Consider the following 288358-nt stretch of genomic DNA (forward strand, 5'->3'; position numbering starts at 1 on the left):
GTACTTTCATAATATATATGGTTTTCTTGGGTGAAATTACTTTTTTCTACTTTTGCGCCCCCCAAAACTTTGTAAATGTGTTAATTTTGCTGTACCTGAAATGACAGACGATATGGGGGTCTTCCTTTTGGGGCCCCTATATGCCACATGCTTGGGTACACCTATACATATTGGATATCAAACTGTTCAGAGGACCCTAAGCTTTCATATTTCGGTTGATTTCTCTTGATACCTAAAAGTATGTGGCAAATACGATGCTGCAGGGTGGAAATTTTGAGGTGATTTTTGGAAATGTCACCATAATCACCAAATTTAGGAATGGTTTGCGGCTTGGTACTTTGGAGTAGAAAGACATGCATACCCAATTTGGATTCAGGGGAATGTGTACTTTCCGAAAATATATGGTTTTCTGAGGTGAACGTACTTTTTTCTACCTTTGCCGCCCCCCAAAACTATGTAAATGTGTTGATTTTGCAGCACCTGAACTGACAGACCATATGGGGGTCTTCATTTTAGGGCCCCTATATGCCATGTGCTTAGGTACACCTATACATATTGGGCATCAAACTAATCAGAGAACCCCAGGCTTTCATATTTGGGGTGATTTATCTTGATACTCAATAGTATGTGGGACATACAATGCAGCAGGGTGGAAGCTTTGAGGTGATTTTTGGAAATGTCACCAAAATTGCCAAATTTAGGAACGTTTAGCAGCTTGGTGCTTTGGAGTATAAAGACATGCATACCCAAATTGGATTCGGGGGAATGTGTACTTTCCGAAAATATATGGTTTTCTGGGGTGAATGTACTTTTTCATACCTTTGCTGCCTCCCAAAACTATGTATATGTGTTGATTTTGCATCTGGAATTACAGAACTGATAGCTCAAATGAGGTGTCTACATTTTAGGGCCCCTATATACCACATGCATAGGTAAACCTATACATATTGGGCATCAAACTGTTCAGTGGACCCCAGGCTTTCATATTTGGGGTGTTTTACATTGTGTGTGGGAGATATGCTGCTGTAGAGTGGAAGCTTTGAGGTCATTTTTAAAAAAAATCACAAATTTCTATAAAACATTATAACTTTAGGAAACAATTGCAACTTGGTAGTTTGGAGTACAAAGATATATTTACCCATTTTTGATTCACCAGAATCTGTTCTTTCTAATAATGGGTAGTTTTCTAGGGTAAACCTACTCTTAGCGGAATGTTTGGCCTTGAAATCAGAAGTATGCTGTTTGGGGAGTGGTGTTTTGGAAATTTGGTAGTGTACTGCTTGTAGATTTTGAGTTATACAAGTGAGAAATCTCCATAAAACTATATATATCTGGTATTGCCGTGTTCAAGAGACATAGACCTTTCCAAATCGGCTGTGTTCTTGTACATAAAATAAATGATGTTTCTGATATATGTGATTGTTCTTTGTGAAACATGATTTTTATCATTTTATTAGACACTTAGAAGCCTCTATTTTTTTACAGAAGTAGAATTACACCAAAATGCTTGCATATTTTGAAAGTTCAGGTTGTCCTGAAAAAAACAATATATTGTTTTCCTGGGTAAACTAAAAGACCACCCCAGGAAAGGTCCTTAAAGTGGAAGAGTGCAAAATATCTAAAAACTGCTTGGCAGTAGATGTTCGCATCTAGACAAAACGGCTGGCAGGGAAAGGGTTAAGGGATAGTCAGAATGTATCAAACAAATTAAAAAAAAATAAGAAAATTAAATTACATCTGTAGAATATGATGCGACATTGCTGATTATTAAGCAATTGTTCTGGTGAATATACTGGTTTATATGCTATAGTATAATGTTAATCTGATTAAATAAGACTTGTGATGTAAAGTGATCTGGTACAATAGCCTATACTATAGCATGTCTAGCCTAATTCTTTGTTAAATCTTAGTTCTCCTTTAAAGGAGAAAGGCATATTACACAAAATGTTAAGTGCTCCCAAGTGATTTTATCACAGAAAACTGCACCTGCCCGAGATTCTTTCAGTGAGCACCATGGAGCAAGCCGCTTCCTGCTTCCTCTGTCTTCCTGTGGCTGCTCATGCACAGTAGAGGGAAAAGCCAAACTTTAATGAAAAAGCCGGCTATTTCATTATACTGCACATATTTGAAAACCGAAGAAGATTGCTTCTTGGTGGTCACTAGAAGAACCCTGGGCCGATGCAGATTTCTGCGAATAGGAGCACTGGCCCGTGGTGTCAGGTAAGTAAATATAATCACTTGGGGTGCCTAACTTTTGGCCACCCCAATGTAAATTGCCTTTATTTCTCCTTTAACGTCTGAATCATGCCAGAAACTATGTAGGAAGAATAACTGTAAATATGACCTGGCTGTTGACTAAGAGATTGTATACTGCTCATTGTTCTCTCTAATCCGTGTGCTCACACATGAACAAAAAATAAATACTCATAAATTGTAGAGCACCCAAAAAAATGCTGTAGTTGATCCACCCACTCATTTGCTCATAACGTTTACAAAATTGCTCACACCACTATTATCAAATTCCACAAATCAAATAGTGATTGAGATAAAATCAGTATTATTAGTATTATTACAAGATCCAGAAGTACATCGTTCCTAAACTACTTGAGACAAAAAGATGCCATTTAGCAAATATTTGTGCTTTATCTGATTTGACATTTTCCCATTTATAATACAGGTATGGGACCGTTATCCAGAATGCTTGGGACCTGAGGTTTTCTGGATAACTGATCTTTCCATAATTTGGAACTTTATACCTACAGTCTACTAGAAACTCATGTAAATATTAAATAAACCCAATTGGCTGGTTTTGCTTCCAATAAGGATTCATTATATCTTAGTTGGGATCAAGTACAATGTAGTGTTTTATTATTACAAATTTGGATTATTTGGATAAAATGGAGTCAATGGGAGACGGCCTTTCTGTAATTTGGATCATTCTGGATAATGGGTTTTCAAATAACGGATCCTATACCTGTAGTAGCTATGCCTCATTCACCTTATACTAGAAGGGAACAGAGTATCTTATAATACTTTGAGGCTGTGTGTACAATAAATATAAAATGTAAATTGGGCTGGCTCTGTTCTATTTATACTGCTGCAGGGTGGAAATTTTGAGGTGATTTTTGGAAATGTCACCATAATCACCAAATTTAGGAATGGTTTGCGGCTTGGTACTTTGGAGTAGAAAGACATGCATACCCAATTTGGATTCAGGGGAATGTGTACTTTCCGAAAATATATGGTTTTCTCTGGTGAACGTACTTTTTTCTACCTTTGCCGCCCCCCAAAACTATGTAAATGTGTTGATTTTGCAGCACCTGAACTGACAGACCATATGGGGGTCTTCATTTTAGGGCCCCTATATGCCATGTGCTTAGGTACACCTATACATATTGGGCATCAAACTAATCAGAGAACCCCAGGCTTTCATATTTGGGGTGATTTATCTTGATACTCAATAGTATGTGGGACATACAATGCAGCAGGTTGGAAGCTTTGAGGTGATTTTTGGAAATGTCACCAAAATTGCCAAATTTAGGAACGTTTAGCAGCTTGGTGCTTTGGAGTATAAAGACATGCATACCCAAATTGGATTCGGGGGAATGTGTACTTTCCGAAAATATATGGTTTTCTGGGGTGAATGTACTTTTTCATACCTTTGCTGCCTCCCAAAACTATGTATATGTGTTGATTTTGCATCTGGAATTACAGAACTGATAGCTCAAATGAGGTGTCTACATTTTAGGGCCCCTATATACCACATGCATAGGTAAACCTATACATATTGGGCATCAAACTGTTCAGTGGACCCCAGGCTTTCATATTTGGGGTGTTTTACATTGTGTGTGGGAGATATGCTGCTGTAGAGTGGAAGCTTTGAGGTCATTTTTAAAAAAAATCACAAATTTCTATAAAACATTATAACTTTAGGAAACAATTGCAACTTGGTAGTTTGGAGTACAAAGATATATTTACCCATTTTTGATTCACCAGAATCTGTTCTTTCTAATAATGGGTAGTTTTCTAGGGTAAACCTACTCTTAGCGGAATGTTTGGCCTTGAAATCAGAAGTATGCTGTTTGGGGAGTGGTGTTTTGGAAATTTGGTAGTGTACTGCTTGTAGATTTTGAGTTATACAAGTGAGAAATCTCCATAAAACTATATATATCTGGTATTGCCGTGTTCAAGAGACATAGACCTTTCCAAATCGGCTGTGTTCTTGTACATAAAATAAATGATGTTTCTGATATATGTGATTGTTCTTTGTGAAACATGATTTTTATCATTTTATTAGACACTTAGAAGCCTCTATTTTTTTACAGAAGTAGAATTACACCAAAATGCTTGCATATTTTGAAAGTTCAGGTTGTCCTGAAAAAAACAATATATTGTTTTCCTGGGTAAACTAAAAGACCACCCCAGGAAAGGTCCTTAAAGTGGAAGAGTGCAAAATATCTAAAAACTGCTTGGCAGTAGATGTTCGCATCTAGACAAAACGGCTGGCAGGGAAAGGGTTAAGGGATAGTCAGAATGTATCAAACAAATTAAAAAAAAATAAGAAAATTAAATTACATCTGTAGAATATGATGCGACATTGCTGATTATTAAGCAATTGTTCTGGTGAATATACTGGTTTATATGCTATAGTATAATGTTAATCTGATTAAATAAGACTTGTGATGTAAAGTGATCTGGTACAATAGCCTATACTATAGCATGTCTAGCCTAATTCTTTGTTAAATCTTAGTTCTCCTTTAAAGGAGAAAGGCATATTACACAAAATGTTAAGCGCTCCCAAGTGATTTTATCACAGAAAACTGCACCTGCCCGAGATTCTTTCAGTGAGCACCATGGAGCAAGCCGCTTCCTGCTTCCTCTGTCTTCCTGCGGCTGCTCATGCACAGTAGAGGGAAAAGCCAAACTTTAATGAAAAAGCCGGCTATTTCATTATACTGCACATATTTGAAAACCGAAGAAGATTGCTTCTTGGTGGTCACTAGAAGAACCCTGGGCCGATGCAGATTTCTGCGAATAGGAGCACTGGCCCGTGGTGTCAGGTAAGTAAATATAATCACTTGGGGTGCCTAACTTTTGGCAACCCCAATGTAAATTGCCTTTATTTCTCCTTTAACGTCTGAATCATGCCAGAAACTATGTAGGAAGAATAACTGTAAATATGACCTGACTGTTGACTAAGAGATTGTATACTGCTCATTGTTCTCTCTAATCCGTGTGCTCACACATGAACAAAAAATAAATACTCATAAATTGTAGAGCACCCAAAAAAATGCTGTAGTTGATCCACCCACTCATTTGCTCATAACGTTTACAAAATTGCTCACACCACTATTATCAAATTCCACAAATCAAATAGTGATTGAGATAAAATCAGTATTATTAGTATTATTACAAGATCCAGAAGTACATCTTTCCTTGTAGGTTCCTAAACTACTTGAGACAAAAAGATGCCATTTAGCAAATATTTGTGCTTTATCTGATTTGACATTTTCCCATTTATAATACAGGTATGGGACCGTTATCCAGAATGCTTGGGACCTGAGGTTTTCTGGATAACTGATCTTTCCATAATTTGGAACTTTATACCTACAGTCTACTAGAAACACATGTAAATATTAAATAAACCCAATTGGCTGGTTTTGCTTCCAATAAGGATTCATTATATCTTAGTTGGGATCAAGTACAAGGTAGTGTTTTATTATTACAAATTTGGATTATTTGGATAAAATGGAGTCAATGGGAGACGGCCTTTCTGTAATTTGGATCATTCTGGATAATGGGTTTTCAAATAACGGATCCTATACCTGTAGTAGCTATGCCTCATTCACCTTATACTAGAAGGGAACAGAGTATCTTATAATACTTTGAGGCTGTGTGTACAATAAATATAAAATGTAAATTGGGCTGGCTCTGTTCTATTTATACTGTTTAGTTGCACTTTATCAAACATTATTCACCTCACTTCAAGCTAAGGTAAATTGAAAACAAACTATTTAAGAGTCTAAATAGTTAAGTAACCCCTTAGCCTCACCAAGCTTTGCTATTAACAATTTGTGTAAAAAAAAAAAAACCTCTGGACAAAATTGAAAAGTGTAATTAATATAAGATTAACTTTTATAATCGTAGGCAATTGGGTTTCTTATGTAGAGAAGAGACAGTGATAAATTTAAAAAAAGCAAATTTTTCCCCCTTTAATAATTCACACAAAAACATTAAGAAGGTGCCTATCTTTATATGGCATCAAAAACCGTTTCTTACACATGGCCTATCTTAGACTCTAGACCACCACAAGGTTAGCACTCACAATTCAGAGACAAATATCTCTATCAGCCAGACCACTGTTTGTACTTTTCCAAACACTGCCTCTCTCCAAGCACAGGCACATTCACAGGCCCCTTGGCACCCATTTCCTTTCTCAAGCTTAGGCTCAAGCATTCTGTCCTCTTGCTTTTCTCACAGGCTTACTCTTAAACATTGGAAACAACCAAAACCCTCTCTCCTCCAGACAAACAAGAGAGCCCCATCTCTATCACACATCCAAGGAAAAATCCTTAGGTTGGGAGCACATCTTTTACCTGAAATTGCAGCTCTGCTCTAAGATGCCACCGAATTACCCAACTGGTAGGGAATATTAAACTTGTCTGCACATGGTATCCCATTCTAACCCAGATCAAATACATTAAATGCACACTTCCCTGTATATTTCTAGGCAAGACAGGTGTGTTTTTTAAACACACTGTAACATAGACACTAAACACTCATGCTAAAATATTGTATGATAAAAGTAAGGTATTTATCCTTTGTTGCTCATTGTTTTAATTAATTTAAATTAAGCCTGTTATCTGGAAACCATCACATTATTTCCGATATAGTCTATTTTAATCAAATAATTAACATTCTAAAAAAATATTTCCATATTTCACTATTGTACTTGATCCTAACTAAGCTGCATGAATCTACATTGGTGGTTAGTGAATCCAAATTCGCCAAATGCACTGAAGTCTTTGGGCAACACTTTTTTTTTGACTCAAGACAAATTGTTTTACCCATTGGAGGGCATCTTTTTTGCAGCCAAACCTGGTAAAATAATTTGCTCATCACTATTGGTGCCAAAACAATTCCATTGGGTTTATTAAAAATTTGTATCTATTAAAAACCCAGGATCAATAAAACCCCAGGTGCCAAGCATTCCTAATACTATTTTAAAAAATAAATAGAATGCTAGAAATATTACTGGTCTTGTCCAGTTGTTCTTGGCCAAAAACCCAATAGGGAAATGAGTAGGATTACTGTAATTTAAGGGAGTAGGATACTGTCAGGGAGCCGGGAGCTCCCTCCAAGGAGGTAGTCAGGATCGAGGAGGAAGCCCTCTTGAGGGAGCAAGGTCGCGGTGTCCAAAGGGTTAATCAAAGGAGTAGTCAGAATCCAGGCAAGAGTTCACAGGCAGGCAGATATCAGCAAAGTCCAAAGTCCAGGCAAAGGGTCAGGATAATAATCAGGAACAAGATTTAGCAATAGTAGCTCACAGGGAACCCAGGATACACACAGGAAATGTTTCCTATACTTGGGCACCATTCTGGCATCTAGGTAGCGTTTTTGTATTCAAATTTGGCGCCATAGTGACGTCATTGGCGTCCTTGCGCCAACATCGGCGCGCTGACGTCATTGCGCCAGCGCCACTACCCACGTGGTGGCCATGGGTGCTGCCATTTTGGGAGCGACGCCGGCAGGGAAGGACGCGCCGCCCGGAGCTCCTGGACCTGCTCCGGGGCGGCGATCGTGACAGTACCCCCCCCTCACGGGGGGCATCTGGACCACCAGGACTAGGCTTCTGGGGAAATTTGGAGTGAAAATCTCTCACAAGACGAGGAGCATGAACATCAGAGTATTCTTCCCAGGAGCATTCTTCAGGGCCAAAGCCTTTCCACTTGATGAGGTACTGAAGAGAGCCCCTGGAGATTCTGGAGTCAAGGATCTTTTCCACCTCATATTCTTGTTGACCATCCACAGAGATAGTAGGAGGGGGAGACTGGTTCACAGAAAAGCGGTTGGAGGTAGCGGGTTTCACCAAAGAGACATGAAACACGTTGGGAATTCGCATCTCAGGGGGAAGCTGAAGTCTGACAGCCACAGGATTAATCACCTCCGAGATGGAGAATGGACCCACAAGCTTCGGACCCAACTTAGGAGAAGGCACCTTCAACCGAATGTTCCTAGAAGACAACCAGACTTTATCACCAACCTTGTAGGGAGGAGAGGGTCTACGTCTACGATCTGCAAACGTCTTGTGAACCAGAGCGCTCTTCTCCAAGGTCGACTTGGTTGCAGCCCAAATAGCAGACATGTGGGCTGCATGGTCAGACAACACAAAGTCCTGGGGAAAGGCTTGAGGATGCTGACCATACACCGTCATGAACGGAGACCTTCCAGTAGAAGCGTGGCATGCATTGTTATGGGCAAATTCCGCCCATGGGAGGAGATCAGACCAGTCATCTTGACAAAGGGAGACATGGTTCCTCAAGAACTGTTCCAGAGCTTGGTTTACTCGTTCAGCTGCTCCGTTTGTCTGGGGATGATAAGTGGAGGAGAACTGGAGAGTAATACCCAGATCTTTGCACAGGGAACGCCAAAACTTTGCTGTAAACTGAGAACCTCTGCCGGAGACAACTTCCACAGGGAAACCATGCAAGCGGAAAACATACTAGATGAAGAGCTGAGACAACTCCACAGCAGAGGGAAGCTTCCTCAGGGGAATGCTAAAGCGGTCAATCACAACCCAGATCACCGTGTTCCCACAAGAGGGAGGAAGCTCAACTATGAAGTCCATTGCTAAATGAGTCCATGGACGAGAGGGAATAGGCAAAGGTTGCAATAACCCACTGGGGCGGGAATGGCTAGGCTTGGATGTGGCACAAACGGTACAAGCAGCAACAAAGTCTTTGACATCTTTTCGGATAGTCGGCCACCAGACTAAACGTCAAAGGAGTTCAAGAGTCTTTTCAGGACCAGGATGTCCTGCTTGCTTGGAACAGTGGGTCTGTTGAAGAATGGGCAGACGTAACTCGGAGGGAACAAACGCCATCCCAATGGGGGTATCAGGAGGAGCAGAAGATTGACCAGCCAGAATTTGATCAGCGAATTGAGGGTACAAGGAAGCGATGATCTTGACAGGAGGAATAATAGGCTCTTGTCTTTCAGGAGTACAATCCGCTGCAGTGAAACTTCGAGACAGAGCATCGGCTTTCCGATTCTTGGAGCCAGGGCGAAAAGTCAAGACAAAGTTGAATCGAAGAGAGACCACCTTGCTTGTCTGGGATTCAGCCTCTTGAGAGATTGAATAAACTCAAGATTCTTATGATCTGTGTAGATCGTGACTGGGATCAAGGAACCTTCAAGGAGGTGACGCCACTCTTCTAAGGCAAGCTTAACCGCCAGGAGTTCACGATTTCCTACATCATAATTTTGCTCCGCAGGAGAGAACTTCTTAGAGAAATACGCATATGGGTGCAGCTTCCCATCAGAGGGATGTCTTTGGGACAAGATAGCTCCAGCTCCAACTTCAGAAGCATCCACCTCGATGAAGAAAGGTAACTCCGGATCAGGATGGCGGAGAACCGAGGCAGAAGTGAAGGCATCCTTCAAGGATTGAAAAGCTTCAATAGCAGGAGGGGGCCATGAGCTGGGTTTACCCCATTTTTCGGATGAGGGCTAGGATAGGAGCAATACGAGAAGAGAATCCCTTAATGAATTGCCGATAGTAATTAGCAAAACCAATGAATCTCTGGATTGCCTTAGTGCTCAGCGGTAGGGGCCACTATTGGATTGCAGACACTTTCACAGGATTCATCTCGAAACCCTCTGGGGAGATGATATAGCCCAGAAAAGGAATCTTGGACACTTCAAACACACATTTCTCCGCGATGGCTTGCAAGCCATCGCTCTCAGGTGAAGGAAGTGCTCTCTCGTTTGGCAAAGAGAGAGTTCTTCCTCAAACGAGAGAGTACTTCCTTCACCTGAGAGCGATGGCTTGCAAGGTCCTTGGAGAAAATCAAGATGTCATCTAGGTACACGACCACAAACTTTCCCAAGAGATCCCGGAAAATGTCGTTCACGAATTCTTGAAAGACAGCGGGGGCATTGTAGAGACCAAAGGGCATGACGAGGTACTCATAGTGCCCATCACGAGTGTTGAATGCTGTCTTCCATTCGTCACCTTCCCGGATGCGGATAAGGTTATACGCCCCACGGAGATCCAACTTAGTGAAGATTTTAGCCCCCTTCAGTTGGTCAAAGAGTTCAGCAATCAGAGGCAAGGGATACCGGTTCTTAACGGTGATTTTATTAAGACCCCGGTAGACAATACAAGGACGTAGGCCTTCCTCCTTCTTCTCCACGAAGAAGAATCCAGCCCCGGCAGGAGAAGTAGAAGGGCGAATAAACCCCCGCTGGAGATTCTCTTGGATATATTGCTTCATGGCAGTGGTCTCTGCTGGAGAGAGAGGATAAGTACGACCTCTAGGGGGCATGGTTCCAGGCAGAAGATCGACAGGACAATCGTATTGTCAATGTGGAGGAAGGAATTCTGCAGACTTCTTACAGAATACATCAGAGAATTCCCTGTAAAAGGAGGGTAGAGTCTTCAGATCAGACATAGAGATATTCACCCTCTGGAGAGGTTCAGCAGGAAGACAATGCTGCTGGCAAAATGGGCTCCAACGGGAAATCTGTCCTGCGGACCAATCAATGGTGGGATTATGCAGGCGCAGCTAAGGGAGACCCAAAACAACTGGAACAGATGGGCTTTATGCAGCGTCCCAACCTGCACAGGCAATTCCCCAGTCGTCATAGAGATAAGTTCAGCCTTCAGGGGTCTGTCGTCAATGGCAGTGACACGAAGAGGAGTAGACAATGGGAATAAGGGTACTTCAATGTATTTGGCAAAAAGAGCGTCCATGAAGTTCCCAGCAGCTCCAGAGTCAATGAAAGCTGAGCCGACAATGGTTTTAGTGGCTAGACGAATCTGTAAAGGAAGGAGAAACCTGTGAGTGTTCTCTTGAGACTTCGGAGTAGTGCCCCCTACATGAGTTACCCTAGATATACCTCGGGGAACAGAACTCGTGGGTTTCACCGGACAGGAGTTTGCAAAATGAGACACAATACAGACATAGGCCAGCCATCCGTCTACGGAGCCTTTCTTGTTCAGAGAGACAAGCCCTTCCAACTTGCATCGGTTCCTCCGGAGGAGAAGTAGAAGCTTGAGTAGCTGGAGTATGCAAGAGAGGTCTTTGGAAGCGGGGTGCCAACAAGGGTTGAAATCTTTTACAACGCTCCTTCTCTACTTGATGCTCTCTGAGACGAGTGTCCACCTTAATGGATAGTGCAATCAGATCTTCCAAGAGGTCAGGGAACTCCCTGGAAACAAGATCATCTTTAATGCGAATAGACAGACCTTGATAGAATACGGCCTTATAGGCATCGTCATTCCAGGAAGTCTCAGCCATCGAAGTTCTAAAGTCAATAGCATAGTCACTGACACTGCGGTTTCCCTGCCGGAGTTGCAGAAGACGAGAAGGGGCATTAGTGACCCGACCCGGGGCATCAAACACAGTACGAAATGCTCTAAGAAAAGCCTTGGCATCAAAAGTCAGTGGAGAATTCTTCTCCCAAAGAGATGTTGCCCACTCAAGCAGTTTGCCCACCAAACGAGACATCACATAGCCCACCTTGGAACGTTCATTGGGGAAGTGCGAGGGTTGAAACTCGAACTGGATCTGGCACTGTGTAGCGAAACCTCTGCAGGCCTGTGCAGGCCTGTGGGTCCCCACTGAAGCGAGGAGGAGGCGGAATACGAGGCTCACCAGACGAGAAACCTGTGGTAGACGAGACGACCGTCATGGGAGGATTTACAGCAGCTTGGGAAGCAGAAGGCGCTGGAGGCACTCGAGAGAGAAGGGTATCGAGTGCCTGCCCTATGCGGTACTGCTGGGCTTCATATTCCTCCATGCGGGATGCCAGTCCGCGGAGCGCTCGTCCGACATCAGGCGTAGCTTCCTCAGTAGGATCCATGGCCCAAGTATAATGTCAGGGAGCCGGGAGCTCCCTCCAGGGAGGTAGTCAGGATCGAGGAGGAAGCCCTCTTGAGGGAGCAAGGTCGCGGTGTCCAAAGGGTTAATCAAAGGAGTAGTCAGAATCCAGGCAAGAGTTCACAGGCAGGCAGATATCAGCAAAGTCCAAAGTCCAGGCAAAGGGTCAGGATAATAATCAGGAACAAGATTTAGCAAAAGTAGCTCACAGGGAACCCAGGATACACACAGGAAATGTTTCCTATACTTGGGCGCCATTCTGGCGTCTAGGTAGCGTTTTTGTATTCGAATTTGGCGCCATAGTGACGTCATTCGCGTCCTTGCGCCGACGGCGGCGCGCTGACGTCATCGCGCCCGCGCCGCTACCCACGTGGCGGCCATGGGCGCCGCCATTTTGGGAGCGACGCCGGCAGGGAAGGACGCGCCGCCCGGAGCTCCTGGACCTGCTCCGGGCGGCGATCGTGACAGATACATAATGGGAAGATTCTCTCAAATGGCAGACATGACAATGCCCTTTTTCATAGGAAGAGACAACACTTTGGGGGTTATTTACTAAAACTTAAATTTTTCTAGTAGAGATTAAAGGGGAAAAAACTTTAATTTTTAGAGAAAAAAAACACTGGAATTTTTTCGAAATTTATTATACCCCAAAGCTGCCAAAAATTAGAATCTGAAAATACTCCAGCTAAAACCTGTCAAAATCATGTAAAAGTCAAAGACAGACAGTCCCTGTTACCTCTGGAGCATGTTTTATGCCTTCATGGTTCCCGAAATTTTCTGGCTTTTTGCCCTGGTTATCGTTCGATAATCCGAATTATACGTTTTTCTACGACAACTCAAAAAAGTCGAGTTTTCGGAGCATCAAAGCTGTTTTTTTTTAACTGATTTTTTCTATAATAATTATTGCTAAAAAGAGGGGTTTCAGGTTTGGAAGGATTTTTTTCAATAAAGTTAGAAAAATTAAAGTTTTAGTAAATAACCCCCCTTAGGTCTATGACCTGTTATTATCCACAGAAACATTATTATAATTCCATACAGCATAAGCAAAAAAACTTTTTTTTTGTCCACTGGCAGTCTGATTATTTAGGAAACCTGCTTGCATAATGTGTCAATAATGACTTGCAAGTGCAGTTGCAGTCACCAAAAAAAAAAACTAAGACCAACTAAGACCTTTATCTATCTACGTACAATATATATATAAAAAATTTTTTTTTTTTTTTAGTATGTATGCCCTCAATACAAAATACACAATACAAAAATGTTTCTATTTTTCCTGAGAGTGCGACTTCTTTCTACGTTTACACCAAATTATACTGAGGTTTGCACCTAGGCATTGTATAATACTTTTTCAAGAGTGTCTACTATATATATATATATATATATATATATATATATATATATATATATATATATATATATATATATATATATATATATATATATAACAATCCAAGATTAAAACCACAAAGGTCTTGAAATACTGAAATAAGTGAAAAGTTTTATTTCAACATTTCGGCACACCAACTTCCCGAAGACGGCCCGAGTTGGTGTGCCGAAACGTTGAAATAAAACTTTTTACTATTTCAAGACCTTGGAGTGCGGTTTTATTCTTGGATTGTTATGCTATGTTATAACCAGCACCCAGGCAGTTGCCTGTATCGCGAGTGCACCACTATATATATATATTTATTTATCTATCCTTGATAAAGGCCCCAATGAGGGCCAAAACGTTGGTTACACGAGTGATGACTCAATAAACACATTTATTTGAAGATTATTGGAGTGCTGGTCCATGTTTGAATTCTATATATATATAGAATTATATATTCTATATATATATAACCATGGAGGAGCACGCCCTAAACTTATATAGCAACTTGCCCGGTTGCTGGTAAAAGGGTAAATAAAGTGACATAGTACCGCACTCACTGGGAATACTTGTGAAAAATCAAAATGTATTGAAAAAATCCAACTTTCAAACACCATGTAAGGAAATCTGTTTTACCTGGGATTGGGGGTGCTGTAAATTGGCCGCGGGGACGCCCGCCACGCCGGCCGCGGGGACGCCCGCCTCGTGGTTCCACCATCTTGCCTCCTTAGGACGCGCGCGCCCGCTTCTCGTTTCCTTTATTGACGCGGACGCGCGCGCGTCGATCCTGACGCGTGTGTGCGCCGATTTTGGCGCGAAAACCTTGGCGTCCAAACAGGGTATAAATAGGCCACTTCCACTCCCAGCAAACTGCCCGTGATAGAACTTGTTTCTGGTGCTCTGTTCTGAAGCCTTGTGCTATTTTGTCTGTTTGAATCTGATTATCCGTGTTTGACCCAGCCTGTACCTTGACCATCCCGAATTCTGTATCCTGACCAGTGCCTGATATCCGACTACTCTTCTGCTTGTACCCTTCCTGCTTGATACCCGGTTTTGACCCTTGCCTGCCTGACGACCCTTGCTTTCTGCCTGCCACGACCCAGCCTGTCTGACGATCCTTCTGCCTTATCCTTGTCTGTTACCGTGATCCTCGGTCCCAAAGACTCTAGCTACCAGCCGTGCCCCATTGCCTGCCAGAACACTTGCTTGAACCTCTCGTAAGACCAGGTGGCACCCGATTAGGCTGAGGGCTCCTCCCGAAGCTCAAAGGTGGTCACACCACTGGTGAAGCTTAGCTCAGACCCAGGATTCGAGCACTTGTTCTGGTGTTGGGTGCCGGCCGTGACATTATCACGGGCCATGGAGGACGACGATCACACCGAAGCTGCTGCCGCTGCTCCACTTCCATCTTCTTCCGAGCTGTTGCTAACTACTCTGCTGCAACGCATGGAGGAGCAGGAGCAAAAGCAGAACTATTTGCTCCAGGGGTTTCATAACCTAACACGCCAGCTGGAACCCTCGCAGCAGCCAGCCAGTTCTGTTCCTACTCCTTCTGTGGGTTCCCTGTCCGATAGGGGTGCTGTATACAGACCTCAGGAACCCAAGATTGCATTTCCTGCCAAGTTTGGTGGGGACAGAACCCAGTTTTTTGTTTTTCAAGAGGCCTGTAAGCTGTACCTCAGCTTTTTCCCCCACTCATTTCCCTCTGACGAGGAAAAGGTCAGGTTCGTAATGACCCTATTAGTGGGTGACCCCCAAGTCTGGGCACTTAGATTGCCAGCCACTGACCCTGCCCGTTTCTCTTTAGATATTTTCTTCCGCTCTATGGCCATTCTTTACGATGACCCGGATCGCGCCTCTTCGGCCGATTCCGCTATTCGCAAACTACGCCAGGGTAAACGGGAGGTGGAGATTTACTGCACAGAGTTTCGTAGGTGGGCGGTGGAGACTGGCTGGAACGATGCAGCTCTAAGGAGCCAGTTTCGCATCGGTCTAGCCAAATCTGTCAAAGACAGCCTGGTCAATTACCCCCTATCTACCAGTCTGGATGACCTAATGTCTCTGGTTATCCAGGTAGATAGGAGACAGAGGGAAAATCGGGAGGAACAGGGTACTTCTTCTTTGTATAAGCATAATTTAGTGCTAAGTTGTCAAACCCCTCTGTGTCTCAACCTCAGGAGGAGCCTATGCAGCTGGGCATCTTTCACCTTACTCCTGAGGAAAAGGCACGGAGGCGGTCTCTTGGGTTGTGTTTGTATTGTGGGGAGAAGGGTCACTTCCTCAATCAGTGTTCCAAGAGGCCGGGAAACGCCCTAGCCTAAATGGAGAAGGGGAGCTCCATTTGGGTGCAGGCGTTTCCTCTCCCCAATCTGCCTCCAAGGTCCTATTATCTGTTAAATTAACCTGGCCTACGGGCACTGTTAAATTGTCAGCCTTCATTGATTCTGGGGCGGAGGGTAATTTCTTGGACGCAGCATTCGCTGCTAAAAATAAAATTCCTTTGGTTGCCCTCAATCCTCCTTTGAGAATTCTGGCTGTCGATAAAAGACCCTTGGGATCAGGGGTGGTTTCCCAAAAGACCACAAATCTTTCTATGTGTGCTAATAATCTACACTGTGAGGAGATAGCTCTATACCTCATTGAGGGAGCTTCCTCTCCTCTTATTCTTGGTTTACCATGGCTCCAGAGGCATAACCCTCTGATAGACTGGGTTTCTAAGGGGGTGACTCAATGGGGTACAGGATGTAGTGGGGTTTGTTTTCCCTCCGTAGTAGCCACTACTTCTCTTGAGGGGTTACCCACAGCATATTCTGTTTTTTCTGATGTTTTCTCTAAAAAAGCAGCTGAGACCTTACCTCCGCATCGGCAGTATGACTGCCCTATTGATTTAGTTCCTGGGTCAATTCCTCCACGTGGTAGAACCTACCCTCTTTCATTGCCCGAAGCCCAGGCAATGAAAGAGTATATACAAGAAAATCTTGACAGGGGCTTCATTAGGCCCTCTTGTTCCCCTGCGGGGGCAGGGTTCTTTTTTGTGGGTAAGAAAGACGGAGGTTTACGCCCCTGTATTGATTATAGGGGGCTTAATAAAATCACTGTAAAAAACCGCTACCCCTTACCATTAATCTCCGAACTATTTGACCAGGTCAAGGATGCTAAGATCTACTCCAAGCTTGATTTGAGGGGTGCCTATAACCTCATTCGGATCAGGGAGGGGGATGAGTGGAAAACGGCTTTTAATACTAGGGATGGCCACTACGAGTACCTTGTTATGCCGTTTGGTCTATGTAACGCCCCAGCAGTGTTTCAGGAGTTTGTCAATGACATCTTTCGGGACCTGCTGGGGATATACGTAGTGGTCTACCTAGATGACATCCTCATCTTCTCTGCCAATCTGTCTGATCATCGTCTTCATGTTTGTGAGGTATTGCGTAGGCTTAGAGCTAATAACCTGTATGCCAAATTGGAGAAGTGTACTTTTGAGGTTGCTTCCGTACAGTTCTTGGGATTTAATATTTCTTCCAAGGGTCTCGAAATGGATCCAGACAAGGTAAGAGCTGTCCTGGAGTGGACCCAACCTTATTCTTTACGTGCAACCCAAAGGTTCCTAGGTTTTGCCAACTATTATAGGCAATTCATTAAAGATTTTTCACTTATTGTGGCTCCTATCACAAATCTTACTAAGAAAGGTGCTGACCCCAGTATGTGGCCTCCGGAAGCTATCCAAGCTTTCGAGTTCCTCAAAAGGGAGTTTAGTTCTGCCCCAATCCTCCGCCATCCTGATACAACACTACCTTTTATAGTCGAGGTAGATGCTTCTGAGGTGGGAGCAGGGGCAATTCTCTCTCAAAGGCACCCGATAACTAATAAGTTACACCCCTGTGCATTTTTCTCTAGAAAATTTCTTCCTGCAGAGGCAAATTATGACATAGGGAATAGAGAACTGTTAGCTGTCAAGTGGGCCTTTGAAGAATGGCGGCATCTACTAGAAGGGGCTAAACACCAGGTTACGGTCTACACTGACCATAAAAATCTGTTGTATATTGAGTCAGCAAAGCGTCTAAATCCCAGACAGGCAAGGTGGGCTTTATTCTTTTCTAGATTTAACTTTACCTTGACGTTTAGGCCTGTTACAAAGAACGTCAAGGCAGATGCTCTTTCCAGAAGCTTTGACTCAATATATTCTGAAACTGATGACTGTTGTACAATTATTCCGGGTGAAGTCATTGTGGCTACTTTGGAATCTGACCTCTCTTCTTTGTTATCCCCTGTTCAGACAGACGCTCCCTCTAACACTCCTGTTGGGAGATTTTTTGTTCCTGAAGACCTTAGAGAACAGGTTCTAAGAGAGGTTCATGATTCCAAGATGGCAGGACATCCTGGTGTAAGTAAAACTATTTCATTACTTACTCGAAGTGCTTGGTGGCCGACCTGTAAACAAGATGTTAAATCTTTTGTGGATTCTTGTCCTGTCTGCCAACGCTCCAAGACTTCTAGAAATTTGTCCCAAGGGTTACTGATTCCCCTCCCTATTCCTGAAAGACCATGGACCCATCTTTCTATGGATTTTATTGTGGAGTTGCCTGTGTCCCAGGGGAAGACAGTAATTTGGGTGGTGGTGGATAGATTCAGTAAGATGGGTCATTTTATTGCTCTTCCTCACCTCCCATCTGCCAAAACTTTGTCCGAACTTTTTATTCAACATATATTTAAGTTGCATGGTTTTCCCAGTAATATTGTTTCAGACAGAGGTGTTCAATTTATCTCTAAGTTCTGGCGCGCATTTTGCTCGTTAGTGGGGATCGATCTTTCTTTTTCAACCGCCTATCACCCACAAACCAATGGGCAAACCGAAAGAGTGAACCAGTCTTTAGAGCAATTTTTAAGATGTTTTGTGTCCGAAAATCAATCTTCCTGGGCAGAACTGTTACTTTATTCATTTTCATTTGCAATGTTGGCTGGTACAGCTACGTCTTGGGGACTAGTGAAACAATATACTCTGACTGGAGTATGGACCAACACATGATTTCTCCTTTTGAACTAATTTTTTTTTTTTTACTTGCTTGGACTGACTGGGGCACCCAACGGCATTTGTACTCATAACAAAAAGTTAAAAAAGTTACCAGTTGAATTCCCTTAGGGGAGTCTCTGTTCTGTTACTTTGGTTTGCCTGTTGCGATATTACAATATCCCATTCCTAATATGGAGCTGAGAGAGAGAGACAAATACAAGAGGTCCTCTGCACTCAACCCATTATCAATATATTAAGGACATTGAAACATTTTTGGGGGAATGTAATAAAAGTCGCAAAGAACAAAACAATTAGCACACATAAGAATGAAAAGTCTAATGTCGCAATGTAATACTCTTCCTCAAACTATAATTACATTGTGAATTTTAATTGCGGATTGTAATTGCCCACTTTTAAGAAGTGCTTGAAGGTGTTGTAATCTTTTAGAGCAAACATAACAACTAGGGATGGGCGAATTTGACCTGTTTAGTTTTGCAAAAAATTCGCCCCGACGAAATGTCGCAGACGGGCATTAAAGTCTATGGGCGTCCAAAAAATGTTGTCGTGCTGCAAATTCTTTTTGACGCACGATGCCATACAAGTCTATGGGTGTCTTTTTTGTGGTGAAACAAGGCAAAAACATTAGCACATCCCCAATAACAATTTTTTCACTAAGAGGTTTTGTTACATTCACTGTGCACTGGCGCTAACTATAAAATTCACAAACCTTCTTCCACTGTCGGAAGTGTTCGCTAAACAGTTTCCGGGTTCGCAAAAGCTATATTAAATTTGCACAAAGGCAAATTTGTTGGCACAGAGGCATAACTTTTCGCATTGCGAATATTTTTTCCATTACCAACTTTTATTACATTCCCCCATTTGTGCCTTAAGCTACTAAAAATGTTTTTAAAATTAGTGGTTGAGTGCAGAGGACCTCTTGTATTTGTCTATGTGAATTTTGTGGTAACAGCCTCATTGCGCTCCCGCTTAATGTTTTTCGTGAGCACAACTTTCCCTTGTTGGTAGTTTATATAATTAAAACTCCTAACTTTCGCAAAAAATTCGCCCCAGCGAAATGTCGCCAATGGGCATTAAAGTCTATGGGCCAACCAACCAACCAACCAACTTTTATTACATTCCCCTATTTGTGCCTTAAGCTACTAAAAATGTTTTTTAAAATTAGTGGTGAGCACAACTTTCCCTTTTTTGCTATAATTTATAGGAGCAGTGGCCAGCTCCAAGTTGTAGCTCCCACCCTTTCCAGCTATAGTAAGGTGATCCCACTGGTGGCCAATAAAAGGGCAACCAAGTTTGAGAGTTTTACTTTGAAAGCAGCAAGTACGTTACCGGTAATACTTTCCTTTTTAAAATGTGTATTGAAGCAATTGAATTCGTAATGAATCAGATGAAAGTTCAGTGTAGGACTGGCCATACTGGGGGTGACTTTGACATAGTTGGCCATTATAAATATATTGCAATATATAGACAAACAATCCCTGTTTAAATGGTAATGCAGTTTTAGTAGCCTATAGGAACAAAATGTTTCAAAGTTCTAAATATATTTATACCAGGTTGAGTGCAGAGGACCTCTTGTATTTGTCTATGGGAATTTTGTGGTAACAGCCTCATTGCGCTCCCGCTTAATGTTTTTAAAAATCTGTCGTGAGCACAACTTTCCCTTGTTGGTAGTTTATATAATTAAAACTCCTAACTTTTATCATATAGCCCCTGAAACTTGTCTCCTCAGATTTCATTATTTGCAAAAAATACTTTTTAAATACAAATCTCACCAGAGCAAGAAAACCAGCACTACACATCATGTTTAGGCCACATTAGCCTCAGCATCTACAGTCCTTCAATGTATCAGATTACATCACTAAGCCCTCCTTGGCATTGCATGTTTCACATGCAGGCATCAACAGGGCTGTCTTTGTGTGCAAGCTCTGTTGCTTGGTAACATTTACATTTAATCATGAATTGGGCACAAAAAGGGGCATTTATGACATCAGGCGCACCAAGCAAAAGTACACTGCTAAGTGCTTATTTGCAAAGCACTTGGGCCCCCTGGCTGCTGCAGATGAAGAGAGCAGAATCAGGAGGTACAGCTCCTCCTGTCCAAATGTGGTAAAAAGAGTGCTCCAATGTGAGCTACACCTCCTGCTACTTCATAACTACTTCAGTCATTTTGTATATTACTCATAAAACCAAAGCTCTTCTGTGAGTGCCATCATGTGGTTATGTTAGATAATAACAGCTGCATTTGTGATAACCGAACATTGAGTGACTCTCTGTGAGTGCCATTATGTGGACATGGCTACAACTGCACTATACTACCAAAAAAGACATGTCAAGACATAACTTTTGGTATTTTATAGTGTCTCTGGGAAGGTCTTTAGAGGTAGTCCTACATGCCTGGACATGTTCAGACCAGCCAAGAGACATTACTGTCACAATGCACTCAAGCGCGCGATCAAGGCACAAACACCAGATGACATACATCCCCAGGTTCTTAGAGAGCTTAGTTCAGTTTTAGACCGGCCTCTATTTCTGATTTTCTCAGATTCACTTTCATCTGGTATGGTACCTATGGATTGGAGGAAAGCTGATGTCATTCCAATATTTAAAAACGGATTAAGAGTAAGAGCCTGGCAATTATAGGACAATAAATATGACACCTGTGGTGGGCAAATTATTTGAAGGCTTGTTAACATTCAAAATTTTGTCCTAGTGAATGGCATTATGAGCAGCAATCAGCATGACTTTATGAAGAATAGGTCATGTCAGTCAAATTTGATTGCTTTTTTTGGTGAGGTAAGTAAGATGTTGGACAGCAGGGGAGCAATAAATGTGATCTATTTGGATTTTGCCAAAGCGTTTGATACTGTGCCCCACAAAGACTTTCTAAACTAAGGTCTGTAGGGCTTAATTAAGTCATTTGCACATGGATAGGAAACTGGCTACATGATCAGGTACAGAGGGTGGTTGTTAATGGTACATTCCCTACTTGGAGTAAGGGTCTTGGTGGAGTTCCTCAGGGTTTGCTATTGGTTCCACTTTTATTTAACTTGTTCATTAATGACTTAGGGGAGGGTATTGTAAGTAATGTATCAATGTTTGCAGACGACACAAACGATGCAGTCCAGGATTCAACATCATTGCAACAGGATCTTGACAACCTGGCAATCTGGGCAGCTAATTGGCAGATGAGATTCAATGTTGATAAATGTAAAGGCATGTACCTGGGATGTAAAAATATCCAAGCCACTTATCCCCTTAATGGGACTGAACTAGGCAAATCCATAATGGAAAATGACCTTGTTGTCCTTGTAGATGATAAACTTGGCAATGCCAGTCAGCAGCAGGTAAATAAGGTCTTGAGCTGTATTAAAAGGGGCATATATTCACAAGAGGAGGAGGTTATTCTTCCACTGTACAGAGCTCTGGTAAGGACCCATCTAGAATATGCCATTCAGTTTTGGTCTCTAGTACTCAAACAGGACATTATTGAATTAGAAAGGGTAGAGATAAGAGCAACTAAGCTGGTAAAAGGTATGGAATATCTTAGCTATGAAGAAAGAAAAGCCAAGTTGAGGTTGTTCATGCTGGAGTAGAGGTGCTTAAGGGGTAATATGATAACTATGTATAAATATATAAGGGGATAATACAGTCATACAGGCTGATACTTTAGAAAGCTTTAAGAAGGGGTTAGATTTTTTTTTTAGCAAACAAGGGAATAAAGGGTTATGGAAGATAGAACATAGTACAAGTTGATCCAGGGACAAGTCTGATTCTTGGAGTCAGGAAGGATTTTTTTCCCCCTCTGAGGCATATTGGAGAGGCTTCAAATGTTTTTTTTTTTTGCCTTCCTCTGGACCAGCTAGCAGTTGGGCAGGTTACAGGACTAAAAAGGTTGAACTTGATGGACGTGTGTCTTTTTCAACCTAACTTACTATATTATTATTTACTATGTAAGTGATGGCTATTTTACAAATATTTATGAAAAAGTTTATTAAAGGCCTGGCATATTAAATAAAGTTTAATATATTTCTGAGGTAAAATTGTCATGTTTGGGACAGGTCTGAATATGTTCCAAACTGCCCAGTCACATCTTTGTCCCATTATACACAAGTACAAACCTGTGCAACTTATTTTTCACATTCTTATAGATAATTGTTGATAACTGATTATAGATTGATGGCTGTGACAAAATAAGACAATATGTTTGTTTTAAAGCAGTAAAGTCCATGTGAGAACTTTCCACAAAATGTGAAAATCATTAAGGTCTGTTTTTTAAGGTCTGTTTATTATTTAAAGGGAAGATTCGATGTGAACAGCACCACAATATCTTGTTGAAATTTAAAATGCCTTTATTGCACACTTATAGGGCATTACCGCAACGTTTCAGGCCTCATTTGGCCCTTTTTCAAGCTAAACTGACAAAAATTACACCACTATTTAAACTTTTAGTGCCATCTAGTGGACAATTAGTAGCAAATTACAATCATGTGAAACACATTATTACATCCAATAGAAAGAGTAACATTTTACAAAAAGCATCCATCCGGTTAGTGATGCAAAATGTGTAGGTGAACAAAGTTCATTTGTAACAGTAATGCAGAAAACCTGCAAAGAATACAAGATAAAAACAGTGTATAAGAACATTTAAAAAAGCAACAGCTTTATCTAAAAATCAGTTTGAGGTGATACTCTTTATTTAGACCCAATGGAGTCAAAGGGGTATATTTATCAAAGAGTGAAGTTAATAGTGAAGTTCCGCCACTAGAGTGAAATTCCGCCACTTCTCATTAATTTCTATGGGGTTTTTAAAGGCATATTTATCAAAGGGTGAAATTTCACTTTCACCCATTGATAAATACGCCTTTCAAAATCCCATAGAAATGAATGGAGAGCTGCGGAATTTCACTCTAGTGGCGGAACTTCACTCTTTGATAAATTTACCCCAATGTCTCCAATCTCCTAATCCAGAAGGCCTCTCTGTATAAAAGAGTTTTAATTCTGTTTCCCCCACGACGTTTCGGAAGGACTACTTCAATAACTTGAAACCTCAACTGATTGACATTATGTCCTGCTTCAATAAAATGACCTGCAACTGCTTGTTGACAGAATCCCTTTAAATATTTCTAAACTGTGAAGTTCAGCACCTTTCCGAAATTTACAATTCATTAGTAGTCCAATCTGACAGACATATGCAGATTACTGCTGATGTAAAGTGGAATTTATTTAACATAATACAAAATGGTATGATTCATTAGACATACAATCTGAAGGGTTGATGGTTAAGTTGACACATTCCAAACTTTGCAGTTCACGTGAGAACTATGCAAAAATGTCAACATTTTCCAAATGCACAGAAGATTTGTTAAAGAAGAAATTATACACCCCTCAAAATACAGGTACAGGTATTTCAAAACGTATATTACAGTGTTAAAAATAAAGATATAAAAATGAGATACAATGAAGCAGCTGCTGTCCACTCATGATACATATATACTGCACAAGCAGCGTGGAAATTTTTTAGAAAGAAATAGATCTTGTGTGTATGATATAGATGCACAATGGCAGGCAGACTTGGTGTCAATGACAGATGTCATGCCTCCAGCATAAGCTGTCATCATGCTGTTATATTTCGTTGCTCACTCTGAATGTGGTTGGATTATTGAGTTGGAAGGCCAGCTATACACCGATTTGTTTTATTAAAGGGAAACTATCATGGGGAAAAAAATTTTTTTTTTTCTAAACGCAGTAGTTTAGTGCTGCCCCAGCGGAATCCTGCACTGAAATCCGTTTCTCAAAAGATCAAACAGATTTTTTTATATTCCATTTTGAATTGTGACATGGGGCTAGACATATTGTCAGTTTCCTAGCTGCCCCCACTCATGTGACTTGTGCTCTGATAAACTTCAGTCACTCTTTACTGTTGTACTGCAAGTGATATCATCCCCCCTTCCTACCCCCAGCAGCCTAACAACAGAACAATGGGAAGGTAACCAGATAGCAGCTCCCTAACACAAGATAACAGCTGCCTAGTAGATTTAAGAACAGCACTCAATAGTAAAATACCAAGTCCCACTGTGACACTTTCAGTTATATTGAGTAGGAAAAACAACAGCCTGCCAGAAAGCAGTCCTATCCTAAAGTGCTGGCTCTTTTTGAAAGGACATGACCAAGCAAAATTACCTGATATAGCTGCCTGCACACCAATATTAAAACTAAAAAAAATACACTTGCTGGTTCAGCAATTACATTTTTTTAAAGTAGAGTGAATTATTTGCAGTGTAAGCAGTGTAATTTAGATATAAAAACTACATCATAAAAATCCTGACAGAATCCCTTTAAGATAAAGTATTTACATTTGAAAAATAGACTTACTATACATACATTTTTATATGCTTTTGTAGATTTTGAATTGTTATAACAACATTATTGTGTGAAACACAGTATATTAAGTAACTTTAGTTGCTAATTTGCAAAAAAATAGCTATAAAATTGGAGTAAAAAACAGAAATCAAAATAAAGCAGTACCGCTAAATTGAATGTTTCTCGCATTCACTAAATTCCATATCGCAATGAATTGAATTAGGTATGATAGACCTCTATCTATCGCAGGTAAACACATCTTTTCTTTATCGCACTGTATGAGATTTACCTGAAGTGCCGCGTGACATCATCTCGCAGTGGCGCAAATTTCAAATTTCTGTCTAACTGTTATTGCCTTATGTAAAGGTTCTTTCTGGTTTGATTCTTGTCCTGATATTCTGGGTTTGACAGCTGCCATCTTGCTGCCTGGTTTTGATCTCTGCTTGTTTTGAGATCCCTTCTTATTTGGATTGGTACAGTCTTGTTCTTTCTGTGTATGTTGTTCTTTCTCCTGCTATCTGCCTTGGTACCTCACTGCTCATGTGGTTCGACTCAGCCTGTTTCTTGACTTCGCTAACTGCTCCTCTGTCCTATACACATACGTTTGGTTCCCTTGTTTGCCCAGAACACTCTCCCTGGTTCTCCTGCAATAAGACCTGGAAGCATTTGAGTAGCGGAGGGCTCTACCCAAAGCCAAAGGCAGCTGCTATAGGCAGAAGAGTAGGCTGAGACTGGAACCTTGGAGTTAGTTCTGGGTTTGGGATAACAATCATTACACACACATTTAGTGCATTGTATTGAATCAAGCCCATTGTGGCAAAAGTGTGGGGATTCTCTCCTTTCTAAAACATGTATCTTCTAATACCAAGCATTGTAGCTAAAGTTTGTAGTCTAAAGGTTTATTTCAATTTAACATTTCTTATAGAATTTCTCAGGTGTAAACCCTATATCTTCTACTATCAAGGATTTTGGCTAAAGTTTCTGGACTCTTAGTTAGTCTAAAGGTTCATTTTAATTTTAGATTGCTAATAGAATTACTCATGTCAAGTTGTGTAAAGGTAACTCATTTAAGATTCCTTATAGAATTCATAATTGATCAAATCAGTATATTCAAATATCAAGCATTAGAACTTAAATTTGTATCTTAATAATCCGTTCCTACACCATATATATCTAAACTGATTTCAAATGGTACAGTGCAAAACTGTGTTTCCCTTAGTATTAATTGTATCTTTTACATTCAGTGAACCTCTGCAGTAAAATTATTTGTTTAATTAAAGTAAAACACAAAACTGTTTCCAGTGGCGTTTATTCTGAAAATAAGATTAGTAAAGATTTCAACATTTTGGGTAAAAATGTTTTATAGTTTGTTTTCCTTATCACAACATAGCACGCAACTGTAGATCATTCTGTCTAAATTTAAAAACACCATTCTTGCTAAAGGGGTATACTTTAGGAATAAAACAGAATAGTGGATTTAATACATTTCTTGAAAAATTTATCCCTTAAAGAAAACATTTTTAATAATAAGGAAATAGCAAAATAACTGCTGGTGTTGATGGGTGGAGCTTATTAAACAGTGGGTGTGGCTCATATAGCACCCCTACACTTTTTTTAAGCCAATTCAAGCACTGAACCTAACACATGTTTGTGTTTCTGACTTGGTGCATGCAGTTCTTAATCCACATAATTACCCATAAATCCAATGCCCAGGTTCAGTCTCTTCTCCGTAGAGTTGAACATTTTCATTAATTTGTACTCCCATACTTTCCTTGTTTTCTTTTTTTAAAATATCCCTTAAGAACCAAGATTCTTAATTTATTTATGGAGTATTGAGGGCTGTTGAAATGGTTTCCTACTGGTGTGTTCAGTTTTTTATCAGTTATCATGAAGCAGTGGTGTGTATTTCTCTTTCTCAGACTTTGGCCAGTCTCTCCTACAGTATATACAGTCCTCCTGTTTGGCATCTGGTGCACTGTATTAAGACTAACACATTGGAAGAAGAACAGTTATACTGGCCATGGAAGCTGTTTCCTCTAAAGTGTATGGAATCTGTTTTCTGTCTGAGATCAGAATGTGTGGGAAGCTTTTGCGTTGTTTTTTTGCCACAGGAATATGTTCCATTTTTGGTGGGTTGTGATAGGGCACTTCTGATTTGTTTTTTTAGGATTAGAGGTTGTCTAAATGCTAGAAGTGGTGGGTCTGGCAATATGCTTCTGAGCCTCTTATCCTTACAAAGTGTACCCTGTAGATCCCTGGCTCCATTTAGATCCATTTAGTTATGGATTGTATGTGACCACTAGAGGAACTTGATTTATTTCAGGTTTTTCTTTATATTGTAGAAGTTGACTCCTGGGAATTCTGGTGGCTCTATAAATGTATTGATCCACAATCCTTGGGTTGTAGTCCTGGTTGATGAAGTGTGCTGGTTGATGAAGTCTGCTTTGAGTGTTTTGAGGTGTGTTGAGTGTTTCGAGGTTTTCATCAGTGTCAGAGCCAGTGGCGTAACTAGAGTACTCCGGGCCCCCCTGCACAAAAATCTTCAGAGGGGCACGGTGCAATCACCCTCCTCCCTCCAAGTTCCCATCTCACCTCTGCAGCACCTACTCCCTGCTCCAACTTGCGCCCTTCCTTGCAACAGGCTGGGGAGGAGGGGTTTTTTTTAGCTATAGAGGGAGCAGACACTGTTCCCCAGGCCACCCTGCGACTGCGAGGTCTGCTTCCTCTATAGTTGGGCCACTGGTCAGAGCATATACAATTATATTGTAAAGCCTACCTGTAGATAAACATTTTATGTGGTTGGGGTGAAAGCTGCCATACATTAGATATAATGGTTTGTCTGTTGGCTTTCAATATATGGTGGTTTGTATAGTATTTTGCCTGATATGAATGGTTGTGTCCAGAAAGTGAATATAAGTGGGGGAGTAATTTAGTTTAAAATTGATAGTTGGATGAATTAGTTCTTGTTCCATACCTGTCCAGATTATGAATACAGTATGTCATCTATATAGCGGAGGTATGTCGGAGAGCTTGTGGTGAGGAGTCAGGTGATGCTTCTGTTGCCATGTCTCCCCCGTCGTCTTTTGCAGGCCTTCAAAATGTCAGAGTGTTGTGTAAGTAAGGGGACATCATTCTCACTGACTGTTTTAGGCTATTTTTCCCCAATCACCATTGTCTCTCCCTACTCTGCAAATGTCCACTGATGTATAATGTACGCTAAGTTGCCATTTACAGGCAGTCTTACTTCTCATGGACTGGAGCTCCTGGAAAGCATGTCCTGCTCAGGCCATTGGTTGCATGCCCCTCCCCCCAAAACCATATATTTTTGGATAGCATGCGTTCTAAAGAATACAAAGTTGCTAAAAATATCTTTTTCTCCAAACTATCAAACTGCAAAGGGATGCTAAAAAAGTAACGCGCAATAATGCAAGCATAAAACTGCAATAAAATACAATTAGGCAAATCAATGAAACTGATCCAACAGCATGTCAGCATACATGAGCCAAAAACCACTATGTGAAATCAACAGTTTTTAGGAGAAAAAATGATAAAATGAAGAACTTAAAAAAAAGTATTTGTGTGTTTATGTTTGCATGTATGCAGAGTTCTAAAAATGTGTAAATATGCGTGTATGTGTGTGTGCAAATAAGGTATGTTCAACATTTTGCAATAGTGTGCAAAAGAAAAAAAATCCAGAAAAGCAAAAGAAAAAATCGAACTTTACTAAAATGTTGTATTGTGTGTAAATGCAATTTATTTGTCTAAATGCAGTTTGTGTGTGTAAATGTGTAATGAAAGGCCATTTATCATTTATTGTGTGCAGGAAGGTCTTTGGCAGGTTGAGGGTCCCAGGATAGCAGAGCTAACACAGCTAACACAGCAGGAAGTGAGTGGGCTGGAGCTGGGGGTATGGAGGTCGGCCCTGCACTGTAACATTTCTGCTCTGTGATGTTACTACTCTAATTTGGCAGGACAGTGCAGGAGTAGTGCCTACATGCTTGGCAGGTAAAGGATATGATCAGGGCCGGAATGGGGGTTAAAAACAGCCCAGGCAAAAAATAATATCAAAGCAGCCCACATGTAAACACGCGATGGTCTGACTTGTACACATCAACTGCCTTTTTCACTTAATGTTATGTTATAAATTCTGCAGCCTTATGTCTTTGTATGGTCACAGAACAACCCCTCAGTGACTTCTAATATCCCTATCATTTACAGTAGGGGGTACATTATCCCTTATAATAGACACATGGGCGTCCACAGAGGGGGGCAAGAGGGGGCAGTGCCCCCCCTGGGACTGTGCACATAAGTTTCCACCTGTTCGTGCATTGGCCCCAGCTTACTGTGGTTTCTGTCGCGATCCCTCGAAGATTTTTCTTCTGTGCAGCAGAGTTTTCTTTTAGCTCCTTCCCTAGGTGCTCGCTCCCCCCTCCCTTGTCATGGTGCTGCCGGATCGTATTACTTCAGCTGTGACAGAGAGAGAGAGAGCAGCCAGGGAGCATCTGATTGGCCAGTAGCACAGATTGCAGCGCGGGAGAAAATGAAGGAAGGAAAGCCCTATCTATTGCAGTCTGCAGCCTTGTACTTGTGAGTTCGGGGGGTATTTATACAATTACTTGCCCCTGTCCATCTGTTTGTGTGTTCTGCTGGTATTTATGTATGTACTTGCCCCTGTACCATCTGTTTGTGAGTTCTGGGGGTATTTATACATGTACTTGCCCCTGTGCCATCTGTTTGTGAGTTCTGGGGGTATTTATACATGTACTTGCCCCTGTGCCATCTGTTTGTGAGTTCTGGGGGTATTTATACATGTACTTGCCCCTGTGCCATCTGTTTGTGAGTTCTGGGGGTATTTATACATGTACTTGCCCCTGTTCCATCTGTTTGTGAGTTCTGGGGGTATTTATACATGTATGTGCCCCTGTGCCATCTGTTTGTGAGTTCTGGGGGTATTTATACATGTACGTGCCCCTGTGCCATCTGTTTGTGAGTTCTGGGGGTATTTATTCATGTACTTGCCCCTGTGCCATCTGTTTGTGAGTTCTGGGGGTATTTATACATGTACTTGCCCCTGTGCCATCTGTTTGTGAGTTCTGGGGGTATTTATACATGTACTTGCCCCTGTGCCATCTGTTTGTGAGTTCTGGGGGTATTTATGCATGTACGTGCCCCTGTGCCATCTGTTTGTGAGTTCTGGGGGTATTTATGCATGTACTTGCCCCTGTGCCATCTGTTTGTGAGTTCTGGGGGTATTTATACATGTACTTGCCCCTGTGCCATCTGTGTGTGAGTTCTGGGGGTATTTATGCATGTACGTGCCCCTGTGCCATCTGTTTGTGAGTTCTGGGGGTATTTATACATGAACTTGCCACTTTGCCATCTTTGTGTGAACTAGGGTTGCCACTTGTCAGACAACCGGTATTTTGAAGGGTTGCCCGGGTCAAAACTTCCTGGATGGTTTTTCAAATTAGGGAAACTGCTTGATTGACCCGGCGATCGGCTGATCGCCGTGGCATAGCTCCACCCCCTGATGGCAGTGACACACCCACCTATCTCACAGGCCCGCCCACAGATGCCTCCTTGCCCCACCCTGGAAAATTTTCTGCGGACACCCATGAATAGACAAGTGATACTCAGAGTTCCCTGTATAACTCAGCCTGCAGCCTTGTGCCTTTATATGGTCACAAAACAACCCCTCAGTGACTTCTAATATCCTTATCATTTACAGTAGGGGGTACCCTAAATCATTATGGTTAATATAGAAAAGGCCCCATTACTGGATTCTTTCTGAAATAAAGATCAAGGAGTTAAATCTTATGTTTTTACACTGGTTCCTGTGGTTCTTGCCTGATTGCACTGATCGCTGAGCTGTATATTAAACTTGGCATTTACCCACACACACACCTGACCTGACCCCTGACCTTTATATTGGACTATGGCTTCTGTCTGGCACCCTGACCTCTGATTTGTGCTCTGGACTCGTTTAATCTACTCACCATAAGCAGTTTCTACTCTCTGTCATACTTCCACACTGCAGACTGTTCCATTACCCGCCTTACCCTGTCCATGGGCTCTGTGCCAGCTATACCTAACCACTTCATTGTCAGGGCCAGTCTTACCAACTGCGGGGCCCAATAAGGGCAACTTTGGCAGGGCCCCCCAGATTTAAAGTTGACAGAATATTTCTTAAGGATTTTTAAGGAATGTTTATTCTCTAGAAGAAAATAATGGGGCTTTGCCTCAGGCAATCACCAATGTTCGGGGACCTCTTTTATTATCTCAAGTCATATTTAGTTTGCAAATAAGAAGTTACACTACTGGGATAAAATGATGGATCTACAATGAGCACTGAGAAAAGAGATTACACAACATCATCTTGCAAACCATATCAAAACTAAACAGAGTATAAAACATACCTTCTTAACAAGATGAATTTAAAAATAAAATATTTTATGCCAAATTTTCTAGAATAAAGGTCACAGTGCAGTTGCAGATTTTCTTTTTGTTTTACATTTGCAGATATATCCATATGCTTCTGGCTGCTTGCTTTGCACTAATAAAAGATGATAATGCAAGTACATATTATATGCAGCCTGACTAAGGATAGTTCAGCAGGTAACTGTCCTCAGGGTCCATTCCTCAATCATGCGTCCAATCCTGGTGTGCGCAGCCAGGACACTATATAGCCATTTGGACCAGTAAAGACACTATATAGCAATTTGGACCAGTCCATGTTAAAAAATTAACAGGGATGTACTGGATCACACAAGGAAGGTTATTAATGGGGTTGTACAGGATCTCACAAACAAGGATAGGAGGGTTTCAGGGCGCGGGGCCCAATTGCGCCCAATTGGCCTAAGGCCGGCCCTGGACATGGGCATGTCCATCTCCTGGATTTTGCCAATGGGAGGTTGAATATTAGTGATTATCTGGTAACATTCTTGTGCCAGCAGGATTAGTGGACAAATGTACCAGTGTAGAGCTACAACAGGTAGTGTAATGCTGAACATTAAATGCCAATGTACCAGTAGAAATACTACCCATTATGTGCCAGCAAGAACTCAGCTTTATAAGCAAGAGTGCCACCAGGAACACTGCCTTAGCTATGGAGTTGAGGCAGTGGACAGTCACAAATATGCTCTCAGCCCTTAAACACAGTATAAAAAAACAAGGTACTGAACTATTGTCACTATTTAAGTAACCCATTAGCTGCTCACTTGCTTTAGCTTGAAAGGGGACTGAGACCGTTTAAGCAGCTGCAGTATCTGCTGGAGACCCTGCTCATCCAACTTCCACACACACACACCACGGCAGCAGTAGCAGAACAGAACAGCGTCGAGTGGGAGGGGTGGAGCTACAGTGGGAGTTGAAGTAGCGGTCCTAGAGCCTGCCAGATGCATTAAAAGGCAGTTTCTTATTAAGAGTATAGATCACGAGCGGCCCACTTTAAGAAAAAATAGAGCGGCCTCTCGGGCAATTGCCCGAACAAACATATTACCAGTCCGGGCCTGGATATGATGCCTAATATAGGCCATATTGATTTGGTTTAGTTGCAATTGGATGGTGATGATCACAATAAACTACTGTATTCAGTCAAAAGATCCAAGGCCATATTAAATTATAGTGAAGAAAAGTCGCTGTTTGTTTGCTTTAAATAATGGCAATAACAATTTATGCCAACTGGAACAGGTATGGGACTTGTTATCCAGAATGCTTGGGACCTGGGGTTTTCTGGATATGGGATCCATAGTTTGGATCTTCATGCCTTAAGTCTACTAGAAAATCATATCAACATTAAATAAACCCAATAGGCTGGTTTTGCCTTCAATATGGATTAATTATATCTTAGTCTGGATCAAGTACAAGGTACTTTTTTTACTATAACAGAGAAAAAGGAAATCATTATTAAAAATTTGGATTGTTTGAATAAAATTAAGTCTATGGAGGCTAGCCTTTCCTTAATTCTGAGCTTTCTAGATAATGAGTTTCTGGATAATGGATCCATACCTGTAGTATCAAGGCTGTTTTATCCGAGAAACATGGCAGACAGTGGCCATGAAATTCATAAATAGTGATGGGCGAATTTATTCGCCAGGCGCGAATTCGCGGCGAATTTGCACGATTCGACGCCAGCGAATAAATTTGTGAAATGCCCGCGAATAAATTTGCGGCAAAAATTCACCAAAAACGGGCGCCGGCGTCAAAAACGGGCGCCGGCGTAAAAAAAACGGGCACCGGCCTCAAAAACGAGACGCCGGCGACGTTTCACGAATTTCACTATTCATAAAGCAATGGGTATTCCTGATGATCACTTAGTTCTAGTGAAATACCCATTTTTGAGAAACACTTAAATGTTACCATTAGGATGTGTCATCACAATCAAGTCCCGTGGAACATTTTCCAGACTCCTGACCCATGTAGAGAAAAAGTTTTATTTTTATACAGTATCACCATTATTAGGGTTTCAAAAATAATTATTACTTTCTAGGGTATTCTTACTTTTGTGTTTACTGTCACACTCATCACTCATACTGATGGTATTTTTAGTAGTACCATTTTGACCTCGTGTAAGACAAAACTCAGTAAAGGAAAACCTTTAGTAATAGTCAGGCAATTTATTCATACGGAATACAACATAACAGTTTTGTCTGGGTAAGCTGTTGGAGTAACACACAGAATGTCACCCAAGGACTTACCAAAGACACACCTCTTGGTCCAAGCGTTATATAGCTTTCAGAAGGCATTTACAGTAATTATGACAAGGGGTACACGGAAATACCATACATGGTCTGGCGAGGAGACTTACTGGCATATATATTTATACATTCCTGTAAGATGTGCAGTTTTGCAACATAAGAGTTTTCTGGTTCCAACTGTCCACAGCCTCGTAGACATCTGTTGGCTAAACATAGCCATTGTGGTAAAGCCAGTAATTGAGCAGCACTTCTGCAAAAGGGGCCCCAAGAGACATGCTGACACTCTTCTAAGTAACAGAGTTGAGATCATTTATTTGTATGGCCTAGTATAATTTATATGAGTGACCATTGTCCACAGTTGACCAATAGCCCTTATAGTCCATCCTGCCTTGGGCCCTATAGCGTTATGGTGTCATAGAGGGCGGGGGTAACAAATATCAACCCTCTGACACTAGCCATTCGTCCGTCTTAGGAATTAGACCGTTCCAGATATATTTTATATAAACATATCCTCTTTTGAAAAGTTTAAAAATGTTTTCATATGAGTATATTACAGGCACAGTAAGAGTGCTGAGAGGACCCCCAGGAACAAGGGAGGTCTGATATAATTGGGACAGTGGTGTGCGCTGTTGTGAGTTACAGTTCAACGTCATGGCAGCACCAGTACAGAAGTGCAGCTGCAAGCTGAAATCAGTGAAAAGAAAAAAACAGGAAGCTCGGGAGCTACAGATAAATCCTGTTTTATGAAATAACTTGGTTAAGTGCAGCTGGGAACAGAAAACCCTACAAAAATGACAAAGAATATATAATATACTGTATATACTCGAGTATAAGCCGACCCGAGTATAAGCCGAGGTACCTAATTTTACCTACGAAAACTGGGAAAACTTATTGACTCTAGTATAAGCCTAGACACAACTACAGCCCTGTCTCCCAGCAGCGCACATTCTGCCAAAGCGACCCCCCCAGCGATCAACCGGACTTCTTTGCAAAGCTGATGGTGACAGAGAATTGCCAAACGGATTACTGTGTGCATTGTCCCACTGTCCCACTACCATGTGCAGAGGGTGCTGTTTGATATTGCCATCACTGTTAATCTTTCGTATAACCAACAGAGGGCACTGTGTGATATTGCAGTCACTGTTATTCTTCCATATAACCAACAGATGGCGCTGTGTGATAATGCAGTCACTGTTATTCTTTCATATAACCAACAGAGGGCACTGTGTGATATTGCAGTCACTGTTATTCTTTCATATAACCAACAGAGGGCGCACTGTTATTCTCAGCTACTCGGGTCGGGTACCGCTGACCCTAGTATAAGCCGAGGTAGACTTTTTCAGCACATTTTGGATGCTGAAAAACTCGGCTTATCCTCGGTTATATACGGTATATGTAACCTGTTATAAGAGACTAATATAATACTGATTTCATTACTATTAAAAAGCAAAAAATTATTCTTTCTTTCTTTCTTTCAAACCTCTCTACTTAGGGCTGAGAAAAGCTTTATCTTATAGACGTAAATTAAATGAGAGCAGAGGTTGGGGGGAGGTACTTATAGCACAAAGCAGAATTCTAACAGAGAAATATAGACCAAGTATTAATGCTAGGTTGACATAGATATACTTAATGAAACTTCCAATGGAGTTGTTTAACCAGCTATAAAATTTTACCTAATCATTTGGAATAACTGAACTGTTCTACAAAAAGATTACACTGAGGGGCCGATTCACTAACTTCGAGTGAAGGATTCAAAGTAAAAAAACTTCGAATTTCGAAGTGTTTTTTGGGCTACTTCGACCATCGAATGGGCTACTACAAACTTCGACTACGACTACGACTTTGAATCGAACTATTTGAACTAAAAATCGTTCAACCATTCGACCATATACGAAGTACTGTCTCTTTAAGAAAAAACTTCGACCCCCTAGTTCGCCATCTAAAAGCTACCGAACTCAATGTTAGCCTATGGGGAAGGTCCCCATAGGCTTGGGTAACTTTTTTTGATCGAAGGATATTCCTTCGATCGTTGGATTAAAATCCTTCGAATCGTTCGATTCGAAGGATTTAATCGTTCGATCGAAGGAATAATCCTTCGATCGTTCAATCGCACTATTTGCGCTAAAATCCTTCGACTTCGATATTCGAAGTCGAAGGATTTTAATTCCCAGTCGAATATCGAGGGTTAATTAACCCTCGATATTCGACCCTTTGTGAATCGCCCCCTTATTGTTGCAGCTCTAAAACTTTGACTATATGACATTCAACAAACATTTCAGAAACAATGTGAGTACAACCTTCTTTTTCCTATCAAAACACATACTAATCTAAAATCATACTATTTTGGTCAGCTACTCTATTTATTTGAACAACCTCTATATTTATGATGGTGATAGATTTATATTTTTTATAGATTTAACATTATGGGAGGATTAGTCTTAGAATCTAGACTCTATTCTAATATTAATATTAGCACATGACAGAGTTCTATTATTATGGGGTTTATCATTTTTTTATGTCAGTGCTGTTTAAACACAACCAGCTACATATAGAGCTGAGGACCTGGGGCAATAATACAATTAAGTAATTACAGGAAACTTTCCTTCTAAAACCTTTTTAAACAGATACAATTTTACCTTTGTTGTTTTCATAACTAATCTAAAACTAAACATATAGAGAAAAATGTTACATTATCACATTCCCATTGTTCTTGTCAATTGCACACAATTTAACTATATCACATTCAATACTATATGAATCTAAAACTTAAAATGCACCCGTTTCAATATCAGTCCATCAGTTCATTATAGGAGAAAGTCCAATCAAAGAGACATCATGGCTGAGGATAGGCATATGAAAAAATATTCAACAGTCACTTGTATTCAGTCAATGCAGCAGTCTCTTTACAGTTTTTAAGAGTTCATAATCAGTCCATGGATCTGATATTAGGATAGGCAAAATGTAAAGGAATCACAGATATGAATGGCAAACTTTGAAATGGCTCTTTGTATGCATGTAGAGTTTCTTTCAATGAGTGGTGTGATAAATGATAGCTGTTCTATTTGGAATGGATTGGAATATAGTGGATAATCTCAACAGCTACTGATGGAGTTTTGCTCAGATCACCAACCTGGAAACAAAGAGACAATTTGACAATATCTGGTGTTCTGGTAATACTGACTTATCTAGTGTACTAGCTAAAGAACTCTAATGAAACTGTATGAACTGTCAGTAATGAGAAGTGGTTGTACATTTATGATATGAGTGAAGGACGTTTGTTTTCTTGTGGTTAATTCAAATGGAGAAAGTCCACAACACCTGATAGGATTTTTGCAGAGAATTGACAGGACAGCTGGGAATAAATCCAACCAAATGCTGCCAGTGATTGTGTTGTTGGAAGTGGGATGGTACAAAGACACAACTCCACTTAATATCAGTGTAATTTGCAAATTTGTAACAGAATTGAAAATTTAATTATGTAATCAAATACAACCTGTACGGTTTCCTTCTTATAACAAAATAATATTGATTAATCATAACCAGGAAAAACTTTTAACAAGTTCTCTCTTGTACCTATATATATATTTATATTTTTAGCCTAAATGAGAATGACATAGACCCATTTTAGTAGCATCATTTATTTCTACAAATTTGGTAGTGAAATTACTCGTTATCAGATGAAATCAACAATAAATCGAAGTCAAGTCTGCATTTTATTACACTTGCAGACTTGTGATGCAAGATACACAAGTGCAATGATTACATGAGATTTTTTTTATAGCAGCGGCACAAGCACATAAGCTGCATTTTTATGAACTGAAGCTTATTTAATTAGAAAAAATAGTAACAACAACAGAACCCACAATATAATACTCCCCTCTTGTTGTACTGCAAATGCAGTACAATAATATGAAAGAATAGATTCACATCTGTCTAAAGAATAATGAAAAGAGTTTAACCTGTACCAATGAGTGAATCGGTTATGGGTCCAAACTGCATCAAGTTCACCTCCATGTCGGTGAAAAAGATCCAGACGCAGGAGATACAGAAAAAAAATACAGATGAGTATGAAATGGTAAAGTTAAAAATATTTGCTGTGGTTAAAGTTCCTGAGCCAGTGGGCTGACAAAAGAGGAAGTTACAAAACAGTGAGAGAAGTTAAGCATCTGAAAAATTGTGCAACGGAGGATTCTGGGAAGTGTAGTTTTTATGACAGTACCAGCAAATAAAATCCTTCTTGTTATTGTTTGGACTATGAACTAGATTTCTAAAGGGTGCTGTAAGTCTAATGCATTTAAGTACTTCAGTGTGAAACAACTGACCATGATTTATTTGGTCACCAGGAAGTTTGTTTCAGAATATTCAGGGGAAATACTACTGTTAATAAGCTTAAAACATCCTGAACCATTAGCTCAATAAGAATCTTCATTACTGGGGGCTGCACCGTCTGTGGAACCAAAAGTTCTGAGATTGTGTAACCCTGTGTCACTCTAAGGTTGCCAATAGGCATATTTAAATGGCATTTAATTGCTCCTGAGTATCCATATAAAGGACTGAATCTAAGTCTTGGGCTTCTGCTTTTCTCTGGAACTCTCTGCCACAAGCTGTCAGACTTTCTCCTTCTTTCCAAACGTTAAAGCGCTCCTTAAAGACCCATCTGTTTAAAGAGGCTTATTCGATGTACCTTAATTAATCATTGCTGTATCAAAAATGACAAAATGTTTATATAATCCTAATGTCTCAATTGTATCTTAATCTTTTAGTTTGTAAACTCTAATCTCTAGGTCCTTCTAACCCTATTGTATTCTGTAATCCTTGTTTGTTATCCACCATTTATTCCCTGTTTGCTATAACTGCAGTAAAGTACTGCATATCTTGACAGCGCTATATAAATAAATGATGATGATGACGATGATGATGAAGTTTGCTGAGCAAAGAGCAGAGAATAGGTGTAATGTCTCAGCAGAAGCATATGTGAGAAATATCACTTTCTATTGGTTGGCATAAGCCTGCTAGATCTAATGGCATGCAATTTGTATAGTAAAATATTTGCCCTTACACATATCCTTTATCTGTCACAGTAGAATTTCAAGTTGTGAGGGAAGAATACTATCGCCTTCTGGCCAGGAAAACGCAGTCTTGTCCCCTCCACTGTGACACTTAACAAAGGCTTTGAAACTTAAAATGTTTTGGGCACTCAACTAGCATATCTGGGAGGATTGTTAGATATTCTAAACTGAGGGAACATGTTTTTTCAGATCACAAGTCAAATATAATACACTTAGAAAAAGAGTTATCAATCTGACACATAAAGACAAAAATAGAAGTAAGGTTAGTTGGAGACAAAAAACTATAACAGAACATTTAAAGAGACAACACTAATATTTCTGTTAACACAAGAAAGACAAGTAGAGTGTATTAACCTTATTCATGAATAACCCATTCACAAACAGAAATACACAAGAGAACTAATGTTACTATGAGAATAATAACAAAGAAGACAATGTTAGGATAAGATAAGAATATTGACATGATAGTCAAAGACAAAATGACAATATTTTAGTGACAGACACATAGAACAAATATTATATTACAAGAGGAGAAATGTAGATATTTCTCCTGAAGAGATAGCGCTTACCCTCAAATCAATGCCACCTGGCAAATCACCTGGGCCTTATGGATTTCCGTACTCTTACTATAAGTCATTCCTCCACATTTTTATGCCATATCTAGTCCGCCTCTTCAAGCAATATTTATCAGGCACTCCTATACCTACAACAAATCTTACTTCATACCTGTCTCTTATCCCAAAAGATGGAAAAGACCCAACAAGCTGTTCCAACTACAGACAGATTGCACCTTTAAATTCAGACCTGAAACTATTCTCCAAATTTCTTGCAAATCGCCTGGCACCAATGCTACCCAGATTAGTTGATTCTGATCAAGTAGGTTTTATCCACGGTCAACAAGCTGGCGACAACACAAGGAGAGCAATAGACCTTTTGGAAATAATAGACAGAGACAAAATACCAGCAGTCCTATTAAGTTTAGATGCCGAAAAGGCATTTGACCGCCTCAGTTGGCCATATCTGTTTCAACTATTGACACATATCAACTTATTCGGACCCTATATGATGGCACTCAAAAGCCTATACAGCAATCCACCTACTTAAAAATACCAGGTCAAGCTCGAAAACCAATATGGATTACAAATGGCACCAGAAAAAGGCTGCCCCCTTTCTCCGTTACTATACGCCTTGAGCATAGAACCCTTAGCTGCTGCCATTCGGAACTCACTTGATATCAAGGGCATCAATGTATCCACTTAATCCTTCAAAATCGCATTGTTTGCAGATGATGTGCTTCTGTCACTCAGTAACCCTTTGATCTCACTTCCATCTCTACAGAAACTCTTAACCCAATATTCTTTGATATCAGGATAAAATTAAACGTGTCAAAAACAGAGGCAATGGCATTGAATATCGACCCACGAACCATGGACACAATCCAAACCAAATTTAAATATAACTGGAAAAGGGACAGTGTAACTTACCTCAACATTCATCTCACTCTATTATACAAATCTCTCTATTCTGCAAACTACTCTCCTCTAATCCATAAGGTCAAACTACTATTACAGAAATGGTCAGAGGCGCCCATATCCTGGTTTGGACGGATCTCAGCAGTCAAGATGAGCATCCTTCCAAAATTCCTCTACCTATTTGAGACCCTGCCAATTAAAATACCGAACAAGACCCTTAGAGATCTCCAGACGACCCTCCATAAATTTATTTGGGCCCGAAAAAGACACAGAATTTCCAAATCTGTCCTTACAACATCAACGGACAATGGTGGCTTGGGTGTACCCTCATTTCAAACATATTATGATGCAGCCCAACTACGTCAACTTCTGGCTTGGTCGCATTGGGTCTCACCAAACAAATGGGGTCAAATTGAAAATACGTACTCCACAGATAGGCATCTCAACTCGAGAATTTGGAGCGACATAAAACTAGCCACAGTCACTACTGAGCTCAACCTTACTCACACTGCAAATTTGGAACAAGCTAAAAACATAATTTGGCATCGTTATACTCCTTAAATACAATATATCTGAATCACCCTAGCTTCCCACCAGGACTTAATACCCATTTCTGCAATAAGTGGCTCATGACAAATCTCCACACTGTTAAGGACTTACTACGAGACATCATGCACCATGCTACCTTATATGGCAATAACCGAAAGGGCATCAGATGCACACATCAGATGCACACATCAGAATGTTTGAATACTTCCAACTGAGGCACTTCATACAATCTTATGCCAAACATAGGCTACATACACCCCCAACGTCATTCAAAAACATAGCACTACAAGGTTTACCTCAAAAAGGATTAATATCTCGACTATACCGACTTTTAAATGATCAAGCCGAAGATTCCCTTCCACAACACTCCTATATAGTCAAATGGAACAACATAACTCAGCAAACACTGACCAATGACGATTGGTATCAGATCTGGAGAAACGCCAAAAAAATGGTAACCTGCACCAAACAAAGGGAGCATATATACAAAATCATGATGTTCTGGTACCATACACCAGACAAACTTAACAAGCTTTTCCCAAATTCACCTTCAAATTGCTGGAGAAGTTGCGGACATAGAGGGACTCTGGAACACATATTTTGGGACTGCAATATAATTCAACCGTTTTGGGATAATGTATCCTTATTATTAAATAAAGTAATGCCATTTCCGATCCCAAAAGACATCACAACGTTTCTATTAGGGAAACCAATCCCACACCTACCCAGGCAATCACAAAAACTGGTTAACCATATCCTCACTGCGGCTAGATTGACAATTGCCAGGAATTTGAAATCTGCTATATCCCCTACCATCACTGAGGTACTGCAGAGAACCAATGCAAACAGGGAATTTGAACTAAGAATTGCATGGATACAAAATCAAGTCCAACAACATCTTGGGACATCTGGGAAATTCGTGGACTGACGGATATTCACCCTCCATTGGCCTCAACCCCGGCTATCACTTGTTGACTCTGCAACCTCCATAGTGATGTTCTTTTAGATTGGTGAACCTGTATTTTGCTATAATTTTGTCCTTACCTCTCACCTTTTTCACATTTCCTCTCTTTGCCTTTGAATCTGGATAAAAGTTAGAGCCTCCTCAGCTGTACACACAGTTGATCTGTTTTGTGATATTATTGACTATCCTTCGATAATTACATGACATATGCTTATCCTTAACAATGTTGATGATCAGTGCATTCTACATGTACGACTGTATCTTTTTTTTCTGCTCTCTCTCTAATAAAATTATAAGTTACAAAAAAAAAGAAAAGTCCTGAGAGTGCGGATCTCATTGTATTTGGAGTGGATATATATATATTGTAGCATGTTTCGGAAAATCATAGATGGAAAGTATATCCCTCCCAGAATCCTCTATGAAGCAGTGCAGAGGGATGTGAAAATGGGGCTCTGAGCAGCAGTGAGGTGATTAGCTTCACCTGGAGTAAAAAGGTGGGGGCTCAATGAAGGCTGCTCTCTGCCCTGTCTAAGAAAGAAAAGGAGAGCTATTGGGGCCGTGTTAAAAGTTTTTCAGTGTAACTGCATGTGACCTGGGTTGTTGAGCATAAGGACTGTATTGCTGGACACAAGTTTTGACAAGGAGACAAGTTCTCTGGTAACAAGGACTGGCTACCAGCTACTATCCTAAAGTGCTTGGGACTGAGCGGCTTCCAGGAGGAGAGCACAGGGAATCTCCAAAGGAATGTGAGTTAACAGTGTATTTTGTTTGCTGGACTTATATTGCCCAAGTGGGGCTGTGGATCCTTTGGGAAAAGGACATTTTTTACCTTTGCATTAAAAGTGATAAAGCCTGCAATACCTATATTAAATATCTCTGTGTTACTATTGCTCTTCAAAGGCCATATAAATTACAATCAAATTTAGAAATACCTTATATTTTAAGTGGTTAAAACAATCCATCCTGTATAAAATAGATGCATATCATTGGTTTAGTAATAATCCATTATTTATAACTATATACTGTATATCACATTCTACCTCTTTCCATTAACATAATGGAATCCGAATCCGAATCCTGCTGAAAAAGGCAGAATCCCAAACCTAATCCTGGATTCAGTGCATCCCTAATATAAAGTAAAGGTATGGGACCTGTTATCAAGAATGCTTGGGACCGGATAACGGATCTTTCTATAATTTTTATCTTCATACCTTGTACCAAGTCTACAAGACAATCATGTAACAATAAATAAACCCAATTGGCTGGTTTTGCTTCCAATAACGATTAATTATATCTTAGTTTGGGTCAAGTACAAGATCCTGTTTTATTATTACAGAGAAAAAGGAAATCATTTTTAAAAATTTGGATTATTTGATTATAATGGAGTCTATGGGAGAAGTTTTTTCCATAATTCAGAGCTTTCTGGATAACCCATACCTGTTCTGTAAAATATAGATCTTGAATAAACCTATTAAGGAATTCATGATGGAAAGCTTTATATGTGCACCAGCAAGTTTCATTCTTTCTTAATATATATTTATAATTGAACTCCACTTGCTGGAAGGGGTGGATGGTGCTTAAGAACCTAAGGCAAAATGAGATATAGATAGCAGTGATGAGCAAATTTTAAGTTTCGCCATGGGCAAAATTTTACACTAAACCGCATCAAAAAAAGACGTGCAACAAACGGGAGCATAATTTTCACCACCCAACTACACAGCGGTCAATTAAATATGAGCCCTCCCACTGTCCATAAAAGGAGGCGCAGAGGCCATTATTAGTGCATTATTGGTATTGGTTAGAGTAGGAGATAGAGAGATTTTTGTGCTATTTAGAGTTTGTATGGATTTTTGGATTTCAGTTTACTGTTTTCCCTCTTCCTGCCTGCTGCCTGCCTGCTCACCCCCCAAGAGCCCTTGTTAGGGCTAACTTTCTTTGTTTGTGTTGGTGTGTGTATCCCTTGTGGGTGCACACTTCTGCTGGGGGGTTTTAGTTTGGGATTTTATTTTTTTCTACTTTCCTTTGCCCGAATATCCAAGACCACCCCTTATTTTTCTTTTTAATTCAGGTGACGCATAAGTATGATGGGCCTTGGAAGAGGGAAGGAGGGGTGGGATGGGAGGGCTGGGTGGAGGTGGAAGAAGGGTCAGATAGGGAGGGATGGGCGAGGAAGAGGCTGTGGTGCTGGCCGTGGGCAGGCTACCCCACAACAGCCCAGCCCACATGCCATGCCCAGTCTGGGCACTGTAATACAGCAGCAACAGCAGCAGGTGGCATTGGGTCACAGTGGGGCAACTGGCACACGTAGGCTTTACAAAATACAAATGTGTTCAGTATAGTTAGTTTGGAAAAAATTTAATCTATAAAGGCTGGAGTGACCGGATGTCTAACATGACAGGAGATTTTCTTCTTTGCAGCTCTCTTGGTTTCCACTGATTTTTATTTTCTACAGCCTATCTATGTACATAGTAACATAGTAAGTAAGGTTGAAAAAAGACACATGTCCATCGAGTTCAACCTTTTTTCTTTTTTTTTTATTAACTACCTATCTGCCAGTTGATCCAGAGGAAGGCAAAAAACCCATCTGAAGCTTCTCCAATTTGCCTTAGAGGGGGAAAAAATTCCTTCCTGACTCCAAAATGGCAATCGGACTAGTCCCTGGATCAACTTGGACTATGAGCTATTTCCTTTATAACCCTGTATTCCCTTACTTGCTAAAAAGCCATCCAACCCCTTCTTAAAGCTATCTAATGTATCAACCTGTACAACTGATTCAGGGAGAGAATTCCACATCTTCACAGCTCTCACTGTAAAAAACCCCTTCCGAATATTTAGGCGGAACCACTTTTCTTCTAATCGGAATGGGTGACCTTGTGTCAGCTGGAAAGACCTACTGGTAAATAAAGCATTAGAGAGATTATTATATGATCCCCTTATATATTTATACATAGTCATCATATCACCCCTTAAGCGCCTCTTCTCCAGCGTGAAGATCCCCAATTTGGCCAGTCTTTCCTCATAGCTAAGATTTTCAATACCTTTTACCAGCTTAGTTGCCCTTCTCTGTACCCTCTCTAATACAATAATGTCCTGTTTGAGTGATGGAGACCAAAACTGTACGGCATATTCTAGATGGGGCCTTACAAGTGCTCTATACAGTGGAAGAATGACCCCCTCCTCCCATGACTCTATGCCCCTTTTAATACAGCTCAAGACCTTATTTTCCCTTGATGCTGCCGACTGGAATTGCTTGCTACAGCCAAGTTTATCATCTACAAGGACTCCAAGGTCTTTTTCCATAATGGATTTGCCTAGTGCAGTCCCATTAAGGGTATAAGTGGCTTGGATATTTTTACATCCCAGGTGCATGACTTTACATTTATCAACATTGAATCTCATTTGCCACTTAGCTGCCCAGATTGCCAGTTTTCAAGATCCTGTTGCAAGGATGCCACATCCTGGATGGAATTAATTGGGCTGGATAATTTTGTGTCATCTGCAAACACTGATACATTACTTACAACACCCTCCCCTAAGTCATTAATGAACAAGTTAAATAAAAGTTGACCCAATACTGAACCCTGGGGGACCCCACTAAGAACCTTACTCCAAGTAGAGAATGTCCCATTAACAACCACCCTCTGTACCCGATCCAGTAGCCGGTTTCCTATCCACGTGCAAACGACTTTATTAAGCCCAACAGACCTTAGTTTAGAAAGCAGACGTTTGTGGGGCACAGTATCAAACGCTTTGGCAAAATCCAAATAGATCACATCTACTGCCCCCCCACTATCCAGAATCTTACTTACCACATCATAAAATGCAATCCAATTTTTATTTTTACACTGAACCTTTAGGGTTATGGTAGAGAACCCTTATGCTTTACTTTGCAACAGTTGATTTTAGATTATGCATGTAAATTACAAAAATGCTTGATTTGTGCCTTGCATTAAAGGGGTGGTTCACCTTTAAGTTAACTTTTAATATGTTATAGAATGACCAATTCTAAAAAACTATTGAACTGGTCTTCATTATATATTTTTGATAGTTTTATAAAGATTTGCCTTCATCTTTTGACTTTTTCCACCTTTTAAATGGGAGTCACTGACCCTATTTAAAAACAAATGATCTGTAAAGTACTGTAGCACATTTATAGTTATTTTTAGCTACTTTTTGTAACTCAGGCCCCTGCTATATATTCCAGTATATATTCTAATCTTTTATTCCAATCAATGCATTGTTGCTAGAGTAATTTGGAGCCTAGCAACCAGGTTTTTGAAGATTTTGATGAACATAGGGGGCAAACCCTGGGTGTCAATAACAGCAGCTGTTCAGAGGAGGAACTGTGTGTTGTTGATTATGATGAAGAGCTAGAAGGGACAGGAAGAAGCAGGGCTGTCTTCAGGTGAAAGAGGGGGTACTGTTGTGCCAGGCCCAGAGAAATTCTGCATCCAAAGGGGGCCCAGCGAAAGTTACACAAGTTGAGTAAGTTTTGTATAAAGTTACATTAAAATGCAATTTACATAACTTTCACACAAACTTTCCAGACTTGCCTATAAACAGCGTAATTTGCATAGAATGTATGTAACTTGCGTAGCAAGCAAAAAAGCAGAAAAGCTTAAGGAATAGGGATATCAGTATTACACATTAAAAATATCCTTCTAAAATGATAGGCTAGGCAATCGTCACAATAAATTAAAAAAAGGTAAATTACACTGACCACCCCAATAAACTGACTTATCAACCATTTAATAAATTATTTTTACTATTTATATGAACTGCTACTGACTAATTATTGGGCTCCATAGCAAGATCATTGGGCCCCCTTAAACTTGTGCAGTTTACATAACTTATACAAACGCTTACGTTATTTGAAGAAATGTATGTAGTGGGTATTAAGCAATGACAGAGCAGTGTTACTGTAGCAGGTAGATGAGCAGGTAGATGTGTAGGATATACATTTCCAAACTCCACTGCCTCCCCAATGAACTGATTGTTAATTAATAGTGATTGGTGAATTTGACGCGATTCTCTTCACCGAAAAATCACAAAATGGTGAAAAATTCACCAAATCTATGGCTGACAAATAGTTCATAATTTTGGTACCGCATGACTGTGTTCATATATACTCCATATATATAACTTGTGCGGGCCCCAAAATCTCTGATGGTGGCTGTGGGCAGAGGGGCAACACTAGACCATGATCCAGGGGTTCTGGGTGTATGGCTGGGGTCCAACAGCCTTTGGGTCCTGAGCCTACCAAGGTAGGTAAGGTAGTGGCCCACACTTCAGTGGTATGGGCATTTATTTTGTTCCAGTCCAAGGACCACTCAATAGTGAGGTGCTAAATCTGCTGGCAGAAATTTGTTGGGGGCAGCCAGGGTCACATATGAGAACTTCAGCTTTGAAACATCATCACAGGATGATGTGGCAGCAGCACCAAAGTGGCAGGGCACAGGGCAGTTGTGTTTCCTGTCCACCTCCTCCTCCTTTTCCTCAGGGAAGTGGTGCCAACTACCCATCCCCTGGAGCAAGGGAAGATGGTTTAGAGGCTTGAAGCTAGAGGGCCACTGTGCAGCTCTGCCTCTTTTGCAGTCCTCTTTGCCTCCTCCTCACTATTATCTCCTGTGTGGCCCCCATCCTGCCAGGTTTCCCTCCCCCCCCAGTTACTTGGCCACAAGGCACCTCTCTCTCTCAGTCACCCTCAAGTGCAGAGGCTCGACTGCCTCCCCTAGCTCCTCCTCTTCCACTGCTACAAATCCAGGGCACCTCCCTTGAACATCCCCTGAAGTATCCCACAGCTACAGATGAAGCCACTTGGATTTGTGAGTTAAATGCGTCATGACTCAGAGTTAATTGAAGAAACTGTGTTATCTAAAGTTATCTTAACTCATTTAATGCATTTAACCTTTTCATTAGCATACCAAAGCACCATTGTTCACAATGGTGAATGCTTTAATTAGATGGGATGTTGTGTCACAGTTTTCTGTGTTAAATGAGATAAATGGGATATCTGTGTTTAGTTATTCTGTGTCAAACAGACAAACCAAAGTGGCTGCATCTGTACACTTCAGTTTAACACAGCTGCTGTTGCAACTCCTGGCTACCTTTTAGCCTCAGGTTGAGTGGTGGTCCACTCCCTGCAAGCTCCAATCAAGAAATGTGGTGTGCGACAATGGGTCCAACCAGGCCTGGACTGGGAGTCAAAATAGGCCCTGCCATTCCAAGTACACAGAGGCCCAAACAGCCCCCTACCAGCCCAAATAGCCCCCTACCAGCCCACTATATGGTAACTTTCTATGGAACCATACAGCAGCCCCTCTGGCATTTGCCAGAACCCACAGATTGCCAGTCCGGGCTTGGGTCCAACCTGCTGGATATCTTCCACTAAGGCCAACTGATCCATGTGCCTTGCTTCATGCATTTTCTCATTCTTGTGGTGCAGTAATTTCTGAAGAGCTACCCAAAGTTGGTTGATGTGCTGTAGAAGGGTATGAAACCCTGCTTGTCCTGGCTGATATTTGACCTGTTGAAAGAATAGCTGGAATTTGACACTGCATATAATGAATGTCTTGTAGAGCAGCCATCTGAGGCAAGAATGGTCCTGTGTGCGACTACTGATGCATTGTCAACAATTTTTTTTCTGGTGGGGGCTTGTCAAAGTTTTAACTTTTGCTCCTACTACTGCTGCATGGTTGGCAATTTTTTTCTGATGGGGGTGTAAGAAAAAGGGGGCAGATATACAAGAGTTGAAACGTGATAAAGCTGCACTTAAATTTTGATGCAAAAAAAAAAAGGCATGACATGAGTCCAAAAAAGGCGTGCTACCATTATATATAGCAAATGCCCAACCTCAGAGCTGGAGTGGAAAACATTTGCGTTGAGAAGATAGCAGGCCTCAGCTTCTTAGATGCCCACCAAGTGTTACTTTGTATGGTTATGCTCTGAACAGGATATGAAAATACGGTATCTCTTTAGGGACCCCCTGAAGTCCAGGAACTAAAAAGAAGGATAATAGAGTGGCTAATTAATTTAATATTGAGATGGAGCGCTGCATCATGGAGTCTGGAGTAACCTGAAGCGGAGGCATCTAGATCTGGTGCTTCAGATACAGGAGGAAATCAAAAGTAGAATTTTTCAGTAGAATAAATATTTTTCTTCTTAAAGGACAAGGTAAATCTTTTTCCATGTGTTCACCATTTGTCAGAGTGTATAGAGTTTTGCTAACCTATAGGGTCTTTGGTCCTCTGGGCATAACTCAGTCAGCTAGATTGGCTCCTCAGTTATAGCAGGGAAGCTGTTTTCTTTTCCTGTGTGAAAGTATTCTGCTGGCAGTACAGTAATTGGGCAGTAGATGTAACTGTTCTATTTTTTTAACAGGGGAAAGTTTAAGTTTCTTTTGGCATGCACACTTGCTGGAGAAAGTGCTGGAGTGCTCCATAGGGCCTGGAACTAAGGAAGGTTCCAATACAGGTGAAGTAAGTGCAAGGTCAGTTCTGTTATAGTCACTCTAGGAATGAAAGACAGGATCAGGAGTTATTTTGAGAGCAGCCAGAGGCTCTGACAAGGAGACCAGGATGATAGTACTCTGTGGTCAGGGGTGTTGCTACAATGAAGCGAGTTAAGAAACTCTCCTTAGGTAGTAGCAGCCCACAAGTTACCAGTGGCAGCAAAAAGCAATTGAGGTATTTGAAATAGTAATGGGACCCCTCCCAGACACTCCCTCCGGTGCTGATAATAACAGGAAAGCTGCCTCGGGGCAGTCAAGATTGTCCCTGCCTGCAGTGACAAGGCCACAAGGTTACAACAACCAGCAATGCACTCTACACCTCCGTACTGTATGTAGACAGTGGGATCCTAGATCCAATTGTTTGATGAGGAAAAAGAGGGGAAGGATAAAATTACGTATGTGTGTGCATCTTTTTTTATTATGTGAAGTGAGCCATGTGGTGAACTTGACATGAGTTCACAAAACTTTTCCCCACTGGTGAAATTTGAATGTTTACAGTGAATCAGTATATGGCATTTTTTTGCTCATCGCTAATTGTTTTTGCTCTGAGGAAAAGCCCTCCTTCTTCAATGACTCCTGCACTGTGAAATAACATGTTTTATATTATTTTCTTTCAATATGCAACGATGTGCTGTATTCTTAAATATCTTTCTTTATAGTAAAGTTTGCAGGCTTTTTTTTAATTTAACTGCTCAGTTGGTACTTAAAGTTGTTTGAATTATTAACACAATCATGTAACATTACATTACATAGTATTTCAGATTCAGTATACTTACTGAAATACAAAAAAAGTAAGATATTGTGTGTTGGTAGCCAGATTAATTATTATTTGTGCCTATGTTTGTAAGATACTAATATACTGTATAAACTATATAGTTGTGTATATATAAACTATAGAGTTGTAATTTGGTGTGTCTGGTTTAAGAAATTTGAAACCTGACAGTCTTTACGTATAGAGGCAGCGCATGGTGAAATAGGGTTGTCCAAATGAAAAGTGACTGCCACTATAGCACAGAAATACCCTTTTTCTCTTTTTCTTAAATATTCTAACATGACTGTGATAGCAGGGGGAGGAGGAGGTAAATGTAGGAGCTGCTGTGTGGGGGTGGGTCAGCACCCTCTTGTTAATCCACAGCCTCTGCACACACAAGAAATATATTTCAGCTTGAAAATGCAAACTTTTGCCTGTCGGTGCACTTACATCACTGCGTGGAAAGAAGCTGACCAGCTTTTTCTCTGCCTGCATTTATACACCCTTGTGCCTCTGACCTAAAAATGAAAAGGAAGAGAGGGCTGTCACTTCATTTGGACACCACTATTACACCATGTGCTATTTCTTTATATAAATACTGTCCAGGTTTCACAGGTGGGAAAAAAGTCATTAAACAGCCCTGTGCCTTAACTATAAACTCAAAATAGAAATTAGTAAACAAAATTAATTGTGATACACGTGTAAGATATACCTTACATAGTTATGGCAGTTTCAGGACATCTAGTCAAACTAGTTTTGTACTATTTCTTTATCTCCAATTAGGTGAACAATTGGCAAGCTAAATTAAATAACAGGAAATGGGGGAAGGGTGGAGTAATTCTCCAACAAGGAAGCTTGTTTCACAACCTGCTAGATTGTTTTCATCTGTAATGATGGGAGTAACGCATGTAAGTAGAATGTTTTAATGCTGGATATGTTTGGAAGCAAATATGTATCCATTTTATATTAGGAGTGTATATCGAAGTGAAGGTTTGCTGAGATCTTGTGAATATTAGCTCTTTCTGAATGTTTATTTTGAAAACATAAAATCTGTGCTTTTATTTGAGGTGCATGCACTGTCCAATGTCAACCTAGGTTTTCAGATTTATATTGTTCGAGCTCTAATAAATAGGTATATAAGTAAATACAGTAGTGCAGAAAATGTCAAATTGTTGCCTTCTGACTCATCTTCAGTATGCACTGGCACGGCATCCATCTGTCAGCCAGATGGATGGATCAGGGTTTTTTCAGGGCAATTTTTCAAAATATTCTGCAATGTTTGTGTAATTTCACATCTGTAACAAGATAAATGTTTCTAAGAGGAAGATTTATCAAAATGTGAAATTAGAGCTCACCATGGAAATAAAATCACCCACTTTCTATTCATTCCTATGGAAAAGTGCATTTATCAAATGTCTTACTTTTCATCCGCTGATAAATCCGCTTGTAAAAATCCCATAGGAATGAATATAAAGTGGAGGAAGTTTTCTATAGTGAGCTCATACTTTGATAGGGCCGGAAATAGGGGTAAGCAGAAAGGGGGGGGGGGTCAACAGGCATTTACCTCTTTTGCCTACCCCATGTCCCATCTCTCTTGCCCCCACTACCTCTTGTCACTGCTTCTCAGTGCATACAATCTCCTGCGACGTGCACATGTTCAGGAAGGGGGGGGGGTCAAACTCCAAGCAGTACAGTAACAAATTTCCAGAGCACTGCTCCAGATATCTGCATATTTTGCATCTCAGGGATCACTTAGTAGGTTTAATCTAGGAAACTATACATTTTGGTAAAAAAACATATTCAAACAAATACAAATAAATATCTTTCTACTCCAAGCTACCAAACTGCTATTCTTTTTTACGATTGTCAGTAAATATAATATTCTATTATTTCAAAGCAATATATTTTTGGAAAGTATAAGTATGTGTCTTTCAACTCCAAACTACCAAGCTATAATGCTTTCCTGAAGATAGTGGTTTTGATAACATTGCTGAAAATCACCTTAGCCCTTTAAGTGCCAGCAGAATTTTGCATTTAATTTGTACTTGTGCAAGCCATTTTTTTAACATTTTGTGCTCTCTCACTTCAGTGGGCATTTACTGGATGGGCTTTTTAGTTTACCTAGGAAAACTATACATCGGTTTTTTTTTTCAGGAGAACCTAAACTTTCTAAATCTGTCTTAAGTTTTTGTGTATTTTCACTTCTGGAACAAGATTTGGAGCTTTAAATACAGAAAAATTAAAAAGTTATATTTTTCATGATATATGGATTTATACCAGAATTTTTTTTATTTTATGCACAAAAATACAACTGATTTGGAAAGTCTCAAGTATCTCTAATGCGCCAATACCAGATATGTATAGTTGAGATTTCTGATAGATCAAACACTCTACTTTCTAAACTCTACTTTCTAAACTCTACTTTCTAAACTCTACTTTCTAAACTCTACTTTCTAAACTCTACTTTCTAAACTCTACTTTCTAAACTCTACTTTCTAAACTCTACTTTCTAAACTCTACTTTCTAAACTCTACTTTCTAAACTCTGTTTCAAAGCACTACTCAGAATATGGCATACTTTACATTCCAAAGCCAAAAAATCCTGGAACAGTAGGTTTACCCCATAAAACCATAGATTTTGAAAAGTACACATTCTGTCAAATCTAACATATATAACCATGTCTTTCTATTCCAAAGTACCAAACATCAAAGTTTTTCTGAACTTTATTTCTATAAAAATGTTTGAAAATTCTAAAAAATCCCCTCTAAACTTTTTATTTTGCAGGTGTGTATCTTCCATATAACATTAAGTACCAAGATAAAACAGGAAATCCTGAAATGAGCACGTACTCCTGCGACACACCAGTTCGGATATCTTCAATCTTTATTTCATGAATTAATAACAGATGTCCTAACTCGTTTCATATCTAGAGATACGGAATCATAGGCCCATGGGGTGCCTATTACGTATCTCTAGATACAAAATGTCTTTGAACTTCGGTTTTTAATTCATGGAATTTTATCCGAATTGGTGTGTCGCTGGAGTGCTTGCTCATTTTAGGATTTCCTTGCATCTCACCCTAAGCTGCGGGTTCAGGGCGCTGCACCTGAGCCACCCATCCTCATCGGTGAGTGTAAACTATCTATATATTGTTTGATTAAATGTGCCAAGAAGGATGACTCCTCTAGAGACGGACCTGGGGATTTGCACCCAGGTCAATTTTTATACTGGGTGAGCTTTGTTTTTTTTATTAGAAATTGCTGAGCATTGAACACTCGGATAGAGCCGAGGGTTTTTCTTGTCCAAGATAAAACACCCTAAATAAGAATGCTAGGGGTCCATTGAATAGTTGGATGCCCAATGTGCACAGGATTAGCAATGCATCTGGCATTTAGAGACCCCAAATGAAGTTAGCGCATACAATTTGTCCCTGTAGTCACTTCAGCTACTGACTAATCAACACACGCAACACAATGCATTTTTGCAGGGTAATAACACAAAAAAATACATTGACCCCCAAAACCATATATTTTTAAAAATTATACATTCAGCCGAATCTAAAATGGGCAACCATGTCTTTCTACTTTAAACTACTGCGTTGCAATGCTTTCCCAAAATTGTCTGTTTGGTGACATACTTGAAAATCAACTCAAAGCTTCCACTTTCTAGTATTTTATCTCCAAAGTATCATTAGGTACCAAGAAAATCCTAAATATGAACGCCAGAGGTCTACTGAACACTTTGATGTCCAATATGCAAAATGAAAACAGCATATATTCATTTTCACAGCTGATGCTGGCTGCTGCAATATAAGCACCCGTCATGTGTATTATGTGATATAAGACCCCCTAACAGTAGGGAGACCTAAACATTCTGATGAAACCAAAATAGGTGAATACATCTTTCTATTGCAAACTACAAGACTGCAAAGCCATTCTTAATGTAGCGTTTTTTTATGAAATTTCCAAAAATTGTCACAAAGCTTGAATTTTGCCCCATTAATACGCTACACATTTCATAATGTACTAGCAAAAAACCTCCTAAATATGAACACCAAGGATTTACTGAACAGTTTGATGCCCAATATTAACCAAACTATGAGGCACCCCAATGAAAGTAGTGCTTATGCATTTTCACTCTGCTGCTGCTGCAATATAAGCACCTGGTATGTTTATTATGTGGCAAGACCCTGAACAGTAGAGAGAAAACCATATATTTTCCAAAATTACATATTCTGACAAATCCAAAATGGGCACATGGAACTTTCTATTGCAATCTAATAACTATGAAACTGCAAAGCCATGCTAAACATAGTGGTTTTTATGACATTTCTCAAAATTGTCACAAAGCTTGCATTTTACCCCATTATAGGCTCCACATTTCATATGTACCAGCATAAATGTGGTGTACAGAGACCCCCAAATGGATATACCGCAGCCAAAATTTCCATGTGCAAAAAACAAGAAAAAACAATGCACAATGCTTCCCCCCCCCCCCGCTCCATTCATTTCTCAGGGGCTGTGGAGAGAGCAGTGAAGAAGCAAGAGGCTTCTTAAGTGCTGCACAATGTAGAATCTACTTTTTGTGGCACGTAGGACAAAACATAGAACATAGAGGCATAGAGAATTCCAATGGATGTGTTGTGTCCATGGAATGTGGAGAAATACAAACTCGAGTAGCTGCCTGGAGTAATTGCTGTTATGCTCAACAGTAAGGAAACTCTATAATTCAGTAAAATAAAGTAGCCAAGAAACAGAACAGATTTAACATAAAGCCTCATACAGTTGACTCTAGCAACTAGAACAGCATTAGCAGATTCAACAAAAAATGTGTGCACCTTAACTTTATCTCATATTTAACAGTATGTGCTCCGCTCTTCGCAGTTAGAACCTGGCAGCATGTAAGAGATAACACATAAAAATGCATGCAGGGTGCTTATTTTGCATCAGCCAAAGGGTCAGGGGCCTGACCTTTTGTAAAAAAAACACTGGCAACTTCGGGCGACTAAAGAAAACGCATCGCCGTGTGTGCATTAGCGCAGGCGACTTTGCATTGTAACCTATGGGGAAAAACGCAGAGGCAGTTCGGGGAGATAGTCGCTCAAAAGACGAGGCGATTAGTCGCCAGGCGACAAAATCTCCCCCCGAATCTCCTCATGTGGCTATACCCTAAAGTGGTGGTTTATTGGAATTTTCAATGAAATTTACTCCTGAAGTATGCCTACAAAGAGCAGTGGATTCCCTTCCACAAATAGGAGAATACTCCTTAAAGCTGAGCAATCTTGTATTGCACTAAATGCAAGTGTCACAACTGGATAAAATATAATGGTTAGAGTTGGAAGAAAAGACACTCCACCGTATTAAAAGTGTTATGAGGTTAGGAACAGCCCAGATGAATTTAGGGTAATATGGAAAGATTGGTGAATAATAAAAAATCACTAATGATGTAGTGAATTCTAGATGAGCAGACAAGCTGATTGTCTGATATGTAATAGCAGTATAAAAGTAATACTTGAGAAATAACATGCACATCATTCAGAGGTGCATCCCACATTGGGGCCCTATCCTGCAAGAACAGGGCTGATCTGTGCTTCCTGATGCTGCTTTCTGCACTGGACTTGTGCTGTGCTGGATTTATGATCCAGTGCTCTGTACAGAGAGAAGCAACCCCGGGGGCACAAGTGCTTTTTACGTAAGCACAAAGGGGCACATTCTTGCACTTGCGTCCCCATGGTACATAAATGACCCCTATAATTACTGAAGAACACACAGAATCCTCATTGTGCCACCAAAAATACAGAACTCATACTGTCCCCAAAATGTATGAACAGAGAAACTAGGGATTGGGTGAATTTGACCCGTTTTGTTTTGCCAAAAATTCACCACCTGCGAAATGTCGCAGACGCCCATTAAAGTCTATGGGCGTCAAAACAATTTTTTTTTTTTATTCTCTTTAAGCTGTGCGCTCGTGTGTGTGCGCTCAATAAATTGTAGAGCACAGAAAGAATTCTGTGTGAAAACACAATTTTGATGGGGCACACCAGTGCGCACAAAGAAATTAGTCTGCATACACGATTAACAAAAAATTAGAGGGAACTTTGCTCCCATAATTTATTTTCCTTTTCCTGCTACAAACTTTTTTTGTAGGCTATAAAGTTTAAAAAGCTGACTTAATTGAGATTAAGTCTGATGTACATACAACTGTAGTCAGATATTATCTACAAAGTCCTTGCAAGAGGTCAGTAATTGCATTATGCCACTTGAAATAGAGGAACAGCAGGCAAGATAAAGCGGTTAACAGCACATGGGGGAGGGAGTAAGATTAGAGAAGTTCTGCAAGTAGGAAGCTGGTTGCACAGACTACTGGATTTTTTCATCTGTAAAGATGGGAGCCTTGCGTGTGAGTACATGTTATTCAGAGCTATGTGAACAATGTGAGAGAAGCAAATATGTATTTTGCAGTCATTAGTACAGTGAAGAATTTCATTGAAACTAGTCTTCTAGGAATGCTTATATAAAAGAACATGATGGCTGCACTTTAATAAAGGGCACAGTATGAATTATGCCACCAACTAAAGTTCCATGTGATGCAGATTCCATGTTGCTAGGTTTTTGTTTATTCTATGGAGATTTCATATTACGAATCTGCTGTAGACAATGTGGTTGAAAGGGATTAACAGTGTTTAGTGATGTTTTCAGTAACTGAATCAAACTTGTGTCAAAATAATTATTGAAACTTTCATATTACAAAGCTGCATCCCTCCTAAGAGCTCTAATGCTTGTGGGGGTCACCTGCCAGCATAGGTTTTCAAGCAGACAGGCTAAAAAATAGTGAAGGGCTTGGACACTTTATAGTGAGTACTACCAATAGCTGTGGCTAATCGCATCAAGGGAATCACCTACTGGAGTACTGTAAAGTTATTGTATTGTATCAATATGAGGGATTGTTTTGAGTGCCATTCAATAAACAGTTAACTGTTGTTTTAGGCATTTTGCTTCCTGATCTAAATCTCCTCCTCTAAATCTTACATGGGTTACTCAAAACATTTTGCTCCAAAGTTCAAGTCGTGGCACTTGAATGTGTTGGCTACATGTCCCAATAATGCATTGTGTAAAGACTTAGGAAATGCAAATATGACTAGAAACTACAGTAAACCCTTGTTGCAGCAACCCTTTAAGTCATTGTTTTTGTTTTAGAGGAAGACTACAGCGTCATTTCCCATGTTGCAATTTTAGGATTTACAGAAGTGAATCAGTTTCAGCTACTACAACCAGTTAACTTATTTGGTGCTCCAACACTCAAGATGATAATGTGCTTCATTATTTGCCATTCGAATGAATCAAGTTTAATTAAAAAGACTAAAAATCATATAATGATCTTTAAGTTATTCATCTACATGAAAGCAGCAGTAGCTGATAGGACAGAGAGCAAATGTTGACTCTGCACTTACTCCCTAGTTGTAGCCTTTTATGAAGGGCATGCAACTCTCTCCTGGCATACTCTTAGGATCACACTCCAGTATACATAGAGTGCCTACCTGTTGGCAATCTTGGGAACCCACCATTAATGTTATTGAATACATTGGTAAACCTAAGACCTAACAGAGCAGTGCCTCCCTCCACCTAATGGATGCTATACATGGCTACAGGATACACCTTAGGGAAATTGATTATGAATTAAAAGGAAGTAACATTTATACAGAAAATAGATAAAGCTGCATCTAACACAGTAGAACAATTATGCTATGGGGCTTGTGGTGCTTCCTAGCTAAATAACACAGCCTTTATTTGTAACTGTGATGAGTAAATTAACAGCTTCATTTTTAGAACAAAGTCCCTCCCATTATTATTTGTATATAAAGTGCCAACAAATTATACAGTGGTGTACAATAAATGGGTGTATACACTGAATATACAAAATTGCATACAAAGTAATAATACCCAATACAAGAGGTGGAGGGCCAGATAATGTCACAGGTAGGTGGAGCTAAAGCACAGAGGTTGTGCAACTCAGAACACTGCAAGGAATCCCAGGGAGTTGGGAAAAGGACCCTCTGACTTCCTACAGACATGTACATAAATACTTAAAACTTATTATGCAATTGATAATGCCATCATTGGATTTTGACTGCCACAATTTAAAATCCACACTTGTGTAGGAAAGTGCTTTAACTGCAAGCAGTGTAGATTCTGAGGTGTGTTGCACTGACCCTTTAAGATTCAAGCACAAACTCATAGGGTAGAACTCAACGAGTGTTTTCCAAAAGATTCTGCCGGATCTGGTGTGCTGCGCCAACACACAGGCGTCAAGTCGGATGCGATGGAAAAATAAGGTAAGCTATAGCAGTCGGATGGTGTCGCAGCATTGATCCAACGCGATACAATTGTCAGATGCAGATGCATTGTGAAGCGTCTGCATACGACAGTCGTGTCGCGTCGGATTAGCACTGCGACACCATCCGACATTTGTATTTCTTACCTTGTTTTCTGCTGCATCAAACTTGATGCCAGCGTTTTGGTGCATCGCCTCGGATCCGTCAGAATCACGTGTAAAACGCTCATCTAGTTCTACCTTAAGGGGCCTCTATTCATGTGCAATTCAGTTGTGCTATATCCTGCATTAGTTTATCATCATGATGCCTGTGCACATCCTATCCCTATGATTTCCATATGCTGTGGGTTTCTCTTGCTATTGATAGGGGTATAGATTAGCGGTAGAGGTAAAGGAAGGATGGTGCCTTTCTTGTAAAATAAAATATATTCCAGCGGTGAAGCATCTCCACCCTCTATATAAAATGCCTACTTACAGACCACTACTGTGGTGTTATGCATATAACAAGGCGCCCTTTCTGGTCCCTCCTTCAAGGTTCGCCACTCCTTCCAGGTCCCAAATCAGGAATAAAACCAGTAATAGTGTAATACCATTTATTATTAAAAAATAATTAAAATCAATTAAAAAATTCACACTCACATTTACGCTGGCGGGTTTTGCGCATTGAGTCCAATAAAAAGTTTGTATGGGGTTCACAGGGATGGTCCTGTCAGCTCACTCCAGACTCCCTTGTGGTGCCTTGCTTCTGGGCTGTTGTGTCCCCCAAACTGTGCCTAACGCGTTTCGCTGTGTGTTATCAGCTTCCTCAGAGGCGTAATTTCCATACTGGTTTTTGTCCTGCTTTTTAAAGCTCTTTTCGATGCGTCCGGTCGACTTCTGCCTTCATTTCCAGTTTGTGCTTTCCACCTGATGCGTTCCAACGCACTCACTTCCTCTTTGGCGCACATAATTCTGGATTTTCTTTCTTTTCACATATTGCGATGAAGGCAATATCTTTCTCCTTTATACTGTCACTTGATCGATTTAGCACCTTTTTTGGTTAATAATTTACAGTCCAATAGACTGTAAATATACAATGCATACTTTTTAACAACATGTACAGACATCGGTTAGAGGGGATCATGGGAAATGTAGTTCCTCCTATTTCTTCTAATTTCAAAATTTTTATTTCACACATTCCTTTCTAGTGTTATATATGTGTAATCACCTTATGTTATTCCTTTACTCTTCTATTCTCTATTTCCTTTATCTCTTTTTTATATTCTATAGAGAAAGGCGTGCAGTGCTTGTCTTGTGATGTACCCATAATTAAAATCTTACTCACAATGTGATTGTGTATTTTTCTCCCTTTTCTTAATTTTTCTCGTTAGTTTTTGTGTTCAATATTTTTTTTATATATTTTGTGTTTTTTTATTATTTTTTGTTTTTCTTTTTTATATGTTTTACTTTCATAAAAATGCTCTTAGGTTTATGTCTATATTTAACCCTTGTGGTATGAAGGTGTGCATTTTGTGAATCCATTTGCTCTCCTCTTGTAATGTTTTCCTTATTAGATCACCCCCTCTCCAATCTCTTTGTACTATGCTTACACCCCAGAATTTTAAATCTTTAGCTTTCTGATTATGGTGCTCTTTGAAGTGTTTTGACACACTATGATTCATAACTCCCCTTTCTATGTTCTTTACATGTAATGTAATAAAAAAACACAAAATATATAAAAAAAATATTGAACACAAAAACTAACGAGAAAAATTAAGAAAAGGGAGAAAAATACACAATCACATAGTGAGTAAGATTTTAAGGCGGAAGTCGACCGGACGCATCGAAAAGCTTTAAAAAGCAGGACAAAAACCAGTATGGAAATTACGCCTCTGAGGAAGCTGATAACACACAGCGAAACGCGTTAGGCACAGTTTGGGGGACACAACAGCCCAGAAGCAAGGCACCACAAGGGAGTCTGGAGTGAGCTGACAGGACCATCCCTGTGAACCCCATACAAACTTTTTATTGGACTCAATGCGCAAAACCCGCCAGGGTAAATGTGAGTGTGAATTTTTTAATTGATTTTAATTATTTTTTAATAATAAATGGTATTACACTAATACTGGTTTTATTCCTGATTTGGGACCTGGAAGGAGCGGCGAACCTTGAAGGAGGGACCAGAAAGGGTGCCTTGTTATATGCATAACACCACAGTAGTGGTCTGTAAGTAGGCATTTTATATAGAGGGTGGAGGTGCTTCACCGCTGGAATATATTTTATTTTACAAGAAAGGCACCATCCTTCCTTTACCTCTACCGCTAATCTATACCCCTATCACTAGCTACTTGAAGGAAAAGGAGAATACACCTATTCAACATCTAGTGTATGCACGGGGTGATTTTTTACAATATGAACGTATTACGCTATGCTTGTTTTTAATTTCTGTTGCCACAGGCGCTGATCTCTTCCTATACATACCCCCTTTTGGGAGTATATATACGCTTGATTTTGGACTTATATACAGTTGAGAGACTGTGAAGGGGTCGGCAAGAAATAATCTAAGAGACTGACATTTTTTAATTGGCTACATCTGTAAGCTATATATTGTTTTTATTCTCTTGCTATTGCTGCGGGTCAATATTACTGAGCATTTCCTTGCAAATTAATATGGGGTGGTCAATTTCATTTGTTAAATGTAACAGTCATTTATTTCTAGGGTCTGTAACATTTTATGGTGGACATACCATTTAATATTGGGTGGTTAGTGTAATTTAATCTATAGGATGTTGTAATTTGCCATTGAACATTACTTTTGCGTTTAATGTTTGGAAGTCAGTACCATTTGATGTTGGCAATTGCTTTTCCATTTTAATGTTTGGCAGTCAGTACCATTTGTTGTTGGACATTACTTTTCCATTTAATGTTTGGTGGTCCGTACCATTTAATGTTAGAATTTGCTTATCCATTTATTGTTTGGAAGTCAGTACTATTTGATGTTGGACATTACTTTTAATCAATGAAACATACAAAGTGACTCACTTCAAAAATTCATTTGTGCAAAATCACCACAGCAAATACTTTCAAATTATAAAAATAAATGTATAAGCATTACATCAAAACATACACAAGGCAGTGTCTCCCCCCCTGTCAGCCACTCCCTCCTGATGCATTTTGCACCATTGGGTGCTTCATCAGAGGAGGTGTGGCTATCTTAGGTCACATCCTTTCTATACCTGATGTAAGGACTCACCCTGGTGGTCTAGTGGGCAGCGGGGTCCACCGCCGCTCCTTTGGCGTGGACGCCCGTCGCATTCCTTCGTTCTTCTGTGCAGGTTCTCCTATGGCACGAGCGCCGGTGCACTTCCGGGTTTATGCGCAGGAGTGATGACGTCACATGCAATGGCGCGAAATTCAAAAAGTATAATTGGGAATTTCAGTGTACAAAACATTGCCTGTTGTTAGGTTCAATTAGCTTGTCCCGGGTGTGTTATTCTTCGTGAATCCTATTGATCTTCTGTGTATTGAACCTTGCTGCCTGCCTGAGTACTCTGACCTCTCCAATCCTGATCCTAGCTTGCCTGTGACTACTCTGATGTCTCCAATCCAATATTTGCCTGTCCACTGATTATCCTTCGCTCTCCAATCCTGATTCCGAGCTGTCGGACTATTCTCTGCTTGTGCTGGCCCGGCCTGTTTGTTTCAAAGTGGTTGTCTTCCTTCCAGTATCCTGGTGAGATGATCGTGACCCTTTGCTCATCCAGAACCATTAGCTTTGCTCCTCTCTCAAATAAGACCTGGTGGCATCCAATTAGCCAAGGGCTCCTCCTGAGGTTATAGGCAGAAGCGAGAGCCGAGACCAGGGAGCTTAGCGTGGGTTCTGTATTTAGGGTGCCGTTCGTGACACCTGCACATTTTGTCCCCATACATATTCCAGGGTTTATTATTCACTATATTATTAAAGCTATACCACAGGGCAACTAAAGATGCTCTGACTATTCATTACATAGAAATGGATAAGTTACTGCATCTTCCTCTAGTCCATCAATAAAATATATTTAAATACATGTTTAAGGGTTCAGTGTTATATTATTCCTGATCCTAGCATTTTATCCATGTCTCAAGACAATTAAGTTTATCATATATGCTACTTGTTAACCTATTGTAAATAGGGTTTATTTTTTATATTTTATATATAATCAAAGGCAGGATATAATAATAAGGGATGCAGACCTAAACATTTCTATTCCAAAACAATGCATTACTAATATTTAATGACAATTCAATGACAATTCCACATTTAAAAAACATAATCTACTATAGATATGCATTAACAGAAATGTCTAAATGTTTCAATTGCATGGTACTTTACATTAAAATCAATAATATCAATTCCATTCTGATGTAAGAAATGTTGTTACTTTTTCATTTAATGTTTTGCGGTCAGTACCATTTGATGTTGGGTATTACTTTTCCATGCAATGTTTGTCAGTCCGTACCAGTGGATGTTGGTTGGACATTACATTTCCTTTTAATGTTTGGCGGTCAGTATCATTTGATGTTGGATATTATTTTCCCGTGGAAGCTGCAAACTTCAAAGACCAAATTAGTGGCACACAAGTATTTCTACCTTTGTTTTGTGGCACTTGACTTTTGATCTAAATTTGCAACTTTCTTTACATACAGAGTGCTGTGCATTGAACAAATCAGAAACTTTAGCACTTTGTCTATATATATATTTATATGTATATATATATATATATATATATATATATATATATATATATATATATATATATGCACATTAATGGTTGCTGTTAATATCAAGTTTTGCTCTGAAATATAATATTTAGTGACGGGTGAAATTCGTGGATTTTCTGCGAAATTCACGATACAGCGAAAAAGTTGCAGAAAAATAGTGAAACTCGAAGTTGACGCCCATGTCAATTTTGACGCCGGCGTTAAAGTCAATGGGCATCCGAGTAGTGTTGACATGTGTCGATTTTGACACAAGCGACTTTTGGGAGGCATAATCTCTTATATATCTCAATAATGTGGGTATGGTCTTCAAATAACTTTCCCACCATGGATGTCAAATTTACTGGACCATAATTGCCGATCTTATATTATCATCCCTTTTTAAGTATTGGAATTACATTATCTTTCCTCCAATCCATAGGAACCATCCCAGATAAAAGGAGTCTGAGAAAATCATAAATAGAGGCTGGTCTTAAATTGAATTATGCTCTCTAGGTACCCAAGGGTGTATTACATCTAGTTGTGGCACCTTGTTCACATTCATTTTGAGTAAACTTTTATGTACCATATCCTGTGGTACATAGCCACCAGTGCAGCTATTCTAGTGGGTCTTGGAACTCTGACTCCTCTATTGTATACACTGAACAAGAACTGATTTAGCACATTTGCCTTTATCTGTTACAACCATACCATTATTTAAAGACACTACACTCGCAACTACCATCTTTTCACTATTAATAAACCTTGACAGGATAAGGGCATCTCTGCGACATATTAAGTGGGAAATGCTATTCACAGGGTTAAACACAGAACAAAAATGATGTCTTTAAAATGCTGCTTAATAAATACACTTCAGTATATTCCCCTTATAAGCAAGGAATGTCATTGCACAACAAAACCTTTGTGGTTCAATAGGAGTGTAACATAGTAGCATAGTAACTTTCTAACTTTTTTTTTAATCTGCCTAACTGCCAGAGGAAGGCAAAAAACCCCATCTGAAGCCTCTCCAATTTGCCTCAAAGGGAGAAAAAAAATCCTTCCTGACTCCAAAATGGCTAAAAAGCCATCCAACCCCTTCTTAAAGCTATGTATCAGCCTGTAACACTGATTCAGGGAGAGAATTCTCACTGTATAAAACACCTTCAGAATATTTAGGCGGAAACTCTTTTCTTCTAATTGGAATGGGTGACCTTGTGTCAGCTGGAAAGACCTACTGGTAAATAAAGCATTAGAGAGATTATAATATGATCCCTTTATACATAGTTATCATATCACCCCTTAAACACCTCTTCTCCAGCGTGAACATACCAAATTTGGCCAGTCTTTCTTCATAGCTAAGATTTTCCATACCTTTTACCAGCTTAGTTGCCCTTCTCTGGACCTTCTCTAATACAATAATGTCCTGTTTGAGAGATGGAGACCAAAATTGTACAGCATATTCTAGATGGGCTCTTACCAGTGCCCTATAAATCTTAGCCTATGATTAAGTGTTTGAGACACGAAACGCTTCGGGCTGTGGACACAATAAACTTTTCTCACTTTTGAACATTTGCCTGATGGAAGTTTGCCTTATTGAGTGCCTGCTCTATATTGGTTTCGTCGGGGCCTTACCAGTGCCCTATAAAGTGGAAGATTGACCGCTTCCTGTCGTGAATCAATGCCCCTACAATTAATTTGATGGACTCTTTACAGTTGGTGAAGAACTCTACCCATAAGACTTCTGCCCCCGAATTTCCTAAAATAACCTCCTCATTTATATAAGCTTTTAAATCCTGCCTAACAAACAGACATACCCCTCCTCTTTTTCTATTGCTTCTGTCCCTCTGAAACAAAGTATAGCCGCTGATATTAACTGCCCAGTCATGCGACTCATTCAGCCATGTTTCGGCCACACCAATCACATCATATTTTCCCTCCAGCACCTCCAGCTCTCCCATTTTACCAGTCAGACTTCTTGCATTTGCAAACATACATTTAATACTGGTACCATATTGAACAAATGACATGTGGTCCTCCCTATCCTTAACAGTACCCCCAACCAAATCTCCTCCCCCATTTTCCCTTCCTCTGCCCACTCTCTAATCTAACCTGTCTTCCACTGAATCTTTTACTGAACCCTCCCCCCCACTCCTAGTTTAAAATCTCCTCCAACTGTCTAGCCATTTTCTCCCCCAAAACAGCTGCAACATCATCACTGATGTGCAGCCCATCCCTAGCAAAGAGCCTGTAGCCGACTGAGAAATCAGCCCAGTTCTCCAAAATCCCAAAACTACACCAATCTCTCAGCCACACTGTTGGTTTTGAGGTGGGTAAGAAAAGAAGTGCTTTTAAGGCTTTCAAGTTAGCTAGCACAACTGAAACATGTATCAGGTACAAGGAGGCCAATAAATCATGCACAAAAGCTAAAATCGATATGGAAAGGTTATTGCAGCAAGCAGTAAAAATCATCTAAAATTGTTTTTTAAATATGTAAATAGTAAACAAAAATTAAGCAGGAAGGGGTGGAACCCTTAATATCAGGGGGGGGGGCAGATGGTTGATAAGAACAGAAAAAAACAGAGATTCTGAACTGTTATTTTTTGTCTGTCTACACCAATGAGGAACCAGTTAATGAAGGTTTCCTTAAAGGTGTTGTTAACCTTCCAAAAACCTTTTTCTTAGTTCAGTTGTTTTCAGATTGTTCTCCATAGACAAAGACTTTTTTCAATTGCTTTCCATCTTTTATGTTTTCCCAAAATGTAATTAATGTTCCTATCTTTAATGTTTCAGTCTGGCAGCTCAGTAATCCAGGTGCATTTTGAACTCTTACAATTTGCTACATTTAGTTGATACAATTAGTTCATAAATTTCTCAGCAGTATCTGTGGAATATTAGCAACTATTGGATCAATTGTAACAGCTGCCTTTAATGAAACTCATGGATTCTGAAACCGACTGCATTGAAAAAAGTGTTAGTCCCTATTAATGATGAACGGTTCACATGTTAAGATAAACAAAGGTCGGGACCGGATGGTATTCATCCCATGGTACTTGCCAGACTTATTTAATTTCTTTTTCTGAGAAGGTGAGCAGGGACCTCGATTCTGGGATGGCAGTGGATGTGATCTACTTAGACTTTGCTAAAGCATTTGATACAGTACCACACAGAAGGTTACTGGTAAAATTAAAGAATGTTGGCCAGGAACAACCCCTTTAATAGTCCCAATTTTAGTAATACTACTAAATATGCATGGTTCATGCATGAGAAAATTCAAAAGCGACTAGAACATGTTAAGATAAACAAAGGTCCGGGACCAGATGGTATTCATCCCAGGGTACTTAGTGAGCTTATGTGTAATAGATCTTGCCAGACTAATTTTAATTTATATTGATGAGAAGGTGAGCAGGGACATTGATTCTGGGATGGCAGTGGATGTGATCTACTTAGACTTTGCTAAAACATTTAATACAGTACCACACCGAAGGTTACTGGTTAAATGAAGGAATGTTGGCCTGGAACATAACATTTGTACCTATATAGAGAACTGGTTAAACTATAGATAACAAAAAGTGGTGGTAAATGGAACATTTTCTAATTGTAGTAGTGTAGTTAATGGAGTACTGCATGTCTCTGTACTTGGTCCTTTGCTTTTTGGCTTGTTTATTAATGACCTGGAGGTAATTATTGAAAGTAATTTTTCTATTTTTGCTGATGATACAAAATTGTGCAGAACTATAGTTACCATGAAGGGTGCTGCCACTTTGCAGAGTGATCTGTCTAAATTGGAAAACATTTATTTTCTGTTTTTTTTTATTTTTTATAAACATTATATTAGATCACATTTTGGTCACTATTACCCAGGGGTTCAATCACTTGCACAAAACTTGTATTGGTTTTTGCTACATAGTTTTTAAAAAATAATTTTTGATTACTTCCTCCCCTCCTCTTACTTTGGCATTGGTACCTATGTGTACCAAGACACTGTCCGCTGCTTGGTCTTACACAGCCCCTCCCAATAGTCTGTCCACTTCTTTCACCATATGTGAACACTAGCACCAGACAGTTTGGCATGTAGAGTTCTTGTGTCAGATTAAGCAACATAATGTACATAAGAATTTATGACACGTATGAGTACAGGAGTGAAAGGGAGTTACCAGTGGCAGAAAATATAGATATTGATATTGCTCCACAGCACAGAAATACAAAGAACTGCTCTTACAGCCTAGAATATGGTTCTGCCTCAAGGTCAAAGTACTAGTAACCATCAGTCAGGGGGGTTCACAAGCAATGTTCCCTCAATTTTTCTTGGCTGTGTATGCAAAAACATTATTGTATGCGCACTTTCTAAACCTATGTTCACACATTTAAAAAACAGTGTGCACAGGTCAAAAATGAAATGTCCTCACGTAAAATTCTTTGTGAAAGCCACAATTTGTGTATGCTGGTCTCAAAATTTGTGTGTGCACACATTGCTCAGAGAAATCTCTGGGCCCTGGTTCTAGCCACCTTCCATGCAAGATTAGTTGTCCGGGCACTTTCCTAGTCTTCAGTGAGATTCTCGCAGCACAGTCTTGTGCAAGCTCATTTCTTGGGTAACCTGAACAAACTGGTGATCCCTCCCAATGTTACCAATATTTCCCCCACCCAGATAGTGGAAGACACTTTTCACCAAACAGGTTTGGGTGTGCTATGTTGGGTGTGGAGATGCCTAGGCTAAGGTTTTTTGCTCTGTAAATTGTCAGGGAGCCAAGAGCTGGTGTCCACTGTTTACAGAAAAATATAAACCTAGCAAGTCTGTGTTGATTTGTAAATTAATGCCTGTAGGCTGCTGCCTGAATGAAATAATTTTTGGGCTTTAACATGGGTTAAAGTCTACTTATACAGTATTCATTTCATTCCAGAAAATTATATTTATCCATAGCACTACACCCACTGAAACTATATATACCAATATCTATATTTATTGTAGGTTTTAGCATCACTAAAGCTTTGAATATTATGCTTGTCCAATAAATCATCCAATTATAGAGAGCCCACACATAGGTATCATGCCTATGACTAGGTGTGGGATCACATTAAATATATTAGGATAAGATAAGAGCCTGTGAAATAAAGCAGTTTGAACTTTTAACCGCTGCCTGGACTTCTGAGAAGTGTGTGTTCAAAAATACTTTTTTTTTTTGCTGATTTGTTTGATTCAAGATGCTTTTTACTAGCCACCAATCTGATATACAGTATACCAGATACACAAATAAGTGGAGTAGTGCAGGTGGTCATCAAGCTGCCAGCAGGTATGGAGGCTTTTGTCTTTTTCTTCCAGTGCTGACAATTTTGTTCCCTATACCATTTGGTATGAGGGTCCATTTATCCTGACTATTGACTATAAAACACTGTTAAAAGGCTCTCTATCAGGGAAATTTCTAAAAAAAATTCTAAATATGGTGCTTTCAATAGAGGTTTTTCTTCATGAAGGTCAGCCAAGCACAGGGCCAAATTTCAAGATGTCTGTGTCCCTAGGCCCCTTCCCCACTTGCAGCAGACCCCCCTCTGCACTCGCACCCTCCTCAAACTCCTTCCCACTGCTTGAACTTCCTGCTGGTCCTCCACTTGAACCAACCTGCTTTCCCCAATGGCACTTTTACTTTGCGCACTCTTCCACCACTCGACTCCTCGCTGCTCGCACCATCACCAACCTCCGCCCCCATCTGCTGCAGATCCAATTCTCTCAGTCTGCAAAAACAAAAAAAAAACCAAGGTTGAGAACAGCAAAGCCACCACTCTTTGTGCCCTTAGTCTAAAGGGGCATGTGTACAGATGTGCTAGTTTACTGAGCAAGCTAGCAAATTACTATTTTTGTTATCTTTTGACTCTTTTTGTGGTTAATAATATTTTGTTTCAGTAAGAGATAAAGGTAATTTACTATGTTACTATATTACTTTCTTGGCTTTTACAAGCAGAACACTTTCTTGTAAATAAGTATGATGCCCTTGGTATATGATTGTTAAATTATACATAACTTTTTTGTGCATAAATAAATCATGGTGTTGATTACTCATTTGTTTAATACTATTTTTGGTGGCATCGTGTAGTTGCAAGTAATTATTTGCTTTAAGTTTAGTTATAAGATTGAATAGTATGTAAATAATTAATTTATGCAAAAATAAGATTCATATCTCCATTAGAGATGTCGCGAACTGTTCGCCGGCGAACTTGTTCGCGCGAACATCGGGTGTTCGCGCTCGCCGGAAGTTCGCGAACGTCGCGCGACGTTCGCCATTTTGGGTTCGCCATTGTTGGCGCTTTTTTTTGCCCTCTCACCCCAGACCAGCAGGTACATGGCAGCCAATCAGGAAGCTCTCCCCTGGACCACTCCCCTTCCCTATAAAAACCGAAGCCCTGCAGCGTTTTTTCACTCTGCCTGTGTGTGCTGAAGAGATAGTGTAGGGAGAGAGCTGCTGCCTGTTAGTGATTTCAGGGACAGTTGAAAGTTTGCTGGCTAGTAATCGTTTTGATACTGCTCTGTTATTGGAGGGACAGAAGTCTGCAGGGGTTTGAGGGACATTTTAGCTTAGGTAGCTTTGCTGGCTAGTAATCTACCTTCTACTGCAGTGCTCTGTATGTAGCTGCAGTGGGCAGCTGTCCTGCTTCTGATCTCATCTGCTGACTGCTGCAATAACAGTAGTCCTTGTAAGGACTGCTTTTATTTATTTTTTTGTTGTTTTACTACTACTACTACTACTACTACTATAAGAGCCCAGTGCTATTAGTCTAGCAGTGTTGGGGAGTGGGACTGGTGTGCTAATCTGCTGCTCCTAGTAGTTCAGCAGCACCAACTTTAATTTTTTTTTTTAATATTCATTTTTTTTTTATTTTACTTTTTTTTATTTTACTACCGCTGTAGTAGTGTATAAGTTGACCTTTTAGGCATTATTTGCCCTGTAGGCATTATTTGCACACTGTTTTCTTCAACCCGCCATCGAGCTGTGTGACCTTGTTCACATTCTGTCTAAATATCCATAATATTACCGTCTCCAGAAAAAACACCGGAGTCACTTTTTTCAAGCAGCCATAATATATTTTACGTAATCCGTATCCACCGCTGTAGTAGTGTATACGTTGGCCTTGTAGGCATTATTTGCACACTGTTTTCTTCAACCCGCCATCGAGCTGTGTGACCTTGTTCCCATTCTGTCTAAATATCCATAATATTACCGTCTCCAGAAAAAACACCGGAGTCACTTTTTTCAAGCAGCATTCATATATTTTACGTAATCCGTATCCACCGCTGTAGTAGTGTATACGTTGGCCTTGTAGGCATTATTTGCACACTGTTTTCTTCAACCCGCCATCGAGCTGTGTGACCTTGTTCACATTCTGTCTAAATATCCATAATATTACCGTCTCCAGAAAAAACACCGGAGTCACTTTTTTCAAGCAGCATTCATATATTTTACGTAATCCGTATCCACCGCTGTAGTAGTGTATACGTTGACCTTGTAGGCATTGTTTGCCCAGTTTTTTTGGCCACAGCCACTGAAGCACAGAGGCCAGAAAAAATATGCCATATAAATGCTGAAAATAGTCATTTTTTGCCATACGTTGACTCAACGTATATGGCAAAAAATGACTATTTTCAGCATTTATGTGGCATATTTTTTCTGGCAACTGTGCTTCAGTGGCTGCAACCAAAAAAACTGGGCAAACAATGTCTACAAGGTCAACGTATGGCGAAAAATTACTATTTTCAGCATTTATATGGCATATTTTTTCTGGCAACTGTGCTTCAGTGGCTGCGTCCAAAAAAACTGGGCAAACAATGTCTACAAGGTCAACGTATGGCGAAAAATGACTATTTTCAGCATTTATATGGCATATTTTTTCTGGCAACTGTGCTTCAGTGGCTGCGTCCAAAAAAACTGGGCAAACAATGCCTACAAGGTCAACGTATGGCAGTTGTTTAAAGAGAACAGTAGATTACTAGCCAGCAAAGCTACCTAAGCTAAAATGTCCCTCAAATCCCTGCAGACTTCTGTCCCTCCAATACAGAGCAGTATCAAGCAGATTACTAGCCAGCAAACTTACTATCATCTGTCCCTGAAATCACTAACAGCTCTCCCCCTACACTATCTCTTCCAAGCACACACAGGCAGATTTTTCAGATACATTTTTGCCCTTGATCCCCCTCTGGCATGCCACTGTCCAGGTCGTTGCACCCTTTAAACAACTTTAAAATCATTTTTCTGGCCAGAAATGTCTTTTCTAGATGTTAAAGTTCGCCTTCCCATTGAAGTCTATGGGGTTCGCGAACCGTTCGCGAACCGCTCGCATTTTTGCGCAAGTTCGCGAATATGTTCGCGAACTTTTTTTCCGACGTTCGCTACATCCCTAATCTCCATCTGTTAAACTGCTTAAACTGATTGTTTATTAACGATTATGTAATTTCCCCACAGGCTAATAAGGTACAACAACAGCGGGTACCACCTCTACCACGACAAAAATCTTTTATTCCCCCGCAAATCCCAAACCCCTTTGTGCATGAAATCAACCTGTCCCCACTTACCAAGTTAAAGGTGAGTGAGTGCTGTGTATTGCTTAATAGTAACTTTATATCTACAGTAAATCTCTGTTACGTAATGTAAATGTTAGAATAGTAACCTCTGCTGTATGCTTGCAAATGCATAGAGTTTATCAGGTAAAATTGGAGAGCAGAAGTTAATTGTATGTGCTGAAAATTATGATATGATTGGTATCATTGAAACATGTGAGAGCGAGAGGAAACATGTGACTGTGCTGTGAATTTGTATAGCTATAACTTTTTTAGAAGGGATAGAGGGATTAAAAAGGGTATAGGAGACTGTCTTTATGTACAGCCTGAATTAAATTCATGCTTTAAAGAAATAAGCAATCATAGCACTGGGGAGGGTGTGTAATGAGTAGAGATCTCTTTATGGATATGGATATTACTTAGCACTTATTGACATTGAACCCTGTTGGCCAATTTGCTGTTCAAATTTTGTCAAATTGCTCTGCAATCATGCCTCCTAATAGTTTTGCACAATTTAGCATAATTTGCAAAAATAGAAACAGTACTTTCAATGTCCACCTCCATTAAAAGAACAGTAACACTAACAATTGAAAGTGTTTTAAAGGAAAACTAAACCCTAAAAATTAATATGGCTAAAATTGCCATATTGAATATACTGAACTTATTGCACCAGCCTAAAGTTTCAGCTTCTCAATAGCAGCAATGATCCAGGACTTCAAACTTGCCATAGGGGTAACCATCTTGGAAAGTGTCTATGACACTGATATGCTCAGTGGGTTCTGAGCAGCTGTTGAGAAACTAAGCTTAGAGGTCGTCGCAAATTATCAAGAAGAAAATGAGGTTGGCTTGTAATATAAGCTGATATAGGCTGATAAAATTCTGATGCTAGTTGCACTGGTTTCTGTGCTGTTGTGTAGTTATTATCTATTTTAATTACTTATCAGCTTTATTTTGTGACATTTCTATTCTATTTGTTCTGTATATTGTGAGTGGGTCCCTAAGCTCAGTAAGTGACAGCAGCACAGGACATGTGCAGTGAATTAGCAGAAAAGAAGACGGGGAGCTACTGGGGCATCTTTTGAGACTCAGATCTTTACTGTGGTTGCCTTGGGCTAGTACAGAATCCCGAAACATAATGGATAACATTTCTAGCCTGCATTTATAGTTAAGCTTTAGTTCTCCTTTAAGGTTTTTGCTTTACTGTAGTTTATATAAACATGCTACTGTGTAGCCATGCGGTCAGCCATGGGGTCAGCCATTCAAGGCACAGGTTACATAGCAGCTAACAGATGCCCTCTGCAGAATACCATTGTATTCCATTACAGAGCTAATCTGTCAGACAATAACCTGTGCATATTCCCCCTTTCTCTGAATAAATAAATGTCCCCATGGCTTCACAGCTGCTTGTTTATATAAACAACAGTAGTCTTTCTAAAGCAAGAACACCAGTTTTATCAGTGCAGGGAAACAGTTCATTATATTTGAATTATTTTAAACTTTAAACACTTTTTTTGGTGACTGTAATGAACTAGTTAAAAAGCACAGGTACTCTAACAGCACAGGTGCAATTAGAAAAAGTTCTATTTACCACCTCTTTGCAATCTAGTAGGGATGCACCGAATCCAGGATTCGGTTCAGGATTCTGCCTTTTTCAGCAGGATTCGGATTCAGCCGAATCCTTCTGCCAGGCCGAACTGAATCCTAATTTGCATATGCAAATTAAGGGCGGGGAGGTAAATCGCGTGACTTTTTGACACAAAACAAGGAAGTAAAAAATGTTTTCCCACCCCACCCCTAATTTCGGATTTGGTTCGGTATTTGGCCGAATCTTTTGCCAAGGATTCGGAGGTTCGGCAGAATCCAAAAAAGTGGATTCGGTGCATCCCTACAATCTAGCCATAAGCCAGTTCTTTATCCACGTGCACATTTTGGGGCTGATTCACAAAAGGTCAATATTCCTTAACGCACAGTTTTGTGCGTTATTTAAGACTCGTTATTTAAGGAACGATTCATCAAAGTATTTTCACATGCGTTAATAGACATATTGCAAGCTTTAATTCTATATTTCTGCACAGCAGTATTCTAATTGCATTGTGATATTTATAAAATAGAATTAATCCTAACGCATTATTCACTAACATCTTTTAATCGATAAAAGCATAAAATAGTGTGATAATTACTGTGAAATTTAACACCTCCCAAGAGTAGGTGTTACTAAACAACATCAGATGAATTAATAGAGGAAGATGTAGGGAGGTGCTGTAGGACAGCAATTAAAAACCTTTATGAGGAACTGGAGACTTACCTACAGCCACTAACACATGTTCATGATACCTTGGGCAGATCCAGAATGCACTACATTATGTGTAATGGAATTATATTAAGTTTGTCAGGGAAAGGAATGACTAGCATACTGCAAAAAACAGACTTCTACTCTGCAAGTGGCATCCCGAATGTCTTAAATGCTATAGAATGCACTAATAACGTGTGACAATATCAAATGCCTTAAAACACCACACAAAATAACGCACAAAATAACGCATGCTATAAAATACCGCACACAATTCAGCTAAAATGAATGTAAAAATATAATTTCTTAAGTTAGACAAGTGAACTTTTATTGAATCGATCGTTAATTCTAAAAATATAAGATGTGATAAAATGTTTAAGGCATGCTATAAATAACATTCACTTTTTCGACCTTTAGTGAATCGGCCCCATTATGTTCCAGGCCAATATTCCTTAAAGGGGTTGTTCATCTTTCTAAAACCTTTTTAAAGTTCCATTGGTTTCAGATTGTTCACCTGAAATAAAGACTTTTAAAAATTGCTTTCTATTTTTTCATTTTTGACTGTTTTTCTAAAATTGAAGTTTAAACTTTAATGTTCCTCTCTCTCTAGTGTTTCAGTTTAGCGTCTCAGCAACCAATTACTGAGCCTCATCTGTGGGATGTTTGTAACTATTATATCAGTACTAACAGATGCAGGATCAGCTGATCCTACACCTGCTCAGGTGCCACTGGGTAATCCACTTTCCGTACCTGTGAGTTCTTCCCCGGTGGAACTTAAGATCTGTTTGCCTCATAAGTTCATTGGTGACCAGGGTAAATTTTTTGTTTTTTTGAGAGGCATGTAAATCTTACCTCACTTTTTTGCCCTGTTCTTTCCTTACAGAGCAGGAAAGGGAAAGATTTGTTATGACCCCACTACAGGGTAATCCACAGATTTGGGCCTATAGCCTGCCCTCTTCTGACCCAGTTCGCTACTCTTTGGAAGCCTTTTTTAGGGTGATGGCAAATATTTACGATGACCCTGACCATACTACCTCTCCTGAATCTGCTATCCATAACCTTAAGCAGGGTAGGAGGAAAGTCGAAGTGTACTGCAGTAAAAACAGGCTGGAATGATAAAAATAAAGCTCTTCGTGGTCAATTAGAGTGGGGCTCTCTGACACTGTTAAAGACAGCTTAATGAATTAGCATTCTCTGACCTCTCTTGTTGCCTTAATGCATTTCTCTGTTCAAATCAATTGAAGGCACAGAGAGAAGCGTCAGGTGAGTCACTCCCTCTATGGGGTATATTTATCAAAGAGTGAAGTTAGAGATCACCACAGTCCTCTAGCGTGAAATTCCACCACTTTCATTTCTATGAGACTTCTAAAAGAGTATTTATCATTGAGTGAAAGTTCATCCTCTGCCAAATAGGCCTTTCAAAATCCCATAGAAATTAACTCTAGAGGACTGTGGCAATCTCAAACGTCACTTTTTGATAAATATACCCCTATGTCTGAAGCAATGGTTCCTAGTCCAACTAAGGACTCTACCCATTTTCCCCAAGGAGAAAGCTTGTAGACTCTCCTATGGGATACATAGTAACATAGTAAGTTAGGTTGAAAAAAGACACACGTCCATCAAGTTCAGCCTTTTAACCTGCCTAACTGCTAGTTGATCCAGAGGAAGGCAAATAAAAACCCATTTGAAGCTTCTCCAATTTTCCTCAGAGGGGGAAGGAAAATCCTTCCTGACTCCAAAATGACATTTTCCCATACTTTAGCCACTACTTCCCTTGAAGTTTTACTTTGCTCTTACTGTTTTTCACTTTCTCCATCTAGGCACTACGATTGTGCTATTGATCTGGTTCCTGGGTCTTATCCTTCTAGGGTTAGGACTTGCACACTCTCTCTCCCTAAATACAAGCCATGGAGGAATACATTAAAGAAAATCTCCAAAGAGTCTTCATAAGGCCATCTATTTATCCCACGTTTATTTTTTTGTAAATATGAAGGATGGTGGTTTACAACCTTGAATTGTTTATAGAGATTTAAATATGATCACCATAAAATATCAATAACCCCCTTCCACTGTTCTCCGAACTCTTAAAAGGGGGTGAATGGAAGACTGCATTTAATACTCATGATGGGTACGATGAGTACCTAGGAAAGCCATTTGGGCTATGTACCAGCCTTCTTCCAAGAATTTAATATTTTTTGTGATCTACTGAGATGCTACATAGTTTATTTAGATGATATATTTTTATATTTTCTTCTAATGTAGCAGAACATTGCTGTCATGTGCAAGAAGTACTACATAGACTGGGATATAATTATAAGCTAAACTAGAAAAATGTATTTTCGATGTGCCTTCTGTTAATTTTTTGTGGTACCTTACATCTTAAAGGGGCTTGGAGATGGATCCAGTCAAGGTTAAAGCAATTCTAGACTAGACACAACCCCTTTCTTTACGTTCTATCCAGAGATTTCTAGGTTTTGCCAGTTTCATATAGACAGTTTATCAAAGATTTCCCTGCAATGGTGGCTCCAATTAATTCTCTTACAAGGAAGGGAGCAGATCCAAGCATAGGCCTGATGAAGCTGTAAAGGTTTTTAAACTTCTAAAAGAGGCATTAACCTCTGCTTCTGTTCCCTGCCATGCAGATTCTGCTCTCCCTTTTCTGGTTGAGGTAGATGCTTCTGAGATAGGGGCTGGGGCAGTACTCTCTCAGCAACACCCTGTTACCAATAAGATACATCCGTGTGTCTTCTTCTCTAAGAAATTTTCGCCTACGGAAGCTAATTACAGGGAATGATTGGCCATTAAGTTTGGAGACACCTTCTGGAAGGGGCTAAGCATATGGGTACAGTTTTTACTTATCATAAGAACCTGATAAATATTGAATCAGCACCTGAATTAAAAAAAAATTAAATATTAAATCTGCTAAATGTTTATATCCTAGACAAGATAGGTGGGTGCTATTTTTCACTTGTCTAAACTTTATTATAACATGGCAGGCTCTAAAAACATGAAGGTAGATTTCTTATCTAGAAGTTTTGTCTCCAATCCACAAGAGGTTCTTGAGCCTGAACCATTGTTGCTAGGGAAGTGATTGTGGCAGATCTTGTCCCAGAGAATTTACATAAAGCTGTCTTGTCTGAGACTCACAATTTCAAACTAGCTGGGCACCCTGGCCAAAGCAAAGCATATTCCCTTAATATTGCATCTCAAACTCTGTGGTGGCCATCTTTGGGGTATGATGTTAATAATTAAATTGTGTTGTATGTCAACAGTCTTGGCCATCTAGGTCCTTACCTCAGGGTTTGCTGCAATCACTTCCTGTTCCTGAAAGGCCATGGACTCATATACTCATAGATTTCTTTGCAGATTTACCTTCCTCAAATGGGAATATGGTTAGTAGATATCTGGGTTGTAGTACATCGGTTAGTAAAATGTGTGCCTTTATTTCCCTTCCTTCCCATTCCTCTGCTAAGTCTCTCACTAAACATTTCTTTAATATATTCAAATTTCATTGGTCCCCATTGAATGCTGTTTCTGATACGGGTTCAATTTGTTTCTAGATTTTGGCAGGCTGTTTGGTCTCTTGTGGGAACTGACTTGTCTTTTTCTACTGCTTACCATTTACAAATTAATGGCCAGACAGGACAAATCAGTCATTAGAACAGTACCTTAGGTGTTACATTTCCTGTAATTAGTTCTTATGGGCAGACATGGGCTGAGTTTGCGTATAATAATGCTACTCATGCTTCTACTGGGGAGTCCTCTTTCTTTTCAGTCTATGGTTTGCACCTGAGGGTGTTTTCTTTCTCTGTTTAATGTTCGGAGGTTCCTGCTGCTAATTGCTTAGTTGAGCATTTTTCCTTGGTTGAGCATCTTATGCTGTGCTTCCCCAGAAAAGGGCTGCCAAAAGACACTGGTGAGAAAGAGAGTCACCTGAGTATCAGGTTGGTGATAGAGTTGTCTTCTAAAAACATATTCCTTTGAAAGTTCCTTCGTTAATTTTAGTCTTTCCAGAAGTAAAATACAGTATCTGGTACACTGGAAATGTTGTGGTCTTGAGAAGAGATCTTGGGTATCTGCCTCTGATATCCATCCTGAACAGATTCATGTTAAGTTTCCTGATAAGCCTAGGGATCCAGTAGCCACCTCTAGAGGGTGGGGGTTTAATGTAATGGTATCTAGGGGTCTAGTGGTGCATGCAGGATCTGGGTGTGATTGTCCGTCACTTTCGGGTTTTTGTTTTGTTGTTCTTGGCCCCTTTAAACATGTGAATTTTGTGGTGTGTGCAATAACATCACAATGCCGCAAGGGCGGCACAAAGTGAAATGCATAATATTTAAAGGGGGCCACAAACTAGGGGGCATTGCCCAACATAGGTTCTGTTTGCTAATAGCTCCTGGGTGTACCTGTGCCTGATCCTGACTTTGATGTTTGCTGCCTGTTCTGACCCTGTTGCCTGTATTTGACAGAGAGCAGAAGGCTCCTCCCACAACAAAAGGCAACCGTTTTAGGCACAGGTTTGAGGTCCTTGTTCTGAGTTTTGGGAGACTGTGCATGACACCCAGCTAACTTCTCAAAAGCACCTCAAAAGCGCATATTTTTATATCAACCTCAATATCAATACTTTATCAAACCTTAAAGGCTTTGCAATGTTTTTCTTGCTTACAAGGGTGATATACTGATATACTATACTTTCAGAAAAATTACACTGGAAGACTCCTAGATCCCTGAACTCAGCACTCACCAATAGTTTAATCCCCTATAACTACAATCTGTTTAGGTCTAGCTCTGTTCTCCCACCCACCATTACTAGAGAAACTTTTCTGCTGGATGTTAGAGAGATCAGCCCTTTCTAGGACTGCCAGTCATGGGGTTCACATTTATATCTTATTCACACAATCTGACAAACCCTCAGAGGAGCTTCCCTCTTTCTATTCCCCAGACACATCCTCTAGATCAGGGATCCCCAGCCTTTTGAACCCGTGAGCAACATTCAGAAGTAAAAGGAGTTGGGGAGCAACACAAGCATTAAAAATGTTCTTGGGGTTCCAAATAAGTGCTGTGATTGGCCATTTGGTAGCCCCTATGTGTATTGTCAACCTACATTAAGGTTCTGTTTGACAGTACTCCTGGTTTTTATACAACCAAAACTTGCCTCCAAGCCTGGAATTCAAAAATAAGCACCTGCTTTGAGGCCACTGGGAGCAACATCCAAGGGGTTGGAGAGCAACATGTTGCTCACGAGCTACTGGTTGGGGATCACTGCTCTAGATGTTGTAACTGTTACCCAGCTGACTGCCTGTAACGAAACGTTACCATGGTGGTCTAGTGGGAGGTGGGGTTGCCCACCGCATCTCCAGCGGGGACGCCAGCCACATGCTGCCTCTCTCCTCCTGTGCCGGCTTCCCTATGGCACGCACTTCCCTGATTTTACATGCTGGTGTGATGACGTCATCGTACTTAGCGAGAAATTCAAACACTATTTAAAGGGATCTCCGTATTGAAACATTGCCCGTTGTTAGGTTCAATTTAGTTTTTTCCTGGTGCTATTTCTACATGAATCCTGTTGATCTTCTGGTCATTGACCCTTGCCTTGCCTGACTATTCTGAACTCTGTATCCTGACCTTAGCCTGGCTGTTTATTCTGACCTCTCCAAGCTGACCATTGCCTGCCTGTTTATTCTACGCTCTCCAATCCTGATAGCCTATCTGACTATTCTAACTCTGCTTGTGCTGGCCCGGCCTGCCTGTTCCACGCTGTGTAGTCTGGCCTGGCTTCCAAGTTGTGTTCTTCCATCCAGTATCCTTGTGAGTAGGGATGTAGCGAACTGCCGATTTGGTGTTCGAACACCGGCAAAAAATGCGAACGTTCGCGAACAGTTTGCGAACTTCGAACACCCGCTAAAATCGTTCGATTTGAACGATCGAAGGATTTTAATCGTTCGATCGAAGGATTTTCATTCGAATCGAACGATCGAAGCCATTCGATCGAATGCTTTTCATTCGATCGAATGCTTACAATCGTTTGAACGAATGGAAATCGTTCTATTTTTTTCGAAGGAAGTCGAATGGTCGAACGATCGAACGCGAACTCAAAATGCGAACGTTCCCAAACGTTCGCGAACATTCGGCGGACGCGAACGGTCGAAGTTCGCGCGAACTAGTTCGCAGGCGAACAGTTCGCTACATCCCTACTTGTGAGACGATCGTGCCCCTTTGCTCGTCCAGAACCTGTAGCTTTGCTCCTCTCTTAGTAAGATCTGGCGACATCCAATTAGCTGAGGGCTCCTCCCGAGGTGAAAGGCGGCTGTTAAAGACAGAAGCAAGTGCCGAGACCAGGGAGCCTAACACTGGTTCTGGATTTAGGGTGCCGGACATGACACTGCCTTATCATCCTGCTGCTGTTCTCTAGCCCCAAAATATCTGACCATTCTAGGTCCTGCTTAGTAAGCAAGAGATTCATCTCAAGATTGTCAATCACTGAAGTTCCAGGTTTTCTATTTATACAGTCTGTTCAGGTTCAACAAATCAAATCTCACCCACCTCAAACTGGGGGAAATCTAACTGCAAAGTAATGCATCATCTGGCAAATGTGCTGTAAGACTTATAGCCTACCAAACATTGTTATTTAACACCTTAAATGTTGAACAAAATTAAACCATAACAGTTAAACCTATTACTTTCAGAACAATTTGTAAAATATTCTTTTTTTTTTTATTTGATTTAATTGTCACCAACCTGTTAGTAAGTTGATATATCAATGTATATTTTGACTAAAAGCATCCAGAGAGACAGCACAGACTTTTCAAAAATGGAATTAAAATGGGTGCAAAATAAATGCAAAATTCGACTGGCACTGACAGGGTATAATAAATACATCATCTACTGAAAAAAAATAAATATGAATTAGTATTAGACATGAATACTAATGTTATAAAGAAAACCTTACAATTTTTAGAGGACAGATCAACTATGAGAAACGAGTACCAGTAGAACTTTAGGGTTCTAGATTAAATGAATGCATTTTTAATACATATTTGGATTTAAGACAAAACCCTGTATCACTCGTAAAATGTTCATGTTAATGGAATACCATATAGGGCCAAATTGACTTACTGGGATTTAAAGCACAACCAGTTCAGTTGCCAATGTCTACCAACTACTACCAAACTATACACTGGTTTGGACCCTACATATGTGCAGTTGCAGATGTTTTAAGTAATTTAATATACTGTAAGCAATATTTTGTCAAGTTGCTTTCTGGGATCTCTGCAAATTACTCCCAGTGTTTTCATTCCTGCATCTCACCTTATAAATGTCTTGTATTACAGTGTGGTATATTTTTAAACAAAAAAAAACTTGAAAATGAACTTAACTATTGAAAATTATCTTTTTAGGCACCATTGTAGTAATTTGAGTATAATCTTCTCTAATATATCTTAATCTATTTCCTACAGATGCTGTTATGTGGTTTGTTTATTCTTCCACTCCGAATCATTCTCTTTATGATTGTTTTACTTGTGTCATGGTTGGTTGCGGCCATTGCTACCTGCTGTTGTCCTGAAAGAAATGAAAAACCATTTAATGGATGGAGAAGGTAATATCAGTTTGCATTGTCCTTTGCTGTGGGCTTTCTTTGAATCTGCTTAAAAGTAAATTATTCTAAAAGTAAACTATTCAGTCCAAGGTATTACATTCATTACAAGAACAAAAGATCACAACATAATCATTGTAAATATTCAGGATTAGTATCAAAGTAGAAAGCCCATTAAAATGGGCTATATCAAAGCCTAAGGCTAATGCTGCACATGACCTAAAGCCTTCCACAGTTGATTTTACTAGTAATTAGTGCCCCAAAATTCACTGGTGACCATTTTTAAGCAGAAAATCTTACATCTCACATCTACAGCTACAGTTTCATACCTTTGGAGAAAAGTTTTTGGCCAGAAGCCATATTCAAAAAGGAGTTAAAGGATCCATGATAAACAAGCTGACCCTAAATAAGATGCATTAGTATTTTGGTGTACAGAAATTGGTTAGAACAAGAACAGAGAGGTTAAGGGTAAACAGAAGTTTCTCCAAAACAAAAGGTTTCTCCAAAAAAATATGATCTCTTTGGAAAACAAACAGATACTGAAGGAATTGACTGAAAGAAGGAGATACTTAACAGATCAGATCAGGACAAGGCACATTGTAGCTGTAGTAGCAATTGTCTGCCTCTAGAGAAAAGTTATGTGTGGCACTAGACTACAGTTTAGGAAAGAATGGGGTTTGTTTATAAAGAGCTCACTTTATATTTTTAACTAATTACCCTGTATATACGGATGGTATATTAAGAAAAACTATAATAGACAAAAAAATGAAACATAGTCAGAACACATTTATTTATTGTGCTCCTCTTGAGCAAAGGTGTATATATGCTTACACTGCCACTTTAAATTTGGCTCTACATAAGTAACCGACTAGTTTAGCAAGAAACAATTCACTTTAATGTTTTGACATTTAAACATTAACATGAGCTTTATCTTAAGGAAATAAAGAATGCTCTAAATATAATCAGTCTTTTCATTTTTTTTTAAAGGGGACCCGTCACCCCAAAAAAATAATCCAAATCCTATTTTATCACGTTAGTCAAGCAACATGAACTTTAATTACACTGAATAAATTATTTGACTTTTGTTCCCTTCAGTCTGGGATGTCCTAATTATAGCAAGTAGTCAGGAGCCATTTTGTGGACACTGTTATTAAGGCAAGCCTTACATAATCTCAGAATCTTGTTTGTGCACCAGAATAGGGGACCTGATGTCCATCCCCATGCACTGGCTACACAATTAAATGGTTGAGAGAACTGGGGGAATGTGGGGAGAGCAGTGACATCTAGAAAGTCAAAGTAACTGCCTGCCCCGCCTCTATGCCCAAGGCATAGAGGAGGGGCAGGCAATATTTGATTGACAGATATGAATCCTTTAATAAAAAATAAAATTTGGATTTCATTTTTAATTTGAAAAGGACTTTTATTATACACTTTTATATGTCTGGGTGACAGGTCCACTCCTTTGAGCTGTAATTAAAGTTAAGACTTTGACAACTTTGACAACTAATTGAAAGATAGTGTGCCCTAAAACATTGTCTGGGAAAAAGAATCAAACACCAGTGATGTATTTGAACTGTAAATTCTGACTCTGACACCACCTCATGTAGAGAGAATGAAGACAGACAGATTGCTGATAGGGAGGTTAGAGGAAGTAAATTCATTGTGTCAAAAATGGTTCAGAATGTTCTCTTTATTACATTACATTTATTACATTTATATTACATTTCTTTTTCACAATAGTTCCCTTTTAATCATTTTCTTCATAATGTTTTTATATATGACCCACATGGAACTTAAAATATTAAAGGAGTAGTTCACCTTTAAATTAGCTTCTAGTATAATATATACTGTACATTGATATTTTGAGACAATTTGCAATAGGTTTTTATTTATCTGTTTTTCATTTATTTAGCTTTTTGTTCAGTATTAGAATTTAGAATTTCCATGGGAGAATGAAATATGAAAAGGATAGGGACTGAATAAAAAAAGAAAACGACACCCATAATTTTTGTGGCGTGAAACAGGTCAGATTCGCTCATCATTGCTGCTCAACAATTTGGGGTTGGTCTCCTTTGTCATAGTTTTTCATAATGCACCAAATGTTTTCAATGGGTAACAAGTCCAGACTGCAGGCAGGAATTTTTCCTTTCATGCAGCTTTTGCAATGCATCCCATATGCCATTTGCAATATTATGTTATCTTTGATTTATATTGTGCTCAAGTTTCCAGTGTTTTTAATTGATTATACTGTTAACCTATGTATATGTTTAAATGCGGGAGTGAGAGCGAGAGACCCTATTTTATTTAAAGAACGGGATTCAGCATAGCCTGATCATACATAAAGCACATTTGTGGATGTGTATCATGGCTGTGAGGACCTCAGAAAAAGAGTTGTTGATGCCCATAAAGCTGGAAAAGGTTACATGACTATATCTAAAGAGTTACAGCAACTGCAAACATTTGACATTATTGAAAGTGGAAGACCCAACTCCCTGGGTCTCTCCAATTGTTGTTGCACCTAAACCAAAGCAGCCTGGTAAAATCAGGTTATGTATAGATATGCAACATGCAAACAGGGCTATTCAAAGAGAAAGACACACCTACTATTGATGACATCATCACCGATCTAAATGAAGCCAAAATATTTTCAAAGCTTGACCTTAATTCAGGATATCATCAACTTTTAGCACACATGTGGGTCTTTGGAGATTTAAGAGACAAAATTTTGGCATATCATCAGCTGCAGAAATGTTTCAAAATATTATTAGGGAAACACTCTCTGGGATAACGCGTGTCCTCAATGTAAGTGATGACATCCTTGTATATGACACCTCCCAACAAGAACATGATAGGCAACTGGAACAAGTATTTCAAAGATGACAAAACTACAACCTGGCATTAAGTGCTTCAAAATGTCGGTATAATCAGAAATCTCTGACTTTCTTTGGCTACATTTTTTCTGAAAATGGAATATCAGCAGACCCTCAGAAAGTAGATACCATAAAATCAGCCAGTCAGCCCCAGAATATTACTGAGGTCCGTAGTTTTCTTGGCCTTGTAACATGTCTGTTTCATAGCTGATCTTGCTACTGTGTCAGAACCTTTATGACAGCTTACCAAAAAAGATGTTCCATGGTCATGGACCACTGAGCATCAAAATTCCTAAATAGTGACACTTTAATGTCTCATTTTGATCCACTGAAATCTATAGAGCTTGTAGTAGATTCAGTCTAGTAGGCCTGGGTGCATTTCTTTGAATCTCTAAAATGGGTCAGGTGTACACAATCTCTTATGCAAGCAAGGCACTAACAGAGACAGAGAGACGCTATTCAAAGACAGAAAGGCTCTGGCAGTTGTTTGGGGGGTGTCTGCATTTTCACCTTTACCTTTTTGGTTGCAGATTAACTGTGGTAAGTGACTACAAGCCACGGATTCCAAATCTTCAACAAACATTCATCCAAACCCTCCCACGCGAATAGAACGCTGGCTACTTGGACTACAAAACTACCATTTTCATTTGCGTTATGAAGCAGGAAGTGGCAATCCAGGCATCCACCTCTACAGTCTGCAAGGGACAACACTCCAGCAACCATCCTAGCAGAGGAACATGTGAATTTTGAAGTGGCACATGCTGTGCCCAAAGCAATGACAGCAAGCAGTAGATGCTGATCCTCACCTCCAGTTAGTCATGGAAACCATTGTGTCCAGAAACTGGAGTTCTTTCAATGATAAGGCTCGTCTCCAATGGCTACAACAAACTGCATACCTACAAGCTTTCTTCAATGTCAGAAACTCACTTCTGACACTCCACGTCTGACTCCAATCTACTCTTGCATGACAATTGCCTTGTCATCCCTGTAAAGTTGCAGGACACAGTAGTTGATCTTGCTCATGAGGCTCATCAAGGCATGGTGAAAACTAAACAGCTCCTACGAGAGGCTTCCAGGAATTGATGCAAAAGTGGAGGCACATATCCAAACCTTGACAGGCAACAACACCTAACTACACGTGTGCACCCTTGCAAATGACACCCCTACCTGATAGTCCTTGGACTGCAGTTAGTGTTGACTTCTGCTCCCTGCCTGACCATTCCTACCTACCTTCTAGTCATCATGGATGATTTTTCCAGATTTCCTGTAGTTGAAACTGTCTTGGCAACCTCAGCCAGAGCTGTCAAGCATAAATTAGACAAGATCTTTTCTGAATATGGTATACCAGAAACTCTAAAGACTGACAATGGCCCTCCTTTCAGTAGTACCGACTTTCAGTCTTTTGCCACCTACCTAGGCTTTATCCACAGGAAAATGACTCCTTACTGGCCTCAGGCCAATGGTGAGGTTGAACGGTTCATGCAATCCATCAACAAAACTCTCAGAATTGCTACCATAGAACATAAGGATTTTATGCAAATTCTTCAGACAGTACAGAGCAACACCTCACTCTTCCACTGGCACACCACCAGCAACGGCACTCTTAATAGACCTTTGCATATCAAACTGCCAAATCTCCCTCCCTCTAACGTCAGCCAGTACACCCATTACACATAATGATGTTGCTGCAAAGGATGAAAAGATATGCTGATCAGGGTGGCCGTCACAGAAAAATAATAACAATGGAGGTTGGTGACTAGGTTCTAGAATAAGACCTGGCAGCAAGTTATCCTCACCATATCATCCTGAACCCTATCAGGTTACTAAAGTCAAGGGTACCATGGTTACTGCTTGTCGTAATGGACAACAAGTAACTAGAAATATATCCCACTTCAAGAAACTTCAAGGCCACACTGGTGGAACAGACCAAAAGGTTCATGATGATGATGATGAAGAAATGAGCACCAGTTCAACTCCAAAAACACCTAGGAATATGTCTTCTGGAGTACCTACAACAACGCAAGCACCAACTGTACAAGAGGATCCATAGCCTGGTAAAGCTCAATGCTATCCACAAACAAATCAAAGAATGCCAGATCACCTCAAAGACTTTGTTTTTCAGTAAAGCTCTTGATACTGACTTTTCAAAAACATTCTGCCTCTGAGCACTTACATCTAGTTTGTTGCAGTTTATTTTGTTGTTTGTGTAAGGTGGGGAGGGATGTAATGCTGTTCTATCCATTCTTGTGATGTTAAATGTTTATTTTAATATGCATTAGCAGCTTAGCACTGGGTGGAGTAATGAGTAAGGTTATGGACACAGGAAGGGGAAGTGAAGGGGGAGGAGCGAACAGTGTGGAGAGAGCAGCCAAGAATAAAGCTGACTTCTACCTGCAGTCTGGCATCTTTGTGTGCATTCTTCCAGGTCCACAACACCTAGCACTGGGTTATCACACCTGCCAACAAAGTATATGCTTAAAAGAAAAGTTCAGTGTAAAAACAAAAATAGGCAAAATAAAAAAATGTTTCTAATATAGTTAGTTAGCCAAAAATCTAATGTATAAAGGCTGGAGTGACTGGATGTCTAAAATAAGAGAACAGAACACAACTTCCTGCTTTTCAGATCTCTAAATCTGAGTCAGTCAGCAACTTTAAGAGGGGGGGGGGCACATGGAAAATAAATGTTCAGTGAGTTTGCAAAGGATCCTCAGCATGCAGCTCAGATTCAAGAGCAACAGTTATGACTCATGTGGCCCCCCTTAAGTCACTGATTGGTTACTGCCTGGTAACCAATCAGTGGAAACCAAGAGAGCTGCATAGCAGGAAGTAGTGTTCTGGCTATTATGTTACACATCTAGTTACTTCAGCCTTTATACATTACATTTTTGCCTGACTATATTAGAAATATTTTTTATTATGCACACCCAATCTATTTTCCCAGTTTTTATTTTTATACTGAACAATTCCTTTAATCATTGCCAGGCAAAGTGACAACCTGCTCATGATATACATATGTTTCTGGATTTAAGTTACACTACATGAAAAACTCTTTGCCTAAGACCACACTTATTTTTCTCTTAATAGAAACTGATAGGAGGACAGGTTTTTAGGAAAGGCAGCTTCTGAGGATTGTATTCAGGACAGATTCAACTAAAAAACAAGATTCTACTAATTTGCTGCTCTCGAAAGGACCTCCAAGCAACCAATCAGAGGTTAACTTCTTTCAACAAGCTGCAGGTGGAACAATGAACCCAAATGATTGGTTGCTATGGGTTACTGCACAGAGGCATATTTATAAACGACCCCCAGTATAAATATGAAAACTATGAGTGTTTATTAAAACAACATGTTTCGATTGCTCAAAACATATTGTGTTAATCAACATTTGACCATTATTCCACAGTCTTTCTTGTTGTATAAATTACGGGCCCACAAATGAGCAGTACTGCAGTACCTGAGTGTTTTGAAAGTTACAATTATAAATGTGCATTTTTCTTATTTGTTTGAAATATTTATGCTGTTTGTAGTGTCAGATAGCAATGCAAATAAAACTGGCATTTATCATATACACAACATGTGTTGCTGATTTATTTTAATTTTTTGTCTCCTTTAGGAAAGTTACCCAGAGTCTAATCAGCACCCTTGGACGCCTTCTGTTCTTTTCAATGGGATTCCATGTTCGGGTAGAGGGAAAACCTGCAAGTCCAGCTGATGCTCCTATCCTTTTGGTTGCTCCTCACTCCTCCTTCTTTGATGCCATTGCAGTCATTGTCTCAGGAATGCCATCCAGTGTTTCCAGAGAAGAAAATATTTCTGTGCCTTTATTTGGCAGTAAGTTACCTTTAATACTGTCTGAATTATTTGCCATGTGTGTAAAGGTTTTAGGTGTTCTATTGTATAAAATAAAGACAGAGTAGCATGTAAATCTTTAAAGATTCAGGGAAGATTTTATTTCAAGACAGTAGTTTATCATTGGCCAGTTACATAGTTACATAGTTACATAGTTAAATTGGGTTGAAAAAAGACAAAGTCCATCAAGTTCAACCCCTCCAAATGAAAACCCAGCATCCATACACACACCCCTCCCTACTTTTAATTAAAATTCTATATACCCATACCTATACTAACTATAGAGTTTAGTATCACAATAGCCTTTGATATTATGTCTGTCCAAAAAATCATCCAAGCCATTCTTAAAGGCATTAACTAAATCAGCCATCACAACATCACCCGGCAGTGCATTCCACAACCTCACTATCCTGACTGTGAAGAACCCTCTACGTTGCTTCAAATGAAAGTTCTTTTCTTCTAGTCTAAAGGGGTGGCCTCTGGTACGGTGATCCACTTTATGGGTAAAAAGGTCCCCTGCCATTTGTCTATAATGTCCTCTAATGTACTTGTAAAGTGTAATTATGTCCCCTCGCAGTGCTTCAGAGAAAATATTTAGCTAGGTATAACACAACTATAGTACAGGCACATGTTTTGCCTCCCTTTCTAAGCATTGAAAGTGTGGTCTTTATCTTATTAAGTTGTCTCGAGACAACTTCAATTCCTCAGGAAGGTCAGCAAACAGTTAAACTCAATCAGAATGGCACCTTGAAGATCGTTGAGTAGTTTATTTCAAAACTCTGAGGATCTTGACAACAGTGAACATACGGATAGGGCAAAAGATTACAATATGATCCACACTAGCAATATAGATGAAGTTCAAAATGGAGCCTAGCATATACTACTGGACCAGTGGAGTAAACCAAACATATATACATAAAAGAAACATAATATCAATAAACAATAAGAAAAAAAAGAAAAAAAAATACAGCTGTATCAGTTCAGTTAGGTTTTCAGCATACAGATTTTTTTTAATGAACAATGGGTTACATATGAATAAGCTCCATGGGCCAGATTGTTGCTTGTTTGAGAGGTGGGGAAGGGGGGTAGTTTATTGTCTGACCTCTCTTTGCTTGTGATCTGGTGGGGTTACCGTATGGTGATCAAGGTTACCTGTTATGTTTCCTGATTTGCCACACTTTTATGTATTGTTGAGCTGTGTTGGTTATTCTGGCTGTAAATTCTTCAAGCCTTTTATTACTTTCAACCCTAGATATAACCTCTTTTATGGTGGGAGACATTGAGGATTTCCACTCAGAGGTTAATGCTATGCGTGCTGCAGTTTTAAATTGGTTGACTACCTTCTGGGTAGGTTTTTTAAGCTTAAGGATTGGAAGGGTTAATAACAAGTGGGGCATTTCATGTAGTTTTCATAAATTTACATATTAGATTAGATACCTCCTTCCAGAATTCTGTTATTTTGGGGCAAGTCCATAATAATATGTGACTTAGTGAACCTTTCATTGTGCATTCCCTCCAGCAGTTTGGATTTGCCGGTGGAAATATTTTAGCTAATCTATCTGGGGTTAGGTACCATTTCATCATAACTTTGTAAATGTTTTCTTTCTGCCGGATGCATGTTACTATCTTGCGTGTATTTTCCCAGACAGTATTCCATTGCTGTGTAGACCATTCCTGTCCCATAAATGTTTCCCAATATTTCATATATGTGTTTGTTTCTGAAATGGGTCTTCTGGTAGGGTGTTCATCAATATATATAAATGGGAGATCAGACCCTTATAGGGATATGGGTTTCTTAGAATTTTTTCAAAGGGAGTGAGAGCCCAGTTGGTTTTGTTGGTTATATTCCATTATTTTATTTGTTCTCCATTTACATTTTTCGCTATAGGTGTATAGTTTGATTTCGGGGGTCGAAAAAATCTGAGTCTGATCAGATTGTGGTTGGCCCAATTTATGGAGAAAGATTTCTGTTGTCCCGGGATGAAGGCAGGATTGGCCATGAGTATTGTCAATGGTGAAGAATGGGTGTCTTGTATTTTTTAACACATTGGGTCCAAATAGACATCGTAAAGCGTATTGGTTTGGGAGCTAAGTTTGATAGTTGGACCTTAGACTTATCAGTTAATATAAGGTTACTGATATGGTAAGGTTGAGTCCATTGGGCTTCAAGTAGGGACTATTTTGTGGGTGCATCAGGCTGTAGCCATGCTTAGGTTTGTCTTAGATGGGCCAACCTCATACTATTTGCCAATGTCTGGGACTGCTAGGCCTCCCTAGTTCCTATTATCAGTCATAACTGACCTTGGAATTCTGCTTTTAGTGGTGTTCCATATGTAGCAAATTACTGTATATACTCGAGTATAAGCCAACCCGAGTATAAGCCGAGGTACCTAATTTTACCTACGAAAACTGGGAAAACTTATTGATTCGAGTATAAGCCTAGACAGAACTACAGCCCTGTCTCCCAGCAGCGCACATTCCACTTCTTTGCAAAGTTGATGGTGACAGAGAATTGCCAAACGGATTACTGTGTGCATTGTCCCACTGTCCCACTACCATGTGCGGAGGGTGCTGTGTGATATTGCCATCACTGTTAATCTTTCGTATAACCAACAGAGGGCGCTGTGTTATATTGCAGTCACTGTTATTCTTTCATATAACCAACAGAGGGCGCACTGTTATTCTTTCATATAACCAACAGATGGCACTGTGTGATATTGCAGTCACTGTTATTCTTTCATATAACCAACAGAGGGTGCTGTGTGATATTGCAGTCTCTCCCCAAGCGAACTGTTGGTAAAGGAATGATTAAAAGTGACTGCAATCTCAGCTACTGCCCACTGACTCGAGTATAACCCGAGGTAGAATTTTTCAGCACATTTTGGATGCTGAAAAACTCGGCTTATACTCGAGTATATACGGTAACTGCTTTTGAATATAATGTAACATAGTGGTGGGAACCCTTATAGGCAAGGTTTCGAAAAAGTATAACAATTTCAGCAATATATTCATTTTTACAGCCGCGATTCTTCCCAGCCAGGAGATATTACATAGTTACATAGTTACATAGTTAAATTGGGTTGAAAAAAGACAAAGTCCATCAAGTTCAACCCCTCCAAATGAAAACCCAGCATCCATACACACACCCCTCCCTACTTTTAATTAAAATTCTATATACCCATACCTATACTAACTATAGAGTTTAGTATCACAATAGCCTTTGATATTATGTCTGTCCAAAAAATCATCCAAGCCATTCTTAAAGGCATTAACTGAATCAGCCATCACAACATCACCCTGCAGTGCATTCCACAACCTCACTGTCCTGACTGTGAAGAACCCTCTACGTTGCTTCAAATGAAAGTTTTTTTCTTCTAGTCTAAAGGGGTGGCTTCTGGTACGGTGATCCACTTTATGGGTAAAAAGATCCCCTGCCATTTGTCTATAATGTCCTCTAATGTACTTGTAAAGTGTAATCATGTCCCCTCGCAAGCGCCTTTTTTCCAACCTTGACAGTCTACCCTCATAATTTAAGTCTTCCGTCCCTCTAACCAATTTAGTTGCACGTCTCTGCACTCTCTCCAGCTCATTTATATCCCTCTTAAGGACTGGAGTCCAAAACTGAACTGCATACTCCAGATGAGGCCTCACCAGGGACCTATAAAGAGGCATAATTATGTTTTCATCCCTTGAGTTAATGCCCTTTTTTATACAAGACAGAACTTTATTTGCTTTAGTAGCCACAGAATGACACTGCCCAGAATTAGACAACGTGTTATCTACAAAGACCCCTAGATCCTTTTCATTTAAGGAAACTCCCAACACATTGCCATTTAGTGTATAACTTGCATTTATATTATTTTTGCCAAAGTGCATAACTTTGCATTTATCAACATTGAACCTCATTTTCCAGTTTGCTGCCCAGTTTTCCAGTTTGACAAATCACTCTGCAAAGTGGCAGCATCCTGCATGGAACCTATAGTTCTGCACAATTTAGTATCATCTGCAAAAATAGAAACAGTACTTTCAATGCCCACCTCCAGGTCATTAATAAACAAGTTGAAAAGCAAGGGACCTAGTACAGAGCCCTGCGGTACTCCACTAACAACACTGGTCCAATTAGAAAATGTTCCATTTACTACCACTCTTTGTAGTCTATCTTTTAGCCAGTTCTCTATCCAGGTACAAATACTATGTTCCAGGCCAACATTCCTTAATTTAACCAGTAACCTTTTGTGTGGCACTGTATCAAATGCTTTAGCAAAGTCTAAGTAAATCACATCCACTGCCATCCCAGAATCGAGTTCTCTACTTACATTCTCGTAAAAAGAAATTAAGTTAGTCTGGCAAGATCTATTACGCATAAAACCATGCTGGCACAAACTCATTGTATTATGATTTGCTATGAAGTCCAGTATCTTATCCTTTATTAACCCTTCGAAAAGCTTTCCTACCACTGACGTCAGACTAACTGGCCTATAGTTTTGAGGCTGAGAACGGGATCCTTTTTTGAATAGAGGCACCACATTAGCAATTCGCCAGTCTCTCTGCACTATGCCAGATCTCAATGAATCCTGAAAAATTAAGTAAAGAGGTTTGGCAATCACAGAGCTAAGCTCGCTAATTACCCTGGGATGACTACCATCTGGCCCTGGACCTTTGTTAATCTTAACATGTTCAAGTCTCTTTTGAATTTCTTCATGTGTGAACCATGCATCATTAGTTGTATTACTAGAATTGGGACTGTTAAGAAGGAAACCTTCACTTAATGGTTCCTCATTTGTGTAGACAGATGAAAAATATGAGTTCAGAATCTGCGCTTTTATTTTGTTTTCATCAACCAGCTGACCCCCCTCTGATAGTAAGGGTCCCACCCCTTCCTGCTTCATTTTTTTACTATTAACATATTTAAAAAATAATTTTGGATTTTTTTTTACTGCTTGCTGCAATATGCTTTTCTGTAGCAATTTTAGCTTGCCTTATAGCTTCTTTGCATGATTTATTGGCTTCCTTGTACCTTATAAATGTTTCGGCTGTACCAGCTAACTTGAAAGCCTTAAAAGCACGTCTTTTCTTACCCACCTCAACACCAACGCTTCTATTGAACCAAAAAGGTTTTGCTTTGCAACGACGTTCCTTGCTTACAAGTGGAATATACTGACAAGTATATTTATTAAGCAGCATTTTAAAGACTTCCCATTTTTGTTCTGTGTTTAACCCTGTGAAAAGCATTTCCCACTTAATATGTTGCAGAGATGCCCTTATACTGTCAAAGTGTGCACGTCTGAAATTTAGTGTTTTAGTTACTCCCTTATAGAATTGCTTCTGCAACAGAATCTCAAAGGAGACCATGTTATGATCACTATTCCCTAAATGCTCACCCACACAAATGTTAGAGATGAGTTCAGTATTGTTAGTTATTACAAGGTCCAAAAGAGAGTTATTCCTAGTAGGTTCTTGAACGAGCTGGAATAAAAAGTTGTCATTCAGCATATTTACAAACCTACTAGCTTTTTCTGTCTTAGCAACCCCATTACCCCAGTCAATGTCTGGATAATTGAAGTCACCCATAGCAACAACTTGACCCAGCTGTGAAGCTGCTTGTATCTGCAAGAGTAGCTGGGCTTCATACTCGACACTTATACGAGGTGGTTTATAGCATACACCAATGATAATTCTTTTTGTTACCTTTTGCCCAGTCAAAATCTCTACCCAGAGTGATTCTACACCCTCACCAGTGCCAGCTATTTTTATTTCTTTAGCGCATGGCTTTAATTCAGGCTTTACATACAAACACACTCCTCCACCCTTTTTAATCCCTCTGTCCCTCCTAAAAAGGGTGTAACCATTTAAATTCACAATCCAGCCACATGTTTCATCCCACCAGGTCTCAGTGATACCAATTATATTATAATTTTTAGAGCATGCAATTAATTCTAGGTCTCCCATTTTACCTGACAAACTCCGTGCATTTGCCAGCATACAGCGGAGGTTACTACTTTTACTTTTGAAATGTGCATTACTTAGTGAAGAATTATACATTAAGTTAGTATTATTCTGTTTGTAACAGAGGGACCTCCTTAGCTGGTAAACTGTATGCCCCCCTCACTCCTCCCCCATGACCCCTTACTAACCCCACTGCCCCGTCTACACTAGCTTCCCCATAATCCTTTATCTCACCCACCCCCCCCCTTGCCTAGTTTAAACACTCCTCCAACCTCTTAGCCATTCTTTCCCCTAGCACCGCGGACCCCCTTCCATTGAGGTGCAAACCGTCACGGCTGTATAGGTTGTACCCCAACGAAAAGTCAGCCCAGTGCTCTAGGAACCCAAACCCTTCCTTCCAGGGGCGATCCTGGCCCCTCCGCCGCCTGAGGCAGCGGTAGTTGCTGCTGCCCCCCCTCCCCTAAAATTTGCTCTTAAAGTACCAGGAGCAGCATTTTTGCTGCCCCTGGTACCTAGTGGGGTGCTGCCGCCTGAGGCGACGGCCTCAACTTGCCTCATTGGCGAAGCACCCCTGCTTCCTTCCTGCACCAAGACTTGAGCCACGCATTTAGCTCCCTAAACTCCCGCTGTTTTCCTAAACTAGCACGTGGCACAGGCAACATTTCAGAAAAGATTACATTGGAAGACCTTTCCTTGATCTTAGAGCCTAGATCCCTGAAATCATTCTTTAAGGTCTTCCATCTACCATTTATTTTGTCATTAGTACCGATATGCACTAAGACAGCTGGGTCATGCCCAGCCCCACCCAATAATTTGTCTATCCGATCAACCACATGCCGAACCCTGGCACCAGGTAGACAGTAAACTGTTCGGTTGTAGCGATCCGGACGACAAATTACCCTATCCACTCTCCTAATAATTGAGTCCCCTACAACCACAATCTGCTTAGGCCTGACTCTACTCTCCTCCCCATCACTACTAGAGAAACTGGTCTCCCGGCTGTTAGAGAGATCAGCCCCATCTAGAATTTCCAATCCAGAGTTCATACTCCCATCATCTTCACACAATCTGGCAAATTTGCCAGATTTGCCAAAAATTACGTTTTTCCCATTCTTTCATATCTGTTTCAAGTTGTTTCACCAGTGGGATATAATTAGCTTTGTACAGTTTTTGGTAAGTAGATGTTAAAGTTATACCTAAGTAATTAATTTGTGTAGATATTGTGTAGGTATAATTTGTTGAAACATATACTCCCAATCTAGTCTCTCAAAGGCTTTTTCAGAGTCTAGTCCTAGGATTACCGAGGGGATGCCTTGTGTTTGAATTATGTCTATTAGATCTACTGTTCTGTTGGTCAGAGAGCCCATTACTATGTGCCCTGTAGGTGTGCGAAACGTGTAGGGTGGATGGAGATGCAGATATATATATATACTTTTCTATAAATAAACTGAACTCCTTTGGTCCTGTGGATCCGTCTGAGTGCCGGTCAGCCCTGTCTTCTCTACATATCCTTTGCTGTACAGCTTCCTAATTCTGGGGATCTGGTGCTGGTGCACCGGGACCACTTTTTGGTGAGTCACTTACATGTTATTCTGGAGCACCTTTTTTTTTCTAACTATTTACTGTAAATATATAGGAAGAAAGCATATGTTGTGTGATGGGTTCTTTGCCTTGTAAAAAGTCGTTGAAAAGATCTGCTAGTATTGGTGAGAAGTATTCTTTGTAGGTCTTGTAATATGAATTAGGGAATCCATTAGGTCCTGGGGATTTATGAAGGGGAAGATATTTTATTGTATTTTTTTTATTTGTTGAGTTCCTCTGTTTCCTCTATGGATAATGTGGGTAGTTTACAACTTTTTAAAAATGTATTTAATTGTGAGAGATCCCCCTCTTGTGGGGCTATGTTTGAAGGGGGTAGGTTGTAAAGTTATGTGTAGTTTGAATGGAAGGTGTCAGTAACCTGTGAGGGGTTATGTGTAGCCTGGCCATTTTGCATGTGTATGGTTAAAAGTTGGGATTGTCTTGTTATGTTTTGAAGTTGATTAGCTAATAGGGAATGGGCTTTATTTCCCATCTGGTAGTATTTTCTTTTGGACCAAATTATAGATTTTTCTACATTTTGGATAGCCATTTGCTTCAATGAGGCTTGTATGTCCTGAATTGCCTGATGTGTATGGGGGGTAGGATGTTGCTGGTTCAAAGTTTCTTCAAAGTGACCTTAGTTTGTTTTCTATGGAATAGATTTCTTGTTGTTTATGTTTATGAGGTGACCTTGTGTAGTTTCTTTGTGTGCTTCCCAAGTTAAAGCTTTAGATTGGATGGGCCTTTTATTTTGCTCGAAATACTCTTTGATGAGGTCAGCTGTTGTTGTCTGGGTGTCTAAATTGTGCAAAATATTTTTCTGTATTGTTAGTGATAAGGCTATCTGGAGGGTTATAAAGGCATGATCTGACCATGATATTGCCTTAATGGAAGTGTCTATTAGTTATCTTAAGCAGTTTTGAGATATGAAAAAACTGTCTAATCTCATGGAAGTGTAATGGGATGAGGAGTAAAATGTGTAACCCTATTCTGTAGGGTGGTTTAATCCCCAGGAATCAAATAGTGCATGTGACTTAATTAGGGCTGTAAATTGATTAGCTTTTTGCGTTATTGTAGAGCTTTGGTTTGGGAGTGTTTCCCTATACTGTTTTTTAGTGATGGGCGAATTTGCGAAACGGTGCAGGCGTCTCGTTTTTGACGCCGGCGCCCGTTTTTTAGACGCCGGCGCCCGTTTTTGGCGCCGGCGCCTGTTTTTGCCGCCGGCATCCGTTTTTCCAAAAAAAAGATTTTTTGACGCCGGCAAAGTTTTACCGCGAATTTTCGCGGGCGTTTCGCTAATTTATTCGCTGGGCGCGAATCGCGCAAATTCACCGCGAATTCGCACCTGGCGAATAAATTCGCCCATCACTACTGTTTTTCAGAAAAAACTAGGTTAAAGTCTCCTCCTGCTATTGTGATGGCAGAGATAGTGCTTTGCGTAGCATATGAATTTGTCTAGTATTAGGAGCATATATATTCATCAAAGTAATTGGGGTACCAAAATAGGAGCCCTGCAACAAGAGATGGCCCTTTGTGTCTGAAATTTGTTTTGTTATTCTCAGATGGCAGTTCTTGTGAATTAGGATTGCCAACCCTGCTTTCTTTTGAGAACTGCATGCTTGATAAAATTGTGGGTATAGGTGGGAATGTAGTTTATTGTTCTCTGAGGCTTTAAAATGTGATTCTTGTGTGAATGCAATGTCTGCTTTAAATCTAGTGAGTTCTCTGAGGGTCAGGGTTCTTTTCCTGGGGCTATTCAGGCCCTTGACATTCAATGATATTAGGCAAATCATTGCATTATATGATTGGTCAATGGTAACCATGGACATACCATTGGTCAATGGTATGTCCATGGTTAGAAGATCTAGGTACGGTGTCTCATGTTGGGGATCCTGATCAGCGTGATGAAGAAGGTGAGGGCCTGGAGCGTCTGGGGCTTACTTTTTCACATTCCGGAGTTATTTTTGTGCGTTGATGTGCAGGCTTGCCATTGTCGATTGGGATTGGGGAGTGTCCCAGGGAATGTATGAATTTGTTGCCTTGGCTTGTGTCTGTAAGAATGTGTTAGCCTTTCAATGAAACTATTAGCTTGAAGGGGAATCCCCATCTGTAGGGAATATTGTTGTCCTGGAGGTGTTGCGTGATTTGCTTCAAATCCATTCTTTTGGCTAATCTAATTGGAGAGATGTCATTGTATATTTGTAGTTTGGCCCCTGGAAGTCCACAGTTGAACTATTTCTAGTTTCCACCATATTTTTTTCTTTGCTTTCATAGTAGTGGCAGCAGACTATGACGTCCTTAGGGTTTTGCTGGCTGGGGCGTTTTAGTCCAAGTGCTCTATGAGCTCTATCAAATCGCCATCCTTCTTCAGGTAAGTCTGGGCAAAGCTTGGAGAATAAGGATCCGAGATATTGTCTGATTTCTTTAGGGGAGATAGTGTCCAGGATCCCTCTAATTCTGAGGTTCTGTCTTCAATTTCTACTTTCCAGATCCTCACAGTATGCTTTTATTTTAGTCTGTTCCTCTTGCAGGGTAAGCTGGTCCTCTTCTAAGGAATTTTGTCTTATGATGAAGTTGTTGAATATCATTTCCAGCTTATCTACCCTCTGCCCCAGTGAATGTATGTCTGCTTTAATTTCTTGCACTGCTGCTATAACTGTGCCCACTATTTCTGAGGACAGTGAATTGTGTAGTGTGGCTAGTTGCTGCTTAAGAAAATCAGTAGTTACCATTTGTGTAGTTGGCAGTTCCGTAGTCTTTGTCTGGGGGGGGAGAGGAAGTTATGTTGCTCTCATGAATTTGTGGCCGTGATGGCGAGCTTGCCTCCGAGGCTTGGCCTAGCTCATGTTCCTGGTCGCCATCTTGAACCTTTCTTCGTGTATTGCAGGTTGAGGTTTTATGGATGTGTGGAGACATTGTACCTGTTGTCTTGCGGTTCCTTTGTTTCCCCATCGGTGCACGCTTGTGTAAGGCTGTCCCCGTGGGAAATTGAAGCGAGTTGATGCTTTTAGCTGTGGGGTGTGGAGCTCGGGATCAGTGCATCTTTATCAAATCATGCCACGCATGTGCCCTCCAGTGAGGTAGTGGCTTTATCACTTTATCTGTGTAGCCACTTAGTCAGTCTTCTCCCAAGGGAGCTCTATAATACAGGCTTCCTGTTCCTTTCCAGCCTGGCTGTGTGGTTTGAGGCTGCGGGAGGCAGTTGGGAGACAGATGGCTGTGGGTGTATGCCTTAAGGGAACAGGGCATCTAGGAGCACTGAGGCATTACCCCATTGATAGGTCTTACCGGTAGTCCGGGGTGGTTGCTGTGACTGCGCTTATCTTGTGATGCATTCTGGATGGGTCCTGGGTCCCGCTCCAACTCGAGCCCCCGGCTTCCGTGAGTGACTAGGCCTCACTCGTGTCATCGCCCCCCCTTGGTGCTAGAGAGGCTGTGTTTTTGCATGGGGTAGCTGGTGGCTTGTTCTGGTGGCTGGGATGGAGGATTCAGGTATGAGATGGTATTTTATACCTGGATGGGGTTAGATTGTTTTGTTGCCCAGGAGCCCTGTGGAAATGCATCCTGTCCCTTATGCAGTTGGTCATGCCCCCATTCCATCTACATTTTAAGCAAATAATTCTAATTTGGAAAAATTTTAAATTATTTAAAAAAAAAATAATAAAACATCATATTGAGTTTATTTAATGTTAACATGAACTTTGCCCTAACCCCCATATATACCACTATCAGACCTCGCATGCCTAGTCAGATCTGACTACCTACCTGGCAATTACAGTGCTCCTCTTGCACATCCTACTTTTAGGTTCTTCTCAATTAATGCCTCCTATAACAAACCATTAAAATTGAAGCATATTTGGTGCATAACTGTAACATTAATTTGGGCTACATTAGGTTATGTCCAGCTAAGGAACAGCAGGACATGGATTACACTGGACTTCAGGAATGAGCCTTCACTATGTGGAAGGTATGAAGGAAAGTTGTAGTACACTTAGGCTTCTGCTTTAAAAATAAGGAAGCCAGGACCTTCTTTGCGACAAAGCAATAGAACAAGTTTATTGTCCAAGATAATGTCCACAGTGTTACTGTATGTACTTCAAATCCACAGAGGTAGTGCAGCACAAGATAACAAATATCAGGGCAGTTTAAGCAAGGGGAGTACGATGTGACACCATGTGGAGACAGCTAGGGAAGTTTAAGGGTCATCCCTAAGGTTTATATGCCTCATGTCCCATACAGAAAAATTTGATCAGGGAGAATACATTTAAACCTGATTCTCTATTCAATACTGCGGTCCCTTCACTTTGGGGGGAGCTACTCCTTACTATAAATCATTGAGGGAGCACAAGCTGCTCTTTCTATTTAAATCTACCTATCTCACTTTCCTAGTAAGTGCTATTACATGAAATAACCTGTCAGTGACTAAAGCTTCCATCACGGGACCTCTGCTCCCCAAATTTCACTACAGGTAGGGATGTCCCTTTAGGGCAGCACAACTTTATTGGGGACTTATTGATCCCAGGCTCCCCAGAACACATCCAGCTGGGATAGCAACTGTAGACCAAAGAGGAAGATCCACCCTGAACCAAACAATTTATTAAAGTGTGTCAGGAAGTGGTCATAGACCTAAGGGCCAATGATAGGAATATGTAACTGGGTAAATAGATACATTAAATATCCCCAAGCACTAGGAATTGAAGTAGTGCAGGTATTTAAAGCCACAGGAACTTACTGAACCTCTGGGTCCCTACATATTCTCAATGTATCTACAATCCACTCCAAGCCCAGCTTTCCCCTGCCTTAACTTATTCCTTCTCATCCAATCACATCTGCATGTGATTTTGCCATTCTTTAAACATAAACCAATGTAATCTGGCTGCTGGTCATTCGGATCGCTTATCATGCAGCCCCTGCATTTATAGCTCCTGGACTCATAGCAACCAATCAGTGATTATCTTTTCTCAGCCAGCTGCAGTTAAATCAATGAAAGCATGAATCTGGTTGTTTGTCATTGGTTACTGCCCAGGTGAAAATCTGCCCAGTGTTTATAAATAACCTCTATTCAGTCCAGGAGGTCTCAACATAGGCCTTGATTTATCTGTTTTCAATTGAATTAATTTATTAATAGTAATGAGCGAATCTGTGAAAACATGTGCGAAATGGAGAAAAGAATTATGAAACGCCTTGAAGTCAATGGGTGTCAAATTTTGACACTTTAAAAAAAAAAACCAGGAAAAATAGATAAAGAGATATTTGAGAAATACATTTTATGTAGTACAGGAATGGAACCTGATATCCAGAATGCTCTGGACCTGGGTTTTTTTCGGATAATGGATCTTTTCAGTAATTTGGTTCTTCATACCTTGTCTAATAGAAAATCATATAAACATTAAATAAACCCAATATGTGGGGGCGCTAGTGAGCCATCATCCAAGATGACTGCATCTTGGTTGTGTTCGCACCTATGGAGCACTGCTAAATACATCACGAAATAGTAGGACAAGAATCTAATGGTAAGAAGACTTGGAAGCAACAGAGACAACCAGATGGCACATAAAAGATGCAGACAGGAGAAAAAAGGGACACTAACCACCTCTCCTCAAAACACGTGGATCATCACGTCATACTTGATTAGGCCCCAAAGCCCGATCTGGCACCTATGACTTTAGCAGACAGACTCCTGGTTAGAGAGCAACTCTCACTTGCCAGCGCTCTCAACACTGCAGGGCCCTTCTGACGACTCGCTTCTATAAATTTAAAACCACGCTGCGACATAAACTGGCAACTCCAAGAACAGACATTCCAGAAACGGTAACTGACCACATCTGTTATAAAATTATATTTATATCACTTGTCCCTAACTTGCCAAAGGAGCGCCTAGAATGTGATAGGATACACTGGGCTCTACGAACCCTACGAGAAGGTGACCCACCTAGAGATATAATACTATGCCTTCATTATCATGGGACAAAGGTGGTGATCCTGCATGCTCAAATTCAAATCTACATGGCTCTAGCTCCAATAACACTGTAGAAACGTAAAGCACTAGCACCAATGTGCTAGTCCTGCGCGGGTTCATTTTTTGGAACCCGTACCCAACCCGTACCCGCAAGCTGCAACCCGCATTATTACCTGCTTGGACCCGACCCGTAAGTACCTTATACGCAACCCGGACCCGCGACCCGATGACCATCAAGAATCAGGAAGTGCTGTCATTGTAAACCGGAAGTGACATCATTGGAAATAGGCACCTTTCCGGCGGTCACAAGATGGCTGCGCCCTTCAGCTACACGTGGGTAGGGGCGCTGGAGCAGTGACGCCGACATCGGAACGCCAAAGTGATGACGTCATGAACCGGCACCAAATTAGAATGAAAGGGTGCCCAGGATGCCGGTTCAATGCCCAAGTATATTTCCTGTTTGGTTCCTGGGTGCATCTATAACTCGTATTGATTGATTCCTGAACTTCCTGACCCTGCCTGAACTTGGATTTTGCTACAGCTACCCTTGGTCTTCCTCCCCTAGGAAGGGTCAGGTTAATATATAATGCCACATTCATTCCCTTGCCGAGGCCATCCAACAAATAGGCTGACTGATGGTCACAGTTATCTGATGCACCAACTAGGATAGCCCAAAATTGACCACATTGTTCCAAGGTCAGCCCCACAGATTTATCTTGCTGCCCCCAAGTAGAGTTTGTCCTACATCATCCTATTTTGTTTTAGGGACCTACGGGTAAAATTCACCAAACAGTGGACAGTTCCAGTGAGCTGTTATTACAAATTTCTGTTTTATTTTATTTCTCTTGTTATATTATGTTTTATATATATTTATGAAAGTGCTACTTACATTTGCAAAAGGATCTTATATAATTTACTTTCTCCCTATCTCAAAGGTCCCCCTATATATAAGTATGCTACTTTGCAGTTTCTATTACAATGGGATTGAAGGTATGATCTCATAATCTCCAGGGTTTTAATTCCCCTGCAAAGCTAAGGAAAGCCTTCCAATACTACAACTTTTTTCAAATAGATACAGTATATATTTCTTCAAGAACCCCATTTTTCAGTAACAAAAACTCAGAGAATCCATATGGCCAATAGTACAACTAAAACTAAAGGTGTAGCAATTTGTATGAAAAAAAATGGGTTACCAACACAAATATTACTAAATGGTAGATATATTGCTCTCAAAGGTCACACTATCTGAGGTGAAATTGACGTTTCTTACTATGCCCTGAATTGAATTACAATTTTTTTAATCTGTAGTGGGCTTTCTTTCACATTGGGCTGAGGGACACCTGATCATCGGTGGCAACACCAATAGTATGCTTGATAGATACTGGTCTAGACAGACTATTTTGCTGCCCCCTAATTTTCAACATCACTCTATTTCAGCTGAAGGGACATAAATAAGCACTTTATGTACATCAGAAGGATGGGTAGCTATCTGGAGAGAATTACACCCAGGTACCATGCAATGCAATCATTACTCTCCACCCCATATACTATAAACAATGATCAACCATATTTGGATCTCTCAAGGGTTAGTGGCAATGCCCCAGTCCGCCAGAATTCTAAATATATCTTGGTCAGACCACTTTCCTATGCTGTATAAGGTCACACTTCTCCACCTAACTAAAACATTGGCACAGTGACAAATTAATGAATCCTTTTCAAAAGTGCCCGAATTATACACCCAAGTAGAAACTTCTCTTAAAACTTACTTCCAGGAAAATGCTACCTCAGTCCCTTCATCTACCATCCTATGGGAAGCCCACAAGGATGTTATATAGGGTCTCTTGATTCAATGTGGTTCAAAGCAGAAAAAAGGCCATAACCTAGAAATTGCTAATCTTACATCACAGCTAAATGATTTATTATCATAACAAGCTGACAACCCCAACGCTGATCTACGTACCCAGATTCATTAAATCTATACAAAATTAGATCTAGCCCTTATTCATAAGACTGAGAGAGTTTGGAAATGGACCCAACAGAGAGTATACTATCACACTAATAAACCTAGCAATCTCTTTGCCAGGAGACTTCGAAATAGATTGGATTTCACTCCAATCACTAAAATCAAAACTTCCAATGGGTTTGTCACAAGTGCATCACAAACTGCCCTATGGGAATTTCACACTTTTTATAAGAAACTTGACCGGTCTATACCAACACCCCCAACTCATAAATTAGCAGCCTTTTTTAGAGATATAAAATAGACTTTATCTTTCTCAGTATTTCCTATTATTTCTTTATGAATTGAGCCTTTTATTTCTATGCAATATGGAATCTGCTGGCTCTTTCATATGATGTCCTAACCAAATCCTTTGGATAGCCCCTATTCCATAATCAACCTCCCAGTTCTTTGGACAGTTACTTTTATGTCACTTCCAAATTGCAATTCCGCCGATATCTGACAAATTGGCCATATGAGATCCTTTATATAATATGCTTTTGGATCTGGCTCTATGCTATTGTGTAACCCGCTGTTGATTTCCTGAAAATGTCTGTATTTATCTTCCCTGTGAGACTATTCCCCTTTAATTTGAGATCTAAAAAAACGAATCTCATTAGGGGTGTTTCAGTGAAAAATTTAAGATTGTGCTCATTGTTATTCAAATATGCATGGAATTCATTTATTGATTCCTGCATACAAACAAGCGGTCATCAATATAACAACCATACCATATAATGTGTTCACGAAAGGGGTTGTCACATCCAAAGATGCGGGACTGCTCCCACCAACCAATGTACAGGTTGGTATTGCAAATGATGCACCCATAGCAGTCCCCTGTCTCTGGAGGTAAAAACCCCCATCAAAATAGAAAAAATGGTGTTAATAAAAATTCCAAAACCAATAAAGTGAAATAAATAAAATCCTCAGTGCATTGTCATGAGTTTTTTAGAGATGCTGCAATGGCCCGTTTACTTAACCTATGTGGTATGGTGGAGTACAAAGATTTTACATCCACTGAAATCCAATGGTACTGTAAGTGTTCAACCATTTAAAACCATTTAAGTGAAGATAATTTGTGAATCAAGTGTCCCGAATTTCTAATATATGATCCCAAGTACGGAAACAAAGATTTTAATCCCAAATTCAACCAATCTGAAAGCCCCTCATTAATGGACCCGATACTAGCCACAATGGGTCTGCCTTCCGGAGACGTCACAGATATATGTAGTTTTTGGATGTGATGGAAATTCAGAATGGTCGGTGTGCATCTGACTAAATAGTCCAAATCCTGAGAATCCATTACCCCCAAAGAAATGCCATAAGACACCAACTGTTCAATATGTGTTAGGAACTCATTCTGTGGGTTGGATGGAAGCCTCATATATGTGTCAATATTGTTTAGTTGTCGTTTTGCCTCTGCAACATAATCAGTGGTATTCATAACCACCACACTACCCCCATTGTCGGCTTGCCTGATGGTTATAGATGTGTCATCTTTTAGTGCCTTTAGGGCATGTCGTATGTTACTAGGGCTTGGATATGTTAGTAGGATGTCCCTGTATTCTCTTAGTACTCAATATCTTTAAATCTTTCTCCACAAGGTCCTGAAACATATCCATTGTAGAACATCGGGACTGTATGGGATAAAAATCAGAAGTAATTTTTTTTATCCATAATAATTCTTCCCACCATTTTACTATTGTCTACATCTGTTCCACTCTCATCTTGTAATGTTTGTCGGACAAACGGGAAAAATGGCAATATTCTCAGGGAGCCAATCTCTCCCCCTTTCCTCTTATCAGATAGGGACCCAAGATGTTCAATTCTGTCACAATTAATCTGTGCCCATCCCACAGTAAACGTTACTGATCTCTCTGCCGCATGAAACCGTGTGTGGCTCCCCCTGTTCAGTCACCAGGGAAGGCAGTATTTTCTGAGTCTCACTGTGCCGGACACTAAGGGAGATGCGCCGTTCCTCTCCTCCCTCTGTCGGCAGAGTCTGTATGCCGCAAGCTAACACTGAGTGGGACGCGTCATTCCTCCCGTCCTTTCCGTCGGCAAGGTCTGTGAGCTGTGACAGGCACTGTGTAAACTGGCTCTGTGCTGTATCAGCTTACCCTATCAGTCCCCCGGAGAGAAAATTATGGATTACATGCCGGTATGGCTATCCTCCATGGCTGTATTCATAGTTGTTGCCAGCACTCTCTGCACATTCAAATAATGTCGGAACAAGCCGGTCACAGGACTGTATTTGTCAAATAAAATGAATATACAAAAAAAAAGACTGCTCAAAACTCCCCTAAAATGCAGCTCCCAAAAACCAGGTGCTCAGTCCTCAGTGCTCCCACTGTCTCAATGCATAAAAATGGAAAAATGGAGGGCACTCTGGCTAAAAATTTATTGCAGCACCCTGCAGATAGGAAAACCGCATTTCAGGAACAACCCCCTTAATCATAGGCTTGCAGTAAATTAATTACAGGTGGATTTTATACACAATACAACAGTGACCCCTAATGGGCTTGCCACAAAAATAAATCTCAAAAAATATATAATTTATTAAAGTGATTAAAATCCCAATTAACAAAAGTATTATGCATACAAAATTATCTGACCCAAAGGATTGAACAGACCCCAATTATTCCTGAATTGTTTGTGCAAAGATGATCAAACACATCCCATAAAATGAAGGGGGAGGGGGGGATTTTAAAAGGATAACTTCTCCTTCCACCAATATCAACTTCTTTTATTTCATTCTCTTAGCTTCATTTATTATATCTATAATTCCTTTAATTCCAATAACCTATTTAAAATATAAATTTACAATTATAAGATAGTTACGTAAAGATATCCCATATATCTATTTAGTCAGTATAAGTAATTAATGTCATGTCTCAGATTTAACCCCACAGATGCCCTAGTTTCCAAAAAGCCTCCCTTAAATTTAAGGTATGAACCAAATTCCCTCCTCAAATGGGTATCTTAACCTGTTCGATTACCTTAACCATTAAATCTTTGACGTCATTCAGGGAACATAGTGCAAAATGTTTCCCTATAGGAGACGTTTCTTCTTTTTTTGAAATAGCTCTAATATGCTCTCATCTTGTTGTACGCCCTACATACTATTTTTTGCAGTGCCCACATTCTAGTAGGTATACCACCCTTTTTGTGTTGCAATTATAAAAACTATTACTACGGTAGGACTGCCCTGTATTGTTAGATCTAAAACCCATACCCACTGAAATTACCGTAAAGGTCCTGCACGCAGTAGTTCCACATCTATATGTTCCCGTCAAAGATAGACAATTCCTAAACCTGCGGGGTTAAATATGAGACATGACATTAGTTACCTATACTGACTAAATAGATATATGGGAAATCTTTATGTAACTATCTTTAAATTGTAAATTTATATTTTAAATAGGTTATAGGAATTTCTTGTATTTCTGAATGTTATACTATTCCATTATGTGGTCTGAGTTTATACCCTTATAATAATATATTGTACCACCAAGTCATAAATGGCCAATAACACCATAAAGTGAAAACATTTTATTTAGATTTAAAATTTATACCAACAAATCAAATATTTCTAGACAAAATCAGATTTAATTTATGTGTGAAAAGTGTTCTTCCTATAGCTCTGTAAAGAGCAATTCATCACTGTTCAAACCCCTTTTTATCTTCACTTGTAGTAAGAGCATTGCATTCAAAATAGCTTATTAGATATCTATTATGCAAATGTGGGCACAAAAGACCTGCTAGAACATGAATGACATCCATGTAATGACTGCATAGCAGTTTCATTATTTAAACTATCCTTGAACTTCTAAAGCAAAAACATATTTTCCCAAAGCAGGCCTTTTAAACACAACCCTTTGCAATCTTAAGCAGTAGCCAAGAAAGCCATCAGAAACATATGAAAAATTTAGCTTCTGTATCTTAAAGGGATACTGTCATGGGAAAACATGTTTTTTGAAAATGCATTTGTTAATAGTGCTGCTCCAGCAGAATTCTGCACTGAAATCCATTTTTCAAAAGAGCAAACAGATCTTGTTATTTTAAATTTTAAAATCTGACATGGGGCTAGATAAATTGTCAATTTCCCAGCTGCCTCCAGTCATGTGACTTGTGCTCTGATAAACTCAATCACTCTTTACTGCTGTCCTGCAAGTTGGAGTGATATCGCCCCCTTCCTTCCCCCCCCCCCAGCAGCCTAGCAGCTCCCTAACACAAGATAACAGCTCCCTGGAAGATCTAAGAACAGCACTAAATAGTAAAAGCCAAGTCCCACTGAGACACATTCAGTTACATTAAGTAGGAGAAATAACAGCCTGCCAGAAAGTAATTCCATCCTAAAGTGCAGACACAAGTCACATGACTGGGGCAGCTGGGAAACGGACAAAATGTCTAGCCCCATGCCAGATTTCAAAATTGAATTTAAAAAAATCTGTTCGCTCTTTTGAGAAATGGATTTCAATGCAGAATTCTGCTGGAGCAGCACTATTAACTGATGTGTTTTTAAAAAAACATGTTTTTCCATGACAGTATACCTTTAACTTTAGGGCAGTTGCATGGTCATTTGTCAGAGGATAACAAGATGAGAACCTTGGTTAGGGCTGTCTAAGAATAATAAAAGAACGACAAAAGATTAAACAAACCTTATGAGAACATCATTTGCCATCACTGAGCAGTGAGTTACACTGGGGTATTACTAATATTTAATATTATGGTGTGATTCAGTGTATGTTATTTATTATCCAGAGTAACTGTTTCTCATAATTTTGTTATAATACATTGCATTAATAATAAATAAACTAGCCTAAATCTGTGTAGATGGCAAAACAATGCTATTTTTAATAAGGCATGATGCTCTATATTAGAAAAGACCCTTTATCGATCCCCTGTCACCATAGTTGGGTGGCATGCCCCCCCCCCTAAAATCTTGCCACCCTAGGCCCGGGCCTTGGTGGCCTCTTGGTGGCCTTTCCACAGATCTGGGCCTGACAATTCCTAAACAATATCTCCCAACATATTCCACAGCAATATAAATTAAGAATACACATTACAAAAAATGGATATTTATTTATTTATAGTTAACTAGAGTTGAAAAAAGAACAAAGTCTATAAAGTTTAACCCCTCCAAATGAATTACAGGGCTCATATATACACACACTCGCACCGACCTATCTATACACTATATATAACTATATACAGAAATATCTATACTAATTGTATATTCTAGTATTACAGTAGTCTGTGATGTTTGTCCAAGAAACCATCCAAACTCCTCTTAACCATTTCCCTGCCAGCCAATTTGTCCTATACGCGAACATCTACTGCCAAGCAGTTTTTAGACATTTTGTACTCATTACATTTACTTAGGATTTTTGACAAGAAAACCTACCTGAAATAGGACACATTATATATTATTTTTTTCTGTAATGAATTGGGCTTGAACACTGAAACAAAATTTTGTACTTTTTCTAAAGACATATGTAAAAAAATAGTGAAATAAAAAATAAAATATTTTTATGTTTTTTATCAAAGAAGAATTTCATTTACTGACAAAAATATTACTGTTTGTAAAAGCCCAGATTCTGCTGAATCCAATGATACCAGATATGTATTGGTATCCCACTTTTCCTGTCCACAACACACCCCAAAAATAAAACAGCATTTTGTACAATTTTACATTGGAACACAACAGATAAGGGCATCTACAGGTTAACATGGCATATTTCTAACGATAGAAGTGAAATACCCCCATAAATTAGGTATTAACCTAAAGATGCAGCCTCCCAACACCAAAAAACATGGTCAATACACAATAGCAAATTCAGCTGGAAACTTTTGGGCTGCACTCTAGGTGCACACCTTGCATTTTTTTCAGTCTAAACACCCCCTTACCTGTGAAATACACCCAATAAACTATATATTCTTTGAAAGTGCACATCTGCAGCTATTCGGTGACACCATCCTTGTTTTCCTACATGCAGATCTGTGGGTGCAGTTCTCCATAGAAGTTTACAGTTTGACCTGAAATAAAGAAAAATAAAGTTCCCCAAAATTGAAATAATTAAAAAAACCACCTATGCATCAATTTTCAACTTCTCCCAAACAAAATGATGCACCGCATGTATGGGTGCACCTAAAAGACGTGGCCTCCAAACACCCCAAAACAGGGTCAATATGCAATAGAAAATTCAACTGGAAAGTTTGGGGCTGCATTCTAGGTGCACACCTTGCAGTTCTTTAGTCTAAACACCCCCTACCTGTGAAATACACCACATAAACCAGGGGTGTCCAAACTTTTTACAACGGGGGCCAGATTTGGTGAGGTGAAAATGTGTGGGGGCCGACCATTCTAATTGTTCCATTATCTGGGGGCACAACAGAATGGGAGGCCCAAAAATGGACAGGGCAACTCTAATGTACAATAGTTTGTTTCAGCTTATACTTGAGGGGATAATAAATAATTATTTACCACACTAATCAGCCCTGACAAGCTTCCTGCATCTCTTTCTCTCTAAGAGTCAACCCCTTAACTGCCTAGGGTCTCATTCTGATTTGTTTACACATCCAGAGGCAGGGCATAGAAAATGAGTGTCAGCTCCAGCCAAGAAGTTCTGTGTCTGGGTGGATAGGGGTGCAAGTCTGCAGTGATGAGGTGACATAAAGGGGTGTCAGTACCAGGTATATGTGAGAAGCGCCGCTGTTGCCTGTGTAGGCGACTGCGAGTGGTCGAACTGGGCTATGGCAGCCACTTACCTTGACCAAATGGGGTCTCTGCTGCTTCTCAGTAGCCGCTCTAAGATTTGGGGGGGGGGGTTGCAGATCACCGCCCAGCAGTTCTACCCCTAGTATTTTGCTGCCCAGGGATGATGCCATTGGGAATTTGCCGGAGAGCGGAGCTGAGACTTCTCTGCTGCTGGGAGGGATCTGTTTCACTAACACTTTCTTTCCACGTGTCACTTATTTCCCCGGCTTCCTGTTAGCTCTGCATCACTCGGAGCTGAAGCCCTGGGGCACCGATACCTGCTGCTGGTATGAACCGCACTGCTCTGGGCTGGTGGTCAGGGGGCACTGAATCAATACTTGCTAGGATGGGTCAATGCTCTGTGCTGGGAGCCCCTGGGGCGCAGAAACCTGCTGCGTGGGGAAATGCTGCGGGCCAATTAAAAATGGATCGCGGGCTTCAGTTGGCCCGCGGGCCATAGTTTGGACACCCCTGACATAAACTATATATTCCTTGAAAGTGCACACTTGCAGCTATTCAGTGGCTCCATCCTTGCTTTCCTACATGCAGATCTGTGGGTGCAGTTCTCCATAGTTTGCCCGGAAATAAAGAAAATTTTTTTTTCCAAATTTAGATTTCTCCCCAAAATTGTCATGACAACTAAAAAGACCTGTGACTTATGTACAACTTGTCCTGAACAAAACAATACCCCACATGTATGGGTGCAACTAAATACATGGCAACCAAACACACTAAAACAGGTGCAATAGCTAATTTTGGGGCTGCTTTCTAAGTGAACACCTTACAGTTTTTCAGTCTAAACATCCCCTTACCTTGTAAATACCCCACACAAAGTATATATTCTTTGAAAGAGCACACCTGCAGCTACTTAGTGGTGCTATCCTTGCTTTCTTACATGCAGAATTGCGGACGTAGTTCTCCATAGAATTTTGCGGTCAAGCCTGAAATAAAGAAAGAAAAGACCCAAAGTTGGAATTTTCCACAGAATTGCAATGACAACTAAAAAAACCTGCTTAATATTAATCTACAACTTCTCTCAAACAAAAGGATACCACACATGTATGGGTGCAACTAAAGACATGGCAACCAAACACCCTAAAACAGGGGCAATAGCTAAATTTGGGGCTGCTCTCGAAGTGCACACCTTACAGATTTTCAGTCTCAACACCACCTTACCTGTAAAATACTCCAATAAACTGTATATTCATTGAAAGTGCACACTTGCAGCTATTCAGTGGCACTACCCTTGCTTTCCTTCATGCAGAATTGTGGACGCAGTTCTTTGTAAAATTTACGGTTTGGCCTGAAATGAAGAAAAACTCTCAACATTATATTTCTCTACAAAACCCCAAAGACAAGTAACAAAAAAACCTTCTAAATAGCTACTGAATATTCTACCTACCATTATCTGTTTAGTGGAGCATCTTCGGACCCTTTTGTTTCATCTGTACTTTTCTGAATCTTTGGGCAATGCTGCTGTTTTTTTTTTTAACTTTTAGAACACTAAATAGAAAATCTGCACAATTATGAAAAAAAAAAATTTGCCTCCATATACATCAGGAATACAGGTTCCTTCGGTAACTGCACTGAAAGGGGAGCATTTGAGATGCCAACAATAAACTTGTGTCATTAGCTAAAGAGGTGAAATCAACTTATGTCTAAAGTCTAATCACTCTCCCCGTTAGTCACCTAGCACCTTAATAGGCTATACCACCCCATCATGCCACTATGCGGCAATAAACTTGTGTCATTAGCTAAAGAGGTGAAATCAACTTACTGTATGTCTAAAGTCTAATCGCTCTCCCCGTTAGTCACCTCAATAGGATATACCACCCCATCATGCGGCATGCCACCACAATTCTGCAAAAAAAAAAAAAGCTGAACGCTTACACAAGAACAAAATATATATTTCCCAGAAATAAAGAATCTGCACTGACAGCTGAGCTATTGGGTTTTCAGTTGTGTCAAGTGCCCTGTTTCTCTCCAACCATCTCGGCTATGCATTCAGTATAGTACAAACTACTATCCATAATGAAGACAAAATAAAGACAAAGACAATTAGCCTAAACTTTTGAAATGCAAACTGTTCTCATTTAGCAACAAACCATAACTTTCTTTGCCCAACTGCAAACAAAAACCCTGAATGTGCAAAGATCACTTTACAAAAATCCGAAGCCCATACTAACCAAAATTACAGGGAGACCTAATATACTAGTAAAATTTGAAATGTTGTCCAGAAATACCAATATACTCAGCAACTGCACTCATAGCGGATCTTACAAGGTGTTTGTAAGAAAAATTTTTTATGGCAACAGAGAGATGAAATCATCAGCAGGCAAGATGAAATTATCAGAGTCATCGCGCACCACAAATTTTTAGGCACCCTTGTCCTTCACCTAACTCCTCATCTGGCTACACCCCCTAGTGCTAGCTATAACAATTGAGGTAAAAGAGAATACTAAAATAAACAAGGCATAAAATGCTAGGAGTGCCCTGATTATAAATTTTGCACAAAGCGGGATGCCAATTCTTATAATAAAGTCAATCAGTACACAACAATCTACACAATAATCTACAACATTTTCAGAAGTGCAGCCGATTATGGTATATTTCTAAACATGGTTTGATACATAACCCGGTGTTGCGAGGGCACTTTGGGCAATAGTACCATGTATCTCGTCAGATACCCCTTTTGCGTCACACCTTGCAAGCTTTTTGTGCTTTTTGTTTTCCAGGTTGTTGGTGGAAGCCTGTCTATAAAATGCTTCCCCACCAATCGGGCCACATTGTTACTGGCACGCATCTCAAGCACTGCCTCCTCTACACAACCAAACAACAGGGCAGGAATTATCTGCAACTGGTACTTATAATATGACAATTTGGGGCCTAGTACTGCTGCCTTATAGACAACATGGGCCATTTGAATAAGGTATATGCCAACTTTCTTGTACCAGGCCTATGTTTTTCGGGTGGCATCATAATAGTGTTGAAGTTGGTCTGTTCGGTCAACACCACCCATGTACTTACTGTACTCCATGCTACAGAGAGGCTTAGATTTTGGGGGCCTACCAGCTCTTTGTACTTCAATTACTGACTCGTCGTGAATTATCGTCAGAATAAAAAAAAATTTCTATCAAAATCCTTTTCGATTACAATTTATGGTGGTGCCACATGCCGGGGTGTCTAAACAATGTAGGGTTTTGAATAAGAGGATGCTGGTGTAAAAGTTATCCATGTATAAGTAGTAACCTTGGCCCAATAGTGGAGAGATGAGCTCCCACACAATTTTGCCAATGACAGTCAGGTCAAGGGGACAACCAGTGGGGTCTAATTTTGAGTCCATTCCTTCATAAATCAAAACCGGAGCAGTAGCTGATACCGGTTTCTAGGCATTGTGGCAGAAAACATTGGAATGGATAGCATGGTAGTGTTATCCCAGTAGGACTCCAAGGAATTTGCTTTTATGAGACCCATAGCTAACGTGAGTCCCACAAACCTCTTCATTTCAGCAAGATCAGTGGGATGCCACGCCTGAGCTCGAGCATATCTGGGTAGGGGATTTTGGGCAAGATATTGCTCTGCGTATAAATTTGTATAGTGAGGGGTACACTCAGTTGCACAGGTTAACCCTGTGGTCTCCGGTGTTCACAGACGCCCTTTTGGGGGCACGGGCTTTCTGCTGCAGAAAACCGACAAGGATGTGCGTGGCTAGAGACAAGTCCATAAGCAGGTACCGGCAAGGATTTCAAAGAGGTGTAGTCAATAACAGGCGAAGAATTCAAGGCAGGCGACAGGAATTCGTAATCAAAAAGTCAGGCAGAAGACAAAACCAGATAATCAATACAAATATATGCTTGAGCAGGAACAGTGAACTGAAACCTAGCTTGGGCACTTAAAAAATGGCGAATCAGGCTTTTAGGGGGAAGTCTGGCAGCAAAGTTTGAATTTGGCGCTGTTTGATGACGTCACGACGCCCAGTGTCAAAGTGCCCAGCGACAAGCGCCAGTGAAAAACAGATTAAAGCCAGAAGTGCACACCTGCACACGAAGAGAGGCGCGCTGGGAGGTAAGTAAATGATTAATTCTCCCTGCGCGTCTTAGAACCATATCCTGTAGGATGGCCTCAGTCATATATAATTGGAAGAAATCAACTGGCTCAAGATTCCTAGTGTCCACCTTTACACCTGAGAATGCAGTAAATGGGGTGATTTCTGGGGGACAATTCCCAGGAGGCCTCCATGCAGGCTCTCGTGCAGTTGCAGCATCAGCCCTATTGCCCTCTTCCTGATCTTCAAACGCCTGATCATCCACATCCTCAAGCTCCATGGTCTCCTCAAGGGCAGTAACAGTACTATTGCTACCGCCCGGTGAATCATCAGTAGAGGAGTCACTGTCTGATTCAGGGGGCACATACTCAGAATCAGAGTCACTAAACTCCTCTATGAAAAGAGAGATGGTCAGACTACTGCAACTACTAGAGTAAGATAAACAAACTAAACAAAGAAAAAGCTATGAGCCCAGCCCCCTGAATGTTTAAACTCCCTGGAACTTTCTGGAAGAAAAACCCTACCTCACTATCCAAAGAAAAAAAAAAAAACACAGATCAACTACTACCTGTAGTCAAATTCAATAAAGTGCACACTTAAATAGTAAATCAAGTAAATAAATCAAAAACAAAAAACAGCAATCAAAAGTGATGCAAACTTATCCAATAATGCAAATGCACTAAAATCACTGATTCAAGAACCACTAATAACTGCAAGACAAAGGGAATATGTAAAGTGCAAAGATAAAGTTAGAACCAGTAAACCAGCAGCAACGCAAAACTGAAAAAGTAATAAAAGCAATGAGAATCAAGCAACAACACCTAGGGGCAGATTTACATAGGGTTGAATATCGACTGCCGAATGTAAATCCTTCGACTTAGAATATCGAAGGAATAATTGAACGATTCGAATGATTTTAATCCATCGATCGAAGGATTTTCCTTCGATCAGAAAATTGTTAGGGAGCCTATGGGGACCTTCCCCATAGGCTAACATTGGCCTCAGTAGGTTTTAGGTGGCGAAGTAGGGGGTCAAAGTATTTTCAAAGTATTTTCGACTATCGAATGGTCGAATAGTCGAACGATTTTTTGTCCGAACCGTTCGATTCGAAGGTCGAAATAGCCTATTCGATGGTCGAAGTAGCCAAATTCGACCATTCGAAATTCAAAGTATTTTTTCTTCTAATCATTCACTCGAGCTAAGTAAATGGCCCCCCTAATGAACTGCAAGACATATGGAATAAAAAAATAACACCTAATGAACTGCAAGACAAAGGGAATATGCAAAGTACAAACAAGAACAGAACAATCAATAAGTCACAGAAAATGCCAGAAAACCATTAAAATCAAAAGAGGTCAAAATACAGCAGAAAAAAAGAAGATTTTAGGGGAAAACAAAGATACAATGGAAAAATGCAAAACAGTGATAAAATGACTAAGGGCAAAAATAATTATGCAGGTATATGTATATATATATATATATATATATATATATATATATCTATATATATATATATCTATATATATATATATCTATATATATATATATATAGTCAAATACAAGAGTCCTCTGCACTCAACCCATTATCAATATATTTAAGACAGCGACATTTTGTGCATACTGCTACTAAAAAATGCCTTACCCTTTAAACAAAACAGGGATTGTTTGTCCATATATTGCAATATATTTAAGCTGGCCAACTACGTCAAAGTCATCCCATATCTGGCCAGTCCTATGCTCAATTTTATCTGATTCATTAAGAATTCTATTGCTTCATTATACATTTTACAAAGGGACTAGGTATTACCTGCAACTTAACTTGCTGCTTTCAAAGTAAACCTCCATACTTGGCTGCCCTTTTATTAGACACCAGTGGGATCACCTGACTATAGCTGGGAAGGGTGGGAGCTACAACATGGAGCTGGTCACTGCTCCTGTATAAACTATAACAAACAAGGGAAAGTTGTGCTCACCACTATTTTTTAAAACCATTAGGCGGGGGTGCAATGAGGCTGTGACCACAAAATACATATAGTCAAATACAAGAGTCCTCTGCACTCAACCCATTATCAATATATTTAAGACAGCGACATTTTGTGCATACTGCTACTAAAAAATGCCTTACCCTTTAAACAAAACAGGGATTGTTTGTCCATATATTGCAATATATTTAAGCTGGCCAACTACGTCAAAGTCATCCCATATCTGGCAATATATTGCAATATATGGACAAACAATCCCTGTTTTGTTTAAAGGGTAAGGCATTTTTTAGTAGCAGTATGCACAAAATGTCGCTGTCTTAAATATATTGATAATGGGTTGAGTGCAGAGGACTCTTGTATTTGACTATATGTATTTTGTGGTCACAGCCTCATTGCACCCCCGCCTAATGGTTTTAAAAAATAGTGGTGAGCACAACTTTCCCTTGTTTGTTATAGTTTATACAGGAGCAGTGACCAGCTCCATGTTGTAGCTCCCACCCTTCCCAGCTATAGTCAGGTGATCCCACTGGTGTCTAATAAAAGGGCAGCCAAGTATGGAGGTTTACTTTGAAAGCAGCAAGTTAAGTTGCAGGTAATACCTAGTCCCTTTGTAAAATGTATAATGAAGCAATAGAATTCTTAATGAATCAGATAAAATTGAGCATAGGACTGGCCAGATATGGGATGACTTTGACGTAGTTGGCCAGCTTAAATATATTGCAATATATGGACAAACAATCCCTGTTTTGTTTAAAGGGTAAGGCATTTTTTAGTAGCAGTATGCACAAAATGTCGCTGTCTTAAATATATTGATAATGGGTTGAGTGCAGAGGACTCTTGTATTTGACTATATGTATTTTGTGGTCACAGCCTCATTGCACCCCCGCCTAATGGTTTTAAAAAATAGTGGTGAGCACAACTTTCCCTTGTTTGTTATATATATATATATATATATATGTGAGTATATGTGTGATTATATCTGTGGGCAACAGTCAGTAACATTAAGTGGGCAAAAAATGGAAAAAAAAAAAAACATACAGCAAAAAAAGTGTATTAACAGTAATGATAGCAAAATATCTTACCTGGGGGAAGGCAAAGTATCTCTCTCAGTCAAAGACCACAGGTAGACCGCACCAGGAGGGCTCCAGCGCCGATCACCATCAGCAAAGTAGAAAAGGAAGGCGTTGGTGGCTGAATTTATATGCCCCTCCAACATGCACATGTCTCCTTACGTCTGCATGTGTTTGGGGTCATGTGGCAGGCGATTGGGGGCCTCTGCTTAAAATCCAAGCCCCAGCGCTCGTTGCCTAGGGGCTTTACATGTGGTCTGCAGCGGTCGATCATTGCTGTAAACTGCAAGAAGAAATGGGACCCGGAAGTGCCAAAAAACGTTCAAGGTACGTTCTTGGTAGTAGGAGCCCTTGCCTGCCAACACATATGGGGTAAATACTTGGCAGGCAAAGGGTTAAAGGCATTAACCAAATCAGCCATCACAACATTATCTTGCAGGGCATTACACAGCCTCATTGTCTTCACTGTGAAAAACCACCTACACTGTTTCAAATTAAAGTTCTGTTCCTCTGGTCTAAAGGGTTGGCCTCTGGTGTGGTGATCATTTTGTGGGAAAAAAGATCTGACTATAATGACCTCTTGCAAGCGTCTTTTTTCCAGAGAAAACATCCCCAACTTTGTCATAATTGAAATATTCCATCCCTTTAACCAGTTTAGTTGCACTACTCTGCACTCACTCCAGCTAATTTATATCCTTCTTAAGAACTGGAGGCCAAAATTACACTGCATACTCCAGGTGAGGCCTTACCAGGGACCTACAAAGAGGCAAAATTATGTTTTCATGCCTTGAGTTAACAATCAGAAAAGAATTGGTCAAATCCAGAACCAAATCCAAACCCTAATTTGCATATAGAAAGTATTCCATGATCTGCATTCATTGTTTAGAGATGCTGAGATTCATTCAGAGTTTGGATTTGCTGTAGCCCTAATGCTAATATTTCCATATGTTCTGAGTTTAGATATTGGGTTACTGAAAGAAACAAGTTATTAAAAATATATTTGAACTGTTATTGTAGTTTCACTTCTGCTGATGTTTTCTATATTAAAAATGATAATGTATTTTTTTGAGCAGCTTCATAAGCTAGTTGGTAGAAAAACCTAATTTTCAACAATAAAAAACATTTTTTTTGTAGGGATTCTCCGAGCTCTTCAGCCTGTCCTTGTATCTCGTGCTGATCCAGATTCTCGAAAGAACACAATTGATGAGATTAAAAAACGAGCTACATCAGGAGACTGGCCACAGGTTAATCATGTGCTTTATTTCAGGGCACCAACATTTTCTTTAATTTTTTTAATTTTGCTTAGACATGTTCTGATATTCCTCTTGTATTAAATAGATAAAATTTTGTTTTGCCTGAAAACAACATATATTGTTCACTGAATGTGGCTAGGTTTGAAAAGATTATTTACGCTGTATGTAGCACCCCACTAATGACTGTTGTGTATATTGTAGTAGGATGCATCATGAAGGGTGCCCACAAATTATTGATTCTGCATCAAAGTGATGCACCTAGAACAGGGGTCCCCAACCTTTTTCACTCGTAAGCAACATTCAGATGTAAAAAGAGTTGGGGAGCAACACTAGCATGTAAAATGTTCCTGAGAGGTGCCAAATAAGGGCTGTGATTGGCTATTGGTAGCCCCTATGTGGACTGGCAGCCTACAGGAGGCTCCATTTGGCATTATATCTGTTTTTTACAACCAAAACTTGCCTCCAAGCCTGAAATTCAAAAATAAGCACATGTTTTGAGGCCACTGAGAGCAACATACAAGGAGTTGGGGAGCATCATGTTGCTCACAAGCTACCGGTTGGGGATCACTGACCTAGAGTATAACATTCAGCTTTTAGAAGCATGTTAAAAACCAATAACGCACAACAGAGAAATCAAAGCATACATTAACACAGCCTCCCTGTATTTATACCCATAATGTTGAGATTTAAATTATTCAGAGGTGATGCATGTTTATGGATATAATTTCATGTTTCACTATAAAACGTGTGTGCATATACAGTGTGGTTAAGCATAATATTTGTCTATCCTACATTTGCCTGCAAAACCATATTTATTAATTCTCCAACATGTCACACAGGTTTATTATCATATGCATAATGCAGTATTAAATTATTTAGCACGTCTGTGTCATTTGTATTTTGTACAATGGTGCTTGAAAGTTTGTGAACCCTTTAAAATGTTCTATATTTTTAAATGAATGTGTACTAAAACATCATCTGATTTTCAAACAAGTCTTAAAAGTAGATGAAGCAGATTATTATATGTTGTAAATATATTTATTGAAGAAAATCCAATAACATATTGTCACTATCGCCGCCCGGAGCACTCCCAGGAGCTCCGGGCAGCGTGTCCTCCTCCGCCGGCGTCGCTCCCAAAACTGCGGCGCCCATGGCCGCCATGTGGGTAGCAGCGCCGGCGCAATGACGTCAGCCGGCGCAAGAACGCCAGCGCATTGACGCCAGCGTATTGACGCTGGCGCAAGAACGTCATCGTCAGTGACGTCACTTTGGCGCCAAGATTTCACTATTTAAGGACGCCCTGGATGCCTCAATGGCGCCCAAGAATAGGTTCTGCTACCCTGGGTTCCTGTTTTCAAGCCTTGATTCCTGTTCCCACTCCTGATTCCTGTTCCTGCCTTGGTTTTGACCCTCTGCCTGGACTCTTGTTATTTGATCCTGCCTGCCACTGAACTCTTGCCTGGACTCTGACCTTCCTCTTGCTTAACCCTTTGGATAACGCGACCTTGCTTCCTCAAGAGGGCTTCCTCCTAGATCCTGATACCACATGGAGGATTATGAAGCCCAGCAGTACCGCATGGGGCAGGCACTCTATACCCTACTCTCTTGTATGCCTCCTGCGCCCCCTGCTTCTCAAGCTGCTGGAAATCCTCCCATGGCGGCTGTCTCATCTACCGCAGGTTCCTCATCTGGTGAGCCGCGCATTCCGCCTCCTCCTCGCTTCAGTGGGCACCCACAAGCCTGCAGAGGTTTCGCTACACAGTGCCAGATCCAGTTCGAGTTTCAACCCTCGCACTTCCCCAACGAACGTTCCAAGGTGGGGTATGTGATGTCTCATTTGGTGGGCAAACCGCTTGTGTGGGCGACATCTCTTTGGGAGAAGAATTCTCCAGTGACTTTTGATGCCAAGGCTTTTCTTCAAGCATTTCGTACTGTGTTTGATGGCCCGGGGTCGGGTCACAAATGCCCCTTCTCGTCTTCTGCAACTCCGGCAGGGAAACCGCAGTGTCAGTGATTATACTATTGACTTTAGAACTTGATGGCTGAGACTTCCTGGAATGACGATGCCTATAAGGCCGTATTCTATCAAGGTCTGTCTACTCCCTGACCTGCTGGAAGATCTGATTGCTCTATCCATTAAAGTGGACACTTGTCTCAGAGAGCATCAAGTAGAGAAGGAGTGCAGTAAAAGATTTCAACCCTTGTTGGCACCTCGCTTCCAAAGACCTCTCTTGCATACCCCAGCTACTCAAGCTTCTACTTCTCCTCTGGAGGAACCTATGCCAGTTGGAAGAGCTTGTCTCTCCGAGCAAGAAAGGCTCCATAGACGGGTGGCTGGCGTATGTCTGTATTGTGGCGGACAATCTCATTTTGCGAACTCTTGTCCTGTGAAGCACACGAGTTCTGTTCCCCGAGGTATATCTAGGGTAACTCATGTAGGGGGCACTACTCTGAGTTCTCAAGAGAACACTCACAGGTTTCTCCTTCCTTTACAGATTCGTCTGGCCACTAATGCCATTGACGGCTCAGCCTTCATTGATTCTGGAGCTGCTGGGAACTTCATGGATGCTCTCTTTGCCAAATATATGGAAGTTCCCTTATTCTCATTGTCTACTCCCCTTCGTGTCACTGCCATTGATGACAGACCCCTGGAGTCTGAGTTCATTTCCATTCCACACAGAATTAGAGTGCTCACCTGAACGTAATTACCCTCTCGGGTGCCGGGTGCTAAACAGTCCACAGGACCTCCTGCTCAAGGTCCAAATAAGGCTTGATAAAGGGCCCTGCGTGGCCCGAAACGTTGCCAAACTTTATGTCTGCCGTGAGCCAATAAAAACACTTTTCTTCACAAGACAAGTTTGATCGGTGTGCTACAGTTTTCTTTGGATGTTTGAGTTCATTTCCATGACGACTGGGGAATTGCCTGTGCAGGTTGGGACTTTGCATAAAGAAAGATTATTGTTTCTAATTATTTCCTGCCCATCCGTTCCAGTTGTTTTGGGTCTTCCTTGGCTGCGCCTGCATAATCCCACCATTGATTGGTCCGCAGGGCAGATTACCCGTTGGAGCCCATTTTGCCAGCAGCACTGTCTTCCTGCTGAACCCCTCCAGAGGGTGAATATCTCTACGTCTGATCTGAAGACTCTACCCTCCTTCTACAAGGAATTTGCCGATGTATTCTGTAAGAAGTCTGCAGAATTCCTTCCTCCACATCGACAATACGATTGTCCTGTTGATCTGCTGCCTGGAACCATGCCCCCTAGAGGTCGCACTTATCCTCTCTCTCCAGCAGAGACCGCTGCCATGAAGGAATATATCCAAGAAAATCTCCAGCAGGGGGTTTATTCGCCCTTCTACTTCTCCTGCAGGGGCTGGATTCTTCTTCATGGAGAAGAAGGATGGAGGCCTACGTCTTTGTATTGACTACCTGGGTCTTAATAAAATCACCGTTAAGAACCGGTATCCCTTGCCTCTGATCGCAGAACTTTTTGACCAACTGAAGGGGGCTAAAATCTTCACTAAGTTGGATCTCCGTGGGGCGTACAACCTTATCCACATCCGTGAAGGTGACGAATGGAAGACTGCATTCAACACTCGTGATAGGCACAATAAGTACTTCATGATGCCCTTTGGTCTCTGCAATGCCCCCGCTGTCTTCCAAGAATTTGTGAACGACATTTTCCGGGATCTCTTGGGAAAGTTTGTGGTCGTGTACCTTGATGACATTCTGATTTTCTCCAAGGACCTTGCAAGCCATCGCTCCCAGGTGAAGGAAGTACTCTCTCATTTGAGGAAGAACTTTCTCTTTGCCAAACTTGAGAAATGTGTGTTTGAAGTGTCCAAGATTCCTTTTCTGGGCTATATCATCTCCCCAGAGGGTTTCAAGATGGATCCTGTGAAAGTGTCTGCAATCCAAGAGTGGCCCCTACCGCTGAGCACCAAGGCAATCCAGAGCCAATTACTACCGGCAATTCATTAAGGGGTTCTCTTCTCGCATTGCTCCTATCCTGGCCCTCATCTGAAAAGGGGGTAAACCCAGCTCATGGCCCCCATCTGCTATTGAAGCCTTTCAATCCTTGTAGGATGCCTTAACTTTTGCTTCGGTTACCTTTCTTCATCGAGGCGGATGCTTCTGAAGTTGGAGCTGGAGCCATCCTAACCCAAAGACATCCCGCTGATGGGAAATTGCATCCACGTGCTTATTTCTCTAAGAAGTTCTCTCCTGCCGAACAGAATTATGGTGTAGGTAATCGAGAACTCCTGGCTGTCAAGCTTGCCCTAGAAGATTGGCATCATCTTCTTGAAGGTTCATTGATTCCAGTCTCAATATACACTGATCATAAGAACCTCGAGTTCATTCAATCTCTCAAGAGGCTGAATCCCAGACAAGCAAGGTGGGCTCTCTTCTTCTCTCGATTTAACTTTGTCTTGACTTATCGCCCAGGCTCCAAGAACCGGAAGGCTGATGCTCTGTCTCGAAGTTTCACCCCAGTGGATCGTTCTCCTGAAAGACTAGAGCCAATTATTCCTCCTGTCAAGATCATCACCTCTTTGTACCCTCAATTCGCTGATCAAATTCTGGCTGGTCAATCTTCTGCCCCTCCTGATACCCCCATTGGGATGGCGTTTGTTCCCTCCGAGCTACGTCTGCCTATTCTTCAACAGACCCACTGTTACAAGCAAGCAGGACATCCTGGTCCTGAAAAGACTCTTGAACTCCTTCGACGTTTAGTCTGGTGGCCGACTATCCGAAAAGATGTCAAAGACTTTGTTGCTGCTTGTACCGTTTGTGCCACATCCAAGCCTAGTCATTCCCGCCCCAGTGGGTTATTGCAACCATTGCCTATTCCCTCTCGTCCATGGACTCATTTAGCAATGGACTTCATAGTTGAGCTTCCTCCCTCTAGTGGAAACACTGTGATCTGGGTTGTGATTGACCGATTTAGCAAGATGGCCCATTTCATTCCCCTCTTCACTTCCCTCTGCTTTGGAGTTGTCTCAGCTCTTCATTCAGTATATTTTCCACTTGCATGGTTTTCCTGTGAAAGTTGTCTCCGACAGAGGTTCCCAGTTTACAGCTAAGTTTTGGCATTCCCTGTGCAAAGATCTGGGTATTACTCTCCAGTTCTCCTCAGCTTATCATCCCCAGACAAATGGAGCAGCTGAATGAGTGAACCAAGCTTTGGAACAGTTTTTGAGGAACCACATCTCCCATTGTCAAGATGACTGGTATGATCTCCTCCCGTCGCTCATAACAATGCATGCCACGCTTCCACTGGAAGGTCTCCATTCATGTCGGTGTATGGTCAGCATCCTCAAGCCTTCCCACAGGACTTTGTGTTGTCTGACGTCCCGGCTGCAGATAACCATACAGCCCACATGTCTGCTATTTGGGCTGCAACCAAGTCGAACTTGGAGAAGAGCGCTCTGGTTCACAAGACGTTTGCAGATCGTAGATCCTCTCCTCCCTACAAGGTTGGTGATAAAGTCTGGTTGTCTTCCAGGAACATTCGGTTGAAGGTGCCATCTCCTAAATTGGGTCCGAAGTTTGTGGGTCCGTTCTCCATCTCAGAGGTTATCAATCCTGTGGCTGTCAGACTTCAGCTTCCCCCTGAGATGCGAATCCCCAACGTGTTTCATGTCTCCTTGGTGAAACCCGCTACCTCCAACCACTTTTCTGTTGTCCAGTCTCCCCCTCCTACTATCTCTGTGGATGGTCAACAAGAATATGAGGTGGAAAAGATCCTTGACTCCAGAATCTCCAGGGGTTCTATTCAGTACCTCATCAAGTGGAAGGGCTTTGGCCCTGAGGAATGCTCCTGGGAAGGACACTGATGTTCATGCTCCTCGTCTTGTGAAGGATTTCCACTCCAAGTTTCCCCAGAAGCCAATTCTTGGTGGTCCAGTGGCCCCTCGTGGGGGGGGTACTGTCACGATCGCCGCCCGGAGCAGTCCCAGGAGCTCCGAGTGGCGTGTCCTCCTCCGCCGGCGTCGCTCCCAAAATGTGGGTAGCATCGCCGGCGCAAGAACGTCAGTGCATTGACGCCAGCGTATTGACGCTGGCGCAAGAACGCCAGCATCAGTGACGTCACTTTGGCGCCAAGATTTGACTTTTTAAGGACGCCCTGGACGCCTCAATGGCGCCCAAGAATAGGTTCTGCTACCCTGAACCTGGGTTCCTGTTTTCAAGCCTTGATTCCTGTTCCCACTCCTGATTCCTGTTCCTGCTTTGGTTTTGACCCTCTGCCTGGACTCTTGCTTAACCCTTTGGATACTGTGACCTTGCTCCCTCAAGAGGGTTTCCTCCTAGATCCTGACTACCTCCCTGGAGGGAGCTCCCGGCTCCCTGACACATATCTGCATGTGGCAAATGTAAGTGAATCGGTACTAGTTGACCACTTCTGGGATGTTCTTCAATTTCTTCCATTTGTATACAATCTGTTTGACTTTTGACATATTGGTCAGACTGTTGATCATTGTGGTGGAGTCCAAACTCTTTGGAGATAGATATGCTTTTTCTCTATAATAATAAAACAGTACAGATATGGGATCAATTATCCCAATACCCGTTATCCAGAAAGCTCCAAATGACGCAAAGGCCGTCTCCTACAGACTCCATTTTATCCAAATAATCCACATTTTTAAAATTATTGCTTTTTTCTTTGTATTAATAAAGCAGTACCTTGTACTTGATCCAGACTAAGATATGAAAAACCTTATTGGAAGCAAAACCAGCCTATAGGGTTTATTTAATGTTTTACTGATTTTCCAATAGACTTATCCAGAGAACCCCAGGTCTCAAAAATTCTGAATAATAGGTCCCATACCTGTAACTTCTACCTGAAGACTAAGATATCATTGATCCTTTTTGGAGGCAAAACAATCCTACTGGGGTTATTTAGTGTTTAATGATTTTTAATGATTTTTTTATTAGACATTAAGTATGGTGATCCAAATTACGGAAAAGTCCCTTTTCTGGATAATAGGTCCCATACCCATAATAAGTTATATAGCTGTTATTGTGTGGGTATATTTTGTAACTTACATATTTTTGACTTTTGTATCTAAAGCATGTTTTATTATATCTTTATTATATCTTTTTGCAAAACTAACATTACACACAATCAGTCATATTTGGAAATTATACTAAAATGTGAGAGCAAAAAATGCTGAAAACTTGCTTTGTGTCTGACGAAACTGGATGGCACGCTAAGGGTTTAACAAGTTAACATTGTATTTTAAATAAGACTTTCACTTAATACAATTTTTTAAAATAATATATGCATTACATTGTACATTCCCACATCATATAAAAAAACACATTGCATACTTTCAATTAATTTTTTCTTTTGATAAACATATACATTTTTTTTCAAGTTCATACATCTGATATGGTTTACAATTTCTAAATACATTCCTTGCTTTATTTGCAGGTTTTAATTTTTCCAGAGGGTACCTGTACAAATCATACCTGTTTAATATCCTTTAAACCAGGTAAACCTGTAAATTATTTGCTCTTACATTTATATATATTGTGATATTCAGGTATTTTCATCCTGAAAATTATGCTTCCTATGCAGAAATAATTTCCATTTGTGTTATTTGTATAAACTTGTATAATTGCAAACATATAAATAAGTATGTTGTCATTGCAATTACAGTGGTGTGAAAAACTATTTGCCCCCTTCCTGATTTCTTATTCTTTTGCATGTTTGTCACACAAAATGTTTCTGATCATCAAACACATTTAACTATTAGTCAAAGATAACACAAGTAAACACAAAATGCAGTTTTTAAATTAGGGTTTTTATTATTTAGGGAGAAAAGAAATCCAAACCTGTGTGAAAAAGTAATTGCCCCCTGAACCTAATAACTGGTTGGGCCACCCTTAGCAGCAATAACTGCAATTAAGCGTTTGCGATAACTTGCAACGAGTCTTTTACAGCGCTCTGGAGGAATTTTGGCCCACTCATCTTTGCAGAATTGTTGTAATTCAGCTTTATTTGAGGGTTTTCTAGCATGAAGCGCCTTTTTAAGGTCATGCCACAACATCTCAATAGGATTCAGGTCAGGACTTTGACTAGGCCACTCCAAAGTCTTCATTTTGTTTTTCTTCAGCCATTCAGAGGTGGATTTGCTGGTGTGTTTTGGGTCATTGTCCTGCTGCAGCACCCAAGATCGCTTCAGCTTAAGTTGACGAACAGATGGCCGGACATTCTCCTTCAGGATTTTTTGTAGACAGTAGAATTCATGGTTCCATCTATCACAGCAAGTCTTCCAGGTCCTGAAGCAGCAAAACAACCCCAGACCATCACACTACCACCACCATATTTTACTGTTGGTATGATGTTCTTTTTCTGAAATGCTGTGTTACTTTTACGCCAGATGTAACGGGACGCGCACCTTCCAAAAAGTTCAACTTTTGTCTCGTCGGTCCACAAGGTATTTTCCCAAAAGTCTTGGCAATCATTGAGATGTTTTTTAGCAAAATTGAGACGAGCCTTAATGTTCTTTTTGCTTAAAAGTGGTTTGCGCCTTGGAAATCTGCCATGCAGGCCGTTTTTGCCCAGTCTCTTTCTTATGGTGGAGTCGTGAACACTGACCTTAATTGAGGCAAGTGAGGCCTGCAGTTCTTTAGATGTTGCCCTGGGGTCTTTTGTGGCCTCTCGGATGAGTAGTCTCTGCGCTCTTGGGGTCATTTTGGTCGGCCGGCCACTCCTGGGAAGGTTCACCACTGTTCCATGTTTTTGCCATTTGTGGATAATGGCTCTCACTGTGGTTCGCTGGAGTCCCAAAGCTTTAGAAATGGCTTTATAACCTTTGAAATTGAACTCTGGTGTGATAAACCACAGTTAAGTTATTTTTTAACAAGGGGGGCAGTCACTTTTTCACACAGGCCCATGTAGATTTGGAGTTTTGTTTCTCCCTTAATAACGTAAACCTTCATTTAAAAACTGCATTTTGTGTTCAATTATGTTATCTTTGACTAATAGTTAATGGTTTTTGATGAGCAGAAACATTTGTGTGACAAACATGCAAAAGAATAAGAAATCAGGAAGGGGGCAAATAGTTTTTCACACCACTGTATAGTGTATATATATATATATATCTTCTAGGTGAGTATCCGCACTCCAAAATCAATCTTAATGAAGGTAGGGGTGCAAGGTAATTCTTGTATGCACGGTAATTCTTGTATACACCAATGTTTCATAGACCAGCACTCCTTTTGATGTGAAAATAAATAATCTTTTATTGCATCTTTATCCAACGTTTCGGTCCCTGTTGGGACCTTTTTCAAGGATGATACAAAATGTGATAAAACCAAACATTAAATAACACATAATCACATAAATGAATTGTAAAACTACATTACATCCACAAGGTGTCCCCAGTGTGCTTTAAAAGTTTGTGTTACAATGTCCATAACATCCAATTGCTACAAATCCTAAAAAGGAAAAAATAAGAAACAAAATAGTATCAATTAAAAAGACTCAATCTGTTACTGTAACAACCACATCGGTATTCTTAGAGTCATCTTTCTAGCTACTAGCATATATTACTGATCCCTTTCTTTAGGTTAACCTAACGAATAAATATTCCCACTAGGTATAATTATGTGAGAAAACAGCTCAAATTGACCTGCCCATTCATGCCATTCAGACTCATACAGTTTAGCTCATAAATCCAAAAAGCCTCTCTCTGTCATAGCTTTTTTTCAATGTCACCACCCCTGGGATGTGCTCTAATTTGTTCGATTGGCATGCATCTGAAGGATGAGGCATCATGTCTAGCATCAGCCCAATGTTTGGCAACTGGCTGTTGGGCTATGTCCTGTTTCCCCTCAATCTTTATTCTCTCAGGATTTAACGCAGCCCTAATACTCGACCGATGCATGCCAATTCTCTCCTTCAGCTGCCTTGTCGTTTTTCCACAATAGAGCAATCCACAGGGGCATTTAATGATGTATACCACCATAGTGGTCTCACAGTTCATCCTCTGTCTAACCATATATTTCTTACCCGTGTGTGGGTGACTGAAATGAGTACCTAGGATTAATGTGCCACACATTACACATCCCTTACATCTGAATACACCCGGGTGTGTTAACACTTGATAAAGGGCCTTGAGCCCGAAACATGTCGTGGCAATAAAGCACAATTAGCAGCAAGCACTGCATTCTTGGCTGTTTCTCTTAGTAACTCCAATTTCAATATATATATATATATATATATATATATATATATATATATATATATATATATATATATATATATATATATATTCCAAATGCTTGCACTCAAAACCTGTCTTTCAGCTTACTCCGGGTGCTGGGGCAAAATTGTATATATTATTCTTCAAAGGACCCGCACTCCAATTCTGTGAACGTATTTAGATTGTGATACCAATGTTTCAGCCCTCATTATGGCCTTTATCAAGGATAAAGTACAAGTGCAAAAAGTGACTGTTATATACTATTAGCCCTTGCCCTTTAGCTAAAAAAGGAGGCGCCAAACATGATGTCATACATGTGTGAATGTAAATCATTAGCATTTTAAAGTAAATACTTCATTAAATAAGTAACTTGCTTTATTTCATTCTCACCACAAGGTGCCACTGTTCAGTGGAGAAAGTGATTGTTCAAAAGTGAAAAAAGTCCATTCATTAAATCCATTCATGTAAAACCTGCAAACATATACAAATTGTACACTTTGTAACCAAGAGCGACAGACACATAGTAACCTAAATTAAATTCATATAGTTACATTTGCCTTGAACATTCTTTTATGATGTGGCAATCTAACAAAACTTTTACTATACTGTCATATATTGGTAGCAATATGTGATAACTTATTTGATTTAATTTAGGAAGCAACTCAAGACCAATTGGCCATTTACCCCTTGGGCGACACACAGTCACAACCGCTGTATTTGTATACATCAGGGCGCTCTAATAGAAAATGCTGTTTCTGGGGTATAATATATTTCGCTACGGGATCTGCTGGACTTAAATTCTCTTTAAGACTCCTCCCCTGTTTGCAGCTAAATTTTGGTCTATGGGGTAGCTTTTTATGTAGGCTCTCATCACTCTGAACCAATGGCCAATGCTTCATTATGCACTGCCGTACATAGCTTGTGGCTACTCCATAATGGCTAAAATAAACCACGCACACCACACACACATTATAACAAACAAGGGAAAGTTGTGCTTGCCACTAATTTTTTAAAACCATTAAGTGGGGGTGCAATGAGGCTTTGACCACAAAATACATATAGACAAATACAAGAGGTCAACACATTATCAATATATTTAGGACATTGAGACATTTTGTGCCTAACGCTACTAAAAAAATGCCTTACTTTAACCTTTTGCCTGCCAAACACAGAAGGCGTACGTGCTGGCAGGCAGGGGCTTTAGCTGCCAAGGATGTACAATGTACATCCTTGCAGAAATCCGCTATTCTCTTTGCATCAGTGGCTTTAGCCTCCTCTGTTGAGAGTGGGCAGCATTGACAGCATTTACTTTGCACAATATGGTGCTCGCTTGTAGCGATGACTGTTCCGTATGAAGACGCTGGGTAATATCAAGTCGGCTTTATTTTATCACACAGTGTGAAAGCATTTTAACAGTGGGTGTGCAGCTATAAAAGCCTACGCGTTTCATTACTACACAGAATCAACACCTCTGTGAATTGCTTCAGATGTCACCTATTTGAAGAGTTACAATGTGCCATTGGGATTGGATTAGTGGAAGAGTTTATATGCCGAGAATTTCCAACACCAGTCAGTTATTGAAGAAGCTGCTTGGATGAGTAGTGAAACGTCTTCTTTGATTACTCAGTTGTTTTCAGATTTACCTATACTAGATATACCATGACCTGGATGAATGAAAATCTTCATAGTCATAATCCCTGTTTTGTTTAAAGGGTAAGCCATTTATTAGTTGGTTAAGGCTGTCTTAAATATCTTGATAATGCGTTGAGTGCAGAGGACCTCTTGTATTTGTCTATATATATATATATATATATATATATAATTGTACAATGAGCGTTGGTGTCGGCACTCCCAAAACATCAAAATCAAAGAAGCAAAAGTGATGGTTAGAGCAGGTTTATTCGACGTTTCGGTTCTATATTAGAACCTTCTAATATAGAACCGAAACATTGAATAAACCTGCTCTAACCATCACTTTTGCTTCTTTGATTTTGATGTTTTGGGAGTGCCGACACCAGCGCTATTGTACAATTATTTTTAATTTTGCTCTGGCACCCATACCTCGCTATTCTTTTGGTTGTGCGCTCCATACTTTGCTTATATACACACACACACACACACACACACACACACACACACACACACACAACACACACACACACACACACACACACACACACACACACACACACACACACACACACACACACACACATATAGTAAATCCAGAGGTGACGGCACTTGCAACAATACAATTGAGTGAAACCATGAGGGTTTATTGTAATCCCTCATGGTATCACTCTATTGTATTGTTGCAATTTTTCCTGCAAGTGCCGTCACCTCTGGATTTACTTTATTGTTCATATTTAGACTGGCACCCAGGTAACCATATATCACATGGTGTGCGCTCCACGAATGGACTAACTAGATAGATAGATAGATAGATAGATAGATAGATAGATAGATAGATAGATAGATAGAGAGATAGAGAGATAGAGAGATAGAGAGATAGAGAGATAGAGAGATAGATATAGATAGATAGAGAGATAGATATAGATAGATAGAGAGATAGATATAGAGAGATATAGATAGATATAGAGAGATAGAGAGATAGATATAGATAGATATAGATAGATATAGATAGATATAGATAGATATAGATATAGATAGATAGAGAGATAGATATAGATATAGATAGATAGAGAGATAGATATAGATATAGATAGATATAGATATAGATAGATATAGATAGATATAGATAGATATAGATATAGATAGATATAGAGAGATATAGATAGAGATAGAGATAGAGATAGAGATAGAGATAGATAGATAGAGATAGAGATAGAGATAGATAGATAGAGATAGATAGATAGATATATAATTTTACTTAACTGACCTAAAAATTTTTTAAAGTTTTTGATGTGTATCTTTGTATTGTTCTGCTTTAGGTGCATTTCACCCTGGGGTTGCTGTTCAACCAATACTTCTGAAATATCCAAACACTCTGGTGTGTATAATGTGATCTAATTAAATAGAAATGCATTGTTAAGATTGGAATTCAAATGAATAAACAATGTATGAGAATTCCTGGAAAGTGAGGCAAACTCATGATTGCACGCTATTAAACAATGGAATGTGAAAGATTGAATAATTACAAATGTTATTTCGTACAGAAAGGTTTTGTAACCATTTTCTTACCATACTTCTTGTAGAATTGGATCATACTCTCTTAAAAAGCAAATAAACCCTTTTGCAATCCAGGGTCCTTCTCTGCTGAAGAGATACTGGGAACTTGCGTTTATAGTGCAGTGCCTGCACCTAGTGGGCAATGAGGAACACACCTCAGGGGGATTCCACTAGGAAAATAAAACACACAGTTGCAATAAACCAAGATGAACTTTATATAACGAATAAGGAAAAATGGATTGAGTGCAGTGCAATAATATTCTTACATTAGGTCTGTCTAGCACCTAGCACAGTCTCTACTTCACTCCAGGTAGACAACACAGTTCAAGTCACATGAAATGTCTCTTTCCCCTAGAGATCTTATTCCCCAGGTAGCACTACCTGCCCCAATATACCTCTCTCTTAGGATATCAACTGTAGCTCCCACATGGTAGGCTCACGAGAAACACCTGTCCTCATACTGGAGACACACAGGGGTTGCAACAGGCATCCAACAGCTGAACTGAATGCAGGGCAACCTCTCCCTCTAGACTGAAGCTTAAAGCTGTCCCACCTGAGCAAAAATGCAGTCTCACTTATTATTGTAGCTCCGTTACTTTACATGATGCACTTTTACTCTTCCCAGATCTGACTCTGGCTGGCTGCTGCAGCAGGGGCTCCTTCATAAGCTCTCTCTGTAACCCTACAAATTTGGCTCCAAAGCAAGGCACTCCCTTGGGTTGAGTCCTCCTCCTCTCCCAGAGATGCAATGGGGCTTCCAGCCAATCAGATTGCTCTTCAGCCTGTAACCAGGCTGGATGATGTCACTAGGGTTGCCACCTTTTGGCCCGGACAGGAGTGAGGCCGTGGCACAATGGAGGTTGTGATGCTGTGGGGGGGGGGTTGGTTGTTACATCAGGGACGGGGCTATGTCATGGTGATCGTGATTGACAAAAGTGTGATAAACTGCTTGGCTAGAGATGGGTTAAATGATTCTGCTGTGTTAGTTCTGGTAAAGCAGCTAGACAATCACAGTAACTTCTGGTTCATTTATTACAACATGGCAGATAGGTCTGGCCTGCTTCATGCTTCCTCCTAGCTTAGACAGGAATATGAATCATAATGCAATAGCAAAACAACAGTAATGCCCTTAACCAAAATGACCACACAAGCAGGTAACTACAATAGGAATAGCCATATCACCTAAAATTATCATATTTATGTTTGCATGCTTTTCCTTCCCTAGAATCATTATCAGTGCAGCATTATATTTCTCAGCCATGTGTAAGAACTTCCAATTAAGAACCTGTAGTGTTGATGTAGTGTTAATGATACTGCTATGTTAGTTCAGGTGAATCAGTCAGACATGTACAGTTACTTTGGTACCTTTATTACAACATGGCAGGTACCACAGCCCTGCTCCACACATGCTCTCTGAGAGCTTAGACAGGAAGAGGGAAAACAGGAGCAGGAATATGAACCATAAGGCAATGGCAAAACAGCAGGAATGCCTAGGGTTGCCAACTGTTGCTGTTCAGGGCCAGTTGAATTTTTTGATCTCTGTTCCACAAAAAATTTTGTCAGTTGATATTGTGTAGTAGATGATTATGCAATTTTGTTTTGTAGGATACAGTCACCTGGACTTGGCAGGGATACACAGTGTAAGTAGAATCAAATAAATATATGCAAAAAGAAAAATATTGAAGCCTGTTGTTTTGTTGTACTTTGTACATTCGATTGTAAACTCTTGCATATAAATAAATTATGATGACAATTATGTATGATAATCTGGTGCTTGCAGATTATTCAATTTGGCCTTTATAACTATAGTGATAAGTAAAATTTTTCACCAAGATTCACAGTGAAAATGATGCCCATAGAATCTACTCTTTCGCCCATCACTAGTTGGCACATTTACTCACAGTTTACAGACATTGTTCATCATTAACCCTGAGCAGTGGAGCTCACAATTTAGGCATCTACAACATTTATACAACACACAGTAGGGTACATTTCATGAGAAGCCAGCATGTTTTTGGAGTATGGGAGGAAAACAGGAATACTGAAAAATAAATTAATACTAACAAAGGGAAAACTTGCAGATTTATATTCATATATGTATTTTGCAACATTATCCAGTAGATTTATTTTTTAGAATGTTTCTCAATATTGCATAGTAAAGGTAAGATTTTTTTAGAGGGCTATTTACTGAGAAGCAGAGAAATTACTGAGTAGAATAATTACAAAGATGGATACAATAAAGCATATAGATTTTTTAAATACATAATAAAATTAGTTCTTAATTTATAACAGACAATTATTATTTTTAATGACTGCATACTAACGGGCAAATTTATCAAGGGTCGAATTGAAAATTCGAATTCAAATTTTTTTATTGTCAAAACTGTCAAATCTGATTAAGGAGTTATCCAAACTTGATTAGAGTTTTTTTAAAAAATTTGAATTAAATTTTTGAGATTTATCATGCTCTGAATTCAAATTTGACCATTTTGCCACCTAAAACCTGCCGATCTACTGTTTAAGTCAATGGGAGAGGTGCAGGGATCAATTTGGAGATGTTTGCAGCCTTGCTCAGTTGTTTTAATATTCTACTACAGTGATTTCTAATAGGGATACAGTGATATGATCCAGTGTTTAAGATGCATGGTGGGAAACTGGATTTAAATACTGCCAGACAGCAGAAAGCTCCACATGTGCCTGAAGTGGAAATGGTGCATGACATCTTGGAAACAAAGAATTGTAACAGCAGAGGGTTGAACCGCATACATCATACATACATCAAAACCAGAAAAAAACTTTTATTCGCTAACTAAGTAGATTATAGAATGGAAGCTTTTGGGACAACTTAGGTCCTTGCTTGAGGCATGGTATATTTTATAAAATAATTGGACTATTTGTGAAGCATAGCTTTGACCACTTGAACAAGGGGTATAGCTTTAGTGAATAAATCTGAAAAATTAGGATTGTGAGTCATTAAATATGAAATATAATTGTTTTTATATTTATAGTTAGTTTGGTCTGTGGTGTTTCCACTATTGTGTTGAATATGGATGATTAGAGCCTCTGTTTTAGTGACATTAACTTTATATCCTGAAAGAGTTCTATAGTTTTCCAAGGTTTTATGTAGTGTGTGTATGTCTTTTATGTCTGAGAGTATATTTATGTATGGGCACTGAGTTGATGGACTTTGGTCTTTTGTAGCATTGGATTGGAAATGTGGGGTATCATAAGGCTTAATATGACATCAATTGAAAAGTCTCCAATCTTGTAGCATGCTTCTCCCACTTCAACTCACTTGATTTTAGTCTGTTTTTTTCTTGTTGGAACTAAGTGCTCATTACTCAGGGCATAAAGTAGAGGTTAAAGGGGCACCCCTGTCTTATTCCATTGGTGGCTGCTATTGACTTGTTGGACTGCCCTGGTTATGTTAAATAAGTGGAGGGTGTTCTTTACCGGATATTTAAAGCTTGCAAATAAGGGCCTCGGAATTTTGTGATTATGCAAAAGACTGTATATGTATCAGTCCAGGTGGTCTGACCTATTATGTGGGCTTATTGAACATTTTTATTAAAACATTTGATTATGTTAGAGTTTTTTTCTTGCAGCCCTTACTTACTAAGGTCACTTGGACTTTCTGAATGAGCTATGGGAGAATAAGCATCCGCTGACTGGCTAATATTTTAGGAAATAGTTCAAAAGTTATATAGTCCTATAGTTTGATCTGTTTGTTAGGGTTTTTCTCCTCTTTTGGGATTATTTAAAGGTAAGAAGTGAGATTGGATGAGGGTATTGAGGTTCCTTTTAGATATATATTAAAAACTTTACCAAGTGTGTGAGCAGTATATATAGGAATAGTGTATAATAATTATATGGGCCTGGTGCCTTCAGTTTGCTGCATTTTTCTGAAAATGGTTTCAATTTTACTAAAAACATATTCAGAACTAACATTATAATTATAGCTTGTCAAATCTATACATTCAGCTGCCAGTTTTTCTTACTTGTGTCTGTATGCAAATAATTTTGCCCTTAGATTAGCGAAGTGTATTATACAGTATATACTTATAAACAAAATGCATAACACATAAAAGCAGGTTTACCAAAGTATTACCCATTTTCTGTTCATTCCAATGGGATTTTTATTTGATAAATACACTTCTAAAAATCCAATAGAAATAAACAAAAAGTGGGTGTAGTTTTCTCTGGTAAACTCTAATCTCATATTTTGAGAAATCTAGCCACTAGAGTAATTGCAACTCTCCCGTAGAGCAAAATTGCATATATTTTGTCTAGCTGTGTTAAACCAAGATTACCTCGCCTGAAAATCCTTTATTCTTGGTTTCGAAGTATCCAAAAGCACATATCAGAAGGTCGCCCTCCAGCCATCCCTGATATACTACCAGTCAAGGGTGATCTTGCTATGTAACAGCTGTGGACAATGCTCAAATGGAGGAACATGTAATTATGTTCATCTGTTTAAAGTGCTGATACAGAGTTGTACACCAATGGGTTTTGCTATTGCATTAAAATTATTTTCAGAGCTCAGTTCATTAAATTAAAGTGAAATTGTTGATTACTTATAAAAGTAACACATTCTAATTGTAAACGTTATTTTTTTGTATTGTGTTCTCAGTGAAAAGCTTCTATTATTAACTTTGTGTCAGATCTGGACAAATGTAACTGTAGAGGTAAGTGGCTACATATTTCAACTGTTTAAGAAATTATAATTGAGGTGAAATTTTTAAAAAATATTTTGCTATAACCGAAGACAATTCAGTTGCTTGAGAAATATGGGGTGTATACAGCAAATGCATTTATTTATGTTTTATGCTTAAGTAGAATTGCATTGCAGAACTCACATTTACATCTCACTTCTTATACTGGAGAGAAGATTTCTGTGCTTGGAAGCACATATGAAGGTCAGCCTTAGTATTTGTGAAAGATAACAGGCCCACCCTTTTGGGTAGAAACGCATGAAGAAACGCATGAAGCGCATACATCTAAATTGGGCTAAAATATTCAAACAAACTCCAGCTACCTTTCACAAAAATTTAGAACAGGTGTTGCGTAAGCATGACTTTCTCTTTAAGGAAGGATTTGGCACTATGAAGGGGCTAAAAGCAACTATCACAGTAAATTCAGATGCAAACTCAATTTTTCATAAGCCACGTCCCTTGCCATATTCCCCTAAAGAACCTGTGGAGAAATAACTAGAAAGAATGGAACGTTATGGTATTGTATCATGTGTTAAATACAGAAACTAGGCTGCCCCAATCGTATTGGTTCCCAAAAAGGACAAAACTATTAGACTTTGTGGTGACTACAAAGTCACTGTCAATAGCTGTGTAGAACCAGAACCGTACCCACTTCCAAATAATGAGGACTTGTTTGCTACACTTGCTGAAGGTAAATACTTTAGCAAAATTGATTTATCAAATACCGATCAACAGCTAGAGCTGGATCTAGATTCAAAGCCATATCTTACCATCAACACACACCACAAAAGTTTGTTTCAATACCAGTGCTTGCCATTTGGAGTATCAACAGCACAAGCATTTTTCATCATGCAATGGATCAGATTATGCAGATCATGTGGTCTGTTTTCTGGATGACATTTTGATTACAGGTTCATCTGTTGAAGAGCTCTTGGCTCTGTTAGATAAGGTTTTATTAAAATTAAAAACATCTGGGGTACTAGTAAAATTGTCTAAGTGTCACTTCCTCCGAGAGTCTGTAGAACACTATGCCAATTTCTGTTTAATTATCAAAATACTCCACACTCTGTGACTGAAAGTACCGCACTTATTGGTTCAGTGAGGTGACTGACAGTATTGCTTCACAGAATCTATATTTTATCGGTTTTGTGAAACTGAGTTTTCATTTTGTTGATAGAATGAATCCTGTACATCTTTGTCATTACAATCTAGCTTGGCATACACTAGTTAGTTACACCATTATATATTCTGTCCAAGTTTTTTTTATATATAATTCATTCTGTAAGTAACATTACTTATAAGTGCATCTGTTACATGAATGTTATATATTTCTGAGACAGATTGCTTGTTAAAGTATACAGAATTGCGTTTGTAATATAATTATAACATTTTGTGCACAAACCAGATAACTGTTCTCATTCTTTAATAGACATAAGTCTTTTTTTTTATATTTTTTATATGTGTATATGTCACAAATACTTATGTGCCATGAGAGACATTTATTCTCTGTACTAGGGATAATTTCAGTGATTTTCAGTCAGTGATTTGCTAAAATGTGATAGCATAGCAAATTGTACAAGTGTTTGTTACTGAGGATCTTTGTCCATGCCCCCTGCTTATGCTATAAAAATGATCAACAAGCAGGGTGGTAGGTTTTGCAAGGACCAAAGGTTGAACTTGTTGGATGTATTTTTTTCAACCACAGCTTCTATGACACACTCAACAATCATTTTACTGAAAAGCAGGGGTAAAACTATAGAGGGAACAGGCTCTACAACTGCTTTGGGGCCCAGGGACTATAAGGGACCCTGTGTAACTAATACGCAGCTGCAATATATTGTATCTTACTGTGGCCATTCCACTGCTAAAAGTTTATAGAGATAGTGTGGATCTTCCAATGAAAGGCAAAATTACATAGTAAAATAGTTCTTTCAGGCTAAATATAACCTATATATACAGTTGTGCTCATAGTCATAAGTTTACATACCCTGGCAGAATTTATGATTTCTTAACCATTTTTCTGAAAATATGAATAACACAAAAACTTTTCTTTCACTCATTTTAGTGGTTTGCTGAAGCCATTTATTGTTAAACAACTGTGTTTACTGTGTTTTAATCACTACACAAACTACCCAAATTACCCTGATCAAAAGTTTACATACCCTGGTGATTTTACCTGATAATATGCACACAACTTGGCTATTAAAGGTAACCATCTTCAACTGTGATCTGTTTGCTTGTAATTAGTTTGTGTGTATAAAAGGTTAATGACTCCTGACAGAACCTTGCATCTTTCATCCAGTGCTGCACTGATGTTTTTTGGATTCTAAGTCATGGGGAAAGCAAAAGAATTGTCAAAGGATCTGCGGGAAAAGATAGTTGAACTCTATAAAACAGGAAAGCGATATAAGAAAATATCAAATGAATTTAGAATGCCAATCAGCAGTGTTGAAACTCTAACTAAGAAGTGGAAAATTAGGGGTTCAGTTGAAACCAAACCACGGTCAGGTAGACCATCTAAAATTTCAGCCAGAACTGCCAGAAAAATTGTTCGGGATACAAGGAAAAACCCACAAATAATTTCAGGTGAAATACAGGACTCTCTGAAAAAAATATGGTGTGGCTGTTTCAAGATGCACAATAAGGAGGCACTTGAAGAAAGATGGGCTGCATGGTCGAGTGACCAGAAGAAAGCCATTACTATGCAAATGCCACAAATTATCCCGCTTACAATATGCCAAACAGCACAGAGACAAGCCTCAAACCTTCTGGCACAAAGTCATTTGGAGTGATGAAACTAAAATTGAACTTTTTAGCCACAACCATAAACGTTTCAATTGGAGAGGAGTCAACAAGGCCTATGATGAAAGGTACACCTGTAATGGAATCTACCTCAAGTCGTCAAGATGGCGTCCAAGATGGCGACCACCTGCCTCACCACATGGCTCCTGCTGGGCACAGCTCTATGACCTCACCTTCTTCCCACTCCCGGATTGGTCGTCGGCGACGGAACGGACGCCGGCGTCAGAATCGGGCGCCGGCGTCAAGACGTCAGCGTGAGGACGCTGGCGTCTGCGTCTGACGCAAGCGCGTCAAAATTTGGCGCCAACCCAGAGACTATTTAAACCTACTTCCCCTTCCAGTCCTTGCCCAACTATAGGTTCCTGCTACTGAGTTCCTGGGTGTTATTATCTATTTGATTCCTGTGTACCGATTCCTGCCTGTTCTTCGATTTTGCTTGTCTTCTGCCTGGTCTGACCTTTTGCCTGTATTTTGACGATTCTTTGGATAAACCCTTTTGTACCTCGAACCTGGTCTGGTCTCCTCTTTGGTCTACACTATTACTGTGCCTTCGGGCCCGTTACAGTATAGTTGGGCCATGGACCCTTCGGAGGAGACTCCAGCTCCACCTGATGTCGGTGGCGCTATCCGCGGTTTGGCTTCCCGCATGCAGTCATACGAAGCCCAGCAGTCACACTTCGGTCAGGCTCTGGAAGCTATCCTAGACAAGTTGTCGGCATTGTCACCTGTGGCCCCGGTCCCTGTGGCCGTTCCTGCAAGCCCACTTCAGCCTTCGGAACCTCGCATTCCTGCGCCTCCCCTCTACAGCGGTGATCCTGATGCGTGCAGAGGTTTCATCAACCAGTGCGAGATCCAGTTTGCCCTGCTGCCAGGTCAGTTCGCATCCGAACAAGCTAAAGTGGGGTACATGATTACTCGCCTGCAGGGGAAGGCTTTGGAGTGGGCATCACCTCTGTGGGAGAAGAGGGACCCTTTGATTGACAATGCCAGTGCCTTCATCCGTGAACTTCGGGTTGTCTTTGATGCCCCTGGCCGAGCTACGGCATCCTCTGCTCGCCTGTTCCAGATTCAGCAAGGCACTCGCTCTGTTCCAGAGTACGCTATTGAGTTCCGCACCCTAGTGGCGGAGACCACCTGGAACAATGATGGGTACCATGCAGCCTTCTACAACGGCCTAGCCATGCGGATCAAAAACGACTTGGTCTCCCGGGAAATTCCTTCTCGGTGGGAGGATCTGGTGGCGCTGGCTATAAAAGTTGACACCCGACAGAGGGAATTTCAACTCGAGCTCGACAGAGAGCGTTCGAAGAAGTTTCCCCAGTTCCAACCCACCCTTGCTCCTCGCTTCCACAGACCCCTACTCTTCAATCCGGCTTCTGCTTTCCCCTCTCCTACTCCTGCGGCTTCTGCTCCCTCTGTTCCATCTACTGAGGAACCCATGCAGATTGGACGGGCTCGTCTTTCCGAACAGGAGAAGCTACGGAGAAGGGCTGCCGGCCTATGCCTGTATTGTGGGGGCAAATCGCACTTCGCCCATGAGTGTCCTGTGAAGCCGGGAAACGCCAGCACCTAGGTAGGTTTGGGGAGACCTATCTGGGTGGTGTTTGTCATTCTCCCCAACCCTCTACTCAACGTTTCCTTCTTCCGGCACAGATCCAATTCGGTTCCCAGAAGATCCCAGTGCAAGCTTTCCTGGACTCTGGTGCTGCCGGAAATTTCATGGACAGAATTTTTGCTGCTCGTTATGCGGTTCCCCTACAACCCTTGGCCTCTCCTCTGCGAGTCTTAGCTATTGATGACCGCCCTCTGTCTTCGGCCATTATTTCCCAAACCACCGCTGAACTTTCCTTTAGAGTGGGCACCATGCATCTGGAGAGATTGGCCTTTCTACTCATTGACTGCCCTTCAACTCCACTCATTTTGGGGCTCCCCTGGTTGTGCACCCATAATCCAGTCATTGACTGGTCCTCCACTCAAGTCTCCCGCTGGAGCCCCTACTGCCAACGGAACTGTTTGCCTGCTGTACCCCTTATCAAAGTTTCTTCTGTTTCTTCCAAGTTGTTCCTTCCTTCCACCTATCAAGATTTTGCTGATGTCTTCAACAAGGGCTCAGCAGAGACCCTTCCTCCTCATCGACCCTATGACTGTCCGGTCGAACTTCTTCCTGGTTCCATGCCTCCCCGGGGTCGCACCTATCCTCTTTCCCCCTCTGAGACGGCTGCCATGAAGACCTACATTCGGGAGAATCTCCAAAGAGGCTTCATCCGCCCTTCTTCCTCCCCTGCTGGTGCTGGATTTTTCTTTGTCGAAAAGAAGGACGGGGGTCTGCGACCATGCATCGACTATAGGGGGTTAAACAAAATCACCATTAAAAACCGTTACCCTCTCCCCCTAATCTCCGAACTCTTCGATCAGTTAAGAGGGGCCAAGATCTTCACCAAGCTGGATCTTCGGGGTGCCTATAACCTCATTAGAATTCGTGAAGGGGACGAATGGAAGACCGCCTTCAATACCCGAGATGGGCATTATGAATATCTAGTCATGCCATTTGGACTATGTAATGCCCCCGCGGTCTTCCAAGAGTTCGTGAATGATATATTCAGAGACCTGTTGGGGCAAAGTGTTGTTGTCTATCTGGATGACATTCTTGTCTTTTCCAAAAATCTCCACGAGCATCGCTCCCAAGTGAAGGAAGTTCTTCTTCGTCTTAGAAAGAATAATCTCTTCGCTAAATTGGAAAAGTGTTCGTTTGAAGTGTCCTCTATCCCTTTTCTTGGGTACATCATCTCCCAGCAGGGTTTCGAGATGGATCCAGCCAAGGTTTCTGCAATTCTTGATTGGCCCCTCCCCACAAGTGTCAAGGCTATCCAAAGATTTATTGGCTTTGCCAACTATTACAGACAATTTATTAAGGGTTTCTCTTCCAAGATCTCCCCTATCCTGGCCCTTATCCGCAAAGGGGGTAAACCACAGCACTGGCCTCCTCTAGCCTTGGAAGCCTTTGAAGCCTTGAAAACTGCCTTTTCTTCTGCACCTATTCTCAGACACCCCGAACTTCTTCTTCCCTTCTTCCTCGAAGTCGACGCCTCAGATGTGGGAGTTGGAGCTGTCTTGTCATAGAGATCATCCTTGGATGGGAAGCTACATCCCTGTGCATTCTTTTCTAAGAAATTTTCCTCCTCCGAGCAGAACTACGATGTGGGGAATCGTGAGTTATTTGCAGTGAAACTCGCCCTGGAGGAGTGGAGACATTTACTGGAGGGATCCTCCATTCCCGTGACCATCTTTACAGACCATAAGAACCTTGAATTTATCCAGTCCCTCAAACGTTTGAATCCTCGACAAGCCAGATGGTCACTGTTCTTCTCCCGTTTTAACTTCGTCATCACCTTTCGTCCTGGCTCTAGAAATAGAAAGGCTGATGCTTTGTCAAGAAGTTTTCTTCCTGAAGTTCCCTGCTCCGAAGATCCTGAACCCATTGTGCCTTCCTCCAAGATCGTCGCTGCCCTATTTCCCTCCTTGGCTTCGCAAATTCTTTCCGCTCAAGCTTCTGCTCCTGACAATATTCCTCTAGGGGTTGCCTTTGTCCCTCCTGATTGTCGCCAGTCTATCCTATCCCAGACTCACAGTTCCAAACAGGCCGGTCATCCCGGAGTGGAGAAGACTACCGAACTCCTTTCTCGCCTGGTGTGGTGGCCTTCCATGAGAAAGGATGTTAAAGATTTTGTTTCTTCTTGTACCATCTGTGCCATTTCCAAATCTGGACATTCTCCTCCCAAAGGACTCCTTCTTCCATTACCCATTACATCTCGTCCTTGGACTCATCTTGCCATGGATTTTATTGTGGATCTGCCTGTCTCCTCCGGTCACACTGTCATCTGGGTTGTCGTTGACAGGTTCAGCAAAATGGCTCATTTCATTCCCCTCCACAAACTTCCCTCTGCTCCTGAACTTTCCAAGCTTTTCATCCAACATATTTTTCGTCTCCATGGGTTTCCTGCCGAGATCGTCTCTGACCGTGGCTCACAATTCATGTCTAGATTCTGGAGATCCTTGTGCAAAGCTCTCAACATTTCTTTGCAATTTTCTTCTGCCTATCACCCACAGTCCAATGGAGCTGCTGAGAGAGTAAACCAGGCTTTGGAACAGTTTCTTCGCTGCCATATTTCCCTGTGCCAAGATGACTGGTCGGATCTCCTTCCCTGGGCTGAGTTCGCCCATAACAATGCTTTGCATTCTTCCTCGCATCAGTCCCCTTTCTTCTGTGTCTACGGTCAGAATCCTTTGGCGTTCCCTCAGGATCTTCTCCTCACTAATGTTCCTGCTGCCAACGATCAGGCTGCCCACATGATGGCTATTTGGGCTGCTGTTGCCTCTAATCTGCAGAAGAGCTCCCTGGTTCAGAAGAGGTTTGCCGACAAGAAGAGGGTTTCCGCTCCACCCTATGCTCCTGGTGACAAAGTTTGGCTTTCCACCCGTAATATCCACCTGAAGATTCCTACCCCAAAGCTTGGTCCCAGATTCATCGGTCCTTTTCCTGTCATTGAAATCATCAATCCGGTGGCGGTTCGTCTTCAACTCCCTCCAGAGATGCGGATCCCGAATGCCTTCCATGTCTCTCTCCTTAAGCCTGCTTTGTCATTTTCTTCTTCTTCTTCTTCCCCAGCTCCAGTCCTGGTCGACGATCACCAGGAATTCGAGGTGAAGAGGATCTTGGACTCTCGTTTTTCCAGGGGCACTCTTCAATATCTCATCGAGTGGAAGGGGTTCGGTCCCGAGGAGTGCTCCTGGGTCAGGAGCTCAGATGTCCATGCGCCCATCTTGGTTCGTAGATTCCATAAACTATTCCCTCTCTCCCCTAGACTCGGTGGTCCTGAGGCCCCCCCTAAGGAGGGGGGTACTGTAATGGAATCTACCTCAAGTCGTCAAGATGGCGTCCAAGATGGCGACCACCTGCCTCACCACATGGCTCCTGCTGGGCACAGCTCTATGACCTCACCTTCTTCCCACTCCCGGATTGGTCGTCGGCGACGGAACGGACGCCGGCGTCAGAATCGAGCGCCGGCGTCAAGACGTCAGCGTGAGGACGCTGGCGTCTGCGTCTGACGCAAGCGCGTCAAAATTTGGCGCCAACCCAGAGACTATTTAAACCTACTTCCCCTTCCAGTCCTTGCCCAACTATAGGTTCCTGCTACTGAGTTCCTGGGTGTTATTATCTATTTGATTCCTGTGTACCGATTCCTGCCTGTTCTTCGATTTTGCTTGTCTTCTGCCTGGTCTGACCTTTTGCCTGTATTTTGACGATTCTTTGGATAAACCCTTTTGTACCTCGAACCTGGTCTGGTCTCCTCTTTGGTCTACACTATTACTGTGCCTTCGGGCCCGTTACAACACCATTCCTACTGTGAAACATGGTGGTGGATTGCTGATGTTTTGGGGATGCGTGAGCTACAAAGGCACAGGAATTTTATTCAGAATTGATGGCAAAATTAATGCAGTAAGTTAACAAAAAATACTGGAGGAAAATTTGCACTCATCAGCCCGGAAGCTGCGCATAGGATGTACTTGGACATTCCAACATGACAATGATCCAAAACACAAGGCCAAGTCGACCTGTCATTGGCTACAACAAAATAAAGAGAAGGTTCTGGAGTGGCCTTCTCAGTCCTGACCTCGATATCATTGAGCCACTCTGGGGAGACCTCAAACGTGCAGTTCATGCAAGACAGCCAAAGAATTTAGGGAACTGGAGGCTTTTTGCCAGGAAGAATGGGCAGCTTTACCATATGAAAAGATAAAGAGCCTCATCCACAACTACCACAAAAGACTTCAAGCTGTCATTGATGTTAAAGGGGGCAATACACGGCATTAAGAACTGGGGTGTGTAAGTTTTGATTGGTTATTTGGGTAGTTTGTTTAGTGATTATGATTTAAAAAGTAAACACTGTTGTTTGACAATAAATGGCTTCAGCCAACCACTAACCATGAGAGAGAGAGAGAGGTTTTGTGTTATCATTCATATTCTCTGAAAAATGGTTAAGAAATCATAAATTCTGCCAGGGTATGTAAACTTATGATCACAACTGTAAGCCTCTTCAGGGGGAGGGGGAATACCTTCCTGACTGCAAGATGGCAATCCCTGGATCATCTTGTATTATGAACTATCTTCCATAATCCTGTATTCCCTCATTTGCTAAAAACCCATCTAATCCCTTCTTAAAGCTATCTAATGTATTAGTCATTACAACTTATTTAGGGAGAGAATTCCACATTTTCACGGATCTCTCTGTAAAAAAAAAACAAAAAAAAACACTTTTGAATATTTAGCTGAAACCTCCTTTCTTCTAATTAGAATGGGTGCCCTCATGTCAGCTGGAAATGCCTACTGTTAAATAAAGCATCAGAGAGATTATTATATGATCCCCTTATATATTCATACATAGTATTCATACATAGTTATAATATCAATATCAACATCCCCTGAAGCACCTCCAGGGTGAACAACCCCAACTCGGCCAGTCTTTCTTCATAGCTGAGATTTTCCATATCTTTTACCAGCTTAGTTGTGTAGTTGGATTGGAAATTTCAGTTTCAACCTCTCCAAAAGAAACCCAGCGCACATATTTACCTACACACACCCATGCATTGAAACTATATATACCAATATATATATTAATTTTAGTGTCACTATAACCTTGGATATTATACCAAGAAATCATCTAAGCCCGTCTTAAAGGTGTTAAACAGAATCAGCCCTTACAACAATCATCTGGCAGTGCATTCCACAATCACACTGTCCTCATTGTGAAGAACCACCTCCATTGCTGCAAATAAAAGTTTTTTCCTTCTAGTCTAAAGGGGTGGCATCTGGTTCAATGATCCATAGATCTCCCGCTAGTGGTCTATAATGTCCTCTGTTGTAACATAGTAACTTAATAAGTTAGTTTGAAAAAAGTCACATGTTCATCAAGTTCAACCTTTTAGTCTATAAGTAACCTGTCTACCGTATATACTCGAGTATAAGCCGATCCGAGTATAAGCTGAGGTACCTAATTTTACCTACGAAAACTGGGAAAACTTATTGACTCTAGTATAAGCCTAGACACAACTACAGCCCTGTCTCCCAGCAGCGCACCTTCCGCCAAAGAGACTCCCCCAGCGATCGACCGGACTTCTTTGCAAAGTTGATGGTGACAGAGAATTGTGCAGAGAGTGCTGTGTGTCATAAAACCATCACTGATCTTTCGTATAACCAACAGATGGCGCTGTGTGATATTGCCATCACTGTTAATCCTTTATTCAACCAACAGATGGCGCTGTGTGATATTGCAGTCACTGTTATTCTTTGATACAACCAACAGATGGCGCTGTGTGATATTGCAGTCACTGTTATTCTTTGATACAACCAACAGATGGCGCTGTGTGATATTGCAGTCACTGTTATTCTTTGATACAACCAACAGATGGCGCTGTGTGATATTGCAGTCACCGTTATTCTTTGATACAACCAACAGATGGCGCTGTGTGATATTGCAGTTACTGTTATTCTTTGATACAACCAACAGATGGCGCTGTGTGATATTGCAGTCACTGTTATTCTTTGATACAACCAACAGATGGCGCTGTGTGATATTGCAGTCACTGTTATTCTTTGATACAACCAACAGATGGCGCTGTGTGATATTGCAGTCACTGTTATTCTTTGATATAACCAACAGAGGGCGCACTGTTATTCTTTCATAAAACCAACAGAGGGCATTGTGGGATATTGCAGTCTCTCCCCAAGTGAACTGTTGGTATAGGAATGATTAAAAGTGACTGCAATATCGGCAACTGCCCGCTGACCCGAGTATAAGCCGAGGTAGACTTTTTCAGCACATTTTGGATGCTGAAAAACTCTGCTTATACTCGAGTATATACGGTAATTGCTAGTTGATCCAGAGGATGGCAAAAAAAGAAAAAACAGTTGAAGCTACTCCAATATGCTTCAGAGGGGGGGGGAAATTCCTTCCTGACTCCAAGATGGCAACCGGACTAGTCCCTGGATCAACTTGTACTATGTTCTATCTTCCATAACCCTGTATTCTGTCCTAACCCCTTCTTGAAGCTATCTAATGTATCAACATAGTACAACTGCTTCAGTGAGAGAATTCCACATCTTCACAGCTCTCACTGTAAAAAAAAAAAAAAAACCTTCAGATTATTTAACCAGAACCTCTTTTCTTCTAATTGGAATGGGTGACCTCATGTCAGTTGGAAAGACCTACTGGTAAATAAAGCATTAGATAGATTTTATATAATACCCTTATATATTTATACTTAGTTATCATATCACCCTTAAGCACCTCTTCTCAGCATGAACAACCACATCTTAGCCTGTCTTTCCTCATAGCTAAGATTTTACATACCTTTTACCAGCTTAGTTGTCCTTCTCTACAGCCTTTCTAATTCAATAATGTCCTTTGGAGACCAAAACTGTACTGCATATTCTAGATGGGGCCTTACCAGTGCTCTGTACAGTGGAAGAATAACCCCCTCCTCCCACAAATCCAGGGGCGATCCTGGCCCCTCCGCCGCCTGAGGCAGCAGCAGTTGCTGCTGCCCCCCCCTCCCCTGGAAATTCGCTCTTAAAGTACCAGGAGCAGCATTTTTGCTGCGACAGCCTCAACTTGCCTCATTGGCGAAGCACCCCTGCACAAATCTATGGTCCTTTTACTACAGCTCAAGACCTTATTTGCCCTTGATGCTGCTGACTGGAATTGCTTGCTACAGCCAAGTTTATTAGTTTACAAGGACTCCAAGGTAATTACGTAATTTCCGATTATGGATTTGCTTAGTTCAGTCCCATTAAGGGTATACGTGGCTTGGATATTTTTACATACCAGGTGCATGACTTTACATTTATTAACATTGAATCTCATCTGCCACTTAGCTGCCCAGATTGCCAGTTTGTCAAGATCCTGTTGCAAGTGTCGAATCCTGGATGTAATTAATTGGGCTGCATAGTTTTGGGTTGTCTGCATACACTGATACATTAGTTATAATACCCTCTCCTTAGTCATTTATGAACAAGTTAAATAAAAGTGGACCAAATACCGAGCCCTGAGGGACCCCACTAAGATTCTTACTCCAAGTAGATAATGTACCATTAACAACCACTGAGAATGCACTGTTTACAACCACCCTCTGTACTTGATCCTGTAGCCAGTTTCCTATTAATATGCAAACAACTTCATTAAGCCCAACAGACCTTAATTTAGAAAGCAGTAATTTGTGGGGCACAGTATCAAATGCTTTGGCAAAATCCAAATATATCACATCTACTGCTTCCCCGCTGTCCAGCATTCTTCTTAACTCATCATAAAAAGCAAATTTGTCTGACATGACCTATCCTTCATAAAGCTATGCTGATTTCTGTTCAAAATACCATTCACTAGGACAACATTTTGAATGTGATCCCTTAAGGAGTCTTCAAATAATTTGCTTATCACAGATGTCAAACTTACTGTCCAAAAATTGAAAGGCTGAGAACTTAATCTGTTTTTTTACTTTGGGCAAAATTAATACGTGTAAGATGGTCTATTTCACAATTACCCTGTCCATATTACCAAAAGCTTTTTATAAAACTATCAACCAAATCATTTATACATATGGGGAAGCAAAACACCTAGGATGTCATTATAAAGACTTGTACACCTCCCATACAAGGCAGTTTAAATGGTTACATCAACTCCATCTCACACCTACATGGCCTAAATTCATGGAATGTAATCCTAAAACAAAATGCCACTGGCATGGGATGGAAGGAGTGAACTTTCTGCATATGACCTGGTCCTGTCCACAAGTTTTGGACTGAAGTTATGAATCTCGTACTAGACAAACTAGATTTACATCAAATCGAATAAAACCTTCCTCGTACTAACAGATTAAATACAGAGAATGTTATACAACATTTGGCGAATTCCTTTGGCTCCTTTTTGACCAATTTTGACCAATTTTTATCTGGCTGACTTTATCAACTAAACTCTAAACAAAGCTTATGTAAATAACTTCAAAAACATCCCTTTTAAATACTTTTTTAAATATGAAATAATATTTTCACTTGAAAAATGACATATTCTCTCAAACTCCACTTTCAGTAAAGGTTAGGGATGCAAAATTGCAGACATTTTGGGTGGGCTGAGGAGGAAACAGACACTTACAGTACCTCATTGTTATTTGGTTGCTTAATTAATGCATGTGTGTCTTCAACTATGTTACAAGGTTTAATTACAATTGATTATAATTTTGTTTTTTTTCTAGTTCCTTCCAGTATATGTTCCTTCTGAAGATGAAAAGAAAGATCCTTTTCTTTATGCTCACAATGTCCGGCACACAATGGCACAGTAAGTTATTTTAAGATATCAACAGTACTCCAAATTTCAGTATGTGAGAAGAACAGTAAGTAGATTTCCTTCTTCAGTTATACAGTAGATAATGTACTATACAGGTCACAACTCTGAGATGACTATTAATAGTGATGAGTGAAAATTTTGACCAAGTTTTACCCAAAAAAGATGCTCATAGACTCCAATGCATGAAAAAAATTGTCACACATCAAAAAAAAAAAATTGTCACCCATAGACTTCAATGCATTTGGCAAATTTGTTGCCATTTCGCAAAGTTTTGGCGAAATAGGCCAGATTTGCCCATTACTACTAAATTTTTAAATTACAGTAGGGGGTATATTATGCATTATAATCTAGAGTTTTTTGTGCTTTGCTCTATGTTTAAAAAAATGCCACACGTTAATCTGGTTTGCTGTTGTTCAGCTTGCTGATCTCAGTAAATATAGTTTCCCTGTATTCCTTTCATTAAGGGGTAAATACCTTGGTTTTTTTTTCTGGACAATGGGAGAAAGCAAGGGAAGGAGGGAGACCGAAATGACAGAGGGAGGGACAGCGAAACTTGAGAGGGAGGGTGGGAAGTTAAAGGAATAGTAACACCAAAAAATTAGTGTTTTAAAGTAATTTAATTATAATATATTGTTGTCCTACACAGTATTTCAGAAACTATATTATAGTATATACTAAACAAGCTGCAGTGTAGCCAAGGGAGCAGCAATTTAGTCTGTAAAAAAGGTGAAACGGTACAGGTTACATAGTAGATTTAAAAAAAGAAAGTAGAATCCAATTTTTTATTCTATATACTGTGTTATATTTTATTTGCTATGTAAACCTAATCCTTTTCTCCTTTTCAGCTTTGAATGGCTACCCCAAAGCTACACAGCAACTTGTTTCTGTAAACTATAGTAGTCTTTCTGAAGCAAACAGAACCTTTTTACTCGTACATTGCAACAATACATTTTAATTGAATTACTTTAAAACACCTTTATTTGGTGTTATTGGTCCTTTAAGTGGGACTTGTGGCTGTGTGTGGGGGAAAAAGAGGGATCATGCAAGGAGAAAGGGAAACCTGAGAGGCATCATGTGAGGGGGGAGCGAGACAGAGCAGAGACATAGGGGTAAATTTACTAAGTGGCAAATATTCGCTAGCGACAGCTTAGCAGCCATCACAACAGTTCGCCAGGCGAAAATTTTCTCAGACAACGCTAATTTACTAAAATGCGAAGTTGCGTCCAGGGCACTGAATGCTGGCTAATTTTCACTAGCGTTACTTCGGCAATCAAAGCAAAGATGCGCTAGAGTTCAATTATGCCTAGCGAAACTTCATTGAAGGTCTTCCTTCAGGCTAATTTGCATACGACGGTAAATAATAAAGTTGAATGGACGCACATGTTGCAGCAAATACATTACATTACACAAGCCCAGGGAACCTTAATAAATAAAATAGAGTTGTTATAATGCCCTACACATGAACACACTGTATAGTTTATGTTCCATATGTTCCAAAATGTATGGGGGAACCCGGTTACCCAAAGAAAATTTTAAGGACTTTTGTAGGCTATCACTCTGAAAAAAGGAAAAGATGCCAGTGTTTTTTGGGACTTAGAAACTTTTTCCATTAAAAAGGTAATGTTCAGTAAAATCCACATCTTAGCGAATTTGCGGAGTAACCGCCTGCACCCGTGGAAGTGCCTGAAAGTGGTAACGCTGTTGAATTGTCGTCAGCGTTAGTCACTTCACCCTTTAGTAAATCTGCCCCATAGGAGCCGGTATGGTGAGAGCTGAGAGGGATAAAAGAGGATACCTGAGAGAGAGTCAAGGCAGTAGATGGGCGCATCTGGAATAAGTAAGAGCTAAGCCTGGCAGTCACATCTGTCAAGACAAGAGTGGTGGGAGAGCTGTAGGGAGAGAGCAGCAGTGGAGGCAAGTGCTATCACTAGATTATAAACGGAACATACTGATGTAGAAACGTGCCATTTATAAGGATATAATTATAGTTTGGTTCCCATAGGTAGAACACATATCATATTTCCCTAAATATTTTTCTACAATAATTTCTTTTTAATCTGGAATGAAAATGGTTTGGTTCATTTCAAGAATTAAAATTAACAGTAACACTGGTTGTCAAGTACAGTGTTTAAATAAAATACAACAGTAGTCAGAACATGGTACTTAAGAGTTTTACCCATCAGTAACATAGTAAAATAGTAAGTTAAGTTGAAAAAAGACACATGTCCATCATGTTTAACCTTTTAACTTTTTTAACCTGCCAAACTGCCAGTTGATCCAGAGGAAGGCAAAAAAAACCCATCTGAAGCCTCTCCAATTTGCCTCAGAGAGGGAAAAAATTCCTTCCTGACTCCAAAATGGCAATCGGACTAGTCCCAGGATGACATTGAATCTCATTTGCCACTTAGCTGCTCAGTTTGTCATGATCCTGTTGCAAGGATGCCACATCGTGGATGGAATTTATTGGGCTGAATAGTGTCATCTGCAAACTCTAATACATTATGTACAAGACCTAAGACCCTAAGTCATTAATAAACAAGTTAAATAAAAGTGGAGTAGTTTCAGATCCCAGCACACTGATCTACCCCATACAGTCACATGGCCCACACCTCTTTAGTTATGCCACTTTAAAAGAGGTAAAACAAAGTCATATCTATACCAACTGTCTCAATTAAATACAGTGAAACCTCAATTTTACATCCCCTGATTTTAAGTTTTCACGCATTTTACATTGTTGTTTTGTTGTCCCACCTACAGCATATATTATGCATAGTACATTTCCCTGATTTTACATTTTCCTGGATTTTACAGCATATTTTTCTGGTCCCCTGACAACTCACTGGTACTATTGTATTATGGTAGCAACCCTACAAACTACTGCCCAGAGGATAGCTGTCTTTTAAGCTCCTGTAAAATCAAAACAGTTGTGATATTTTATTTTGGGTAAAACCCCAAAGAAGTTAATTCACTCTGCTTTAAATTAGCAAACTGTAGATTTAGCTTTTTTGTTCATTTTTTTCTTTTTTGTGGGTGTATCACAAGGATCATGCAGATACTCAGGCCCGGATTTGCGGCAAGGCCACTTAGGCCCAGGCCTAGGGCGGCAAAAAATAGGGGCGCCATGCTGCCCAGCCGCATTATGGGGACATGTGCGTCCCCATTCAATTACACCAGCTGCGCCGGCGTTTTAACGCCGGCGCGCTGGGAAGGGGATGTGTAGGCGGGTGCTAGGACCGCGCGGCTGCCTGGTCGGACCGCGTGGCCTAGGGGCGGCCCACAAAGAAATCCGGCGCTGCAGATACTAAATAAATATGTCCTGCTAAAACACCATATTCTTGTGAATCATTAACCACACGCAAATCGTGCCCCACATCTTCATGTGTGTATGTGCTTTGAAAATCGATACTTCCTCAAAAAAAATGCTGGTGTAAAAATGTGTGTGTCTATTGTCGGTTATTAGTTCACTGTGTGTGTGCAGATCAAGAGTGGCAGGAGAGCTGCAGAATTTGGAGGATGGCTGCCATCCTTATGTTCTTTGTAGAGGTGTGGTGCTTGTGGGTGCATGAAGTACTACATGTATTTACTTTTCTAGGACCCCTAAACTGTTTGTGCCCCAGGAGCCACAACTTCATTCCCATTACGTATTGTCTGGGGATGGAGGAATGACCGGGAAAATGAAAAGGCCGTTGTAAAAGCCATCCCATTGGTTCCCTGACCAGAATATAGAGTTTATCTTATGGAGTAATTACAGTCTGTTAATCACATAAAGCAGTCCCCTCGGCGGGGACGCCCGCCGCGCCGCTCCTCTTCTTGTGCCAGCTCTCTCCTAGTGCGCGCGCGCGCATGCGCACTTCCGGATTTAAAGGCACAATGGCGCCAAATTTAAAAGTATTAAAGGGCCATTCCCACAGTTTGTCATTGCCCGTGATTGAATTTCCTGGTGCTCCTGAGCCTTGTGCTAATCTGTCTGTTATCTTCTGAACCTGTTTTGACCCCTGCCTGGCTATCTTGACTATTCTTACTTCTGGATCCTGACCTTTGCCTGCTTTCGACAACGCTTCTGTTTAACCCCTTGTTTGATCACCCGGTTTTGACCCTTTGCCTGTTTGACGATCCTTGCTATCCGTCTGCCTCGACCCAGCCTGCCTGACTACGATTCTGCCTAATCCTTTGTAACGTGACCTCGACCCAAAAAGACTCTGCTAACAGCCGTGCCCCTTTGCTAGCCAGAACATCTCGCTTTGTACCCCTCGTTAAGTCCAGGTGGCACCCAAGTAAGCTGAGGGCTCCTCCCGAAGCCCAACGGTGGTCACACTACTGGTGAAGCCGAGCCGAGACCAGGGTACTTGGCACTTGTTCTGGTATTGGGTGCCGGCCGTGACAGTTATTGGTTGCGACATTTAAGCACATTTGATCTTACCTACCAGTCTCATTTCTGAAGTATTTCCTAAAAGCCCTATAGGATGAGAGCTTCCACTTTGATGTATTACGCATGAGGTGAAGGTTGCCAAACATTGTTCAGCTATCACAGTATTGATTTGCAGACTGAACATATGGATACTGTATTGTATTGATTTCGTGACCATACTCTAACCTTAAAATGCATAAACAGATGGTCTGACAGTATGGTCAAAACATTTATACTGTCTTACCAAATCTGTGCAACTAAAACAAACTTAAAAAAGTGAAAAACAGAGACAGACAAAACCTGGCCATTAACTGCTGAAAGCCACCAGAATGTTTTTAAATATTATTAGAAAAAACATAAAGCAACAGTAGTGTATTCAATGTTTCGTACACAACATGGTTCAATTAAATATGAGGTAGATAAACTTTTAAAGGAACAGTTCAGTGTAAAAATAAAAACTGGGTAAATAGTATGTGCAAAATTAAAGAAAAATTTAGTTGAAAAGCAAAAGTTGTGAAATGTACCCATTACTAATTAAATGTCTGTTAATGCCCATCATTTTGCTGCTGTTGTGCTTCTCTTGCAGTTTTTTTTAGTATAGTATGTTTACATACTGTCTGTTTATTAGAGCACTGGGACTACCTGTCACTGATCATACATATGAAGACTGTAGGCTCATGATGACAGCTGGAGAGCTAACTCTACCAATGGAGACTGGCCTTGTGGAGTTTACCAAAATCAGCAAGAAGTTAAAGTAATTATTTTAATGCTTAATTTTTAAGATGATAAAATGTATGCTAATGATCATGAGATTTCTGTTCTTAGTAAGACTGGTTTGACAATAATGTATTTTAAAAAATGTGGGCAAAAGCCTAGTTCTATTTTCAAATTGAACCATTTTGGACTTAATCCAGCAACAGTTGTTGATATGCCTGGATAAGGTTTGCAAAAATCTTGTTGCTAGCAAATATGTCTTACTGCTGCAACAGACACAGGAGAAGTAAGAAGTGGTTTGGTCAGCAGCATTTATTGTGTCCACAAATTCTGACATCATTGTTTGACCTACTACCTCGTGCAGAGTAAAAGAATCAATTAAGCATATTTGCTCCTTCAGAGTCCACTGTGAACAAAATATCTCCATCCCTTAATGGAGCCACATTCTCAACCCTCATCAAAACTTGGCACAAGAATTAATTAGTTCCTCATTTACTATTTTATCCTTTTTTGTTTCTGCTTTAAACACTTGTTGCAGTATTTATACAGTATGTCTTGAGTTAAACATCTTTCCCCTGAGACTTTTTTCTTTGTTCATATTAACTTATTTACATTTGAGTTAAGGTACAGGGAGTGGTACATGCTTACCTGCAATGGTTTCATATTATTTTAAACAAGAACCATTTCTGGTCTGTATTTTTAGCTAAAACTTTATGTCCTGATGTACAAGTGTTGATTTTAAGGTGCTAAGGGTTGCTTTTTAAAAATTAGATTCCTTGTTCCTCCAATGTATTTGTTTTTTTATATTAACATATAATGTGTCCACTAAATCAGTGAAGGTGACTGCATTTGTAGGGAATTATAGGCTCTCAACCTCAATACAGCTCCACCTCAAGTGCTGAATTACAATCAATTTTGTTGACTAGGTTTGAGAGAGCCATTAATGCAGTGTTGGCTGCTATAAATGTGTTTTACTATAAAACATGTTTCAAAATCTAGGGTTTTTATTGACTCACTGAAGTTCAGTGACCAAATGCCATCATGTTTGTTTTTTTTCCAACCATAGCTTTCCCCAAACCTTTTGAAACCAGAGTCCATTAAAACCAATTGATAAGTACCACTTGAAATGGGCCTTAAAACTCAAATGACATAGTTATACCACAAACATAAGAAAACTTCCCATGTTACCATTTAACCTTTTCTTACATTCTAGTTTTCTTTATTCTTATTTTTTTTTTTATAGGACAACTATATTATCTTCAAAGGAAATAAACATTCATTAGCATCCAAGCCTTATATAAACAACACTGTTTCAGAAAAAAAACATAAACATGCATACACTTTTGACGTTAACAGAAACATTGTTGTTACAAAAAACATGTCACATTTCAGCTAATGGATACACTGTGTCCAAAAAAAATTCACACTCCAGCTAATGGATACATCGTGTCCAATCTTTTAATCCGGAATTACTCTTTGTAGGTCCCCTTTTATAACAGAGGGGCAACATATACACCCCATGCAGGTAAATGTGCCTGTTTCTTTTTTTTTACTTAACGGAGAACTAAACCCAAAAAATGAATATGGCTAACAATGTCATATTTTATATATGAACTTATTCCACCAGCAAGTTTCAGCTTCTAGATAGCAGCAATGATCCAGGACTTCAAACTTGTCACAGGGGGTCAACATCTAGGATAGTGTCTTAAACACTCTCATGTTTAGGGTCAGATTTATCAAAGGTCGAGGTGAATTTTTGAATGAAAAAAAATCGAATTTCAAGTTATTTTTTGTGTACTTCGACTAGGGAATAGTCCAAATTCGATTCGAATTTGAAAAAAAAAATAAAATCAAAATATTGAAAACTATTATCTACTGTCTCTTTAAAATTCGACATCAGCCATTCGCCATCTAAAACCGGGCGAATTGCAGTTTTAGCCTATGGGGGATCTCCTAGAACCTATCTGGAGTCAATTGGTGGACTTTGAAAAATGTAAGGGTTTTTTTGGGGGAAAATGTAGAATCGAATTCGAATTCAGCCATATACGGACCTATGCGATCAAAAATGGGCCTATTCGACCAAAAAAACTTCAACTTGATTTTGGTTGGTCTTTTTGAATTTGAATTTCAAAGTTTTTTCAATTCGAAATTTGACCCTTGATAAATATGCTCCTTAGTGGAGGCTAATTATTATATTCTGATCCTAGTTACCCTGGTTTCTGTGCTGTCATGTAGTAATTATCTGTATTAATTACTAATCAACCTTATATTGTGACATTTAAATTCTCTGCATACTGTATATTTTAAGTTGGTCCCTATTCTCAGTAACTGACAACAGCACAGAGCATGTGCAGGGAATCAGCAGAAAAGAAGATGGGGTGCTACTGGGGCATCTTTGGAGGCACAGATCTTTACTGCTGTGTCAGTGGTTGCTTTGGGCTGGTGCAGAAGACCAAAACATAATGTACAAAATTCCTAGCCTATTTCTTTATTTATTCATTAGTTCTCCCTTAAAAACCTTTGGGTACCTGGCAGTCAGGCCCGGACTGGCAATCTGTGGGTTCTGGCAAATGCCAGAGGGGCTGCTATAAAGTCCCATAGAAAGTCAGTATTTAGTGGGCTGGTGGGGGCTGTTTGGGCCTCTATGTGGGCTGATTGGGCCACTGTGTACCTGAAATGCCAGGGCCTATTTTAATTCTCATTCCGGACCTGCTGGCAGTTTTGGGGAGATTGACTGATGGGCACAGTAGATAGAGTAAATCTTTTTAAGGTCTTTATCTTGTAACAATAGTGGCCAAAATCTGTGTACAATATTTTCAGTGAACTGACAGCGGTACTGGTAGGCTTCCTTTTTTGATTTGGGTTTATATTTAAATGTCTTCTCCAGACTCTCTAGCACTACATAGTTTTGACTGTAACTCTGGTGTAGAACCTGAATGTCAGGGAATCTGCTGCTTGTGCATACCTTGTTTCATCTGAGGAAATCCTGCGTACGCTCATGAACCAACCTTTAGGAATCAATTGAATCCCACAAAGGGAATGGAAACTGAATGAGTGTACATTTTTCTAGCTGTTTCTTTTCTGTACAAGTCAGTGTTAATTTGACCATCTCTGAGATTAATGGCAACATCTAAGAAGTTAATAGTATTATACCCCTCCTCTGTAGTGAATTTTCTTGGATGAGCTTCATTAAAATTATCAACATTTGATTAAATGTTGCTGGTGGATCTTTTCAGAGAATTAGTATGTGACCCACAAACCTGTGGTAGTCCACTATAAATGTTTAATATTCCTGTATACTTTTTTTATGTTTGTGGTGTAAACATGCTGTTTGTGATTTATATCCCTAATCAGATGGTTCTAAGGTATGCCAGTAGTACCTATCAGTTGGTTTTAATGGGCTCTGGCATGGTTTCAAAAGGTTTGGGGGAAAACCATGACTTTTTGACACTGAGCCAATACAGACATGGCTAAAAGGACACTCATTGTGGGGGTCACTGAGTGTATCGCTTCCTGAATGTTTGATAAAAGTAGTATATCAAGATTATTACTAGCTGATCTCCCCAGAATCTCATCTACAGCCATTGCATTCCACCATTTCTTCTGCTGCCCACATCATCTCTTCTGCTTCTAAATCTGTTTTCACCACTTCACTACTAAAGCCACTCTCCTGGCTTCTGGTACTGGCTTCTCCTGGCTAATTAATTATAAAATTCTTAAAGGAATAGTTCAGTAAATATAAAAACTGGGTAAATAGATAGGATGTGCAAAATGAAAATATTTTCTAATATAATCAAAAATGCAATCTATAAAGGCAGGTGTGACTGGATGTCTTAATATAACAGAAACCCAACTTCCTGCTTTTCAGCTCTCTAACTCTGAGTTAGTCAGCACTTTTAAGGAGGGCCAAATGGGACATAACTGTCCATTGAGTTTGCAATTGATCTTTAGCATGCAACTCAAATTCAAAAGCAACAGTTATGACCCATGTGGCCCTCCCTCAAGTCACTGATTGGTTACTGCAGGGTAACCAATCAGTGGAAACCAAGAGAGCTGCAAAGCAGGAAGTGGTGTTCTGTATCCAGTCACTCCAGCTTTTATATATTACATTTTTGGCTAACTAACTATATTGAGAAAATTTTTTAGTTTTCACAGCCTATCTATTTATCCAGTTTTTATTTTTATACTGAACATATCCTTTAAGAGTCTTGAGAGCTCTGAAGTCTGCAAATAAAACCTTTCTCATTGAGTGTACTGTTTCTGTAATTCTTTACCACCTTGCATCAGGAGAGCTACCACATTACTTTTTTCTCAAAACTACTTACAAATCACTTTTAGGTTTAGGTAGCACTTCACTAGTCTTTCTTTGCAGCAATAGACCCATAATGTATTCACTTGTTACCTTCCCCATTTTGTTCCTGACTGTCTCCTGTTTTTAATAGATTATAAGCTCTTCGTGGTAGGGCTCTTATCCCAACTGTGTATCGAAACTCCTAGGTTTAAATATCTATTTCATTGTCTAATTTACAACAACTATATAACTGTTTGTATTTAGACTTGTAAATCACTGTGTACATATGTGAGGCTATACAATTAAACACAGTAGGATATGTCTTATTGCCATACTGTAAAAAGTAAACTCATAAGTCTTCAGTAGTATAATTCCCCTTTATGACTTTATGCTAGGGTTTCATCTTATTGCTATACTCTCTGTGAAAAGTTTGACTTATAAGTCTTCAGTAGTATCATTCCCCTTTATGACTTTATGCTAAGGTTTCAAATCATGCTTAACATACATCTCCTATTTTTTTATTTCTCTTATCTGTCCAAAACAAAGAATAGCCTTCTATATTTGCCATCTAATTGTGTGAATCATTTAGCCATGTTTCAGCACTGACAATTATATTACAGTTCTTATCCAGTGCAATATTACTTAGCTCTCCCATTTTGCCAGCTAAGCGTCTTGTGTAACTTGCTACCGACACGTGACATCTGGTCCGAACACTTAGCTATCTTAGGAATAGACTCTGCAGCAAGCAAGAGGACTTGAACACATCAGGCAGAGATACCATAACTTTATAACATTTTATTTATGTTCACCTGTCTGGGGACCTGTAAAACAGTAAGGCGAACACTGTCACTTTCAGGTAAATCACAAAGCCCCCAGCCCACATCTTTTGTTGAGCTAATGTACTGAGAAGCAATAGAACAGTGATTGTATAGTTCATTTTACATAACAGAGAAATATCACAACACAAACATAAAATAAACATACCAGTAAAACAGTAAGGAGAACACTGCCCCATCACAAGGCCACCAGCCCACATACATTACAACAGGCAGTTAATTCATCATATCCCCATTAACATATTACAGGATTTAAAAAACCTTTAAGGAAAAGCAGCATAGCTGAAATGCATGACACATTTTCCACAGATGTTTTGGATACATGTGTTCTGCCTGTTTCCACTACAAACTTTTGGTAAAATGCTACACACCACAAAAACTGTTAAAACCGTGAAATTACTAAAGCGGAAGGAAAACAGGTTGAGTACAACTTTTGAGTTGATTATATACTGTATAACAGATATCTTACCTCTTCTATGGAGCTCATGCACTCAAGAGGGACAAGACCAAATGATAGAACATACAAAGAGGGTTTAGGGATTCTTCTCAGGGTGTGCCTATGATTGTTATACAGACGTTAACTGGTCTGTCAGAAACTATTTATAACTTAATTAGAACCAAATAAATGAAAAAAACATACCAAACGTTTATGTTGAACTCCTGGTCAGTATATTGGTACTGATCTTTCCTGTTTAGTGTATAACATCTTGAAGATCAGAGATAATAGGTGAATATTCTTATAATTAAGTTCATTGTATTACATTTGCTTTGGTAAATATACATTTAAAGTGATACTAACACTTTTTTTGCTTTTGAAAATATGAATCTAATTAAAAGTTACCTATAGGTCATGTGAATTATTTTTCGCTGATAGTTCTGCTTTTGTAAGTAATTGTGATATGAAATGCCAACATGACTGTCCCTTCTTGACCTGTCAGTTAGAAATTCTTATGCTAATGGACTATACTCCACAAATATGGCAGCCCCCTCATAGAGGAACATGGGTGTAAGAAAGGTAATGTAAAAGCATCAGGCAAATACTTTTATGGCAAAATTATAAATACCATTCAAAGACAATGTTATGATAGATAATAAAAAAGGTTATTTTCTGATGTCAGTATCTCTTTAATCTACTAAATCCCTAAAATACCTGGCAAACAGCTTTTAGCCAACAGAAATATCAGCCAAATACTCAAAAAAATAAAAAGATCCCCTTCACAAATACATTAGCTATGTATTCATCTCCATCCATATGTATTAAGCTCCCTCTGCCTTCTTAATGTAGCTCTCGCTATGGGTAATATACCCAGGAAGTCCTTTCCTTCTATTTTAGAGATCTCCCCCTTCCTATAACTTTTTCATTGGTACCAATGTGTTTGAAAACCAGTGGGTCTAACCCATCCCCTCCGAATAATCTGTGCAAGTGCACATCGGTTGGCACCAACAAAAACACTAAAAAGAATAATGATTCTATAAGTGCTGTAAACTGCCATTTGCTTTTAAGTGCATTTATTTTCAATGCCAGGTTAATACTTCTAAATAATCAACACTTAAAGCACATACAGCACTCATTATACAATTTCTACACTTGTTTTGCAGTGTATGTTTAAATAAGGCTTCAAACCAAAGAATGGAAAACCTGAGGATTTAATTAATCAGTCCTGCCCAGGTGAAAACATTTTAGTTTTTCCTTATTTATCTGAAGGCTTATAAAAAAAATAAACCAACCAGCCAGATAACTGGTATGTATTCATGTTCTCAAGCATTTATTTGTAAAAAAAAACAATAGTTATGTTAAATCACAATTGTAATTTTATATTAAGATTACACTAGTAACCTGTTTTTTTTTTTTTAATTACTTACTTAGTCATATTGTTATCCAAACATTTAGCAAATTACAGTTCTTAACAGGATTAACATGCATATGAACTATTTGCTCTACTTTGCTAGTTCTATATACAATTTAAATTTGACCTCACTCAGCTACATTAGTGTTCCAGGAGACTGGCATGCCAAAGGTAGAAAATCAATGTATCAGTCCACCTTATGTAGATATCTTTGGGATCTCTCTGCTGCTCAGTAGGCTATTCACTTCTGCACTTATTATTTTGTTAAATAATGATGCACTGGTGGTGGCATTTTGGCAAGAGCTAGATGATGGCCTAAATGATGAGTTGGAGGCCCATGATTTGTCTTTTTAAGATGGTGTTCACCTTCCAAATGCTTTTTTCAGTTGTTTTCAGATTGTTTATCTGAAAAGTTTTATTTTTTACTTTTTTCTAAAATTTAAGTTAAAAGTTTAATGATCCTCCCTCTGTTGTTTTACTATGTCGCCAGCGCATATGTGCACCAGGACGTCCATGCAGGCTTATACACAGACAGACCAACCAAAGCTGATGAGGGAGCATTCCGAACTAAGGTCTATGCTAGATATTCTTATGTTGCCCTCCCGAGAAATTCCCTTCTAGACGCATGCAGGTCTTTCAGGATGATTTCAATGAAACTTCATCAAAACCTTGTGAGGGAATGTATTTAAATTCGGTAATTGGAAAAATATTGATGCAAAAAGTTATGCCTTTGTGCGAACAAATTTTCCTTTGCATGAATTTAATATAGCTTTCGTGAATCCAGAAATGGTTTAGCGACCAATGAAATAAGGTTTGCAAATTTTTTAGTTTTTGGCAGCGCACAGTGTATGTAATATAACTTCTTAGTGAAAAAGTTATGTTTGCTCCAAAATGTTACGACACCTTCAAGTACTTCTTAAAAGTGTGCAATTAAAATTTTCAATGCAATAACCATTTAAGGAAGGATATGTTAAGATTAACAAAGGTCCAGGGCCAGATGGTATTCATCCCAGGGTAATTAGCGAGCTTAGCTCTGTGATTGCCAAACCTCTTTACTTAATTTTTCAGGATTCATTGAGATCTGGCATAGTGCCGAGAGACTGGCGAATTGCTAATATGGTGCCTCTATTCAAAAAAGGATCCCGTTCTCAGCCTCAAAACTATAGGCCAGTTAGTCTGACGTCAGTGGTAGGAAAGCTTTTCGAAGGGTTAATAAAGGATAAGATACTGGACTTCATAGCAAATCATAATACTATGAGTTTGTGCCAGCATGGTTTTATGCGTAATAGATCTTGCTAGACTAACTTAATTTCTTTTTACGAGAATGTAAGTAGAGACCTCGATTCTGGGATGGCAGTGGATGTGATTTACTTAGACTTTGCTAAAGCATTTGATACAGTGCCACACAAAAGGTTACTGGTTAAATTAAGGAATGTTGGCCTGGAACATAGTATTTGTACCTGGATAGAGAACTGGCTAAAAGATAGACTACAAAGAGTGGTGGTAAATGGAACATTTTCTAATTGGACCAGTGTTGTTAGTGGAGTACCGCAGGGCTCTGTACTAGGTCCCTTGCTTTTCAACTTGTTTATTAATGAGGTGGGCATTGAAAGTACTGTTTCTATTTTTGCAGATGATACTAAATTGTGCAGAACTATAGGTTCCTTGCAGGATGCTGCCACTTTGCAAAGTGATTTGTCTAAACTGGAAAACTGGGCAACAAACTGGAAAATGAGGTTCAATGTTGATAAATGCAAGGTTATGCACTTTGGCAAAAATAATATAAATGCAAGTTATACACTAAATGGCAGTGTGTTGGGAGTTTCCTTAAATGAGAAGGATCTTGGGGTTTTTGTAGATAACACGTTGTCTAATTCTGGGCAGTGTCATTCTGTGGCTACTAAAGCAAATAAAGTTTCTATAGAAATTCTATAGAAATTCTATAGAAATTAGCTAATCAATGAAGCATTGAACAACTGTCTTTCAAGTGGGAATAGGTCAATTGAGTACAGCAGTAACTTTCTTAGAATCCATTTGAATATCTTTAGAGGAGACGATATAACCCAAGAATTCAACAATGATATAACCCAAAGAATTCAATATGCATTTCTCCAATTTAACATAGAGTCTATGGGTTCAAAGATGGAAAAACACCTTCTGAAGATGAACTAAATGTTCCTCAAGAAAATTAGAAAATACAAGAATATTGTCAAATACATCCAAAATGTCTCTAAAGACATCATTAGCAAATGCTGAAAACCTATCAATAGTTTGCACAACAGGACTCTGCTGCTCCATAAGCCAGAAGTCCCAGGACTGAGGTTCACCCTGAAGCAGAGATACAATCATCCTGACAGTAACTTGCTCAGTGGGATTGTAGTGAGGCTTCCGTGTAAGCAGCAACATGCAAATGTTAATTAAAGTCTTAAAAGTCTTTCTGTCACAGTAAACATTTTGGGCAGAGAGAGTTGGAGTTCACAGTGGTAGTGACAGAAGTGGTGGGCGGTGCATACATATTGGCAGAGGTAGAAGGAGCAGCAGAAGTCTGAATATTATGCAGTCGTCAAATCAGGCAGAGTTCAAGCAAAGGTCAGTCGAGCCATAGGTCACAACAGCAAGGAGATTTTCTGAATACATGGTTTTCTCTCCACGGGGGGGGGTTCAGTATGAGTGCAAGTGGGTTTGCTGGTATTACTCACTGTGTGTCTTGTCACATGTATGTGGTGTTGGAGCAGCAGTTCCATGCAGTATTTACATGTGAGTGGATTTTCATCTTGGAATCTGAACTACAGACTCTAAGAGGTGAACTTGCAGCACTGAGGGCAGCAGCAAACGTGGGGGAGGAAAGGAGGCTCGCAGAGCAACCACTGGCAGGGGCCAGTGTAGTGGGGGGAGGAGAAGGGGCAGTGGAGGCTAAGGGAGGAATGTTTGTTACAGTTAGGAGGAGAAGTAGGGGACAGAAGGGTAGTGGGGCTGGTCCACAGCTTGTCCAAAACAACAGATTCGCCATTTTGGCTGACGATGCTGGGGAGGAAAGTTCTGAACTTGTGTAGCGCTATAGTAAACTGACTTGTGCTAGGACAGTTTAGCTACTTTCCTTGGTGGGCTGAGACCACCGATGAGCTCTCTTTCTCAGGGGTAAGCCCTCGCAGCGGGGTGGAGGCAAGGGTATAGTGTAACTGTAACCTGATGCGATAGCACAATGATGGGCACCAGTAGTTCTTTAACAGTTGAACCAAGAACAATATTTATTGAACAATAGCACAGAGATCATTTAGCACATTGATCCACAATGGAGTATAGAACATACACAGCAGCATAAAGGAAGCGTATACTCACAGCACGTATAGGCTGAATCCCCACAGGCTAGGGAATATACAGACCCAGAGCACATGGTTCCTAAACCTTTTATACTCTGGCACAGTGCCACTAGTGTACACTGTGTGAACTGCAGGGGTTACATAAGCACAAGGTCCCCATAAGGACCCACTAAGGTGTCCATATTACTAGGGATGTGCCTGTCTGTAAAGTGTAAGGGTGTCTAAGATTTTCACATCCCTACATTCTCCCCCTGGTGAATTCCTTCCGTCCCGGCAAGGAACCTTTCAAAGAGCAAATACTGATAATATAGCAGTTAAGGCATATCATGCAAGAAACCTTTTCAGAGACCAAAAATACATTGCACTTACTGTAGCTATATGTATTGCATTTCTATTATCCATTACCTTATAACCTCTTCGGGGTAACTCTCCTGAGTAACCCAGGTACAATGGCATAGCTGGAAAGAAACATATTAATAGCAACAGTTTCATTCATGGGCAAGTAAACTTTATCAGTAAACACCTGCAAAAGGAAGTACAAGTTAGAAATACTGCATTTCAAACACATCAGTATTCAAGTCCATCAAATAGTCGAACCCACAGTCCTTTTTCAAATGCACTTAGGAGGGTAAAAGGGAAAATTGGATGATACTACCAACGGGCAGGTGTTAACTAAACAGTCCTTGGACCTAACTCCAGGAGGAGTAAAAGAAGAAAAATCCTTCCCTGAAGAAAGTTCAGTGACTTTGGAGGCACAGGAAAAATGTAACCAGAACACACTCCCAATGGAGCATCATCAGTGGAAAAACAAACCACCACCCACCAGTAGACTCAGATCATATGAAGAAACCTGGCCTTGGTGTCTTCGTAGGGAATGTAGTATTTGGGATGGGGTTTGTCCACCCATTGTCCATCTCCCAAATAGACTTCTAGGTTGAAATACTTGGTGGGGTTGTACTTTCCACAGCTCTTCACAGCATTTTGAAGAATGGTGCGGCCATACCACCACTCTTTCTCAATGGAGCGCAGGTATTGCCAATCCTTGTCGGGGTTTGTGAGGCAACTATGGTGCATCTTCTCCTTTCATAGGATCTCATCGATTAGCCAATTCTCGTAAGATGCAGCCACCTTTTCGTACACCCACAGACGAGCATAGGGCATAAAGTAACCCCATGTCCGATGGACATGGAAGTTGATTACTCTCTGCACTCTGGAGACAGAAGTAAACACATTCGGATCTGCCCGTCCTGGCAGCACCCAGAAATCTTTTTCCTCCTCGGGGCCTATGATAGGAGGAGCAATAAAGCTGCGAGGCACGTCTGTAGGAGGGCCTGGACCATGCTCAGCTTCTGGAGTCTCCTCATATTCTTCCCATCCTGGAACTGGTCCTAAGGGATTGTCGTCCTTAGGCTTGGGAATAGCAGCCAGCAAATTCTTTTCCCTCTCATAGTGGTACAGCTCAGCCATCTGCGTGCTCTCTCCTGGCTCGCTAGGAGTTTGAGGCACAATCACTTTGGGGCATACGGGTTTGGTCGGCTCACTCACCGCAGACCTTTTACTTTGGCACCGAATCTGTGCAGGAACTTCCAGTATGGATTCATCAGCACTGTTCACACTGGATGACATCAACTTATCCAGCAGATCCTCATCATCCTCCAATATTGGAGGGTCTCGAATGGAGGGTGCTATGGGTGCAATCGGCCCCAATCGGTTAAAGGAAAACTTTCTCCAGTCCACGTCATGGCCTATGACTGGAGTTGGAGTAGGAACAGCAATAGCTGTAAAGATTTTGACAGTCAAATCCCCACAAGGCTTCGAATCACTGAGCAACACTTTGCGGGATGAAGACTTTGACTCAGAAGAATTAGACCTCACATGAGGAGCGGCAGCTCCTGGAACAACCATAGGAGTTTTGGAAACTGGAGATTCAACCAGCGGGTTCTCTGTTCCAGAATTAGAAGCATGCTGAAAGTATTCCTCCTCCGAGGATATAGAAACAGCGTCAGGCCTGCAGGCCACATCAACTTCAGGCGCGTGCCATGCCCTTTCCAGACAATCTTCTAGTAGCGGTTCTGGTGCAGGCACACAACAAATGGGGGCCCCTATAGCAGAAGGGGTACACACTTCTCCCCCTGGTGCATCCAACACTGCGGTAGACACAACCAAAGGTGTGGGCATCATGGCCATCAAAACATCACACAAGCCCTCAGGCTTCAATGAAGGGGTAGTGGAGCACACATCTGCCGTCCAGCCGACGGGGTTGTTTCACTGACCTCAGCCACGGTCACGGGCACATCTCCCTCAAGCGGAACCACTTCGGTTGGGGAGGCACAAGCTGAAGTGAGCGTAGACTCACCGGGTGACTCATCTAGTACGGCTTTGGGTACGGGTACAAAGACCGGCTCTAGCGCGGGCTCTGGGACCTTCTCTGGGACAAGTTCGGGTGCGGGGGCCGCAGCCGCTGACACCCCCGGGGCCTCCTCTATCTCTTGGTAGACAAGAATAGTTTTGCCGCTCACCTTGTCCCGTATCTTCTCCACCAATGGAGGTTGATCAGCCCGGTTGAATGGTCCCATCCATAAGTGGGCCTCGCATTGCGAACACACGCCATCCGGGTCCTCCAAGGCGTTGGGCGCTTCCATATCACACACGCCACAGGCCAGAATCATCATTCCCCTTTCGCTCGGGGTAAAGGTACCCTGGTATACATACTGCCGCTCGGGCTCCACCCGGGTAGTATCACAGGGCAGAGGCTCCATGGTAGGCTCCGGAACCTCCGGTTCAATAGCAGGTTCAGCCACAGGCTCAACAAGCGGTTCGGCAACGCACTCAGCAATTGGTTCCTCAACACACCTATCTGACTCAGCCGAGTCTAACAGCATGGAAACCAAACTCAATATGGCAGCGGTACTATCCTCCAGGGTGGGACGTCGCGCCATGGCTCGGGTAACACCCCCTTGGGATAATCTGGTACACCCTTTTCTACTTTTTCGCGTGTTTCCCTTCTTAACCCATGCAGGGCAGGGCGTTGGCACTGGAGGTTGCGCGACACAAAATTCCTTCACAGCAACTTTTCCTACACGAGGTGGTATAGGTGGCGGTGAAGGTGGTGGTGTCATAGGGCAACTGTCCACCAATGGTTCTGTTCCCAGGGCCAAACAAACAGATTCCTCAGCTAGCATAAAGTCATTAAAGTCTATGGCATCAGCAGCTAGGAATGGATTTAGCCCAGGGGTAGACATTTTAATTTCAGCGTACTCTGAGTCCTTGATACTACAGCCCTTTTTCTCTTCCCATAGGCTGGAGCAATAGTAAGATTCATCTATCATCGGATCCTCACACTCAGAAGTCAAATTAAGCAATGACAGAGGAGGGGGACTGCTTATAGGCTGGGCAGACTTAGGCAGGCTCTGATACCGGCACGGACACCCCTCTGCAGAGACTCCCATAGGGTACACCTTGGAAGGCCATGTGTCACTGCTAGGTTCGGCAGGGACCCAATACAAGACCCGGACAAATCCTTTCTCATCAGAGGGTTCTTGTGCAACATATTCAAAAGCATTAAATATGGGGTTGTCCCTTAAGGAATGATTCACAACCTCTATAGGGCACCCCTCTGGGACATTATCCACTACAAACGTGTTGTCAGGATCCGCTCCCATTTCTAAGGACCAGTCCCACAAGGCAGCTTCAGACAGGTGAGCCATTATGCTTTTGCTGTGACTGAAATGTGTGAGGGATACACGCTCACAATATAATCAGTAGGCACACCGCTCGGGGAATAAGAACTACAGATTTTCCCCGCCTAGGTGCCTTTTTCCTACTGAGTCTGCACAGGCAGTGCCTGTCACACTAGGCCGCGTGCGATGTTACAGTTAAACCCTTTAAGAGCCCCACGTGGGCGCCAAAATGTAGTGCTATAGTAAACTGACTTGTGCTAGGACAGTTTAGCTACTTTCCTTGGTGGGCTAAGACCACCGATGAGCTCTCTTTCTCAGGGGTAAGCCCTCGCAGCGGGGTGGAGGCAAGGGTATAGTGTAACTGTAACCTGATGCGATAATGATGGGCGCCAGTAGTTCTTTAACAGTTGAACCAAGAACAATATTTATTGAACAATAGCACAGAGATCATTTAGCACATTGATCCACAATGGAGTATAGAACATACACAGCAGCATAAGGGAAGCGTATACTCACAGCACATATAGGCTGAATCCCCACAGGCTAGGGAATATACAGCAGAGAGTAAGTTGACAGCATGCGATGGGTATTGCCCGTTTTTCAGGATATCTTCCAGTGGCAGACTAGGGGAACTCCTGACATCCCTATCTCAACACTTGGTTCCTTACTCTGGGTCAGTAATACCCTGGGATCTTAATCCCTCTAATCTCCTCGTCGGAGCCTTGAGCTGCTCAACTAATTAACGTCTCTATCACTCCTAGAGCGATCTATAAAATGAGTATAGCTGTCTAATTACTAGGGCCAAGGCGCCTAGGGTCAGCACTACCCATTCCCTTCCTGCTTGGTTGGGCTAAAGCAATGGACCCAGAGCACATGGTTCCTAAACCTTTTATACTCTGGCACAGTGCCACTAGTGTACACTGTGTGAACTGCAGGGGTTACATAAGCACAAGGTCCCCATAAGGACCCACTAAGGTGTCCATATTACTAGGGATGTGCCTGTCTGTAAAGTGTAAGGGTGTCTAAGATTTTCACATCCCTACAGGTGTATGGAGCAGGCTGACTCTCAGAGCACCCTGAGAGGCAGTGGCTCTAATACGGGTGGTGGGGGAGTGCAAGGCAGGAAAGGTAGGTTATAGGGGATTCAATTATTAGAAAGGTGGATAAGGTAATCTGCCATAAGGACCTTTCATGCCGAACAGTCTGCTGCTTGCCTGGTGCTAGGATTTGGCATGTGGTGGAACAAGTGGACAGATTATTGGGAGGTGCTGGGGAAGGCCCAGCGGTCTTGATACACATAGGTACCAATGACCAAGTTAAAGGAGGTGGTGAAGTTCTCAAGAACAATGTTAAAAAATTAGGTGTAAAGTTGAGGGCGAGATATTACCTGTGCCACGAGCAATGCTAAGAAGACGACGGGAGCTTAATTCGTGGCTGAGAGATTGGTGTAGGGAGGAGGGTTTTGGGTTTTTGGAGAACTGGGCTGATTTCTCAGTTGGCTACAGGCTCTTTGATAGAGATGGGCTGCACCTCAATGATGATGGTACAGCTGTTTTGGGAGATAAGTTGGCTAAAGGGCTGGAGGAGATTTTAAACAAGGGTTCAGTAAAAGATTCAGTGGAAGACAGGCTAGATGCGATAGTGGGCAAAGGATGGGAAAATGGGGGAGGAGATTTGGTTGAGGGTACTATTAAGGATAAGGAGGACCACATGTCATTTGTTCAATATGGTACCAGTATTAAATGTCCTTCCTATTGAGGCGTACCGGTGGTTTGTACCTTGTGTTAAAATCTTCAATACTTACTGGACTGATGTGAATGATGTATCTGTTTAAAGTGTGGCGGAATTGTGTCAGCACCAGGGGCGCTTCGCCAATGAGGCCAGTTGAGGCCTTAGGCGGCAGCACCCCGCTAGGTACCAGGGGCAGCAAAAATACTTTAAGAGCCAAATTTTTGGCTCTTCTAGCACAGAGAGCGCAGTTAGGCTCTTTGGCCCTCTCTGCCACCCTCGTGGACCCCCTCAGGCTCAAAAAGGTAAGCACATGGGGGAGGGGGGGTGGCGGAAACTGCTGCTGCCTCAGGCGGCGGAGGGGCCAGGATCGCCCCTGGTCAGCACTATATAAGTAACAGAAAAAATGTCAATAATAAACCTCCTCCTGAAGAGCATCAGTTACATGGCTCAGGGTCAGACTGGGCTGGCAGGACCACAGACCACTGTCAAGGCGCTGATCAAGAATATCAGGAATCCGGTACAATTAGCATCAAGATTCGGCTTTATTCACACATAGAAGGATAACAGTGGAGGATGTACAATTCTAACGCGTTTCATGCCCCATAGCTGGGCACTTCATCCTGGACCTTTGTTTATCTTTACATGTTCTAGTCTATTTATATCCTCTTGCATGAACCATGCATCATTGGAATTGGGACCTTCATTAGTTGTTTCCTCATTTATGTAGACCGACCAAAAATGACAGTTCAGAATCTCTGCTTTTTCGCTGTTCTCATCAAAAAACTGACCCCATTCTGACATTAAGGGTCCCAGCCCATCCTGCTTCATTGTTTTACTATTACATATTTAGGGGCCTATTTATGAAAATTTTCTGGTTGAGTTTTAAAGAGGGGAAAAAAATCAGAATTTTTAGAGGGGAAAACAATGCTAATTTTTTAAAATTTAATATGTTCTCAAGCTGCTAAAATCAGAATCCAAAAATACTCCATCTTAAACCTGTTGAAATTATGTAGAAGTCAATGGCAGATGGTCCCGTTCCAATTGGCAGATGTTTTTGCCTTCATGATTCTTGATAGTTTCAGTATGTTTGAGGTTGGTTTTCATTTGATAATCCGATAAATTTAAGTTGTCGAGGCAACAATTCAATAAAGTCGAGTTTTGCGGGTGACAATTTAAAAAAGTCCAATGATTTTGTCACAACTTTTTCCATCAAATCCCACAATCAGATTTATTTGAAAATCAAGGGGAGTTTGGTCTAGTTTTTTTATTATTAGTAAAAAAAGTTTTATTAAATACCCCCCATAAAAGATTATTTTATATTTAATTTTTCTTGCTGCAATACACTTTACCATCTGAATGTGTTTTCAGAGTTGTTCTGGAGTAAATTCTACAAAATTAGTATATAGAAACCCAACTCCTATTTTTTAATTGAGAAAATAATGTACTTTTAATTTGAACAAAGGACAAAGTGGGGGCCGATGGCGTTGGCAGGATAAAGTATTTGTTGTGTTTATGATTTCTATTCTTTAAAACCTATTTCAAAATTACTTAATATCATAGTAACTATACGATGATCTGTTGCTAGAAATTCTGATGACTGATACCTGTTAAATTTTAGCCTAAAGTGGGACAACATCAGAAAACAATTGGAGATATTTGCTTCCATCGCAGGATCATGCAAAGGAGGAAGAATTGGTATTGAGGAGTTTGCTCGTCATCTAAAACTTCCGGTGTCTGATGTTCTGCAAGAGCTGTTTTCATTGTTTGACAGGGTAGGTATAATTACTATTGTAAAACTAATCTCTGCACATTACAGACATTTTTTATTTAATTTGAATACTCTTCACATCTTCCAGTGACTATTCCATGAACACTAGTCATCTAAAAAGTTGGTAAATTAACTATAGGTAACACATTGTAGACAAAATAATGCTAAAATGCAATTATTCAGTATAAGGTAACCTACTGTGCTGTTGTAAATATGAGGTACATATTCTGGCTTGGATAGTGATTCCTATGTAAGAGACCAGTAACTTGTTCTTTTTTTGCATCGAGGAATATTTTACTAATTTTCAAAACCGCTTGAAGTGTTTTTTATTTTTATCTCCCACCTCTTTCCCTTTGCCTGTTGTTTCTGCTGCTGGGTTGTTTTCATCACCCAAACTTCAGTGCAATTTCCACTGCATGTTGTACTTACCATCCTCTTTACCATACCTCCCAACATATAGAGACTACAGCCTTAGCTCACCCAATCATTCTTTGATCTATACATTGAGCCTACCTACACGTGCCCCATACTCTGTGTTAAGCTACTTCCATCTACCCCAAGCAAAATTTAGGCAAGTTAAGAATTATATTCTGTGTTGATTCTGCTATGGTGTATACCGTATCTGTTAGCAAAGGCTGCGTTATCTTTATTTGAAATTTAAATGTAAAGTGTTTCAACTCCAAACACACTAGGGTGCATTCACAGTGCCACACGCAGTGATCAAATAGCCACAGGCCTCTGCACTGTTGCACTTGCCCTTAAAACCCACCCTTCCTCCCTCTTGTAAAGTGAAATTGTAGCAAGAAAAGGAGATTTTTGAAAAACTTACCTCTAAATCTGTCTTGTCACTTAGGAGATTAACGAAAATAGGGTTAAACTCCTCTTTCAAGGAGGCAGAACACTGAAGAAACAGAACAACTCCTCCCCCGACTTTAAAGGAAGGGTGTTCCTGTGTCCCCAAGTGACTAGAGAGAATGAGATTTGAAGTTACATTTTATAAAAATCTCCTTTAGTTAGTATTTGGGGGACACAGGAATCTAGGAAAAACACCAAAGATTAACAAGGGAAGCGAGAATCAAGAACACTGACTCAGTATAACTTAGTCCACAGCAAAAAAAAACTACAGGACATTTCTGTCAAAAATTCACCTCCGTAGAGGCGACCACATTAAAATGGTACTCAGTGCTCTACTGTAATAAGCTTGAACCTTGCATGGGGGGGGTTAAATATACCTGCTTAATCATCTCTTGGATCCAGCTACTTTATCAGCGTGAAACACTGTATAAGGTGTTGAAACCAAAAGAGCTCCTAGTTCAGACAAGGGTTTGGCTGATGAAATTGTAATTAAAAAGATGATCTCTTGAGTCAAAATTCAGCTTAATCATTCCTTAAAGGGATACTGTCATGGGAAAAACATTTTTTTCCAAAATGAATCAGTCAATAATGCTGCTCCAGCAGAATTCTGCACTGAAATCCATTTCTCAAAAAAGCAAACAGATTTTTTTATATTCGATTTTGAATTCTGACATGGGGCTAGACATATTGTCAATTTCCCAGCTGCCTCAAATCATGTGACTTGTGCTCTAATAAACTTCAATCACTCTTTACTGCTGTACTGCAAGTTGGAGTGATATCACCCCCTCCCTTTTCCCCCCCAGCTGCCAAACAAAAGAACAATAGGAAGGTAACCAGATAACAGCTCCCTAACACAAGATAACAGCTGCCTGGTAGATCTAAGAAAAACACTCAATAGTAAAAACCCATGTCCCATTGAGACTCCTTCAATTACATTGAGAAGGAAAAACAGCAGCCTGCCAGAAAGCATTTCTCTCCTAAAGTGCAGGCACAAGTCACATGACCAGGGGCAGCTTGGAAATTGACAAAATGTCTAGCCCCATGTCAGATTTCAAAATTGAATATAAAAAAATCTGTTTGCTCTTTTGAGAAATGGATTTCAGTGCAGAATTCTGCTGGAGTAGCACTATTAACTGATGCATTTTGAAAAAAACATGTTTTCCAATGACAGGATCCCTTTAAGGCTTGAATGGCAGTTCCTGCAGTGTCCTCAGCACAAATTTAAAGTCACAGGAAGCTAAAGGCCATTGGAACCAAGGAGCCATGTGATCTAGTGACATTATTAAGCAACATTCTCTGATTCAGGACCTCTTCCCCAATTCTGCAAAATGCAGCACCACCAGTATTGCCACTAACATTTGACCTAGAACCTGCATTTAACAACAAACTGATGTGTCCTGGGCTTGGCTAAGATTTGGTGCCAGACATCTGATCCTGTCTTGTTATTCAAGGGGAAAGATCACTCTCTGGGATCTGTTGTTGAAAAAGAAACCTAGGAACTGACCTGACTGTGCATCAAGCAAGATCTATTTGTGTTAATTGTACCCCCTGAAACTTTCCAGGGTCTTGACAGTAATGTTCAGGTGTTTGTGCATCCAGCAAGTCTGGTCTCACCAAAAAATCATCTATAATAATAAGGGGTAATGTGTGTCCCCTGGAGTCATAAAACATCCATTAGGAAGCCAATAATTTGGACCTGAATTTGCCTGAATGGATATACTATTAATTTTTATTTGTTTAGAAAGGTGCGTCATGTGGTGTCCCGGCCAGATGGAGTCATGAATGTTAGCATGCTTTATGGTTAAGGCCACCATGCCATGCCCACTGGTCTGATGGCAAAGCAAATGGTCTCCAACTCTCCATCCAAAATCTCAAATAATGAATACATCTGTTCAGATTAATTTTAAATTAATCTTAACACATCTTTTGTGAAATTCCCCTCCTGGAATATGTGCTTGAAGTTCATTTTCCAACCTGAAAACTAATAGAAAGCTAAAAGAAATGTCAGTTTAATGTTTTTATATTGATTGCCGATAAAAATCTAAAAGTTTGATTGGTAATCAGTAATTACCACAGATGTATGCTTTTTATAACCAGCCTACTACTACATTTACTATTCTAATACTTTATAAATATTCCCCACACACAATGTATTTTAAAATTTTACACATGTTTTTTGAGGTTACAGTGAAAAGATGTATGCAAAAACAGTGTGTCATCCCAGACAGAATCTTTAAGGGATTCTGTTAATATTTTTATGATGTAGTTTTTATTTTTAAATTACACTGTTTATGCTGCAATTAATTCACTCATATAAAATTGAATTCCTGAACCAGCAAGTGTATTTTTTGTGCTTTCAGCAAGAGCCAGCACTTTAGGATGGAACTGCTTTCTTGCAGGCTGTTGTTTCCCCTACACAATGTAACTGAATGTGTCGCAATGGGACTTGGATTTTACTATTGAGTGCTGTTCTTAGATCTACCAGGCAGCTGTTGTCTTGTGTTAGGGAGCTGCTATCTGGTTACCTTCCCATTGTTCTGCTGATAGGCTGCTGATGAGCTGCGGGGGGGGGGGGGAGAGGGGTTATATCACTCCAATTTGCAGTACAGCAGTAAAGCTTGACTGAAGTTTTATTTATCTTGACCAAAAATTGCAGATTGGTAGCTATGCATCTTTGTCCTATTTTAGTAAATTAACCGTAAGTTAGCTTAAGTTGACTAGTATTATCTCTTATTACCACACGCACTGAGATAAAAGGTGAATGTTCCAATTCCTGTATAAATTATTATTCTTTACAGAACAAAGATGGCACTATAGACTTCAGAGAGTATGTCATCGGTATGGCCATCCTTTGCAATCCTGCTAACACAGAGGAAACAATTAAAATGGCATTTAAGGTAAGGGTTAACAAGATAGGGCTACCACTGGCAGGAAGTTGCTTTGGTGGTGTACTGTAAACATGTCTGTGAGTAAGTTAAAAGGGAAGAGGAATGTATAATGTTATTAGATTAATGATTATTTAACCTACTATTTTAATGATAATACATGTACAGTACTGATGGGCGAATTTCTCCCATTTCGGTTCGCCGAAAAGTTCACGAATTTCCCTGCAGATTCACGAAACTGCGAAAAATTCTCGCCAAATCATGAAATCGAAAAGTTCACAAAAAATCGTGAAATTCTAATGCTTTCATGAAAAAATTGTGAAATTTTGCAATTCGAACGTTTTCACAAAAAATTCTAGCAATTCAAATGGTTTCGCTAAAATCGAGCAATTTGAACGTTTTCACTAAAAATCTAGCAATTCTAACGTTATCACAAAAAATAGAGCAATTGGACCATTTTCACGAAAAAATCGAGCAGTTTGAAAGTTTTCACGTAAAAATCGTGAAAACCGGAAACTGACACCAGCGAATTTTCACCTGCATATTTTCGCCCGGCAAATTTATTCACCCATCACTAATGTACAGGAAGAATCCCTGTATATAATGCATACATGCTGTGCAGATAAAAAAAGTTGTAGTTAGTAATGATTTAATTCTAGACTGATGCAACAAGCTGTAAGGCCAGAAAAATTAGAAATTCACACCACTAACAGCAAAGTATGTATTTATTCTTAGTATAAATAAATGCTAACAGAAGTGACTAATGATTATAAGTGTAACCATTAATATTAAATTACAGTTTTGCACTGTACATATTAGCTCTTAACTGTAACTTTAAACAGCTGCACATTACTTTTGATTCCAGCTATTTGATGTGGATGAAGATGAAAGCATTACAGAGGTTGAGTTCAGTTCCTTATTACAGTCCTCCTTGGGTGTCCCTGATCTAGATGTTTCTAAACTTTTCAGAGATATGGATGCTGACAATTCAGGAAAGATATCTTATGGTAAGATAGGAATTGTTTACATTTCTTAAGAAATAAATCAATCTCTTTGTGTTTCTGTTCTATATATCTATCTTCATATACATCCCCTGACAACCCTATCCCAATTAGAGAATGAAACTTTGACACCATGATCTGTACATGATCTATTAGCCAGTTTCCTATCCATGTGCCAAGACCAACAAACCTTAGTTTAGAAAGCAGTCATTTATGCGGCACAGTATGCTTTGGCAAAATCCAAATACATTACATCTATTGCAAACCCACTATACAAGGTTCTACTTATTCATCAAATTAAACAATTAATTTATTTTACACACTTATAGTCATAACATTGCATTATACCTTAACAAACTTTCAAATAACTTTCAAATAACTTTCATATAATTAAATTAGCTTTTCTAGAATTCACATACACCATACCAAAGAAAACGTTGCCTGGCTAAAAGCAAACTATGCTCTTTAAGTGTTCTAGAGTGAATTTAATCAAGCCCTGGTGCTGTGTTTACATTAACTGAGTAATCCTTTAAAGGAGAAGGAAAGGCTAAAATTAATAAACTTTATCAGAAAGGTCTATATAAAACACCAGTAAACCCTCAAAGTAATGCTGCTCTGAGTCCTCTGTCAAAAGAAACACATAATTTCTTTCCTTCTATTGTGTATAAATGGGCTTCTGTATCAGACTTCCTGTATTCAGTTTAAACCTCCAGGGCAGGTCATGAACATGCCCTGCTGTAATCTGAGCCCAGAGCTATGAGAAAGCAGGGAGAGACTCAGGCAGGAAGTGACGTTACCCCAAGCTAATATTGCAGCTAATATGGCAGCTTCTAGAGCTGTCTACTCAGGTATGGTAAAGCATTCTGCAGAATAAATAGTGTTATAGCTTGCACTATTGTGGCTAATCTATTGGTGATAAAAAAAACATCTGTAGCTTTCCTTCTTCTTTAAATACCATTTCCTGTATGAACCACTGACTTGATTGACCTGTACTGTGTACTTCTATCAAGTGGGTCTTCAAACTTTGAGTCTTGCACCATATACACTGAAGAATTGGGTTAATTAAGTACCTTTTGTTGTTCTAATTCCTTTATGTTCACACTATTTCCATTATTTAATGGAGGCACTGTCTCAATCTGCATTTTTTTTAAATGTGGGGATTAGTATTTGCCTGCAAAGCTAATAGTTCCTCACTTTCCATCTTTGCCTTTCTTATTCCTGCATTACAACACTTGTTATAGTATTTATATTCTAAAGTATGATGCTAAACTCGCGCTACACAATTGAATTACCTAATTAATTAATACTGCCAGAGCTGCTTTTGATCAAACGGTGAAAGAAATAAAAAAGAATAAACATATAATTAAATGAAAAACAGTACTCCATCAAGACACAATCGGCCAGATTCAATTCAGGGAAAAAAGGTTCTCATGGTTTATCATGTGAAATCTCATGGAACAGATTTAATTTTAGGAGAAAAAAAATCTCCTAATTCAGTTCTATTTTTTTCCAGTTATTATTATCAAATAATATTATTATATAATTTTTCCCAGATTATTACCAGACATCAAATTTAGTCTTTTCGATCTTGAACCAACTTTGAATTCTCTACACTTTTGACACCTGCGTTCTTTTTCAAGAGATACGAAGAAAATATTTTTAGGGGGAAAAACCCTTTTTGTCATATCTCTTGAAAAAGCATGCAGACATGAAACTCGAACACCGTCCATTCTGATAGTTTTTAGATGTGTTCATCTTCACCTTTAAGCAAGCTTTAAAAATGCATAGTTAAAACCATGTACAGTTAACATTTGAATGAAATAACTTGCTGTTTTCACTGTTTTTCACATGGAAACTCTATTGAAATCTATAGTAAAAACTGGAAATGTATTAGGAGAAACATATTTTGTTCTATGGGAGATTGCCAACTAGCAACTGCTGATGGGTTTAGCGGTAGCCTCCCGAACATACACTGGAGAAAGTTATTTTACCACTACATCCACGTTTCAGCATTCCCCTTCTGACATGCTTGCGCCTTAAAGATGTGGGAGCAAACACAGGTCTGCTCAGTGCTGATTGGACAATGTGGAGCAGAAGGGGAGTAGCTGAATGAGGAAGTTAGATTTTTTTACCACAGCCTTCATGGTGGATGCAGTTTCTTATTCTGCTACAAACTCCATGGCGCTTCCACTTCAGTTTCCTTCCAAATAACATAAAAAAAACAGAAGGTGTAATCTCCTTTATATTCTAAACATGAGGAAAAATAGTGATGTTAGACTCTGCTTTATTTTCTCCTCATTTGACTGCCCTGAAGAGGGTTCCGTCCCACAGAGGTAGTCCTAAAATGGAAAAAGGAGTCTTTAAATGTAAAGATATCTCTTCTCCATTTGGAGTTAAACCAAGAGTATCATAAGGTTCCACTCTCGGTAAAGAGGCTCATTTGGGTTGCTCTAGTGGTAACCCTGCACCCTGTAGGAAGTCTGTCTCTACAGGCAATGATTCCCAGGAGTGTGACGCAGGCTCCACTCATAAACTTATTGTCTGGGAATCTGTAATGTTATGTGAATGGATAAATTGCAAATGTCCACAGCAAGTTTGTAGTGAAAAAAGGATATAAATAAACGCTCTGATCTCTGATATCTTTCACACAAGTGTCCAGCCAATGACAAGATGTGAATGGCTCAAGTGAACAAAGTAAACTGCTAATCTTCTGCATGAGTTTGCAGGACAAATAACATTCCTCTAAAGGATGTAATACCTTTATTTGTGACAAATCCTTTGGCATTGTCATTTCATGTCTCCCTGATAAAGGAAGATGATTTAATGCACGTGCATTTTTTGCATATTTTCTTGAAATGCAGAAATGAATTGCACGTTACATTTAAGCCACCTCAGCTGGGTAATCAGGCCTAACCAACAAATATAATGGCTCAATTTCTTTCAACCTTCCACTTCAAAGTGATGAAGGCTATTGGCTCCATTTCAAGAAGGCCTAGATAATAAATTCTTGCCATGAACATAATACCAAACTTGCAGATGCCAGAGGGGCTGCTGTAAGATGCAATAGACAGTCACTATCATCTGGTTATGTGAGTGTGTGGGCCTCTATATACATGAAATGGCAAGGCCTCGTTGACTCCCAGTCCAGACCTGCTTGTAACACTTGTTACTTCCTAATTAGCTCTAGAGAGCAGCTCTATTTATTGGCCAAACCTTTAATCAGGTGACCAGCCTAAGAAGGTTTCACCACAGCTGCACTAGCTGACCTAGCCTGCAAATCTGCCCTAATGCTACACTCCTACATCTTTGTGTCAAATTTCATCCATGAAGTCAGGGCTGGATATAGAGCTAAGAAATCCATTGCGGACATTAATGTTAAACCTCACTTTGTGTAGCACGTATATATGGTTGTATTAAAAGAGCCCGGGACACAATACTCAACTTAGGTTATGGTATGTGCTATTCTCCCTTCTGCTGTTGCTAGGTGGCAATCTTCCGTAGAACAAAGAAGTGTTCCCAGGAATCTATATCCTGCAAACAACATTTGTTCTAGGGATAGGATTGACACCTACCAACAGCACCCGCCTGTGTCCCACCCTTAAATTACAACATGCAATTCCTTTCAGAACTCCTAGTAGTTGTGATAATTTAATGGGTTTTTCTTCCTTTCCCTCTTGTCGTAAAACAAGACCTTGGGAAGAAGTTGGACTAGTTACTTCATCACTCTGGGTGTACCCTAATGTGCCTTTATCCAAATTGATTCAGTTGATTTCTATAGTGAATGTTACAATACAGGTAGCTAGATGTTATATGATATGTTCTAGATTTTGTTCTAGAAATTATAGCCTTATTGCCTGATATTTCCACCTTGGGGCAATGTATATATTTCTCAACGACAATTTATTTTTTACAACTTTCATTCTTAGTTTTATTAGACAGCTAAAACTTAAACTACATCTTTGTCCCTTAATATTTCTTATTATCTCTGCTTTTACCAAAGAGCATTCCCTTATCCTTAGGATTGTCATCTAGTAGATTCCCGGTAAAAAAATCTAACTTCCCTGTTCAGCTACTCCCCTTCCTGTGATGGCACACTGTTTCACACTGTCCAATCAGCACTGAGAAGACCTTTGCTTGCTCCCACATCTTAAAAGCACAAGCATGTCAGAAGGGGTATGCTGAAATGTGGATGTAGTGGTAAAATAAAATTTTCCAGTGTACCTTCGGGAGGCTGACGCTAAACCCATCAGCTATTGCTAGGTGGCAATCCTATCCCTAGTACAAATGTTGTTTGCAGGTCATAATTGAATCCATACAAAAAATTTTCAATGATTTGAATCTGGCTCTAAATGAGATAACATTATGGGTACTAGTACCCAGATGTTCTAGTATACATTTGCAATATGTTAAAAATAAAGCAAATTACCTACAAAGCAGGGTAAGGATTGCCAAATGCTTCAAGATCATAATTCCAGGATTTCAATTATTTACATAAAGTGTGATCTGCTTTAAAATTTAGCACAGCTTTTTAAGATGTAATAAATCTGTTGGTGCTTTGTCTCTTCAGTATGATCCTATGCAGAGTACATAAACTACCTCCTCTCCATGTATTAGTTCCCAAAAGGAACAAGCTCTGTGGATGAAAATGTCTTTAACATGTTTTATTAGCTTAACAATAGACCTTGAACCAGGTTATTCAGAATGATCTCTGTTACGCTGACATCCTTAGACTCCCTGTTTCAGCTGCAGGGTGCTTCTTGCTTTTCCGTGGGTGTTATTCTTCATAGTGGCTACATTACGGACCTCCACTTTATGCAAAGAATGCAGGTAAATAGGGTGCTTTAATTTTCCGAAGTGTTTCAGCCGATCTCAGATGAACTAGGGTGGCATCTCACAGGTAGAGCACAATTCACTGCAGGACTGAATAAAATTAATTTGCAGATATTCTATCAGACATACAGACTCCATATCTCAGTTACCAGGCAGGATACCCTCTAGAAAGTCAAGTTTAATATTTGGTAGTACAAAATCAATTACAAATGTGTGTTTTGGGTTATATTGTCTTTTACTACCCTCACATCAGCAGTGGCATATGCTGCATTTTCTTTTGTTGGTGCAACAGGAGTCCTGTGTCTCCACCATATTAAAGAGCATATATAACAAGACTGCAGCCCTGTCTTTGACCTCAGTAACACTTTTACGTCATACTACTAAAGGGCGAATTGCAACCAGCGACCACTTCGCATTCATCGCTACACTTCACCACTCTCTCACCTTGCTGCACAGAAACAAGTGCAAATAATTGCAGAGATGCACAAATGCTGGGAAAGCTATCTCCAGATATGTCAGACTTACAGTATATGCTTTTTTTTATAGCTTTTCAGCAGTCCCATGATAAAGTATGAGGCAACTGGAGTTCTGTGAAGATTAGAAATAAAACTAAATCTAATTTTGAGAATATTGCATCAGAAATCAGATATATATAGCCAGAAAGTAGATTCAGTCTAAGGCACTATTTGTTAATTGCTTCTCTTTCTCTGTGAGTGTTGCACCTGCTTTGAAAAACATTTTAATTAAAACATTATACAAATAATAATCTGTAATTTCAAGCTTTATTTCTTGTTTTTTATACAAAACAATATCTCAATAATAATATTAATAATCAACGTGTTTGACTTTTTTGTTCTAATTTATTTTATGGAGGAGGTCATAGCCAGTGTCTCTAGTATTATAAGGCACAATGCTTGTGAGGTGCATCCTTTGGCCTGCAGGAAGTGCAAGTACATTAAATACCTAGAACCCCTCCCCAGCTCTTTCATTTTAGTTGTCTTGTTTTCAAAGCTAAACAAGATTTATATATATATATCTATATATATATATATATATATATATATATATATATATCTATCTATATATCTATATATCTATATATATATATATATATATATATATATATATATATATATATATATATATATATATATATATATACGACAAAAAAGCTGAAGCACACCAGGATTTTCTTCAAGAAATGTAAAACTGTTTATTCCATATGGAATAAACAGTTTTACATTTCTTGAAGAAAATCCTGGTGTGCTTCAGCTTTTTTGTCGTGGATATTTTACTTCTGGATTGCACCCAGGTCCCTAACTCCTGAAGTGTGTGCTAAAGCCTTCTACACTGTATATATATATATATATATATATATATATATATATATATATATGTATATATAATCTATTACTTTGTAGTGAGAATATTTTTGTTTTTATCCAATACCAATCTTCACATATATCACAAGGCATGTGCATTTAATATCTCAGTGTATGATTACGCAAATTATTGGTACTAATGAAGAACGCATTGGGCTCAAATTAGAACTATATAGCCACAGAATACAATCACATTGTTCCTATTTTGGCAGGAGATGCCTGAATAGTGTACCCTAAAACGAGTGGGTCTGACCCAAAAGCACATTTTTAGTAGACTAGGGATGCTTTAATCCATAATTGGGCATTTCCATAGTTGGAACAGGGACACAGCCTAAAATTTTCTGATTCCAGTGTTGGAATGCTTCACAAAGTGGATGAACTTTAGCGAACCTACAGTTAAAGGAAAAGTGAAGCTGATCTCCAGTACAATAACCAAAGAACGGTATGAAATCAGAGCATTTCATAGGCATCAATTCTAAATTTTGCATTTTTCAGGGGACCAGAAGAAAATGGTGTAAAATGCAGGACAATGTAAAATCAGGGACATGTATTATGCATAATATGTAGGTGGGACCACAAAACAACAATGTAAAATGAGTGAAAACTTAAAATCAGGGAATATAAAATGGGGGTTCTACTGTATTTGTCAAAAATTAATACTGAAAAACGTTTGAAAATATTAGTTAACATATTGCAAAAATTACCCCAGAGAAACATAAGAAATGAAAGCTGGTACTCATTTACTGAAATTTACTTATAAACATATACTCAAAAATATATTCTAGTAAGTGAAATTTTGTAATGTGAGCCTGATTTGTCTATTATTAAATAATGACAAACTGATTATGTAAAAAATACTTAAGAAAAAAGGTAAGTTTGTAATAATTCTTTATTTTTGTTTTCCTTCTATATTAATTACTTCTTGTTTGTTTGTAGAGGAATTCAGGAATTTCTCCCTAAACCATCCAGAATATGCCAAACTCTTTACAACTTATCTGGAACACCAGAGATATTATGTTTACATGCTTGAAAAAGAAGAGGAAGAAGACTGTGTAATGTTTCAAAGTGCTGCAAATATAATATGTCCCATCGACAATGAGGAAGAGAAAATCACTATATCAGACAAAAAGGAGGATTGATAAAAGAGCAAATTGAATCTATCAGTGCAAACCATTTTACTGATGCTTTTCAGTGGCTAAAAAATAAGTTGCTATTAGTTCATATAAATAGTTCATATTAATAATGCCATTCCATGACTAAAGTTTAGGAAGATCTAAGATAAAGTGTGTTTAAAATATGTTCACTGCTTTTATTCATGTCATTGAGATACATTATGTAGATTGTAGGTTAGCACTAGGGAATCCTATTAAGAATTAACTGTATATCACTTGAAGCAGACCTATTCCTTCTACTAAACTTAAAGGGATACTATCATGGGAAAACATGTTTTTTTCAAAACGCATCAGTTAACAATGCTGCTCCAGTAGACTTCTGCACTGAAATGCAATCCTCAAAAGAGCAAACAGATTTTCTTATATTCAATTTTGAAATCTGACATGGGGCTAAACATATTGTCAGTTTCCTAGCTGCCCCAGTCATGTGACTTGTGCCTGCACTTTAGGATGGAACTACTTTCTGGCAGGCTGTTATTTCTCCTACTTAATTTAACTAAATCAGTCTAAGTGGGACTTGGTTTTTACTATAGAGTGTTGTTCTTAGATCTACTAGGCAGCTGTTATCTTGTGTTAGGGAGCTGCTTTGTTACCTTCCCATTGTTCTTTTGTTAGGCTGCTGGAAGTTTGGGGGGAAAGGGAGGGGGCGATATCACTCCAATTTGCAGTACAGCAGTAAAGAGTGACTAAGGTTTTTCAGAGCACAAGTCACATGACTGGAGGCATCTGAGAAACTGACAATATGTCTTGCCCCATGTCAGATTTCAAAATTGAAAATACAAAAATCTGTTTGCTCTTTTGAAAAATGGATTTCAGTGCATAATTCTGCACTATTAACTGATGCATTTTGAAAAAAAAAAAACATGTTTTCCCATGGCATTATCCCTTTAATATCCTTTAGTCTACCTTTATATGTTAAAGGCACTTGTATTTGAGAAGGACTTTTGTATTAGCACTTGAGTGGTGGAGCCCAGCAAACTTCAAGCTTGTGGAGCTTATGCAGAAGCATTTTGTACAGTGTAATAAAGCCACTTTTAACAAATAGCACATTATTTACAAAACTTCCATTCATTAGGTCAGTTATTTGATAACGTGAACAATCCTTCTCCACATACTTCTATTGATAAATAGTAGCTGACATAAGGCTTTCTCTGTAAACCTCAACAGAATAGCATTCAGTTTACATAGATGTGAAGATGCCATTTTTATGGATAATTTTCTGATATTAGTTGCATAAAGCTGACTAAGGTTTATCTGTACAGCACAAGTTGGCAAAAGAGTTTGCGAAAGTCTGATTTTCTACCTAACCTTGGGTTGCAGTTGGACTGAGGGCAGCAGGTTAGCACTAATTTAGACTGTATGTTCAATCATTTTTCATTTGGGTTAAACATAAATAAATAGAAAGGTACAAAGGAAGAAAAGAAATGCAGAAGGAAAGATAAAGTGCATCTTATCCATGAAAGTCTTGCATTTAATTCATTCAGACTTCTGTTTAGATTAAATTAGCCTCAAAGAGATTAAAAAGGTGTGTACTTCCTGCTGTGAGATTGTGGATAAGCCTGATTCTTTCCCTAAATTCACCAGACACAATATTTTATAACATTGCAAAGTTCTCTGTGCCCATTTCAAAAGGCACCCTTTATGAATGAAATTGTGTCCTACTTTTTACTTTCTGCATCACCTGTATGGCCCACCACTTCTCTTGGCCTTGTTAATGAGTCAAATGCATCGTTAAGGCTAAAGCCACACAGTGCTGAAATCAGCCTGCTGAAATACGTATTACATTTTTCACCAGGCTGATTTCAGCTCCCATGTGGTATTTGCCTTAGGTTTTAAGTATCTAATGTGCAGATTTAAGCATATGTGTAATGTTAACTGGCAGAGTCAAAAGTAAAAGGAGATAAAAGCCAACATCCAAAAAATATGAACAATGATTATGGGGCCATAATTGTAGTTTGCTACAATTATGTAGTTGCTTAGGGATGCTGTACATTTAAACTAGCACACAGACATAACCTCTGACTGCTATGGTCAAGGGTTGTTGTTGCCCTTAAAAGTGCCTTTTGATGGCAGAACAGAGCCAGTAAGATTATCTATCTCTACTTTTTTTTAATTATACAATGTGTGTTTATTTTCTTTCCTTCAATGAATCTGTCTTCATTACACCAGCTAGAAGACTAGCTTACCTTTCTACAGATAATAATTTTATAAGTAACTTTTTACTTTGCTGTCAACAGAAGATCTAAATTGTTGTGCTTTAATAAAACAGAAAGCCTTGAGGCATTAATTATTTCCAATTATAAATGTGTCTTTTTTTTTGTTTTTACAAGCAAAAATAAAACTCTGTGGGGCTCATTTATCAACACTGGGCAAATTTGCCCATGGGCAGTTACACATAGCATCGAATCAGTGATTAGCTTTTTGATACTAGCTGCAAGTAGAACAATGAATGCAGCAATCTGATTGGTTGCCATGGGTTATTGCTCATGGGCAAATTTGCCCGGTGTTGATAAATGAGCCCCTGTGTCCATTAAGTACTGTTATGTTAAGGCAATACTATTATCCAACTTACTAATTATAACTACATAATGTAACAATAAATACATCTCACTAGTGATGGGTGAATCTGAGCCGTTTTGCTTTGCCAAAAATTGGCGAAAATCTGCCGAAATTCATTGAAGTCTATTATGGGGCAAATTCACTAAGAATCGTAGTTGCGCCAGGCGTAACTTTGCCGCACTTCGACACACTTCGCCAGGCGTAGTTTCGCCAGCGCTCCGCAAATTCACTAAAATCCGAAGTTGCGCACAGGGGTAGCGTAAGGATGCGAAGTTGCGCTAGCGTTCATTCGCTAAGCGAAGCGAAGTTACGCCATCGATGGTTAATTTGCATATGGCGCCAAATTCATATTTCAATGGAGGAATACGTAGAATCACTACAAATGCCTGGGAAACCTTCAAAACATTCAAAAAATTTTTTGCCCTACACATGTGCCCACTGTATAGTTAAGGTGCCATGAGTTAGGAAATGTAGGGGGGAAGGAGGGGAGCCCCAAAAAAAATTTCGATCTTGTTCAGCCTATCACCCGTAATATAGAAAAAACGCCAGCGTTTTTTGGGACTTAGAAAAAATGTGAACTTTTTTTGAAGCAATCCCTATCTACTCTATTGCGCTTCGCCTGGTCTGAGGTGGCGAAGGAAGTCTAGCGTAAAAGGTAGCGTTCAGTACACTGCGAATTTGCGTAGTTACGTCCATAGCGAAAATTCGCCAGGCGTAAGGGTGCGAAGTAACACTAGCGAATTTACGCCAGCGTTCGTTAGTGAATTTGCGAAGTAACGAAAATGCCCAACGTTAGTGAATTGATGCTAGCGTTAGGCGCTTCGTCGCTTAGTGAATTTGCCCCATGCCAAAATTGTTTTGACGTGCAACAAATTTCCATACAGCATTTTATCTCTCACAAATCTTTAAACGGCCTAAAAAGTATTGCCAGTGCTCTACTGAAAGTTTGTACAAAGGTTTAATATGTGTAATAACAAAAGCAGTTTAAAGACCTTATCAAACCACGAGATGAATCCAAAATAGGCAAAGACATTTTTTTTTTTACTCCAAACTACCACACTGCATAGCTATGCTAAAATTAAAAGTTTAAGGGGGATATTTATCAAAGTCCGATTTTTTTATGATCAGTAGTGATGGGCGAATTTGAGCAGTTTCGCTTCACCGAAAAATTTGCGAAATTCATGAAACGGCGTAAAATTTGCGAAACGGCGCAGTTTTTTTGACGCCGGCACCCATTTTTTCGAAAAAATGTTTTTTACCCCGGCTAATTTTCACGGGCGTTTCGCGAATTTATTCGCTGGCGGCGAATCGCGAAAATTCACCGCGAATTCGCGCCTGGCGAATAAATTTGCCCATCACTAATGATCAGACTTACTGGATGCCGGTACAACTCGTGTATAGGTAAAATGGTGCCTGGGTGCAAAAAAGATCAAACAAATCTTCATAAGCACGACAGAAGCTCACACTCGCTGGACTAATGAATGGAAAAAAAGGTGTTTATTTGGGAAAAACAATGTTTCGGCTAGCTCACTAGCCTTTCTCAAAGTGATATATATATAGCGTCCATGTTGGGCCGGCACTACTCGTAAGAAAAGTGTTTGGTGCCTGGGTGCTATCAGCAAAGTGAGTAAGATATCCTGGAAAAAGGCGAGCACTCACAAGTCTTAAGATGCAAAAAATCTGAAATTTATTGAAAATAAATTTATTGAAAATAAATATAGCCTAGAGAAAGGCTATAGGATTAGCTGAAACGTCAGTTATTTATTTTCAATAAATGTTACCGATTTTTTTGCATCTTAAGACCCAGTGTCGGACTGGGACACCAGGGGCCCACCAAAAAACATTTGACCATGGGGCCCACCCTCCGTGCTATTTTCTTCCTCTCCTCACTCAACCTCTATTCTCCTAGTCTCTACCTTTGGTTACAACCTACATCAGGTCTGAGTTTCCTCCTCCAGTGGCTTCTACACCACCGGTTCACAATGAACCTATGCAGATTGGGGCTACACGCTTAACTCCCGAGGAGAGAACCCATAGGAGAATAACTGGTCTCTGTATATATTGCGGCCTCGCTGGACATCTGCTGAGATCCTTTCCTACCAGACCACAGAATCCATCTATTATTCCACCTATTTAGCCTCTTTGTTCTCATAGAAATAGGGAATGGCCATGAAATAGGCCAAAAGTTTAGCATCATGAGGGCCCACTGACACCTGGGCCAACCGAGACTTTTCCTGGTATCCCTGTGGGTCAGTCCGACACTGTTAAGACATGCGAGTGCTCGCCTTTTTCCATTTTTGAGAAATGGATTTCAGTGCAGAATTCTGCTGGAGCAGCACTATTAACTGATTTATTTTGAAAAAATTTTTTTTCCCTTGACAGTATCCCTTTAAAGAGAAGCTGACACCAAAAAACTTCTTTTTAAAAAAAATGATTCTTCATTTGAAGTTACTTATAGGTCATGCTGACTGTTTTCTCCTTTTTCACTTCATAAATCCAATTATGCATCTGACTGTGGCAGCCAGACTGTAGCTTTCTCCTGCTTCCTGTCGGAATGTGAGCTTGATGATTTCACAAAGGGGGCAGAAGAGTCAGCTCTACACTTAGTGCGGGCGAAAAAACACATGAGCAACTGCCCTGCAGCGACTTGGTTGGGGGGGGTATGATGAAGGATTTCAGCGTTACAGTATTTATATCAGAATCCCCTATTCCGGTGCTTTATTTGCCAGCTCTCTATGATGTCAAACATAGACTTTAATAAACAGGCACAATAAATAGCCACAATCAAAAAAATCAATCGCGTTTCAGAGAGTTCCTCAGGCAGTACCGTTTTGGCACCGATCACGCGGGCTTTACTTTCAAATACAGGTCTGGCTGTAACTTTGAATACTATGTATTGATACACGAAGGTAATCCTTCTGCCACATGATCACCCTGTACGTAGGAAGCTCTGACAGTCCGTGCAATAAGGGGAGGAACGGAACAAGAAGCTCTGCCCGCTTTGTGACATCATCAAGCTCACATTCTGACAGGAAGCTGGAGAAAGCTACAGTCTGGCTGCCACAGTCAGATATAGAACTGGATTTATGAAGTGAAAAAAAGCTTTAAGGAGAAAACAGTCAGCATGATCTATAAGTAACTTCAAATGAAGAATCATTTTTTTAAAAGAAGTTTGTTGGTGTAAGCTTCTCTTTAAGCCCAGGCTTCTTGGATAGGTAGTTTGTCTATTTCCAGATGTAAGCATTATTATCCGATTGAAAGGCTTTCATTATAGCAGTATTGTTTGAAGTAATTATATTAAAATCAAAAAACCTACCTTGTGTTCTCTAGAGCATGTTGATAGCCTCATCAGCTGCAGGCAAATATTTTAGTCTCTCATTCTATCTATTCAAAATGTTGTACATCTGTCCCTTACTCACATTCACCAATGGTCATTCTTAGGCCATATGTTGCAATAGCAGGTGATGAACTGTTACCATATAGATGTACTTTCATACAATATTCTATTATTTCACTGCTGGTGTCAATGTTTTGGTACCTGAGAAATTTAATGGAATCTACTTGGTATCAGCTGTGATCGCTACTGGCTTTCTTTTGAACCTCATAAGCACTCCTACAAGGTGTTAGTACGGTAGGGGCCAGTGAGAAGAACATCATTGAGAGTCAAATCTTGATACTTGGCTCTAGGGACAAACACCACACTAATTAGGTAGGTACCAGCATTCATCATGTTTTGTAGAGCTGGCTGATGAAACCATTTTCAAATATTTTCTTCACAAAGGTAACAGAATGGCTTTTCATTTCAGACTTGCTCTTAAGGTTTCTTTGTAGTGAGGCAAATCTGGGTATAGCTTGTTCACTATTGTTTATAAGTTTGGTTCTTCTACTGTGAAATGGTAAGACCTAGCTGTAAGAGTCTTATTTAAATAATTCTGATGAACTCTTTGTCCTCAACAGAAGGCAATTTTGTTGTCATCATTTGTATTACATATGAAATACTGTACCCCCAAAGTTGTCATCACAAGAAATATGAGTGATGGGTAGTGGGATCATATCATTATACCTTGAAATGGTAATGGCATGGTATGAATTGAGTTGTCTGTTCACTTTTGAATATATACATTTTAAAGGTGTCTATTTGAAATCTTCTCCACATTTTATCTTTGTCTTTGTGATAGGGAGCATCATGAGGACCACTACACTGTTGTCTATGGAGGTCATTTTCACGACAAAACTTGGCGAAACATTTCGCTCATCACTACTAAGAGTAACATAGTTACATAGTAAGTTAGGTTGAAAAAAGACACGTCCATCAAGTTCAACTTTTTACTTCTTTTTAACCTGCCTATCTGCCAGTTTATACAGAGGAAGGCAAAAAAAACCCATCTGAAGCCTCTCCCAATTTGCCTCAGAGGGGGGGGGGGAAGTCCTTCCTGACTCCAAAATGCCAATTGGACTAGTCCCTGGATCAACTTGTACTATGAGCTATCTTCCATAACCCTGTATCCCTTCATTTGCTAAAAAGCCATCCAACCCCTTCTTTAAGCTATTTAATGTATCAGCCAGTACAACTGGTTCAGGGAGAGAATTCCACATCTTCGCAGCTCTCACTGTAAAAAACACTGTCTGAATATTTAGGCGGATCCTCTTTTCTTCTAAACTGAATGGGTGACCTCATGTCAGCTGGAAAGACCTACTGGTAAATAAAGCATTAGAGAGATTATTATATGATCCCCTTATACTGTATATTTATACATAGTTATTATATCACCCCTTAAGCGCCTCTTCTCCAGCGTGAACATCCCCAATTTGGCCAGTCTTTCCTCATAGCTAAGATTTTCCATACCTTTTACCAGCATAGTTGCCCTTCTCTGCACCCTCTCTAATACAATAATGTCCTGTTTGAGTGATGGGGACCAAAACTGTACGGCACATTCTAGATGGGGCCTTACCAGTGCTCTATAAAGTGGAAGAATGACCCTCTCCTCCCATGAATATATGCCCCTTTTAATACATCACAAGACCTTATTTGCCCTTGATGCTCCTGACTGGCATTGCTTGCTACAGCCAAGTTTATAATCTACAAGGACTCCAAGGTACTTTTCCATAATGGATTTGCCTAGTGCAGTCTAGTTAAGTGTATAAGTGGCTTGGATATTTTTACATCCCAGGTACATGACTTTACGTTCTCAACATTGAATCTCATTTGCCACTTAGCTGCCCAGATTGCCAGTTTGTCAAGATCCTGTTGCAAGGATGCCACATCCTGGATGGAATTTATTGGGCTGGATAGTTTTGTGTCATCTCCAAACACTGATACATTACTTACAATACCCTCCCCAAAGTCATTAATGAACAAGTTAAATAAAAGTGGACCCAATACCGAGCCCTAAGTGACCCCACTAAGAACCTTACTCCAAGCAGAGAATGTACCATTAACAACCACCCTCTGTACCCGATCCTGTAGCCAGTTTCCTATCCATGTGCAAATGGCTTCATTAAGCCCAACAGACCTTAGTTTAGAAAGCATTTGTTTGTGGGGCATAGTATCAAACGCTTTGGCAAAATCCAAAAAGATCACATCTACTGCCCTCCCACTGTCCAGCATCTTTCTTACCTTATCATAAAAAGCAATTAAATTTGTCTGACTTATCCTTCATAAAGCCATGCTGATTGCTGCTCATAATACCTTTTACCAGGACAACATTTTGAATGTGATCCCTTAACAAGCCTTCAAATAATTTACCCACCAGCAATGTCAAACTTACTGACCTATAATTGCCAGGCTGAGATCGTAATCCCTTTTTAAATATTGGAATGATAACAGCTTTTCTCAAATCCATAGGTACCATGCCAGAAGAAAGCGAATCTGAGAAAATCAGAAATAAGGGCTGGTCTAAAACTGAACTAAGCTCTCTTGGAACCCAGGGGGTGTATGCCATCAGGCCCTAGAGCCTTGTTTACATTAATATTTATTAAAGCTTTATGGATCATATTCTGAGTCAGCCACTGACTAGATTGAGCTGAGCCATCAGCGCAGCTATGAAGTAAGCCTGGGAATTCAGACTCCTCTATTGTATACACTGAAGAAAAGAACTGATTTAGCACATTTGCCTTTTCTTTGTCTGTTACAACCATACTGGTACCATTATTTAATGGAGCAACACTCTCAACCTGCATCTTTTTAATATTAATATATTTAAAAAGCTTTCTGGGGTTAGTCTTAGCCTCTGCCGAAATGCACTCTTCATTTGCTTTCTTTGCCTTCTGGATTGCTGATTTACAACATTTGTTATAGTGTTTATATTCATTAAATGCAGCTTCTGTCTCAACAGATTTGTAGATTGTATATGCCTTTCTCTTCTTTCCTATTAACTTCTTTACCTCTATATTAAGCCACATAGGGTGATTCTTAGAATGTCTACATTTACTCCTTAAGGCAATAAATTGAGAACAGTAATGATTTACTAACATTTTAGATGACAACCATTTATGTTCTGTGTTTTTAGCTGAAAACATAATGCCGCAATAAATTCTCTGAAGGGCAACCCTCAAGGCACTAAAATTAGCTTTTCTGAAATTCATGGTTTTTGTTGCCCCAGTGTATATTTGTTTTTTGCACCAGACATTAAATGATATAACATTATGCTCACTATTACCAAGGGGTTCAATAACTTGCACATTTGCTATAAGTTCTGGGTCTGAGTAGCTAAATGATCAGAACAGGTGTTGAGTTTATATAATGATGCATCTCCTTTTGGTGTAAAAAAGTCAAAGAACTGTAGTCTTGCTTAAGATATGTTGCTTTGGTCATCAAGAAGTGGTTTCTCTAGTTGTCCTTTCGGCTATACCTGGACTAAGAATATTGTGGCACCTGGCATTATGGCCTTCCCCACAGACCAGTACATGAAGCTAAAATCTTTGTTGAAACTGGAACACGTACTTGTTCTTACCCAGCATTTTTTGACGCAGGTGTTGGAGAATGTGAACTGTCAGAAGTAGGCATTAGATGCATTGCTGCAACATGTTTATTGCTATTGCACTCTGTACACTTAATAACAGTCTTACAGTCCTTAGCAACATGTTCTGAGGAGGCACAGCACTTATAGAAAATCCCATATTTCTGAAGATGATCCTTTTGATTCCTTCAAATACCCTGAATCTGCAACATTTTTAAGAGGATACAGTTTCTTGTGAATTAGACACTGATGTCAGCAGAAGAGGTTGTGGCAGGATAGATGTTTGTCTTTCTAATGGACACTTTTCCATGACAGTTTCCCTGTTTAGTAGCTGTATTGTTATGCTTTGGAGAGGATGGAGCAGGAAGGTTGTTCTCACTAAGGCTAAAGCTGGGATCATTCTTGGTCCAGGCTTGGTCACTGATGAAATTGAAGAAGTATGATAATGGAGCAAAGGAAACATTACATTGTTTCTTGTATTTTGAAACAGCTGTGGCCCACTTCTTTTGTAGTCTGTATGATAGTTTCAACATTACTGTGTTTACACCATGAGCAGTCTCCAAGCAGTCTCCAGGGGTGGCATGCTGCCCAGCTGCATAATTGTGCCAAGGAACTGAGTTAAAATACATGTTAATAATATAATGTTCGCTCCGAGAAGGTTTGCAACATTAAATGGGTATGTAGTGAATGAACTGTTAACTCGTAGGAGTGCAGCAGACAGCAGAATGACTTGGTTGGTAAGGAATGATTTGTAGCCACTCTATGTCTAGGCTAGTACTCGGCTGAGTGTTTAAAGAAATGGAGTTCACATGTGAAGGTTTCACACAGTGTAACTTGCTATAGCTAATTACTGGTTTCACATATAGAGTAATGGAGCACACTGCATAAGGCACAGGAAGGGTACACAGCAGAGGACTGAACTCACAGTTTGAAAGCAAACCATTCCCCAGAGAAGTGTGCTCATGGAGAGTGCTCACCAGTCTTTGTTACATGTTACAAGGACTCAACCAGGTAGGAGCACTCTGAATATTAACCTGAGGAGCTAGCCTATTATTGAGGATGGTGAGGAACATGGCTCAAACAGTGGGGGCACTCTCATATGTGCTCAACCAAGGGGAGCTCGCATATAATCAGCCTCCAAGCAGGACAGTGGAGACTGTGAAAGTAGGAGCTGCAAACCACTATACATTTTGTCCTGCCTAGATGGAGCTGGGTACAACCACTGTGGGCAATCTTTGCCATTTAGCTAAACTCACCAGAGACTAGGATACATAAAACATCTTTAATTATGGTGGATGGACAAATGTTGGAGCTCGAATTTCCCTCCCTAACCTCTGCAGCAGCTATTCACTTGTGGAAAGCAGGATCAGGAAAGGGATGATGGGAAGTATTGATATCACACATAAGGAAGAGGAATAGTGAGGTGTACAGATAAGGAAATTAATACCTTGCAATACAACTTTGGCCACTAGGTGGCAACATCATAATATGTATGTTTTTAAACAATTAAACATGAGTTCAGACATAATAAAATAAGTAACTACAATGGCTGCACAGTCAAGTGAAATAAAAAAAACTGTGCATGTTAGTGTATGCAAGTTGTGACTATTCGTATATGTGTATTGAAGTGTGCAATTATGTATAAAAGTGTGCAAAATAAAGGAGCAAAAGCATACCAAAAAGGGCAAACCTTATTTTAAATGCATGTGTGCGTGTGTGTATGCATGTGTGTATATCCACCACAGTAAAAAGGCCACACAGAAAGAGAGCTAAAACATAAAAAACACTTTTTGGCCAAAATGCTATTAAGCCTGCCACATTGGTGGTCAGCCCCCTCCCCTGTAAAACTTAAAAAAAAACATAAAGGGTGGGCAGGCCCCCCTACAAACAAAAAAATAACATTGGTGGTCAGAGACCCCATAAAAGTACAAAAAAAAATTTGGGTCCAGGGAATTAAAAAAAAAAAAAGAATAGACCATTGGTGTTCAGTGGCGGCTGGTCTTCATTCTCCTTAGCAACAGTAGCTTCTTCGGCTTTCTTCTGCGGATTCAGCTTCTACTTCCTTTGGTGACTTTTGGTTCAGCTTTATTCAGCAGCTTCAGGTTTGGTTTCCTTCCGCAGCTCTAGGTTAGACTTCCTTTGGGGACTTAAGGTTAGACTTCCTTTGGGCTTTCAGTTCAGTTTTCTTCAGCAGCTTCAGGTTTGGCTTTCTTCTGCGGCTTTAGGTTAGACTTCCTTTGGTGGCTTTGAGTTAGACTTCCTTTGGTGGCTTTAGATTAGACTTCCTTTGAGGCTTTCAGTTAAGCTTTCTTCAGCAGCTTCAGGTTTGGTTTTATTCTGTGGCTTTAGGTTAGACTTCCTTTGGCAGCCTTAGATTAGACTTCCTTTGGTGATTTCAGTTCAGCTTTGTTTGGCAGCTTCACCTTCGGCTTCCTTTTGCAAAGTCCTGCTTCAACTCCTGCCCTCAATGCAAAGTAATGATTGTTGCAGTCGAGTGCAGATACAAAACAAGCAAATGCTGATATAAAACAAGCAAGTAATGGACAATTAAAGCAAGATTAACATGAAGAATTTAAAATATTCCAGTAGTAAAAATATTTAAAGGAATACTAAAGTTTAACAAATAAGTAGGCTAGAGATGCTGCACACTATGCTTTGAGATTCTATAACTATAGCCCTTTTGTAGGGAAGATCTGTGTCCACAGTAGTTCTCCATTTTCTTTTCTGCTGATTCATAGCACATGTTCTGAGCTGCATAGGGACTGATTCATAGCACGTGTTAGTTACCTGAGCTTAGGGACTGACTCACAATATACAGCATATATTAAATATAAAAGGCACAATACAAGAGTGATAGACACTAGACAAGGCTTACAGAGGATGTGAAATTCAAACTATTAAACACCTGCTGATGTAAGTACATTGCCTCGTAATTCTGCCCGTGGCAGGTGCTTTGATTACAATGATCTGATACTACCCTTGACCTGCCTTGACCATAGGCCTGTATTTGTACTGTTAACCCATTTGGTGCCTTGCTCTGGATGTTTTTTGTTTACATTTGCTTCCATGTGTGTGTGTCACTGCCTACCTTCTGCTATTTCTTGTAAACTCTACCTGTCCTTTACCAATGTGATTTACCAATCCAAACATTTATTTGTGTCAATGCAGTTGAAATTTCCAGTCATATCCAGTGTGGCAATGATTGAGGTACAATACAATAGGTGCATGATTAGGAATATTGTGTGATGTGAGGGCTAGAAGTAATTCATCCACAACAGGATACACAGTTGATAACAGATACATTTGGATCCCATTGTATACAAAGCTTATTTGTTTTCAGTTTTATTACCTGTACCTTTTCTCCTATTTCAGCTTTCAATGGCTGTCCCCATGGCTACACAGCATCTCGTTTATATAAACTATAGCAGTGTTTCTGAAGCAAACACAAAACCTTTCCAGTGCAGCACAACACTGCATTATATTTTCATTACTTTAGAACACTTTCATTTTTTGTTGTTACTGTTCCTTTAATTTCAGGGAGACCTTATGACCTGTACTTTGTGCTTAACAAGTAGTAGAACATCGGCAGGGTTATAGTTCAATGTACAAGTACAGAGTAGCTTGTATAGATGCAAATACGTTTGTAAAAAGCATTTCAGCGGTTGTAATTTTGTGTGTGCTTGGGTTTGCATTAGTAAATGAATCAGACCATTTGAAAGTGGTTTTCTTTTCATAAAAATGTATTTTAATAAAACTTTGGTGATAATGGCAGTCTGGCAGAGGTCTGTGGGCAGAGATTTGAAGATGGAATAATAGAATCTGGAGAAAAATAAAAGCACGGCTAGAAAGTATTCAACTTTAAATATACTTCTTTAGTATTACATTACCAAAAGAATGGGTTAAATGTTTCCCAGTTATCTAAGTTACTAAGGAATGTGTTTTTCCTGCAGTTATCTCTCTCCTGGGTCCAGCCAAAGTACCATGTCAAGATACCTGACACCAACACATAATTGCCTAAACATCTAAGCCCCAAAAGAAGGTAATGATAAACTAGAAACATATGCTGAGGCCCCTAATGACTAAAGTACATATGCTTGCTGTGTTTTTACAGGAAGAAATGTTGCATTAAATGGTCAAATGGTATTGATTAACTGACCACTTGTGTTGGCTAATTAATGTGTTATTTTAAAATAATAATATGGTACAAAGAAGTTGATGTAACCTTTTATTGGGAGCTGGGAGCCATAAAAATCCCTTGGAGTGTCACATGCATCCCAATGGGCCTTGAGATTAACAGCCCTGTAGTAGAGTCTACAGGAAACATTCAAAGAAATCTAATGGAACAAAAAAGGTCAGTTGAAAAAGAATTAAAAATTGAATGTGATGTTTCCAAGCTTTCTAAGCTCTCTCAAGACTTAAGGGAGTATGAATGTAAGTGAAATACAGCAGTCACATAGTTGTCTACTTTCTGTATGTGAAAATAAACAATTCAATAAACTATACATGACAAAAATGACATGTAAGGGCAGATTTATTAAGGGTCGAATTTAGAAGTTGAAAATACTTCGAAATCCGACCATCAAATTGAATTAATTCGGCGAAGTATTGAAGTCGAAGTTTTTTTAAAGAGACAGTACTTAGATTATCGAATGGTCAATTATTCAAAGTATTTTACTTCGAATCGAATTCAAAGTCGAAGTAGTAGTAGCCTATTCGATGGTCGAAGTATCCAAAAAATTAATTCGAAATTCAAAGTTTTTTACTTCGAAAATTCCCTCTAATTCACTTCGACCCTAGATAAATCTGCCCCATAGTCTACAGTTTATTCTTGAATGTGTCCAAAATGGGTTATATGATTATTATTCTAAATTACAGGGAACCCTAGTCAACTCTAATGCTTTACAGATTAAAAGTTCATTGTGGCTACTTTCTTATGTAAACCCACCATGCAAAAATTTTATCAGTGAACAGCCTCTTTGAAATCTCTATATAGCTGCCACTCTGGTTGTTCAAAGGTTAACAGTAAGGCTGCAGCATCCCTTTAGTCCCTTAGGATTCTTTCTCCTCCTGTAACCCACTCTGCCCCCTCCCTCTGGAATTTGGTTTATGAGCATGCTCAGTTCTTCTCAACTCAGATTAATAAACACACCCTCCAGTCTAGCAGCCAATGAAAAGATGGCATTGCTGGTTCCCATAGAAACTCTGCTCTAGCTGTCTGCTCATATTTTAAAATCCTAACCCCCTCTCCTGAGCTCAGAGTAACTATTACAGTGCTCAATTCAAGCAGGACTTGTCATCATAGTAAATTCTGCCTGTGTAAGCCTGCATTTTTCAATTGGGTGAACTTTACATTGCATATGTGCTAGTGCAGTCCCATTAAGGGTATAAGTGACTTAGAGATATTCCCCAAGCCTCCCATGGCAGCCATCAACAACATGAGTATTCTACATACCTCAGATCACTGGACAGGAAAGGGTTAACCCCAACACCCTATAACATCAGCCCTCCACTGCTTCCTCCTTGTCTTTTTCCTGTCCAGGTCACTGCAGGATGGCTTACCAATTTTTCCAGGGGGGGGTACTTTTTCTCTCTGTCCCCAGATGCCTCCAAAATGCTCCCCAGAGGGGGTCACTGTAAAGAAGGACAGTTGGCTGGGTCATCTGTCCAACTGTCTGGCCCATTACTAGAGCTGGCTGTTGGATGTTGGTATTATGTGACTCCTATATTACCACTAGCTTTGTAGGCACTTGAAGGATGGGAGTAATGGAACCGATGCGCTTCATTGCTTGGAAGGGTGTCAAAGGAAGTTCCTCCTCCCAGAGCCAGGCGATTGACGTGGATGGTAAAGATGGTAAAGCTTTGTCCGATTTCACCTTATTTACATCAGAGGTTTGAAAGTCAATGTGCATCTTTCTGCTTGAAATTATGAGCGGTGGTTTTCTGCTGGTAATCGGAGAGAAGGAAGATTATGCTTCTTCATATGCTTGTGCCTGTTATTAATTGCCTATTTTGGAATAAGCTGCAGACAAGATGGATCAGTCTGACTCTGGGAAAGGACGGCAGCCTAATGTTTCTATGTAAGCTGAAGAGAGGTGGTTTGATTAACATTGGGGAGAGAATGGAAGGCTTATGGGTGTTTTTTCTGTTGTAGCCTCTCTGACTGCAAAAGCACAGAAAGCGGACGGTCAGCAATCAAGAAAACAGTCTGTGGCGGAACAACTTCTGCTGCTGAGTCTCAAATTTCCCCATTACCACAACTGGATGCTTTAGTGTCACTGATAAAGCTGGCTGTAGTGCAGGGGGTGCAGGAAGTGCCATCCTCAGTCAGGAAACCTAAGAGATCTTGGGAAATGATCTATGAATGACCCTGCAGACCCTGCAGATGGTCAGAGACATACAATCCTTTATGGGAACCTTGGTCAGACGCTGGAAGGAACTCATTCAGTCTATAATCTGAGAGATCTTTCGATCTAGCAGACACTGTCCCCTAAAGAGTGTTCAAACTGGCTCCCAGGAAAATTATTCTTTGTGTTGGAATTAAATTACTTTTTGCCAATTCACTATCCGTCTGAAGTGTTTTTACCACAGCCACTGTTTTGTCCCTGTTTCTTATCCCCTCCCACTCTGAGTTAGACACCAGATTTTTGAGAAAGTCCTTGGAGAGGTGGACAGACTGAACGGGAGGCAAGTGAATTCCACATGCTGCCCCTGAAATACCAGTTAAAGTTACTTCCTGTGTCTTGTTTCTCAGTCTCGCATATGTCACTATCTAGAATAGATATGATGTTTTTGTCTAAACATCTGTTACCTGCTGTTCAAACTGTGCAGTATCAGACTAGAGGTATATCGGACCATGCCCCTCTCAAACTAACTTGGCACACTAACCTCGTACAACAGGGCAATGAAAGGTGGTCCTTTAACCCTACTTGGTTAACAATTATTAACAACGATATAGCTATTGCTAATTCCATTCAGGAATATTTTACTTTAAATCACGCCTCTGCTTCTCCTGCAATGGTGTGGGAGGCATTCAAGGCAAATCTAAGATCCACTTTGCATTCTGAAATTAAAGCAGTTAAGAAAGCTTCCCATCACACAGAACGGCAGTTAGCTGAGCAGGTGGATGCTCTTACTTTACAAGTCAACACTCAACCCTCCCCTACTAGTTTAACTGCATTGAGAGTAGCTGAACAGGCCTATACGTCCCATATGCATAACCAAGCTAAAAAGAAACCACTGTTCTCCAAGGCAAACTTCTTTGAACATGGGGAAAGAGCAGGGAAAATTCTGGCCTATATATCTAAGGCTCAGTCCTCCCCTCCGGTAATATCCGAACTTTATGATGCACAAGGAATACTTCACCACCACCCCAATGACATTATGTCCGTTCTGCAGAATTACTACTCTTCTCTATACACCTCACGGTTAACAGCTTCCCTGGAGGAACTGCACGATTATTTTAGGGATCTGAACCTGCCCACTCTACAGCCTGACCAAGTGGATTTTGTAGAAGCAGACATAACAGAACAAGAGCTGATAGCAGCCATTGCTACTTTTCCATCTGGGAAGGTACCTGGTCCCGATGGGCTTCCCATTGAAATTTACAAACGTTTCCAGAAGGTAATTGTCCCCGCACTTACTAAAACTCTCAAGGATTCCCTAGATAACAAATTACTGCCACCTTCTATGTATGAAGCTACGATAGTCTTGCTAGAAAAACCCGGCATGGATCCCAGGCATTGTGATGCTTATCGCCCCATATCATTGCTAACATCTGATATTAAAATTTTGGCGAAGGTTCTTGCATTGCGGTTGGGCTCAGTTATAAATAGTCTGGTCAATGAAGACCAAACTGGGTTTATACCTGGTAAATCTACAGCCCTGAATATATGCAGATTGTATGCCAACCTCAGCCTCTCGCATGATAATCTAGGCCACAGAACGGTTGTAGCTTTGGATATTGCCAAGGCATTTGATACCGTGGAGTGGGGGTATCTCTGGCAAACGCTACAGTCCTTTGGTTTTGGTCCCAAATTTATCAACATGGTTAATCTGTTATATGTGGCTCCATCGGCTGTAATAAGAATCAATAATGCATTAACAGACCCTTTTCAGTTACACAGGGGAACGAGGCAGGGGTGCCCCCTCTCTCCCTTCCTGTTCGCACTGGCTGTTGAGCCTCTAGCCCATTTAATTAGGACTCATGTCAATATTTCTGGTTTTAAGCTTGGCCATAGAGAGGACAAGATTCAATTATATGCTGATGACGCCTTGCTTTACTTGGGGGACAGAGGTGATTCCCTAAAGAATGCAATGATTGGAGTTTGGCAGGATGTCTGGTTTACAACTGAATCAGTCAAAATCCGTAGCTTTACTGATAGACCCACTCACGGACGATGAGGATCCAGATACCTTTCCCTTCACAATTGTCACTGAATTTACTTATCTTGGGGTGATAGTGTTGTCTAAGCTTGGGTCCTACCAACAGTTAAATCTTGATCCGCCTCTGGATTGGATGGTTACTAAGCTAAAATCATGGTCCAACTTACCTATTGGTCCCTCCGGCAGAGTCCAGCTTATTAAGATGCTATTTTTACCGAAACTCTTGTATGTGCTTCAGCATGCTCCAGTGTGGATTCCTAAATCCTACTTTGGAAAAATCAACGTCCTATTTAGGCAACTAATATGGGCCCAATCCAGACCTAGGCTTAAACTAGAAACCCTGATGCGTGCTAAATCTAAGGCTGGTCTTGCTTTGCCTGACATGCACTTATATTATTTAGCAGCCCAACTGGGGCATTTAGTCACATGGGTAGAGAATGCTCACCATAAAACTCTTCACTCTCTCTGGGAGCAATTAACTGGGTTTGATTTAAATCCCATTGGATGGTTCCTAAGTAAGCCCATGAGCATCCGAAATCAAGACTTGCGTCTACCTCTATTTCAATCCCTACGTAAAATTTGGCATTTTGCTAACATAGTAATAAAATCCTCTGTTACGGATCCTCTCACGCCAATTTGGAACAACCAATTCTACCCAACCATTGCCAAATTAGGGCCCATGCCTCAGTGGGTACAATGTGGCATTGTGACTATAGGGGATGTGTGGCAAGATGGCAAGCCAATCCCTTTTGCACAGCTACAAGATCTGTATCATCTCCCGCAGAACCAATGGCTGAATTATTATAGACTTAGCCGTGGCCTTAAAGCAGCTCACAAACATAGCAACATTTCTCTCTCTACCCACCCATTCCTGACTTATATTAACAGGGGACATACTAAAGGTCTAGTCACCATGCTGTATGCTAGGCTACAACAAGCTGCCCATGGTAATGATCTTCAGGGGCTTTGTCACAAGTGGGAGGCTGATGTGGGTGATATTTCTGATGAGGAAAGGCAAGAAGCACAAGAGTCTATCCTTTTGGTTTCCCCTAATTATAGACTTCGTACCATCCAATTGTATATCTTTCATAGAGCATATTATACTCCTGCCAGGTTACATCTTATTAATGCTGACACTCCTGATCTTTGTACCAGATGTGCCCTAGAAAAGGGGTCTCTTCTACATATGTTGTGGAGCTGTACTAAGATTGTGTCATACTGGGGATCTATATTAGACACTTTGGATATGGTTATGCACATAAAGATAGATAGGTCACCAAAAGTGTGTGTTTTGGCTATTTTACAGGATCTTCAACTTAATCAGCCCCAGCTGCTCTTCTTACAGGAGGCTTTATTATTGGCCAAGAGACTCATTACTCAGAATTGGAAAAACATCGCTCCCCCTACATTTGCCTGTTGGAAGCAAACCATGATGGATATATCCAACATTGAACAACTGGTCTATATTAGAAGGGGGGTCCCTACTAAATTTAGTAAAATTTGGGGTCCTTGGTTGGATGTATTCCCTCTCCCACATAATCGCTTGCTTGTTGTGTAAATAACTGTTTCAGAGATATGTTGCTAATATGACTGTGATGCTTTTCGCTACATGTTCCCTGATATTCATGTATCTTTGTGATTCATGTTGCTCTCCTATGTGGTGCTTAGCAAAGATGTTGTTGTATAGTGCATTATCCTTGTACTACATGCGTGTATTCTATACTTGACTTGATGAACAGCGATGTGTTTTCTCTATGCTTTTGATGTAAGAACTTCTATGTTTCTTTTATTTGTCTCTTTATGATTTCAATAAACTACCTGAGTTTAAAAAAAAAAAAGTTACTTCCTGTGTGAGCTGTACACTGGGACATGGAAGTGTGCATCCTTGTGGTCCATGTTTACTAACCATGCACAAGGAGGAATTGCTGCAATTATTATAGGCAAGAGACTCCATTTTGAATTTTCGATAACATTCTCTTATAATCTCTAGGACCCAGCAATCCCGAATATTTTGGCCCAAACCTCTTTGAAGTGGGCCAGACGTGCTCCTATACAACACTACATAGGCTAGATCTAATTGTACTCTATTTGAAGCACTGGAGACAAAAGAAATTGTTTTCTTCGGCAACGGACACAACTCTCCTATTGAGGATCTCCAGCAGGTCTGCCTGCCCTGTGTTCTACTTGATCTGTATTTTCTTGAGCTTTGAATTTCCTGGTGACTCTACTCTGGTCCCCTGTCATCTGAACCTGACGTCTGAACCTTCTCTCCTCTGGATGAAAGACACTTTTCCCACCAGACACCTTACTTGCTCACTTGCCTAGACACCATAGCACCTGTATTTGCTGAAACCATGCAGAAAGTAAGAAAGTTAGTCTATGGTTATGGCGAGAGACTGTCTGGAGTGTAAAGAAGTATTTTTCTGGTACCGAACCAGTACCCAAAGGGGAAGAAGTGTTTACTGACTATATAGAGTACATCCGCCCATTGTTAGAGGAATGAAGAGGGAACTGATAAAATGAAGCAATGCAGACTAATAAAGCTAGTAAGACCCCCTGCTTTGATTTTCTTACAAGCCCTTAAGACTAAACTAGATTTATTACATGCTTTAATAACTCACTATGAGAAATATAAGGATCTTCAACAACATCTTTAGCTAAGTTTAAAGCTATGTAACAACTTAAAGGCGAGAGAGCATCATTAGCAGAGTGTCTAACAAACTGAATTACCCCTTATTGAAAAAGATATCTTAACTTCACAGGCAAGTAAAGTGGGGATCAGACCCCCATCACCCTGTAAATCTTACTGTGCAAGCTTACATGAGATACTACCCAGATGCTGTTATAGGGGATCCTTTAAGAATTGCAGAGGTGGAAGAAGCCAGAATAGACTTGTATTATGCATCTTCTACCCAAGCTTCAGACCTAAATCAGAAATAGAACCCTTCAAAAGCTCTATCCCAGACTGCTCCACAGCCTGCAAAGAGCCAGTCAGTTGGAGCACCACAGTTTCCTAAATCCCAGAAAACAAGGCCATCACAAAGACATCACTCAATGCCCTTGCAAGGTAGAAGCTACTCCTGTGCAAAGCAAAGCAAAGCTGGAGAATGTAACTCAATCAGATGTAAGAAACTGAAGCCTAATCACCCAAAACCACTTGTTGGGGTAGGAGGGAAGTGCATCTTCCATCTGATAGATCTGGATACTATCAAGTACCCATGTCCTCTGAGGATCAAGAGACAACTGCCTTCATTTGTCCTCTGAGATTGCCTTCTTTTTCTCTCTCTCCTCTATACTTCTGCATATATCCTCTGCACTCCAGCATCCATCAAACTATCCTGAAATTGAAATCTCCTCTTCACTGCTCCCATCACCCTCTCTCAATCTAAGCACACTATCTTGTATTGTTAAATCTATTATCCCCTCTCATCCCATCAAACATTACAATGCTCGCACTGTCAAATCTAGGTCACACCTTGTCTCACTCTCATTATTACTGTTACTTGCAGCTGGGGATATCTCCCCAAACCCTGGTCCAACTCACTCATTTGTACCCTCACTTATTCCTACTCTCAGGCATTCAGCAAGGTCTTTCCCAGTCTCTCAGACTTTACGCACTTCTAATCTTGCAAACCTAATTCACATAAAGCCAGCACACTCCCTGCCTTTCTCATGTGCCCTCTGGAATGCACGGTCAATCTGCAATAAACTAACAGCAGTCCATGACCTCTTTATAGCTAAATCCCTTCACCTTCTTGCAATCACTGAAACATGGCTCTCCCCCTCAGACACCGCTTCACCTGCTGCCCTCTGCTATGGAGGCTTCTCACTTAGTCACACTCCTAGACCAGATGGCCGTCATGGCGGTGGGGTGGGATTTCTTCTCTCCCCCAAATGTAGGTTTCAAAATCTAAATACACCGACTTCTCTCTCCTTCACTTCTTTTGAAGTCCACAGCATACGTTTGTTTTCTCCAATCTCTCTGTGTGTTGCTGTCATATATCGCCCCCCTGGTCCCTACTCCACCTTCTTGGATCACTTTGCTGCCTGGCTTCCATACTTTCTCTCCAGTGAGACAACTGCTCTCATTTTAGGGGACTTCAACATCCCCATTGACAACTCTGCTTCTGCTCTAAACTTCTCTCTCTAACAGCTTCATTTGGTCTCTCTCAGTGGACAGACTCACCTACCCACATCAAGGGTCATGCTTTTGACCTTATATTCTGCCACTCATGCTGCCCATCCAACTTAATTAACTCTCCCTACCCTCTGTCTGACCATCATCTACTCTCCTTTCAGATACTGCTTTCATCTGCACCTTCACAACCATCTCTCTCTACCCACACGTACAGAAACCTTAATGCCTTTGAACCACAACAATTATCAACAGTATCAGCACAATCCATATCTCATATTAATACTCTCTCCTGTCCCAATACAGCAGCTTCTCTATATAACGATGCCCTTTCAACAGCACTTGACTCCCTTGCACCTTCTACCACCCGTCATAGCCGGCCAGCTAAACCCCAACCCTGGCACACTAGTGTAACTCGGTACCTCAGAAGATGTAGTAGATCAGCTGAGCGACGGTGGAGAAAGTCACCAACTGATCCTGACTTCATCCACTTAAAATTCATGCTCTCCTGCTATAACCGAGCTATATCATTAGCCAAAGAACAATACTTCTTTTATCTAATATCTACTATGTCCTCCAAACCACAGCAGCTGTTTGTCACATTTAACTCACTCCTATGCCCCCCTCCACCTATTAATGTTACCACCCAAGACCTTGCTCATTTCTTTAATGAAAAAATCGATCTCATTAGGCTGAGCATACTGTCCGACAACAATCTCAGACCAACGTGCAGTCCACTCACATCTATTTTGCACTCCTTCACCCCTGCAACTCTAGATGAAGTTAGCAAACTTCTAGCCTGCTCAAAACCCACCACCTGCTCCCTTGACCCCATACCCTCTCGCCTTCTCCACCCAATCTCTGATACACTCTCTCCTGCACTTACCCACCTATTTAATCTTTCACTCTCTACTGGTACCTTTCCATCATTATACAAACAAGCACTAATCACTCCTATCCTCAAAAAACCTTCCCTTGATCCCAGCTCTCCCACTAACTATCGACCCGCCTCCCTTCTTCCATTCGCATCCAAATTACTAGAAAGGCTTGTTTACAAACGCCTGATCCAGCATCTCACACACAACTCCCTCGACCCCTTGCAATCTGGCTTCCGCCCATCACACTCGACTGAAACTGCACTCACCAAAGTAACCAATGATCTTCTATTGGCAAAGTCTAAAGGTCATTATTCCATTCTAATCCTTCTAGATCTCTCTGCAGCCTTTGACACAGTTGATCACACACTCCTCCTTGACATTCTACACTCAGCTGGCATTCGGGACACTGCTCTTTCATGGTTTACATCCTATCTGTCTGACCGTTCCTTCAAAGTTTCCTTCTCTAACTCTACTTCTACTACTTTCCCACTCTCTGTTGGAGTTCCTCAAGGCTCTGTTCTTGGCCCCCTGCTGTTCTCGCTCTATACAACTTCACTAGGAAAACTTATTCAGTCATTTGGACTTCAGTATCACCTTTATGCTGATGACACCCAACTCTACTTGTCTACTCCTGATCTTTCTAATTCTGTCCTTTCCCAAGTCACAGACTGTCTCTCTGCTGTCTCCTCCTGGATGTCACAGCGCCACCTGAAACTGAACCTTTCTAAAACAGAACTCATTATATTTCCTCCAAGATCTTCCCCTGTCCCTCAGATATCACTCACGGTAAACAACACCACCTTTCATTCAACCACACAGGCACGCTGCCTAGGAGTTATCTTAGACTCTCATCTGTCTTTTTCACCACACATTCAAACACTTGCAAAATCTTGCCGTATTCAACTGCACAACATTGCTCGAATACGACCATATCTCAGTTTAGAATCAACTAAAACACTGATTCAGTCTCTCATCATCTCCCGCCTTGATTACTGCAACTTACTCCTCACAGGTATTCCAACAAGTCACCTTTCACAACTCCAATCTGTTCTAAACGCGGCTGCTAGTCTCATTCATCTAGCTCGCCGCTCAACATCAGCTGCTCCCATAGGTATGTCCCTTCACTGGCTCCCAATCTCTTCTAGAATCAAATTCAAATTACTTACACTCACATTCAAGGCCCTTAATAATGAAACCCCTCCCTATATTCCATCTCTAATCTCCAAATACACTCCTTCACGAAACCTACGCTCTGCTTCTGATCTTCGCCTCACTTCTCCTCTGATCACTTCTGCCCATTCTCGTCTACAAGACTTCTCTCGGGCTTCTGCTTTTCTCTGGAACTCTCTGCCACAAGCTGTCAGACTTTCTCCTTCTTTCCAAACTTTCAAGCGCTCCTTAAAGACCCATCTGTTTGAAGAGGCTTATTCGATGTACCTTAATTAATCATTGCTGTATCAAAAATGACAAAGTGTTAATATAATCCTAATGTCTCAATTGTACCCTAAACTTTAGTTTGTAAACTCTAATCCAGTGATCCCCAACCAGTAGCTCATGAGCAACATGTTGCTCTCCAACCCTTTGGATGTTGCTCTCAGTGGCCTCAAAGCAGGGGCTTATTTTGTAATTCCAGGCTTGGAGGCAAGTTTTGGTTGTATAAAAACCTGGTGCACTGCCAAACAGAGCCTCAATGTAGATTGGCAATCCACATAGGGGCTACCAAATGGCCAATCACAGCCATTATTTGTTAACCCAAGAACATTTTTAATGCTAGTGTTGCTCCCCAACTCCTTTTAGTTCTGAATGTTGCTCACGGTTTTAAAAGGTTGGTGATCCATGCTTTAATCTCTAGGTCTTCTAACCCTATTGTACTCTGTAATCCTTGTTTGTTATCCACCATTTATTCCCTGTTTGCTATAACTGCAGTAAAGCACTGCGTATCTTGACAGCGCTATATAAATAAATGATGATGATGATGATGATGATGATGAGATTTTACCAATTTACCTAAATGACTCAAGGTATTTGTGGGGCTCCCGCCACATTCCAGAGACTTATGGAAAGAGTATTGTGAGATCTATGCCCCTGAGAGTGTCTTGTATACCTTGATTACATTATTGTGTTTGGGAAGTACTCTAGAAGAACACCATGAAAGACTCAAGAAGAAGGTTTAAAGTCTATTGACAAATGCAAATTTAGCAACACCTCAATACACTATGTGGGACATATTGTGTCTGCTGAAGGCGTATCCACTGATCCTGCCAAAATAGAAGCAGTGGTGAATTGGCCATAACCCAACAACCTCACAGAGCTTAGGTCATTCTTAGGGTTCTGTGGCTATTGCAGAAGCTTTGTGGAGGGATATTCCAAGTTAGCAAAACTCTTACATGCCTTACTGACCCTCACCTCAACTAAAGAGAAGGCTTCCAAAAATTCCAAATTACCCTTTGGGGATAAGTGGACTGATGCAGGTACTGAAGCCTTTGCTGCTTTGAAGAAATGTCTCATGGAAGCTCCTGTGTTGGCTTATGCAGATCCTACAAAACCCTATATCATCCATGTGGATACCAGCTATGATGATTTGGGAGTACTGCATCAAGAGTACCTCAGAGGATTGTGTCCAGTGGTATATATCAGCCAAAGTTTGATTCCAAGTGAGAAAAATGATCCAATGCACAAGTTAGAGTTTCTGGTGCTTGGGCCATTGTTGACTAACTTCATGAATACCTGTATGAAGTACCATTTGAAGTTATAACTGACAACAACCCTCTGTGGTATGTTCACACCACAGCCAAACTAGATGCTACAGGCCACAGATGGTTAGCAGCCTTATTTAAATATCAGTTCACTCTTAAGTATAAACCAGGTCCCAAGAATGAAGGAGCTGATGCCCTATCTGGCCTACCTGCTATGAAGAGTGGAAAGAAATTTCCACCTCAGGCGTAAATGTCCTTTGTCTAGCTTCTGCTGTAAACAGAAGGAAACTCAACTTCTCTGACCTAAAATGAGTGGATTCACTGGGTGCCAAATCCAATTGTATTCCAGATGCTTTCAGCTGCCCTGAAATGCTAGGGATTGATCAGTTGCACCCTTTGAAGAAAAGGTGATCCTATCATTAGGCCCCTGAGGCCCCTGAGGAAAGCTGTTATGCAAAAAGAGCAGGAGTAATTTAAGAAGTCTCTGGCTTCTGATAGCACTATCCTTTTGAGAGAATGGGAGAAGTTTCAGATAGATAATGGACTCTTGTATAGGGCACTTCTATACCATGATCACCCTGATCAACATCAATTAGTTCTTCCCAAGAGATATAGGCAGTATGTGCTCAGAAACCTGCATGATAAACATGGACATTTAGGTAGCAAGAAAACCTATCACTTTATTCAGGATAGGTTCTACTGGCCTAAAATGAGGGAAACTGTTATTGATTATTGCAGAAGATGTCTGAGATGTTTGCAAAGAAAGACATTGCCCATAAAAGCTGCACCTCTGGAGCACCTGAAAGGTTCAGGGCTTTTAGACCTTGTCTGCATGGACTTTCTCTGCATTGATCCTGATACTAAAGGTGCTAAAAAGTTCTGGTAGTCACTGATCATTATACCCGCTATGCTCAAGCATTTCCTACCTAGGATCAGAAAGCTGCCACTTTTGTTAAAGTCCTTTGGGAAAAGTTAGTTATTTATCCACTATGGATTTCCTGTCCATTTGCACTCAGATGAAGGACATGATTTTGAGAGTAAAGCAATCAAAGAGCTTTTGCAGCTACTCAATATCAGCAAAAGCAGAACTACTCCGTATCATCCTGAAGGAGATGCACAACCAGATAGATTCAACGGCACCTTGCTAAACATGCTTGGTACACTTTCTGTTAAAGAGATAAGATTCTGGAGTCGCCATGTTAGTGCCATGGTAGATGCTTACAACTGCACTTAACATGAGGGTTTTTTACAGTGAGAGTTGTGAAGATGTGGAATTCTCTCCCTGAATCAGTTGTACAGGCTGATACATTAGATAGCTTTAAGAAGGGGTTGGATAGCTTTTTAGCAAGTGAGGGAATACAGGGTTATGGGAATTAGCTCATAGTCCAAGTTTATCCAGGGACTAGTCCGATTGCCATTTTGGAGTTAGGAAGGAATTTTTCCCCCTCTAAGGCAAATTGGAGAGGCTTCAGATGGGTTTTTTTTTTGCCTTCCTCTGGATCAACTGGCAGGTAGTTAATAATAAAAAAATAAAAAAGGTTGAACTCGATGGACGTGTCTTTTTACCTTACTTACTATGTTACTATGTTACTGGATATTCTCCCTACTTCCTCATGTTTGTCAGAGAAGCATGATGACCAATAGATCTTTACTTTGGATTGTCAGCAGATGGTATGGACAGTAATAGTCACTCTAAGTATGTTCCTAAATTGAAAGAAGACTTGTCTAAAGCCTATCACCTTGCTGAGGATAATGCATCCAAAACTAATCAAGGCAACAAGAGAAGATATGATGCCAAAGTATGCCACAATTAACTTGTTCCTGGAGATAGAGTGTTACTGAGAAACCTAGGAAACCAGGCTCAGCATAAATGTCACAATTGGCTCCCTAAATTCAGAACAAGTGCTATGCTCCCTGATCACGGCTCTGCTTCCGCCTGTAGCAGCTGCCTTTGGCTTCGGGAGGAGCCCTCAGCTCATCAGATGCCGCCAGATCAAAGCAAGAGTTCTGGACAGGCAAAGGGGCACAGTTGGTTCAGGAAACAGATGAAAAGCATAGTCAGGCAGGCTGGGGTCGGTACGGGCAGAGTTCAAGCAGGGTCAGACAGGCAGTGGTTGTTCAGTTGGAGTTCAAGCAAGGTCAAGCAGGCCGGGGTCAGTACAGGCAGTGTTCAAAGGATAGTCGGGCAGGCAAGGGTCAATACCGGTAGAATTTAGAATAGTCAGGCAGGCAAGGATCAGGATTGGCAGAGTTCAGAATAGTCAGGCAGGCAAGAGTCAAAACAGGAATCAAACAAGACAGGAATCGCACACAGGATACTAACAAGTTAGACCTAACAACGGGCAATGAGTTCGAGCTCAAAGTCCCTTTAAATAATTGAATTTCATGGCACTCGCCATGATGACATCACTCGCAGGGTGCATAAAACCCGGAATGCGCACTGCATGCACCCTATTAATTTACTGGCATTTGAAGGAGCACCACGCAGCAGGTGTCCCCGCCGGAGGCACAGCAGGCATCCCCGTCGGCCCACTAGACCACCAGGGTGAGCGTGCATTACAATAAATTAGCTGATTATTGGTGTACAGTTGATAAACTGCCTGGTATCCTTGTCTACCACAAAGGTCCAAGAGGGTATCTAAAAGTCTGGTACACAAATCATCTCTTACCCATACCTCAGGTATCTGACTCAGAGACTGAAAATCAAACAGACTCTACTGTTAATGATGATCCCTCTGATGCTGGGCATTCACAAAATGACTAAGATCTTTCAGTAGATTCACCTGCAGCAATTAATACAGATGATCATTAACAGCGAACAGTTGCATCTACTAACTCACATAATCACCAACCTCCATCTGCAAGAGGGACTTTGAGCCCCGACACCCCAGACTTTGTTCCTGCTACCCAGTCTGGACTGAATCGAACTCAAAATTCAGTTAACCCAGCCTTAGGACTTCCTGCTAGGGATGTGCAGAGGGGAGGAAGGATAAGGAGGCCTCATAGTGCCTCTAGGAGTACCTAGCTATACTTCTCAACATTTTGTTGGATATGCTTTACCTTATCAAAATGGTTTCAATGTGCCTTGTGTCACTGATGTTCAATCTTTGCTAAGAGAAATGCACCAAATGATGAGTCGATTTTCTTCTATGATGTCAGTTGCATACTGCTAATTTTGCTTACAGCAACCATTGTGACTTGATAGATCTCAGGAGAGTGGAAGTGGATGTTATAACTGTTATTAAAAATTGCATATTGCTTGTTTACAATGTTTGTACCCTTGCTGCACCAAAAGGGATTTTCCAGGGGGAGAATGTAGGGAAGTGATATTTGCCCTTCCCCTAAATGCATAACCCTGTGACTTTAAATCTGTAGCCACCAAAAACATGGCTGCTGCTTGCACTGCAGTGAGACAGTTTTCAGCCACAGCCTGGCCAATAAGCAAGAAGGATTTGCTTCTCACCTTGTGAGCCCTTTGAAGGAGGTTTGGAGCCAAAATGAAAATGAGGCAGATCTTTTCCAGGAAGGAGAAAAGAAGAAAGCATGGTCTCTGCACAGAACTACTGAGTGCCAGCCTGAGATTTCTCCTCTCTGCTGTGAGTGTTCCTGCTGATTTGTTTGGATAGAAAGCTAGGGGTTTCACCCCAGATATGAACTGTGGATTTTCCATCAGCCTCTTTGACACGTGCAGTGGATGTCCTTAGGAATTCCGGAACCTTCTCCTACACCAGCATTTCAAGCTCAGTGTGGATTAAAGCTGCCAGACGGCTTCCCTCATCTGCTCTACCTCACAGGATCTCTTTCTTTTCGGTTACCACTTGGAGTTGGTGAGACCTTTACTTTACACACCCTGGGGTGCATCAATCTGGTGTTGCAACACATACCTCTGATGATACTACTTTGGTATATCCCTGCAGACCCCTAGTATGCACACTCACCATTCTAAAAGTGACAGTGGACATGTTCATACAAGGACTGATACTTATTATATTGTTTAACATTCATTGTGTTATTGTTATTTCACTGTTCATATTACATCACCAATATATTTTATTGCAATATACAAATTACTGCATAGCTACCTATTATGTGGTTTATTGTCTGTTATATTGTGTACAGTTATCAGTGCTTCTGCAGTTCCCAGGGAGTTGTATGGCCACCACTATCTGGGTGGAGGTACTTATCCAAGCCCCTGAAATCTCCCACTTAGCGGAGGCTTGGCAACTGTTAGTGCCACAGTGTGGCTCTGCATATTCCTCGGTAATAGAAGAGGAGTCGATGGCGGAGCTCTCCCCACTCCTTCCTCTCACCCTCGTCCGCCGCAGCTATCGCGGGATCTCGGTAACTTTCAGCCGAGTACTTGAATGCATTCAGAAAAATACCGCTGGCAGCGCAGGCGGACATATCCACGGGAGGCGGTAGGATTAATATCAATAAATGGCTTTATTTAAACATACACAGTGGTATATAAAGAGTGGGAGTGCGAAGAACTAACATGTTTCGTGCCCCACAAACTGGGCACTTCCTCAGAGTTCTCTCTGTGTTACCGAGGGCCGAAATTTTTCTGGCCTACATGATGGAGGGCCGATAATGGAAGCCAGTGTTGGCCACTCCCTGTTTTTAAACCACTCCCACTTTAAACCACACCCATGTTACCACAAACCCATGTTCACATTAATTGTGGTAGCAAATGGTTGGTGCTCACTGCAGGGATATCACTTATCACTCATATGTGAAAAAAGTTATCCTATTAAGACATACCCTTAAATCCATATACCTCCTCATCCCCTGTGGATAACACAGCACTCCAGCACATGATTAAACACCTTAGGGATCCCTAACAATAATTTATTTTCAAATAATAACAACCCCCCAGAACAAATACCAGGCTTATGTTCCTCAGGCAGAGTAGGGCATACACAGGCAGAGCAGGGCACACACAGGCAGATGTGGGCTGATAATGGAAGCCAGTGTTGACCACTCCCTGATTTTAAACCACTCCCACTTTAAACCACACCCATGTTACAACAAGACCATGTCCACATTAATTGTGGTAGCAAATGGTTGGTGCTCCCTGCAGGGATATCACTTATCACTCATATGTGAAAAAGTTATCCTATTAAGACATACCCTCAACATCCATATACCTCCTCATCCCCTGTGGATAACACCACACCCCAGCACATGATTAAACACGTTAGGGACCCCTAACAATAATTTATTTTCAAATAATAACAACCCCCCAGAACAAATACCGGGCTTATGTTCCTCAGGCAGAGTATGGCACACAAGGGAAAGTTGTGCTCACCACTAATTCTTAAAAACATTAGGCGGGGGTGCAATGAGGCTGTGACCACAAAATACATATAGACAAATACAAGAGGTCCTCTGCACTCAACCCATTATCAATATGTTTAATGCATAATTTGTGCATACTGCTACTGAAAAATGCCTTACCCTTTAAACAAAACAGGGATTGTTTGTCCATATATTGCAATATATTTAAGCTGGCCAACTACGTCAAAGTCATCCCATATCTGGCCAGTCCTATGCTCAATTTTCATCTGATTCATTAAGAATTCAATTGCTTAATTATACATTTTACAAAGGGACTAAGTTTTACCTGCAACTTACTAGCTGCTTTCAAAGTAAAGCTCCCAAAGTTGGTTGCCCTTTTATTAGACACCAGTGGGATCACCTGACTATAGCTGGGAAGGGTGGGAGCTACAACATGGAGCTGGTCACTGCTCCTGTACAACTATAACAAACAAGGGAAAGTTGTGCTCACCACTAATTCTTAAAAACATTAGGCGGGGGTGCAATGAGGCTGTGACCACAAAATACATATAGACAAATAGACACTCGCAGGGTGCATAAAACCCGGAATGCGCACTGCATGCACCCTATTAATTTACTGGCATTTGAAGGAGCACCACGCAGCAGGTGTCCCCGCCGGAGGCACAGCAGGCATCCCCGTCGGCCCACTAGACCACCAGGGTGAGCGTGCATTACAATAAATTAGCTGATTATTGGTGTACAGTTGATAAACTGCCTGGTATCCTTGTCTACCACAAAGGTCCAAGAGGGTATCTAAAAGTCTGGTACACAAATCATCTCTTACCCATACCTCAGGTATCTGACTCAGAGACTGAAAATCAAACAGACTCTACTGTTAATGATGATCCCTCTGATGCTGGGCATTCACAAAATGACTAAGATCTTTCAGTAGATTCACCTGCAGCAATTAATACAGATGATCATTAACAGCGAACAGTTGCATCTACTAACTCACATAATCACCAACCTCCATCTGCAAGAGGGACTTTGAGCCCCGACACCCCAGACTTTGTTCCTGCTACCCAGTCTGGACTGAATCGAACTCAAAATTCAGTTAACCCAGCCTTAGGACTTCCTGCTAGGGATGTGCAGAGGGGAGGAAGGATAAGGAGGCCTCATAGTGCCTCTAGGAGTACCTAGCTATACTTCTCAACCTTTTGTTGGATATGCTTTACCTTATCAAAATGGTTTCAATGTGCCTTGTGTCACTGATGTTCAATCTTTGCTAAGAGAAATGCACCAAATGATGAGTCGATTTTCTTCTATGATGTCAGTTGCATACTGCTAATTTTGCTTGCAGCAACCATTGTGACTTGATAGATCTCAGGAGAGTGGAAGTGGATGTTATAACTGTTATTAAAAATTGCATATTGCTTGTTTACAATGTTTGTACCCTTGCTGCACCAAAAGGGATTTTCCAGGGGGAGAATGTAGGGAAGTGATATTTGCCCTTCCCCTAAATGCATAACCCTGTGACTTTAAATCTGTAGCCACCAAAAACATGGCTGCTGCTTGCACTGCAGTGAGACAGTTTTCAGCCACAGCCTGGCCAATAAGCAAGAAGGATTTGCTTCTCACCTTGTGAGCCCTTTGAAGGAGGTTTGGAGCCAAAATGAAAATGAGGCAGATCTTTTCCAGGAAGGAGAAAAGAAGAAAGCATGGTCTCTGCACAGAACTACTGAGTGCCAGCCTGAGATTTTTCCTCTCTGCTGTGAGTGTTCCTGCTGATTTGTTTGGATAGAAAGCTAGGGGTTTCACCCCAGATATGAACTGTGGATTTTCCATCAGCCTCTTTGACACGTGCAGTGGATGTCCTTAGGAATTCCGGAACCTTCTCCTACACCAGCATTTCAAGCTCAGTGTGGATTAAAGCTGCCAGGCGGCTTCCCTCATCTGCTCTACCTCACAGGATCACTTTCTTTTCGGTTACCACTTGGAGTTGGTGAGACCTTTACTTTACACACCCTGGGGTGCATCAATCTGGTGTTGCAACACATACCTCTGATGATACTACTTTGGTATATCCCTGCAGACCCCTAGTATGCACACTCACCATTCTAAAAGTGACAGTGGACATGTTCATACAAGGACTGATACTTATTATATTGTTTAACATTCATTGTGTTATTGTTATTTCACTGTTCATATTACATCACCAATATATTTTATTGCAATATACAAATTACTGCATAGCTACCTATTATGTGGTTTATTGTCTGTTATATTGTGTACAGTTATCAGTGCTTCTGCAGTTCCCAGGGAGTTGTATGGCCACCACTATCTGGGTGGAGGTACTTATCCAAGCCCCTGAAATCTCCCACTTAGCGGAGGCTTGGCAACTGTTAGTGCCACAGTGTGGCTCTGCATATTCCTCGGTAATAGAAGAGGAGTCGATGGCGGAGCTCTCCCCACTCCTTCCTCTCACCCTCGTCCGCCGCAGCTATCGCGGGATCTCGGTAACTTTCAGCCGAGTACTTGAATGCATTCAGAAAAATACCGCTGGCAGCGCAGGCGGACATATCCACGGGAGGCGGTAGGATTAATATCAATAAATGGCTTTATTTAAACATACACAGTGGTATATAAAGAGTGGGAGTGCGAAGAACTAACACGTTTCGTGCCCCACAAACTGGGCACTTCCTCAGAGTTCTCTCTGTGTTACCGAGGGCCGAAATTTTTCTGGCCTACATGATGGAGGGCCGATAATGGAAGCCAGTGTTGGCCACTCCCTGTTTTTAAACCACTCCCACTTTAAACCACACCCATGTTACCACAAACCCATGTTCACATTAATTGTGGTAGCAAATGGTTGGTGCTCACTGCAGGGATATCACTTATCACTCATATGTGAAAAAAGTTATCCTATTAAGACATACCCTTAAATCCATATACCTCCTCATCCCCTGTGGATAACACAGCACTCCAGCACATGATTAAACACCTTAGGGATCCCTAACAATAATTTATTTTCAAATAATAACAACCCCCCAGAACAAATACCAGGCTTATGTTCCTCAGGCAGAGTAGGGCATACACAGGCAGAGCAGGGCACACACAGGCAGATGTGGGCTGATAATGGAAGCCAGTGTTGACCACTCCCTGATTTTAAACCACTCCCACTTTAAACCACACCCATGTTACAACAAGACCATGTCCACATTAATTGTGGTAGCAAATGGTTGGTGCTCCCTGCAGGGATATCACTTATCACTCATATGTGAAAAAGTTATCCTATTAAGACATACCCTCAACATCCATATACCTCCTCATCCCCTGTGGATAACACCACACCCCAGCACATGATTAAACACGTTAGGGACCCCTAACAATAATTTATTTTCAAATAATAACAACCCCCCAGAACAAATACCGGGCTTATGTTCCTCAGGCAGAGTATGGCACACAAGGGAAAGTTGTGCTCACCACTAATTCTTAAAAACATTAGGCGGGGGTGCAATGAGGCTGTGACCACAAAATACATATAGACAAATACAAGAGGTCCTCTGCACTCAACCCATTATCAATATGTTTAATGCATAATTTGTGCATACTGCTACTGAAAAATGCCTTACCCTTTAAACAAAACAGGGATTGTTTGTCCATATATTGCAATATATTTAAGCTGGCCAACTACGTCAAAGTCATCCCATATCTGGCCAGTCCTATGCTCAATTTTCATCTGATTCATTAAGAATTCAATTGCTTAATTATACATTTTACAAAGGGACTAAGTTTTACCTGCAACTTACTAGCTGCTTTCAAAGTAAAGCTCCCAAAGTTGGTTGCCCTTTTATTAGACACCAGTGGGATCACCTGACTATAGCTGGGAAGGGTGGGAGCTACAACATGGAGCTGGTCACTGCTCCTGTACAACTATAACAAACAAGGGAAAGTTGTGCTCACCACTAATTCTTAAAAACATTAGGCGGGGGTGCAATGAGGCTGTGACCACAAAATACATATAGACAAATAGACACTCGCAGGGTGCATAAAACCCGGAATGCGCACTGCATGCACCCTATTAATTTACTGGCATTTGAAGGAGCACCACGCAGCAGGTGTCCCGCCGGAGGCACAGCAGGCATCCCCGTCGGCCCACTAGACCACCAGGGTGAGCGTGCATTACAATAAATTAGCTGATTATTGGTGTACAGTTGATAAACTGCCTGGTATCCTTGTCTACCACAAAGGTCCAAGAGGGTATCTAAAAGTCTGGTACACAAATCATCTCTTACCCATACCTCAGGTATCTGACTCAGAGACTGAAAATCAAACAGACTCTACTGTTAATGATGATCCCTCTGATGCTGGGCATTCACAAAATGACTAAGATCTTTCAGTAGATTCACCTGCAGCAATTAATACAGATGATCATTAACAGCGAACAGTTGCATCTACTAACTCACATAATCACCAACCTCCATCTGCAAGAGGGACTTTGAGCCCCGACACCCCAGACTTTGTTCCTGCTACCCAGTCTGGACTGAATCGAACTCAAAATTCAGTTAACCCAGCCTTAGGACTTCCTGCTAGGGATGTGCAGAGGGGAGGAAGGATAAGGAGGCCTCATAGTGCCTCTAGGAGTACCTAGCTATACTTCTCAACCTTTTGTTGGATATGCTTTACCTTATCAAAATGGTTTCAATGTGCCTTGTGTCACTGATGTTCAATCTTTGCTAAGAGAAATGCACCAAATGATGAGTCGATTTTCTTCTATGATGTCAGTTGCATACTGCTAATTTTGCTTACAGCAACCATTGTGACTTGATAGATCTCAGGAGAGTGGAAGTGGATGTTATAACTGTTATTAAAAATTGCATATTGCTTGTTTACAATGTTTGTACCCTTGCTGCACCAAAAGGGATTTTCCAGGGGGAGAATGTAGGGAAGTGATATTTGCCCTTCCCCTAAATGCATAACCCTGTGACTTTAAATCTGTAGCCACCAAAACATGGCTGCTGCTTGCACTGCAGTGAGACAGTTTTCAGCCACAGCCTGGCCAATAAGCAAGAAGGATTTGCTTCTCACCTTGTGAGCCCTTTGAAGGAGGTTTGGAGCCAAAATGAAAATGAGGCAGATCTTTTCCAGGAAGGAGAAAAGAAGAAAGCATGGTCTCTGCACAGAACTACTGAGTGCCAGCCTGAGATTTCTCCTCTCTGCTGTGAGTGTTCCTGCTGATTTGTTTGGATAGAAAGCTAGGGGTTTCACCCCAGATATGAACTGTGGATTTTCCATCAGCCTCTTTGACACGTGCAGTGGATGTCCTTAGGAATTCCGGAACCTTCTCCTACACCAGCATTTCAAGCTCAGTGTGGATTAAAGCTGCCAGGCGGCTTCCCTCATCTGCTCTACCTCACAGGATCTCTTTCTTTTCGGTTACCACTTGGAGTTGGTGAGACCTTTACTTTACACACCCTGGGGTGCATCAATCTGGTGTTGCAACACATACCTCTGATGATACTACTTTGGTATATCCCTGCAGACCCCTAGTATGCACACTCACCATTCTAAAAGTGACAGTGGACATGTTCATACAAGGACTGATACTTATTATATTGTTTAACATTCATTGTGTTATTGTTATTTCACTGTTCATATTACATCACCAATATATTTTATTGCAATATACAAATTACTGCATAGCTACCTATTATGTGGTTTATTGTCTGTTATATTGTGTACAGTTATCAGTGCTTCTGCAGTTCCCAGGGAGTTGTATGGCCACCACTATCTGGGTGGAGGTACTTATCCAAGCCCCTGAAATCTCCCACTTAGCGGAGGCTTGGCAACTGTTAGTGCCACAGTGTGGCTCTGCATATTCCTCGGTAATAGAAGAGGAGTCGATGGCGGAGCTCTCCCCACTCCTTCCTCTCACCCTCGTCCGCCGCAGCTATCGCGGGATCTCGGTAACTTTCAGCCGAGTACTTGAATGCATTCAGAAAAATACCGCTGGCAGCGCAGGCGGACATATCCACGGGAGGCGGTAGGATTAATATCAATAAATGGCTTTATTTAAACATACACAGTGGTATATAAAGAGTGGGAGTGCGAAGAACTAACACGTTTCGTGCCCCACAAACTGGGCACTTCCTCAGAGTTCTCTCTGTGTTACCGAGGGCCGAAATTTTTCTGGCCTACATGATGGAGGGCCGATAATGGAAGCCAGTGTTGGCCACTCCCTGTTTTTAAACCACTCCCACTTTAAACCACACCCATGTTACCACAAACCCATGTTCACATTAATTGTGGTAGCAAATGGTTGGTGCTCACTGCAGGGATATCACTTATCACTCATATGTGAAAAAAGTTATCCTATTAAGACATACCCTTAAATCCATATACCTCCTCATCCCCTGTGGATAACACAGCACTCCAGCACATGATTAAACACCTTAGGGATCCCTAACAATAATTTATTTTCAAATAATAACAACCCCCCAGAACAAATACCAGGCTTATGTTCCTCAGGCAGAGTAGGGCATACACAGGCAGAGCAGGGCACACACAGGCAGATGTGGGCTGATAATGGAAGCCAGTGTTGACCACTCCCTGATTTTAAACCACTCCCACTTTAAACCACACCCATGTTACAACAAGACCATGTCCACATTAATTGTGGTAGCAAATGGTTGGTGCTCCCTGCAGGGATATCACTTATCACTCATATGTGAAAAAGTTATCCTATTAAGACATACCCTCAACATCCATATACCTCCTCATCCCCTGTGGATAACACCACACCCCAGCACATGATTAAACACGTTAGGGACCCCTAACAATAATTTATTTTCAAATAATAACAACCCCCCAGAACAAATACCGGGCTTATGTTCCTCAGGCAGAGTATGGCACACAAGGGAAAGTTGTGCTCACCACTAATTCTTAAAAACATTAGGCGGGGGTGCAATGAGGCTGTGACCACAAAATACATATAGACAAATACAAGAGGTCCTCTGCACTCAACCCATTATCAATATGTTTAATGCATAATTTGTGCATACTGCTACTGAAAAATGCCTTACCCTTTAAACAAAACAGGGATTGTTTGTCCATATATTGCAATATATTTAAGCTGGCCAACTACGTCAAAGTCATCCCATATCTGGCCAGTCCTATGCTCAATTTTCATCTGATTCATTAAGAATTCAATTGCTTAATTATACATTTTACAAAGGGACTAAGTTTTACCTGCAACTTACTAGCTGCTTTCAAAGTAAAGCTCCCAAAGTTGGTTGCCCTTTTATTAGACACCAGTGGGATCACCTGACTATAGCTGGGAAGGGTGGGAGCTACAACATGGAGCTGGTCACTGCTCCTGTACAACTATAACAAACAAGGGAAAGTTGTGCTCACCACTAATTCTTAAAAACATTAGGCGGGGGTGCAATGAGGCTGTGACCACAAAATACATATAGACAAATACAAGAGGTCCTCTGCACTCAACCCATTATCAATATATTTAAGACAGAGACATTTTGTACATACTGTTACTGCCTGTATGGCACACACAGGCAGAGCAGGGCACACACAGACAGAGTATGTCACACACAGGCAGAGTAGGGCACACACAGGCAGATGAGGGCACACACAGGCAGAGTAGGGCTGGTGCCCCATTAGCAATTTGTATAAAGTGTGAAAAGGTGAACAATGTGGGCAGTTTCTGTCTGGGTATTAGGTGTGAACAGTACAGGGCTTTAAAATCTGAACAATAGAGGTGTCACAAGTGTGAACAATGCAGGGGGATCAGAGGTGTGAACAATACAGGGGATTAGTCTGAATTTGAGGTTTAAACAATGCAGGAGCCAGTTAATCTCTGTAGTGATACCATTTAAAGTTTACACATGGTAAGAAAACACAGATAGGTAGGGGCACCAGTTGAATAGCCCTCACATATAAGTCATCACAATATGATTTTTGTACTAATATAATACTCCTATTGCAATGTTTGAAGGCAGAAACATTATTCCTCTTTCCCCCAACCTATCAAATATAGACTTGATTTGTGCTTGGTTAAAGAGATCGGCACCTCTCTCACATCAATTGCGGAGAGAGCCGAAGGCTCAGACACCACTACTTTCCTGGAAATGTGGCTCAAGTGAGAATTTGGAGCGGATGCTTTCTCTACCGCTGTCATCATTGAACGAGCGCATCACATCCCAGGTAAATTGCCAATACCTGGAGTCCCCACCCCACGGCCCATTATCGCATGATTCCTGAATTACACGGATAGAAATGCAGCACTGGCAGCCACTCACCGAAAGGGGGAATTAAGGTTGAGAACACAATAATTTCTTTATATCCTGACTTTTCCAACAAACTACGCAACAGCAGCAACAATTTACTGCTGTCAAAAGGGAATCAGGCTTACAGTATGCCATGCTGTACCCAGCCAAACTCAGGATCTCACCAGGTGGGCACAACCACTTCTTCAGCACTTCTACTGAGGTATACAGATGGCTAGATAAACTACTTCATGCTGCAATGCTGCCCTAATTATCTCATGAACATATCGTTGGTTAATGTATTAGCCAAAGCCACACTATTAGACTTATGGGGAAACTCATATGGAACGCTAGTCTGAAAGCACCTGGCTTAAGTGGGGCCACAGACCGATAAAGGAATCTAAGCTCCATTTACTGCATTGTGCACTAGTACGAATCCTACTGTTTAAATTAGTTTAATTGGATTGTTTTGTTTTGCCTAGCTTACTTTTGCTTAGTTAATATAAAACGAGTTGTACGCTTTAGGTACACCCTCCTTGATTGCGATATGTTATGGGTAAGACACTTCTCCATTAACAGGGGAAGTCGGGTGGGAAATGTTGGCAATAATTTGCTCTTCCCTTAGCTTCGCTCTATTGTTTCTCTACTCTCACTCCTCTTTCCTACCTGCTTCATGATCTATATTTTTCTCTGCACAAGAGAACATAATGACAGAGGTAACAGCAATTAAAGCGGTATCTGGTATTCAGCTTCCTATGAAAATATAATCCCGATATTATCTGCCTTCAGGAGACCCACATCTGTAAGGCCACCAACCCAATCTGTTAAAAAAAACTGGATTGCACAAGCATATCATGTGTTATACTCCAATTATTGTAGAAGGACCTTAATTTTAATAAACAAATCACTTTATTTCCAACTACTGCATTTGCAAAATGATCTAGAGGGGAGATTTACATTAATTCAGGCCTCATTAGCTGGCACAATATACATTATAGTCAGCCTATACCTCCCACCCCCTTTTCAAGACTCATTTCTATATGACTTGCTTAGACACATAGTGGACTTACCCCCCGGGCTGATTTTGGTATTGGGGGACTTTAATGCAGTAATGAATGAGGAGAAAGCCCCAACTCATCCTCTCCAACTTAGGGAGGTCTGAGCCAGGGGGCCTAAGAGGATGGGCTCAAGACTTGTAGATGTCTGGAGAGCCTGTAACTCCATCAAGCGAATGTTTTCATGCTACTCTACGGGAGCTCTGTCAAGAATCGTTCTTGCCTTTGCCTCCCCTGAAATGTCCGCTAGAATTACTAGAGCAGATTACAGATATCCTGGATATTGCATCTAAACCCTAAGCATAAAATGTGGAGGCTAAGCCTTTACTGGATTAATCATGCAGACATACAAAAAAATATACAGAACTCACTCACAAGCTACTTCCAGGAGAACATCAACACAACCTCCTTGCCCCTGGTTTGGGATGCAATGAAAGCAAATATAAGAGGGGAGTATATCTCCAGTATAGCCTTTACACAAAGACAAGCTGCCTGTGCTCTATCTAAGGCGGAGGAGGAGCTACAAGAGGGAGAGGTGAGATATATTCAAAATATACAGAATAAACAGAATACAGAAAACAGAACCAACATGTAGTAGCATAGAGGCAATTTGCTCAGGCCCAATGGAAAAGTGCTCACAAAAAAAAACAGCTACATTACAAATTTTCCCTATATGAAAAGGGAGACAAAAATGGCAAGATATTGGCCTTTCTGGCTAGAGAGGACCAAACCTGAACAGCTATCCATGCAACAATACGATAAAACACTTATCACTAACCCAACCAAAATCAACCCAAGTCTGGCAGACTACTATCAGGCTTTATATACCTAGAGGCTTAAAAAACTCCTACAGATATAAAAAAACTAACTTCAGCAACAACATCTTCCCAACCTCCCCTTAGAGTATAGAGTCTTCCTAGATGCTCCAATACAGGAACAGGAAGTTCTGGAGGCCATAGCTGCATTACCCCCTGGCAAAACCCCAGGCCCTGATAGGCTCCCCAACACCTGGTACTCAAACTATGCCGCCACCCTAGCCCCACATCTTACAGAGGTGTTTAATCAATCGCTAACCTCAAGCTCACTCCCGCCCTCATTTGCGGAAGCCACGATAGTCTTCATTTTAAAACCGGTAAGGACCCATTGTCTCAGTCCTATTGTCCCACATCGCTTATTAATTCAGACTCAAAAATTTTAGCAAAAGTATCTGCAAGACACCTAAATCTTGTAATTACTTCCCTAGTTGCCCCAGACCACATAAAGCAGCCAAATTTAATATTAGGCGGTTGTATACAAATATAACTGTGGCTCATGATAACCCTGGCACCAGAGTCATTGCCTCACTCGACAACGAGAAGGCATTCGACTAGGTGGAGCTGACCTACCTATGGGAACCCCTGAAAATGTTCTGCTTTCGAATCCCAGGGCCAAAATTCTATCAAATTTTGAGCTGTCTGCCCCAATTGCCCTAACTAGAGGGACCAGGCAGGGTTGCCCCCTGTCACCAGGTCTATTTGCTTTGGCCACGGAGCCTGATTAGCATGTCTAATTCGGGGCAATAAAGAGAACTAGGCAGCCTTAGGGAAAAGATTTGCCTCTTTGCGGACGACACCTTACTTTACCTAAATGACCCTGGTCCCTCACTTAGACAGGCCTTACAGCTAATCAATAATCATATTCTTTACTCAAGTCATAGGATTTATTGGGCTAAATTCTCATTGCTGGCACTAGACCTCGGGCCATTGAGGTAAAAGACTCCTGTCTTCCGTAGGGTCGACACATTGAGATACCTGGGGATAAATATACATCTAAACGTGGAGAGGTTTAAGGAGCTCAACATTGATCCGCTTATGGCATCACTCCAAAAAACCATTGAGAAATGGCTTAAGCTCCCACTGTCATTATTTGGTTTAATTGATACTCCCTAGCTGCTCAATTAACACCTCTGAGGTGGTGGCAAAACCCAACACCAGAAGACCCAGTGACACTGCTAGAAGCTCAAATAATAGGGTCACTGGATGGATTACGCAATCTGGTATATACGAAGGCTTCATTGCCCACTAATCTAACTCCTATGATGAAAAATTTGGTTAAAGGGCAACGAAAGTCTAAAATAGAATAATGTTAGAAATGCTGTATTTTGTATACTAAATATAAACACAAACTTACTGCACCTGAAGCCCAATTGAACAAATTATTTATGCTTTTAAAGTTGGCGCAGGGGGCTGTTAAACTTTGTTAAACATCTTTGCACTACCAAGACTATGCACATGCTGAGTGTGGTCTGGGCTTCAGTTGGGAGGTTAAGCTTAGGGGTCGTCATAAATTATCAAAACAGCACAAGTCAAATAATATCTGCCAGAAGCCGGTACAGCAAGACTGATTAATAATCAGAATATACAGACTGCACTGGGTCTGTGGATACAAATCTACACAGTTGTTACAGGGAAACAAACAACGCTGCTCAAGTTCTGAGAATTAAGGTGGGGGGGCCCTGTCATTCCCCCCTGTCATTTAAAAGTATGATTGTTTCCTTACCTACTTACCTACGTAGCTTCATAAAGGACACTCTTGGTACCAGTAACTAATCCAAGATAGAAAGTAATGTGTTGAGGTCATTATTTTATTGTACTATGCTTTCTCCTCTCCTTTGCTAAAAGGGCTAGTGGCAATGTGTTGATGTCTCAATGTTCACCTTTTAAACTAGGTAACCTCCTCCCCACTATATTCTCCTCTCTTTCTCTAACTATTTCCTATTTTCCTTCTCCTCTTTTTTTATCATCTTTCTTAGGTTGGGGATCCCAAGGTTGAAAATAAGAAAATTTTCCAGGGGATACCAAATACAAAATATGGATATCAAGTTGTTACTGTATATGCTAAATGTATGAAAATCTCTTGGAAATAAATAAATACCCTTTAAAAAAGAAATGAGCTAAATATTTTGCTGCATTTTACAGTGAAAAATGCCCATAGTACATTTTTTGAATTTTCGGTGAAGCAAATCATCACTAGTTACTATTACAGTCAGCATTTGTTTGATGCTGATTTCTTACACTATGGGTATTTAGGGATGGCCCGTGGCCTCATACTTTTATATAGGACATATTTTAGAGCTGGGGGGTCATATTATTAAAGGGGAACTATTGTAAAAATGTAAATTTAATATAAGTTTCACCATACTTAAATATGAAACGTTCTAAATACAATTAATTAAATATTCTGCATCATTTCTGAAATAATCAAGTTTATCTTCACTATTCCTCTCTCAGCATCTGTTTCTCTTTATTTTGTTTTCATGCAGCAGTTGGGTGTCAGATATTCATTGACAGAGAGATCCAATATATCTTATACGGGGGCTCCTCTACAGATAAAGCCAGTTGGATTTGTATGTTAAAAGCATCATGACTCAAGATAAATTGAAGAAACTTTGTTATCTAAAGTTATCTAAACTAATTTAATGCATACCAAAGCACAATTGTTCACAAATGGTGACCTTTTTAATTCGATGGGATGCTGTGATGCAATTTTCTGTGTTAAATGGGATAAGTAGGTTAAATGCGTTTAGATATTATTTGTTAAACACACAAATCAAAGTGGCTTCATCTGTATTAGACCATACTCAAATAATTGATTCCAGTACAAACAAAAATTTAACAAAATACCTGCCTTTTGCACAAATCCTGCATGTAGAGAGACATAATATCTGGTGATTTTAATAGAGTGAGCTCTAATACATCTTCTAGACCACATGTTGCATATTACTGCAAGATCCTATATAGACAAATAACGCAACGTTTGCCCCTAACATACTGCACCAGCAGAATGCACCCCTCATTTTTCCCAATACAATGTGCCAGCTATATTTTAAATTTAGAAACTTTTTTTTTTAAATCACCCCAAATCTATTTTATAATTTTTGCATATTTTTCCCTTCTCCATCTATTTCAATTGTTCCATTTTTTCCTTTTCTGTTAACTGATTCTTACATGCTTTTCCTTAAAAGACACCAGATGGCAATGTAACATTTCAATCAGGTATGTGAATAAAGTGATACAAATTTATCCTTTTTGGTCTGGGAGCAAACCTGGTACAAATTTTAATAAAAAATAATGATTAAAAATTGTAACTCTTGTATACTGACTATGTCAAAATTATCTGTCTGACAGACTAAAATTAATTTGTATCATATAATAACATTCACTGCACACTGATGCATTGGTTGGCACTGTTGCCCTGCAACCTGGGGAAAATAATGTACAAATTACAGGAAAAAGTAATAATGATAAAAATAATCCTTGTCGTACAATGATTATGTTGAATATGTCAAAATCGACTGCCTGACGTTAAAATAAATATATTTGCATAATATAATGACATACAGAGCACAACTGTGCAATGGTTCTCAATGCCCTGATTCCAGCCAGGACACTATCTGCAATATCTGTTTTTAAAAGCAGTTCAATATTTATTTAATTGTTACAAGTTATCTTAAGTATGCACTGTTGGTTTTGAATCAGTTTTGACTGGTCTGAGGTATCCTTTTACCTCTTAGAATGTAAGAACTAGAGTTTGAACTTTTGCCCCAATCGGCTGCTTGAAACAGATGATCAAGTGGGCCTCTCTGGCTGGACCTCATGTCCCCAATTCCCTTATCCCCCAAGTGCGTCACCACAAGGAGGAGTGTATATACTGTAGTTATTTTTCTTATGCTAATAATGTGTTTCAACTTTACAATTCTAAGTACTGATGAGCAAGTCTGTCCTGTTTTGCTTTTCCAAAAAGTTTGTAAAAACATGGGAATATTTGAAAAACAGCAAAACATTTACAAAAACACATTGGTCTATGTGTGTTTTTTGTTGCAGCGAGTCTATGGCATTTTAACGCAGCACCTTTTTCTGCTTTTTTTAAAATGAGTTTGCACACTCTAAATAATATACAAACAAAAGGTGGTATAAGTAAGTAAATTACTTTTCTATAGGTTTATAGCAGTAAAATGTACATCAGATAAATCAATATCTTATCTGAGACAATTTATACACAATAATACGACGAACATATACATACCACCAATTTTGTAAGTTCAGGAACAGATACACTTTGCCAAAAATTAGAATACCCCAATGTTTTGGCATTTTAGACTTTGTCAAGGGGGATTCTGATGTGTGGCCAAACAATTTAAGGTATAAATACCCCATTAAATTAGGAGCAGGTGCACTCACTATGTTTCTGTATTTGTGACGTCATGTCTGCAGGCCCGGATAAGTGGTGAGGCCCAAAAGGCCTGGGCTTAGGGAGGCAAAATCTGAGGAGCGGCATGCCACCCAGCCACTTTCTGGGGGGCACTGGGGACGCACAGCTCCCCAGTGCTCCTGCCATTGCTCGCGTGCGCTCGGGAGGAGGGGGCACTAGGACCGCGCAACTCAGGGGCACAAGGACCATGTGAAATAGGCCTAGGGGTGGCCGATAAGGAAATCCGGCCCTGCACGTCTGGATACACAATCCAATGTCATGACGTAGTTAACTACAAGCGGAATTTCCCTAACATGCTAAGCAACAGCGTCCGACGTCTCCTAGCAAACAGGGACAGAGCTTTTTGCAAACATACTGATGTGGCAATCGGGAACAGCAATTACAATCAAAGACATATGCTTGCATTATAATTTGTGTAGCAGTATAGGCATTTACTCAAGGAGATCACAAAGCATGAATTTTACAGTGTTCTGGATTACAACATATATTATTTTCATTAACATCTTGTATCCTAATAGTAACAATTCCTTCTCTTATACCAGGTTCATCCATTCAAAACATATACTTCAAGGACATAGTAGATATGATGGCAATTAAGATAGAACTTCATTCTTAACAGGATGCAAATAATAATATATAATCACAAAATCGTGAAAAGTAAGGTGTAAAAAATTAACGTGCCAAGAGTGCCAAAATATCATATTATGTACATAAAGTGACAGTGCAGTATAATACAACCTTACAAGTTCATAAGATCCTAACTATATAATAAATTCATCTACACATTTAAAGTGCAATAATTGGATTAGTCATATCTCTATGGCATGATTCCTCAATATAACAACAATTCATCAATATAATAAAGTGACAGTGCCATAATTGGATGAATATTGTGCACGTGACATAAGTCATAAACCCAATTTCATAATAACCATCACATATATATCCAATCAACTAGTGAAATATCAACATGATGAATAGAGTCCGTGTAGCTTAATCGCGATGTGTGACAATCATTTTATTTCTCATAACAGTCCAAATCATAACTATTCAAAAAAAGTGCCAGTGCCATAAATATCGAAGTTCATAGAGGAATTTTTTTTAAAAAAAAACACCATCAAAGTCCTATGCAATCTGTAAAGACAATACATAACATTAAAAACCCATTTTTCATACAGAAATTAGGGATGCACTGAATCCACTATTTTGTATTCGGCTGAACCCCAAATTCTTCACCAAAAATTTGGCTGTATACTCAAACCGAATCTGAATCCTAATTTGCATATGCAAAGGGATGGGAAGGAGAAAAAAAATACTTCCTTATAGTCATGCAATTTCCCTCCCCCTTCCTAATTTGCATAAGAAAATTAGGATTCGGATTCGGTTTAGCCAGATAAAAGGATTCAGCCGAATCCTGCTGAAAAAGGCTGAATCCTGGCCGAATCCCGAACCGAATCCTGGATTCGGTGCATCCCTAACAGGAATATTTGAAAATTGGAGACAAATATCACTAGTCATGATCAGATCTTTGCCATTCTTTGCCAACTTGTCTGTTTAAATCTAATTGCTGATTGGTTGCTATGGGCAACATGATGATGGTGATGTTTGTCTCCAATGTTATGAAATATGTCCCATAGTCAGGGGAACGGTTTTAACCTCCTGAAGCTCCTGATGCATGGAATCCACCTGCTAGAACAGCAGAAACAGAAGCTCAGGCATATTCTGATGGTGCTGCTTCAGCTGCATCTTCCCTAAGGTGTCTGGCTTCCACAGGATCTGCTTCTTAGCCAGGCTGTGCAGCTTGGGCACATTCAGCTGGCTACAATATAAACTCAGTTTGACTCACTTCTATTTGTACAATACAAATTTTATGGGCTGAGGATTTTGATGTAATCACCATCATCTATAAGGCTGGGAAGTATGGGGCAGGGACATCTTTAAGAGATTTATCCTTAGATAATTTCTATTTGACAGCTAATTTCCTTGTTGTCTGCAATAATATGACACTTGTTCCTGATGTTTAAGTATTCACCTAAACACACTTTTTTAGTAAGAAAATAAAATAATTTGCTGTGATTATTTACTCAATCAGCATCTTTATTGTAAAAAAAATTCTACCTTCCACTTCCTCCTGTATCTCCTGCACCAGGCCTGGATGCCTCCACTTCAACTCACTCCAGACACTTTGTATGTTTTACATGTTTTTTCTTAAAGCAACCACTGGAAATTAAATACAAGGGTCTAAAGTTATCTGGCATTCGCACTGCGTAAAATAAAACACACCTTGATAAATTTACCATTTATTTTACACATATTTTTGCATACCTAACGAACTGAGGCCTACCATCCTCTCAAAGCAAATGTTTCCCACTCCTAAAATTCTAAGGCATTGGATATACAGTATATACTGGTAACACGTCTTTTTTGATGCATTCGTCATGTGACAAGTTTTTTCACATTAAATTTTATGTGAAGCTGCATCATGTAGCATTTCACTGCCTACAGTCAGGTTTCTTATAAAAATGGTACACATTTTTTTATTAAAGTATATTGGAGATAGGTTTCTTTTTCATTAAAGAAAGTAAAAATGGGGTTTTATTTTTGTTGCCTTTACATGCCCTTCAAACGCCTCTTCTCCACCGTGAACATCCGCAATTTGGCCAGTCTTTCCTGGACACTCCATGTCATACTTACCGGGATAGCCCCGCCCCAGTGCTCCCATCAGAAGGACCCTCCCCAAAGCTTTAAAAGCCCAACCCCACCCCCCAGTCCGGTGTCTTTTTTTCCTTCTGCTTCAGTTTTTTTTTTTGCTCCTGTTAGAAGCAAGTTTTCTTTTTAACCTTGGGGAAGCAGTAGGGCTGCTGTTAGCATCCTAGGGACTCGGGGTTGGTCCTGGTGATCTTTTACCCCTAAGCACATTACCTCAGGTGGAATCTTCAGTGTTTAATCATCTGGATCATGTAGGCACAGTTTTACTGTGGTTAATATCATTGCTTTCCTTGATCCATGTGCCCTCCAGCCTGATTACAACCAGGTCTGTGGCAAGTGCTATGTCCCCCCATCCGTATGCCTACCTGGGCATGTCTAAAAAGCGTCCAGCGGCATTGGGGTATATGGCCCATACACCCTTTATGATTTTTACGGATGGGAGAGGGAGGTGGCAGTTAGGTACGTTATTCTGATAACAATATTTAGTTAGCGGCCTGAACCTTATGGCCTCCTTCTCTTTTTTCCCCCACACGGGGGTATTATTTTTTTCTTCTGGAGGAATTTAGGTGTCAGAGCCAGCTGCCTCCCTCAAAAGACTTTCCCAAGGTTGAGGTAATTGGCAGCTTCCAGGGTTAAATAAAAGAAAACCCTGAGGTCTTAAATCTACTGGCAGTTAAAGCTAAATTTAATTGAGAATGCCACCTTGTTTCCAGAGTCTCCTAACTCTTAAAGAAGTATGAGCCATGTTGGCCATTGGAAGAACTGTGCAGCTGCAAGGCTGATATATACGTTCTATGAGCAATGATAATGCAATGCAGTGATAATGCAAAACTGTTTCTACGTGCTGAGAGCAGTTCTATGCAATGATGATCTGCAGGTTCTGAAAGCAGCATTAAGGCAAGCCTTGTCTATATGTTATGTGAATGTTGCAAATACAATGTTAGCCTTCTTATTGGAACACTGAAAATACTATGTTGATCTGCAGGTTCGGTTTACAGCAGCTGCAGGTAATTGGGTAATTAGTCTGCAGGTCAGTGTTCAGGTTCAGTTAATGAACAGGTAGATCCCCTCCCAACCCCTCCCTTAGCAGCTCAGATTGATTATCTGAAACATCAGGTAAGGTTCTGTGTTACAACCCTTCCTTTATAGTATAGGTTTGTGAACTAAATTAACATGTACTTCTACTCTGCTTCTGGTTTAGCTATCTTAGAAGCTTAGACATTGCTGTAAGGGAGGAAGTAAACTATTTAGCCAGTATATATGTGTGTATATGCGTGTGTATATGTGTGAGCATGTTGATACTGGCTAGCTGGGATGGGCAGCCAGAGAAAGGGGCTTCTTTACTCTTGGGCAGAGTGCTCTGTCTGCATGATGTAGGAATTCCTAGTCCTGGCACTACTGAATATTGCAACCAAACTGACTGTATATGTGGAAACATTTCAGTGATTCTAGAGCTGGCTTTAATAACCAAATACAAATGCATATGTTATACATTTATGGGCCTGTCGCTGCATAAGGCAGTAACCAAACTGACTGTATATGTGGAAACAAAATGTGTATGTTATACATTTATGGGTCTATCACTGCATAAAGCCGTAACCAAACTGACTGTATATGTGGAAACATTTCAGTGATTCTAGAGCTGGCTTGAATAAGCAAATACAAAGGCATATGTTTTATATTTAGAGGCCTATCACTGCATTTTCCAGTAATCAAACTGACTGTATAGGTGGAAACATTTCAGTAATTTTAGAACTGACTTTAATACCCAAATACAAATGCATATGTTATACATTTATGGGCCGGTCACTGCATAAGGCAGTAACCAAACTGACTGTATACGTGGAAACATTTCAGTGATTCTAGAGCTGGCTTGAATAACCAAATATAAATGCATATATTAACATTTCTTTGTCTGTCACTGCATAAGGCAGTAATCAAACTGACTGTATATGTGAAACATTTCAGTGATTCTAGAGCTAGCTTGAATAACCAAATACAAATGCATATGTTATACATTTCTGGGCCTGTCACTGCATTATGTAGTAACCAAACTGACTCTACATGTGGAAACTTTTCAGTGGTTCTAGAGCTGGTTTTAATAACCAAATATGAATGTACATGTTATACATTTTTTGGTATAGGCACTTTTTAATATTACACCAAACTGAATGTAGATGGGGTAACATCAGTGGTTCGGAGCTGGCTGTAATAACCACATATTTATGCACATGTCATACATTTAATTGGGCCAACCACTGGTTACTACTATAACCTTACTGTATGTATATGCTTAAACATTTCAGTGGCTTTGGCGCTTACTAAGGTTATAACCAAAGTAAATGTACATGCTATACATCTCTCTGGTTTGGACACCAATCAATAGAACAACCAAACTGAAGGTAAATGTTAAACTGATGAGTAATGGGTGTGGTAAGGTTCTAGGCATTTCCGGAGGGTGCCTATATAGCCTTCAGGTTTGTATGTAAGCATGGTAACACAAGTCAAGGATCCAATATCCCTGGGTCATGTCTGTTTCAAATAACTTTGATTTAGGTTATAAGCATGCATTACTCTTGCAAATAAGCCAATAGGGTAACGTATGCTTGCTGATAACAGCAGCCAAGTCTGACTTAAAGGCGCTAGCCAAGTCAGATATAGGTATTATGAACTTAATTAAGTGCATCAGCTGTGTTGCAGATAAGTATTATACCCTTATTTACAGCAGTCCATAAGGGCTTAGGGGACTGTGTTCCGGTAAGTATGCCGCAATCAGTATATGGGTTACAGATACAGTAAAGGTGGTAACTGATGTAGACATATATCTTGTCTAAATGGATTGGCTAAGGCCAATTCTGATTCATACAAATGCTATGTAATATATAGGATTATGCACCGTTACAAAGATGGTGTGAGAGAAGTGGCCAATTCTGGTTTAAAGGTATACGACTATACTGCATATGGGTGTTATGCAATAGTCAAACAGCAGGTAGGTATTATACAATTGCTGTATTATAACATGGACTTGTAGACCACAACTTTTGAAGTCGACGTGGTCCATATTTTTGCTTACATTCATAACTATAGGCTGTTGGAATAGTTATCAGTCTTAAGGATCTCACTAATTAGAATCTATGTTCTACGACTGGACTTATTCCTGCTGATTAAGAAAATAAGATAATTACTGTATCCTGCTTCTGCGATAGGATTGGCCTGGGGCTAAATGGATGTAGACATGTTTACAGTCATATATACATTTAACAAGGATTCTAATATTGCCACAGTTGGAGATCAGGCAAGATAAATGTTCTGTATATTCCAATGATAAATCAAGGTCTATTTATAAAACTGGTATGATATTCATCAGGATCTCTTTCTTGGTTACAGGGGTGCAACTTATCTGGTCTCAGTCTGGAAGACAGTGGGTACATCAGTCAGTGCAAATTTTTGGTTAATTCACATATACTGTATTCACTACTGCCACTATTTAGTTTGTCTCCAATACAATAGCGGTCAGCTCTCGGACTATATATTCATGGGACATATTATATTAATGGGTACCATATAAAGCTGGCGGTAAAATTAGGTATTCTCCATCAATTCAGTTATAGCTAAGTTTTGATCCACAGGTTCGTTATAACAGGCTATTCTGTAATGTTAATCTTTATGGTGAACAGGAAGCATGCAATCTTGGCATTCTGGGTTTTCTAAAGGTCTATGTTACTCTGGGTTTAGCCTTTTACACCACCATAGACTGGCCTGGCTAGTTGAGGTAAGTATCATAGGGCTTAACATCAAGCTATAAAAAGGGTCTTATTCACTTTATCCTTTTAGACCGAGGCTGCAGTATCGGCCTTAGGCAAGGTCCTGGTTATTGCATCTCTTGCCAACAGGCTTGGACATGCTAGTATGGTTAGTAGGGGAGTTCCATTGCAGAATAATAGGTAAATAATCATATCTCCATACCTAGATTAATTTTAATCTTGAACACTTAAGGATGGTCTCATGAACTGTCCATGTCCGAGGATTTGAGAATAACCAATCTCTAGCAGTATTGTTGGTTGTAATACTTCCTTGAGTCATTCAAATTTCTTCCTATATGGTAAACTCATGGGAGCATGCCATACAGATTGTTTATAGGCCCAATCTATGGGGTACAATTACTCCAGCTATGTACAGGTCACATCTGTGAAGGCTCGAGGACTGTATCATAGCAAGGTTATGCATATCTGCAGGCATTTCTTTTACCTGGTCTACTCCAGGGCAGGTTGATCTTTAATACTATCCAGTCTTGTTTGATGTTTGTGTTTGATCATGAGCTAAAGATGAAAACAATTTCAATCTGTACAGACTGCAGAATGCTTCTAGATACCTCACAGGGCAGGTAAGGAACTCGCACATTGGCAGCACTCCTTCTCCATAAGTCATTCTACGGACCTCTCATTGAGATGTGCATTGGTTATGGTCTAGAATTAATACAGGTTCCTTAGTATTAAAGAGACGGGGAACTACACTAGGTGATGCCATGTACCGGTAGTGTCATACAGAGCGGGGTCATGTAGAATACTAGTGATGGTATTTTTCCTTCCGCCTACTAAATCCTCTTTTGCAGGTACCATGCTTTTGAGCCATTTCCAAGAGTGCTCTTGTGGATGTTATGCGGTTGGAATAAACGTGCTGATATGTAGTAGGAGTAAGACTATGTAGAAGTGTTACTCTGGGTTACTATCCGCTTCTCTTTAATTAAAGATAGTTATCTCTTTTTAAATGTGTCATGCTGGTTTCACACTCGGTATCATTACTTTGGTGTGGGTTCCTTTTAAGGAGTACTATTTCCTTTTATTCTCTTCCAGTCCATTTCCTCTGAAAATACAGAGTTCACAGATTTCCACAAGGTGATTTTGGTCCACCTTTGGGGGTTTCATTCTTCTGAGTTTTATCTGGTATAGATTATACTCGGCCACTTCCTTATGTGGAACAAATTCCCTCCCATTGGGATATTAGCTTGCTAAGTCCCGGTAAGTATGACATGGAGTGTCCAGGAAAAGGGAAGATTGTATCATACTTACCGTGATCTTCCTTTCCTGGACACTCCATGTCAGGTTTCCCATCCCTTTTTCGGTAGTTTCTAGAAGCTTATTATGAGACACCGGACTGGGGGGTGGGGTTGGGCTTTTAAAGCTTTGGGGAGGGTCCTTCTGTTGGGAGCACTGGGGCGGGGCTATCCCGGTAAGTATGACATGGAGTGTCCAGGAAAGGAAGATCACGGTAAGTATGATACAATCTTCCCTTTTCTTCATAGCTAAGATTTTCCATTACCAGTTTAGTTGCCCTTCTCTGGACCTTCTCTAATACAATAATGTCCTGTTTGAGAGATGGAGACCAAAACTGTACAGCATATTCTAGATGGGTGACAAAAGCCTGGACCCACGAAGTAGTAAAGCCAGAGTCAAGTAGTTAAAAAAGTTAAAAAAGCTTACATAAATTATAATTATTAAATTATAATATGTGAAATACATAGTAAATTAATAAAGGGAAAAAGAGAAAAGGGAAAAAGGTAAATGACTATTAGACATAGCAGGAAACATCAAAATCAAAATTTAGACCAAGGGGGGCTGTCTTGTACCTAAGTAAAAAATCCATTTGGTCTCCTTTTTTAATAACTCTGAATAGATATTCCCACCCCTTATACTAAGAACTGTTCTGTCTATACCAGTGACTCTTAAAAAAAAAGATGTCCTATTATTACATTCATCAAAGTGTCTAGCCACTTGTGTTCGTGATTCCTTATTATTGTCGACTTGTTTGGCCACATATTGTTTTTTACACTTCTCACATGTTAAAAGATAGATTAAGTTTTTTGTATTACAGTTAATCAAAGTGTATTACATTCATCAAAGTGTCTAGCCACTTGTGTTCGTGATTCCTTATTATTGTCGACTTGTTTGGCCCACATATTGTTTTTTTACACTTCTCACATGTTAAAAAATAGATTACGTTTTTTGTATTACAGTTAATATAATGTTTAATATCATAGTTTTTTGTAGTGGTGGTGGAAGTAAAAGTCTTCGTTACAGAAATATAATTGCATATAATGCACTTTGTTGAGCCACATTTGTAACTTCCTTTTTATGTAGCCAAGTTTTTTTTTAGAAGAAATATCAGTTTTTATTAGACTGGGGAATGATATATATTTAGATATATATCTAAGTTTAAATGCACACATTCACTTATTACCTTCAATCACATATATTCATGGTATTAATTAATTGATTTGATGAATTGAGCACCATATCTATCACATCATATCTCAAGTAAATACACCTTAATTAATTATTCTTATTGATTTACATTATTTATTTAATTCATAGGTAAATTAATTCAAATTTAATTTATTTTATTTATTTATTTATTTTGATTCACCAATTAGGCTTATTTATTTTCATTACAATGTACAATAAATTAAATTTAATTATCTGCATTAATTAATTTGGTAATATTTACATTTTACAAACTAATTAATATAATAGTACTATATATATAACGAGTATATTAATACTCTTTACAATATTATAATCACATAGGTATTCTCCCTTTTTTGATATCCATTTTATTTGACCCTACAGGGACACAATATAAGGATTGGCTACTCAACTTTTAATATTGAAAATTTAAACTTCTTTTGTAGCTGAGTTGACTAAGATTTATTTTAAACGGTCGGAGACTAAAGATTCTTTATGGCTCTTTCTTCTACTATTTAAGCTTACAATCTTAGGGGTTTGCCTTTCTGTCCATTTTATAGCAACTGGTTAATTCATAGTGGATTTGGGCATATGAGAGAAAAAGTTAGAACAAGTTTTTTCACAAGAAAGTAATACAGATACACATTCCTTGAGAGATTATTTTAATGATCTGGAAACATTGTCCTTTAAAGAACTTAAATCATGATGGGAAATAGCCTCTTTTGATAAATATATTACATTAAACATGATACATAGAGGCCTACAAATTAAAAAATATCCAACATCTCTAACAAATGATAATGATTTTATGCAACAATTGAATAAAATTCACACAGATTGCTTGTTACTTTAATGTCTTTATTGAATGAAAAAAAATGACAAACATATGTTAAGATACAGGAAGATATTAATACATTACAGACCGATCATGAGGATTTAAAAAAGTACTCAGATTTTTTCAAATATATAGATCATTTAAATAAAAAGATTGAAAAATTGGAATGTGAATTGATGGACAGAAAGACAAATACATTTAAAATACATTTAAAATACATTTAAAAGGGATAAAGGTGACTATGATTGTAATAAAGTATATGTGTGGTCTCGAAATAGAAACTTTTTTTCACATAAAATGTACATAACAGTACATTTTCAGTATTTTCAGGCGATGATAGCCGATATACATCCTACTCTACATCATCAAAAAACAATTGAGGCAAACACCCAAAGTGGAAGAACCATCCTTTAAGCGACGTAAGCAGGGAGGAAGAAAACATCAGGATGCCGAAATACTCCCTGATGGAGAAAGGGAGGAAAAGGTTTTGAACTTGTCTAACAAGACTTTGTCATTTGACAAAATCAATGTCTTATCAAGGGGTCTTACTTTTTCACCTGTAAAAAATTTTGATCTGTTCAATACAATCATTGGTATTAATCACTTTGTATGAAAAATATTGTTAAAGAAACATTTTTATAACAAAGAGGAACGGGAAAACAGGCCTAATGACCTTGACAAGCAGGTAGAGTTTAAACAATCTAATTTTTCAACATTTCAGGAATTACAATCAGTTATATATTTAGAGGACTTACAAATGACAGGTAACTCTGAAATTAACAAGGTTGGAGCTACACTCACTAATACTGGATTTAAACCCAAATCCACCTTTTATCCTGCACACTTGAGAGATCAGGTATTTAATCTTTTTCAAAAAAGTGTGGAAACTGAATTAATGGCATTACATGGTAATTTAGAATCACAAAGAAAAAACATACACAAATACAATTTAAGTTATAAGGAAAAACAGGCCCTAAAAAGCTTAGAAAATGACTGTGAAATTGTTATCAGAAATGCAGATAAAGAAGGACAAATAGTCATACTTAATAAAACAGATAATATACAAGAAGCAGACAGACAGTTATCTGTCAAAAACACTTATACTGTTTTGGAATCTAACCCCACAAACAAATATAAAAAGGAATTGGATCAACTTGTTTTGGAGGCACTTGAAAATAATGTCATAGATGAAACAGTGGCTTCTTATTTAAAAGTGGAACATCCTAAAACTGCAATTTTTCATCATCTTCCTAAAATTCATAAAACCACTCATCCCCCTATTGGTCGACCGATCATAGCAGGCATAAGCTCATTAGGTGAGAATTTGTGTTCCTATATTGACCATCTCCTTCAACCATTAGTATTTTGTCTTTCTAACTACCTAAAAGATAGCAATCATCTAATTTATACTTTGAACGATTTCAGATGTAAAAGTGACTATAATTGGGCATCCATTGACGTAGTGGCCCTCTACTTATGTATCCCACATTACCTGGGATTACAGGCCACTGAATATCATCTCACTTATTTTAGTACATATGACTCCAATCTAATCTCGTTTATTCTGCGATCTATCAAATTTCTACTCACACACAATTTCTTCTTATTTAACAACAAATATTTCTTATAGTGTTGTGGGACAGCCATGGGCGTTAAATTCGCTCCCTCATACGCCAAACTAGTTTTGGGTTGGTGGGAAGATCTACATATTTTTCACAATTGCGATTTTTCAAAGTACATACAGTATTATGGGAGATCGATGATGTTGTATTGATTTGGTCGGGCACTTCAGAACATTTCACTCAATTTGTCTCCCATATTAATTGTAATCAACTCATTCTAAAATTTACTAGCGAATTTAATGCACACTCCATTAATTGTTTGGACATCACCTTACGAGGTGAAAAAGAAGCAGTAATCACCACTATATATAGAAAAGACTGCTCAGCAAATACAATTTTGGATGCAACATCTTGTCATCCACAACATTTATGTAATAGAAACTACTTGCCCTGGTGGTCCAGTGGTGCAGCGGAACACCCGCCGCGCCATCGGCGGTGACGCCCGCCACACCGTGCTTCTTCTTCCTCCATGTTTGTTTCTTAGGGCGCACGCCCGCGCGTCTCGTTTCTAAAATAGACGCAGACGCGCTGGCATCATGACGCAGGAGTGCGAAGGTGCGCAATGGCGTGGAATTCAAACCACTATAAAAGGCTCATTTGGGCTCCTAGACTTTGCCCGTTATAGGTTTATCCTTGTAGTGTTTTGAGCATAAGCTATCTGATTCTGATCCTGTTTGATATCTGTTTTTGACCCTGCCTGGCTTTGACTATTCTACCATTCTGAAACCTGACCCTTGCCTGATTGCCGACTCCGATTCTGCTTAACCCTCTGATTGACTACCTGGTTTGAGCTTTGTCTGCCTGACTATGATTATTCTCCACCTGCCATGACCCGGCCTGATCTGACTACGATTCTGCCTAACGCGTTGTATTGTGACCTTCAGCCCAAAGACTCTGACTACAGTTGTGCCCCTCAGCCTGTTTAGAACCCTTCGCCTAGCACCTCTCGTTTTAAGACCTGGCGGCATCCTGAGGCCAAAGGCGGCTGCTACAGGCAGAAGCACGAGCCGAGACCAGGGTGCTTGGCATCGGTTCTAGATTTAGGTTGCCAACCGTTACATTATAACAGGCCATGGACAAAGAAGGTCAAGCCGCTGCTGTCGCTGCTCCTTCCACCACTGAAGCACTACTTACCACTCTATTACAGCGCCTGGAAGAACATGAGCAGAGGCAAGATTACCTGATGCAAGGTTTTCATAATCTGACCCGCCGACTGTATTCTTCTATACAGTCTCCAGTTCCTGTAGTCACCCCTCCAGTGGCCACTCCTGTGGGTTCTTCTGCCATGTTGGGTAACGTACCTAAAACCCATGAACCCACAATTGTCTTCCCAGAGAAATTTAATTGGGATAGAACCCAATTTTTTGTATTTAAAGAGGCATGCAAACTTTGCCTCAGCTTTTTCCCTCAATCTTTCGCCACTGGCGAGGAAAAAGTGAGGTTTGTAATGACCCTGTTAAAGGGTGATCCCCAAATTTGGGCCCTCAGATTACCCCCACTGATCCTGCCCGCTTTTCCCTAGAAACCTTCTTTAAAACCATGGCGATACTCTACGATGACCCGGATAGTGCTTCATCTGCCGATTCCATAATTCGTTAATTACGCCAGGGAAAGCGGGATGCATAGTTTCCTCTCCCGATTCTTCCTCTAGGATTATGTTACCAGTTAAGTTAACCTTGCCTACGGGCTCTGTCAAAGTTTCCACTTTTGTGGATTCAGGGTTCTTCTCCCCCTCATGGTAGGAGTTATCCTCTCACCTTGCCGGAAGCCCAGGCCATGAGAGAGTACATCAAGGAAAACCTTGAGAGAGGTTTCATCAGACCCTCTAGTACCCCTGCTGGCGCGGGTTTCTTTTTTGTTGGGAAAAAAGATGGTGGTCTTTGTCCTTGTATAGACTACAGGGGTCTTAATAAGATCACCATAAAAAAACGTTACCCACTTCCTCTGATTTCCGAATTGTTTGATCAGTTTAAAAATGCCAAAATTGACTCCAAACTTGATCTTAGGGGTGCTTATAACCTCATCCGTATCAGGGAAGGGGATGAGTGGAAAACTGCCTTTAACACCAGGGACGGCCACTACGAATATCTTGTAATGCCATTTGGTCTGTGTAACGCCCCTGCAGTGTTCCAGGAATTTGTGAATGATATCTTCCGGGACCTGCTGGGGTTATTCGTAGTGGTCTATTTAGATGATATTCTAATTTTTTCCCCTAACCTGTCTGTTCACCTTAAGCATCTTCAAGAGGTATTGCTAAGGTTAAGGAGAAACAATCTTTTTGCAAAACTTGAAAAGTGCATCTTTGAGGTTTCTTCAGTTACATTTTTGGGGTTCAACATCTTCAGTTTGGGTCTAGAAATGGATCCTGGAAATGTTAAAGCTGTTCTGGAGTGGGCCCAACCTCTTTCTTTGCGTGCTACCTGGAGGTTCTTGGGGTTCGCTAATTATTACCGCCAGTTTATTAAGAAATGTTCCTTGATTGTGGCCTCTATTACTGATTTAACTAAGAAAGGTGCAGATCCGAGCATGTGGCCTCCACGAGGCCATTCAAGCTTTTGAATTTCTCAAAAAACAATTCGTATCTGCCTCCATTCTTAGTCACCCTGACACTACTCTCCCTTTCATTGTTGAGGTTGATGACTCAGAGGTTGGGGCAGGGGCAGTTCTTTCTCAAAGTTATCCAACAACCAACAAGGTACACCCTTGTGCTTTCTTCTCTAAGAAATTTTCGCCTGCTGAGGCTAATTATGACATTGGGAATAGAGAGTTGTTGGCTGTCAAATGGGCCTTTGAGGAATGGTGACACCTGTTGGAGGGGGCTAAACATTTGATAATGGTTTTTACTGACCACAAAAATCTGCTTTATATCGAGTCTGCCAAGCGGTTGAATCCTAGGCAGGCCAGATGGGTGTTGTTTTTTACCAGGTTTAACTTTTCCCTTACTTGCAGGCCTGGTTCTAGGAACACTAAGGCGGAAGCAGTCTCCAGGAGCTTTGAATCCAATTAGTATGAGTCTAGTGAGTGCATCCCCATCATTCCTAGTGAATTCATTGTGGCAGCTCTGGGATCAGACCTTGCCACACTATTATCCTCAGCTCAGTCTTCTGCTCCTGTAGAAACTCCCTCCAGGAGGTTATTTGTACCTGAGGATCTTAGGGAACAGGTTTTGGGTGAAGCTCACAACTCCAAAATGGCAGGTCATCCTGGTATTTCCAAAACGGTGTTCCTTTTGTCTCGTAGTGTTTTGAGGCCTTACTTTAAGCAAGATGCTAAAAATGTTGTTAATTCTCTAGGAATTTGTCACAGGGTTTGTTGAGGCCACTACCAATCCCTGATAAACCCTGGTCCCATCTCTCGATGGATTTCATTGTTGATCTGCCCCCTTCTCAGGGAAAAACTGTGATATGGGTGGTGGTGGATAGGTTCAGCAAAATGAGCCACTTCATTTCCCTCCCACACCTCCCTTCTGCCAAAACATTGGCTGAGTTATTCATTTCTAATATTTTTAAGTTACATGGTTTTCCGGTCAATATTGTTTCTGATAAAGGGGTACAGTTTGTTTCATTTCAAATTTTGGCAAGCTCTTTGGTGGGGATTGAGTTGACATTTTCTACCACATATCACCCTCAAACCAATGGTCAAACTGAAAGGGTTAACCAATACCTTGAACCATTTTTTGTTATGTTTCTGATAACCAGTCCTCATGGGCTGAACTATTACCCTGGGCAGAATTTGCTTACAATAATGCAACTCATTCTTCCACTGGTGAATCTCCATTTTTTATTGGTTTACATCCCAAAGCATTTTCCTTTTCTGGTTCTTTGTCCCCTGTACCCTCTGTCAATTCTTCCATCAAACAATTTGCCAAAATTTGGTCTATGGTGCACGATTCTCTTTCTGAAGCTGCAGCCGCTCAGAAAAAAGCAGCTGATAGGTCTCGTAGAGAGGCACCTAAATATCAGGTAGGAGACTCTGTGTGGTTGTCTACGAGAAACATTAAGCTTAAGGTCCCTTCTCTCAAGTTGGGACCCAGGTTTATTGGTCCTTATCCCATCATTGAAGTAATCAACCCTTCTTCTGTTTGTCTCAAACTTCCTGATAATTTCTAATTCTTTTCATGTTTCCCTCCTGAAACCTGCCACACAGGTGCGCCAGCAATCCTTTCCTCCCCCAGTTTTGGTTGAGGGTAAGCCTAAATTCCTGTTGGTGACATTAGAGCTGATCGTCTCAGGAAGCAATTTCTCTCACTGGACCCCCAGGTCTCTCTAAGTTTCCTGAACACAATATTTAAAAGGGAAGGGCACCAATCAAAAGACACTTCAAATAAACAAATCACTTTGAAGTATACAAATACAACCAATCATGGTTAAAAACATATGCATGGTAGTGGAAGCCATGTTTGTACACCTAACTTGAGGCTCTGTATAGTTAGCCTATGATGAAGTGTTTGTAACACGAAGTGCGTAGCATACTTATGACATACAGTAAATACATTTCTGTACTTGCTTTGATTTACCTGGTAGAAGATGGCTTTCTTTTCAGTGCCTGATCAGCAAATGTCTATTGTCTATGTTCTATTCAATGAGTAACTGAGGCTCTCTTTCCTAGGCACCCCAGAAAGCAGAGGAAATATTCTCACTGAGCTGGAGAAAACAGCAGGAGTATGCAGGAGAGTATAACTGTTAAGCTGGCCATAGACGTTGAGATTTTTAAAAGATCAGATTCTGATCGTGAGACCACGATCTTCTCAGAACGATCGTACGATCATACGAATTTACCATCAACTAAAAAGACCAATTTGCCAGGAAAACAAAGGCTGCTTGGCCCTGCAAACATAGATAGATTGCACTGGGACCGATAAAGATTTTTTGACCTGGCCGATCAATTTCCCGACAGATGGCCGAAAAATTGTAAGATGTATGATTGTTCGAATACCACTAACCGCACGATAATTTCGAAGGATTGGTCGGGCTTCCCTAAAATCGGTCGTTCGGCAAGAAGAATCGTCGCGTCTATGGGGAGCTTTAGTGGGAAAATAGTCCTTAGAAGAAAATATGAAAAATTATAATTTTGTCTTTTCAGGTAACCAGCGCAGCAGATACCTCAGGAGGTAAGTATGACAGGAACAGATAAGAGGATGGAATCTGCCAACCAACAGTACCACTCTTTGCAGCATGGTTTGCAGAGAGAATGAGAACAGCCATCAAGGGTTAATGGTAACAGTCTTTGCAGTATGGTTTGCAGAGAGAATAAGCACAGCCAGCATTGGTTAACAGTAACAGTCTTTGCAATGTGGTTTGCAGATAGAACGAGCACAGTCAGCAAGTATTAATGATATAGTCTTTGCAGGGAAACAACTGGCCTTAAATAACTTTTGATGCAGGAAAGAGCTAGGCAGACAAAATGCATTCAGTCAGAACAAGGATGACTCACAAGGTTTACAGAAGAAAGCCATGTTGTTGCCAGGGAGATCCATCCAGGAATGAAAGCCAACAAAATGAGAAAATACATTTTTGTCCAGTAGTATGCAGAGTCAAACCTTTGATCCATCCAAACAAGCGAATTACAAGAGGGAGAAACTATGAGCCAAAGATCCTAGAGAGTGAATGATTTTCAGAGCTGGGAGAACCGAATCTACACTGAGAACCTCTTCCGCAACAGTTACTAATAAATGCATACTGTACTGCGCATGCCCTTCCCTTTAAAAGCCGAAGAGGCAAGCCACAATAGAGCAGCGGTGCCTCACAGCACCTTCCTTTAAGGAAAACCTTTCCCAAAGATTTGTAGGCCTATTTAGGCACTTATTAACCAAATTCTCACACCTACTCGACTCTCAATAGCAGCAAAATGAAAAAAACCCTACTTATGGACAACAGCGAGGTCTTTGAGTTGAGCATGCTATGATACACAGCAATACACAATATTTCTTAGATGTATGGACATCATGGGAACTACTGGACTCTGAAAACAGATCCCCTAAATTACCAACTGCTACTTCTTTCCCTGATAACATCATCACTTTAGGAATGTTATTTCAGTTCTCAATACCAACTGCTCATTGAATGTTAATATAGTTTTTATGTTTTATAAGAAAGTTTGTTAATTGAATGTCAAGACTAATACTTGGATGAAACAAAAAATATTCTGCATTCTGTTGGTCTTGCAGGCAAACTCAGACTAAAATGTTACTGCTGACTGTTAATTATATGCGAAAACCACAACTGTTCTAGCTATTCTCTATTTTGCATTATTAATGCTTGTAATTCAGCCTCACCCAATGTAAAACAACATCTATATCTTTAATAAAAATTTAATCTACAAAAAATAATGTACTCTGGCAGATACACATCTTAGTAAGCTTTCAATTGTGTAGCTGTTGCAACTAAAGCTATACTTGATATTAATTTCACCACCGATTATGTACGTGAACAGTGTATGTGAGTGAATCTCTATTTCCCTTAATGTAAAAAGGTTTACCAAATTGACTAAATGTAAAGTCATGCACCTGGGATGTAAAAAATATCCAAGCCATTTATACCCTTAATGAACTAGACTAGGCAAATCCATAATGGGAAAAGGACATTGGAGTCCTTGTAGATAATATACTTTGCTGTAGCAGGCAATACAATTCAGCATCATCAAGGGCAAATTAGGTCTTGAGCTGTTCTGAAAGGGGCTTTGATTCATGGGAGAAGGGGGTCATTCTTCCACTGTATAGAGCACTGGTATATGCTATACAGTTTTGGACTCCAGTGGTAAAACAGAACATTATTGAATTAGAGAGGGTACAGAGAAGGACAAGCTGGTAAAAGGTATGGAACATCTACGCTATATGAGGAAAGACTGGCCGAATTGGTGTTGTTCACACTGGAGAAGAGGTGCTTAAGGGGTGATATGATGACTATGAATAAATATATAAGGGGATCATATAATAATCTCTCTAATGCTTTATTTACCAGTAGGTATTTCCAGATGTCACAAGTTCATAAAGTAAATGATGCAGAAAAAAACCTTTTGGATGCATTTTACCTCCTCCTTGTATCAGAGCTGCACATAAATCCTGTCTCTTCAGTGTCTGAGCTGAAATGAAGTGTGGGAGTGTCTGTTCATTCTCCCACAGAAAGTGGTCACAGCACTGACTGACAGGCTGAACTCAGAGCAGTAGCAAGGAAGGTGTTTTTTTTACAGTAAGAGCTGAGAAGATGTTGAATTTTCTCCCTGAATCAGTTGTACTGGCTGATACATTAGATAGCTTTAAGAAGGGGTTGGATGGCTGTTTAGCAAGTGAGGGAATACAGGGTTATGGAAGATAGCTTATAGTACCAGTTGATCCCTTTTTTTTTGATTTTGGAATCAGGAAGTAGGGATGCACCGAATCCAGGATTCGGTTCGGGATTCGGCCTTTTTCAGCAGGATTCGGATTCGGCTGAATCCTTCTGGCAGGCCGAATCGAATCCGAACCCTAATTTACATATGCAGGAGTGGGGAGGGAAATCGCGTGACTTTTTGTCACAAAACAAATAAGTAAAAAAATTTTCTCCTTCCCACCCCTAATTTACATATGCAAATTAGGGTTCGGATTCGGTTTGGTATTCGGCCGAATCCTTCGCCAAGGATTCGGGGGTTCGGCCGAATCCAAAATAGTGGATTCGGTGCATCCCTATCAGGAAGGAATCTTTTCCCCCTCTGAGGCAAATTGGAGAGATTTCAAATGGTTTTTGTTTGCCTTCCTCTGAATCAATTAGCAGTTGGGCAGGTTAAAATAGAGTTAAAAGGTTGAACTTGATGGACTTGTGGTTTTTTTTTTTTTTTTTTTTTAACCTAACTTACTATTTTACTGTGTTGCCTGTATTAATCATTTAATCTAGGTCGGATTAGAGTAAATTAATGAAGCTGTAGCCTTTGGATTTATGTAGTAATAAATATATTGCAATATATGGACAAACAATCCCTGTGTTGATTAAAGGGGAGGGTATTTTTGATAGCTTAAGGCACAAAATGTCTCAATGTCTTAAATATATTGCTAATATTGTATTTGTCTACATGAATTCTGTGGTCACAGCCTCATTGCACCCTCGCTTAACATTTAAAAACTTATTGGTGAGCACAACTTTCCCTTGTTTGTTATAAAAATTATTTTTTTGGAACATTTGAAGTGGCAGATCCTGTAGCACTTCTTGTCTCAGTCGGTTGTGTAACACAGGGAATCTTGTTGACACAGTCTCTATGAACTTGTCCAGTGTATGAGATATTTGCTCATAAATGGTTGGTGTAGACATGGGAGTAATGCAGGGCTTTTTCTGGAAGCTTACATAATAATCTGCCAATGATAAACGACTGATGTCTAACATGTGTTGCGGTTCTGCTCAAATTTTTCTTTAGGAGATCTGTTTGATTGTACTCCATTTTTTACTGTGCTTGGCAGAATTCATAATTCTGCCTATCCATTCTTCCTAGCTAAAGAATCAGAATTGACATCTCATGAGGTTTCCTGACTATGCTCTGTCTCTTCATAAAAAACAGCACCATCGTGTGATCATGATGTGCATCTGCTTTCTCACATTCAACTTGAGTTAAAGGCTGACTTGCATTCTGAACTTTTTCAGAGCCGCCAATAACCACAGCACCCCGAGTGTAGCTCAAGGGCAATGGGAGAAGGAGCAGACATGATGCAGTGGCCATTTTATAAACCCCGGCCTGCATGGATGTGATCACCAGTGGCACCTCCTCTCTTGGAGGGCAAAACAATGGGACATTTTTGCAGGTGAATCATTGAGGTGGGTGAGACCACAGTGGGTATGATATAGTGCAGTCCGGGAATGTGCTGACCCCCCTAGAACCACCTATAAAAAATCATCACTGTACACCCACGCTTTTACCCACGAACCATCTACATTAACCTTTACCACAGAGCATACATCATCCCACTCAAAGAACTCCAACAACTCCCAAAATATATATATATATCTACTGTGGGTACATACCCTACAGCCCTCCCAACCACAGCCTATAAAATCCTGGGGCACGCAGAACCTCATTTCAAATGCGCCTACTCTAACATCCTCAATACACAGGGAGCATAGGGAAGGTAGAGTATGGCACACCTAGGGAACCATATGGCAGGCAGAGTATGGCACACCCAGGGACCATGGGGCAGGCAGAGTATGGCACACACAGGGAGCATGGGGCATGCATAGTATGGCACACCCAAGGAGATTTGGGTAGGCATAGTATTGCACACCCAAGGAGAATAGGCCAGTCTGCCAAACTCAGGGTGCTGGAAAATGGTAGGACTTTGAAGACCCCCAGAAAGCTATGAGCTACTTCCAAACTACTACCACTGATGACTACTCCAGCAAAAGTTCCAGCTCCTTTTCACAATAACTGGACACACACTAGGCTCTCACATGGCTTAGGTGCCATAGACATTGACTAAAGATCTTTCCACAATCTTTAAGACACACAAAAAAAGGTGCATGCAGCATATGCCTTGTTGTTTTGCTTGTTTGTTTTTAATTTTCTTTTTTAGCCCAGTTTTCCCATCTTACATAGACCAAGCACCTGGACACTGCTCGCTGGGACAGTTCCAGCTGCATCCTCACAACAATCTATATCTTCTATATCAGAAAAATAGGTATAGGTTAAAGTCATGCACAAACTAGCTCTACTATAAGTGATATTAGAACACCTACTTGGAATGTGGGAGGCCTAAATACACCTGTTAAAAGGAAATAAGTCCTTGAAAAACTTAAAAGGGAGGACCATAGGCAGAGGGGGATTTTTTTTGTTTGGGGAGGCTAAAGGTGTCCATACAAAACATGGGCTGACTTAAAGGGGTTGTTCACCTTTGAGTTAACTTTTAGTATGATGCAGAGAGTGATATTCTAAAACAATTTGTAATTGTTTTAATTTTTTATTATTTGTGTTACTTGAGTTATTTAGCTTTTTATTCAGCACCTCTCCAGTTTTCAATGTCAACAAACTGGTTGTTAGGGTCAAAATTACCCTAGCAACCATCCATTGATTTGAATGTGAATATGGAATATTAATAGGGGAGGGTCTGAATAGAAAGATGAGGAATAAAAAGTAGCAATAACAATAAATTTGTAGCCTTATGGAGCAGACAAGGGGTCAGTGACCCCATTTGAAAGCTGGAAAGAGTCAGAAAAAGAAGGCAAATAATTAAAAAAATATACAAAATAAATAATGGAGACCAATTGAAAACTTTGCCATTCTATAATATACTAAAAGTTAACTTGAAGGTGAACCACCCCTTTAAAGTGGTCTTAAAAATAATTAATTGATGTAAAAAAATGGTCATCTGAGCTCTTTTGCAATTTAGTGCATTATTCTTTTTTATTGGGTTCTGAGATTTTAACTAGACTTCAGTTCAGCAGCTCTCTGTGAAACTCCTTTGAGTGTCTTAAGAGTTTGCTGTTTATATTCTTTCTGTGCACGTCCTGGATCAAGGGTTGCTAGCACTATGATTAGCCAACTGACTGATATTAACAATTTAAAAATGTATATCTCCACTAAATCACTAAAAATAGAAGCAGCATGATTAAGGTTATTTTTCCCTTTACCAAATACCAACTGAAAGATTAATTACTGTGTATTTTGGCCAGTCACATCATATGAATGGTTTAAAGGGGAAGTTTACTTTTAAGTCAACTCTTTATAAGGTCTAGAAACTTATTTTCATTTGAAAAAAATGAACTAAAAAGTAGATCACCTTTGCAAATTTAATTTATTGCTGTTTTTACTTTCTATTGCTTATCTGCCTTTTTATGTTCTTACTCATCTTACATGCTGACACATTTTTTCTTTTAGAATACTGCTGTGGCATGGAGCGGCCGGTTACCAGGAGTGGTAAAAAGCCTCTGATAACTTTGAGAGCTGAATTTCCATTTTTTAAAATGGAAATTCCTCTCTGTTAGTGCATTGAGTGCAATAGTGCTTGCTGCACCAGTGATGCAGCCCCCCTCGACCTGCTTCAACGGTAGAAGTTAGAAGTGCAGAGAAGGAAGGGGGGTAAACCCCTGAAACGTTCCTGAATAGAATGCTTTTCATTCATAAACATTTGGGGATTTGTGAAGAGGAAGGGGGATTATGTTCTCCACTATTTGCCAGAGGGCAGCCATGCTAAAAAATTTACATTAAAGTAACAGCATTTATGAATGTATTACGAAAGCTAAACTGTGGGTGTTTGTAATGCAATTATAAAGCAAACTGATTTGTGGTCAATAATTACTTTTTTTAACATGTAGTTGTTTTATACCAACCAAAGTTGAGTCTAAAGTCTAAAAAGAAGTGGAAATAAGTTAGCCCCTGACCCCGTATTCCCTACTGTGTTACTGCCACATTTCTTGCATACCAGCATCCTACCCCAGCAGTGATTGCACCATAAAATATGATAGTGACACCTACCAGGCACTGTGATTTGGCAACAAACAGGGCAAGGATCACATCAGCAGCTGTTGGGCAATGGATTGAAGTGAACAGCTTTAGCCACAGCATATTCGTTTAGCACTCTTTAGAATAGTCTCTGTATTTAACAGAGCCGAGATCTATGACGTCACCTTTTCACTTCTGTGCATTCTGTCTCCCTGCCTGCCTAACTTTGCCTGCATTAGGAAGATGTTTTTTATGACGGAGACAAACAGTAAGACAGGCAAACTGTTTTACTGCTAGAAAACCAATGTCAATCTTAACCTTACTAAAGCATCTTTTTTTTTTTTTTTTTAATAACTTTATTTTTTAATGTAATAGAGAGGTTTGGGGAGGTTTAGCCTCCCCAATCCTTAATGAAAATCCGCCCATGGGAGGACCCCATATAATATTGCTCCAGGAAACACACTGGCACACTGGTAATGGTAACTTTTACCCATTATACAGCTATCTGAGATAGAAGAAATAATAATGTCAGACCATGCCCCTGTATCACTACATATACAGTACAACAGCCCCAACCTAGATCTTTTAACTGGCGCTTCCCCTCTTACCTTTACAATAATAAGATATCTTCAAACAACACATCAAAACCATCTGTGACAATTATGTGGATGAATGGGAATACTCAAACCTCCTTTGGGCAGCAGCCAAACCAGTTTTACTGGGATACATCACCACATACTAGGCACACTGGAAAAAACAGTATAATGCTAAATACAGGACCCTACAAAGGGAACTCTCACACGCATATGTCACATTTAAGACACATAACTAAAAGGAATCCCATGACAAATACAAAGAAATTAAAAAACTCTTCAACACCTTGCTAACAGAAAAAGCGCAACTAAACATCGATTACACACAGTGTCAGACTGGCCCCCAGACTGGATAATAGTACTAACCAAACCACAGTCATATCACCCCATCTCCCTCCTGAACCAAGACTTAAAACATCTCCCATCCAAACATCAGTAGAATATATCACACTCATCTTCTAAGGTTACTAAAATGTCAACACTTCAGGTGCCAGTTATTGAAGCTTTTTCATAGCATATACACCTCCCCAACAGCCTTTCTCACTGTAAGTAAGTAATATAAACTATGAATCTATGATAGTTTCCCTATAATAAAAAGGCACCAAACAAGGCTCTTTCCCCTCTATTCTTTAACATAGCGCTAGGCCTGCTACTCAGACATCTAGCTCAAAATCACGCATTCCAAGGATTTACCATAGGACATACTCAAAATAAAATATTAGCATTTGCAGATGACAGCCTACTATTTATAAATAAACCCAACCGACGCATTCCTGTAATTATGGAAACTATCAATAGATATGCTAGATTTTCAGACCTAAAAATTAACTACGATAAATCAGAAGCCATCAAATTAAAACACACAGATTGGACACAAGACATTCCTTTTAAAATAGCACAACAGTACATTACATACCTAGGCATCAAATTCACATGCCATCAAACGGATACATATAAGCTAAATATAAAGCAAACCATATCCAGCATCTAGCACGACTTAGACAACTGGAAAACAGCAAACATTTAGAGCATATCTAATCAAAATTATATACTTTCCTATAAGATACTATATGAGAATATCCAGATGCTACCATATTACCTCAAGCATATGGATCACAAACTAATAAACAAAATATTTAGGAACTTCATTTGAAAAGGAAAATAACCTTAGATCGCTTCAACAACTCACATGGAGGCATTAACTTAATGAAGCTGCCTTACTACTTCAAGCTGGAGATTGCATGTATAACAACAATACTTACAGCAACCTAGACCTAGACCAGGAACTCATGAAGACCCCATACCTGAACCCTGTGCTCCACCTACCGCCTAATGAGCTTACACCTGAAAGAAAAGCCAACTCTTTGTTTATAAATACCTACAAAGCCTTGAGACATGTTGACATAGATGGAAAAACACACACTCTTTCCCTACATCTACCGTGGACTGGCAACAAAAAATTCACAAGCGGTCCACTGACAAATGTCTTTACTAAATGGCAGAACAAGGACATCTACTGCATTTGAGACATACTCATAAATAAATTAACTATTATGACATTGACAGAGGCCTTCACTAAATATAATTTCCTCTATGATCAACACTTCTATTATTAACAAGCCACCCACCATGTGAAAGATGTTTTGCACAGGATGACAGACCAAGATATTTCCAGTCCCTTAAACCATATATGGAAATGAGTCAATACACTACATTCCACTTCCTACATCCATAAATTCATCAGAACTAATTTAGACCTCTCTTGGAGGGATATCCCTTTTGAGAGATGGTCCGACATTGTTCCAAACACTACCATACCTTGCATCACCAAACTTCACTCTCCATGGGAACAATACCATCAAGCCTTGCAGCTCCTACATCAATCCTACTTGAGCCCCCTACGGAGGTTCAAAATGGGTCTACTAGCCAGTCCAACATGCCTAAGATGCCCAGAGGCTTTCCTGATCCACTGTATATGGCTCTGTCCAATTATCAAAGCCTTCTGGTTAGAAGTGTATGGGTGTTGGTGCTCACTAACCAAACAAACATTCCATCCCAATGTAGAATGGGCCCTCTTTAGCAAAATTAGAGGTACACAACAAGTATACAAAGCCAATAAAGCACTAGCAGAATGGATAGCTGCAGCAGCAGCCAGAAAAGCTATATTACAGGAATGGCTATCCCCCACCCCACCTTCCATGAACCTAGTGAAAAACAAACTGCACTTTTTGCTTCATATAGACTGGCTGAAAGCACCCCTAACCAAATTGACCAAACTAGCAAATTTTTTGACACCTTCTATATTTTATAACTCCCTCCCCAACCACATCAGTATTTTTTACTCTACATTCCATATCACATGGTATGATCTAGAAAGAGGCACTAACCCCCCTGATCCTAACTACAATGGCCTCAATCTGATGACGAAACTGGCTGCCTCCCAGAGTCTACTAATACATAGGTAGTAATGAATATCCTAAACAGCCACAGATATGGCAAATAATAGGCTAAAAATATGTTCCTCACAACCAGCTCAGATGGGTGCAGCGGTGAACATGAAAGTGTAAACATCGCTACCTCACCTCTAATAGTTCTATTTATCTTGCATCTTACCACATCTATATACAGATCATACATACTGTACATAGTTACATAGCTAAATCGGGTTGAAAAAAGACAAAGTCTATCAAGTTCAACCCCTCCAAATGAAACCCAGCATCCATACACACTCCCCTTCATACTCTCACATAAATTATATATACAGATTTAGTATCACAATAGCCTTTGATATTATGTCTGTCAAAAAATCATCCAAGCCACTCTTAAAAGCATTAACAGAATCAGCCATCACAACATCACCCGGCAGGGCATTCTACAACTTCACTGTCCTCACTGTGAAGAACCACCTACAGTACATTGCTTCAAATGTAAGTTCCTTTCCTCCAGTCTGAAGGGGTGGCCTCTGGTGTGGTGATCCTCTTCGTGGGTAAAAAGGTCCCCTGCTATTTGTCTATAATGTCCTCTAATAAACTTATAAAGTATAATCATGTCCCCTTGAAAACGCCTTTTTTTCAGAGAAAACAACCCCAACCTTGACAGTCTACCATCATAATTTAAAGATTACATTCTTACCAGTTTTGTTGCACGTCTCTGCACTCTCACCAGCTCATTTAGTGTATATCCCTCTAAAGGACTGGAGCCCAAAAGTGCCCTGCAGACTAATATAGAGGCACAATAATGTTTGCATCCCTTGAGTTTATGCCCTTTTTATGCAAGGCAGTACTTTATTTGCTTTAGTGGCCACAGGCTGGCACTGCCTGGAATTAGAAAACTTGTTAACTACAAAAAACCCTAGATCCTTCTCAGTTAAATAAACTCCCCACACACTGCCATTTAGTGTTTAACGCGCATTTATACTATTTTTGCCAAAGTGCAAAACCTTGCATTTATCAGAATTGAAATTCATTTTCCAGATTGCTGCCCAGTTTTCCAACTTAGTCAAATAACTCTGCAAAGTGGCAGCATCCTGCATAGAACCTATAGTTCTGCAAAATTTTGTATCATCATAAACAGTACTTTCAATGCAAAGTTGAAAAGCAAAGGTACAAGTACAAAGCACTGCGGATCTCCACTAACAACACTGGTCTAATTTGAAAATGTTCCATTTACCACCACTCTTTGTAATCTATCGTTTTATATCTATGAGATATAACTCACATCAAGAGCTGACAAACGTATCGACTGGAATTGCTAATATTAATATCAAAGCATTTTAAAACACACAATGTGACAATAATATGGCAGTGGGTGTGCAAAAAAAGTTACGCATTTCCTTCCCTTTATGCACTTCCTCAGAGTCTAGTGTGCATCATGTGACACTGCACGATTATCGCATCCTAACAGTGATCGCTACAATGTTCTATAAGATGTGTGATTTTAAAGTGCAATGATTATTTATTAAACAGTTTTTAACTATCAATATGCTCTGTTTTATTGTTCCCAAGAAGAGAGTTGAAGCACTTTGTCTACATGACCATTGTGGAATGTGGTGATGATCTAAATACATATAGTATTGTGAAACCAGAGTTCCAACAGAGGCTGCAGGGTGTACCCTTCCCTGATATCGCTCATGTGTAGTTCTCTAACAGATTAAAAAAGATGAGTGGTGATATATTAAAGTTAACCCTTGGTGTTGTGAGCACATTTGAATTACACTTTAGTTGTAACCTTTGGAGGTACCTGGAATTCATGTATGTTTCATTTAACAAATTTTAAAGGTACTGTAGGTAGGATATAGCGTGTTAAATTGTGCCATCATTTGCCAAAAACAATCTATACAAACACTTTCTGCAAAAACCAATATGTGAAACCGGAAATAGTGATAACACAGTTGTGCAAATTTTTCAGTTTCTCACATACATAGACATCAAAAACATCAAGAACACAAATTAATTGAATTTTGAAAGACTGCACATTACTTTTTGGAGATTTATCGCAGTTTTATCGCATTGAATTGAATCTGGCACAAAGTCTGCAGTAAGCATTACAGGGTGTAACTTCTGTTCGTAGACTGTACCATAAATAATGTGCAATTTGGATACTTTAAAAAAGTGGGGGAAGGTGTGAAAAAATATTTTGAGTGTCACTGTGCTTAATACAAAAAAATCAAATACAATTAATCCAGCAGAGGGATACTAACTGCTGTTTTCCCCTATTTTAGACTGCATCACTGAAGTAAGCCAAGGCAGAACATTTAAACCTTCACAGCATGCAGTCTCCTAATTGTCCCTGCAGACATTTTGAACAGAATATCACAAGGGCCCCCAGGCACACAATGACAAAGTGCCCTCTACAGATACCAAATTGTCATTGATGCAAGATGACATGGTGCCCTGTACAGAATATCATACAGGCTTTGTGTCACGTATTTATAAAAAATAATGATAGTATCCCTATTACAGAGCACTAAATTGCCCTCTAGCAACCAAAACTCCCAGGTTCCATTAGTACTTCTTCATCAATTTAAGTACAGAACTGAATTCTTATGCCTGCCCTGACATGAAATTTAGGGAAGCCTTGATTCAAATACATTGCACATACCTGTAGTTACATTTTACATTCTGTGGCAGATTTTTTTCAAAGAGATTAGGAAATATTCTGTGTATTGTCTATATATTGACTTGCAGAAATTTTAAGTCATTTGCATTGAGATTAAATGTTTTCAGACACTGCTCAAAATGCCAGCTGTTCTACAGTCTAACCTTTTCAAATGCCTATTTTGTTCTCATTTTAAAAGAAAAAGCTTTAAAGTGACTTTTCCACAGGCAAGGTAGGGGTGGAATAGGTCACTATTGTTCTTGCTAGGCTCAAAATGATAGGAATACAAACTTAAGAGAAAAAAACCCTTTCTGTATTATATAGTTTTATGATGCCAATTAGCACAAGGTATATATGTGTGTATATATATATATATATATATATATTTTTTTTTTTTTTTCACCTGTGATGTAATTGCATATAAGCATAGGTGCAGTACTGTAAATTCATGTATATTATAAGCTTATACTCTACAAGACTGGCATTATACAATACACAATCTTGTAAAATATATCCTTATAAATGGTGCATTCCAAAGCACAAGTCAAACAGCTGTAGGGATGGTCCCCAGTCTTGGCTTGTTATGAATTACATTTTTGGTGTTAAAACTCCGGTATTTCGAATGAGACTCGGATGAGAAGGACAGCGACTGAGAGGTAGTGCTTGTTGATAGACCACACCATGCATGGTATCACAGGGTAACCCCTCCTTCCTGCTGTTTGGTAGGCTTCAGTGGAATGTAGCCCAGAACAGTGGCTAAACTGTATAAAATTTAGTACTGCAGAAGGCCTGCAAAGAGGTGCTGCATGTGGATCCGCACTGCTAATGCCAGGGGACCTTGAGCTAATATGAAACCTGTAGGTTCAATGAGGCTCCAAACTGTGGCCAATGTGGGAGCCTGATCACTATGTAGAGTATCTCAGCCGTACTAGTTTATCTGGTGGAACCTGAGTGGGATTGGGGAAAGTGGGTACACAGGGATCAATCAAGTTGTATTCCACCCTATTCCGGAGGAAAAACTGTCATAACAAGGAGAGGGACTGGAGAAAGCCCCACCTTGGCACTGGTGGGACCCCCGGTAATTTGGTTGGCATTACCAACCAAATAGTGTCTGGAGCTGTCTGCAGCAACAAATAATCCCTGTGGAACATGCAATCACCTTAGAGTGTCCAGAAGAGGCTGTACTGGAAAGTTTGGGGTATTCTGCAAATGAGGATCTGGTTATAGTAGATACAGGTCCCAGGGAGGAACTAGATGAGCCTGGGCCCCAGGAGGGGCATCCTCTGGACAGAGTCAAAGGAGCAGAGGTTCATTCAGATGGACAGACAAAGGGACACTATCCAGCAATCAGCTGCCAGCTAGGTTGACAGATTATGAACTGTAGAGTGATACATAACAAACAATAGTTGATGGTGTTGTTTTCTTCCACAACAAGCCATTATACCAAAGTGGGGTTGCTGCCACTCAGGAGCGGATGTTCAATATAAAAATTTGATGTGGTATGCATTTGAATAATAATGTTTTAAATTTATCTGTAACTGGTTGACAGTAACTAAGCATGTGCTGGAGATGATTGCTATGTGCTTAGTGAGAATGGGCATGGATGTGGAAAAAGTGATGTGAAATGGTCTAAAAAGAAATGAAAATGTTTTGTTTTCTGCCAGGGTAAGAGTATAGTGGTAGTTTGTTTAACTTGATTTCCTTTTCAGCAGTCGTGCCATGGCAGGCCTCAGAAGATTTTATGAACTGAGATAATGTTGAATTGAGATAGGGGCATTAAGGGAAAATGTAATGTAAAGTTGACAGAAGGAACAGAAAATTAGATGCCTAGTCTTGGCAGTGAAAGCCAGAGAGACAGAAGTATCAGGTAAAGTATAGGAGGAAAAGAGTTGCCACAGTAACCTGTTGTAAGAAAAGCCAGTGGACTGTCTCACTGGAAAGTCTTCCATCATTTGCGATGCAAGTTTACAAGCTCCTCATAAAAGACAATTACATGAGTTACACAATTACAATAAAACCACGCTGGCACAACTCATAGGGTGTTTTAAAAAGTCTGAAATTATCGAGATTTTTTAAACCCCTATGGCTCTTGGTTTCGGGTGACAAATCCGAAAAAAAATCATACAATTGATAAATAGGGGGAAAGTCAGGGTAGTTTGGTCAGGGTGGTTTGGTCAGGGTGGTTTGGTCAGGGTGGTTTTCAGAAAATAGTGATAAAATGTAGAATTTTGATAAATAATGCCCATAGTGTTGTGATTTGCAATGTAGTCAAGTATTTTTCCTTTATTACCCCTTCCAAAAGCTTTTCTACCACTGATATCAGCATAAAGTTTTTAGCCTTAGAATGGAATCCCTTTTAAACAGTGTCACCACATTAAGGGCGGTGGCAAATGGGGAGATTAGTCATCCAGCGACAAATCCTCTCTACTGTGGGCGATTAATCTCCCTGAACTGCCTTCCCACCAGCAAGAATACAAATCGCTGGCAGGATCGATTCAGATTTCCGAAGTCACCTTAAGTTGCCTCACGAGGCTGGGCGACTAATCTTCCCATCTGCCACCACCCTAACAATTAGTTAGTATCTTGACTCTATGACAGACCTCAATGAATCCTAAAAAAAATAAGCAAATAGTTTTGCCAGAGATAAGCTTGTTTAGTACCCTGAGATGCATAACATCCAGTCTCCTGCCTTTGTTTTATCTATATATGGTAATTTCTCTTTTAAATTTCCTCCTGAGTGACCCATGCATCAGTAGTTATAGTACTAAAACTGGGTCTATTAAAAAGGAAGTATTCAGTAGCTAGCTCCTCAGTTTTGTGGACAGGTGAAAAATAACAGTTCAGAATCTCTGCCTTTTCCCTACATAAATCAACTGACCTCCCTTCTTGTTTCTTTTTTTCCATTTACGCATTGAAAAAACAATTTTGAGTTAATTTTACTCCTTGCTGCAATACTCCTCTCAGTTTCTATTATGATTTGTCTAATAACTTCAGAAAACATGACATTGAATGATATTTCCCTAATCTTAGTTTCCAGATCCCTAAACTTACTCTTTAAGGTCCTCTATCTACCATTCATTTTGTCAGTAGTACCAATATGTACCATGCGCAGCCTTCACCCAATAGTTTGTCTACCCAAGAAACCACATTCTGAATTCTGGCACCAGCAGGACAGAAAACTGTTTAGTTGTAGCTACTGATTAACCTATCCATTGTCGTAATTTTGGAACCCCCTTCTCTCATCCACAATACTACTAGAGAAGGTGGTGTATTGGCTGTTAGAAAGATCAGTGCCATCTAAACCTTCATTTCAGAGTTTACACATGGTTTAGATTATTTTTCAAGTATTAAGGACACTGTATCATTTTAAGAACTTAAAAGTATTTTGCTTTGCTTCAAGTTTCCAGCCTGGCTTCTTGTTTGTAGCCTTTTATCTTATTATACATCTCGTTATTTAATTTAGATCTAAACAGTCACCTTAGATCAATTATTCCTTCTCTGTATATTTTCCAAGCCCTAATATTTCATTTAAAGCTGTGCCTGAGGGGTAGCTTTCCCCGATGTTTCCTAAGTAATTGCAAAACTTAATTTAATTTTACCTTGCTGCTATCCAACCAAATATAATTACTGTATACTTAAGGAAATGCCACAATAAAATATATTAAAATAAAAGTCAAAGCAATTTCAGACAACTGTTTTAGCTTCATCATTTTCATGACACCTCACTCACTGTGTATTTCAAATATCCATGCATATTTTAAAATTGGTCTCTTTAAACAAATCATTTTCCATCAAATGCTTTTAACTAATTTCATATTCAGCTTTAATTTAAAGATATGTTTTCATACATTCATATAATCTCCTACTAGAGGCCAGGTGTATAGGATAACCTAAAATGAGTATTATCCACAAAAAGATCTACTCATAAAGAAACATATGGACCCTTTAGCCTGGCCTCTAGTAGGAGCTGGTAAAAAGGTTACATGATTTGGTGTGGGGGAGGATATGTGGATTTAAGGAATTAAATGTAGAAGCACCAATAACCACCCTATGTGGCCTTATATAGAACTGCGAAATTCCATTCATTTCTATAACATTTTAAAGGCATATTTATCAAGGGGTGAACTTTCACTCTGATAAATATGCCTTTAAAAAGTAGCAGAATTTCACACTAGTGGACTGTGGTTATCACAATCTCTATGATAAATATGGCCCAATGGAAGTTTTTTTCTTGGCACCTTGTTTCTGCTTTGTATCTATTTGGAGGTTAAAATCTCATGCATTTTTCACAACTACATAAATGCCCTACATTGAACAGAATTAAATGTAGAAGCACCAAAAACCACCCTATGTGGCTTAATATAGAACTAAAACAGTTAATAGGAAAATAGAGAAAGGCATTTAAAATCTGTGGGTTCAGAAGCTGCATTTAACAAATATAAACATTACAGGTATGACATCCGTTATCAGGAAACCCATTAACCAGAAATCTCAGAATATACCCTATTTTATCCAAATAATCCAAAAATGTTTTAATTATTTCCTTTTTTTTCTCTAATATTAATACAGTATCTTATACTTGATCCACGCTGAGATATATTTAATCCTTATTGGAAGCAAAACCAGACTAGTGGGTTTATTTAAGGTTTACATGCTTTTCTAGCAGATTATCTATCATCCAGAAAGCCCCAGGTCCCGAGCATTCTGGACAACAGATCCCATACCTCTATAATAAATGTTGTAAAACCGCAATCCAGAAGGCAAAGAATGAAATGAGAAGTGCTAAGACTAACCTCAAAACGATTTTTAAAGCATATTAATAAAACAAGATTGTTGATCCTTTAAATAATGGTACCAGTGTGGTTGTAACAGATACATAAAAGGCAAATTTGCTAAATAAGTTATTTTCTTCAGTGTATACAATAGAGAAGTCAGAGTTCCCAGACTCACCTCATAGCTGCATTGTTGGCTCAGATCAATCTAATCAGTGACTGACTCAGGATATGGTTCATCAAGCTTTAACCCTTTGCCTGCCAAGCACGTACGGCGTACGTGCTGGCAGGCAAATGCTCAGGCTGCCAAGAACGTACATTGTACGTTCTTTAGCAGCTGAGCGCTCTCTCTGCTTCGGCGGCTTTTGCCGCCTCCGCAGAGAGTGGGGAGAGAAGACAGCCCCCTAGGCAACGAGGCTGGGGGGCTGTCAAGTCGGATCTGCGACTCGATTGTCGCAGATCCGACTTCAAAGTAGCAGACGCATCGCATGGAGCGTCTGCTACTACACTCACCTTCTTCCTGCCTGCAGAGCCGCCCACGCACTTCCTGCTGCGCAGCAACTCTGCAGACACGCTGCCAGGACTCCTCCAAAGAAGACAGCGATTCTCCTGCTCCAAAAACGGTAAGTGCACGTTTTTTTACACACTTACCTGCACCTACACATACTTACAGTACATTTATGCATTTTAGTAAAGATTGGAATTTTTTTAAATTTTTTTTTTTTAATTTTAGCACACTTGGTCCCTTTTGTACAGTTATTTACACTTATTTACACTTATTTACATGTATTTGCACACTCAGATAACTTTTATTAGTGCACAAATATGTATACACAAACAGGTGTTTTTTTTTTTTTTTACGAATTCATTATACTGTTATCTTTTGTTTTTTTTGCCTAAAAACGTGTTATTTTGGCAGCGTGACTATTGGATAATCGATTTCGGCCACTAATTACGCTGTCAGAACAATTATTTTGTTATTTCATTGATTTACGCTATTTTTGTGGTTTTATTGCAATTTTATCCCTGCATTATTGTTCCCTATGTATATTTAGTATCGTTTTGCTGTTTGGTGCTTTGGTATAGAAAGATAGATTTTACTTAGTTTGATCCGCCAAAATATGTGCTTTCCAAAAATATATGGGTTTCTGGGGGTCTTTTTACAGTTTGGGGGTCTTACGGCACATAACGTACAGTTAGGGTTCTCTTTTCTGCAGCTTAGTTGGCTAGCGTGAAAATTCATAGTTACGTTTTTCATTTGGGGTCCATACACAACACATACTTTGGTAAATCTATACATATTGGGCATCAAACTATTTATTAGACCTCTGACGTCCATATTTAGAGAGATTTTTCTTTGTACGTAAAACATTGTGTCCGATAAATGCGGCAAACTGCAACATTTTTAGGCGATTTTCAGAAATGTTGTAAAAACCTATATGTTTAGAAAAGCTTTGCAGTTTGGTAGTTTCGTGTAGAAAGACGTCGTTATCTTTGTTGGAATCGGCAGAATGTGTACTTTCCAAAAATGTATGGTTTTGGGGGGTCATTGCTGTTAGGAGGGTCTTGAGGCAAATAATATGAAGTCAAGGGTCTATGTTCACAGAAGGCGAATGGGCAGCGGAGAAAACTCATATTCACTATTTTTATTTGGGGTCCGCACATGCCAGCTGCCTTGGTATATCTATGCATATTGGGCATCAAACTGTTCAGTAGACCCTTGGCATCAATATTTATGGTGTTTTACAATTGTATGTAAGAAATTGGGTGAGATAAATGCGGCCAATTGCAATATTTTTAGGCGATTTTCAGAAATGTAAAAACAGTTGCTTTTATCGCCAAATTTAGGAAAGGCTTGCGACTTGGTACTTTGGAGTACAAAGACATGCATACCCAATTTGGATTCGCAGGAATGTGTACTTTCCAAAAATATATGGTTTTATGGGGTGAACGCACTTTTTTCTACCTTTGCCCCCCCCAAACAATGTAAATGTGTTGATTTTGCAGTACCTGAAATGACAGACCATATGGGGGTCTTTGTTTTGGGGCCCCTATACGCCACGTGCTTGGGTACACCTATACATATTGGGCATCAAACTGTTCAGAGGACCCCAGGCTTTCATATTTGGGGTGATTTGTCTTGATACCTAAAAGTATGTGGGTAATACAATGCTGCAGGGTCGAAATTTTGAAGTCATTTTTGGAAATGTCCCCAAAATCACCAAATTTAGGAATGGTTTGCGGCTTGGTACTTTGGAGTACAAAGACATGCATACCCAATTTAGATCCGTGGGAATGTGTACTTTCCGAAAATATATGGTTTTCTGGGGTGAACTTACTTTTTTCTACATTTTCCCCCCTCAAAACAATGTAAATGTGTTGATTTTGCAGTACCTGAAATGACAGACCATATGGGGGTCTTCGTTTTGGGGCCCCTATACGCCACGTGCTTGGGTACACCTATACATATTGGGCATCAAACTGTTCAGAGGACCCCAGGCTTTCATATTTGGGGTGATTTGTCTTGATACCTAAAAGTATGTGGGTAATACGATGCTGCAGGGTCGAAATTTTGAAGTCATTTTTGGAAATGTCCCCAAAATCACCAAATTTAGGAATGGTTTGCGGCTTGGTACTTTGGAGTACAAAGACATGCATACCCAATTTAGATCCGTGGGAATGTGTACTTTCCGAAAATATATGGTTTTCTGGGGTGAACTTACTTTTTTCTACATTTGCCCCCCTCAAAACAATGTAAATGTGTTGATTTTGCAGTACCTGAAATGACAGACCATATGGGGGTCTTCGTTTTGGGGCCCCTATACGCCACGTGCTTGGGTACACCTATACATATTGGGCATCAAACTGTTCAGAGGACCCCAGGCTTTCATATTTGGGGTGATTTGTCTTGATACCTAAAAGTATGTGGGTAATACGATGCTGCAGGGTCGAAATTTTGAAGTCATTTTTGGAAATGTCCCCAAAATCACCAAATTTAGGAATGGTTTGCGGCTTGGTACTTTGTAGTAGAAAGACATGCATACCCAATTTAGATTCGTGGGAATGTGTACTTTCCGAAAATATATGGTTTTCTGGGGTGAACTTACTTTTTGCTACCTTTGCCCCCCCCAAAACGATGTAAATGTGTTGATTTTGCAGTACCTGAAATGACAGAACATACAAGGGGGGGTCTTCCTTTTAGGGCCCCTATATGCCACGTGCTTGGGTACACCTATACATATTGGGCATCAAACTGTTCAGAGGACCCTAGGCTTTCATATTTGGGATGATTTCTCTTGATACCTAAAAGTATGTGGGTAATACGATGCTGCAGAGTAGATATTTTGAGGTGATTTTTGGAAATGTCACCTAAATCACCAAATTTAGGAATGATTTGCGGCTTGGTACTTTGGCGTAGAAAGACATGCATACCCAATTTGGATTCGTTGGAATGTGTACTTTCCGAAAATATATGGTTTTCTGGGGTGAACTTACTGTTTTCTACTTTTGCCCCCCCCAAATCGATGTAAATGTGTTGATTTTGCAGTACCTGAAATGACAGACTATATGGGGGTCTTCATTTTAGGGCCCCTATATGCCACATGCTTGGGTACACCTATACATATTGGGCATCAAACTGTTCAGAGGACCCTAGGCTTTCATATTTGGGGTGATTTGTCTTGATACCTAAAAGTATGTGTGTAATACGATGCTGCAGGGTAGATATTTTGAGGTGATTTTTGGAAATGTCACCTAAATCACCAAATTTAGGAATGATTTGCGGCTTGGTACTTTGGCGTAGAAAGACATGCATACCCAATTTGGATTCGTTGGAATGTGTACTTTCCGAAAATATATGGTTTTCTGGGGTGAACTTACTGTTTTCTACTTTTGCCCCCCCCAAATCGATGTAAATGTGTTGATTTTGCAGTACCTGAAATGACAGACTATATGGGGGTCTTCCTTTTGGGGCCCCTGTATGCCACGTGCTTGGGTACACCTATACATATCGGGCATCAAACTGTTCAGAGGACCCTAGGCTTTCATATTTGGGGTGATTTGTCTTGATACCTAAAAGTATGTGGGTAATACGATGCTGCAGGGTAGATATTTTGAGGTGATTTTTGGAAATGTCACCTAAAGCACCAAATTTAGGAATGGTTTGCGGCTTGGTACTTTGGCGTAGAAAGACATGCATACCCAATTTGGATTCGTTGGAATGTGTACTTTCCGAAAATATATGGTTTTCTGGGGTGAACTTACTGTTTTCTACTTTTGCCCCCCCCCTAACGATGTAAATGTGTTGATTTTGCAGTACCTGAAATGACAGACTATATGGGGTCTTCCTTTTGGGGCCCCTGTATGCCACGTGCTTGGGTACACCTATACATATTGGGCATCAAACTGTTCAGAGGACCCTAGGCTTTCATATTTGGGGTGATTTCTCTTGATACCTAAAAGTATGTGGGTAATACGATGCTGCAGGGTAGATATTTTGAGGTGATTTTGGAAATGTCACCAAAATCACCAAATTTAGGAATGATTTGCGGCTTGGTACTTTGGCGTAGAAAGACATGCATACCCAATTTGAATTCGTGGGAATGTGTACTTTCCGAAAATATATGGTTTTCTGGGGTGAACTTACTTTTTTCTACATTTGCCCCCCTCAAAACAATGTAAATGTGTTGATTTTGCAGTACCTGAAATGACAGACCATATGGGGGTCTTCGTTTTGGGGCCCCTATACGCCACGTGCTTGGGTACACCTATACATATTGGGCATCAAACTGTTCAGAGGACCCCAGGCTTTCATATTTGGGGTGATTTGTCTTGATACCTAAAAGTATGTGGGTAATACGATGCTGCAGGGTCGAAATTTTGAAGTCATTTTTGGAAATGTCCCCAAAATCACCAAATTTAGGAATGATTTGCGGCTTGGTACTTTGGCGTAGAAAGACATGCATACCCAATTTAGATTCAGGGGAATGTGTACTTTCCGAAAATATATGGTTTTCTGGGGTGAACGTACTGTTTTCTACCTTTGCCGCCCCCCAAAACGATGTAAATGTGTTGATTTTGCAGTATCTGAAATTACAGAACAAACGGGGGGTCTTCCTTTTGGGGCCTCCTATGCCACGTGCTTGGGTACATCTATTCATATTGGGCATCAAACTGTTCAGTGGACCCAGGATTTTATATTTGGGGTGTTTTACATTGATACCTAATGATGTGTGGGAGATATGTTGCTGTAGAGTGGAAGCTTTGAGGTCATTTTTCAAAAAATTCACCAATTTCTATAAAACACTATAACTTTAGGAAACAATTGCAACTTGGTGGTTTGGAGTACAAAGATATTTCTACCCATTTTTGATTCACCAGAATCTGTTCTTTCTAGTAATGGGTAGTTTTCTTGGGTAAACCTACTGTTAGTGGAATGTTTGGCCTTGAAATCAAAAGTATGCCGTTTGGGGAGTGTTGCTTTGGAAATTTGGTTGTGTACTGCTTGTAGATTTTGAGCTATACAAGTGAGAAATCTCCATAAAACTATATATATTTGGTATTGTCGCGTTCAGGAGACATAGACCTTTCTAAATCAGCTGTGTTCTCGTACGTAAAATGAATGATGTTTCTGATATATGTGATTGTTCTTCGTGCAACATGATTTTTTTCATTTTATTTGACACTTAGAATCCAATATTTTTTTAGAGAAGTAGAATTACACCAAAATTCTTGCATATTGTGAAAGTTCAGGTTGTCCTGAAAAAAACAATATATTGTTTTCCTGGGTTAACTAAAAGACCACCCCAGGAAAGGCCCTTAAAGTGAAAGAGTGCAAAATATCTAAAAACTGCTTGGCAGTAGATGTTCGCATCTAGGACAAAACGGCTGGCAGGGAAAGGGTTAATTAAAATGAATGTGAACAAGGCACCAGGTCCAGATGGAATACACCCTGGGGTTCTAAGAGAGCTTAGCTGTGTCTTAGACGAGCCTCTATTTCTGATTTTCTCAAATTCGCTTTCATCTAGTATGGTACCTATGGATTGGAGGAAAGCTGATGTCATTCCCATATTTGAAAAAGGAATTACGATCTGAGCCTGGCAATTATAGGTCAGTAAGTTTGACATCTGTGGATGTTATTTGAATGTTTGGTAAGGGATCACATTCAAAATGTTGTCCTAGTGAATGGCATTATGCTGGACAGTGAATGAGCAGATGTGAAATGTTTGGATTTTGCCAAAGCATTTGATACAGTGCCCCACAAACGTCTGCTTTCTAAACTAAGTTCTGTTGGGCTTAATGAAGTTGCTTGCACATTGATTGATAGAAAACTGGCTAAAGGATTGGGTACAGAGGGTGGTTGTTGGTATTGGGTCCACTTTAATCTTGTTAATGTCTTAGGGATATTATTAAGGTTCCTAAGGTATATACATATGCTAACAGAAGCTAGATATACTATTGCAAGAAATTGGAAATCTCCATTGCAGCCACAAATTCATGAGGTAATAGAAAGGGTTAATATGATTCATATTGAACAATTGTTCCAAAAACTTATAAACAAAACAGTCAATCAATTGTTGGTTTAGGACAGTGGGGAAAATGTCAAATAATAATGCAGCATAATGGTATTAAGTGTTACAGAAATATTTTTGATTTAAAAGGCAATACAATATGCAAAAGAAATTGCTTTATACAAATACTGCTTTATCCTAAATGTATAACAGTGTTACTGTTGGCTGGCAGGTTATGAAAGTTTGAACACATTTCTGGGAGTTTTAGAGCAATGTTTTATATGGTATAACAGTTTTTCTAATGAAAGTGACTTGCCATTTAAACTTCTGTCTCAGTTCTTCCAAGATAACTGCTTACCTTAACTAGTTACAGTTGTTTTTGCTTATCTTAAATTGTTACAAAAGTATCCAAGTGCAGCTGCTGGCTGTTCTGGGATCTCTGACAAAAAGCTTCTTATTTTAATTAAGTTTCAGAAACGTTGTATCTTTTTCTACAGTCAGTGCAGGAGATCAAAGAGATAGTTGGGACATTTCAGAAAGAAACCTGTACTGCAGGATGAGCTGTCAAAATCTTGATTGTCCCACAGAAAATGGAACAGTTGAGAGGTATGGACTTAGGGTAAAACTATACAGAGGATTTTGATCAGATTTCTTGTGCCAGATGATTTTTTGTGCCAGATTTTATCTGATTTTTCCATGCAACACCATGCAACAGGATGAGATTTGTAGGATCCTACAAAATCTGATCCCCTATAAATAGAATGTAAAGTCAGATCAGACAAAGAGCCAGATGCAATTCACTGTGATAAATGTGGGATTAAGTCTAAGTCTTTACCTCCGACACAATCTTTCCAAATTCAATTCATTGCAATATAGATTTTAAAGAATATGTGAAACTGTAAAGTTTGCTTAACTGAGTTATCTCCATTTCCGGTCTCTCATATCTTTTTTTTTAAGGAAAGTGTTCATACCAAATATGAAATATTTTTTCACAAATTACGGCACAAGTTAACACACAATAGTCTCCCTACATCTAAAATTCATTGAAGCAAACATGCATGAAGTTAATAACTTTTACACTTTTTGATGTGGAAAATAACTTTCAGTTACCCTCAAAGGTAAAAAAACACTTATAGTGTAACCCAGACAAGCCAAAAGGACCATCAACAGCCTTCCAGGGAGATCATCTATATTTCATTTCCGCCAAGTACTCTTTTAATTTCTTGTCTAATTTACCCATAAAAATTATGTTTCTTATTTCAAAATCATGTTTAATGTTTGAGTGGCCCAATAACCAACATCTAATAATATCTGTGTGCAACATCCATCATGTACAACAATCCAAACAAACATATCCCTATTTTTAACCATTTACTGGCCTTTTTTTTTTTCTTGTTTCTAAAAGGAAAGTTAGAGATTGCCAAAGTCCTCTAGAGTGAAATTCTGCCACTCTCATTTCTATGGAATTTTGAAAGGCGTATTTATGAAAGGATGAACTTTCACTTTTACCCACTTTCCCAAAATTCCATTTGCTGGAATAAAATAACAGCATCTGCCAACAACGTCAGCAGGGAATACAGAACAATTGATGTCATCAAACAAAGGTTTCATAACTGCAAACGAATCATCAAGCATAAAATGTCTTTTAGCCCTTCAGGCTAAAAAAACTGTAGGAGGCCCATTTCAAGCTGTTCATTTTTGCTTTTGGGAATTGTTGTTATGGGAGAGAATTTCTCCTTTGGTTGTGCCTGGGGTACATGGTGGCATGGATACAGAAGGTTCATCTACTTTTCAAACGTCTGGTATATTATTTTCCATTAATATATAATAGTTTCCAAACCAGCACTCCCTTTAGGGAAAAAAAATTAATTTTTATTATTACATACTGTAGTATCTGTTTCCAACGTTTTGGTCCCTATTGGGACCTTTTTCAAGGAAGATACAGTGTTACAAAACAAAATCTTAAATAACCTTTGTGCCTCACAACAAGCCAATCCGTTGTGAGGCACCAACGTTTCGGTCCCTGTTGGGACCTTTCTTATCCTTGAGAAAGGTCCCAACAGGGACTGAAAGTGTAACAACCTTACCTGGTGGTCTAGCGGGAGGGGGTCTGCAGGGACGCCTGCAGCCCAATCGGCGGGGACGCCCGCCACGCTGCTCCTCTGGGCCGCAAATGGGGAATGGTTAGGACGCGCGCGGCGCGTTTCTTCCTGATTTATGTGCACATGCGCGCTGGCGTGTGACGTCAGCGCGCAGTGGCGCTAAATTTAAAAGTATTAAAGGCACAGTTTGGATTTTTCACATTGCCCGTGATAGGATTGTATTCCTGGTGCTCCTGAGCCTTGTGCTATTGTCTGATTCCGTCTGAACCTGTCTGATTCCTGTTTTGACCCCTGCCTGGCTATTTTGACTATTCTGAATTCTGGATCCTGACCTTGCCTGCTTACGACTACTCTACAGTTTTACCCTTCGATTGATTACCCGGTTTTGACCCTTTTGCCTGTTTGACGATTGTTGTTATCTGCCTGCCTCGACCCAGCCTGTCTGACGATTCTTGTTATCTGCCTGCCTCGACCCAGCCTGTCTGACAATTCTGTTGCCTGCTCCATTTGTACCGTGACCTTCGGCCCAAAAGACTCTGCTATCTGCCGTGCCCCTCTGCTAGCCAGAACATCTTGCCTTGTACCCCTCGTTAAGTCCAGGTGGCACCCAAGTAAGCTGAGGGCTCCTCCCGAAGCCCAACGGTGGTCACACTACTGGTGAAGCCGAGACCAGGGTACTTGGCACCTGTTCTGGTATTGGGTGCCGGCCATCACAGAAAGGTTGTAATGTAACAGAGATAAAAACTGATATTTTTTATATATGGGAGTGCTGGTTCTTCAGAGAATACAAATATACAATATATTTAAAACAGCGACATTTTGTGCATACCGCTACTGAAAAATGCCTTAGCCTTTAAACAAAACAGGGATTGTTTGTCCATATATTGCAATATATTTAAGCTGGCCAACTACGTCAAAGTCATCCCATATCTGGCCAGTCCTATGCTCAATTTTATCTGATTCTTTAAGAATTCTATTGCTTCATTATACATTTTACAAAGGGACTAGGTTTTACCTGCAACTTACTAGCTGCTTTCAAAGTAAAACTCCCATACTTGGCTGCCCTTTTATTAGACACCAGTGGGATCACCTGACTATAGTTGGGAAGGGTGGGAGCTACAACATGGAGCTGGTCACTGCTCCTATATAAACTATAACAAACAAGGGAAAGTTGTGCTCACCACTATTTTTTAAAACCATTAGGCTGGGGTGCAATGAGGCTGTGACCACAAAATACATATAGTCAAATACAAGAGTCCTCTGCACTCAACCCATTATCAATATATTTAAGACAGAGACATTTTGTGCATACTGTATATATATATATATATATATATATATATATATATATATATATATATATATATATATATATTGTACAGGACTCCAGGGGTGGGTCCTGAACAACAGATATATTTCCCCTTTATTCAGGTACCTGGAGGGTGCACAGCAGGGTTAATTACTGCAGCAGTGCAGGAGTTAAGAGAGCCCTGAGAGTTCAGGAAGGGGGTTGGTAGACACACGTGAGGTCTGCATAAGAGAAGTGTGTTCAATCAGTGGCGTAACTAGACCCCCAAGGGCCCCGGTACAGAAACTTACAACTAGCCCCCCCTAAAAGGATTGTTCACTTTTAGTATGATGTAGAGAGGGGATATCCTGAGACTATTTCCAATTGGTTTTCATTTTTTATTATTTGTGAGTTTTGAGTTATTTAGCTTTTTATTCAGCAGCTCTCCAGTTTGCAATCTCAGTAGCCTGGTTGCTAGGGTCCAAAGCCCCCTAGCAACCATGCATTGATTTAAATATGAGACTGAAATATTAATAGGAGAGGGCCTAAATACACAAATGAGTCATTGAAAATTAGCAACAACAGTTAATGTAAAAGTTACACGAAAAAAAGGACATTAGAAGTCACTGAGGGGTTGTTCTGTGACCATATAAAGGCACAAGGCTGCAGGCTAAGTTATACAGGGAACTCTGAGTATCACTCATGTATTATAAGGGATAATGTACCCCCTACTGTAAATAATAAGGCTATTAGAAGTCACTGAGGGGTTGTTCTGTGACCATATAAAGGCACAAGGCTGCAGGCTGAGTAATACAGGGAACTCTGAGTATCACTCATGTATTATAAGAGATAATGTGCCCCTACTGTAATAAGGATATAAGAAGTCACTGAGGAGTTCTGTGACCATATAAAACACATTCTAGTACCACATCGACCACATAAACTACAACTCCCAGCATCATGAACCAGCAGGTGGAAGAATTTGCCCAGGGTTATATGGCAACACTTCAAAGTTATATAAAGAATCACAATATATATATATATATATATATATATATATATAAAAAAAAACCCTGGGTGTCCCAGCGCAACTAGCATTGAGCTCCCTGGTGCCAGGGCCTGGACTGCAGTCTGCAGAAATTTTTCCCTCTTCTGCTTTAGCAGTGCTAACCCAGGGACCGTCTCAGTTAGTGTGCCCACACACCTGCCATTCATCTCAGGCTGCAGGCACAAAAAGAGTTTGTACCAGAACACAGACACACACAGAAACACACACAGCACACAAGGGCTGAGAGAAGCTTACCCCTCCCCCTTGGGTCTCTAACGCATCAGGGATGGGATGCCCCTCCCCCTAGTATAGCAGCAGCTCCTCCATGTGGGTCTGCGTGATAGCCAGTGCCTGTGTACAATGGGGGAGGTGGGGAGAGAGAAAAAAAATCCCCACTGCGGGGCTGCCTGTGCTTCCACCAGCACTTGCCATGATGTCATGACGGACCGCCCCCTGCTTGCTCTCCCCAGCGTAGCCTGGAGATCACAAGCAGGAGCTGAAGACTGAAGTGGAGGAGGAGCTACTGTCAATCAAAACTCCCGGTGTGCAGGCTTTGAAGGGACATTGGTTGAGGAGGAATAACAGAGCTTCCTGGTTCCTTCCATCGCGGCCCGATTGGACGAAGCATGCCACTGCCACCAATGATATCACACGAAAATACAAGTAACTTCATTCCTTTTCTGGGACGCGGCAGGCCCCATAAAGGGGGCCGGGGTGTGGGGGCCCTGGTACAGCCGCACCCGGCGCACCCCTGGTAGTTCCGCCACTGAGTGTGTTGGAAACTGCTCTCCTGACTGGGAATCAAAAGCTTTGCAAGGCTAGGTGAGCCTGATCCCTGAATGGGAATATGAACTGTTTTCTTTCAATTCTGCTATGCATGAAAGTGATTGTTACTTTATGCTGAAGACTATATTTAAGTTGACGTATTTTACCTGCTGAAGATACAGCTTGTTTGTTTGAATAAGGAATAAAAGGATATTTATTCTACTACTGTGTTGTGGCCGAAGTTCATGGGCGATCCCACTCCCCCTGAACTTTACAAGTGGTGTTTCGGATGTGGGCAATAGCACTGCAGAGAAAAATTGCCATTTAAAAAGTGATATTTAAAGGGCCAGGCTCCTGTTTATCACGGAGGAGTTGCTGCGGCAATTGGCCATGGCAACAGTGCAGTTGCAGCAGAGCATGGCAGCTCAGCAGAAGGCCCAAGAAGTGCAACTGGCTGCACTCAGGGAAGCTACTACAGCTCAAGCCACTGCCCTGCAGGATTCTAGAGAGACACAGTCCAAAATGCTGGCTGAGGCAGTACAGCAGCTAGCTCATTGGCGAGAAACAGCAGTAGTTAACCCTAACAGCCAGACAATGATGAGGGCAAGCCATTTCCTGCAAAAGATGATGCCCACAGATGATGTGGAAGCCTTTCTGATGACCTTTGAAAGGCCTGCTGAGCGGGAAGGATGGCCCGAGACAAATGGGCTGGTCTCCTTGCCCCATTCCTGACTGGGGATCCGCAGAAAGCTTACTATGACCTCACCCCTGCAGACGCCCTCCACTATGACCGGCTCAAGGCAGAGATCCTTGCCCGTCTGGGAGTGACCACAGCAGTCAGGGCATAAAGGGTGTACAGCTGGAAGTATCGGAAAAATATTCCACCGAGGTCACAAATGTATGATCTAATACAGCTGGCAACAAAGTGGCTTCAGCCTGAGATACTCACCGGTCCACACCGGTGGAACGCTTCATGCTAGACCGGTTTCTGAGGTCGCTGCCAGTTGAACTACAGCCCGGGTGTCAGTCATGGAGACCCTAAAACAGCGGACCGGCTGGTGGAGATGGTGGAGAGATACACCACAGTGGAGGAGCTACTACCCCCGACAAGTCATCTAGACCCAGCTCCATCCTGGACGGCAAAGTTCACCTCCACGGGAAAGAGTTCTCCGCAGAACCCGCATAAGGGACAGCAACAAGATATTATCCACTGTCCCTCTTGCATTACAGCCAGGCCCCCCAACACCCCAGAAGTCTGGGGGTGTGCAGTGTTGGTGGAGCCAGGCATGGGGCCACATGCGGGCTCAGTGTCCCCTACAGGTGGAACCCATGCAGTGTGATGTCCTATGGAGAGTATCCTTTTATGCTCAACCAGTTTGCATTGCAGGTCCTGATTTGCTAGAAGGGTGTTTTGAATGTAAATTGTATGTGAACTTTGTTTCTGGTAAAGCCCTGCTTGATTCAGGGAGTATGGTTATACTTGTACAAGGAAGCGTGTCCATGAAGATGCGTCAGGAAGAAAAAACTCTCAGTGTCATTTGCATACACGGGGACACTCGGACATATCCACAATTGCCACTGCTTGTGGCACCATTACTCATGAGGTTGATGTGGTAAAAAAATTGTTGCACCAGGTTATTCTTGGGTGAGATTTTCCATTGTTCTGGGAACTGTGGGGTAATGTACAAATGAAAGTGTCTGAACCAATGTCATAGAGCATGATATAATCACTGAAACCAATGTGAAGGTGTGTGTAAAACCATATCGCATTCCTGAAGCTCGCAGACAGGCAGTTTCAGAGGAAGTAAAGAAAATGTTTCAACTTGGTGTCATAAAGGAGTCACAGAGTGAGTGGTCAAGTCCAATTGTCCTATTTCCCAAGCCCAATGGGACTATACGGTTTTGCAATGATTACAGGAAGTTGAATGAGGTATTAAAATTTGATGCCTACCCTATGCCTTGGGTTGACAAACTCATTGAGAGGTTAGGACCAGCCAGGTATATCACCACCCTTGATCTTACTAAAGGGTATTGGCAAATACCTCTAACTCAAGAGGCAAGGGGGAAACTGCCTTCTCTACCCCAGAGGGGCATTTCCAGTACAAAAGGATGTCTTTTGGGCTACAGACTGCCCCAGCTACCTTTCAACAGGCAATGGACAAATTATTGCACCCTCATTTTAAGTACACCTCAGTCTACTTAGATGACATTGTAATTTTGAGCTACTGATTGGGAATCCCATCTGCCAAAAGTCCAGGATGTCTGCAAGTTTGGGTGTATCGTTCTGAACTATTAGACTGTATCTGTTCTATAAAACCAGCGGTTCCAGATGCATGGTTGGCCAAAGGAACATAAAGGAGTGATTTTCATGTCTCTGCACATAATGCCTCATGTGAGAGTTATACTCTAATTTGTGGTATTAAGGCAGTGTTATGTATATGTCACAAGGCAAGTAAATACCTTCTGTTTTCAGAAGACTTTTGGGGGAATGTAATAAAAGTTGCAAAGAGCCAAACAATTTGCACAAATAAGAATAAAAATGTGCATTTCACAATGTAATATTCTTCCTCAAACCGTTATTGCATTGCGGATTTTCATTTGCGCATTGCACACTTTTAAGAAGTGCTTGAAGGTGTCCTAATCTTTTGGAGCAAACATAACAACTTTTTCAGTAAGAAGTTTTATTACATTCACTGCGCACTGGCACAAACTATAAAATTCGCAAACCTTCGTCTGCTGTCGGAAGTGGTCACTAAACAGTTTCCGGGTTCGCAAAAGCTATATTAAATTCACGCAAAGCAAAATTTGTTTGCACAGAGTAATAACTTTTCGCATTGCGAATATTTTTTCACAAAGCAAAATTTGTTTGCACACAGTAATAACTTTTCGCATTGCGAATATTTTTTCAATTACAGACTTTTATTACATTCCCCCATTTATGTTCCTAATATAACAAAAACAGTAATTCTGATTGTCACTCTTCAAGAGTGGATCATGTTTGTAAGGCAGCAGCCAACTTTTCCTACCTGGCCAACAACACAGCCTGTAATACTTATGGAACACCAATGCCCAACATATATGTTGGCAATAACCCAACAACATCACCACACTCTCATCAACACTTTATGATGTTTCAACACCTACAGTGTAGGGGGTTATTTACTAAAAGTATTTTTTTTTTTTTAAATCTGACTTTTAAAAATCAGAAATTTTTCAGAATTTAATAAACCCATAAACTCGGAAAAACCAGCATCTCAGACCTGTCGAGGTTGCGTATAAGTCAATGGGAGAAGTCCCAATGATTTTTTGATGTGCTGTGTTTCATGCAATACCCTGAAGTTTTCTGAGTTTTCGGGTGAAAATTCCCAAAAATTGTGAAAATCGGATAAAAAAATATATTTTTTTTCCCACAAAGCAAATTTTTGGGAAAATGTAATAATAAATAAGTGTAAAAAACTGAGTGGATTTGATCGGAGTTTTTAGCAGAAAAGATTGAGATAAATTCGGACTTTGATAAATATCCCCCCTAGACATCATGATCCTTTTTATCCAAGCTTCACTCCACATAGCTATACAAATGCTTTTCCTTATATGTAGCCTATACAAAGGGCTTTTGTTTAACAACGTGGAGGGTTATTTACTAAATTTCCTTTTTAAAGGAGAAAAAAAACCTTGAATTTGAGGTTTAAAATACTAACCAGGTACATACCTTGGTTCTGTCTGTAATATTCACAGCCTAACTATAGCGTTGAAGTTTACCATAGCCCTTTTTGCCCATCTGTCTTTCCAAGAGTACATTTAAACCATTCTTAAAAGCATTACAGTGATCTGCCACTGCAAAACTTCCTGACAGAGCATTCCACAGCCTCTCAACCCTTATAGTGAAGAACTATTTGTGTTGCTTCATCTAAAAAGTCACATTCATGAGTCTAAAAAGTTGGCCATTCATGAGTTCAAGCTTTTTCTCATTTTACACCGTTATGTGATCCTACCAATATATAATGTGTTTTGCTGGCATGTTAAAAGACTGATAAAATCGTTAAAAAATCTGAATTGTAAATTTTTTTCTGATTTGACACTAGAAAACAACGCTAGATTATCACCTAAAAAACAAGAATTCTTCGGATTATTGTAAGAAACCCAGCACATATCATGATTTCTATATGACCTAGGCAAGTTTGAGATGGAGTACCGTACTTTTTATTCTGACTTTTAACAGCCTTGGGGTTTAATAAATCTCGAAAAATCAAGGTTTTTTTTAATATGAAAAATTGTCTTTTCTCCTTTAAAAATCAGACGTATAAGACTGTAAATGTTCCATTCATATTACCAGTTTAGTTATATGTCTCTGCAGTCTCTCCAGCTCAGAAATATCCTTTATAAGTACTGGGGCTCTAAAATGCACATTCTAATGTAAGATCTTACCAGGAATCGAAAATGGGCAAAAGTACAGTATGCTTTCATCCACGAAGTCAGTGCCATATTTTATATTAGAGAGTACAGGTATGGGCCTGTTATCCAGAATTATTGGGACCTTAAATCTACTAGAAAATCATTGAAACATTAAATAAACCTAAATAGATGGTTTTACCCTGACTAAGATATAATTAATTCTTATTGAAGAATAAGAATTAATTATATCTTAGTCAGGGTAAAGTACAGGGTACTGTTTTATTATACCATGGAAAAAGGAAATAATTTTTACAAATTTGCATTCATTGGATAAAACAGATTCTATAGGAGACAGCCTTTTCTTAATTCTGAACTATCTGGATAACAGGTTTCTGGGATAACACATCCCATACCTGTACTTTTTTTAGTTGACTTACACTGCCTAGAATTGCAGTCTGCTTATAAACATGGACAGAATTCCATTTAGGGGCAGATTAGAGGTCACCAAAAAATTCACCCACTTTTTATTCATTCTTATGGGATTTTTTAAAAGCATCCTTATCAAATAGTGAATCATAACTTTCATAGACACAGATAAAATGTCTTCAGCTCTAAACCCATTATCAATACAGGTATATTAAGGACATTGAGACATTTCTTGCAGTAAACTACCCAAAAATGGCCTCCCTGTTTTGCTTAAAGGGGAAAGCATTTCAAATACAGCATCTTAAGTCACAAAATGTCTCAATGTCCTTAAAATATTGATTGCCTATGTGAATTTTGTGGTCACGGCCTCATTGCACCCCTGCCTAATTGTTTAAAATGTAATGGTAAGCACAACTTTTTTGCAATAGTTTATACAGGTACAGTGGCCAGATGTGTTGTAGCTTCTACCCTTTCAAGCTATAGTCAGGTGATCCCAGTGGTGGCCAATAAAAGGACAACCATTTATGAGTTTTAACCTTGAAAACAAGCAAGTTGCAGGTAAAACTTAGCCCTTGTGTAAAACATATTGAGTGTAGACCTGGCCAGACCAGTGACAATATAGTGTGGCCAGCTTAAATATATTGCAATATATGGACAAACAATGCCTGTTTTCTTTAAATGAGATGGAATTTTTTAGTATCTTAATGAGCAAAAATTCTCAATCTCCTTAACATATTGATAATGGCTTGAGTGCAGAGGACCTTTTGTATTTGTCTATGTGGTTTTTATGGTCATAAATTCATTGCACCCCTCCTAAATTTTTAAAATGTAATGGTAAGCACAATTTTCCCTTTTTTGCTATAATTTATACAGGAATTCTAATTTTCACCCACTGATAAACATACTTCTAAAAATCCCATAGGAATAAATGGAAAGTGGGTAAATTTTTCTGTGGTAAACTCTAAGCTCACATTTTGATAAATCTGCCCTTTAGTGTATAACAAGCATTCATGTTATTTTTGTCCAAGTTCATAACCTTTGATTTATCAGTATTGAACCTCTTTTGCCCAGACTTTCAATGTATTCAAAATCATTTGTAAACAAATTAGAAAGCTGAGGACTGAAGACAGACCCTCGAGGTACTCCACTAAAAGATTGATTCAATTAGAAAATGTTTCATTTATCACCATAATCTATCTATCAGACAGTTCTCACTTTGTGTACAATAATTTGATCAGTGCCTATATTTCTTAATTTAATCAGTAACCTTTTGTGTGGTACTGTATCAAAAGCTTTAGCAAAGTAGTTAAGTAGATTATATCCACTGCCATCGCAAGTTTCTGTTAACCTCCATACATTTCTTCAACCATGTTAGTATAAACTCAAAGTATATCTTATTCTTATGCTATACTGTACCTTCCGCTAACTTTACATTCACTTTTAGTATTCATAATTTAAAAAGCCTGTGTATACTGGGTGTCACCAGTATAAATACCCAATGCCTTGCCCTTACACCTGTAGGAGTGGAAAACTTTTCTACAGCAAAGATGGCAGGTCCCTTCTGATGACTGAAGAGCAGCTTAGCTATTTGATTTGCTACCTGCACAGGGAGGGATATGACAACATCCCCCCCTGGTACCCCCAGGATACAGTCCCTGTGAAACAATATAATGGAGAGGCTGCAGCGCAGGCTGAGGAGGTGGTTTATGTCCGTCTGAGGCTGCGTGACGTTCAGCGGATCTGGTCGATCTTAAGAGGCGGAACGCAGATCTTGTGAATCAGTTAAGGGCAGAAAATAAATAGATTTCTTTTCTTAACTACAATAAAGCCACTTGATTCCTATTTATTTTGCTATTTTAGAGCAAATGAGTGTTTAGGTGAATAGTTTAACATCAGTAACAGTTAACTGTCATATAACTCCAGAGAACAAGTACAGTAAATCAAATGGAGATTATCTGCTGCAGAAAAACTATCTTAATGGTGTTGCCCGCCCAATACCTGCCATCCTTATAGATGTTGGTTTTCCTGTACATGACACACCTCATCCTGTATAATTTGTACTGTACAAATGCATGTGCTGTATTACTCAAACTGAAATTCTTTCATTGCCAGCTGAGTGGATCCATGAAGATGATCCAGCTGCAGAAGGGACAGAGGAAGTGGGTGAGACAGCAGAAGGGGGAGAGGAAAAGGCAGAAGGACCGACTACAGGTCCTCCAGCACCTCAGCCTTCTACACCCAAAGAGGCTCCCCAGTTGACACAGTCAGCCAATGCAGCCACATAGACAACATATATTGAGGTAGCTGCAGGAGATTAAGGACCTTTTAAGGGGAAACCCTCCTCCTCCTCCTCCAGCAGCCTTTTTACTAAAAAAATGGTTTTCTGCACTGTTGTGATATGTTTTATTTTATAGTAAAAAAACTGTTCAAATCTGTATCTGTATATTTGGAGTTTATTTTCATTTAACTACTACTCAGAAGTAGAAGTTGTTTGTATTCTATAACACAACTATGACAATTCTCAATCTCAGTCATGTAACATTATATTACCTAGTATTTCCGATTCCTTATATTTACACATAAATATATGGTTAATTTATTTTAACTTGGGATGCGAAGCACACAGATATTATGTGTTCAAATGAATTATTAATTGTGCCTGTGTTAGTAAGCTATTATTAATATATAAATTATAGATGGTACTTTTTGGTTAAACAGCAATATAGACTAAGTAGTAGTAGTAGTAGATACCATTGCGAGTAGACAAGACCAATGTAATAAACCACTGATGTTTTTAAGAAACTGGCAAAATGTGAGCACTTTTTTTCTTTTGAAAAGATAGAAATCCTGTAACATTGTAGGCAGGGCATGTGTGTAGCAGTATGCTGAGAGAAAAATGTGTGAATTGATCTTTCCATTGACTCCAATGCAATTCAGCACATTTTGACCCAAAGCAAAACATGCCATATTAATTTATGACAGTCTACAAAGCTTGAAAGTAAGAGAAAATGTTTTAATGGTAGTCCCAAAGCTGAAAAAAGGTGACACAAATAAAACACCCATAGACTCTAATTTAGTTTCATCAAATTGCATTGCACAATGAAAAAATAATGTTGCGCATGAAAACACAGATGTGCGTCAAAAATCAGGTTTGCAAAAAAAAAAATTATCTGAAACACAACAAAATCGATGTGCGCGTCAAATCAGTTTCACAAATTTTTTGTAATTTAGCTAATTTTTTGGTGAATTTGCGAATCTTTTGGCTAAGCGAAACACCACAGATTCACCTATCACAAAATTTTGTCCTAGTGAATGGCATTATGAACAGCAATAGGTCATGTCAGCATGATAGGTCATGTCAGACATGACATTTTGCTTTCTAAACTTAGGTCTGTTGGGCTTAATGAAGTCGTTTGCACATGGATAGGATCGAGTACAGAGGGTGATTGTTAATGGTACATTCTCTACTTGGAGTAAGGTTCTTAGTGGGGTCCCTCAGGGCTCAGTATTGGGTCCACTTTTATTTAACTTGTTCATTTATGACTTAGGGGAGGGTGTTTAAATTAATGGACCAGTGTTTGCAGATGACACAACACTATCCAGCCCAATTAATTCCATCCAGGATGTGGCATCCTTGCAACACGATCTTGACAAACTGGCAATCTGGGCAGCTAAGTGGCAAATGAGATTCAATGTTGATAAATGTAAAGTCATGCACCTGGGATGTAAAAATATCCAAACCACTTATACCCTTAATGGGACTGCACTAGGCAAATCCATTATGGAAAAGGACCTTGGAGTCCTTGTAGATGATAAACTTGGCTGTAGCAAGCAATGCCAGTCAGCAGCATCAAGGGCAAATAAGGTCTTGAGCTGTATTAAAAGGGGCATATAGTCACAGGAGGAGGGGGTCATTCTTCCACTGTATAGAGCACTTGTAAGTGTAGAATATGCAGTACAGTTTTGGTCTCCATCAATCAAACAGGACATTATTGTATTAGAAAGGGTACAGAGAAGGGCAACTAATCTGGTAAAAGGATGGAAAATCTTAGCTATGAGGAAAGACTGGCCAAATTGGGGATGTGCACGCTGGAGAAGATTAAAAAAAAAACTAAAAGGTTGAACTTGATGGACATGTGTCTTTTTTCAAACTTACTTACTATGTTACTATGTATTAAAAAGCTCTTATGGACATTCACAGTGTGAAAACAATTCATAATTCTGTTTACACATTAAATACACCACTCATATACAGCTTTATATATATATACATTCACTGTGCAAATTATTCTGCCCTGCTCAAAGTTTATAATTGAGCCCCAGTGAGAGGTTGGTCGAAGGCAACTCTTCCACTTGGTTGCTCATATTCAGAGCTCCCTGAGGAATGATCTACAAATAAGTACATTTAAAGACCAGGATAACCAGGCTGATTACTGAGTGGCCATCTGTCTAGACTCACAGTACAAGAAAAATCTGGGGGAATTCCTAGTACCAGAATTTGTTGGTTAGGTCTTTTTTGTCATGTTTTGGAGAAATTGGCAACATGGGAGACTCTTTTTTCCATAAAGAACAGTTGTAGCATAATGTAAAGGAGTTTCACTAACAAGTTCAAGCAATGTAAATGCCAATGCAGAGCTAAAAACATCTTAACCTCAATGCAATTCCACCTTTCAATTGACTCCAAAGCATTTTGACAACATTTTGTACTTTTTTTGAATCAACACAAAATCACTCATCTCTAGTCAACGAGAATGAAAGTCCCAGTTACTGGAACCACGGGACAGGACCAAGCATATTATTACTTCCATTTGCACTTTTGCATTGGAATTAGGGTGAGTGTGTGTATTCATGGTTATCTCTCAAAGTCCAGGGGTAAATTCAGTATTACCCATCCCTCATGACTCATCAGAGGTACAGGCAGAGGTATTTTATTTCAAAAACATATGTTGACCCCCCAAAAACCACATATTTATAGAAAGTTCACATTGTGCTGAATACATTAGGGGCAGCCATGTTTTTCTACTCCAAACTACTGAGTCACAATGCTTTCCCAAATTTGTCAGTTATGATGAACTACCTAAAAATGCCCACAAAACTTCCACTTTCTAGCATTTTATCTCCCACATAGTATTAGGTTCCAAGTGAAAACATCTTAAATATGAATTCCAGTGGTCCACTGAACAGTTTGATGCTCATTGTTCATAGGATTACCAAAGTATCTGGTGTTTAGTGGAAAATTAAGGTAGCGCATACAAACTGTCCCTGAAATCACTTCAGCCACTGAATAAGTAACACATTTACTGCATTTTATGTGGGCTAAAAACAAACACAAAAAAATACGCTGACGCCTAAAACCATACATATTTGGAAAGTTCACATTCAGCTGAATCCATTAGGGGCAGCCATGTCTTTCTATTCCAAACTACTGAGTCGCAATGCTTTCCCAAAATTGTCGGTTTTAATGAAATACCTGAAAATGGCCACAAAACTTCCACTTTCTAGCATTTTATCTACCACATAGCATTAGGTTCCAAGTGAAAACATCTTAAAGGGATACTGTCATGGGGAAAAACATTTTTTCAAAATGAACCAGTTAATAGTGCTGTTCCAGCAAAAATTCTGCACTGAAATCCATTTCTCAAAAGAGCAAACAGATTTTTTTATATTTAATTTTGAAATCTGACATGTGGCTTGACATATTGTCGATTTCCCAGCTGCCCCAAGTCATGTGACTTGTGCTCTGTTAAACTTCAATCACTCTTTACTGCTGTACTGCAAGTTGGAGTGATATCAGCCCCCTCCCTCCCCCCCCCCAGCAGCCAAACAAAAGAACAATGGGAAGGTAACCAGATAACAGCTCCCTAACACAAGATGCCTGGCAGATCTAAGAACAACACTCAATAGTAAAAACCATGGGTGTCCGCAGAAAATTTTCCAGGGTGGGGCAAGGAGGCATCTGTGGGCGGGCCTGTGAGATAGGTAGGTGTGTCACTGCCATCAGGGGGTGGAGCTATGCCACGGCGATCAGCCGATCGCCGGGTCAATCAAGCAGTTTCCCTAATTTGAAAAACCATCCAGGAAGTTTTGACCCGGGCAACCCTTCAAAATACCGGTTGTCTGACAAGTGGCAACCCTAGTTCACACAAAGATGGCAAAGTGGCAAGTTCATGTATAAATACCCCCAGAACTCACAAACAGATGGCACAGGGGCAAGTACATGCATAAATACCCCCAGAACTCACACACAGATGGCACAGGGGCAAGTACATGTATAAATACCCCCAGAACTCACAAACAGATGGCACAGGGGCAAGTACATGCATAAATACCCCCAGAACTCACAAACAGATGGCACAGGGGCACGTACATGCATAAATACCCCCAGAACTCACAAACAGATGGCACAGGGGCAAGTACATGTATAAATACCCCCAGAACTCACAAACAGATGGCACAGGGGCAAGTACATGTATAAATACCCCCAGAACTCACAAACAGATGGCACAGGGGCACGTACATGTATAAATACCCCCAGAACTCACAAACAGATGGCACAGGGGCACGTACATGTATAAATACCCCCAGAACTCACAAACAGATGGCACAGGGGCAAGTACATGTATAAATACCCCCAGAACTCACAAACAGATGGCACAGGGGCAAGTACATGTATAAATACCCCCAGAACTCACAAACAGATGGCACAGGGGCAAGTAATTGTATAAATACCCCCTGAACTCACAAGTACAAGGCTGCAGACTGCAATAGATAGGGCTTTCCTTCCTTCATTTTCTCCCGCGCTGCAATCTGTGCTACTGGCCAATCAGATGCTCCCTGGCTGCTCTCTCTCTCTGTCACAGCTGAAGTAATACGATCCGACAAGGGAGGGGGGAGCGAGCACCTAGGGAAGGAGCTAAAAGAAAACTCTGCTGCACAGAAGAAAAATCTTCGAGGGATCGCGACAGAAACCACAGTAAGCTGGGGCCAATGCACGAACAGGTGGAAACTTATGTGCACAGTCCCAGGGGGGGCACTGCCCCCTCTTGCCCCCCTCTGTGGACGCCCATGGTAAAAACCCATGTCCCACTGAGACTTCAGTTACATTGAGAAGGAAAAAGAGCAGCCTGCCAGAAAGCATTTCTCTCCTAAAGTGCAGGCACAAGTCACATGACCGGGGCAGCTGAGAAATTGACAATATGTCTAGCCCCATGTCAGAAGTCTGCAGGAGTAGCACTATTAACTGGTGCGTTTTGAAAAAAAAATGTTTTCCGATGACAGGATCCCTTTAAATATGAATTCCAGTGGTCCACTGAACAGTTTGATGTCCATTGTGCATAGTATTACCAAAGTATCTGGCGACCCCAAAATGAAGTTAGCACATACAAACTGTCCCAATCATTTGAGCTACTGAATAATCAACATTTTTACTGCATTTTTTGCGGGGTAAAAACACAAAAAAATATGTTGACCCCCTAAAACCATATATTTTTGGAAACTACACAGTCAGCTAAATCTAAAATTAGTAACCATGTCTTTCTACTCCAATTACTGAGTCGCAATGCGTTCCCAGAATTGTCCGTTTTGATGAAATAACTGAAAATGGCCACAAAACTTTCACTTTCTAGCATCTTATCTCCCATGTAGTTTTAGGTACCAAGTGAAAACATCCTAAATATGAATGTCAGGGGTCAACTAAACAGTTTGATTCTTATTGTGCATAGGGTTACCAAAGTATCTAGTGTTTAGAGACCCCAAAATGAAGTTAGCGCATACAAACTGACCAAGAAATCACTTCAGCCACTGAATAAGCAACACATTTACTGCAATTTTTGTTGGGTAAAAACACAAAACAATATGTCGACCCCTCAAAACCTTATATTTTTGGAAAGTGCACATTCAGCTGAATCTAAAATGGGTAACCATTTCTTTCTAGTCCAAACTACTGAGTAGCAATGCTTTCCAAAAAAGTACTAAAATCAATTCTTTTTTTTTTTTCGCTTTGTGTAACCAACCATCAGAATCACAGTTTGAATATTTTAGCTGTTTACGGACAGAAACAAGTGAGCATGCCGATGCAGAACTGAAAATGCAATACAATGGCTAAAAATGCAATAAAACGGCTAAAAATGCATCAAAATCACCTAAAATGTACGATAATCTCCGAGATAACATACAAAAGGTATTGCACAGTGCAGTTGGCAAATAAGCTATTCACAATGGCAATAAAACAATTTTAACAGGCAATAAAACACAGGACGCAGTAAAAAAAAAAAACATAAATTGTGTAAGTGTGTAAAAGTGTGCATACACTTGGCAAAATAAGTGTTTTTGGTGTGCGCATGTGCAAGTATGTTTGAATAATGTAAATGTTTGAAACCCAAAGTGCAAATCTAAGTGTG

At 40.1% G+C, this 288358-nt stretch overlaps 1 protein-coding gene across 7 annotated transcripts; it reads left to right on the plus strand.

Annotated features, from left to right (window-relative positions):
• Positions 1-50204: 50204 nt before the first annotated feature.
• On the plus strand, positions 50205-204384 carry lpcat2.S (lysophosphatidylcholine acyltransferase 2 S homeolog). Of its 7 annotated transcripts, XM_041561090.1 has the most exons (16): positions 52596-53000; positions 71371-71490; positions 81213-81352; positions 87833-88050; positions 118545-118654; positions 126097-126157; positions 131827-131885; positions 133670-133704; positions 136695-136749; positions 149881-149963; positions 155009-155134; positions 172418-172571; positions 176221-176319; positions 177173-177314; positions 198161-198249; positions 203899-204384. In XM_041561090.1, the coding sequence occupies exons 1-15, from the start codon at positions 52884-52886 to the stop codon at positions 198205-198207; spliced, it is 1566 nt and encodes a 521-aa protein (XP_041417024.1). In that variant the 5' UTR covers positions 52596-52883; the 3' UTR covers positions 198208-198249; positions 203899-204384. The 7 variants fall into 7 exon arrangements, with proteins under 7 accessions (XP_018115905.1, XP_018115908.1, XP_041417024.1 ...); XM_018260416.2 differs by lacking the exons at positions 52596-53000; positions 198161-198249; positions 203899-204384 and adding exons at positions 50205-50781; positions 184457-185025; XM_041561091.1 differs by lacking the exon at positions 198161-198249 and having other exon boundaries at positions 52598-53000.
• Positions 204385-288358: the final 83974 nt, after the last annotated feature.

The sequence above is a fragment of the Xenopus laevis genome, chromosome 4S (assembly GCF_017654675.1).
Source record: "Xenopus laevis strain J_2021 chromosome 4S, Xenopus_laevis_v10.1, whole genome shotgun sequence".
In the NCBI taxonomy this organism is placed as follows: domain Eukaryota; kingdom Metazoa; phylum Chordata; class Amphibia; order Anura; family Pipidae; genus Xenopus; species Xenopus laevis.

What these genes read in the sequence shown, in the direction of transcription:
- lpcat2.S (XM_018260415.2), top strand. Translation starts at nt 52,884, where the DNA reads ATGGAATTTTATCCGAATTGGTGTGTCGCTGGAGTGCTTGCTCATTTT. An exon ending in TGTTTTCATTGTTTGACAGG is followed by an intron (nt 172,572 to 176,220) that starts GTAGGTATAATT and finishes TATTCTTTACAG; the next exon opens with AACAAAGATGGCACTATAGA. An exon ending in CAATTAAAATGGCATTTAAG is followed by an intron (nt 176,320 to 177,172) that starts GTAAGGGTTAAC and finishes TTTTGATTCCAG; the next exon opens with CTATTTGATGTGGATGAAGA.